The 227,028-nt window shown below is 38.1% G+C and overlaps 4 protein-coding genes, 2 non-coding genes and 1 pseudogene across 9 annotated transcripts in view; 3 read left to right on the plus strand and 4 right to left on the minus strand.

The window, feature by feature from the left end:
* AQP11 (aquaporin 11) overlaps window positions 1-4,212 on the plus strand; it is an 11,983-nt gene extending 7,771 nt beyond the window's left edge. Inside the window, exons 2-3 of one of the 2 annotated variants that reach the window (XM_068978747.1) lie at window positions 1,019-1,135; window positions 3,843-4,212. In XM_068978747.1, coding sequence (XP_068834848.1) covers window positions 1,019-1,135; window positions 3,843-3,922 — 197 coding nt within the window. In that variant the 3' untranslated portion in view covers window positions 3,923-4,212. The remainder of the gene's footprint in view (window positions 1-1,018; window positions 1,136-3,842) is intronic. The other variant, XM_068978748.1, reaches the window with a different exon arrangement.
* Window positions 4,213-13,711: 9,499 nt separating this feature from the next.
* Window positions 13,712-34,974, minus strand: CLNS1A (chloride nucleotide-sensitive channel 1A). Its single transcript, XM_068977066.1, has 7 exons — window positions 34,799-34,974; window positions 28,298-28,434; window positions 23,027-23,128; window positions 21,730-21,837; window positions 20,466-20,639; window positions 17,330-17,419; window positions 13,712-15,707 (listed from the first exon to the last, which is right to left on the minus strand). Exons 1-6 carry the CDS (start codon window positions 34,921-34,923, stop codon window positions 17,352-17,354), a joined length of 714 nt encoding a protein of 237 aa, XP_068833167.1. The 5' UTR covers window positions 34,924-34,974; the 3' UTR covers window positions 13,712-15,707; window positions 17,330-17,351.
* A 16,275-nt stretch (window positions 34,975-51,249) lies between these two features.
* Window positions 51,250-195,961, minus strand: RSF1 (remodeling and spacing factor 1). The gene is made up of 16 exons (XM_068977665.1): window positions 195,775-195,961; window positions 141,445-141,536; window positions 111,815-111,907; window positions 110,707-110,912; window positions 98,171-98,325; window positions 78,176-79,917; window positions 76,253-76,459; window positions 73,658-73,762; window positions 72,339-72,418; window positions 66,996-67,050; window positions 65,946-66,055; window positions 61,374-61,441; window positions 60,534-60,741; window positions 58,757-58,977; window positions 56,391-56,579; window positions 51,250-53,667 (listed from the first exon to the last, which is right to left on the minus strand). Exons 1-16 carry the CDS (start codon window positions 195,959-195,961, stop codon window positions 53,099-53,101), a joined length of 4,287 nt encoding a protein of 1,428 aa, XP_068833766.1. The 3' UTR covers window positions 51,250-53,098.
* TRNAG-UCC (transfer RNA glycine (anticodon UCC)) lies at window positions 73,018-73,090 on the minus strand. The gene has a single exon. It is a non-coding gene; the product is annotated as a tRNA-Gly (tRNA).
* LOC138082736 (ubiquitin-conjugating enzyme E2 N-like) lies at window positions 95,013-95,476 on the minus strand (annotated as a pseudogene).
* A 430-nt stretch (window positions 195,962-196,391) lies between the features above and the next one.
* Window positions 196,392-225,733, plus strand: AAMDC (adipogenesis associated Mth938 domain containing). 3 transcript variants are annotated; one of them, XM_068978535.1, is made up of 5 exons: window positions 196,425-196,479; window positions 202,945-203,033; window positions 203,792-203,941; window positions 223,745-223,840; window positions 225,587-225,733. In XM_068978535.1, the coding sequence occupies exons 3-5, from the start codon at window positions 203,810-203,812 to the stop codon at window positions 225,725-225,727; spliced, it is 369 nt and encodes a 122-aa protein (XP_068834636.1). In that variant the 5' UTR covers window positions 196,425-196,479; window positions 202,945-203,033; window positions 203,792-203,809; the 3' UTR covers window positions 225,728-225,733. The 3 variants fall into 3 exon arrangements, with proteins under 3 accessions (XP_068834637.1, XP_068834635.1, XP_068834636.1); XM_068978536.1 differs by lacking the exon at window positions 202,945-203,033 and having other exon boundaries at window positions 196,392-196,479; window positions 223,745-223,850; XM_068978534.1 differs by lacking the exon at window positions 202,945-203,033 and having other exon boundaries at window positions 196,392-196,479.
* TRNAY-AUA (transfer RNA tyrosine (anticodon AUA)) lies at window positions 215,849-215,920 on the plus strand. The gene has a single exon. It is a non-coding gene; the product is annotated as a tRNA-Tyr (tRNA).
* Window positions 225,734-227,028: the final 1,295 nt, after the last annotated feature.

The following is a 227,028-nucleotide window of genomic DNA, read 5'->3' on the forward strand; positions in this document are numbered from 1 at the left end:
AGCTTCAATGTTTTCAGCCTGTCAAGTGTGAAATTTTATGAAAAGGTCACTTAATTTCCAATTTTATTTCACATCATTTTATAAAAACAGTTAACATGCTCTTGTGGCATGTGTCCATGTAAAATTTGTGAAGATCTCTGATCTGTTGCTGTGGCTAAGTTAGAGGCAGATGAGTGTGCTCAAGCTTCCACATGGAACCACCACCAGAAATGTCTCTATCTCAGGGATACAGTCAGGGTATGTTCTGAAAAGCTGAGCCACAGTTTTGGTGAGTACCACTGGACAGCCAGTCCAACCTCTTTTGCTTTTCCTCACTTGCTGTGTGGCCACAGCTATAAAATTCCTGGGCCCCATCTCAGAGAGAGCCTAAGTGAAGAGCTGGACCCTAAGTCCTGAAAAGCAGGCAACAGTTAGAATTTGCGCTCATCTTTCATGATTACTCAGTCACTTCTTTTTTTATTAAATTTTTTTTCTGTAACCGCTTTATTGAGATATAATTCACATACCATTCACAGTCACTTCTTTAGGGCTTTGTTGACAAGTTAAAGGGAAATCAATGATAATGCTTTGGTCTATTTTACTTTTTGTTCCAACACCAAGGTTATTTCTGTTCAAGAGGATCCTGGGGTATTGTACTCAGTTAAACAACATTTTCATTATATTTTCATTAATTTAAGTTGAATGTTAAGGACAGCCAAATCTGTTTGATAAAACTGTAGGAATACTAATAGAGCAGGTTAACTTTCAATGTGTATTTCATAATATACTACAGGAAAAGCACTGGATGAAAATTCTTAATGTCCTTTGTCCTTCTGCCTTTTTTGCACCTGGCATATTATAATCTATAATCTATTTTTATATTCTACAATATGCCAGGTGATTCTGCAAAGGAAAATTAACAGAATAAGAAAACTTAAATACCTAAAATAAAAGTTTTATTAAGTAATCCCTGTATTTCTAGTTGCAAGAAAATGTAGGATATATGGTTTGATATCATTCTGCTTAATATGTATTACAGGAGGAAGTCTAACAGGAGCTATATTTAATCCAACTTTGGCACTTTCACTGCATTTCAAGTGTTTTGATGAAGCATTCCTTCAGTTTTTTATAGTATATTGGCTGTCTCCTTCTTTAGGTAAGTATATTTTTATTCAATATGATGAAAAGATTAGAATATACTAAAATACGATATGGAATGTCACAAAAAAGTTATGAAATATGTCTGAAATAACATTTTATTTTGTGCAGTATCCGTTAAAACTCCTTTTGTCTTCAAAGAAACAAGTTAAGAATAGTAAGTTTGAAGTTTAATCTCTCTTTAATATGCCCTTAGATATGAGGGCAAAGAAGTGAGGAGTGATTACTTCCACTAAAAAATAATCTTTTTTTGCTAAAGGAATTTGTTTTCTCAAGTTTGTGAGCTCCAGATAGAATACTATTTAGCTCATTTGACCCATTTTGTCAAAGAGCATTTTGTGAGACAGTACAGAACTATAATAAATGTAGTTTTTAAATTTTCCACAAATTGCATTCCCGTTATTTCTATCTGGGTCAGATATGTAAAACTCTTCTTCTCAAATAGGTCAAATAACACAAAAAAAGTTACAAAATAACTGTAATTATGATATGCATATTCTTATATGTTATCAGCATTTCTTGATTTTATTTAATCATCTGTTTTAAGCCTGACTGTAATTCACAGCTATAAATGAATATGAGGATAACTGGCCTTCTATTAGTTCATTCTTCTTTTTAGCCACAGTTTGCATTTTGTTTCTTGTTGCTCATTTCTGTTAAAAAAAAAAAAAGGGGGCAGGGGAAGGGGAGGTATACCTACAGAAGAGAACATTGGCATAACAGGTTTGAATAGCCATGACACTTTACTCCTCCAATTCACCCTCCATTCCTGTCATTTAGGACTTTCCCTCACATTTAGCATCTGTTATGCTCAGTAATATCTATACTAAACATGAAGAATATCAAAAAGAAACTGTATTTTAAACTGCTAATAACGGTAACTTTTTTTCATGTATTCATTACTAGTGTTTTCCAGTAACTTCTTCAAAGGTAAATTATCTGTTCTTGATTTTTAAGAAGTAATAAAAAAAGGTCACTGAAGTTCACAAAGAAGTTAAAAAGGTCACTAATTGGACAGGTCTACTAATAGTTTTTAAATATTTATTTATTTGGCTGCACCAGGTCTTCATTGCGGCACATGGGATCATTGATCTTCATTATGGCACATGGGATTTTTTTTTTTCCAGTCATGGCATATGGGATATAGTTGTGGCATGCCAGCTCGTAGGTGTGGCACGTAGGATCTAGTTCCCTGACCAGGAATTGAACCCAGGCGCCCTGCCACTTCCTCCAAATTAATAAGATGTTAGAAATGTGACAGTAAGGATGTATATAGAATTAATTTTCTAGCTTATACATTTCATATAATGAAAATTAGCAAATTATGTTTGATTCTGTAAAATTGCAACTCCATTTTTAGGAAGTTGTAAACGTAATGTCTTTTCTAGCTCCAACTTTAGAAAGAAAATGTCAAATTTTGTGAATTAGATTCTGATTTTTTTTTTAATCGAAAGCTTCTGGTTGCAAAACAGGCTCATCTTTTTAAAATTTGTTAAGTTATCCAAATATTAGTCAAACCTTAATTTCCTCTTATCAAACAGGAGTAAATTATCAAACCTGCATGTGATAAAAACACATTCTTAATCTAAGTTTAACTGATTTAGAGCGTTAAGCCTAACCTTTAATCAACCCTGAATATTCACTGAAAGGACTGATGCTGAAGCTGAAGCTCCAATACTTTTGACAACCTGGGAAAAGGCAACTCATTGGAAAAGACTCTGATCTGGGAAAGATGGAAGGCAAAAGGAGAAGTGGGTGGCAGAGGATGAAGTGGTTAGATAGCATCATTGACTCAATGGACATGAATTTGAGCAAACGCCAGGAGACAGGGAAGGACAAAGAAGCCTGGCATGCTGCAGTCCATGGGGCCACAAAGAGTCCGACACAACTTAGTGACTGAACAACAACAGAGCTTTAAACCTACATACCTTAAGATAGAACCATTAACCACCACAGATTTCTCTTAGACAGTGATTTGAGTCCCATGGCTAAGTCCCCTCTATCTGTTTCCCATTGAAAAATTTTAAATCTTTCATATAAAAATGTCTTTTAAATTACCTATTATACATATGCTAGATTTATCTGATATGACCTCAAAAATGAAAATTTACTAATGTGATTTTTAAAAGCATATTTATATTCAAGTTTTAAAATGTCAACTGAAATTTTTGTTTCAGAAACTTTGCTTAATACAGTTCTAAAAGCTACTAATGGTTGAGATTAAAATGGAGACCCAAGCCGAGTTTCTCACTTAACAAGTCAGTAATGGAGCTAGAAATAGAACTCCAGATCTTTCTATTTTATCTATCCTTTGAATTCATTATTTAGATCCTATTGGCTTTTCCAAGTATGTACTGTTTTTAATGATTCATGGTTGAAGAAAAATCACGTGAGAATATTAGACTTTAAAATATCTACATGATGGAACTTCCCTGGTGGTCCAGTGGTTAAAACTCCATGCTTCTACCACAGGAGGCATGGGTTCGATCACTGGTTGGGGAACAAAGATCCCACATGTCATGTGCTACAGCCAAAAATAAATAAAACAAAATATCTACATGTTTTATGTAGAAGTGATATAGCTAATTCTTTTAAACACACCTCTACAAATCTCTTGGTAAATAATTGTATATAATCTTAAATTATAATCACTGATCATAAACGTCTTAAAGACTGTATTATTTATTTTACTGTTTGTCTTTCAGGTATATTGCTGATGATTTTGATGTTCAATTTTTTCCTTCCATGGCTGTATGACAACCACACAACTAATAAAAAGGAGTGACTATTCTAAAAGACTCGGACTAAATTACAGGACAGTCAAGCTGGATGTGATAAAGATTTTATCACCTAATATTCAACACTGGTTGCACTGGATTCATCAATATTATCTTCCTTTGAAGAAGCTGCCTTAGAGCTTTCATCACTGGAACTTAAAAAAAAATTACTGTGAAAATGAGGTATCCTGTGTTTCCCAGTTAAGGCTTGTTCTTTTAAGTGTGTATTAAATGCTGCTAGAAAAGACTCTACATTAAGTATAAATCTCAAGTGATAATTGTTAATTTTGATGAAAAAGAAACTAAGTACAGGGTGAGAAGGGAAAGATAATGGTGGGACCAAGAAAGAGTATGTGTATCAGGTGTCATCTGAACGAGCAAGATTTTTAACCAAAGTACAACCAGTCATACTTACAGAACTGGAGAGGGATACTTTTCAGCTATTACCTCGCACAATGATACCATCAGCAGTGTCATCTTTCAATGGGAAAGTTGCTATTAGAAGTAGATTATCTACTGATATGGGGACTCCTGAATTTTAAATATATTCTAATTTAAAATATTTTCTCTAAATAGGCAATTTCAGAAGCTTTAGGCGAGCTGTCATTCTTTAACAGACTTTACTAAAGCACTCATACAAAGTTTAAGGTTTTCACATTATTTGACTGTAACAGCTACTTTATGAAGTACATAGGGAATGTATTTTTAATCTCCATTTTACAGATAAGGAAACTAAGTCTGGAAGGGAGTTTACTGCTCTGCCCAAGGTGAAACACAGTCAAATACCATCTTTAGACTTCCACTTCAATACAAAAATATCTTCTCAGTCATCATTAAGACTAAAGGAAAACTGGAGATTTTGAAGAAACATTAAATATTTTATAATGTTACAGTCTGTTTAGGAATTAACAGCTTTTTTCAGGCTTAAAGAACCTTCAAGTTTTCCTCTATTAGAAGCTTTCTTTTATTAAAGTTCAGAAAGGCTAAGTATGTTCTTCTTCAAAGGAATTCCACCATCAGGGTCAGAAATGAAAGCAAAAAGAAAAAATTGGAGGGGGGGGTGGTGAAATAAGATCTGTTGAGTAATAATCAGTTAAGCAACTGATAAACTGCCAGGTGATTTAAGTGCTGCTTGGTGATCGGCCTATGATAGTCACTCTCCATAAACCTGCAGACTGAACTCAAAAGCTGCAGGCTACCCAACAAGGCAGCTAGCTTGAGGGTCAGGGACTTTGACTCTTGAACTTGGCAAACACAGAGGGTAGTAGTTTCTATTTTAAAAAGCAGAGTTCAAAAAACTGCAACAATGGCTAAATGAAATCTCTGACGTGTTTCATTTGATCTGCATAGTATTTCAAACAAGTTAGTATTTGTAATATTTTTTTAAAAACACAAAAATCCACAGTTCTAGCTTCTCTTGAAAAAAAAAAAAAAAAAAAAGATGAGTCAACATTAGGCCTGAATTCTGCTATTACAACCAAAATAACTGGTCCCAGGACTTCCCTGGTGGCCCAGTGGCTAAGACTCTAAGCTCCCAGTGCCGGGGGCCTAGGTTCGATCTTTGGTCAGGGAACTAGATCCCACAAGCCTCAACTAAAGATCATGCATGCCACAACTAAGACCCAGTGTAGCCAAATAAATAAAATTAAATTAAAAAGCCTGGTCCCTTTAAAATAATCCCTTTGCCACTCCCTATGTCTTCCAAACATGAAGCTGAATTTCACTTGTTTCATGGCTTTTTCTGTATATAATTTTTAAAAATTCATATCTCTTTATCATGAAACTGTGGTTTAAGAAAACTGAGTGTTACTTTGTGAAAATACCCAGCTCTCTAAACTTCACTTCTCAGAATTAGAGGTTATGACTTCTGATGACATGGTTTCCCCTTGCAGCTCTCGAATGGTAGCTTAGCTCTTTTCTCTGCTGCCTCCATTAATAACGTCATCAGACCATGCCATCTTCTACCTATGCACTCCTTACTGCAATTCTATCTACTGTATCTATTGTATCTACTGTATAGCCCCCTCAATTCCTTCTTGATCTTTTAGGAATGTAGTTCCTTTCTCACTCATTCTCTATACTACTCTAGTTACATTTGCTGGTGATTTCAATACGTACAAAGATGATCCTTCCAGTATCTTGGCCTCCCACTTCATTGGCTGAACTTGAAAGGCTCTTCAGTAATTTTTCCTTTCTCTTCTGCCTCAGCTACAAATTTGGTCATAACCTTGAGCTTGTCATTACCAATAATTCAGACTCTTCTCTGACCTCAAACACCTAACCCCTCTCTCCAGCTTACTTCACCCTACTTTCTTTATCTCTAATGATACTTTGAACCCCCATGGGGAACTTGGGTCCACTGATACTACCACCATCTCTCTCCCCTATCAATTACTCTTCTGAAGCAGCTTAAATTACACTCTTGCATAGAATCTTAATTCCCTTGTTCCTCTAACTCCTCATGCTCACTTGGCTTAATCTAAATTTAATTAATTCCAACTGTCTACTTATTCCATGCCTGCCTCCATACATGAAATATAAGAAAAACTGGATACCAGTAGGACAGTTCTTTCAAAGACTTTTGCTATAAACAAAGAAAATGTGGGTGGTATCTAAAGGGGGAAATTGGATCAAGAAAGAATTTCTTTTTTTAAGGTGGGAAAGATATTGACATGTTTACATGCTGAGAGGAATGATGCAGTAGAGAAAATGATGATGTCAGAAAGGGAGGGGAGATTTCCCAGGTTCACAGTTTTTAATAGGTAAGAAAAGATAAAAGCAAATGCACAACTGAAGGGCAGGCCTTAGCTAGAAGCACAGACAGATGGTTCACAGAGACAGGACAAAAGGTAAGAATATATGGGCAGAAGAGTTAGGTAAGCAGATGTGATGATGTTGAGTCTGAAGAAGTTCACTTTTCCTCCTCCCATTTTTTTCTTGAAGCATTCTAGTCAGGCCTTCAACTCCACCATTCCACTGAAATTCTTGCCAAGGCCATCAATGACTTTAATGTTGTTAAGTCAAGGTCTCATACTTCTTACCTATCAGCAGCATTTGCTGCAGTTTATTGCTTTCTCCTTGTGAATCACTTCACTTCCCCCAAATCATTGCCTTCTCAAGTTTATTCTTCCTCCTTTCCTTCAAACTAAATGATAGCTTCCCAGGGGTCAGTCCTCTGAGCTCTTTGAGCTCTTTTCTATTTCTACTTACTCCCTTGTAATTTTACCCAATCTTGTGGTTTTATAGCAACTGTATCGTAACTGCCAAATTTCTATGTCCAGCTTATACAACCGTCCTGAACTCCAGACTCATAGCCATCTGTATATGAAACATCTATACTTTGTTGTCTAATATATAACTCAATACATGCAGCTCTAGTTAAATTCAGTGTATCCACTCTATTGGTGGTATTTGTAGTTATTCAATATTAAATCAATGCTTCAATAAACATTCTTGTGCACATATTTTTCTAAGGTAGCAGACTTTCATACTTTTCATTATGGCCTACCAGCATAGTTTGGTCAAGCCTCCATCTACTTATTCTTGCCCAAATTACTGCAATCATTTCATGTTTCTTATTGAGTGATCCTATTAAAGCAATCAAATCATGCAACACCTCTCTATTTCAGACTGAAAGGCATATATTCCTTGATTTAACTATTACAAAACTGTTGGTGTAAAACATAATGTGCTGGGAAAAACTGCACATGAATCAGTGTGATTTCTGGGTATATGGACAGTACTGCCCTATTTTAGCAATCATTTATGAGCTGCTTCACACTGTTTAAAAACATGCTATGGCAAAACTGTATTAGACTGCTAGGGCTAGAATAACTACACTTGACAGCATCCTACATAAGGAATAATTCCACAACTTCTTGCTTTTAAACGCACACAAGATTCCACAACTTCTTGCTTTTAAAAGACACCATAAACAAAATGAAGACATGTCACAGACTAGGATATTGGAGTCTAGAATATATAAAGGACAGACGATTAAGAAAAAAAATTAGGCAAAAAAAACATAAAAGAGTCACGTGTACAAAGCAGAAAGGTGTTAAATCTCACTAATAATCAGGAACATGGAAACTATAATCATGAAATTCTATTTTCATATTCATCAGGTTGGCAGAAATTCAGAAGTCTGGCAATGTCAAAAATTGATAAGGATATAGAGAAGCAATTAATCTTACTTCCTAATGGTGGAAACTATTACTATAAATAGCCACAATCGTTCTGGAGAACAGTTTAGCAAAATCTAGCAGAGTTTAAGATTTAAGTATTTTAAATAAAGTTTTTTTGGGGGGATTAGCAGAAATTAACATTTGTGGGTCCTGTTGGTCAGAAAGGTACTTCTTATTGCAGATGTAATGAAATGAAAGCTACTGCAACACACAAACACTGCATACAAGCATAAGACATGTGTAAGAATATCTGCTGCGGCACTGCTTTAATGATGAATAACTGGAACCTTAAATGCCCATCATGAGAGTGAATGAGCTGTGCTAGAGAGCTGCCTGTTATCAAACTTCAAAAAAAAGACATCTCTTTGGACACATCTCTATTGGCTGCATCTGGCCTGAGTTGTGGTATGTGGATCTGTCACATGGACCTTTCACTGAGGCACATGGGATTCTCTAGCTGTGGTGTGAGGGCTCAGCAGTTGTAGTTTGTGGGTTCTCTAGTGGGCTCAGCAGTTGAGGCATGTGGGCTTAGTTTCTCTATGGCATATGGGATCTTAGTTCTCTGACCAGATATCGAACCCATGGCCCCTGCATTGCAAGGTGGATTCTTAATCACTGGAACACAAGGAAGTCCCTGCCTATTATCGACTTGAATGAAACTATTACAGTGCTAAGTAAGAAAAACGGCAGAAAGATTCAATTAGTAATAGTTACAAAACATGCAACCCAATACTATGTAGTTTTACTGGATATATACACATGGAGCAAAAATGCAAACACATACATAGTTATGATAAATACAAAATTTGGGACAGTGGTTACCTCTGAATAAATCCCAAATTTGGGATAGTGGTTATTCCACTATTTGAGATAGTGGTTACAAAAGGAGCTTTAATTGTATGTGAGTTATGTTGGTATGTGTTACATTAGTCTTTTTTTAAATTGAAGTATAGTTGCTGCTGCTGTTGCTAAGCTGCTTCAGTCGTGTCCGACTCTGTGCGACCCCATAGACGGCAGCCCACCAGGCTCCTCCGTCCATGGGATTTTCCAGGCAAGAGTACTGGAGTGGGTTGCCATTGCCTTCTCCTGAAGTATAGTTGAGAACAATGTTATTTTCATGTGTATAGCATAGTGATTGATTATACTTTATTAAGTTATTACAAGATAATGGCTATAATTCCCTGTGCTATGCATATGTCCATGTTGCTTATCTACTTTTTACATAATATTAATAGCTCATATCTGCTAATCTCATATCTCAAATCTGTTCCTCCTCCATTTCTTCCCTTTGGTAACAAGTTTGTTTTCTGTATCTGTGAGTCTGTTTCTGTTTTGCATATACATTCATTTTTATTATTTTTCAATTCCACATATGTGATATCATACAGTATTTTTTTCCCCTGACTTATTTTACTAGACATAATATTTCCTAGGTAACATTAGTCTTATTAATATGCCAAAAATATTTCATGACAATTTATAAAATTAGGTAATAACTAACTTTTCCTTTACCTGCAGAGTTTTGCATTTAAACAGTGAATGACAGTTATAAATATTCTGATTTTTTGAAACTCTAAACTGTTTCTAAACTCTAAACTGACATACAGGGACTTCCCTGGTGGTCCCGTGGTTAAGAATCCACTGTGCAATGCAGGGGATGTGGGTTCAATCTCTGGTCAGTGAACTAAGATCCCACCCTCCACTGGGGAACTCCCATGAGAACTGGAGCCTATGAGCCACAACAAAGACCCCACATTCCGCAACTAAGACTTGACACAGCCAAGTAAATAAATAAAAATAAATGACAATATAAAGCCCAGATCCCTATTCCTCAGATTAAAAAAAAAATACATGGAGAAGGAAATGGTAACCTACTCCAGTACTCTTGCCTAGAAAAATCCATGGACAGAGGAGCCTGGCGGGCTGCAGTCCATGGAATTACATGACTGAACATGCGTGCATGAGGGTTGAGGGAGATGGGTTGGTAGCAATAAACTGGTAGAACTAAAAAAAAAAAAAATACAACTGTGCAGGGGACAGGTTAGTTTTCTGGTAAGGTCATAACAAAGTACCATAAAAACAAGGTGGTTTAGAATAAGAGAAATTTATTTTCTCACAGCTCTGGAGGTCAGAAGTCCAAGGTCAAGATGTCAGAAGTCATGACTCCTCTTAAAGGCACTAGGGAAGGATCTGTTCTGGACCTTTTTCCTAGCTCTGGTAGCCTTAGGCTTTCCTCTGCTTGTATACGCCTCACTACAGCCATCTATCTTTACATAGCTTTCTCTCTGCCCGTGTCATCTGTGTCCGAATTCTCCCTTCAGACAGGTATGTGTCCCTCCAGTAATGTTATATTAGGGCTCATCCTAATGACTTCATTTTAACTTGATTATCTCTGTAAAGACCTTATTTCCAATGAGGTTACACTCTGAGGCTGGGTGTTAGGACTTCAACATCTTTTTGAGGGGAGACATCTCAACTCACCAACAGGGAAAAAAAACTCAAGTTTCCCTCCTACCTCTGTCCCCTACCTCTCCAAGAAATAACTTTCTCATGTATCATGTATATGCACATGACACATATAATCCCCACCGTAATTAATGGACCTTGGAGCTTACTGAGTAATGGTACTCAGGCTCTACTTTTTTTTAAGGGATATAGTTTTCCATTGTACAGAGGTACTGTAACTAGTTCACTCAGTGGGAGGAGGGTTCAGAACGGAGTCGGGGTGGGGGGGACACATGTACACCCATGGCTGATTCATGCAATGTATGGCAAAAACCACTACAATATTGTAAAGTAATTAGCCTCCAACAAAAATAAATTAATTTTAAAAATATTTCATTCAGGCTTAATTACAGACATTGAGTTTATTTTTAGTCTTTTACAAATAAAGATACTATTCATATCCTTGTGCTTAGACTTTTCCTAATGTGAAAATTGATCTTTTAAATAAATTCCTTTAAGTGAAGTTTTTGGGTCTCTCATGGGCACTTTATTATTTTTATACTCAGCAGGTGGTCTGGATCTTTTTTTTTAATTGGAGGACTCAGGTGCACTTTCAATTTTGACTTATCTGGTGGCACAGTGGATAGGAATCTACCTGCCAATATGGGGGACATGGATTTGATCCCTGGTCCAGGAAGATTCCACATGCCTTGGGGCAAATAAGCCCACGCGCCATAACTACTGAGCTGCACGCTGCAACTACTCCACAGCTTCCCCACAGACTATGCTTTGCAACAGGAGAAGCTACCACAATGAGAAGCCCTTGAGCCGAAGCGAAGAGTAGCGCGCCAAAACTAGAGAAAGCCCCTGCAAAGCAACGAAGACCTAGCACAGCCAAAAATATTTTTTTAATTAAAAAAATAAATTTTGACAAACAGTATGTCCCCTCAGTTTTATAAAAATCTTCCTTAACTTTAAATACAACCCCAACTTATAAAGTTTTTTTTTTTTTTTTAAGGTTTAGGCTTGCAATTGTTGTTTGGTTGCTAAGCCGCAGTGTCTCTTTTGCAACCCCATGGACTGTAACCCACCAGTCTCCTCTGTCCATGGGATTTCCCAAGCAAGAATACTGGAGAGGATTGCCATTTCCTTCTCCCGGGGATCTTTCTGACCCAGGGATTGAACCCGTGTCTCCTGCACTGAAGGCAGATTCTTTACCACTAAGCTACCAGGGAAGCCCAGCTGTAAATTTTGCAAGCCAGTATCCAAGGATCTTTTCTATTTGAGGTAATCCACCACTGTGATAATCTGGGCACGGGCAGTGCCCTTCCACAACAGAAGCTGAACAGGCCAGATATTCCTGTTTTCTGGCAACATACAGAGTGCCAATCAGGACCTTGTGGTCAGTCACTCAAAGACACAAAACAATTAAATCAGCCTAACACCCAGAGGAATCACATCTTACGTAAACCAATTGGAGTCCCTAACCTTTTTCTGAGCCTAGTTTATTTCAGCTTTCATGCCCATTTCATGAGCTACCAAATAGCCTTCTAATACTTTTTTTGTCCTGCTTAGCCAGTTTTGGATTTATTTACAACCAGAATTTAGGCTGGTAATTTTGATCATACTTTTATGAACATGAATTGATATACTAACCTCATATATATTTGCATTATACACTATGAAGGTTGTTATTTTGGGGTAATATGTATTTGCTTTTCTAATTCTGTCCACTACTTACTACTACTGCTATTGATATGCCTGATGCAACCACCTTTTTCTCCTTTTTAACCTGTTACCTGCCAAAGAAACTAGATGCTCAAGTATAATGGACTTGTTTGTAGAGCAAGAGTACAGACTTGTAGTGAAGGCCTGAAGGTTCTTTGAGAAAAAATGCATAATTTTATCACATCTCTTTTAATTGCTCAGTGGAATTTTAAATATTAGGCATCTCAAATGTATTCTAAAAGGTGAGTTAACATTGTATTTGTAGCCACTTCTTTCTGTTATGGAAATAATTAATTACTATTGGTAATAATTACCATTTACTGCATCATCTTTCAGGCACTGTTGTCAGTGATTCATATAAACTTCAAAATAATCCAAAAATAAAATCGTAAGAATTAGCCTTATACACTTTTATTTAGCCTTCTCATCCCCAAGTTATATATTTCTATTTTTCTTAAAATTATTGTTAAAAACAATTCTAAGTTCCACTGCTCTCCCAAAAAGTTTTTCTGATTTCTCATCTGAAGTTATTAAGTCCCCCACATTAGATATTGGTTTTATCTACATAGATAAGAGTAGACAGAGCGATATGGTAATGAAAATATTTTTCAATTTTACCTTCTTTGTCATGGGATGGCAGCAATTCTATTAGAATTAACAGAAGGAAATGGCAACCCACTCCAGTACTCTTGCCTGGAGAATTCCATGGACAGAGAAGCCTGGTGGACTATAGTCCATGAGGCTGCAAAGTCAGACACGACTGAGTGACCAGTAAGTCACAGAAGGTGGTATTAGATTCACCCATTCTCGAAATACTTGAAAAACCTGATTTGTATGAGAATTAGCTACATAGTGACTCTATTTGAAATACTGCAGATAAATAAAACTTTATCTAAATATCTAAAATCTCTCTGAGCAATGAGTAATCACACTTGTCTTCCAGAAGTAAAGGGCTATATACCACAATCATCTGTGCATAATCTCTAGTCTTCAACAATACCAGCAAAGATCCCAACAATATCTCAAAATACATAATCAACAAACAGTTAAAGAAACCTGTCTGAAAAGTATCAATATCTGACAAAGTAATCTAAGGGAGGCAGAAATCCACTGGGATATTTTAATGAATTTATGTTTTAAACAACAGAATCTAAAATAGATGACCACTAACTAGCCTTAAGGATATTTCAGATGACTCATATTATGGGGGGAGAATGTCTACATCTTTTCTTTAAACTCTCTACCTCAAGAAATAGGAAACAAACCAATTCCAGCAACCCTAAAATTAAGTTCAAATAGAATCAAGAAATGTTGGTTTAAGGTCATTTAATGGAATAAAGATCACAGCACCATGAAAAAAAAAATGTTGGCTTAGTGATCATTATGAGTTTTTAAAAACAGCCTGACCTTATCTTTTCTTCTCACCTTCTCTTATTTTCCCAAAGCTATGGGTACAGCTCCTACTAATACAGAATGTTACAGTTGAATTTTTTAAAGTCATTCAGACATTGAAAGTCTAGTTCTCTTATTTTACAAAGATGAGGAAGTAGGTCCAGAGGGGTTAAATACTGTCTGCCAAGTCAGAACTAGATGCGTGGTCTCCTGCATCTTAGCCGACTGCCTTATCCACAATACCAGGCTGACCACAGCAGCGCCTACAGGAAACACAGTGCACATGATCTCAACATTTTGTCAGCATGTTATCAAAGAGCACTAAATGTTTCACTGAAAGTCATGATTACAAGTATGTAAGCATGACTTTAAAAAGCAATTCAAATAGAACTTCTAGGAAGAGCCCATGAGATACATGGACTGCTTACTGCAGAATGGACAAATGTCTAGGACAGAATCACGAGTGCTACTAAGACTGTTAGCAGAGAAATTTGGGAACTTCCTGTGCTATCCACTGAAATTTTAACACTGAAAACCCTGCAGTAAAGAGAAAATGTGCTTCCTTTCAGCTGCTGGTAGACGGTAAGGCTGTATGGTATTTGGGAGCACAGGCTTAAAAATCACAGCTCCCTATCTATATGACCTTAAATGTTACTTTACCTCTCTCTGTAACTGTCTCCTCATCTCTAAAGTGGGATCATAAAAGCACCTATACTTCATAAGGTGATTAAGAATATTATACACATAGCACATGTGAAGAACCCAGGACAGTACGGAGAAAGTCTGTAAAAAGTGGCCTTTTTACTTGCTTGTTTTAACAAATTCAGTATTTATGAGAGTCTGCTCAGAAGAAAGAATATTAGTTTTTCCAGTCTACCATGCAAGATGAGAGAAACCAAGTAAAAGCGCTGAAAAGAACACTGGGTTTAGTGGTGACAAACTAGTTTAGTCACTAATTAGGTAATTGTGAAGAGCTTTTCTAACCTATTTTTTTGGTCATAGAGTCCAGGTATAAACCTGTAATTATAAATCAGCCTGATAGGTATCTCTGAAAACTGAGAGCTGAAAAGTATGCTATGAGAAGCCACTCCTGGTTCAAATGGAAGCAGCTCTGCAATGTTTTATGACCTTGCCCTGTCCCTCAGAAGCCCTATACGTTTCTTATTCCATGTTCATGTTCTCAGCAAAAGTCAAAGACCAACAAGAATCTCGTTTTTTATCAAAACACTAATTTTTTACAAACTGTTTCTCATTAATAGTTTTAGTCAAGAATGAGAGCACAGTAATATAGAAAACCTAAATTTATTTGTTAAGCTATCACAAAGACAATTATCTGAAATACTTTGAGAACTTCATCCCAATTCTGCTTGTTCTTTAACAGAAACTGACCTGAGAGGCTGGCGATGAAAGGATACAACCTAAGCGGTTATAACAGAACAGACTGATGAAACTTGGTGAAAGGAGCAAAGGCTAGGCAGGAGCACTTGTGTTAGTGGTGGTACGTGTGGCTGGGCTGTTTCTGAAGAGGCTCCCTAGAGTTAACTGACCTGGGTCCCCAGTTAGTAAAAAGATCTTTATCCTTATGGAAAGTGCAGAGATTAGGATTTCTCTGAGACCTCTGTTTTTCTTTTTTAAGGAGTTAAGGGTATCTGTAGGCCCTAAGGAGTATAGCTTAGATTCAGCCTCTCTTTCCCACGCAGTCTACCTACACCTTCAAACGCCAGTGCATGTCCACCACTTAATCCTGCTAGGTTTTGAGGATGCATATAGAGAAGGTGGGAATCATAGGCCTACTCAGAGAGTACACCTAGACACAACAGTTTGGGGTAAATCATAAACTACAAATACCCTTCTGGTTAAGTTAATTCACCTTTGTCAATAAAGGTCATAGTTTCTTGTGCTGGTGACAGCTTCTTGTCTCAGTATACTCTGTCTCAAGAAAGAACTGGTTCAGCTAAGTTTTGGAGAAAGAAAAAGACTTTCATCAACACCCACTCCACAGTGGAAGAGGCACCAAGTTCTCTCCTACAGTTATGAGCAGAATCTGAAAAACAAAAGGTTTACAGTGTTTATACTAATAGCTATTATTTATTAAATGCCTAGTCAAGAGTGCCAGAGGACTTACATATATTATATTTCAATCTTTTCAATAATCCTGCCAGGTAGTTACTATCATCTTGATTTTTCAGAAGGGGAAACTGAGAATTGTAGAATTTATACTCCTTGTCTGAAGGCACAGAGGTGGTAATGTGGTGAAGCTATGATTCCAGCACTCATGTGCCTCCCCCACCAACTCTATCTTATGCATCAAGAGGTCCTAGTTTCATTATATTGAAATTTTTGATACCTGCCTACATACTCAAATTATTTCTTATTCTCTCCTCAAAGGCAAATGTAATTTTAAATGATTAAAAATTTACAGACATTGTTTGGAATTAAAATTAATTCATTAATTAGGATTAATGCAGGATAATTAATTCATTATCCAGATGAAGAACTTGCATAAACTTTATGAATAAAAATCTCTTTGCTCCAGCTATAGCACAAAATGAACATAAAACAAATTATCAGTTCATTAGAAAGTTGTGGCTATTTTACAGTTATTTCATCATAAAAATTGTACTACAAAGAATCCTAAGAATTCTCACCAGAAAAATGCTCCAACATTCCATTTGTGTAACCATTAGTGACATACCAAATACGTTTCTCCATCTTATTAATAGAGAAGTTGGTATTCTTTGAATAGTCCCTTTTCAAGAAGAAATATGTTAAAGCCAGATCAAAAAATCTGTTTTCCAGTTTTAGCAAAAATTACTGAAAAAAATCCATATACTCTAAATGTGATAAATAAGAATCTCAGCAATAAGGGAAGAAGACATATTGGTACTGAAAGATTTCCCATAAAGTATTATTTCAATAGTGAAATATTGATATCCAGAACTGTGAAATCTGAAAATTAACATTAACAGAGCTCCAACAATGTTAACACATACTTTAAGCTAACTGTAGAGGAGACACTGCTGATTTTAGATGATATGGCTACCAATGACAGAAGTAAATAAAGAGACATAAATTACAGAACTTTGAAGGTTATTTTCTAATAGTTCCACTAGCAGCAGCTGAGAGGAAAGCTGAGATCCATTAGCACAATTCATGGTTACTATAAGATGTTATATTCACAAAGGCAATAATCTGCTTTGTGAATTATTGCAGCAAATCTCTGTTTTGTGTTTCTGATGAGATGCTAAGGTTTCAAACATCGTAAGCTGGAAGGAAAAGTTGACTCAAGAGCAAAGCAGGACATGACCTCAAGTTCTGCTGCTCCCACATGAGTCAACCAGGGAGATCTCTGCTTTTGAACAAAGGGTAATGTCCTTCTCTTGACTCACTGAAGATTAGCGTCTTATCCTTCCATGTACTCTCAAATGGCTAGCAAAGTGCTTGGCAGCTAGTAAGTGCTCAGTAAATGTTAACCTGAACATTACCATGCTGGCAGATCTTGATTTCTTAGGGGCAAAAACTACATAGTTTCAAGTAATTTCATAAATGGATTAAAAAACATTTCCCCACAGCTGCTAATTTGTTAGAGTTCTCCTCAAACCTGAAAATAAAAATCAATTGTTTCACATGATTTTCATGTTCAGTGACAAGGGAGAAAATACTCACCCTAAAGCAGCATCCATCATTTTCAGTGATCAACATCTGCATCCTCAAACTGTCCAGCAACTGTTGGTGTAGTATCTACCTCCATCCCATCTGAAGAAAAAATTAACCACTGAGCAACAGTCTACTAAGCACTTCCGATAGTGAAGTCAGCTTAGATTTCAACCAGAAGGAAGCTAGCACCCTCTGCTGGTAAGAGTTGCTATTTCTTTCTCTTGACAATTAAAACTGCCAAGGAACAGACTTAAGAAAAATGCCACCTGGGGATTTAGGCCAAGTTAAAATTAGTCTGTGTATTTAACTTTCACTTTGCAACTCTCAATCTCAGCACTGCAAGAACTCCAGGCAGGGACTTTCAAATGCAGCAAGCATCCATTTTTCACTCTACACAGAGCTGTGCTAGGTGTTTCTCTGTGCAACTTCTTTTTCTAAAGCATGAAGTACTAAGTTTACAACATAATTCAGTAGAAAAGACTGAAATAAATAAGTAAAGTGAGATTCTTACTTATCTCTGTTTTTTTAATCTCATTGAAAAAAAAAAAAGATGGGGGAGAACCAACAACCAAAAAAAGCCCTCTGGAAAGAGCTGTCTAAAGCTGCTTTCGCCACTTCTTTACCTCCCACTCACGCTCAACTCTTTAGCCCACCACAAACTGGCTTCTGCCCACAGCCCATTGGCACCCCACCACCTGGACCTTCAGCAGGACATACAAATGAAACACTTATATAAAATTAACTCACCTTTCCACATAGAAAATACATCCCTTTCCAGAAGGATACTTCTTACTTGCCCAACCCAGAAACCCCTACCATATCTCTAACTTCTGCTGCTTCTCTCTCTTAAATACCTCTCAAATTTGTTGAGTCTTTTGACATTACTGCCACTCCCTAGGCCACTATCTCTCATCTAATTTAAATCATAAGCTACTTAACAAGGTTTCTCTTCTTTCCTCTAGTATTTCCCTCTGCAATTAATTTTTTGTATCACAGCCAGAGTCATCTTCTAAAACACTAATCAAACTAAAATTCTTCAATGGCTTCCCACTGACTTAAACACAGGTTGAAATTCTTTAACACAGCTTTCAAGTTCCTTTACTATACAGTCCAGTTCACTATTCCACCTTTATCTGTTGCCATAATAGCTACCCATCACACTCAAGAATTCCAGATACAATGAACTTTCAGTTCCACAAAGCTGAATGGTCTCTTGATCCTTCACACGACTGACTCCCTGACCTGCCTCTCTCCCCAAACTGTATGTAATCCCTCTTCACTTGGTTCATTTTTATTTATCTTCAGACTTTGGCTTAAATGTCACTTACTCCATGAGGTTTGAATCTCTCCCTGATTGTCCAGCCTCTGATTCCATAGTTCCTCAAGCTTCCCCTTTATCTCAATGTTGTATTACAATGTACTGTAACTACCTAGTTAATTTCATTTTCTCTCCACTAGAATGCCATTGATAGATATTAACTGCATCTTCCTTAGGCACTCCTGTATTCTCTCTACCTGCCACAGTAGCTCAACAAACACCTCTTACATAAACAAACACATGAAGCACTGAAATGCCACCAGCAGAAATTTCACTATGGATTTATCAGAATATGTTAAATACCGTGAATATATTATTTTAAAAATAAATTTAAAAAAAGAAATTGCACAGGTCAAATTTAATAAGTGGAAAAAAGAGTGATGTGGGTACCCAGAATTTAAGAAGACAGAGAATGGTTTAAGCTGAAGAAGTTTTATGTATAGGCAACTCAATACGTCAGTGAGGCTTAGGAATACAAGTCCAATTATCTCACTTTAGCAACAAGTGTTTGTGACCTTAAAGTCAGTTGCTATAAAGCATTAAATAAAAAGCTCCATAATTAAAAACAACAAAAAGCCTTCAGTGATGAAAGGTTTTTTAATGTCCAAAGGTACTCTTCAGCTAATCACTATAATAAAAAAAAAGGAGTATCTTGAATTCTTTCAGCTAAGATTTTGGTACAGCACTAGAGATCACCCGAGTCACCCTAACCCTAAAGCCTATGTTAGAGGCTCACCATGTAGGGCTTAAAATGGAGAGGAGACACAACCAACAGTAACGTGACCCAAGCCTAATTCCAAATTAAATATCCCAGAACTTCAGGACCCTCAGGTCAGAAAGCTATGTGCATGGAGATAATGATCACAATATTCTGAGAGAAACTTAAATATCAATAAAAGAAAAACTATGAAAACCCTCTTTAAGAACATTCTGCATCACTAAAAATTAGAAGTGTTAAGATTCTGTAACAACACAAAATACTGAACTGAAAACATAGAGGATGCAAGAAATGCTCGTAACAGTATCTGGCAGATTGTTTTTACACATTAGCTTATTTAATCCCCTTACCGCTTATTAGCTATTTGACTGCAAGCTAGGTATGTGACCTTTCTGTGCCTTAGTTTCTTCATCTATAAAATGGGGATCGTAACAGCATCTACTGTGGAGAAGGAAATGGCAACCCACTCCAGTATTCTTGCCTGGGAAATCCCATGGACTGAGGAGACCAGCGGGCTACAGTCCATGGGGTCGCAGAGTCAGACACGACTAAAACGGCTAAACAACATCATCTACCAGAGGGTTCTTGGAAGAATTGAATGTGTAAATACATATAACGTGCTTCCATCAGGATTTGACACATAGGAACACTACCTAAATGTTTTCTTGAGGGTAGTAGGAACAAGATTGGAGACAAGTGGTGCAAAGACAGAGGTGTCTCTCCAGAGTCCGAGAGAACTTATATGGTGAATATCGATGACACGGAGTGTTCTCAGAAGATAAATAAGGCACAGTGAGGTGGAGGAAAGAATGATGTGAAGCAAAAAATTTCCTACTATAAATCCAGTGTGAGGAAAAAAGGACCTATGTTTGGAGCATAGCAGTAGTTATAGCAAGGAGATCTGAAAAGTCATTTAAAGGGAAAATCCATAGCACTCAGTATTAGACTGGGGGGTTACAAATGATAAAGGTGGAGTCAAAAGAATACAAAACCTACAGATTTTTGTAAGTCAGGGAAAAAAAAGTTTTAAAAAACTTACATATAGTTCCTATTCTACGTAATTCTACATTTGCTTCCTACACTATCAAGAATTAATTCTGAGTACTCACCTTCATAATCTCTTATTGAATCTTCTGTCCGGACTCCAGCCATGTTATACTGGCTGCTCACAGACTGAGAAAGCATTCCTTCCAATCTCTCCAGTGTGGCTTGGCCTTCTGCTGTTAAATGGGATAATCCTTCTTCATAGGTATAAAATGTAGGGATGTCCCCCTGCCCTTGTTCTAAATAAATTAAAAGCTTTTAAGCCATTATAGAACAATTAGGGGGAAAAAAAAGACAGTCAATAATGCATCTACTGAAGATAAGGTACAGTGAAAAAAGGCTTCAAGGAAAACACGCAACATTTATTCAACATACACACATCAGCCATCTACTGAAGACAAAGATAAACAGAAAATGTCTTTACTCTCTAAGATGAGAAGGGATTCTAAGAGATAACAAGCAAGTATATAGCAATTCCCAAAGAAGCAAATGTCCAGGGACTAGAAGGAAAAGAGGGTGCTCCTAAGATTACAGAGTTTTATCCCAAGGTAGGAATTTTACATGAGTGTTTTTTCCTGATTAAAATGCATCCTGCTTTAAAAAAACCAGTAAATTCTGGAAAATACAAACAGGATTTAAAAATTAAATTACCCTGAAACTTCAGCAAAGATGAGAATGTATTTAGATGTATATAAAGCAGAATCCCAGAAATGAGTCTGTCTCAGGCCAGGAGGTGGTACATATGGAGGCAACAGCTTTAGGGAGCCAAACTGGTATCCATGAGAAAAGAGAAGAAATCAGCAGACACCTCAAGTAACAAGACTCCATACAAAGCTAGTGACTGTATTTTGCTCTGGGGAGGTAAAGGGAGATAATCTTAGATAAATGAAGTATGGTTCTGGGAAAAAGACATCACCTTGGCAATGAGGTGGTTGATGAATACATTAAAGATGTAGATGATACAGGTTCCAAGCAGTGGAGAGGGAAGGCTTGTTTTCTGGGAGCAACTTCATCAACTTAAAAAGATTCTCCCAACTACCCACTATCTTATCAGTCTTTCCTTCCGTTTATTTCTATTTTCTTCCCCCAGAGGGGGGAAGAAAACGTATATCTATGTTTGGCCCTCAAGCTTGGGATGCCTGTAACATTTTCTAACTTGGCTGAGACATGAATTGTGCCACTCACTTTTATTAAAAACCAAGTTACATGGATACTTAAGAGATATAAAAGAATTATAATCCCATACTCTATACATGTTTAAAATGAAACACACATATATAAACGTTTTAAATACATACACAAACACTCAAAAAAATCCACTTCACTAACCATGGGCTTCCACATCATATTCATCTCCATCGTAATCATCTGAATCTTCATCCTCAGGATCTGGATGCAAAGCCTGGCATTCACACATTGCAGTGAACATTGCCTCCACTGAACAAGTAAATTTAAAATTTCTCATTATTTTTTTTTCTGATTAATGTACAATAAAAATCAAATAAGGGCAAATAAATTTAATGAGTAGACAAGAGGTATATTGGTGGTGATTTAGTTGCTAAGTTGTGTCCAACTCTTGCGACCCCATAGACGGCAGCCCACCAGGCTCCCCCATCTGTGGGATTCTCCAGGCAAGAACACTGGAGTGGGTTGCCATTTCCTTCTCCAATGCATGAAAGTGAAAAGTGAAGGTGAAGTCACTCAGTCGTGTCCAACTCGTAGCAACACCATGGACTGCAGTTCACCAGGCTCCTCTGCCCATGGGATTTTCCAGGCAACAGTACTGGAGTTGGGGTGCCATTGCCTTCTCTGAAGAGGTTTACTAGGGTCACAGTATTTACAAAATATGCCAAATTTCAAGGAAAATCAATCTTGACAGCAATGGACAAGCCACAAAATATTAATAATAAGACCTCTTTTTGAAACATTACTGAAACCTCTTCATTTCTTGGATTTTCCAAGAAAAAACATCAGAGTCCTGGTCAGACTGCTGGCATCAGGGTGAAGGCCCTCAAGGCAGCGCTCTTTCCAGTTGTCCTGGCATCATCCACTTCAGAATTGCCATGAGCCCTCTGTCCTCTATTCAGTGAGATTCACAGTCAACAGCACCAAGTCCATAAATAACAGGTCCCTCCATTCACAAAACACACCAGTGACATGGTATCTACTATATTCACTTCATTCACAATCTTTATATTAATAGGCATCTGGTCCTCAATGATACTACAGATGCTAAAATGAAGAAAAAGCAATAGAACAGAGGTAATGAGAGTGAGGGCTTCCCTGGTGGCTCAGTGGTGAAGAATCCATCTGCCAGTGCAGGAGACATGGGTTCGATCCCCAGATTGGCAAGATACTCTGGAGAAGGAAATGGCAACCCACTCCAGTATTCTTACCTGGGAAATCCCATGGACAGATGAGCCTGGTAGGCTACAGTCCGTGGGGTCACAAAAGATTCAGATACAACTTAGTGACTAAAACAAGAAACAATAACAACAAATGAGGATGAAGGGGTGTGTGTGTGTGTGTGTGTGTGTGTGTGTGTGTGTGTGAGATGGGGGCAGGGAATAGAAAGAATGCTTGGTACTTAAAGGGGAAAAAATCAAATGTTCTACAGGATACTCACATGCTGATTTATCACTAGGCACAAATCTAAATTCAGCAATAGGTTCAATGTCATCATCACTATCTTCCTCCTCTTCATCAGCAACCGATTCTTTTGATTCTTCTAGAAACGGTATAAAAAAAGTTTTTTAATGATGTTTATGTTTAAAAATAAAATTTTAAAAGTATTTCTTAAAGGATGTTTAACAATACATCTAAATATTAATTTTTTTTTACTCCCAATTATAAAACATTATTTTAGAGCTAAAAAAAGACTCTGGATAGTCTCTCTGGTCTAGTCACACTATACTTGAAGTTCTAGGGATACCAAGTCCCAACATCATGGTAGGGGGTGAGGAAACCCAGAGAGTCAGACCTCTAACAATTAGAGTTCCACTGTCATGTCTGTTTATTCCACCATGAAACAATGGGTTCAGCAGCAGTCTGTAAACCACTGTGATTCATCATCAACAACTTACAGATAAGAAATCTAAGGCCCATAAAAATTAACTGACTCAAAAGATAAATTAATAAAGTCTATTGGCAAGAAAAAGCTACAAATGTTCAATAAAGAGAACTAGCACATCCTGTTGGTCAAAATGGAAACTGCTAAAATCACTCCGGATGTATATATCCTATTACCCAGCAACTCATCTAAGTACATGAATGTTCCCTGAAGTACTTTATGTACTATAGAAAATATAAGAAATAAATGTTAATTAAAAAAAGGAAATAGACGTATTGTAGCTTGATCGTATTATGTTCAGTAGATAATATCTGAAAATGAATGTGATTTATACGTATCAAAATGAAGTAATTGAGTAAAAGAGCTCATTGGAGAATATATATAATACCATTTGCATTAAAGTTTTAAACACAAAAGAGAACCATTATATTGCTTAAGGGTGTATATATATACTCAGTAAAAATCTAAAAGCATAGACAGGAAGGACATGCATCATCTTTAAGAAAAACTCTGGAGACAGAATTAGGAATGAAATGGGGAGGGATATAAAAACAAATTTCCATAGTATTAATATAATTTTATTTCTTTTAGACTAATTATGAAAAAATGTTAGAATTCACATTGGATATTACATAATAAAAAATTTTTTTAATTATTCTGAACTTTTCAACATATGAATTATTTCATAATGTTTTTTTAAAAAGGTGAATAAAACAGACCCCAAAACCACCAAAACATGTTCAACAAATCATCTTAAAAATACAACTTCTGTTTACCGTATTACAGCTGCCATTTTGAAAAAATGTTAATTCTCCATATAGATGGAGATAAAGTAGAAAGGCATTCAAAGTATATACTTTCTGGAAAGCAAGCTGACAATATATGTTAAAAGCTTTTTAATAAGGGGTACCCACTATATTTTTTTAACTTTTATTTTTATAAGTCACGCAAGTTTACTGAATAATGAAAAAATACAAATAAGCGAAAAACACAAAATTTTAAATGGCCACTATTAGCAACTTCAAGTAACAGATATAATAGAACTTTTCTGTCCTGTTTCTGATGTTATTAAATTGTTACATAAAAGAAATCTGTCTTCTGTAAAATAGTAAAATACAAAAATATTGGACAGTTCTAAAAACTTCTAAGTAGTTGAATACATTATGGTACTACCAAACTTTTTCAATGCATTTTTAAAAATGGTATCATACTGTAACTATTGTTCTATAACTGAATGGACATCACTTTTCAAACCATAAACTGAAGCTGGTACAAAAATAATGGAAAGAGTCAAGATGGATTCAAAGTAAAAAGTCCCTACCCCTCCAGTCCTCTCCCTAGAAATAAACCACTATTAACATCTTCTTTTATATATCTACAGGTATCTATCTAAAGGCAATAAAGAGAAATGTAATATAGCATTTTTACAGTTAGGAAAAAAACACCACTATGACAAACATTAATCATCTAGTACTAGGTCACAGTAGTGACCACCATAGTCTGTCTCCTTAAACGTTTCTAAAATTTTAGGAATGGGAATGTATTTTTTTAGTTATTTAAAAAATGATCTAATGTTCTCAACAATAAGCTGATGGTCTACTTTAGTGGTTAATGGAGGTAAGCCAAACAGGGAAAAAAAAAAAAAAAAAAAAAATATATATATATATATGGGGCTTGAAGAATCAGGACAAGAGGACCAAAGGCTAGAAAAACAGGATCCACATCTGTGCAACTTATAAAAGTGCAGTTCCAGATAAACAGAAATGGAGAAGTATTAAAATAAAGGTGATGGAAAAAAACTATTCCCTAGTAAGACAGAAAAGTTTTACTTATTTTAGTAAGAGTTTTAATTCCATCTATCTCAAGAAGATAATCATATAGAATAAATGCTTAAAAGACCTACCCCAAACCTACCGAATCCTTATTACCTAGGTTTGGGACTCCCAAAATTTGTATTTTTAACAAGTTTCCAAGGTGTTTCTAATGTGCAGCCAGGTTTAAAAACCAAAAATTACTATAATGCCCTAATTATTCTGGATAAAATGGAAGCTCAGAGAGATGAAAATGACTTGCCTACCAAGTTAATGACATAGTTTTCTTATTCAGTGTGCTTTTCCTTTTAGCTAGCTTTATTCAAACCCTACCTCTCTAACTTTATTTTCTGACATACACCTTTGTCCAATGCCAATGCTCTACACTATTTATGAGCATGTCACACCAGAATTTAAAACTGACTAACAAGATATCTCTAAAATTTCACATCTACAAATGAATGGCAAAAAAAAGGGCGGGGGTTGGAGGGGTGGCACAGGGAGGGTGGATTCCCTGGCAGTCCAGTGGTTAGGACTCAGGCTCTCACTGCCAGGACCTTGCATTCCATCCCTGGCCGAGCAACTAAGATCCTATGAGCCTTGTAGCATGGCCAAATAAATAAATAAATAATAAAAATAAATAGAAATAAATAAAATTTCATGTCTACATATGAATGAATGAATGAATGAAAGCTTTCAACTAAACATGGCATATAAACTCTTGGTTATAAAATCATAGTTGCAGATACTTAGATGGGAAGTGAACTCTGTGTCCAAGGCCACCTCATCTGGAAGTCTCACTACAACACAAGGTCAACAGCTTTTTACTTTTCCTTCAGTTCAGTTCAGTTCAGTTCAGTTGCTCAGTCGTGTCTGACTCTGCGACCCCATGAATTGCAGCACGCCAAGCCTCCCTGTCTATCACTATCTCCCAAAGTTCACTCAAACTCACGTCCATCGAGTCCGTGATGCCATCCAGCCATCTCATCCTCTGTCATCCCCTTCTCCTCCTGCCCTCAATCCCTCCCAGCATCAGAGTCTCTTCCAATGAGTCAACTCTTCGCATGAGGTGGCCGAAGTACTGGAGCTTCAGCTTTAGCATCAGTTCTTCCAAAGAACACCCAGGACCTATCTCCTTCAGAATGGACTGGTTAGATCTCCTTGCAGTCCAAGGGACTCTCAAGAGTCTTCTCCAACATCACAGTTCAAAAGCATCAGTTCTTTCGCACTCAGCTTTCTTTACAGTCCAACTCTCACATACATACATGACCACTGGATAAACCATAGCCTTGACTAGAGGACCTTAGTCGGCAAAGTGATGTCTCTGCTTTTGAATATGCTATCTAGGTTGGTCATAACTTTTCTTCCAAGGAGTAAGCGTCTTTTAATTTCATGGCTGCAGTCACAATCTGCAGTGATTTTGGAGCCCCAAAAAATAAAGTCTGACACTGTTTCCACATCTATTTCCCATGAAGTGATTGGACCAGATGCCATGATCTTAGTTTTCTGAATGTTGACTTTTCCTTACCCTCTTTCAAATTCCACTAGATTTTTATCTACCTCTGGACGCTTCCCAACGTCAAGAGTTTTGAAATCTCACACCAAAAATATTTTCAAATCGCTAAATCAGTCATTATCACTTAATGAAGCAGGGTGTGCCAAAAGTCTTAAAATTAAATAATTAGTGTCACACAGTATAAATGCTCATCTTATATCTGAAACCTTACTAAAATCCCAAATTGGAGGAGCAATAGCTCAAAAGGAAAATACATGGCATTGTTTCTTACATGCTATTTCAAAAAGCAAAGCACTATCTTCAAATCAAAAGTTTACTAAAATGTAACAATTGTCTTTCAACTCCAAAGTTATTCATTCTCACAAAGGATGAACATATTAAACTAATATACTATATAAACTTTAGTTATACTTAAAAAATCAAGCATAAGTTTTTATTTCATGCCTAACTTGTTTCTCACTCAGAATTCTTAAAACTCATTGTGAAAGTGGCTCAGGCATGTCCAACTCCTTGTGATCCCATGGACTATACAATCCATGGAATCCTCTAGGCCAGAATACTAGAGTAGGTAGCCTTTCCCTTCTCCAAGGGATCTTCCCAACCCAGGGATCAAACCCAGGTCTCCCATATTGCAGGCAGATTCTTTACCAGCTGAGCCACAAAGGAAGCTCAAGAAAACTGGAGTGGGTAGCCTATCCCTTCTTCTGGGACCTTCCTGCCCCAAGAATCAAACTGGGGTCTCCTGCATTGCAGGTAGGTTCTTATTTTTTTCAAGGCGAATTCTTTACCAACTGAGCTCTCAGGGAAATTCACTATGGAGAGCCTAAAAAATGGATTTCAAAAATCTTTCTTCTTCATCAACCACACTAGATTTTTACGACTCTGTTGTTTCTTCCATCTGCAAGATGTGGGAATCTTGTACCATAGGGTTTCTCAATCTTGAGACAATAATATTGACATTTGGACTGGTTAATTCAATTCTCTGTTGTGGGAGCCTGTCCTAGGAATTGCAGGATGTTTAGTAGTATCCTTGGCCTCTAACTAGATGCCAGTAGCACTCCTCTCCACCTCTAGTGGTGACAAAAATGCCATGACAAAATATAACTGCCAAATGTCGGGAGAGGGCAACATGTCCACCATTAAGAACTATTTCTATAACAAAACAAGACAGGTTCTATCCTAAACTCTTAGAAGGTAAGCATATGGATCCAAGCCTCTAAGGGTGCTAAAGGTAAATGCCTTTACACAGAGAAATAACAACAAACTCAAGAGGAGAAACAAGAAATGCAAATGCATAACAGCTAAATAATTTTAAATGCAACTATTAATATGTAGAAAGTAAAAGGCAGTGTGCAAATTATTTTACTGTGCTGAAATTTTGCTTAAGAAAGTATTATCCAAAATAAGTGAATGGCTTGAATACTACATGATTATCATCAGTGACTGCTTTTTGAAATATACTGCCAAAGGAAGCTCAAGATTAAATTATACCATACATACCTCCAAATCTGGCATTCACCATAACATACAGATGCTCTCGAGGATAGGCGTTTAGGTCCCTGGATACTGCATGCAAACTAATGGTGGGGTATTCCAGAGAGAATCCTAATCCAGAGCCATCTAACCAAGACAGGCGGCTGAAAAATATGTGTTCAGTGGATTATTTGAAGAAATTAAATCCTAATTTGATGTCCTAACGTTTATAAAGCTTCAGCTTGGACATATATTAATATATATGTGAATAAATTCAAGCATATTGTTTAGAAATTTCCTAAAAGAAGAAAATTTGCAGCAGGAATTTAATTTCTTTAAGACAATTCTGTTATAGTTCACTTTCCCCTATCTAAATATCCAAACAGGTTTGAAATGCTATTTTTCTTAAGTCACATGTGTTTTTCTATGCCTTTTTATGCTTGTTTACATTTGAAATGTCTTCAGACATCTTCTTTGGTTTGGCAAATCTTTTTCATCTGGGTAAGTCCCAGTCTTTCCATAAACCTTCTCTTCGATTATTCCAGTGCAATGATCTCTTCTTTTCTTAAACTGCACTTAGGCTCAGTAATATACTACTGAGCACCTAACTCTGTGGTAATGAATTTTATATGTATTGGACAGAACATGAGTTACTTGACAAAGCTTTAACATTCTTCAAAATCACTGCCACAGTGCTTAGCATGTAAATATGCAATACCTAAGAAGCACTAATTTCTCCACTAATCCTACATTAAATAACATACACATGAAATGGTTGTAATAACACAAGTTGGAAAATAATCATCATATTGAAAAGCAGACGTTATGAAGCCTTTCATTTATTTTGCAACTTAAGGAGAAAGCCACAAATAAGCAATGTCTAGTTATCCCTCAAAAGTGGTCAATGCAAATATTTTATTGCTTTAACAAAGGAAAAGAATCAGGAAAATCAGTAACTGAGTTTTGAGTAAGGACTGGTTGACTTTTTTGGTAATACTTCACCTATCTGGAACTGCACCATTTAGCAGGGAAAAAAGTTTCAAAAAAGATGGTTAAGAAACCACAAAAATGTTAATAAAATAAAAGCTAATGCACTATACTGGTTGCACAGGGCTGGAGGAAAATACAAAGTGACTGCTAACGGGTGTCAGTTTCTTTGGGGGACAATGAAAATATTCTAAAATTCCTGAATATTCTTATATTCAGGAATTGGGAATTCCCTGGCAACCCAGTGGTTATGACTTGGTGCTTTCAGTGTTGGGGCCCAGATTCAATCCTTGGTTGGGGAATTAAGATCCCACAGGCTGTGCAGCATGGCCAAAAAATAAGTAAGAAATTAAAACTAAATAACACTGTGTTGATGGCTGCACAACTCTGTTATATATACCTATTTATTAATATATAGCATATTTATGTATGTTATATGTATTATATGTATGCATGCCAAGTCGCTTCAGTCATGTCTGACTCTTTGTGATCCCACGGACTGTAGCCCATCAGGCTCCTTTGTCCATGGAATTCTCCAGGCAAGAATAGTACAGTGGGTTGCCATGACCTCCTCCAGGGGATCTTCCCCACCCAGGAACTGAACCCGTGTCTCCTGCTGCTCCTGCACTGCAGGCAGATTCTTTATTGCTGAGCCACCAGGGTAGTCCTATACACACACACACACACATATATATTTAAATACATGGCTTGCATGCTATGTAAATTAGGTCAATGAAGCTTTTACTTTAAAAAGAAGTTAATGCAATAAAAACCCCATATCTTCTGTTTCTATACAACTGTAACAAGCCTGGCAGTCTGATATCTAAGGAAGCAAAAACAAACACAATAGTAGACCCTAGGACTTCTTGTGTGGGAACAATGACAGTGCAGCAGTCTGAGAGCATTCATACTCAATGTAAGGGGAGGCTGAGCTTTACACCTCAGTCCCCCAAAGGAAATCAATGGCTAACAGCACAAAACAAGTGTGTAACACTTGACTCTCACTTATGAAAGCAAAGGCAGAAGTAGATTACGGTGAAAATTGTACAACTCTGTAAACACACTAAAACATAAGGAACTGTACAGAAAAAAAGGCAAAAAAAAAAAGCACTGTCATTGAGAAAGGGTTCAACACGCTTATTGAAAATGAAAAACTGGGAAGCTTTTTAAAGTGGTAAAAGTTCTAGAATAACTCATTCCATTGGGTCAAAGAAGTAGATTTTATTATTGTAGTTAGATTGCACGTGCTCTATGGGCCTTTCCTCTACTGCTTTCCTCTTAATGTGGAGAAGAAATAGTGCTCAAGCATCACAGAAGTACTGCCAGTTCCTTATTAAAACTATATTATTTAAAGCAAATAAACTCCTTTTTTCCTCACCTCAGAAATCCCCTGGCATTATCATAATTCAGAAAGGAGTATTCCAAATTTCAGTATCCAAAATGATTTGAAATACCCAGAGACACAAAATTTTCTTTAATGACTCAATTAGGAGATGGAAAAGCTGAAAAACAAGTACAGACTCAGTGCCTGTAAATTATGGCTTTCACTTTAAAAAGCACATAATTACTGCTCTGTAGTTCCTTACTGCTGGCAGAACAAATGCTATCTCCCCAGAGCATTTCCCATGGAGCGCTCATAATCTTATATAGGAACATGGATTATATACTCAACAGAACAGAAGACAGTTTCACTCAAAAGCAACATTTACTCTCATTATTAAGTTCTGATTTTTTACTTATTTTCTTCTCATATATTCTAGAAGAAAAGCCCTTCAAAACCAAACTATCTAACTATACCCTGTGCTGTGCTTAGTTGCTCAGTTGTGTCCAACTCTTTGCAACCCCATGGACTCCAGGCTCCTCTGTCCATGGGGCTTCTCCAGACAAGAACACAGGGGTGGGTTGACATGCCTTCCTCCAGGGGATCTTTCCAACACAGGGATCGAATCCAGGTCTCCCCTATTGCAGGTACAGTCTTTACTGTCTGAGCCACCAGGGAAGCCCTAACTATATATTCAGTCCCAAAGAAACCATGAGTCACATAAGCAAAAAACAAGAATCTGGAAGCTAGTAAAGATACAGAGGAAATGTTGTGCTATCCTCCAATGGTTCCACACAAGAATTAACAGTGTACTTTATTCCTGGCATGGGGAAAAAGACAGGACAGAAAGGTAAGAGAGATCTTGAATTTAGGTTGGCTTAATTATCTGGCTTAAAATTTATTTGGGAATAAATATAAACTAAAAAAGAGCATTACTTATAAATTTAAGTTACCTATTTTTAATTTAAATATTTTATTTCACTTGTTTCAAATGATCTAATTTGAATGATTCATGCCTCTGTTCCTTTCTTCATTTGGACAAAAAGTCAAATTCCTATAAAAACTAAGCTTTGAAAGTAAGTCCAAAAGAGTTCCAAATCTCTCAATCTACATCTGAAAAACTACCTAAAAACAAATCAGACCCTGTTCCTCTTTGCCTAAAACACTAAAGTAGTTTGCACAATGCCTTTAGGCTATAAGCTAAGCTCATGAACATGACTCCCTCCTTCTCCAGCTTTATTTATTTATTTTTGGTGGTGCTGGGTCTTTGTTGCCGAACAGGCTTTTCTCTAGCTGTGGTGCGTGGGTTTCTTATTGCGATGGCCTCTCTTGCTGCCGAGCACCGGTTCCAGGGTGCACAGGCTTCAGTAGTTGTCGCTCCCGGACTCTAGAGCACAGGCTCAACAGTTGTGGCTCAGGAGCTTAGTGGCATGTGGGATCTTCCTGGATCAGGGATTGAATCTGTGTCCTTTGCATTGGCAGGCGGATTCTTTACCACTGAGGCATCAGGGAAGCTCCTTCTCTAGCTTTACTATGTTTCCACTCTTTCTCCATTGGTCCCTCAGATAAAAGAACTGCTTGACTGTGCGTATGTGTGTGTGAACACACAATATATATCCTCACACACATAATATTGTTTCTCATCCTTGCCTCTGAGCATCCTGTTTCTTCTAATTAGAATGTTTCCTCTTAGACCCACCTCATTTACCTGGCTAACTGTCAATCTTCATTCATCACATCCTCTGTGAAGCAATCCCAGTTTGTTGAGATCTTGCCTCTGTCAAGACACAGGGACTTTCCTGGTAAGAATCCACCTGCCAGTGCAGGGGACACAGATTCGATCCCTGGTCCAGGAAGATTTCACACGCCACGGACCTGTCCTGTGCACCTCAACTACTGGTGCCCACATGCTCAACTACTGAAAGCCATGTGCCTAGAGCCCTGTGCTCCATAACAAGAAGCCTGAACACCATAATAAAGAGTAGCCCTGCTCACCACAATGAGAGAAAGCATGTGCAAAGCAAGGAAGACCCAACACAGACCAAACAAAAAGAAAGATTTGGAAATGCTAAGTGGGAAAGAACCAAAAGGGGCAAGAAACCAAAGAGGTAATGGATAAAGAGGGATGAAAAATGGTGTCCAAGGTACTGATAATATTCTACTCTTAACCTTGAGGTGCTATGCTGGTGTTAGTTTAAATATAAAACCATCTATTTATAATTCATATTTTTGTATGTATATTTTATAAAAATACTTTTTTAAAAAGATGTTAGTAAAAAGTTGAAATAAATAATTTTTAAACAGTTAAGAGCTTAAAAAGAGTTTGTACTTCCTCACTATGGTTACACAAGAGAATGTCCTTATCCTTAGATTTTGGCACAAGTATTAATAGGTGAAGTGATGACATGTCTGCAACTCAAAAAGCTCAGAAAAAAGAGAGAGATAAATGTGGCCAAATGTTAACAACTGATGAATCTCTGTGAAGGAGCTATGGCTATTAATTTACAACACTTGCAACTTTTCTTTACTTTTGAAATTTATCCAAATGAAAAAACAAGTATAGGAACTTCCCCTAACAGGATTTATATTATACAGGAGACAGTGCACAGAGAAGCCATGGAGAAAAGGGGGATTGTGTAGGGGCTAAGAATATATGTGTTCCACTTTCCACTCCTTGAAAGAAAGATCTTCCACTCCTTGCAAGATCTCTGAAGATCTTGTCAATACCCTCAAATACTGCTTTTCAGATCTGATTTTATTTGACCACTCCTCTCTTTTTCAAGTCTCTTCTTCCCTGGTGGCTCAGACAGTAACGCATCTGTCTACAATGAGGGAGACCTGGGTTCGATCCCTGGGTCGGGAACATTCCCTGGAGAAGGAAATGGCAACCCACTCCAGTACTCTTGCCTGGAAAATCCCATGGACGGAGGAGCTTGGTGCAGGCTATTGTCCATAGGGTCGCAAAGAGTCCAGCACGACTGAACAACTTCACCTTCACCTTCTATAACATAACTTGTGTAGATGTGTCCCCAAGGTTCTATCCTTGGCCCTCTCTTCTTCTCAAGTATCTAATCTATTCATCTTTAACACAACTCTCCCAAGAAATATGCTCATATGTGCAACAAATCCACATTTGCAGACCAAACTCATTATCTGTACCTTACCCCAAACTTGATCTTCCTCCCATCCAAATTTCCTATCTGTGACTGGCCAGAAAACTAAGCTTTGTTCAATGACTAGATTTCCTTCGAAAGCAAGGAGTTCTTTACATCTTTTTGTGCCTGCTGTGGCAGGGAGAAATTTGGCCTCTATGACTCTCACATCTCCTGGTGTCAAACCTGTGAATATGTTACATGGAAGAAGGGACTTTGTGTATGTAATTAAGGTTACTAATCAGGTCACAAGAAAAGAGAGAGATTACCCTGGATTATCTGTGTGGGTCCAACATAATCATGGGACTTCTTAAAAGCAGGGAATTTTCTGACTGCAGACAAAACTGATACAGAATAAAGAGAGAAGTGGAGGACAGGAAAAGATTCAATGTGTGACTGTTGGCTTGAAGATGAATGGAACCATATGTCATGGAAATGAGAACTTCTATTCTACAATCTCAACATGTAAAACAAGTCTATGAAAGTAAAAACTGCTCCAGGTACCCAAATAAAAGGGCAATTCCTTCTAGGAATGGAAATGAGAGTTAGGTTCCTCTGGATATAACCCCTACCAGCGTGGGGGTGCAGGTGTTCCTCTCCCCACTCATACCTACAGAAAAAAACCTATACCCCCTTAACCAAGCTTTAAAATCCTGCACAATTTGCTCTAAACCTACATATCCTACCCAGGGCAACACCTCCCATTCCTGATAGTCGACGAGGCAGGCACTTCGATGACTCTTCTTCACTCAGGTCCTGGAAACTCAAAACCTTGAGACCTTGAATAAAAAGCAGCACCCCATCAGACCTCCAGAAAACAGGTGGGTAGAAAGCACAATGAATGAGGCGAACACCGTCTGACGAAGACAGACATGAAGGCTCCGAGGAGAGGACACTGGAACACACGAGTCTTCTCCTCAGCAGAGGCACCTCAAAGGCAAAGCGGGGCACGCGCTCCCCCGCCCCACGGCCTCAGAGGTCTCAGTCTCCCTCACGCTACTCCGCACCGCCCGCGCCCGGCAGAGACGAGGCGAGCAGGAAGCCAGCCCTTGGAAACAGAGACTCTACCTTTCAGCGATGTAAAGGGTGCCGGTGCCGAGGCCCTTCCCGTTCAGCACAGCCTCGGTGTCTGGTTGCTGCTGTCGTAGGCCCTCAGCCGACCCGGGCGGCGGGAAACTTCTGAGGAAGCTCATTACTGCGAGGAGCGCTGAGACACCGGCCAGGAGCTGGCTGAGGCACCGCAAACCCTTCGCCGTGTCCCGCCCCGGAAGCAGTAGCAATTCCCCCCGGAAGTGTAACTTAGTCGGCCCCGGAATTCGAGCCCGTCTACCATAGAGATGAGACGTTCTAGGACAAGCTCTCACAGGCTTGAGAGAACCGAGTTTGTCAGGTTACGGCCTTTCCCTTCTCCCTCGGATTTCTAAGGCTCCAGGTTTGGAATAACGGAGTGTTCTCTCCACATCCTACTTCAGGATCGTCACAGCAACCTTGTGAGAGAGGAAGCACAGGAAATAATAAATTTCTTCTTTTCTGCCGAAGTGGAAACGGAACCGTAAGGCAGGGAGTCTCTTGCCTGAGGTTGCATAGGAATGAGAGACCACACTGATTTACAAGTCGGTCACCTAAGTGGGTTCGGCTCTTCTCACCTGCGCCCGCCTCGTCTAGGCCTTGTTCATGTCTCAACAGCCACGCCCCAGACATCAGTATAGGTCCTAACGCCGTCCTAGTACACGAGCCACATATCCCCTGGTATCAGATGTGCAGACGAGCGAAGAGGTAATTAACCCTGGGTGAAAAGCTAGTTGTGTCAGCAAGCATATGGGGCGCTGAGGGGAAAAGAATTAATCCATTCGACTTGGAATTCTTTATTTCTTCACTAGACACTGAAAAAGTATTAAGAGCTAATAAAAACTTTTAAAATAATCATAAAAGTAGCTAATGGTAACCGGGTATTAAGTGTCAAGCCCCGTTCAAGGCGTGCGTGCTAAGTCGCTCCAGTTGTGTCCGACTCTGCAACCTTACTGACTGTAGCCCGCCAGGCTCCTCTCTTTACCCTTATTATTTCTTCATTTCCTCTGTGACAACTTTATGGGGAAGATGGAGCTGAAACGAGAACTAGTGGAAAGTAGTAGGAATAGATCCTGAGAGATCCTTCCCTGTGGCCTGAGCTTCCTCACAGCTTGGCAACTGGGTTTTGACGTTGAGCATCCCAAGAAAGAGAGTGGTATAAGCTGCACGGCCTCTTCTAACTTAGCCTTGGAAGTTACAGAGTGTAACCACAAGTAGTATCTGCTGGATTTTTCATCATTTTTTTAAAAAAATGTACTTTGTGGTCCTATATGCTTTGACATGCCCGCAGCCCTGGCTGACAACTTGACTGCAGGTTTGGGAGCGATCCTGAGGCAAAGGAACCCAACTAAGCTGTGTCAGATTCATGGACGGACAGAAACTGTGAGATAATAGCTGTTGAATTTTGGTGTGTTTTTTTGTTTTTGCTTTGGTGTGCTGCAGTGCAAGCAGGTATCTTAGTTCCCCAAGCAGGGATTAAAAACTGTGCCCTCTGCAGTGGAAGCGTGGATTCTTAACTACTGAACCACCCAGGAAGTCCCAAATAGTGATTTTTTAAGTAACTAAGTTTTGGGGTAAACACAGCAATAGATCGCTAATATGCTTACTAAAGAGAAGAGAAAGAACCCTGAACAGTATTAACCACTGTGCTGCTGCCTAAAACGCTTGACTTGGCAAGCTTATCCATGCCGAAGATTTGAATTAACCTGTGTGGCTGATTCCCAAATCTATATCTCCGTCCCAGAACTCTCTAATGAACTACAAATATTTATATATTTAACTACAGCCTGCTAGACATCTCCACTTGGAAGCCTCTCATTCAACTTATCAAAAACTGAACTTATAAACTATGGACTTTGAGGGACAATGATGCATCAATGTAGGTTCATCAGTTGTAACAAATGTACCTCTGTAGTGGGGGATGTTGATTATGGGGAGGCTACAGGGACACAGTGGAAACAGTGTCAGAGGTTATTTTTTGGGGCTCCAAAATCACCGCAGATTGTGACTGCAGCCATGAAATTAAAAGACGCTTACTCCTTGGAAGAAAAGTTATGACCAACCTAGATAGCATATTCAAAAGCAGAGACATTACTTTGCCGACTAAGGTCTGTCTAGTCAAGGCTATGGTTTTTCCTGTGGTCATGTATGGATGTGAGTTGGACTGTGAAGAAGGCTGAGCGCTGAAGAATTGATGCTTTTGAACTGTGGTGTTGGAGAAGACTTGAGAGTCCCTTGGACTGCAAGGAGATCCAACCAGTCCATTCTGAAGGAGATCAACCCTGGAATTTCTTTGGAGGGAATGATGCTGAAGCTGAAACTCCAGTACTTTGGCCACCTCATGCGAAGAGTTGACTCATTGGAAAAGACTCTGATGCTGGGAGGGATTGGGGGCAGTAGGAGAAAGGGACGACCAAGGATGAGATGGCTGGATGGCATCACGGACTTGATGGACGTGAGTCTGAGTGAACTCCGGGAGATGGTGATGGACAGGGAGGCCTGGTGTGCTGCGATTCATGGGGTTGCAAAGAGTCGAACATGACTGAGCGACTGAACTGAACTGAACACGTGTGTGGAAGTGGGGGTATATGGGAATCTCTGTACCATCCTCTCTAACCTGTTGTAAACCTACAACTGCTCTAAAAAAATCAAGTCTTCATGAAAAAAGTTGAATTTACAGGAGTTCCCCACTACTCTAGTGGTTAGGATTCTGGGCTTTCACTGTCGTGGCCCAGGTTCATTTCCTGGTCTAGGAACAAAGATTCCAAAAGCTGTGCGGTGTGGTGACCAAAAAAATTGAATTTACAGTTTTCTCTCTCAATTCTGTTATTTTTCCAGTGTCCCGTCTTATGAAAAAATACCTCATTTCATTGAGTTGCTCAGATTAGAAACCTGGCATTTATCATTATTTCCTTAAACTCTTTCACTCTTCATATCCAGTAATACAGTAATAATAACTATATTTATTATTATTTTAACAAGAAAATAGCAACTAACACTTATGGAAGGCTTATGTGCTAGATGCTGTTTCAGGCACTTTGTTTCAACTAGTTTAATCTTCACAACACACCTAAGAAATAAATGCTATCATTATTCCTATTTTACAAATAAGAAAACAAGTAAGGATTAAGTAACTTACCCAAGTCCATAGCCACTAAAGTGGCAGAGTGTGATTTAGAAACTAAGCTGTTGGGCAGCACAGCCTACACATTTCAAGGACTACATTCTAATGCCTCCCATCAACCAAGTCCTGTCATTTCTTAATTCCTGTCTCAGGAGTTAAGTGCCACCTAACTCTTCCCCTACTGTTGCTCACTCAGGCCGTGGCATCTCTTAATTAAACTATTGTAAGAGCCTCTGGGATGCAAAAGTAGGAAGTCAAGAGATACCTGGAGTAACAGGCAAATTTGGCTTTGGAGTACAGAATGAAGCAGGGAAAAGGGTAACAGAGTTTTTCCAAGAAAATGCACTGGTCATAGCAAACACCGTCTTCCAACAACAAAAGAGAAAACTCTACACATGGACATCACCAGATGGTCAATACCAAACTCAGGTTGAGTATATTCTTTGCAGCCAAAGATGGAGAAGCTCTATACAATCAACAAAAACAAAACTGAGAGCTGACTGTGGCTCAGATCATTAACTCCTTATTGCCAAATTCATACTTAAATTGAAGAAAGTAGGGAAAACCACTAGACCAGATATGACCTAAATCAAATCCCTTACGATTATACAGTGGAAGTGATAAACAGATTTAAGGGATTAGATCTGACAGACAGAGTGCCTGAAGAATGATAGACAGAGGTTTGTGACATTGTACAGGAGGTAGTGATCAAGACCATCCCCAAGAAAAAAAAATGTGTAGGTGATGGAATTCCAGTTGAGCTATTTCAAATCCTAAAAGATGATGGTGGGAAAGTGCTGCACTCAATGTGCCAGCAAATTTGGAAAACTCAGCAGTAGCCACAGGACTGGAAAAGGTCAGTTGTCAGTTTTCATTCCAATCCCAAAGAAAGGCAATGACAAAGAATGTTAAAATCACTGCACAACTGCACTCATCTCACACGCTAGCAAAGTAATGCTCAAAATTCTCCAATACAGGCTTCAACAGTACGTGAACCGTGAACTTCCAGATGTTCAAACTGGATTTAGAAAAGGCAGAGGAACCAGAGATCAAATTGCCAACATCCACTGGATCATTGAAAAAGCAAGAGAGTTCCAGAAAAACATCTACTTCTGCTTCATTGACCAAGCCAAAGCCTTTGACTGTGTGGATAATAACAAACTGTGGAAACTTCTTCAAGAGATGGGAATACCAGACCAACTTATCTGCCTCCTGAGAAAACTGTATGCAGGTCAAGAGGCAACAGTTAGGACTGGACATGGAACAACAGACTGGTACCAAATTGGGAAAGGAGTACATCAAGGTTGTATATTGTTACCCTGCTTATTTAACTTATATGCAGAGTATATCACACGAAACGCCAGGCTGGAAGAACTAAAGAGCCTTTTGATGAAAGTGAAAGAGGAGAGCAAAAATGTTTTTCTTAAAATTCAACATTCAGAAAACTAAGATCATGGCATCTGTCCCATCACTTCATGGCAAATAGATGAGGAAACAATGGAAACAGTAACATACTTTATTTTGGGGGGCTCCAAAATCACTGCAGATGGTGACTGCAGTCATGAAATTAAAAGACGCTTGCTCCTTGGAAGTAAAGTTATGACCAACCTAGACAGAATATTAAAAAGCAGAGACATTAAAAAAATAAAAGCAGAGACATTACTTTGCCAACAAAGGCCCATCTAGTCAAAGCCATGGTTTTTCCAGCAGTCATGTATGAATGTAAGAGTTGGACTATAAAGAAAGCTGAGTGCTAAAGAATTGATGCTTTTGAACTGTGTTGTTGGAGAAGATCTTGAGAGTCCCTTGGACTGCAAGGAGATCAAACCAATCCATCCTAAAGGAGATCAGTCCTGAATATTCATTGGAAGGACTGATGCTGAAGCTGAAACTCCAGTACTTTGGCCACCTGATGTGAAGAACTGACTCTTTAAAAAAGACCCTGATGATAGGAAAGATTGAAGGAAGGAAGAGAAGGGAACGGCCGAGGATGAAATGGTTGGATGGCATCACAAACTCGATGGACATGAGTTTAAGCAAGCTCTGGGGGTTGGTGATAGACAGGGAAGCCTGGCATGCTGCAGTCCATGGGGTCTCAAAGAGTCAGACAGGACTAAGCGACTGAACTGAACTGAACTGAACTGAAGGGCCTCCAAATTGGTCTTGGTTCAGTGAACCCAGAGGCCTCATAGTCTTTGGGTTAAGAAAGACAGGAAGGATTTAATCATGTAGTAAGTGTAGTATTGAAGTCCATACAGCCCCAGCTGCCATGGGATTGCTCTGCATGAGGATCCAGAGAGTACCTCATGGAGAACTGGGACTTGAGGGTGAGAAGTTCAAAGATGAAGAAGATAAAGCATGAGTGAAGGTGATTCCATCCAGTTTCCTGACCAGGGATCAACTCAGGGCCCCCTACATTGGGAGTGAGGAGTCTTAGCCACTGGATCACCAGGGAAGTCCCAGACTGTCTTTTTATTGTTGAGTTGTAGGAGTTATTTATTCTAGATACAGGGAAGAATACTGGAGTGTGTTGCCATTTCCTAATCCAGGGGAATATTCCCGACCCAGGGATCAAACCCACATCTCTTGCATCTCCTGCACTGGCAGGTGGATGGATTCTTTACCACTGTACTAATTTATTTATAAGTAGAAAAATTAATTGTATTTCTATACAATGACTCAGCTGGTAAGAATCTGACTGCAATGCAGGAGACCTGGGTTCGATCCCTGGGTTGGGAAGATCCCCTGGAGAAGGGAAAGGCTACCCACTGCAGTATTCTGGCCTGAAGAATGCCATGAACTGTATAATCCATCAGGTCACAAAGAGTGGGACACAACTGAGCAACTTTCACTCACGGTGACTGCAGCCATGAAATTAAAAGATGCTTGCTCCTTGGAAAGATATCTATGACAAACAGACAGCATATTAAAAAGCTATAGTCAAAGCTGTGGTTTTTCCAGTAGTCATGTATGGATGTGAGAGTTGGACCATAAAGAAGGCTGAGCACTGAAGAATTGAAACTTTTGAATTGTGGTGCTGGAGAAAACTCTTGAGAGTCCCTTAGATAACCAGTAAATCCTAAAGGAAATCAAGCCTGAATATTCATTGGAAGGACTGAAGTTCCAATATTTTGGCCATCTGATGGGAAGAGCTGATTCATTGGAAAAGACCCTGATGCTGGGAAAGATAAAAGGCAAAAGGAAAAGGGGGTGACATGAGATGGTTAGATAACATCACCAATTCAATGGACATGAATATGAGCAAACTCCATGTGACAGTGGGGGACAGGGATGCCTAGCATGCTGTGGTCCATGGGGTCACAAAGAGTCCAACACAACTTAGCAACTGAACAACAACAACAACATTTATATACATTAGCAATGAACAACCTAAAAATAAAATTTAGAAAAAATTCCATTTATAGTAGCATCAAAATGAATAAAATACATAGGAATATATTTAACAATAGAAAACTACATAGAAAGTTAAAAATATTCTTGAAAAAAATTAAAACCTAAAACAAAAGGAAAGACACCTCTTTTAATCATGTTCACTGATTAAAAGACTTATTATTGTTAAGAAACAAATGATCTGCAAATTAAATGTAATCCCTATCAAAATTCCAATTGGCTTTTTGACAGAAATTGATATACTGAAACTTCAATTCATATGAAAATTCAAGATACCTAGAATAGTGAAAAAAAAAAATTTAAAAACGAGCCAAGTTAAGAGGACTCACTTCCTGATTTCAAAACTTTTTACATAGTTATAATAAGACTGTAATACAGGCATAAGGATAAACATATAGATAAGTGGAATAAAATTGAGAGTCCAGAAATAAACTTGTACATTTTTGGTCTATTAAGTTTTGACAAGGATTCCAATATAATTCTGTGGGGGAAAGAAAATTCTTTTCAATTAATGATGCTGGTACAACTGGATGCAAATAAATGAATTTTGATATTTACCTCATACCATACACAAAACTCAGAATGAATCAAAGATCTAAACATAAGAGATAAATTTATAAAACCCTTAAAACTATAAAACCCAAATCTTTGTAACATTGCATTAGGCAACAGTTTCTTAGGTAAGACATCTAAAGCACAAGTAAAGCAAAACAAAACAAAAAAAAAACAAAAACTAGATGTCATCAAAGTTTATGTCAAAGGACACCATCAAGAAAGTAAAAAAATAACTTGCAGAATTGGAGGAAATATTTGCAAATCATATATTTGGCAGGGGTCTGGCATCCAAGATGGACTCCCCTGGTGGCTCAGACAGTAAAGAATCTGCCTATAATGCAGGAGACCCAGCTTACATCCCTGGGTGGGGAAGATCCCCTGGAGAAGAAAATGCAAACCCGCTCCAGTATTCTTGCCTGGAGATTTCCGTGGACAGAAGAACCTGGCAGGCTACAGTCCATACAGTCCATGGGGTAGCAAAGAGTTGGACACTCAACAATTAAGACAGATAACCTAATTTAAAAATGGGCAAATGAGGGACCTCTCTATGGCTCAGTGGCTAGATCTCTGCGCTCCCAATGCAGGGGGTCCAGGTTCCATCCCTGAGTGGGGAACTGGAGCTCATATGCTGCAACTAAGCGTTCACATGCTGCTGCAACTAGACTCTGCATGATCCTGCATGATGCAACTAAGACCCAGTGAGGCCAAATAAATAAAATAGATAAATGTATTTTTTAAATGGGCAAATGATTTAAGATGTTTCTGAAAAGAAGCTATACAGTTGGCTATTAAGCACATGAAAAGATGTTCAAAATCATTAATCATCAGGGAAATGCAAATTGAAACCACAATGAGAAATCACTTCCTATCCACTAGGATAGCTATAACAAAGACTGACAAATAAGTATTACTGATGTGGTGCAACTGGAACCTTCCTGCATTGGGAGTCAGAATGCATAAAGATGTAGATGCTGTGTAAAACAGTTCAGCAGTTTCTTAAAACTTGAAACAGAGTTACCATATGATCTGGCAATTCCATTCCTAGCTGTGTGGTGACAGAGTTGAAAACATACGTCCACACAAAAACTTGTACACAAATGTTTATTATTTATAATACCCCAAGAGTGGAAACAATCCAAATATCTTTCCAGTGAGTAATGGATATATAAGATGTGGTATATCCACAGAGTAGAATATTATTCATCTATAAAAAGGGATGAAATACTGATTCATGCTAAAATATAGATGAAAACATGCAACATGCTAAATAGAAGTCAGACACAAAAGGCCACATAGTGTATGATTCCACTTGTATCATATATCTAGAATAGGCAAATCCTTATAGACAGAAAGTAGATTAGTAACTGTCAGGGACTTGGAGAAGGGATGGTGAGTGACTGCTAATAATATGGGATTATTTTGGGGGCTGATGACAACCTTGTGAATATACTAAAGACCACTGAATTGCACACTTTAAAATGGTGAGCTTTATGGCATGTGAATTATATGTCAATTAAAAAAAACAAGAGGTCTTCCCTTTTGGCTCAGTGGTAAAGAATCCACCTGCCAATGCAGAAGATACAGGTTCAATCCCTGGTCCAGGAAGATCCTACATGCCACAGAGCAACTTAAGCCCCTGTGCCCCAACTACTGAGCCTGTGCTCTGGAGCCTGGGAACCCCAACTAATGCCCTAGAGGCCACGCTCCACAACAGGAGAAGCCACCACAATGAAAGCCCGTGCACGGCAACTAGAGACTAGCCTCCACTTGCCACAGTGAGAGAAAAGCCTGCAGAGCAACAAGGACCTGGCAGAGCCAAAAATAAATAAATTTTAAAATAACAAAGGTTTTAAAATAAAATTTACAAGTACTTTTACTTTGGAAACCATTCCATAAGCAAATCTGTATTATTAAATTCACAGGACAATCATCCTACATACAGACTCTTTCCAATAAGACTTTTCTGGCTGTGGGTCCCTCCTTTTATCCTTGCTTCTTTGGCAGTTATCTGTTTCTGCTTGTGGAGTCTCTCAGGAAAATTCCAGCCCTGCCTTCTCAAGCAGTCTGAACATGAAGTTAACTTTCTGATTTTCTAGAACTGAGTCAGCTTGCTTCTCTTTGATGGAGGTAAGCCCTGCCGTGCCATGCCATGCTCAGTTGCTTCAGTCGTGTCTGACTCTTTGTGACCCCATGGGCTGTGGCTCGCCAGGCTCCCCTGTCCATGAGATTCTCCAAGCTAGAATACTGGTGTGGGTTGCCATTTCCTTCTCCATGGTAAGCCCTAGTTACCCTCAAAATTCATTCTTAAAAAAAAAGATTTAGACTTAAATTATGTAAAATCTACTTTTACTTTTAGGGTTCAAATTAGAGATAGCACAGGTTCTAAATAGGGTTCTATCATTGTTAATAAGTCCTTCCTCTAATATTTTGGCTCCAAATGATAGAGTAAAAGCTATTTGATTGCATGAGTTTATGGTATAGTTACTGGCATTCCACTAGGACGCAATAATGCCAAAGAGAAAAGAAAATGGTCGTTTCAACAGGAAAACATTAAACAAGTGCAGGGGAAAGGGAGGACTATCTCTCCTATTTTAAGTTTCAGCTCTAACAGTTGTTCCTAATGATAGAGTTCAACTATGCTCCTGAGAAGCCTACTAGTCCTAGAGTTTCTCTTAGAAATTGCTGACAATTGAGTGAGAGTTTTCAAATCTAGTTTTACATTTTGATAATCTATTTATTTTAAAGACTGGTAGTCAAGGAGGAAATAATTGAGAGGCAGATTAAATGGGAGACAGGATGACACTTGTTTTCCATAAGGGAGATCTTTGTATATATAAAGAGAATACAGAGAGGAATCAGTGAGATAGAAGACCCAGAGGAGGCAACAGGGAAGGGGTCAGATCAAGGACACAGGCAAAGGGGATATGGCAAAAACAGAGGTGACATCTGTTCCTTGGAGGCTGGAGAGAAGGATGGATGCTCGTGTGGATAAAGTAGCTCTGAAATGGTCAACAGGAATACTGAGGAGTGACTTACACCATGAACTAGTAAGCTCCTAGTTAACTTTGCTTTTGGAATATGACTTTATGTGCAAAACTATCACAAATACAAAGTCACATATCCTTAGAGTGTTTTTCCACTTTAGACCTTAAAGAGCTTATGCAAAGTGACTAAAGAATCAAAATGACACACAACCATTCATCTCATGCAACATTTAGTTTCACTAGAATATTTTCATTACTTTTTGTAATTCTACAGCTACTAAATGATCACAGTATAGAAGACCAATTCTGTTTTTAAAAGAAAAGAACTCTTTTATATTCTCTGGTCTCATAGCCTGAAAGGGATGTGGGCTGACAGTCATGTTCCGGACCCCCCTCTCAGCTCCAGAAAAGAGCTTTGAACTCTCTCAAGTCTGCCACAGCACTGTTACCCTTGGCCTCCAACACAGCACCTCACCTCCATTTAACCAATGCTGCTTAAGTGAACATTTCAAATAAATCACTGAGAAGCATTGTAGCCCATCATTTCTTGCCAGCATAAATAAGTTTTCACTTCACTGAGTGAATTCTGATCCAAGAAGTTCTTAATAGTTTATCAGTATTTTATATCAGAACTGCAAATAATTAACTCTACTAGTTCGTTGGGGAAAAAATGAGTTTGTTGTGACTCCTACTGTATTTCAAGAGTAAGGAAAATCTTTGAAATCCAACATTTATAGGTGAGAATTATACTGAGGATTGGAAGGGCCCCTTAGAAGTCCAACCCCTTTTAAAATGTGTTTATCTATTAAACTCCTGCCAAATGGCAGTTCAACCTAAACCCGAACATCCCTTATTGGTAAGAATTCGCTCCCAAGTTATTAGAGAACTCTGTAAAAAAATATTTCCGAAAAATAAATGGAAAGCTTTTGCCTTATGGCTTCTGCCCTCTGGTCTAGTTCTGTGCTTCCACAGGGCAACACAAAACAAGTCCAAGGCCTCTTTAATGTGTCAGTTCTCCAGAGGCTGAAGACAGAAATCAAGAATAGCTTCCTAATGTCTGTAATTCACATCCTTGGCAAATAGCTATAACAATTATTTTGGGAAAATTGATGACTTGCAAATTTACTTTCTAGATTGTAAGAGAACAGTTCATCTATTCTGGGGTGATAAAAACTTTCAACCATCATCAACAGTTACAGAAAATTCTTGGCTTTCTATGTGCTACAAAGTTTAAAATAAACTAAATTTGCAAACACATCATGCTAAATACATCAAATTATTTAATTTTTTATTATGACAATTGACATATATTAAGTGAAAGAAATGACAGAAGTATTATAATAAAACATTCTGAAAGAAAAAAGTTACACAATCAGGCCAGTAGCCATAAAATAGCTTTTAGGCCTATCTTATAACACCAAGAGTTCTGATCAGACTGTAGTGAGACATTGAACATTTCATTAACAAAAATATTGGCACGAGCCACAACATATTTTGGTTGTCACTTACAAGGAATATTGTATTCAAACAACTATGCACTGCAATTCTAACACACTAGGTGTTCATACACTGCAGTTAACCCCTGAAGCTTTAAGCTACCAGGAATTCCCGTATTTTCTATGCACAAAATTTACTTTGTGCGTTATTGGAATCACACTTCCAGTTTTCATGTCTTTCCCCCCCTTATACATGCAGTATGTCTTAAGTGGCAGAGAGCATGCCAGCTTCTGTTTAGCTAATACCACATTCCTTATTACCTCAAGAGTTTTATGTTAATCTTGGAGTCTGCTTTAGCGCTCATCTCCTAGAAACAAAATAAAGCATTCTGAGAACGTATCTAGGAATATTTCTTATGCATAGGAAAATAAAGCATTTCATATAAGCATGTCTGAAAACCCAAGAGGCATTTTGATCAAACACTCCCTGGATCCTAGCTATTAGTTTAAAATGGGAATCTAACATATACCATCTACAGATTCTTATCTGGGATTTATATTCTTTGCCTGGAAATTTATGATTCCCAAGCTTCATTTCTGAATAGACGAGGATAGCAAAGAAACTGACATCCCACAATAACTGGAAATAGATAAAGGTAACTTAGGCAGAAGTTATGAATTTAATTCTTTACAAGAATACACTTGTGCTACAAAAGTGAGAAATCAGAATGGTACACTATCAGATGGCAAAAAGCACTAGTGTTTAAACAGAGGTGTCAATATAACTTATCAAAAATGTGCCATGTAAAAGACTGCTATAATTAGCAGCTCTATAAGATTTCAAAGTATTTATCAAATAAGAAGGGAATTTGAATTTGAATCTGATATCCCATGTCTCCAGCAGACAACTGTTCCTGTGGAATTAAGTCTACTGAATTGAGTCTACAAGAACCAAATCGAACAATTTTTGTTTTTACTTCTTTTACAGATTGAAAAGAAACAAAGCTGTGTTCCACTCCCAGTCCCCCCATCCCAACACAGGGTATACCCTTTCAAGGTGTATAAAAAACCCTGGCGGGTTTGGGCAAGCTACAATTCAGATACCATGATCAAGACATTACTTTCATAACAGAACACAACACCAGACCAACACTGAGAAAACCCTAGTTAAGCATCACGAAAATCACACACTTTAAGAAAATATCATTAACTGCCAAATTTGAGCTATAATAGCTGTTCTAAAATTGAAAATCCATTTACACTAAAATAAACTAAATCTATGTATGGATGTCTAAGTATGTGTGTGTGTGTAATTTTCATGCAATGATCTTAAAGCTTTGGAGACAGGTTATTAGCCTAATTTCAAGGCTTGTCCATATAGCAGTATTGACATGCACCAACTCTGCTAAAGGGCAGAATGAAAAAGACCATGGCACAAAATTTTAAACAATTTTAGGTTTAATTACATAATGCACCTGTAGATGTTCTAGCATAAACACAATTGTAAAAATCTACATCCTATTTTAGGGTATTTTCCACCTCCCATCCCTTAAAAGCTGTACAGTTATAAAAATGTGACTCTCAAGCAAAATAAACTTTTTTTTCTTTTGCAACATACAAAATAAGTTAAATGATTCAGAAGATTTTGAGCCATTAAGTCTCCCAATAACTGTGTTCTTGGCCATCCAATAAATGTGACATGCAGATAGCTCCTGGTCTAAGACCAGAACTCAATAAATACACGTCAAACAAAACCCCAAACACTTAAATTATATTTCTTTAGAAACTGATGAAAGTCAAGAAAATATATAGTTAGGGCTAACAACTTCATTCTTAACTTACATCATCCAGTGGCAAAATGAACAAGGCAGGTCACTCAGTCCTTAGTGCATTTTCTAGCTTGTACCGGTTTGGCAAAAAAAACACAAATGTAGTTCCTTTAAAAATGTTTTTTTTTTTTTTTTCTCATTCACAATGTCTAAGGAGATTAATTAATTTATATTTGTCTAATAATTGTTATGCCCTTTGATATAACTTATGCATAGGATAGACATCTTAGTTATTAAAATAAAAATCTTTATTAACTGAAATCACTACAATGTGCCAGAATTGGGTTTTCAGTATTTCCCAGAGTGAAATGGTATAAATATAAAATGAAAAAAAAATTGACATGAGCAAAATGAAAAAAAATTCACTAATGGAAATCATATTCTAATCAATTTCTGAGAGGGTTTGCATGAATTTTTAAGTGTTGAGTGTACCGTCTATAGTAGTTACATACCAAGTACACTACATTTTGGCTTATAATGACTGCTTGATTGCTGGGGAATGACTATCTTCATATATGTTACATAGTTACTTAGCAATTCTTGGCACTCAAAAAATGATAATTTGAGTGAAATATTTTGAAGACAAATTATTAGTTATACATAAAACAACTCAGTTTAAATACATTGATAATAAAAGTTTTTGTCTTTCAGGATTGATATAAAACAGTGAAGTAAATCAGCAGTTAGCTTGCCACTTCCAAGGTAGGATTATAGATACACACTGGGAATAGTGGATAAAATAGGAATGGATTTTATTCTAAGGAGGTTTAATAACAGATATTAAACAGAGGACTAAGTAGATACAGAAGGTATGCAGTCTTGGCATTCTTGCTTCTTGGCAGAACCAGGATGTTAAACCAAGAAGAGGAACTTCACTATTTCCCTCTAGGCTTTCTGTAATTAAATTATGTTCATAATCTCACATCAGTTACAATTATGTCTTTTTTCTTGTGTCAAATAACTTCAAAGCGTTCATTTTTATTTCTTCTAACATCTAAGATATGTATATACATATTAATTTACATATATATATACATACATATATATGTTCATTCCATTTTTAAAATATCTGGGTTTTTAATACTTGTCCTATAGCTGTGAGGCAATGCCATGAATCAGGGACCTTGTTCACTGTTGGTGAAGGGCAGAGTTCACAACCTTTTCTGAATATTAAACCTGTAGATTCAATAAGATTCCTTTCAATTGTACGGTAGGACTAGAGAATGGCTAACACCTCTTATCCCCACAAACATAGGCTAAAAAGGAATTCTTTGTGACGGAGAAAATTCCATCAACCCCACTTAAAAATAGCTAACATTTCCCCTCTTTTTAAACTCTTAAGCAGGCCTACATTTTTCTTTATGTATGTTCTTTGTGTATCATGGGATGGGTTCCATCAATCGAAAAGTAAAAACTGGAGTTTGTAATGTCCTGTTAATTTGTTTAAAAATCTTTTTTCCAACAACTTCTTTAGCATTTGAAGTCCTTGATTCTTTGGTAGGTCATTAAAAAATCACACATGAATTTATTCTAAATGAAACTCCTTTTTAGTCTCGCAATCTGCAGCCTCGACCAACTGGAAAAAGATGTGCCAAGGAAATCCATCCTTAATAAATCAGGTATATTCTTGAAAATATCTCTGCCATCATTCTCTAGTACTGTGCCAACAATAGAAAATGTTTACATGAAACACTATTTCATCGGCACATGTCTACAAAACAAAAACATATTATTTTCAGTCTGAGTTTTCATAAATTTTAATTCAAAGTTTCTGCTTTGTGAAAATTTGGCTAGTTTTCAAACCTTTACAGAAACTGCAAACTAAATATTCTGAGTACTAAACTACATCTCTCCTTAATACATTTGCTCTAGTGGAGTTTGATATTGGGAGTCCGATTTATACTTCCAAAAAGGGGTTTTAGAGTATTAAAGGGTTCTATTATTACACAGCAGCTACTGGGAGCCTAAATGCATGGTCAGTACTCTAACTACAAGAATCCAAGATGTTCTAAACTCTAGATGAATCGCTGCTTTCCTGTACAGCAGTCCTAATGTCTGAATTAGGACCGTTCCTAATGACTGAATTATTTCTTTGGATATAGAACATTCTTTTTCCCATATTTTGTTTTTACTTCTTCAAAGCATGTTCAGAGTTGGTATTTCAGCAAACACAAGACTCTTTGAGGGACTGAATCTAAACACCAAGCAGCAGAATTGTTTGTGAACTGTTCAACATTTCATCAGCCATAATCAACCTATCTGCATGGTAATTTGTAACTATCAGGTGCTTGGATTGTACTCTTTGTAGATGAAGCAAAGTTAACTGGTTTATAATCAGAATGTAAAGGGAATTCAAAAGGAAACACTCACTATTAAGTTCACAAACACTTAATTCAAGTTTGGTAAATAACAGGCAGCAAAAGTGGCATCATAACCCATGTCAGTGAGACATTTGCTAAATGGAATACTCAGTCTTTACTAAGATAAAAATTAACCTTTTGCTCTCTATGGCAGAAGGGTAAAAAGAACTTATTTCACATTAGGCATCCTGTAAAATAAATAATCTACCCATTTAATACTTCTTGTCGTTTGCTTAACTGAAGAGAACAGGTTGAAGCAGAAGCTTGTGTGTCCGGAGGTAGAGAGAGAGATTTTCTTACACCTCAGTGGCTTCACCCCGTTGCAGGACTAAAATGGTAGCAGAGGACGGGGGCAGGATAGGCCACCTGCATGTTCTAACCACTTACCATGCATTAATAGGAACCCTTCTATTGCCTCCTGTTTATATTGTTAAAAGGCTCACATTCTTAACTGACTTTCAAATAAATGGGACAAACATAGCCAGAAAGCAGGCCTGGTAAGTCAATGTGGCTCCTTACACAGCCCTACTTACTGTCTGGGAATATAAGTCCTTTACTCCCTTCTGGTGGAATATTGTCTCAAAATAAAAATCACAACTTGCTTGGAACCACGTGCTACTGGTGCATCCTATTTTTAGGCTGCTTTCATTATTTTATTTTTTATACAGATACATATACACTGCTAGAATCAAAGCAAAAATATTAATGGGCAGGTACTACAGAACTAAGGTGAAACAAAACAAACAGGAACCAACAAGTGAAAAACAACAGCTATAAACTTTCAAGGCCAAAAGATAAGATTTAAGGGCAACACCTGTGAAGGGAGGAAAAAAAAGAGTATGAAGTTTCTAGAGGTATTTATAATGCAAGTCTAATGCCAGCTTTTTAATAATAAAAAAGAGAAGTGCTTTATTATTCACTGACTAGCACACAGAATGCTTAATTTGGAAAGAAAAATTAATGAAGTTCCTTGGGCCAGCAGCAGATATGGTGTGTCCATTGCCGGCAACAGACACAACACTGAAACAGAAAACCCAATCCCAGGGCAAAAGTATTCACAGAAGTAACGGCTGAAGGTTTCAGAATTTGACAGACAAGGTTTAATCACAAGTGCTACACTCTGTACAACATTATTTATGGCTCTGCCTGAAATTTTACAGCTGAAACAGAAACTAAGACAAAGTTCATATTTTAGTGTCAATTACATGTTAGATAGTTAGTTACAAACCCCTATTTTCTTGAAACAAAGGGCTTATCTTTCTTTAAAATGTTGAGATGTTTGAAATGGATATATCTATTAAGTATATTGGTGGTTTTCAATCAACTCTATGTTGGTCATGTGACTATTAATGAATTTTAATAGAAGTCTAATGGCCAATGGCCAAAACTACATTCAAACCCTGCTAATATATCCAGGCAGATAGGAAATTCTAACACACACACATACACATACACACACGCGCGCGCACACACACACACACGCTAAAATTCAAACTAAAAACCTCCCAAAGGAACTGCTTTGTTTGTAGACTTCAATTTGAAGTAGATACTAAGGGCAAGAATAGACCAGTTAAAATTCACCTGAAAATCCTTTCCCCTTCTTCAAATGTGCTAAAATACTGCAGTCAGCTTAGCATCCATTATCTTCATGTATGTTATGTATAGGTGTATTTCTTTGAAAATGATAATTCAGATAAATATTAAGTGGCCAGAAAACAAGAGTTACATTATCTGCAAAGTTTACAGTCCATTCAGGCCTTAAGAAAGACCACACTCATTTCACTAATAACTCTCCATGATGGCATATTAAAGGCCACGTCATCACCACTGCATAAAGCTGTTTAAAAAAATTTGCTATTAGCACAACCTGGTTGTCAAAGCTTCATTATATATTTTACTATACAAATGCTTTTCAGATGATTTTTTTTAAAAACAAGAAACTCCGCTATAACAGAAACTTAGGTTACAGTTTTTTATGATGGTATTTTTTTATCGGTCTCTTCTTTTTTAAGCGTGGTTATCTCCAATAGTAAACAAGTTGATTTCATGAATGCCATTACTAAAATGACTTATGTATGATGTTATCTACAATTCTTAAATTGCAACAATACGGACTTGAACTTTTAAACAGTCTGTTAATCATCATCTATGCCATGAATGTTTAAATATAATATATATTTAATATGAAAAAGCTAAAAGCACAAGTGCTTTCTCCCACCCCTAATTCTGTTTTGGGCCCTCACAGATTTGGAATGCATTCTTATCCACCCTTTTCACAAAGTCAGGAGAGCTCAGGAAATATAAAGTCAAAAATATACAAATCTTTGTTGTTATAATAAGATTTTTTTTTCCCCCATGACTGAAATTACCAAGGACCATGAACTTGGAAAAAGAAAATCAAAAGGAATTTACAGCAATTATTTATCTTCAAAGTTCAAAACTGGTCACTTCACAGAAAGACTTCAGGGTCTGTTGAAATTTTTCTTCTAAAAAGTCATTCTGTAGTGGAGTTTTCTAGGAAAAATAAAACAGCTTTTAATAACTGGCCCGCTGGTGTGAGAGCTACCGTGGAATAAATTAGCACAAAAATGGAAAAAAGTCTTATAACTGTTCACTGTTACAGACATAATCAACAAGGTCAGTCACTCTTAAAAGCTCATCTTCGTCCTCTTCTGGTGCCCCTGCCTCCTGCCCACCGCTTGTCCCATTGGGGGCCAGGCTTGCACTGGCTGTGCTGCTGTCCTTGGGGGTTTGAGGCTTCTCAGCTGGCTTGCCAATCAAGTTTTCAATGGCTTTGCCAGGACTCTGTCCATTGGTGGAAGGTAGGTCCACTAAGCTATAGTCCAATGGGCTCCCCACCTTGCCTACATTTTCAAAGTCCTCCTCCTCATCACTGTCTATCCGATAGGGCTTTTTGGTGCTGTCTTGCTCTGAGGGCAGGACCCTGGGCTGGCGGTCATGGGCAGGTTGATCTGCATCTCCATGAGCATTGTCACAACTCTCCTCTTCATCCGTCTCAATCCGGTGTAGCCGTTTTCGGGATGGTTTACCTTCTCCTTCCTCCTCATCTGCTTCAGAATACTCATCTGTGCTTCGACCCCGTTTTCGAACTGACCGTTTTGATTCTTTAGCTAGCTCATCATCTTCAGAGTTCTTGGACATATAGCTCTCTAGAATAAATAGCACATTTAAGCCATTGGCACAGTTAACCATTAACAGATATAAGTAATCCTCTTCTTCCTCCCATATTCATCCCATGTCCTACTTTCAGACTTGCTTGTACATAAATATTTCCCTTCAATAACTGGCCTCATTTATCTCTCTTCTCATTATCACAGTGCCCAATATGATTCACAGTATACTTTATCTATGATTTTAGGAAAGAGCAAAATCCTTAATTAAATAAAGACAGATTAGTCACAAACTAAGAAACTCCTTCCCACTAACCCTCAAATTAAGAGAATTGTGTAAACATACCGATAAGGAAAAATTAAAACTAAGCACTGCATCTGAAATACTGCACTCTCTTTCCATGTTATTACATGTCCTTGGTAGCCCTTAAACGTTTTCTTTTGTCTATACTTGATCTCACCTGGTCTCATGGCTTTGCATACCACCCATTTGATGGTGACTCTCACATTTGTTTTAGGCAACTAATCCCTAAATTCCAGGCTCATGTATCAAACTGCCTACTCAACATCTATGCTTGGATTTCTAAACAGGCAGAACCAAGCTCCTACACTTCCTCCTCAACCTTGCACAATTCTGGTCTCTACCATCTTAGTTACTGGCAACTCAATTCTTCTAATCACTCAGTCATCCTTGATTCCTTTCTTTTTCCCATCTAATCCAACAGTAAATATTCTGTGAGCTATATTCAAATATATCCATAATTTGACTGCTTTTCACCCCTTTACTGCTACTGCTCTAGTCTCACCCACCATCATCTCTCTCCTGGCCTATTTTAATGACCCCCCAACTAAACTCCTATATTCCCTCCCTATACCCTTTAATTTACTCATACCATAGATACCATTTTAAAACTTAAGTCAGATAATATCACTCCTTTGCACAAAATCCTCCAATTATTTCTCATTTCACACAGAATAAAGTCTGAAGTCTATACAATGGCTTAATGCATTATCTAACTATCCAATATGGTATTAAACGGAGCAAGACTCTATGGTCCTTGCCCCCCATGTCTTCTGCTTGCGTTTCCACAAACTAAATTCTGTGGAGAACTTTAGTCAAAGAGTAAGTTTAATCAGAGAAATGAGAAAATGCAGAAACAAAGAAAAACAGTCAAAGGAGATCAAATAATAATAAAGTAGCCACTAAGCATAGTCAAGGACCTTTAGTTACTTCTCAAGGGCTATAGACAACATTCTGAGCCTCATCCTGTGAGCTGTCTTGCAGATATTGAAACCCCAGATGAAGAAGTTAACTACACGATGGCCAGACTGTAGCTGTGACATGAGCTGCTACAATCCCAAGAACTGGCTTCAAAGACACAGGAATAAACCAATCCTGGAACTGAAGATTAACTGTACCTAAAACAGCCAAGAGGATGCTGGTCAGACGACTGATGACCAATTTGAGTTGACTGTGCTGCTTCTGCATGCAGCCCCTTCCCTCAGCCTACAAAAGCTCTCATGCCCTGCTTGTCAGGAGGGGAGTCAGCCTTTGAACAGATGTCCACCCTTCCCACCCCTCATCAACCCCTTCCACCCCTCACCAGTGCCTGGCATCTGAAATAAAGCAAACTTTCCTTTCCACCAACCTGGCCTATTTATTGGCTTTTGTGCGGTGATCACCTGGACCTCACTTTTGTGTAACAGTCCCCACTCACCACAGGTGGAAATCAACTCGTTTTTTTAGGTCTTTACTCAAATGCTGACTTCTGAGGGAGGCATTCCTTTGGTACTCTATCTGAAATTCCAACTACTCCTCCAACCCTCCCTTTCTACTTTTCTCCACAGCACTTATCTCCACCTAATATATCTACTTATTTGTCATGGTTATTGTCTCTCTTCCCCCAACAAAAGTAAGAGTAACATGAGGAAGCTGTATTTTTGGTTATTCTTCTCACTGTTCTATTCCCAGTGCCCAGGACAGTGATTAGTTCATTAAGTATTTAATAATTGAATTAATGAATTTATATTTGTCTTTAATGACACAAGAAGAGATACACATTCACCCAGATGTTTACCTCCCTTCCATACCCAAACATTTTTTCCCTTACTCTCCTGGCTTGGGCTCAAATTTAATTGACAAGGATTTATGAAAGCAAATAATCTTCAATACAGATCACAAACAATGGAGAATTAAATATATAAAAAAGAAACGGGGGAAGGTGAAGGTTAGAATCAGTTAAAATGAGAAGAACTCTAGAATAAATAACTACAAAGACTAAGCGGACATCACAAATTCATATTTTAGAGCTCGTAATTCTGATATGGTGCACAGCTAAAGCTATTAAAAAATAAAAAAAGTTTACTGACTAAAGCTCACTGTCAAGGTGAAGAGAGACAGTAGGCACTCTTGACTTGCAACTGTCCAGCTATTCAGGGCACAGGAGGTTATTTCAAAATGAGGGCCATAAATTATCAAGAAGCAAAAGAAATCTTGTTAACAGATCACAATTTTCTGACACTCTTCTAGTTTCAATGAAGAATTTACTTATTACAATGAAGAACTTAAAAATTAGTATCTTATCAAGGGTCAGTTATTTAAACTACAAGCTAACCAGGCATAAAATAATGGGTTTTATCTCAAAGATACTATGGGCTATATTAAATTTCTAAGAAATGGTACAGAATCATAATGAGTTTGCTTTTATAATTTGTACTGCTGCCTTGTCCAAATGTCTGTAAACTGGAGAGCTATTCCTTACCTTCACTATCTGAGCTAGAGAGCCTACGCTTGTGAACTCGTCTGATTTCTTTACCACGACGTAAACTCTTCTGGGAACCATCACTTTCTGAATCTTCCTTGTAGTTAATTTGTCTCTTCTGGTTCCTTCTAGATCTTCTTCGCCGAGTTTCTACAAAATCATCGCTAAAGTCATCACTAAAGTCACTTTCTGTTTAAAAAAAGGGGGTGGGTAGAAAGGAAAAAGAAGCACAAATTTTAATTTTTAATTCCACCAAACAGAAATGTTAGTTTAGCTTATAAAAATATAAAGCTATTACACAGAGTTCAGTCATAACTTTTAAATGAACAGTAACTTTTATAAATCTCTAATTTTCTTCTTAATAATATGAGTACATCTCAGGGGAGTTTTAATGCCAAAGCTCACAAATGTATCCTACTAGCAGTCAACCTCAAGGTTAAAAAATGTTTTATTGGGAATTCCCTGGCAGTTCAGTGGCTATGCCTCTGTGCTCTCACTGCCAAGGGCCTGGGTTCAATCTTTGGTGGGGGAACTAAGATCCTGTGGCACAGCAAAAAAAAAAGTTTTTCATAAACCTTATCTTACAACCTAGAGCTACCCAGTCAGCTGCATGGCTGCCACAACTGTTCTTCTTGGTGGACGGTTACTGTTCTGCCTCATGATAACCTGCTGTTCCTATGAATACAGCTGTATGGCTACATTCATAGCATCATAATGCACTGCAGAGGTTAAACTTACTAACCACAGAAAACTGATGAGCTTGTTTCAAGTACAGAGCTGGGGTTACACATTTGGCTTTTACCCATGCAGAATTAAAATCTGCTGAATACAACTCACAGGGCTACTTTAACTCACAAAGCACGGCTAAATAGCACTGTTCCTGTCAGTCATCGCTGATCAATAAAACAAAATCAGGCTATGACATTATGTCAGAGTAGTTTTCAGGAAAGCTAACACATTTCACTGAATCATCACATCTAGCTTTGTTCTCTAATGGATTTCAGATATTTAAAAACTGTTAGCCAACAGTTTAAAGGGGTCCCCAGAGGCCAAATCTAGGACGAACTGAGTCAAAATAGTGATGGTAATAAGACCGAAATAAGAATCCATTAAATCCATACTGATACCAAAGAAATTAATATACAGGGCAGAACAGAAAGCTCTTCCTTACAGAAGAGCAGGTAATAAAAAGGAAGGAAGGAGTTAGAAAATCATCAACAAATGCTAAAACTAGTGGATGCAACATCTGATAAGGAACAAGGCATTTACAGCCTCAAATATCTTGTAAGAATTACTTATTAATTACAAAGGGAAAATAACAGAGACTTGGAGGACACACATTAATTATGTGATATTCTAGCCAAAAATGTGTAACGAGAATCTAATCACAAGGAAACATAAAGCCAAATGAGTTATATTTTACAAAATAACTAGTGTGTACTCTTAAAAAATGTGGTCAACAAAGACAACATTTCAGGAATATTACAGATAAAAGGGGACCAAAGAGACATGAATAAGTGGATAACGTAATCCTGAACTAGATCCTCAACCAGGAAAAAATGTTTACATAAAGGACAATATTGGGGCACCTGGTGATATCTGAATGTGTACTATTGACAAGTTAATGGTATTTTATCAATATAAAAATTCCCCATTTTGATATTATACTATGGTTATGTAAGAAAATGTTCTTGTTTTCAGCAAATAATCATTGGTAAAGGGGCCTGATGTCTCCACTTACTCAAAAGGTTTAGAAAAAAATATAAACAAAACAAAAAACTCCACAAGCCTGGCCCGAGTTGGGATATAACACTCCTGTCTGTAGCATTTCCTCAGTAAGACGACAGCTACCTATCTGCCAATCCCACGGAACATCTTATCTGCCGATTTAGCTGCCATGCCTCTCTTTAATTAATAGGGATGAATAAATAACATCAATCACTGATAACTTATAAAAACTAATACATTACTGATTATGATCTAAATGTTAGAAATAATTAGTGATCTTTCTCTAACTGCTAGACATCTGAGGAAAAATGTTCTCAGATTATTAAAAACAATTCCCCCCCCAAAAAAAAACGATTCCTAAGAAACACTCTGGAGGTGAAGTCTAGGCATGGAAACACATGGCACCAAAAGGATTCATCACGATTGTAAACAAGTTTGGCATGAAGTTAACACATCCGTCTGTATCTGTCTTCTCAGACGTGCTTTATGTGAAAGATTTAATCAGTGGTGAGTTGTAAGAATAGAACACAAAGTTTCATCAGACAGCTTATATTACAACTGAACAGAATTTTAAGAAATTTTAATTCCAGAAGTTACAAGAATTTCCTTAGTGAGCTGTGGATATGAATTATCTTTACCAGAGTCTCTGCTGTTCTCCTCAGACTCCTCCTCCTCGTCATCGTCAGAGCACTTTCTCTTTGGGGTCTTTCTCCGCAAACGCCTGCTTTGCCTCATAGGCCGGGAGGGGTGTCGCCTTAGTCTTCGGCTACAGAAATCAGTGTCACTGTCATCATTAGATGGTGGGTCTTCTTCACTCTCATCTGGGTTCTCATCAGATACAACAAATTCATCCTGAGATCTATCCAAGAGAAACCGGATGAATTATGATGGTACACTTGTAACCATGAGCCCATTTTGGAGTTCTCAGTTCAAATTCTAACAAGTCCAGTGAAATTATTAAGCAATGTTTAATGGAAATACCTAGGTCATTGGATCAATTTCCCTGTTTCTAAAACGAAGAGCTGTTTTGCACCCATTCTCTTTTTTTTTTCCAAAGGAGTTATGAAGATCAATTGATGCTCATTTTTGTACATAAATTGCTTTTGCCTCTTGGGAAGTCCCCCATGTGCCTCAAATTCAACATGTCCAAAAATGAACTCATTATTTCCTAGCCTACTCCTCTCTTCTGTTCCCTAGCCTGGTATTTGGTACTATCACCCATCTAGTAATTCAAGGCAGAAACTTGGAATTTATCCCAATTTCCTTCTCCCTGTTCATTTCTCATATCAATGACTAATTCCTCTTGAGTCTACTTCATAAAGATATCTCAAACCTGATAACTTTTCTCAGTTCAGGGTCTCATATCCCATCTAAACTACTATAGCAATTCCCCAAAGTCTCTTTAATCTCTATGCTCATTTCCCCTCAATAAATCCTACCAATGAATTCCAGGATGAATCTTTCTGAAACATAAACCTCATATTAGTCTGGTATTTAAAACTCTTCAGTGGGTTTTCATCATTCTTATGCAGGACAAACATAAAACTCCATCATCTGGTTCCTTTTTATGCCTTGGCTACATCTCTAGCAGGGCAATCTCTGCTGCTACCTTAATTTTTTTTATCCTGACAAACCAGGAGTTTCCTAAATATTCTATGACATTTTATGCCTGGCTGCCCTGGACAGGATTTCTTTGCTTAGAATACTATTTTTCTTTATACTGCTTCTAATCCCAAATTCATCAATCTGCCCAACTCATTCTTCACATTTCAGACAGAGCTTTATTTCCACTCTGAGGCTTTCCTTGACCTCCCTGGATCGATATGGCCCTCTTCTGTACCCTGCTTATGTTTTAGTAGCAATCATGCAGAAGGACTTTTCTGTGGTTTATATGTTTGTTTCCTCCACTAACAATCTGAGAGAAGAAACTGTGGTATTCCTTCCATATATCTGCTCTGTAGAGAAGCTTTCTGACATTACAGAAGAAAGCTTCTATACTGTAATTCAGTATAGAATCACAGGCCCCAGCCCAAACCCCTATAGGTCACCAGTAAATAGTTCCTAATTACTTATACCTGCCCATTTCTCACATTTGACTGGGAACCAATGCAAGCTGCATGGCTTCAATCCTTGGTCACGGAACTAAGATCCCACATACTACATGGCTTGGTCAAAAAATAAATAAATAGTTGTTGTTCAGCTGCTCAGTTGTATCCGACTCCTTGTAACCCCAAACACCCATAAAACTTCGTTTTAATCTAGAAAGAGCCAAAATCAGCATCGTTGAATCTGTTTTAAGTACCCTGAAAACAGACCATCTACATGCAGAACAAAAGCCCCATCAGGGCCAAGTTTGGTTGGAAGCCCTGTTCAAGCCTCAACCTAGGGAATGGGATCTACCGACAGACCACGCACCCATCACTGATCTTGAATTCATCCTCGCTCTCCTCTTCATCCAGGTTGCTGTCACTGTCCAGATCATTCAGTCGCCGGCGTTTCTTCCGGCGAGCAGCAGCTGCCCTCTGGGGTCGTTTATTTTCTTTTCTTTCTTCATCCAAAATAGTAGAGATGTCTTTTCCACGGTGGCCTGTGATGGTGGAGATATCTTTCCCTCGGCCAACTCCTGAGTCCAGGGGCAGGGATGTAGGGTTGAGGGGAAGAGAGGGAGGGAGAGAGAAAGACAACTCTATGTTTATTAAAAGTTTCCCTTTGACATCTACAGATTGTCCTTAGCAGCTTTTCCATTTGATTTCTTTATTTTCATCCTAGAGCTATGCGATTTTCTCACAGCTTTAACTGACAGAGTTTTCAAGAAAGTTTTACATTTGTTTATCCTATTAAATGGGGCTTTCCAGGTGGGTCACTGTCAAAGGCTCTTCTTGCCACTGCAGGAAATGCAGGTTTGATTCCTGGGTCAGGAAGATTTGGAGAAGGATGTGGCAACCCACTCCAGTATTCTTGCCTGGGAAATCCTATGGACAGAGGAGTCTGGCGGGCTACAGTCCATGGGGTCGCAAAGAGTTGGACATGACTGAGCAACTAAGCACAGCACACTTATGAAACAATTAGTAAGCTCTGAGTCTACACACTGGCACCATGTCCATGGATTATTCTGAATCTCAGTCAACATCGTAGTGATTGTGATACACATTGAGGAGAATGAGAAAATATGCTTGCTTGCTGCTCTTTAATCAGGGCATTTTAATTAACATACTGGCGAAGTGAGATGAAGAAAAGAGAATGATAAACACGTACCTCCTCCATCAGCCTCTTTGATATCATCTTCTATAGCTTCATCAATTGCTTCATCAAACTCATCAAATCTAAAATACATACAACAACCACATTATACAGCCTGTCCTGGCATATGGACTAGGCAAATTGCCTCTAAAATAAAAAAGGCCAGAATATGAAACTGCTCTCTGCTACTTAAGGGCTGTGGAACTTGGATTAGATCACCCCATACTCCTGTTAACTTCAATTTCTTTGGTACAAGAGAGTTTTATAAATCAGTATCTAATTCTAAATTGTTGTTATTTTACTTTTAAAGAGTATCTATACCAGACATCAACAAGTATTTTTTAAAGGGACAGATAGTGAATCTCCTAGGCTTTGTAGACTATACAGTATTTGTTGTAACTACTCAACTCTGTAGTACAAAATCAGCCATAGACAAAAAGTGAATGAATGTAACTATGTTCCAATAAACTTTATTTTTTAGACACTGTGATATGAATTTCATGTGATTTTCAAATACTTTTCTCCTTCTGTTTTCTTTTTTAAACCATTTATAAATATAAAAGCCACTCCTGGCCATGTGGTATACACAAACCAGTAATGAGCTGGATTGGCCCACACATCATAGTTTGCTAACCCAATTATACAAATCATATGACAGAGTAAACTGAACAAACTTAGTATTCCAGAAATAATACTAAGTGTGAGGAATATATTATTGTTGCTCTTATATATTATATTATCATTATTACTGAAATTCTTATACAGACAGTCAAAATTTTAAAACTAGGTCAATGTACTTTTTCTCAAAAGGGCTTTTTCGGGATTCCCCTGGTGGTCCAGTGGCTAAGACTCTGAGCTCTCAATGCTGAGGTCCTTGGTTTGATACCTGGTCGGGGAACTAGATCCCAGATGCCACAAAAGACCCTGTGCAGCCAAATAATTTAAAAAAAAAAAAGGGCGGGGGGGGGACTCTTTCTTCTACCTAAAGAAAAAAAAAAACAAGATTCGATGATTCCTAAGATTTTTTCACATACAAAGCTCCTTTCACTTTAGAACTCAGGTGATGCAAACATATGGGGACTTGTTGAAGACTATGCTAAACATAGTAATTACTAGGCTCATGTGGCTATTTATATTTAATTAAAATAAAAAATGCTGTTCCTCACTAGCCATATTTCAAGTGCTCAACAGTGATATATGGCTACTGATTTCCATACCGCACAACAAAGAAATAGAACATTCCCATAACCACAGTAAACTGGATAGCACTGGATTAAAGTTATCCAGTGATTAACAACACAGATAAGACTAATAAGCAAATACTTTGCCCTTTGGAGTTGAGAAATTCATTACAGCTACAGACTTCCTTTCTAGGAAAATATATATACTTATAGAAACATAAAATTTTACATATTTCAGAGGAATCACAAGGTTCAGGCTAAGAACTCTTCTTCGACAACATATTTTTAAATGCAACACTTTACCTCCAATCTTTTCATATAATGCTATGAAAAACATCCTTGTAGATGTAACTGAGCTTTTTCTTAAGAGGAATTCTAAGAAAGAAAAAAATCTGTCCATCTATTCATGAGGCTAGAAGAAGAGATACAGATCAAGCCAGATGCAAAGTTAATGGAAAAATGGGAATTCTCCCAAGGACATGATGCAGCTGTAAAGTATCATAATAATGATACTTTATTCCTTTTTTTTTTTTAAGTAGAAAATTTTTATTACTTTGCCAGGCAAAGGCGGCCACAGTTAATGCCCTCAAAACTGTGTCCCCAACAATCTATCTCTTTGAGGCACTACTACCTTCTTACTGAGACACTGTGTTTTCTAAATTCAGACAGTATCAGAACCTTTGAACAAAGGAAATTATATCAATAAGCAAGAAACTCCCACCCTTGACTAGAGGATCTAAGTCACTTTTAACACAAATAAAAAGTTCTGATTTACATTTCAGACTCAGAGTTTGCATAAGCTGTTAGACACAACACCCTACACTTTATCTTCATCGTTTTCAAGAAAAGAGGACCCTGTGTCAACCACGCAGTCTACATATGATATGGACCCTTTCATAGTCCTGCTTTCGCTTTGAGCCTGACTCTTCATTTAAATGTCATCTAAACTCTATCCTTAATAAACTCTTCAATTAAGAAAAGGTGGCAAGAATACACAGAACTATACAAAAAAGATCTTCATGGTCCAGATAACCACAATGGTGTCATCGCTTACCTAGAGCCAGATATCCTGGAATGAGAAGTCAAATGGGCCTTAGGAAGCATCACTACAAACAAAGCTAGTGGAGGTGATGGAATTCCAGTTGAGCTGTTTCAAATCCTAAAAGATGATGCTGTGATAGTGGTGCACTCAATATGCTAGCAAATTTGGAAAACTCAGCTGTGGCCACAGGACTGGAAAAGGTCAGTTTTCATTCCAATCCCATAGAAGGGAAATGTCAAAGAATGTTCAAAGTACCACACAACTGCACTCATCTCACACACTAGCAAAGTAATGCTCAAAACTCTCCAAGCCAGGCTTGGAACAGTAAGTGAACTGTGAACTTGCAGATGTTCAAGCTGGATTTAGAAAAGGCATATCTTTTTCAGTTCTTTTGTGTATTCTTGCCACCTTTTCTTAATAGCTTTTGCTTCTGTTAGGTCCATACTGTTTCTGTCCTTTATTGCGCCTATCTTTGCATGAAATGTTCCCTTGGTATCTCTAGTTTTCTTGAAGAGATCTCGTCTTTCCCATTCTATTGCCTCTATTTCTTTGCACTGATCACTGAGGAAGGCTTTCTTATCTCTCCTTGCTATTCTTTGGAATTCTGCATTCAGATGGACAATATAGTTCTCCTACAATGCTTATTCTGATTATGTAAATTTGTTCCAATATGACTGATATATTAGGAAATACTTCAAACATAACATGTATTTCATACTTCCTTATACGTAATTTTCTTCACGAGAAACACTAGGTAAATACAGAAAACTGCACCAGCTGCATAGGAATACACAAAACACGTGCACATGCCTTATAAATATCTATCGGCTCCCTAATCTCATTATGTGTGCTATAAGCTACAACCATCTGCAACTAGTATTACAACTTTGTGGCCGATTTTAAAAACCCTTCATGCCACTATACAATAAATTACAAACTGCAAGTCTCCTCACAATTACTTCTGCAGACAGCTTCAGGGCTTTTTCAACATAAAAGGTCATTGTTTATTGTAGTATTTATGTTATCTCTTAACCATTTAACATGTGTCAAATGGTACTGCCATTTTTATAGATATTTTTCAATGTGTAACTAATGAAATTTTTGTTTGCCGCTAACACCATATTTTCCATAACCCCTATGGCTTTTATTGTGCGATTGTACAACAATGGCAATTTTTAGGAATGTATTGGTTGTGTTGTAGTAGAAGTAACTTTAATACTTGAACTTTCCATTAGGTTTTGACTTCACCAGTTATAATAATTTTATTTAAAAAAAGGTACCTTTTCTTTTTCAAAGTCTTTCTTTTTTAAAAAAAAGAATAAGACAGACACCATTCCCATAAACATTAAGGATTTTACTCTTACTGATCTAATGCATTTTATAAGTTTTAACAGTAACAACAGAAACTACACAAGGGGAACTCTTTCATGATCACTGATGAAAGTTTTTAAACAGGAAGCAAGCTCAGAATTCTCTAAAGTCAATTTTGCTTCTCATCTCCAGTTATTCAAGTTAAAAGACTTTTGTTGTTGTGTAACAACAGTCTAAAATAATTAAAATATCAGTTATTTATTATTTGCGTGAGACAGGGTGGTTTAGTGGAGAGAACACTAGATGAATAAACAATCAGAAGATAAGATTTTAGTCCAGGTTTAGCTGCTAACAGAGTTACCATGGAAAAGTCTCTCTGTGGTGTACTTCTGAAGGCAGACAGTAAACCAGATTGCATTAACTGAGTCTTTCAATAGGCACCAATGGAGCACTATGCTAGCTGTAAAGAACAGAGGGATGAATAACACGGACATGGTACTTCCCTTCATGTTAACAGTGTAGTGTAGGAGAGCAATATTAATCAAAAAATAAAAATCACAATTGTTACAACTACAGAAGTACTCTCAAGGAGAAGAACTGGTTGCTATAAGGGCATATAATAGAGAGATTTGATTAAGAGACGGTTATTATTTAACAAGGTTAAAAAAATAGAAGGGAATTTCAAGGCAGAGTAATCAGTCTGTACAAAGGGACTGAAAGAAGACAATGTGGCTAACGAGAGAAAGGGGAAAATGTGGATGAGGTGGAGCTGAAAGGCCAAGAGCAGGGCAGACTATGCAGTGCTCCGGGCCTTGTTAAAGGCGTCAGTCCTTATCTCCAGAGCTACAGAAACTGGGCAAAGTATGTTAAACAGAAGAGGACAGCATGAACAAATGTACATTTGGAAAAGAGGATGTTGGCTGCTCTAAAATTCTGATTCTAAAGACAGTGACTAAGAAATATATATATACAACTTCTAATGATTACTGTAACGGTAAAATCAAGGTTGTTTTAAAACCAGTTTCCACTCTTTCATTTCCACAGATTTCATACCTGTAACTTATACACTTCCGTGTTCTTGTCGACCTCCTTTCAAGCAAATTTGCTTTGGATTTTTTCGAATCTTTTTTCTTTTCTTCATGATCTTCCGAAAAATCTGGCTCCTGGTTTAAAAACATGATAATAAATACACAGGCTATTATGAGACAACAAAGTTCCTCAGAATTAATAGCTTTCTAAAGTCCATCTAGGCAGCACATGTGAAAGGTTAAAAAAAAAAAAAAGTGAAATGGTCGCCTCAAAACTGAATAAACAGGGCAACACTCAGTATAGAGATTAAAAATAATACTGGTGGATCAAAGGATGAAAATACTTCTGTATCAAACTTACACTTTTGTGAGTTTATAGTTACCTCTTTTAAAACAATCATGATGAGGTCTACCTACTAATAACTAAAGTTAACACACATAAAATAGTCAACAGATATGCTGAATAAATGAAATAATGGATTTAGAAGAAGAAAGGACATGGTGCTCCGGAAAAAAAACCAGACAGGTGATTTCAGTGCGTGATTTAATTAAGCCTGGAATGAAACTGCATTTGAAATGAAGAAAATGTCTTCAAATGAAAACCATGTCACATATATTTTCACTCATGACATACCTTTCTTAATTACTAATTAGATTAATAAATGCAAAACAATGATATCCCGTCAAAGAAACCAAACTGTAAGAACACAAAATATCACCAAAAGCAGGAAATAAAAAACCAAATATCCCTGAACCATTTTTTTAGTCACTTTACATAAACAGCACATAAAGAAGCTAAAAACAAATTACCCAATATAGGGTAAAAAATCAGAACATTAACCCCATAGGGGTGAGGTGTAAACTTAGTTCGGATGCAATGTTACATTTTAGGGCTATCTGGACACACATGATTTCAATCATAAGGGAAATGGGTGATTTTTTGAAAGTGCTAAATTTCATTTTCAATAAAAGTGGTATATTATATATTTAAAACCACTCATATAACAAAGTGAATTAAATTTTAGAGCACTTTTGGCAGTCTTCTGTCTAAAAATACTATAAACCAGAAACTTACTTGTGGAGGAATGATGTTTTCAATACTAATACCCACATACACCAAGCGTTCTTTCCTTTAAAAAAAAATGACAAAAGAAATAAAAATGTAGCTTTGGAACACACTAATGTAATTATTTTTAACAGCATATAGGTAATTTCTCTGAATTGTCTAACTGGCTTAAAGGACTCCCTAGAGATATGAAATGTAAAACTTGTTTCTTTAAACTTCATTTTACTTCATATTATACTGTATTCATGCATTTCATGTTAATGTGGCTTGTTAAAATTATTTAGAATACAAGTTTGTTTGACATGAACTATGAATCTGGACTATTTCAAAAGGCTGTTTTCAAAGTTTTCTATCAAACTACCCTGTACATGGTTGACAGAGGGATATTAATAAATCTTGTGTTAGTAAAAAAAAAAAAAGCATACAAAGTGAGATTTGCCAAAAATAAAACTTATGAAAACATTACTAACATAGGTAATACTAAAAATTACAACTTTATGGTAATAGCAGAAGCTAGGTCATGAACATATTAGTTAATATGTATGAAACTTATAGTATTGGTATCTGTGGCAGGCACAAAACTAAAGGTATGAAAATCTCAGCTACAGAAGTGATTGATACCAGGCAATAGACACCTTGTAAATGAAATAAACAAGGAAATTTGATGAAAAGAGCCATGCTGTGACTCACTGATGAAGTGATTAGATGAAATGCCAACTCTGATCGGACAAACTGAATCTTTGTTATGCTGGAAGTTCTCAGCAATACTGTATGTGAAAGATTCTAAACCCATTCACTTCTTGTTTGCAGAGAAGAAAAGCAGCAATATAGTTATAGATCTCTGTACTACACAGGATGCTTAACAAAAAACTTATCTTCAGAGACAGTTGAGACTTTTCCAGGAAATGTGGATTTATGAACAGTAAAGATACATCCAGAGTTTCCCTTCTAAGAAAACTGTTGATTTTAATTCAAACACCAAAAATTGCTGTATAAAACAGTAGTTTTCTCTGGTTTTCTAACAGTTAATTCCATTCACCAAGGACAACTAAGCTCTTGTATCCACATGCCACTGTATGATCCAATAAACAGAAATATAATGGTAACCACTCTTCCATTTGTGATGTCCTACATAGGACATTAATGATCTAGTTGCGTAGGTTCTTTAGAACACAGCCTTTACTGCCCTATAAACTCTGGGCCCTAACTAACAAGAATTTTATAGTCTTTTTAGAGACAGGTTATGAAACTATTAGGCTTCCCAGGGGTGCCAATGCAGGACATGCCCGAGACGAACATTCAATCCCTGAGTCTGAAAGATCCCCTGGAGGACAGCATGGCAATTCCCTCGAGAATTCTTGCCTGGAGAATCCCAATGGACAGAGGAGCTGGGCGGGCTACAGCTCAAAGGGTCACAAAAGTTGGACACAACTGAAACTTAGCACACATGTATGAAGCTATTAAATAAAAACTGGCATATAAAAATAATAAAATTATTTTAAACAAAACTTGTTTTTTAAAAAACAGTACAGTTAATGAACTAAAAACCAGGAAAGGAAGAACAGCACTAGCTGAAATTAACAGGGAGGGCTACATGGATAAGTCAAAACTTCAGCTGTTATTAAAAATGTCTGACATGTCTCTAACCAAGTTTGCTGTGATATCAATTTCCTCTTTTGTATTGCAAAAGCTTTATTTTCACTTGTCCATTATTTCTCTTCTCAACTCAATGGAAAAAACATATAGTCATATTGCAGGTTAGGTCATGATTTACATCAGACTTGGAAATCCAAAGGTAAATAAGACATGGTTCTTGCCCTCCCAATTATTTAACAACTGACTGTACTCCATATGAACAGGTATAATGGAACTGTGAAAAAAGAACAGATTTTTGTCTAAAGAGCTGAGAAATCTGGAAAGACCTTAAATAGGTGGTAATATTAATATCTGAGTAAGATCTTAAAGGTAAGTATGACTTCTCCTCAAAGAATTTTCTTGCTTAGTAACCTTATGGAAAGTTACATCTTCCATTCCATCTCACCAAATGGTTTAATGATCATATTGGGCTCAGACCTTACTATTACCACATGCCTTCTAAGATTTCAGTTTCAAGGAACCTGTTTTCTGGTTTCTACTGACTCACTTCCCAGCTGACTCCTTCTACTACACTGATTTTGACAATTCCCTGACTCCAGTGGAAACTCTATCCATTGACCCTACTCTCTCTTCACTTTTTGGCACTCCCTTTGTATCCTTACTTTCCCCCTTACCTGGCTTAGACTTCATGGTCCATCATTATAAATACTCCTTTGCATACACTTTCAAATTCCTTGTCTTTTTCTCTCCTTCCCTCTGTTAAATTACCTGGAAAATGCCAACCCTGATTAAACCCAACTCTGTGCTAGCAAAGCACTAGTAACAGTACTCTGGAAGTACAGAGCTATTTGAATTCCCAATAATTTCTGGCACCAAGTCCTGGAAGGGACTTTACAAATCAGTTGCATGGACTTCTGAAACATCGGACATCACAAAGCATCACAGTTTCAGTTCTATAGACAGTTGCTGGCTAGTTACTAATTACTCACTGACACATCCTTCTTTTTCATCATACCAGAGCCATATACTATATACCTCATTTTGATTACACTGCCTGGCATAAAGCAGGTGCTCAATAAATGTTCAATATATGTTGACTAAAAGCACAAACAAGGAGAAAGATGCTCTAGCACTATGACACAGGGAGTAAGCAAGGCTCCAAACTGTTTGGATGACTGCTAGAGAAATTGTTTCACAGATCTGAAACCGGATGAATAAAAATGCTCACTTTTAAAAGAGATGAAGTCCCCTGAAATTTACAGTTAATGTATTATTTACTTTAGAAACACACATATTTTCTATTTAGAGCTTCTAATATAAACATACATTAGGAACTATAAATAATGAAGGCTATGTTAACCAGATTCTGGGGGAAAATTAGCAAACAACAGTAACAATTTGGTTAACCTGCCTTGTCAGAATGGTCTCTCATATAGGATTTAGTGTGTGATCTAAAGGCACACACAATTACAGATGTCCTCTTAAAGGATGACATTTAAGTAAAGAGGATTATCAAGGATAGAAGAGAAACTGGATGAACTAGTAAATGGGAGACCAACAGCGTAAACAAATATTGTGGCACATTTTCACATAAATTTCTAAAATTTAAAGCATTTCTTAACTAGAGCAGCATTTCCTAAAGTATAGGAGGCAAAAGTAAATGCTCACCGATCTTTCCACATATAAACCCGACAAGCATCACAGGGCTCCAAAGGACAAACAGATACAATGTATGAGACAAATTCTTAGTGGCTTACATTCTTGGCTTTTAGAGAGAATCCATTTTCTTCCATGTCCTTAAAGAATAAGCCTATTAGCTATCAACAATTTTATATCAGCTCAGCTTCAGAACATGAGAAAACTGCTCATTTCTCAGAAGGGCAGGTAGATTTCAGGAAGACTGAGTCCAATTTTTAATTATGACTTAATTATGACTAATCTGAAGCATCTTTAATTGAATCTCTTCCAGTGTCAAAAATTAGTGTGTTTAGTCATTCAGTCATGTCTGACTCTTTGCAACCCCATGGACTATAGCCCACCAGGCTCCTTGGACAGTGACTTCTCCAGGCAAGAATACTGGAGTGGGCTGCCATTCCATTCTCCAGGGGATCTTCCCAACCCAGAGATCAAACCTGGGCCTCCTGCATTGCAGGCAGATTCTTTACCATTTGAGCTACCAGGGAAGCCCATCAAAAATTAAGACAGCAATTTGCACATCAAAACAGTCTTAATAACTATATATAGGACTATCAGTAAGAGTTCCTAAATATAAAGGTATTTAGACAACTGATTAACCCATGTCCCCTGCATTAGGAGCACTGAGTCTTAAGCACTGGACCGCCAGGGAAGTCCTTGAACCCAGTTTTAATGCTCACCTTTGTAGAGAGTAAAATGTGTGGATTATGGAATGAGCAGACTGCCTGAAAGGAAACTAAATTTTTTAGGGTAATATTATGTGATAGCAGTAAAAAAGTAGCAACAAATGAAGGAGACGCTGCTTCAATTTTTCTCATATTATGAATACATGGGCATCAAGTCCTACTGATTAAGACTATGAAAATTCTCTTCAGCCTCTCCACTTTATTATCATGATGAGTGATCTAGTTCAGACCTCACTGACTCCCACAGACTTTATTCCAATGGCCTTAATGCTAATTCCTTCTTCTTGCTGTTACCAGGGTATATTTTTCCAAAATAAAAGTCTGATTATGCATATCTCTCCTTTGATGGCTTCCCCACCACCTCTAGAGAATAATCACATTTCCCAGCCAGTTATGCAAAGCTGTTCACAATCTGGCCTCAGTTTCCTTTTTAGCTTCACCCCACACCCCTCTTACTCTCACATTTACACTCTGTCTCTGCGTTTATTGTGCTCTTTGCCTAAAACATCCTTTCTCTGCATGTCAGTCTGTATCACCTCTACTTATGTTGCAAGGGCTTCCCTGATAATCCAAGCCCTTGGAGAACTACAGTGCTCCTCCACAATGTTCCAATATTGCTCTAAACGTACTTCAATTTGCCTACTTATTTGCATCACTGGTTCATACACAGAAGATAAGCTCCAGGTAAGCAAGAGGTTTGTTTTACTCATCTTTTCTCTTCAGTTTGGAACACAGCCTAACTGCTTTAGACCATACTGCAGGGGCATACTGAAAACGGAATCGCTGCTTACAGTCAGTAAGTTCTTTATTTCACCAATGTTAATTCTACCCACCCAAAGAGAAGCCATGGGAAACTAAGTTGTAGACCAATTCTTTGTGTTTTCTTGAACTCCCTACATACTTAGACACATATCCTCCACAATACTCGGGCCAATACTTATTCAGAGTAGGTTATGATAAAAATTTTAGATCAGAGATTTGGCAAACTTCCTGTAAAAGGACAGATAATATATTAGGCTTGGGTTATATGGTCTCTGTTACAACTACTCAATTCTGTAGCTGTCATGCAAAAGCAGTCACAGATAACATATAAACAATGAGCATGGCAAAGGTTATTTATGAACAATGAAATCAGAATATGTAATTCTGATGTGCCATGAAATATGACTTTTGTTTTTATTTTTTTCTGATCATTTAAAAACAACAAAAAAAAGACCCATTCTTAGGTGGCAATACGAAAACAAGAAGTGGGCCACATTTGGCCCACAAGTAAGAGTTTACCAATCTCCGCTTTATACAGACATGTTAGTCTATACTGGAAGATAATTCTGATGTCAAATTCCCAAGTGAAACATTAACACACATATCACAGTACCTGCGTTCAGCACGCTCCTTCTTCTTTAAGGCAACATCCAAATCTTGTAATTGTTCTTCTAATTTTTCACACAGTAGTTTCTGAAAACATAAAGCAGATGAGTGTCATCTTAAACACCTTTCCACAATCACTTATCTCTTGCCTATTAGCAAAAGCTACAGTGCTAAGAGAGCTAATAAGGCCCCACAGAGAAAACAGTGAAATGTTCCTTGTATGTAATTAAATAAAGGATGCCACTTCAGTTCATCCACTCTACTGAAGATGGGCAGGCTATCTTTGAAGTAACACACACGTTAAAGAAACTTACAGCTTTGTGAAACATATTCTATATCTACCTTGGTGGCAGTAATTAATGGTTAAAATAGCATTTGGTTCAGCATATATACATGACAGTGATTAAAAAAAGTTTTTAAATCCCAAGGCATTTTTAAGGAAGAAGGTTACATGTACAAGAAAATATAATGGTGTCAATCACTGTTTTTTTTTTTTAAGAGAATGGAAAAAAAATTTACAAAATCATGCCAAACAGTTAATAGGTCAAAATAGAGCTGAACAATATAGAGCTGTCAGAGTGATGCTAAGCCAAATGATTCCACTTAACTAAAAAAATGCAATGAAGACCACCATCTTTGGGTGTTTTTTTTTTTTGAGCCATGCTGCACAGCTTGTGGCATCTTAGTTCCCTGCCCAGGGATTGAACCTGGGCCCCCTGCAGTGGAAGCACAGAGTCCAGACCACTGGACCACCAGGGAATTCCCAAATTTTAAAGCAAAATGAGACTGGAAAGGACCTTTTGAATAAAAAGAATATTCTGCTCTTCAGGTTTTAAAAGAAATCCACCGAATCAAGATATGAGAGAAATAGAATCCATGATTCTATTCATAGTACCATTATAATGGTCCATAAATTATAACATCATCTATAAAACTGACAAAAAAAGGCAGGCAGAAATGAAAAAGAGGATGAAACAAAGGGATAAACAACAGGAAGAAACTAATTTCTTCCCTTGTATATTATCCTCATGGAGGGGAGAGGTGGCTGTGCCTTTAACAAATGTGAGAAAAAATAAACCAGAGATTATAATTTTGTAAAAAGAAGAGGTCCTTTGAGAATTGCTTTGGGTAAAAATAAAGGGAAGACCTATAAGATACTAACAAAAGGTAGTTTTTAATCAATAGCCTCTACTTTTATAGAAATTTAAAGAAGAGATAAGCAATATCTATAAATTGAAGATTAAAATGTTTAGTGGCTGTCAAGAAATATTAATTTGAATATAAAAGCAGAGACTGGAAAACCAGAACTGTGCTGGGTTGTCATACATGCTGGCAAGGGGGGCAGAACCATTCTCCATCTGGAATAATCATTAGAGGAGGGCGAAGGCAGGCAGTGTGGTATCCACTGTCACAAGAGTCACACAGAAGGATCTGAAATAAACCATAGATTAATGTCAACATATCTCTATGGGTAATATTCAGTAACTCTTAAGTTAAAATAAAGACATTTCTATATATCTTAGCATGATACTAAGAAATACACTATATTATACTCTTTATCTGGATAAAGCATAATAATAAAAACCCTCAGTTAATTAGGAATTTAACAGGTCTTTTTTGTTTGTTTGTTTTTGGGCCATACCACACAGCTTACGGGATTTTAGTTCCCTAACCAGGGTCTGAACCCTCATTCCTTGCATTGCAAGGGGATTCTTAACCACTGGCCCACCAAGGAAGTTCCCAAGGACCACATCTAATTCAGCATCATTCTCCTACCACTTAACACACAATAGTGGCTTGAGATTTCTATTTTGGAGATGATTCTGAAATATCCAGCATATGAAATTAACCATATTTCAGGTCTTCAGTTTCCAACGTCATTCGCTTTGGCACAGTAACCAGCAAATGGGATTTTCAGAGCAGTTAGTAAGATAATAGAATAAAAATCCTCCGTTATGTTCTAAGAAGGGTGCAACTTTCTCCACTTCCTGGATGTCATTTCTGCTTACTTCATTTTACTTCTCAATTCTGTACACCTCTTTGTCATTGTCATCTATTACCACCTAGTGTGTGCCTAGTCACTCAGCTGTGTCAGACTCTTTGTGACCCTGTGGACTGTAGCCCGCCAGGCTCCTCTGTTTCTGGGAATTCTCCAGAATACTGGAGAGGGTTGTCATGCTCTCCTTAGTCAAAATGCATTCTTTCAATTAAAAAAAAAATAGGTAATGGTAGGAAAACAACACAAATGTTGATTTTTACTTGATTTAGAGGGCAGAAAAGACCACTATCACAAATCTTCTCTTTGCCTTTCTCCACTTAAAAAATTTACAGTTTGAAGATCATAAAAATAGTTAGAAGGGTCTTCTCAGTGTAATTTTGACATCTAGTCTTTTCAGAGCTATGTCTTTTCCTTAAACCCTCTGAAACTACTGAGATATGATAAACTTGACTGATTAATTTAGTTTCCAGATACGATTTTCACATTTAGGAAGAAAACTGAAAGTTAAACCACAAATAAATAGCTTTACCTCAGCCCACAACAAGTATCAGGAGCTGTTCTGAGCAACTTTACATAACTTGTTTCTGCTCTACACAACTCTACCTATGTGGAAGCATCTTTATGTCTCTTTCTACGTAATAGGTAGAGCTTGCTTTCGAAGTCAGATCTATTCAAAACAGAACAGCTGGGCATAACAAGAGTGCTTCTTCAACAGGTTCTTTAGAAAGCAGTCATAAACTACAAAAATATATATCTAGGTGAGGAACTGGGTTTTTTGGGGGGGCTCCAAAATCACTGCAGATGGTGACTGCAGCCATAAAATTAAAAGATGCTTACTCCTTGGAAGGAAAGTTATGACCAACCTAGATAGCATATCGAAAAGCAGAGACATTACTTTGCCAACAAAGGTCCATCTAGTCAAGGCTATGGTTTTTCCAGTGGTCATGTATGGATGTGAGAGTTGGACTGTGAAGAAAGCTGAGCACCAAAGAATTGATGCTTTTGAATTGTGGTGTTGGAGAAGACTCTTGAGAGTCCCTTCAACTGCAAAGAGATCCAACCAGTCCATTCTAAAGGAGATCAGCCCTGGGATTTATTTGGAAGGAATGATGCTAAAGCTGAAACTCCAGTACTCTGGCCACCTCATGCGAAGACCTGACTCATTGGAAAAGACTCTGATGCTGGGAAGGATTGGGGGGCAGGAGGAGAAGGGGATGACAGAGGATGACACGGCTGGATGGCATCACCGACTCAATGGACCTGAGTCTGAGTGAACTCCGGGAGTTGGTGATAGACAGGGAGGCCTGGCGTGCTGTGATTCATGGGGTCGCAAAGAGTCGGACACGACTGAGCGACTGAACTGAACTGAACTGAAGAACTTACTTTCCAGATAAGAAAGTCCCATGTAAATCTGTCACTATTTTTCTGAATATATCTGGTCTATAATTATCCTCTTAAATTTTTTTTTAGAAATACCCATTTCTAAAGTTTAAAGCCCTACTGGGTTATTACTTGACTTATTTATATGTTTTTACAGAAAGGCAACAAGCCCTTCAGGTCTTACTCATTTGAAGCTGCCACTTCAGAAATAACATTGTAAAGTAACTTAAAGGGAAAGAACAAAATTTTGAAGAAAAAAAAAAAAACAAACAAAAAACCAGAATAGGAATATTTGAATGAACTGATCTGTGAGAAGAGATTAACAGTGCATGCTTAAGTGGAGGAAACATCATTACAAAGCTAGGTAGAATGAAAGCAAGATCCTAATCCTCCCTAGAATTAGGTTATTATCTGAGAATAGAAAGAAAGGATTTTACACACAAAAAATTGAAATCATGATCAAACCCAGATAAGTTACAATGTTTCAGACAACCACAGCATGGCAATAATCTGCATACTGTCCATAGAGATCAGGTACACACTAGTTCAGGATGGTTTGGAAGGCCGCATTTTTTGCATGGCTCATCATCATCTGCTAGGATGGCTTCTTCACTTTCCTTTTCTTCCTCCTCTTCTGAAGCTGCAGATGATTTTTCACTGTCAGACCCTTCACTTTCATCATTGCTGGAATATTTCCACCTGCCACGTGTTCGAGAACCAGTCCATCGAACTTTGCCTTTGGGCTTTACCTTGTGTAAAATAAAAGATTAGGACAATTTAATGTAATAACAATGTAAAAAATACAACAACACGCTTCCGATTACATATGCATTGTGGAATACTTAGTGAATATACAAAGAAGAAAAGAAAAATTACTGTAGTTTCATCAACAGATATACTTACTATTAAATTTTGGTATATATTTCCATTATTTTTTTCTACTTTTTGGGAGGGGAGAATTATAATGAACATTCTGTCTTATTAAATATTTGCCCTAGTGATAAAATATTCTAACATCATGTGTGTGTATGTATATTTTATATAATATGCCATCACATACCTATATCTAATCCACAACTACACAGACATTTAGGTAGTTTTCCATTTTTTCACCTTCATAAACAATGTATTCTTGCAAACATAAAATTTTTACATAAACCTCTGTGGTTAGGATAAATTCCTGGAAGAGGATTCTGGGTCAAAGGGCATGCACTTTTCAAAGGCTCTATAATTGAACACTGACTATATTCTCACACATTGTTAACATTTCTCATATCAGAGAAATAGATCACAACTGCATAAAAATTTCTGACAAACTTAAAAAATGTATTATTCAGAGACTAACATTATAATGTTGGGAACTGCTTTCTATTGGTTGGCTTCACAATATTTTAAAGTCATATTTCAGTTCACTCCTACAGTTTAAGTCCTCACCAAGGACCAAAATAACTCTAACAATGGGAGGAAATTTTTAAAAATAAAAATTTAGTATTTTAAGGAACTAAGGACCACTTACAATTAAGAACAATGTTATCACTTAAATAAATCAAAAACAAAAGGAGCACTTTTTTTTTTTTAAGTAGCACTTTAACTACAACAAATTTTCCATAGGCTGGCTAAAGACTTGTACAAGATTATGCTTAAAACAAGAAGGTCATAGAAGAAAAAAAAAAATCTAGCTCTAAGACTAATAACTGAAATGGGGAAACAGAGTCTCTCTCAAACACTGGCAATGAGAGGGTACATTAATGGGGCCTTTTGGAAAGTAAAGAAGCAAAAGTTATCAAAACTTAAAATACATATGTCCCTTGACCCAGTAATTCCAATTCTAGGATTCTATTCTAAAGAAATACTCACTCATGTCCAAAAGGATCTTCAATGCAGCATTGCCTGTAATAGTGAAAAATTGGGAACAACCTAAATGTCAATCAATCAGGGAGCAGTTAAAGAAACTGAGGCACATCCACACTATGGAATACTATGTGGCCATCAATAACTGAAAGCAGACTCTATCTACTGATATGGAAAGTGCTCAGACACACATTGTTAAGTGAAAAACTCACAGAAAAATGAATTTATCTTTTAAGTGCATGGGAAATATTTACAAACACAGACAGGAATATATGGAAAAAAGACCAAAAGAGATGCAGCCCAAACCGTTAATAGTGTTTGTGAGAAATTTTCATTTTTCAAGTGTTATAAGTTAGGTATTACTTGTAGAACTTACAATTAGAATATATTTCTATACTGCCTATAATAGAGAAAAAGTTTAAAAGATGATATAGTCTGAAATTTAATGTCTGGAGATAACTAGTAAGACATCTCAGATATAGGAAGAAAGGCATTTTTTCTTGTTGCTGTTCTATCTTTGAATGAGTTGTTTTAGCCAAAAGTAAAATGCTATGAACACTTAAAAGTCAAAGATTTCTAATAAAAACTAAAGCTCAGAGTAGGAGAAATTTTACCTTGGTTACTTTAGAATTCGTATCCTTCTCTGCTTTTTTCAAATTTTCTTTTTTGTCTGTCTTTTGCAAAGCTGCTGACTCTTCTTCTACTTCATCTTCTTCCCCTCTTTTTTTATCAGCTTTCTGATCTCTGATTTCAGCCACTTTCGCTGTGGGTCTAGATATTCTTGGAGACCTCCTCAAAGTACGCCCAACGTTTGTTTTCTCTTCTTCCTTTTCTGTCTTCTCTTGCTTGGTTTCTGGCTCTACAATTTTGGGAGGAGAATCTGACTTCTTTTTCCGACTAGATATCCTAATTGTTAATTTGATGCCTTCTTTCTGCCTTTCTGAGGTTATCTCTGTGTTTTCTGAGGCAGTGTTTTCTTCGTCAGGAATCAACTTATATTTCAATTTGCTTTTTTGCATAGAACCCTTTGTCTCAGAAGGATCACCTGTGCCAGAGGTCTGGGCATTGTCCAGATTATCGACTTCTACCTTTGTTGATTCAGAATCCACTTTTAAAATTTCTGGGTCTACTTTCTCCAGGGACTGACCTTCAAGTGAACTTGTATTCTGACACTCAACTTCTGAGGCTAGTTTCTCACAGTGGACAGTCACGTTAGATGATGGATAAGTTTCAGCTGCCTCAGGAGACCCAGCCTTTAATGATTCTACAGTTGTCTTTGGAACCTCCTCCGGTATTGGACTCAATCTTTGTGTGTCCTTATCAAGAAAAGTCTTTTTGGACTTTTCAAGACACTCTAGGACTGGTGGGCGCTTATCCTTCTTACTTTTGGGAGACTTCTCTTCAACTCTCATACTATAGGATTCAGTGGTAGATAAAGCAGTTTTTAAAGAGAGATCCTTTGCTATTTCTGCAGTCTCAAGAGAGGTTTCCATTTCTGAAGGATCAGTTTCCTCTATGTGCTCTTTCTGACTCTGGGTCTCTAAGACTGATATTGAATTATCTGTATCTTTCCCTAAAGGGACCACTTCTTTCTCAAGATCACCTGTTTTTACACTTGCAATGACAGAATTTACAGACTCTGCTCCGTTTCCCTCCATGACACTTCTATCCTTAGAGGGGCTGCAACTATCTTCCTTTGTATCATAAAACTTTGTCTCCATCTGTTCTGTCTTAAAATGTGGAGTTACCTTTTCATCACTAACTTCTCCATTTACCAGCTGTTTCCCTTCATGACCCAAAGCAGTGATTGTAGAGATCCTTTTACAAGTCTCTTCCTCTTGCTTTATTTCATCTTTCAGAAACTCTTTTGTTGGAGTAACTGATTTACACAAAGGTCCTTTGATTGGACTATCAAAATCATCACTCAGTTTAATTTCTCGTTTTTTTAGTGGAATCTTGGCCTGCTGGTCATTTTTAAGTTTCTCGGTTTCTTCGGTAGACTTTTCGGTAATTTCTTGAGAAGATTTAACATTGCCAACAAAGTCTAGCCTCTCAGGCTCTAACTTCTCCACACTACCTTTGATATCTCTAGGATCTGTTTTACATTCTTTCATTTCCACTTTTACAGGTTTGACATTTTCCTTGAAGGAATCGCTTTCTTCTTTGATAATCTTTTTTTCTTCGCTTTCTGGCACAGATTTTTCCAGCTTCACTATGACTGGCAGTTTTCCAAGTTCCTTTTCACCTTCTTTTTCTATTTTCACAGTAGTCCCTTCTAGAGGACTGGGTGTAGAACATTTTTCTGAATCTACTGGCCGCTCTTCACTTTTCGTTTTTGCACTTCCTTTCTGTTCCTCTAAAAATAAGAAAAATTTTACATGAATCTAAGCATTCAAGATTATGAAATGTATAAGGCATAACATAAAAAATATTTCCATTTGAAATTTCTCTCTTAGAAGAGGTGGCTTTTGTCACGGGACATTTGACAATAAAAGATGAAAGCAGACAGTAAAGAAAATACCAAACTCGGAAGTACAACGTTTAGACATTAAAAAACTGTCATATAGAAAGATTTCTGCTTTATACTTTTAACTTCAATGCTCTCAATGAAATGCAAATATTTATACAGCTCAAATAATTTATTCAAGCTCAAGTGATGGCTCAAAACTATGAAACTAAGAATACATCATAATAAAACATTTCCAAAAGACCATATTTGTTTTAAAAACTGACAACTGTTCTCTGCAAGTTATAGAGCACTTCATTTCATTGAGAAAACATGAAAAAGGCAGTGTGAAAATGTTTTATGTTTTAATCAGGTTACAAAAGTAACAATTCTGTACAGAAAAAGGAAAATATGCCCAAAATCTGAATACCTACTATTAGTATTTTATTTGAGGTTACTTCTTCTAGTTTTATGTGTTTTTGACAAAGTTGGAATCATGCTGCCCCATTGTCCTCACTGAAACATTAGCATTTTCTTATGACGTTTATGAAATGTCTTCAGAGAATTGGACTTAACTGTGTAACACTCCTTAATGTGATTATATTACAATTTACTTTATCAAATGCCATCAATAAACATTTCAGAATGTAATATATTACAAAGAAACTATGTTTACCTGTTAACTCCTCTTTTTACCTTATTGGCTAATATTTACAATTTTTATGGAGTACCTAACAGTGCAAATTTAAGTATAACGAAAGTCATATTTAGTATATACCATAATCTTTGAATGAGATTACAGACAAGGCATATATGTTTTAAAATTGTGCTAAGGGAATCTGAGCCATGTTTTCAGAATTCATTAAGTACTAATTTTACCTATAAGAATTGCAAGGACAGATAAGAAAGCCTTCCTCAGTGATCAACGCAAAGAATTAGAGGAAAACAACGGAATGGGAAAGACTAGAGAGGTCTTCAAGAAAATTAGAGATACCAAGAGAACATTTCATGCAAAGATGGGCTTGATAAACGACAGAAATGGTCCTTCTTATGGACCTAAATGGTTCTGTTATGGACCTAACAGAAGCAGAAGATATTAAGAAGAAGTGGCAAGAATATACACAAGAACTGTACAAAAAAGAGCTTCACGACCCAGATCATCACGATGGTGATCACTCACCTAGAGCCAGACATCCTGGAATGTGAAGTCAAGTGGCCCTTAGAAAGCATCACTACGAACAAAGTTAGTGGAGGTGATGGAATTCCAGTTGAGCTATTTCAAATTCTGAAAGATGATGCTGTGAAAGTGCTGCATTCAATATGCCAGCAAATTTGGAAAACTCAGCAGTGGCCACAGGACTGGAAAAGGTCAGTTTTCATTCCAATCCCAAAGAAAGGCAATACCAAAGAATGCTCAAACTTTTGCACAATTGCACTCATCTCACACACTAGTAAAGTAATGCTCAAAATTCTCCAAGCCAGGCTTCAGCAGTACGTGAACTGTGAAATTCCAGATGTTCAAGCTGGTTTTAGAAAAGGCAGAGGAACCAGAGATCAAATTGCCAACATCGGATGGATGATCAAAAAAGCAAGAGAGTTCCAGAAAAACATATATTTCTGCTTTATTGACTATGCCAAAGCTTCTATGTGGATAACAAGCAACTATGGAAAATTCTGAAAGAGATGGGAATACCAGACCACTTGACCTGCCTCTTGAGAAACCTATATGCAGGTCAGGAAGCAACAGTTAGAACTGGACATGGAACAACAGACTGGTTCCAAATAGGAAAAGGAGTATGTCAAGGCTGTATATTGTCAACCTGCTTATTTAATTTCTATGTGGAGTACATCATGAGAAACGCTGGGCTGGAAGAAGCACAAGCTGGAATCAAGATGGCCGGGAGAAATATCAATAACCTCAGATAGGCATATGACACCACCCTTATGGCAGAAAGTAAAGAGGAACTAAAAACCTTCTTGATGAAAGTGAAAGAAGAGGGTGAAAAAGTTGGCTTAAAGCTCAACATTCAGAAAACGAAGATCATGGCATCTGGTCCCATCACTTCATGGCAATAGATGGGGAATCAGTGGAAACAGTGTCAGACTTACTGCAGACGGTGATTGCAGCCATGAAATTAAAAGACGCTTACTCCTTGGAAGGAAAGTTATGACCAATCTAGATAGTATATTCAAAAGCAGAGATAATACGTTGCCAACAGAGGTCCATCTAGTCAAGGCTATGGTCTTTCGAGTAGTCATGTATGGATGTCAGAGTTGGACTGTGAAGAAAGCTGAGTGCCAAAGAATGGATGCTTTTGAACTGTGGTGTTGGAAAAGACTCTTGAGAGTCCCTTGGACTGTAAGGAGATCCAACCAGTCCATTCTGAAGGAGATCAGCCCTGGGATTTCTTTGGAAGGAATGATGCTAAAGCTGAAACTCCAGTACTTTGGCCACCTCATGCGAAGAGCTGACTCATTGGAAAAGACTCTGATGCTGGGAGAGATTGGGGGCAGGAGGAGAAGGGGACGACAGAGGATGAGATGGCTGGATAGCATCACCGACTCAATGGACGTGAGTCTGAGTGAACTCTGGGAGTTGGTGTTGGGCAGGGAGGCCTGACGTGCTGTGATTCATGGGGTCGCAAAGAGTCGGACACGACTGAGCGACTGAACTGAACTGAACCCTTGCAATGGGAAAACTTTGGTTTTAAATGAATTTTTACCAAGATAGGAATTAAAAATTTTTTTCTGAACAGATTCCTGCCAAGTTGATATAGCAGACAGTTTCAAAGTTTTCATGGGAATAAAATGTAATGGAGAAAAGTGAGATAAAGACTTCTTTAAACTGAGAATTCAGTATTACTTTTAAGAAGTATTTTTATTACAAATCACCCATTTTGTTTACGTTCAATCATAACTGCAAGTGAAAAAATTCAAGAACTGCTGATAACCACTGAGAACCTGAAATTAGAGTACTGTTCCGCCCTCTTTACATGGTCATACATTAATTTAAAAATATGTATGTCACTAAGAAAATTAAAGACATGGCAGGAATGATCTAGTCTGAATGTCTCTGTCTCCCACTTATTAAGCAGGTTCAGTAAATTCCTATGCATTGACATTGGTTAGTGTGTCAGAAAATCTTAATTCAAGAAATATCTTGGATAACGATTAATATATAGATTACCATCATTATCAATAACTTTAGCTTAATACAAAGAGTATACAGAAATACAGGACACAATTTAATTTTTTTTTTAATAGATGTGGTTCAAAAAGCAACTCAGGATCTCACTGTGATTCTCACCAAAGGCAAAATGGCACTTTGCTTTTGGGGAGGTGAATGATTAAGTCCTTTAAAGTGATTCTGATCTGAATAACAACATGACAAAATAAAATGAAGAGTAACATTAGGTTGAGACTCCTAGGTTCGGTAATCCTAATTCAGCTAGTGGTGTATCTCTGAATATCTTACAAACTCAGTGATCCTCACTTCTTCATGTACAAACAAAGAAGCTGACTAAGTGACCTCAATAATTATTCTTCACTGGCTTTTGTTTCTCTTAGTCCCAAAATATTCAATATTTGTTGGCTTAGCTCTTACAAGAGAAAAACATGACAACAATGACAACTATAGCTCCTATAGATCACATGGGTGTATCCTTATTAAGCTGAAGACAGGAAAACTAGGACACAGAACGAAACTTTAAGCACTATCATAATTGGTAAGAAGGTCATTTAGTTATATAACCATTTTCAACAAAGTTTTGTCAAAAGCAAACTGTAAAGGAAGATGCAAATGAGTTTAAGAGACATGAAATTTGAAGTAACAATACTCAAGGAAAAATTCACCTCTAAAATCACAATGCAGAAGCAATGTTGCTTGACAAACTTGAAGGGATTCAAGACAGCTGTTACCTATTGCAGGTTTCTAAAGCACATTCATTCATTTACTCAACAAATATTTACTAATCACCTGTTATGTGCTCTCCCACCCGTCCCAACCAGAATCACTATGTAATGAAACATTGAATGTTCATGTAAATTACAGTGAAGGACATTGCTAGTTGCCTATCCAGTATCTATCTTCTTTCTTACTACTAGAATTCTGATTTTGTTCAGGAAAGTACTTGCCTCTTCAGAAACCTTAAAGCTAAGGGTCATTTGAACCAGTTCTGGCTAATGAGATGCATAAAGAAATCTACTGGGTAAGACTTACAGGGTTCAGCTGACCTATGCCTTCTGCCCTTTCCCCTTCTTTCTGTCCAGAGTCTGCACACAATACCTGAAAAGGGAACAATCAAAGCCACATGCTAAGGATGGCAGACTAGGAAGGGTACTTGACGGCTTTATGGAGCTGCTTAACCAGACCTAGAGTGCTTACCACATGACTTTTTATTATAAGAAAAAAATTTACCTCACACGTGTCAGAATGGCCATCATCAAAAGGAATACAAATAACAAACGCTGGTGAGGACATGAAGCAAAGGGAAGTGTCCTATGCTACTGGTGGCTAAGAAAATTGGTGCAGTCACTCTGGAAAACAGTTTGGAGGTTTCTCAAAAAACTGAAAGTAGAAATACTATGTGTGCTCAGTTGTTCAGTCATATGCAACTCTGCAACCCCATGAACTGTAGCCCGCCAGGCTCCTCTGTCCATGAGATTGTCCCGGCATGAATACTGAAGTAGGTTGCCATTTCCTCCTCCAGGGGATCTTTCTGACACATGGACTGAACCCATGTCTCCTGCGTTAGCAGGAGGATTCATTACCACTGAGCCACCTTGGAGGCCCAGAAATTTCGTATGACCCAGCAATTCCACTCTTGGGTATTTATCTGAAAGAAACATTAATCTGAAAAGACTCATGAACCCAATGTTCATAGCAGCACTATTTATAACTGCCAAGGTACGGAAGCATCCTAAGTGTCCATCAATAGATGAAATGTATAAAAATGTAAATATATATAATGAATACTGCTGCTGCTGCTGCTAAGTTGCTTCAGTCATGTCCGATCCTGTGTGACCCCACAGACAGCAGCCACCAGGCTCCTCTGTCCCTGGGATACTCCAGGCAAGAATACTGGCGTGGGATGCCATTTCCTTCTCCAATGTATGAGAGTGCAAAGTGAAAGTGAAGTCGCTCAGTTGTGCCTGACTCTTCGAGACCCCAGGGATTGTAGCCTACCAGGCTCCTTCATCCATGGGATTTTCCAGGCAAGAGTACTGGAGTGGGTTGCCATTTACTACTTAGCCATAAAAAAGAATAAAAGCTTGCCATTTGCAGCAACATGGATGGACTTGGAGGGCATTATGCTGAATGAAGTAAGTCAGACAGAGAAAGACAAATACTGCATGATTATCCCTTACGTAGAATCTTAAAAAATACAACAGACTACTGAATAAAACAAAGAAACAGACTCACAGAGGAAGAGAACAAATCAGTGTACCAGTGTGGGGAGGAATGCGGGGTGGTACAACAGGGAGAGAGCAGAAAAAAAGTATTATAGGATTATATGAAGTCATGTGTGTTGCTACTGCTGCTAAGTCGCTTTAGTTGTGTCCGACTCTGTGCGACCCCATAGACGGCAGCCCACCAGGCTCCTCTGTCCCTAGGATTCTCCAGGCAAGAATACTGGAGTGGGTTGCCATTTCCTTCTCCAATGCATGAAAGTGAAAAGTGAAAGTGAAGTCGCTCAGTCGTGTCCAACTCTTAGTGACCCCATGGACTGCAGCCTACCAGGCTCCTCTGTCCATGGGATTTTCGAGGCAAGAGTACTGGAGTGGGGTGCCATTGCCTTCTCCGTCATGTGTGTTAAACTTTTGAAAATTGTAAAGCACTACAGAATTTTTTAAAAATCTCTCAATTTAAAGAAAAAAAAGAAAAAAAATTCCATTTGAAAAAACATGTAGCCAAATACAACCCTGTCTGATTTCCTTTCCTCTTACTCTTGCTTCCTACTACTTGCTCTTTCCCATACTCAACAAAATTAATCTATATCATTTAATGTCATCTATTCAGTGATAAGGAATAACCAATCTCTGATGCTCTAATTTCCTTATAATTCTCTTCTTGTAAGACAAGACTTGAGAAATTTTAAAACAGCATAGTGATTTCAGATTCTGCTCTAATGTTATCTGCTTATAGTGAGTATAAATTAACATAAACACTGTAAAGAGCAAGTAGGAAAAATATCTACTCTAAAGCCTGAAGAAATATACTCTATAGTTTAGCAATTCTACTCAAAGAAAGTAAACTTACATAAAACTAAACAGAAATATGTACATGAATATTTGCTGTAGCACTGATATAAAAGAGGAAAATGAGAAATAATATCTCTCAAACAGAAAAATGAATAATCACTACAGAGAAAAAAAAAGACATGAATTTTTTAAGATCAATATGGATAAATCTCAAAATCAGAAAGATGAGTGAAATAGCAATATGCTAAAGGAGAGGTTATATGATAGCACTTGTAGAGGTTCTGAAATGTATAATAATGCTATATGCTGATGTGGCCACAAACATATATAGCAAATTTACATGATTCACAGGATTGTGGCACTGCTTAGACAATAAGCGTAGGGGGAATGGAATGGAAAATGAAGGGTAAGGGAAATGTTTAACTGTTCTATAAGTTTTTAAAAATTAAAAGCAAATTTTAGTAATATTTAAGTATTTCATACTATCATGTGTTTATTTAAATATTTCATTAAAAATTAAGATTATGAGCCAGATAAAACTTAAAAGCTCTCTTGCTACTTACATATACACATTGGCCACGTATGATACCTTGGGATAACTGTCTTAATCTAAGTTTCTTTGGATTCTTTAAAAATGAAGTCAGAATACCTAACTCAAGGAACTGCTGTGAGGGTTTTTAAAAAATGAAGCCTGAAAACCACTTTACACAGTATGGTTTGGCAGTCATGATGACAAAAATACATTATTTGGCTCCTTCTTACCACAACCTTTAGTCACATCAGAAAATTCCCTTAAGCAATCAATTTTTAACCACTCAACATTGCCTAGAAGGTCATTTCTATTTTTCTTTACCTCCTCATTCATATTTTCCCATTTTGAAAAATAATTAAAATGTCAAATAACTAACTTCTAGGGTTGTTAATGATTATAGAAGGGTGCACTCAATGTTGGTATTGCTACTGTTCTGTTCAGTCGCTTAGTCGAGTCCGACTCTTTGTGACCACATGAATCGCAGCACGCCAGGCCTCCCAGTCCATCACCAACTCCCGGAGTTCACTCAGACTCGCGTCCATCGAGTCAGTGATGCCATCCAGCCATCTCATCCTCTATCGTCCCCTTCTCCTCCTGCCCCCAATCCCTCCCAGCATCAAAGTCTTTTCCAGTGAGTCAACTCGTCGCATGAGGTGGCCAAAGTACTGGAGTTTCAGCTTTAGCATCATTCCTTCCGAAGAAATCCCAGGGCTGATCTCCTTTAGAATGGACTGGTTGGATCTCCTTACAGTCCAAGGGACTCTCAAGTCTTCTCTAACACAACAGTTCAAAAGCATCCATTCTTTGGCACTCAGCTTTCTTCACAGTCCAACTCTCACATCCATACATGACCACTGGAAAAACCATAGCCTTGACTAGATGGACCTTTGTTGGCAAAGTAATGTCTCTGCTTTTGAATATGTTTTCTTGGTTGGTCATAACTTTCCTTCCAAGGAGTAAGCGTCTTTTAATTTCATGGCTGCAATCACCATCTGCAGTGATTTTGGAGCCCCCAAAAATAAAGTTTGACACTGTTTCCACTGTTTCCCCATCTATTTGCCATGAAGTGATGGGACCAGATGCCATGATCTTCATTTTCTGAACGTTGAGCTTTAAGCCAACTTTTTCACTCTCCTCTTTCACTTTCATCAAGAGACTTTTTGTTCCTCTTCACTTTCTGCCATCAGGGTGGTGTCATTTGCATATCTGAGATTATTGATATTTCTCCCGGCAATCTTGATTCCAGCTTGTGCTTCTTCCAGCCCAGCGTTTCTCATGATGTACTCTGCACAGAAGTTAAATAAGCAGGGTGACAATATACAGCCTTGACATACTCCTTTTCTTATTTGGAACCAGTCTGTTGTTCCATGTCCAGTTCTGTTGCTTCCTGACCTGCATATAGGTTTCTCAAGAGGCAGGTCAGGTGGTCTGGTATTGCCATCTCTTGAAGAATTTTCCACAGTTTCTTGTGAGCCACACAGTCAAAGGCTTTGCCATAGTCAATAAAGCAGAAATAGATGTTTTTCTGGAACTCTCCTGCTTTTTCGATGATCCCATCCGATGTTGGCAATTTGGTCTCTGGTTCCTCTGCCTTTTCTAAAACCAGCTTGAACATCTGGAAGTTCACAGTTCACATATTGCTGAAGCCTGGCTTGGAGAATTTTGAGCATTACTTTACTAGCGTGTGAGATGAGTGCAATTGTGCTGTAGTTTGAGCATTCTTTGGCATTCCCTTACATAACAGTTAACAGATACTAAGGAATACTGCATTGAAGAAAGATTTAAGAAATATACTTACTTAAAGACTAGTTAAAATACAAGAAAAAGCTAAAAAGTCCTAGAAGAAAATAAGCCATGATATGATCAGGCAATTCATAAAAGATTAAATGTTCAAACTCTACTTGTAATCAAAGAAATTAAAATTTAAAAAGCAATATGATTTTAATCAAACCAACCAGCAATGTTCCTATTTATGATAACATTCAAAGTTTCTAAAAATATGGTGAAAGAATGTGTTCAAACACTGTTGGTGTTAGTATAAACAGTCAATAATAAATATTTGTTAAGCGCTTAATTCATACTTCAAACTTTGTTCTTTAGAGTTTTTAAAGCCATGGGAACGTTCTCAAAGTAGAATGGTAAGTACAAGAGTAGGACACTGGACTTGCCTGGTCCAGTGGTTAAGAATCCACCTTACAACGCAAGGGAGGCAGGTTTGATCCTAGGCTGGGGAACCAAAATCCCACATGCTGTGGAGAAACTAAGCCCTCAGGCCACAACAAAAGATGCCAAGTGTAGTTAGGAAGACCCAATGCAGCCAAATAAATACATAAATATATGTACTTTTAAAAGTTGGATATAAAACTGTATTTATCATATCAATTCTAATAAATAAACAAATAAGCAACTGTGCCTAAAATGAAGACTGGAAAGAAAGAGACTGCAGTGGTGCTGTCATTTGGTCATGTGACACTAATTTTTACTTTTTTGTTTATACTTCCCTGAGTTTTCCACAGTGAACATGTACTATGTTTATAATCAGATAAATGATAAGCAACCCAATTTTGGGTCACCACACTTTCTGGTTTAACTAGGATTGAGGGGTTTTCTAAGACCTGGGACTTGCTGTGTTAAAACTGAGACAGTCCTGCACAAATCAAGTATAGCTGGTTACACTATTCCCATTCATGGTGCTGTGCTCAGTCACTCAGTTGAGTCTGACTCTTCGTGACCCCATGGACTGTAGCCCACCAGGCCCCTCTGTCCATGGGATTCTCCAGGCAAGAATACTGGAGTGGGTTGCCATGCTCTCCTCCAGGGGATCTTCCTAACCTAGGAATCGGACCCAGGTCTCCTGCATTGCAGGTGGATTCTTTACCATTTGAGCCCCAGGGAAGCCTGGTGAGTTGTCATTAAAACTACCTATGTACATTTTAATTACATATGTCATTAAAATGAGATACATACATAACTTATTTTGTTTCTTTTTTAATACTTATTTATTTCGCTGTACCGGGTCTTGGTTGCAGCACATGAAATCTAGTTCCCTGACGAGGGATTGGGCCTGGGGTCCCTGCACTGAGAGCAGGAGTCTCAGTCATTGAACCACCAGAGAAGGAAGTTCCTGTATATAGCTCTTTTGAAAATGGTACTAAATATCTTTCAAACCATTTCTCCTCACTTAGTATATCAACCTGAGTAAAATACACTGACCATTTTGCAAGATGGTCAATTAGAGCTTAAGCAACAAATGATAGCAGAGCAACGCAAATCTAACCTTGTGTCATACATTCAAAATTAATTCACAATAAACAGGCACAATGCACGTACCATAAGCAGAGCTCTGTGTCAGCTACTGAGGATACAGAAAGAAAAACTCAACACCATCCAGTAACCTTACTGTTTTTTCTTCTAGCAACAGCTATTTCACTCCTTTTCACTCTCCTCAATACTCTAATCTTTCGGCCATGTCCCCATTTTCAGATGACCCTGTCTTCAATTTCAGACAGAAAACAGAAGTCGTGAGACAGAAGCTCTTTACATCATTAGACCTGTAAACCCATACCTGTTAAAACAGAGACACTATTTTAAGGTAAGACCAATCCTCCCACCGATAGTTTGATCCCATGCCCTCCAGCCTAAGGAGGAAGAGTTTTTGTTTTTCACCAAAACGGCTAAAGCCCTCACTTTATTTTTTTTTTTTATTCAACTGGAGGCTACTTACTAAACAATGTCACCATGCCACTTGTTTTAACGTGATCTCATTGGCCACAGTATGGAGACCAGAATAAAATCAAGGACAGAAATAAGAACAGTAAGGGAATCACATCAAGAGAATAATAAAAGCTCTTTAAGGTCACGTCACCTTATTCATATTAAAAGCTAAAATTCTCAACAAACCTGCATGGCTTATTCTCTCAGATTCTTCAGTTCTTATTCAAGTATCACCTTTTCAGTGACTCCTGTTTTGACATCCCCCTTCCCAATCTAAAATTTTACCATCTCTTTCCCCCAAATTATTCTACCTCCATAGCTCCCTGTTATCATTTAACATACCAAGTATTTTACTCATTAACCTTCTTCATTATCTCCCTATACTATTATGTAAGCACTGTGAAGGTTAAAATTTGATTGGTTTTGTTCACAGTTTCATTCCTAGTCCCAAGAATAGTGTATGACACAGAGCATGTTCTCAATAGGTATTTTACTGACTGAAAATGAATGAAATATTATCCGTACCTAAGAAAGGCGTCTTTTAATTTCATGGCTGCAGTCACCATCTGCAGTGATTTTGGAGCCCCAAAAAATAAAGTCTGACACTGTTTCCACTGTTTCCCCATCTATTTCCCATGAAATGATGGGACTGGATGCCATGATCTTCGTTTTCTGAATGTTGAGCTTTAAGAGATGTTACTGCTCAATAAATAAAACCTTTCCTTATTAGGGAATGCAAAGTGATGATATTCCCATTCTTTCAATCTTTTATCAATTATTATAAATTATATAAAAATAAGCTTTGCTAATGTATTATTTTGTTTTATGGTGGTATAGTTCATACTGAAAAGGCAGGATGAAAGCTCAATTCTTTCTGCTTAACAGTTTTCAAATTAATAATTTGGTCCCCACTGGTATGCTTCAAATTTTTCTATTAGTATCATGATGAAATTTGTATCAAGATTTAAGACTTATTCAATGGGGCTTCCCTGGTGGCTCAGTGGTAATGAGTCCCTTTGACTGCCACTGTAGGAGGCACAGGTTCGATTCCTGGTCCAGGAAGATCCCATATACTGCAGAGCAACTAAGCCTGTGCATCACAAGTATTGAGCCCATGCTCTGAAGAGAAGCCACCACAATGAAAAGCCTGTGCACTGCAACTAGAGAGTAGCTCCCTACTCTCTGCAAGTAAAGAATGCCCGCGCAGCAACAAAGACCCAGTACAGGCAAAAATAAATCAAGTTTTATATATATATATATATATATATATATATATAAGATATATTCTTCAATGTGTTTCAATCCACTATAGCTATTATCCTTATGATGCTTGTCCCATCTTAGCCAGTGGAAACCTCTTTAAGTTGGTTCTTGAGGTTTTTTTGGTGTGACTTTGGTAAGAGTCCTTACTACTTGGAATGACACGACGTTTCTTGGCTTACGATACCCAAGAACTGGAATAAGCCACTTTTCCAAGAAGCCTTGATTTACTTTAATGGGAAACTGTACTTCAAGAGCACAATCTGGGTGCTAAGGATGCTCACCGCTACTGGGTTGGCCATTGTTTCTAGGTCTTTTCAGTAGACAGAGCTAGGAAATAATAAAAATAATCCTTGAGTTTCATAACAATATTTCCTTAACTTTCTTACATCTTATTTCTTTTTCCCCACACTGAGAATCTTGGTTTTCAAGAATATCACAAATGATACAATTAGAATATCAATTACATTTCACACATATTATGCATCTTTTCAGAACACCAACACCACACCAAAGTAATTTAATGGAAAGTCCACAAGTTTTTGTATGTACTCTTCCCATTCTTTCTCCATCTGTTTTGTCTTATAGCTCCACTGTTAAAACACAAAGTTATTAAAGACTATATGTTCTTTGCTCTATCTGTCATTTAGATTTAGTTACATGTAGTGAAGTGAAAGTTGCTCAGTGGTGTCCCACTCTTTCCAACCCCATGGACTATACAGTCCATGGAATTCTCCAGGCGAGAATACTGGAGTGAGTAGCCGTTCCCTTCTCCAGGGGATCTTCCCAAACTCTAAATTAATGCTCACCCAACATTCTTTTTCAAATCTTTATTATGAAAGAGTTTTAGACATACAGGTATCTTACAAAAATAGTTCAAGGACACCATCACCTTGTTTCTCACAAGTTAACAACTTGTGCCCTCATAGCACACATCTCAAAACTGGGAAATTAACATTAGTAAAACACTATTAAACAGATTTGATTAAATTTCGCCAGATCCTCCCATCCCCTGCCAGGTCTGTTCTGTTTTGAGGATACATGTCTCATTTTGTTCTTGGATTTCTTTAGTCTCCTCCAATCTGTGACCATTCCTCATTCTTTCCTGACCTTGACAGTTATTTTGCAGAATACCTCTCAATCTGGTCTCGTCTGATGTTTTCTCAAGATTAGATTAAGATATACATTTTTGATGAAAATTCCACAAAAGAGATGCTATGCATTATACCAGAGGGTATATGAGGATGTAAATACCTTGATCATTTGGTTAAGGTGGTGTCAGCTGGTGATTCCACTGTAAAGTTAACCATTTCCCTCTTTGTAATAGGTAAATGTCACAGGAAAGACACTTGGAGATTATGCTAATATACTATTTCTCCACAAATTTGTACCCACTCATTTTAATGTCTGTCAGATCTCACCTGTGACACTCACTACTGTAGTATTTCCCTAATGGTAAATTTCTATTTCTCTCATTCATTCCACACTGCAGGAACGTATAGTCCCTGACATGTTGAAGGAATTGATAGTCACCTGCAGGGAAAAGTGATCCCTTCTCCATGTATTTATTCACTCAATCATGAACTTACAGAAATGTGAAGTCATAGATTTAAAATCTATCACTGCATAAATCTGTGGCTAGAACAGTTCTGCTTTCACCACTCCTTCCAGTCACCACTGGGTCCTACTGAGATGCCCAAATTATTTTCTGAGTATATCCTTAATTTCTGGCATTCTAAAATATTCTAGCTTATCTTGCATTTTTCTTGCCCATCCCCTAAAGCAATTGTCTCTATGGGGCACTAGTTCCTTTTAGTAGAAAATCGTATTTTGAAATGAAAATCTAGAGGCTAAGAGTGCTCACTCTTACTGGGTTATCATTGTTCTCAGATTCCTCTCATGAACAGAGGTAGGAAATATGTGTGTGTGTGTGTGTGTGTGTGTGTGTGTGTGTGATCTTAGATATTGATAGCAATATACATGCAGTCTCTATCTAGAAGTCATTTTGGCTAGACATAAAATCCCTGGTTCACATTTTTTCCCTTACATATGTTATGGCATTTTCTTCTGGCATAAGGCATTGCTTTCAAATATAGTGATGGCAGTCTGATATTTTCTCTATAAGCCACCTGGTCTTTCTGTCAAGATGGCCAAAGTACTTTCTTCAAAGCTGAAGGGTTTTACTAGAATATGTCTTGATGCTGATTTTTCTGGGTTGATTTTCCAAGGTCTTTAGTGTCTTTAAAATATGTAGTCTTTTTTTATTTCAAGAAGTTATGGGAAGGGACATGGGTAAACCTATGGTTGATTCATGGTAGTCTGATATTGATGTCTGGTAGAAACAATATTTGGTATTTGGTAGAAATCAATGCAATACTGTAAAGCAATTAACTTTCAATTAAAAATAAAGAAATTTAAAAAAAGAAGTTATGTTAAGCATAGTCTTTAGCATTTTTGTCTGTTTCCTTGCTTTGGTTTTCTTTTCTGTGGACCTCTGTAGGGTTTTTATTGCATATCTTCAACTCTTTATCTCTTTTTCTCAAATCTTCGTCGACTTGCTTTTGTTTTTATTTTTAAAAACACACAACATTCCACCTGCTGGTTTTTTTTCAGAATAACAAAAAATATTGTACTAAAACTTAAGATTTACAGAAATTTTCAGACAAGCCATACAAAATGGTCACAAGCTTTTTCTTGAAGGGAAGATTCTACACTTGACAGCAAGGTCACAATGTTATTAGTGAGGGCTGTGATGTCTGTTTAATGTCTGTTTGGTTCAAACAATCAAGCTTGTCCATCTACAGCATCTAAATAAAGTTAGACTTGGCTAGAGAGCATATTCTAAAGAAATGGTTAGCTGCTTTTAACCAATGCACTTAGATCACCATAAAAAAGGGGAAAGTAGCCCATTAAATTAAAATCAAATTACCTTCCGCACCCCCCACCAAAAAAATAAAATAAAATGCAAAAAACACCCACACACCTGCAGCTAACCTTGACAACTACCTTCACCCACAGTGCTTTATACTTAAACCATGATGGGGAAATGAATAAAAGCAGAGAGAGGCCACTGCTTTCAAACGTTTTGCAACATTCTAGATGATACTTCTGGCCTCTGCTCATGCTTTACAACAGTGAATCAGGACAAGACATAGATTTGTTAATGTACATTTAATCAGTAAAGGTTTGAAGATGCCTGGGTTTTCATTCTGTAGTTTCTAAGACTGTGTCCATTAAATGCAAACAAAAAAGGAAGAAGTCTTGGCAGAACAGAAGTGATACACACTTGACAATCGAATCAATTTAAATTATTATTCATGGCATATAGCCAGTCCATGCTCTAGCCGTTTCTAGGGCTTGGGCTTCATTGGTCTTCCACTGCTCCGCTACATCATTTGCTAATGGATCATCTGGAATGGGAGCACTTAACAAAGCCTAGATCGATAGCAGAACTGTGTGAATCTGCAGTGCTGGGGACCACTTATCTTTCAAAATATCTAAACATATTCTTTCCAACTTGTCTACATTAGGATGATAAATTTTGGTCATGAAATGTACTTTAAGGGCTGCCATTGGGTATTCTTCTGGAAGGAATAGTTCAAGCTTCAAAACTCCTCCCTCAAAGTGGGAATCCTGAGGGCTGGCAATGACCACATGAAAATAACGGGCGTTGCTCTCATCTGGTTTTGCTTTAATGCCGGGAACTGGTTCTGCCAGCAAATGCTGGGTTTCCTTAATAATCCTGTGGGGCAGCCCGGCCATCTTGTCAGATCCTGAGTTCGTCCTCTGGTCTCTGGCTCTATTCCCCTCACGCATGGGTCATCTGCTGTTATTTAAGGGCACTAATTCCTGTGTTTGTTGACTCAGATATTATTTACAGATTTTTTTAAAAATCGTTAACTCTGCCACCTATTCATTTAGTGTTTTCATATGTTTAGTGAGAATGTCTTTTGGTTAAGTTTTCATTTCTGCCATGATGTTAATGTGCTTCTTATTTTCTTTCATTATTATAATTCTATGGGATTTGGTCTTGATCTTTTTTAGTTACTCATTTTTATGTCAAGTAGATAGTTTTTCTAATTTTACTGCTTTCAAGCTCTGCATTTTTCATATTAAAAATTAAACTGATTTACTTTATGAGATTATACAACTCTAGACCTCTCCTATACTTTCATTTGAATTTTTTTTTTTTAATTTGTCTCTACTGTTCCTATTCTATTTAATTTAGATCCTATTCCCAGCAGACTGCATGAGCTCTGTGTGGAGTTTAGTTCTGGAAGGGATCTTCAGCTGGAGAGGTCTGAGAAGCCATAATGCCCTGAGTACCCAAGTTCTGTTAAGATCTTAGTTTCAGATACTACAGTTTTTTACTTTTGTTATCAATATGTTCCCATTATACGGGAATCTGTAGACAGTCAAAAACCATGCCACTGACACTTTCCAAAAATTATGAATGACAACTTAAATTTTCACCTGTTGATTCTAATCATAACAAATTTAATCAGAAAAGAAAATTTCAACAGTTTCTCTAACCATGAAAGGGTTTTCTTTTCTTCTTCCTTTCTTCTTTGCTTTCTAAAGAAGGTGATCATTTCACAACAAATACAAATGTCAAATCATGTTGTACGCCTGGAACAAATCTAAAATTGTATGTCAATTATACTTCAATTTTTAAAAATCTGAAAATTCAAAAGTGGGTTTAGACTACTTTAAAAATTATTAAGTTTTACTGATATAGGTCATAAACTGAATTTTAGGATATAGAAAAGAATTTGCCAAATGAGAAATACAGCTCCTGGTTAAAACCACCAAAGATATTTGAAATCATATAATCACTAGTAAAGGGAAAATAATCAGGATTTTTGCTAAAAGAAATATTGGTATGTACAAACATTATACCCTACATTAAAATGCAAAATTACTTGGTTTTATGCTAGGGGATGACTTTATGAATAGTTTCCTCAAAGCAGCAAACAAGGTAAGAACATATTATTTTCAGGTTCTAATCTAAACAGTAAAGGAAAACTAAAGTAGAGGAAGAAAGGACAATAAAGAGAGCAAATTCTGTACCCTGTCATTAAAAGGCATGTTATCAAGGAAAAGTATTAACCGAATGACATTAGACAAAACTTCAATTGGTTTCTCTGCTTCTAGAAAAGTTAGGACTTGCTTCTGATCTTCTGAAAAGGTTAGGATTTAATCTCCTCAGTTAACTGTATTAAAAAAGTCAATCAGGAAATCAAGCTTAATAACTACAGTTATCATAGACTTAGGAATTTGCTAAGGGTGACCCAAAACAAAAAAAGAAAACCAATCCACACCACACACACATAAAAATGATTTAAAAATTGGCTTACTTAAAAAAGGACTTAAAATATTTTCCCAAACAACACATACTAATAAGAACATGAAAATGTCTCCAACACCATTGGTCATTTTGAAAATGCAAATAAAAAACCATAAATACCACTTCACATCATTAGAATGGTCTATTATTTTTAAAAAAATAACAAGTGATATGTAGGATGTGAAAAAATTGGAATCCTTATGCAGAACTGATAGGAACGTAAAATGGTACAGCAGTTGTAGAAAATGATATGGCAAATCCTCAAAAAATTAAAAACAGAACTATCATCTGATCCAAAAATTCTACTCCAGGGATATACCCAAAAGAAGCGCAAGCAGATATCTGCACACCCACTTTCATAACAACATTAATTATAATAGACAAAAGGTAGAAGAAACCTAAGTGTCCAATGACAGATGAATAGATAAAATGTGGTAGACACATACAAGAGAATATCAGCATTAAAAAAGAAAAATTCTGCTACATGTTATAATATGGAGGAATACTGAAGACATTAAGCTCAGTGAAATAAGGCAATTACAAACGGACAAATATTGCATGACTTCTTTGAAGTGAGGTTCCTAGAGTTAGTCAAATTCATAGTCAGAAAGTGGAATGATGGATGCCTGTGGCTAAGGGGAGGGGGAAAAGGGTAGTTAGTGTTTAATGGGTACAGAGTTTCAGTTGGAGGATATGAGCCTGGAGATGAACGGAGGAGACAGATGCACAACAATACAAATGAACTTAATGCCGCTGAACTGTATACTTAAAAATGGTTAAAATGATAAAATTTTATGTTATATATATTTTACCACAGTAATTTTTTAAAAGTTCACTAATATCCTCTGTATTCTTAAATTAGTAAAAGATATCATGTCTTGATGGCTGGAACACTTTTATGTAAATTTTTTAAATGTGCAGTATAAAAGACCAAAATACTCAATAGTTTTTTGCCTCTTTTTCATTAAATGATAGAAAAATCTACTTCCTTTAACAGGAAGAGTTAAAACTCTTCAAATTGAGGGAAATTCAATTGATGTAGGTGGGAAGAAGAGTGGAAAAGAGAAGAAATTACAAAACAAAGAAAAACAAAACACACAAAAAAAAACCTTGTTTAGTTGTTTCTTCCTCCTTTTTAGTCTCCTCTTCTTCTAAGCTGGGACTTTCCCGGGAAGAGCTGTCCTGTTGGCTAGAGTTCTTCAATAGAACAGGATCAATTTGTGCTTTCAGGAGTGCAAGAGTCTCAGCCAACTCGTTTCGATTTCTAAAAAAAATGGAAAAACAGAAGGCAGCATAAAAATCTTTCGCCTGTTCTAAGCTTTGTGGTTGCCAATAAGGGTGGGGAAAAATGGGAGTCTGAGATTAGCAGATGCAAACTAATTTATAAAGGATGGATAAACAACAAAGTCCTACTATGTAGCACAGGAACTATATTTAATATCCTATGATAAAGCATAATAGAAAAGAATATGAATATAAGAATATTCATATGGATAACTGAGTTACCTCACTGTACAGAAGAAATTAACACAACACTGTAAATCAACTATACTTCAATAGATTTTTTAAAAAATCTTTCTTCAGTTCTAAAATGATTTCAGAATAACACCTATTAGAAATTAACATTTAAAAAAGAAAAACATATTAAGAACATCCAAAACACTAGTACAGCTAACCATAATGAACCTTACATTTTAAAATTAAGTATTAGGAATGAATGCATATTAAAATAAACTGTTCACCAACGAGGAATCTTAGACTATGTTTTTATTAGAATGGCAATTCAAATCTTTTTGGTTAAAAAGAACAGTAGGAACAAATTAAACAAAAACCAAAGTTTGATAATTTTTTTAAATACGATGCAATCTCTCAGGAGTACAAAACCAAAGTAAATTCAATTTGAATAAAAATATAAGAAAATCCCCGATAAATAAGATACCAATCTACAAATTATCTATTTTTACTACCAAATCCAGAGGTATATATAATACGGTCAATTTTAATGCCACATACAATTAACAATAAAACAATAATTTAATCATAAATAATTATTTATAACAATAATAATTTAAATTTCTTCTTGCTCAGAAAAACAGTGTGTAACAGCAGAAATAAAAAGGAAACCTTAGACTCAGACTTGGGAAATATAGTTCTAGATCTGCCACTAAGTTAATGAATCAGCACCATGATCTCCCCATCTGTGTCATCAAAGGACTGTGCACGCACCTCTTAATTCTATGTAGTTAGTATCAAGATGAAATTATCTGTTCTATCTGTCATGCCACATATGTCCTCTATCCCCAATTCCACCACCATTCTAGCTAAACACTACTGCTTGAAAGTGGCGACTCTCTTATGAAGTAGGCTCTAAAAAATATTTAATGAATAAATAGAATCCCTGTTCCTAAACCAAATGGCTATGTACCCCTGGACAGGTCATATATTTTCATCAGACCTGAGTTTCCTTATCTATATAAGACTGGATTCTCTTAAGTATTATTAAATTGGTTTCCAAAGAAAGTAAAAAATCACCAGTGACAGACATCTTTCAGAAATTAAAAGGACAATCATTTTGCCATTGTCTATGAGAAAGAACATACAGGGTTACACACATTATAAATATTGTGCATGGCAATGACTATATGTTTATACATAGTGTAACTATCACATTAGCATACACAATAAAATGAACAGTTTTAGACTTTTAATTATCTAATAGTAGTAGGTCATGCCAGATGCTGTTTCGAGATTGTGTGGTACTATACCCACTTTACAAAAAACAAAAATAGTTTCTATTTTTGAACTTCATTAGCCCAACCTGCTTCTAACCTAAGCCTCTATCCACTTAATGTTGTTATCATCATATTTCAATGAGAATTTCATATGTATAAGTGCCCCAATCCATTTGTTGTTTTCTGAGGTCATGCTGGAAACTGAAAAATATATTGAAGTATTTCACTATACCTTCTTTTAAAAGCTGTGAACATTAGAAGCATGCCAATACTTGCTAGAAAATCCATGTCAATTACTTTCAGTACTCTAAGCAACAAAATACTTGCAGAAAAGTTGATTAAAGAACTCTCCTAAAGGCTTTTAACCTGTCTACTACATTCAAATGCAAACCTGATAAAGCCATTATCTTATAAAAACAGAAAACTACCCATCTGGATTTCTCCTGTTTCAATCTTACAATTAGATTTAGTATGTTAAATAATTTTTAAAAGCCCTAAATTGGAATGGAGGAAATTTTAATATATATAGATTAAAATTATATCCAATTTCTTACCACTTTTTACAGAACTTTTTTATTTTTAATGTAATTTTAAAGTGTTACCTTCCATTTACAGTTATTACAAAATACTGGTTTTACTCTCCATGTTTTACAACACATTTTCAGCCTATCTTACACCCAATAGTTTGTACCTCCCCTTACCACTGGTAACCACTAGTTTGCTCTCCATATCTGCTAGTCTGCCTCTTTTTCCCTTTACTCACTAGTTTGTTGTAATTTTTAGATTCCACATATAAGTGATATCATTGAGTATTTGTCCTTCCTCTGACTTCACTTTGCATAATGCCCTTCAAGTCCACCCATGCTGCTGCAAATGGAAAATTTCCTTCTTTTTATGGCTGAGTAGCATTCCATTGTGTATATATACCCCAACGGATTTATGTATATTAATTTTGTGTTCTGCAACTTTTCTAAATTCACTGTTGAACTCTAGTAGTTTTCTGATAGCATTTTCAGGATTTTATGAATAGCATCACATAATTTACAAACAGTGTGGCAGTTTAATTTCTTCACTGTCAATCTGGATTCATTTATTTTTCCTCTCTGGTTGCTGTGGTAAGGATTTCCAAAACTGTCTTGAATAAAGGTGGCGAGAGTGGTCATCATTGTCTCCTTCTTGATCTTAGAGGAAACGCTTTCAGCTTTTCACCAATAAGTATGATGCTAGCCGTGGGTTTGTCACGCGTGGCCTTTCTGATGTTAAGATGTTCCTTCTATGTCCACTTTCTAGTGTTTTTTATCATAAATGGACATTGAATTTTATCAAAAGCGTTCTGTATCTATTAAGATGACCATATGGCTTTTATTCTTTAATTTGTTAATGTGGTTCATGTATCATGTTGGTTGACTGATTTACATATACTGAAGAACACTTGCATCCCTGGAATAAGTCCCAGTTGATCATGGTATAGGATCCTCAAAATGTTTATTTGCTTGTTTGTTTGACTGTGCCATGAGGCATACGAGACCTTAGTTCCTTGACCAGGGACTGAACCCATGCTCCCTGAAGTAGAAGTGTGGAGTCTTAACCACTGGTAGTTAAGACTTTTAATTTGTTGCACTCAGTTTGCTAGTATTTTGTTGAGGATTTCTCAACATTCATCAATGATCCTGGTCTGTGATATTGGCCTTTTTTTTAATGATACCTGTGTCTGGTTTTTGTATCAGGATGATACTGGCCTCACAGAATGAGTTTGGAAATGTTCCTTCCTCTGCAATTTTCTGCAACAGTTTCAGAAGCATAGGTGTTAACATTGCTGTTTGGTGGAATTCATAACTGGCTCACTTTGCTGTATACAAGAAACTAACACAGCATTATAAAACAACTATACTCCGTTAAAAATTAATTAAAACAGAACAAACAAACAAAAAATGGTTTGGTAAGATTTACATGTGAAGCCATCCAATGGTCTTCTACAGGACCTTATAAAGGAGTCTGTGGATTCTAACAATTCAGTTGTTTTGCCCTTTCCCCTCTATTGCTTTATTTTCTTTAAAACATTTCTTCACTCAGACATATTAAATCATACTCTCTTATGATCTCAGGTTATTTACACTTCTGTTCTCTTCAGTCCAAAGTGTGTTTTGGACTAACTCCAATTATTCTTTCAAAGACAGGCAGATAGATGTGCAACCGAGACTACCACAGCATTGTTAATTGGCTATACCCCAATACAAAATAAAAGATTACAGCTTCAAAGACAAGCAGAGAATGGAAAAATAATGTGGTACACTCATGGAATGGAATATTATTTAGCTATAAAAAGGAATGTAGTACTGATTCTTCATAGATGAACCTTGAAATATGTTATCTCAAAGAAACCAGACATGAAGGCCACGTATGGTATGATTCTATGTATATAAAATGTCTGGAATAGGCAATTTAGGGAAACAGAAAGTAGGCTGGCAGCTGCCACAGGCTGGCAAAAGGGAGAATGGTGAGAAACTGCCAATCTACAGGGTATGGGGATCCTTTGTGGGGTGAGGAAAATGCCCTGGAGTTAGATCATAATGATAGTCATATAACTTCGCGAATATACTAAAAATAACTGAATTGTATTTTTCTTTAAGTGATGGTGGCTTGGAGATCCATGTAAGGAAAAAGGAACATGTAAACACTGGATAATTTTGCATAGAGAGCTCATTGGATTTGCTGATAGAATATATGTGAAGTGAGAGAAAAAGAAAATGTGCCTCCCAAGTTTTGGATCCAAGCAAACATGGATGTTATGAACTGTGATAGGAGAAACATACCCAAGTGGAAAGGTTGGAAGCTCAAGTTTTGGGCAGACTGACTGATTTTGACAGATTCTGAACTATCTGTACCTACAGATAACCTAACTATCTAGGTTAACTATCTGTTAACCTAGACTTGAGTGAAATGGAATGTATCACTCTAATTACTATAATACAGAATATGACTTTTCTTAAGGGATGTTCAGAATTAGAATTGGTAGGGATACACAAAAGCAACTGTTCAGAAGCAACTGATCTGGTAGCACAATTCAATTAAAAAAAAAAAAAACAGACAAAAAAACAAAGCCAAGCACAGGCATCATCTTCTGCCAAGTATGGGTTAGATACCTTGATCCTCCATAGCACACTGGAGAGTAATCTCCATCACAGATCACATTTACGACACTACATTATCATTTCCTATTTCCCTGTATCTTTCTCCAACAATATGGAAAGCTCGGAATGGGATTAAGTCTTTTCCCTTTAAGAGCCCAGGACAGTGACACAGCAAATCTTTAGCAGATGTCTGTAATATATGATTCCACTATTCACCAATAATATTCCACTTTTCTCATATAATTTCATTATCACTGAGCAGATAAAAAGGAAGAAAACTGAGTACAACAGTATGTAAGGGGGTCAAGAAACTGAAAGAAGATATTAATGAGTGATATTGACAGGAGTATATTAATAACATAAGTTAACATTAGTGAGTGATTACTATGCTCCAGGCATTACTCCAAAATCATGACATGAATTAGTTCATGTAATTCTAATATAATCTGATTAAATAAGTACTATTGTTACCCCCATTTTTTAGACTAAGAAAGTGAGAACATGCAGAAAGATACAATGATCTATGATCAGATTAATAATTAGTATATATTAAAGGTAGAACTGAATTATAGAAAGTCTGACTTCAGAAACCATATTTTCAAACTCTGTGCTCTATTAATTATAGAAATGCCTTGACAGATTTCCTAATTATGTGTACATGAAAACTCTGTACACTATTTAGGAAACAGCTTTTTGAAAATGATTATGAAATAATTATTAGTATTTAAAATATTTTTAATGAGGTATAATTTACATCCTTTGAAATGAATAGATCTTAGGTGTTCAGCAAACCAGTTCTAACAAATGCATATACTTGTGTAATCCATAGCCCAATCGAGAAAAGGCATATTACTATCACCCCCAAACCCCTCCTGCCCTGTCCTACTCAATTCCTCTGCTCCACCAAAAGCAAAACGGAATCAGTTTCGAACACTGTAAGCATACATCAGTTAATTCCAGAACTTAAATAAAAAATGGTATGTACTTTTTTAGGGAGAAGGCAATGGCACCCCACTCCAGCACTCTTGCCTGGAAAATCCCATGGATGGAGGAGCCTGGTGGGCCACAGTCCATGGGGTCGCTACGAGTCTGACATGACTCAGCGACTTCACTTTCACTTTTCACTTTCATGCATCGGAGAAGGAAATGGCAACCCACTCCAGTGTTCTTGCCTGGAGAATCCCAGGGACAGGGGAGCCTGGTGGGCTGCCGTCTATAGGGTCGCACAGAGTCGGACATGACTAAAGCGACTTAGCAGCAGCAGCAGCAGCAGGTACTTTTTGACTTCTCACACATGATAATTCCTTAAGAACAAAGCCACAGAGTTGCATGCATTATAGGTCATTTCTTTTTATTGCTAAGTAATAATCCATTTTTGAGGACTATTATGAACAAAGATGCTACATACATTATTACACAAGGCCTTTCAAAACATCATATAGTTGAAATCATACAGTTAATTTCAGATTGCCTTCTCTTATTAACACGATTTAAATTTCCTCTGTCTTTTCATGGCTTGATAACACATTTGTTTTTTAGATGACAATATTCCACTGTCTGGATACACTGTAGCATATCCATTCACCTAATGAAGAACATCTTGGCTGTTCTCAGGTTTTGGCAAGTTTGAGTAAGCTGCTACAAATATTCCTGTGCAGGTTTTTATAAGGGCATAGCTTTCAACTTCTTTGGGCAAATGCCAAAGAGGATGACTGCTGGTTTATATGATAAAGTTTAATTTTGCAAGAAGCCACCAAACAATCTTTCTGACTGTGTCATTTTGCATTCCCATCAGCAATGAATCTAAGTTCCTATTGCTCTATACGCTCACCACCATTTGCTGTTATCACTGTTCTCGATTTTGTTGTTGTTGTTTAGTCCTTAAGTCATGCCCGACTCTTTTACGACCCTATGGACCAGAGCCCCCCGAGGCTCCTCTGTCCGTGGGATTTTCCAGGCAAGCATACTGAAATGGGCTGCCATTTCCTCCTCCAGGGGATGTTCCCGACCCAGGGATGGAACCCACATCTCCCGCATTGCAGGCGAATGGGAAACCGGTTCTCAATTTTAGGCACTGTAGTAGGTGTCTAGCAATACCTCACTGTTGTCTTAATTTCCATTTCCCTGAACACTGGGCAGGGTGCATATTTTCCTGTGCTGATTTGCCATCTGTTTGATAAGGTCGTTGGTCCACTTTAAATCAGGTTGTTTGTTTTCTTATTGTTGGACTTTATTTGTATAGCAATTTAAATAGCAGTGCTCTATCAGATATGTCTTTTGTAAATAATTTTCTCCCATTCTGTAATTTATATTTGCATTATGTTGACACTGTCTTTCACAGAGTAGAAATTTTTAATTTTAATCAAGTCCAGCATCATCAATTCTTTCTTTGATGGATTACAGCTTTGATACTGTAACAAAACCTGTAACAAACCTGAAGTCATCTAGATTTTCTTCTATGCTTTCTTCTTGGGAGTTTTATAGTTTTGTATTTTATATGTAGGTCTGTGATTTACTGTGAGTTAATTTTTGTAAAGGTTGTAAAGGTGTGGGTCTAGATTCAGCTTTTTGAATGTGGACGTCCAGTTGTTCCAAGACAATTTGTAAAGACTATCTTTTCTTCACTGTATTCCTTTTGCTCCTTGGTCAAACATAAGTTGATATAATTGTGTGCATCTAATTCAATGGTCCCTATTCTGTCTCAGTGATCTACCTGTCCATTCTCTTGCCAATACTAGATTCTTCATTATGGTACATTTATAGAAAGACACAGACTCAGGTAAGGTCAGTACTTCAATTTTGTTCTTTTATAACACTGTGTATTATAGGCCTTTTGCCTATAAATTTGAGAGTCAATTATATTGATATCCACAAAATAACTTGCTGGAATTTTGATTGGGACTGCAGTGAGAAGGCAATGGCACCCCACTCCAGTACTCTTGCCTGGAAAATCCCATGGGTGGAGGAGCCTGGTAGGCTTCAGTCCATGGGGTCACTAAGAGTCGAACACGACTGAGAGACTTCACTTTCACTTTTCACTTTTATGCGTTGGAGAAAGAAATGGCGACCCACTCCAGTGTTCTTGCCTTGAGAATCCCAGGGATGGGGGAGCCTGGTGGGCTGCCATCTATGGGGTCACACAGAGTCGGACACGACTGAAGTGACTTAGCAGCAGCAGCAGTGACTCTACAGAGTCAGATCAGACTCTACCGATATCATGACAATATTACGTGTTCTTATATATTTGAACATGGAATAATGGAATATCTCTCCATTTATTGATTCCTTTTTTATTTCTTTCATTAGCTTTTCTTTCCTCATATAGATTTGTGCATACTCTTGTTAGATTTACACCTAGGTATTTCAGCTTTAGGGGCACTGATGTAAATGGTACTATGCTTTTAATTTCAGATAACATACATTCGCTGATGGTATATATCAAAATGATTGACCTCTGTGTATTAATTTTTTTGTCCTGCAACACTGCTACAATAATAAACTAGTTCCAGTAGATTTTTTTGGTTGATTCTTTCAGATTTTCTACAAAGATGATGATGTCATTTGCAAACAACAAGTTTTATTTCTCTGTTCCCAATGTGTATGTCTTTCATTTCCTTTTTTTACTGCACTAGTTAGAACTTCCAATATGATGTTAAAAAGGAATAGAGAGAGTAGATACCCTTGCTTTGTTCCTAATCATAGTAGGAAAAACTTCAAGTTTGTTTTCATTAAATAGATGCTACATGTAGGTTTTTGGTAGCTTTTTAGAAGAATAATTTAAAACTCTCAACTAACAAATCTTTTAGATGATCCTTCACTTTTGTTGAAAGTCAAGTATTAGAAACCTTCCAATTTTGTGTAGGATTTATTTTCTGCCTCCATGCTGCTAAGTCACTTCAGTCGTGTCTGCCTCTGTGCGACCCCACAGACGTTAGCCCACCAGGCTCCCCCGTCCCTGGGATTCTCCAGGCAAGAACACTGGAGTGGGTTGCCATTTCCTTCTCCAATGCATAAAAGTGAAAAGTGAAAGTGAAAGTGAAGTCGTGTCCGACTCTTAGTGACTCCATGGACTGCAGCCTACCAGGCTCCTCCGTCCATGGGATTTTCCAGGCAAGAGTACTGGAGTGGGGTGCCATTGTTTTTCTGCCTCCATAGGAAATCAGTATTTTTTTAGCAGTCACACAGGGTATTAGTTCTTGAACAGGGATTGAATCTTGGCCCACAGCAGTGTAAGTGCAGAGTCCTAACCCCTGGATTGCCAGGAAATTTCCAATACGCTTTTTTAATCAAGGACATTTCTGTCTCTTTCACTAAAGACTTCTAATCATCAAACAGTGTTGATGTCTATCAAATGGTTTTTCTGTTATGTATTGACATGATCATGTGATATTTTCTTCTTTAGCCTGCTGATATGTGAAAATTGATTTTCAAATATTGAACCAGTCTTATATACCTGAGATAACTCTTACTTGGTCATATTTTATATATATATATATATATTTTAATGCATTGTTGGATTTGATTTGCTAATATTTTTTGAAAAGTTCTGTATTTATGTTCTTTAGAGATGCTGGTCTATAATTTTTTTCTTGTAATATCTTTTCCTGGTTTTGGTAAGGCTGGCCTCATTCAATGAATTCAGAATTACCCTCCCTTCTTCTAGTCTTCTGAAAAGACTGAAACCTACAAGTTTAGAAAATGTTTTTTGATAGCATCTATCAGTCTTCCAACAATTATTTCTCTGCAATATAAAACAAACAAATGTTCTCACCTCCATAAACTCAGTTCTACTACCCCATAATTTATATCCACTGAAGCAGGTTGAGCCCTTGAAAGAAATACTCTTACACAAATCAATTCTTTAAATGTTTACAGATAGTTATATCTCCCTATACTTACGCTAGATCAAGTATTTTCAGTTTATTAAATCATTTTCTTTGTGATTCCTTCCATAAAGAACACATTCCACTATACTGATATTCTTCTTAAGAGTCTGACATCCAATTCTAAATACTATACTCCAGGAAGAATCTTACATGTGACAAATGGAATGATGCCCTACATTATTTTGGGTATCGAATGCATTTTAGTGACCACTAAGATCTCAATTTTGAGGAAAGAAAAGAATAATAGGGCTTCCCTAGTGGCTCAGTGGTAAAGAATCCACCTGCCAATGTAAGAGATGTGGGTTCGATCTCTGGGTCAGGAAGAGTCCTTGGAAAAGGAAATAGCAACCCACTCTAATATTCTTGCCTGAGAAATTCCATGGACAGAGGAGCCCAGTGGACTACAGTCCAAGGGGTCACAAAAAAGTGTCAGACTTAGTGAATAAACAACAAAGAATAGTAACACAATGCTTTTCACATTCAACCTTCACAAAAATGAGAGACCTATATGAATGAAAAAGCTCATTACATTTGTCCAAAACAGTACTAGTATGTTAACTGAAATGCCATGTCACAGAACATATCAAGAATTTATCAAAACTATGATACTTCCCTAGAAAATACACACATTAAATACAACTAAGAGCTACTGCTTACAATATAAGGAATTCCACAGGTGCATGAAAGTCATCCAGAGATCCCAGAGCTGTACTATTCACCACTACATCCCCCACGGCTCAGCACAGTGCCTACTACACAAGCAGGCGTGCAATTCTAACCTATGACTTTAATGAAATAAAGGAACAGTAGTGTGACAATCAGTTGTTTAGAATCTGCCTTTAATTCCCTGAAATGAGACTCAATACACCCAAAGTAGTATTAATGATCCCAAATATTACTACATATTTGGAAAAAGCTGGCTGGCAAATTTGCCCTTTTCTCTTCCTGCAGATAAATATTTCTCTAATGAAGTAACTAAGTTTCAATCTTAGGGGTTAGAAGTTTTAAGAAAATGTAGTAATTTAAAAGGTTAGGAGAAGGAACAAATTTTTATCGAGCATGTATTACAGCCCTAGTATAACTTATCTTATAGTCCTCAGAACAGCTTTACTGGGGAAGTATTATCAACCTCATTTTAGGAAAGAGTATGGACAGGGAGGCCTGGCATGCTGAGATTCATGGGGTCGCAAAGAGTCGGACACGATTGAGCGACTGAACTGAACCGAATAGAACTGATGACAGTAATTAAGCAATCTTCTTACAGATGATAAGCAGAGGAAACTAGATTCACTTATTAGCTATAAAATCTATGGTCTTTCTCTTACATCAGGCACTGGGGTATTATCTACTTAAAACATCATATACAAGCAGTTGTTTAAAAGCACATATGACTGATTAATAATAATCATAATAATTTTTCTCCATCGTAAGTTTTTCTTCCACAAAGCAGTTGTCTCAAACAACTATGCAAGTTTAATAAAGAAAGCAGCAGAATGGTGGTAAAACATCACAAACAGAACCTTATTTAATGTATGTACTCACAGGGGGAGATGGTGAGTACATCTTATTTCAGGACCACTTTATTTATTTTAATTTAGTAAGTTAACTATACGGAAAACCATATTATATGGTTTATATTTTATATAATATATGATGCTATTATATCATATATGATATAATATTATGTATGATGATATATCATATATAATATATAATAATATATCTCACCATAATATGATGAAAGAATTGTTAACAAACAATCCCCCAAGAGCTCATTCAAAGTTTATTCTTAGGGAATAAAAGTTCAGCTTCCATGACCCAAACAAATAGCATGAATTTCTAGAATTTTCTCTTCAAAACATTAATAAATGACCACTAACAAAAATCTGCTAAAATCTAAGCAAAAACAAAGATGAGTTAAAGTTAAAAGAGTCTTCATAAGCCACTAGACATATATCCATTAGTTCTCCCTACTCTAGTTATAAATCCTATAATATTTTAAAATTAATGTAAATTGTGGAAATTAATACAATAAATTCTAAATAATTAATTTGAAAAAACAGAAAATTGGAGACACAAAGATTCTGAATAACAATCCGAGAGTCACTAATCAATTTTTTAAAAAGTTTTATTTCAAACCTTTTTATTAAATTAAATGTTTCCATTCAAATATATTTATCAATACAAACATAAGAAATCAAGATTTTCAAAAAGGATTAGGACAGAAAAGCATAATGTTCCTCAGATTTCTTCAGACCTCACTAAATAAATGTATGCACAGGAAAAACTGAAAATGTAGTATATTTTCACATGAAAATATGTGTCACATGAATCAGACAAATTTAAGAAGAATAAACAAATAATGCCTAATAGAAAGCTATATACCTAAATAAAAATCAATTTATGTTTATCTGGGAATTCCCTGACACTGCAGTGGTTCGGATGCTGTGTTTTCACTGCCAAGGGCTTGGGTTCAATCCCTGGTTAGGAAACTAAGATCCTACAAGCTATGCAACACAGTACAAAGATATATGTGTGTATATATATATATATATATATATATAAAATATATATATTTGTGTTTTTCTTATATTTCTTTCTAACAATGGTTTTCTCTGTGTATATTACCCATGCATCCTTATTTTTTGGATTCTAGCTCCCTAAAGTACTAGGTATATGTCCTGATGTGGACCACATTGCTAAATGTATTTATTTATTTGACAAATAATTAAGTGCTTCCAATGGGTACTGTGCTGGGCACTAGGCTAGGTCCTACAAACTCCTAACCCCATAAATAGAAAAGAATCACCAAGCCTCAGAGATTATATTCTGGTAGAGAAGAGATCAAAGTAAGAAACATGCAAATAAATGTAAAAAAATTTCCAATAAAACATACCTCACAATGCATTTCCATGAAGAGCCATCTTGATCATCTTGTTCTTCTATGTACATTCTGACATTGTGATCTTGATCCAACTGGTACCAGTACATGAGGCCATCTTTGTCACGGCCAATTGGCTGGAGACGCATGGTATCAGCATCCTCCTCATTGATAATATTCTTGAATTTGAGATTGTCATCAAATTGACACTCACAGAGGTACTGGAAAACAGTCACAACATGATTTAAAATACCCCATAAATGTTTCTCCATCACAATAAATGTGTTATGTTCAACCAAGAAACTGATTCAGGCATAAGAAGAGAAAGAGTATGTTTGTCCATCTTTTACTTTCCTCTCTCCTCTTTTGTACACTTATTTTACAATAAGCAATTTTAAAAGACAAATTTCTAATTTAACATACAATTTTAGTATTACATAAATTTATAGGTTTAACACAACCAGTGACCCAAAAATTAAGTTACATTCTAAAGCACTGAGTGTTTGTATTAAAGTCTCCCAAATTGGTTCACGGTATAAAATTTTCAGTGACTTTCTCTTAAAGCTTTTAGATGAATTTTATTCTTGAAATGGCCATTTATTTTTGAAAGCTTGAGACATACATAATTTTTACCAAAGGCAGTCTTACTGATAACTGCCTCTGGAGAATTTTCTTTAAAAAAAAAAATCATACTGCCAGCACCAAAATGGATGAACTAACTTTTTATTAAAATTTTTGTATATGATTAGTGTATATAAGATTTCTTCCCTGAATCTTTGATTTAGTAAACCAGTGAAAGATTAACCACAATTTACCATATTTGTTAGCTATGATTTTGAAGGCTGCCAACAATGCATAAAGTTAATCTAGGGTAACTGTTTGCCATTATCCTTACAGGCAGAGATCATTAAACCTAGATATAAGTGTGTATTGAAAAACAACCAAAAACAGTAATTTAAAGAAGAGTTTTATCACCAAAAAAAAAAATAAATAAATGAAAATTCTATTGTCCTTTTCCACTAACAATAAAAATTTCTACTTTCTAGTTGCTTCCCAATTCAACCAGAAGGAGTCAAAGTGATTTTTTAATTAAAATAATTTTAACAAATAATAAATTTATTACCTTTAAGAGTGCTAACTTGCATTCAACACTCATTTCAAGATAGCCTTTCTTCTCCATCTCCCATGCCCAGGTGCTATTAAACTCTTGGCATATCTGTCAAGAAAAAGTTAAAGTCTTAATACAGAAAAGCAATTTTTATTTATATTGGTAGTTTTGTTGTACATCTATGTTAACTGTTTTGTTAATACAAAAAGGAAAAAGTTTATGCCAAACACAGTCCAATCGAATCACACTCTGAAATATCTACTATTTAAATATATCAAAAACGTTGACTACTACTACTAAATGATGACTGCATTCAAGGTAAGCTGTGACCTCTACAGCTGTCTCCTTTGCTCTCAAGAATTTTATACACACTTTTGTGGCACAGTTTCCCAAATGCAAGTAATTATCTGATTCTACCTCTCCAAATAGCCTAGTTCCTCCAGGACAAGGACAATAATTTATTTCTATGCCTAGACTAGAAGCAAGCTAAAAATAACATGCCAAATTGTAGACACATTTTTATTCGAGTAACTCTCCAACTCAAAGTCCTCCTAATTATGGGTAAAGATTTCACTGCTTGGCTTCTATAATGTGGCATTAACTTAAATTTCTAGGTTTCTCTTTCCACACAAACATTTCAAGCAAACCAGAGACAATTTAACAGTATGAAGAAAGAAGATCTGGATAACCATTACACTTATCAGGAGAAATGCCATGGATTCTATGACCTCTGTGAGCCAGTTTCCTCAGCAATAAAAGGGAAGCAGTAGTAATATTGATCTTAAAGGTTGTAAAGTAGACATGAAAAATGATATAAAGTGCCTACAAACTTCACACTTTTTTTCCAATCCAAGAAGCAAAGAGTAGAATGAAGGCCCAGGGAGAAGAACCAACAAAAGGCACAAGATTATCTGGTTGGGAAACTGGCTAGAAAGGCTGAAGAAGAAAAACAAAAAGGCAACTGAGACTGCTTACATAACCATCTCAATTTAGGAATAAGACTAAGCTGGCCCTCCTGGAAGGGGTTACTCTTTTCCTCTCCTTACCAGTGTCGTCGTCTTTTTTTTTTAAACCAACTTGTGTAATAGAATCACAGGAGATCATTGTTAGGATAGAAAAAATATAAGCAAGCAGTATGGCCAGGAAGTCTATAATGGAAGATCTTCAAAGGCAAAAAGGAAGAAAGAGCTCTCCATTCTCTGGAATACCATACTTCTTTGACTGCTACAGCATTGTATTTTGCAGAGAAAAAAGACTCAGACATTCAGAGTGAAGGAAATTTTTCTGGAATACCACACAGGGCAATGGCCAAAAAGCACAGCAGAAGATGACCAGTGTCCTTAGTCATTAGGGAAATGTAACTCAAAATCACACTGCAATACTACTTCATACATGTTAGGATAGCATAATCAAAAAGAAGGAAAATAGCAAATGATAGGAATGTAAACTAGTGTAGCCACTTTGTTAAAAAAAAAAAAAAAAAAAGGTTAGCAGTTCCTCAAAAAGTTAACACTGAGTTACCACACGACTTAGCAATTCCATTCCTTGGTATGTACATATAAAAAAATGAAAACATATGCTTTACAAATGTTCATCTCAATATTATTTATAATAGCCAAAGGGTGGGATCAACCCAAACTTACATCAACTGATGAATGAAGAATATAAATACAATGCAATTTTATGCATCCATGAAAAGGAATGAAGTACTGCTATACTGTACAACATGGATGAATATTAAAAACATAATGCTAGGTAAAAAAAATCTGATATAAAAGGTCACAGATTTTGGAGTGTTTGTATATAGAATTTCCACAAGAGTCAAATCCATATAGACAAAATTGCTAATGGGTAAGTAGAGGGAGGAACAGTTGTTGCTAATAGGCTTCCTTTTAGAATAACTTTGAAAATGCTCTACAATTAAGACAGTGTTCTACTATTAAGATAGCTCACATACTTGTGAATATGCTTAAAAAACTGAATTGCATATTTTTAAAAGGTGACATTCATGGTATGTCAATAATATCTCAATCAAAAAAAAAATCAGAGGGACAGTCAACAACACAGACTAAAGCTTATGACTTGGCTGAAGCATTTCTTGAGTGTTCTACTGTATACCACACCCCGAAAATACTTTGAAGGCTAAAGCTGAGTGTGGGGAAGCTCAACTTCACCCAGAGGGGCTGAGAATGACACAGCTTCAAAGCATAGCCCAGAACCTAGTTACCAATGCACAGTCAATGGCTCACGGCGTCACTGATGGCAAATACAGCTGAACAACTACTGATTATCATTTACTGTGTGAAAGGGAAGGAGAGAGAGAGTGAGGTAGATATAGAGATAATTAAGATACAGGCCTCTGCATCTGCACTACTTAGCTTCAATTTACTGACCTTCATTTAGAATGTTCAGGGTGTAAAACCTTTGCTGTGCTGATATTCAGAGATAAACATGCTATTCATTTTCAGTTTCTTTTCTTTTTAATATAAATTTATTTATTTTAATTGGAGGCTAATTTCGTTACAATATTATATTGGTTTGGCCATACATCAGTTTCGTTAAGCAATGTGGACTTATACTATGCTATTTGAAGACCTCCCCTCAAGGCCCATTACTCTGATTTGCCCAAACAGCCATAACCTATTTTTACTACCTTCCCAGGGATGCAGTGGTAAAAAATACCCCTGCCATTGCAAGAGACACAAGAGTGTGGGTTTGATCCCCAGGTTGGGAAGATCCCTTGGAGTAGAAAATGGTAACCCACTCCAGTATTCATGCCTGGAAAATTCCATGGACAGAGAAGTCTGGCAGGATACAGTCCATGGGGTCTCAAAGAGTGGGACAGGACTGAGCAACTGAGCACAGCACATTGTTACCACAAAGGAAATACTGCAAATACAAAAAGTACTATAAACGACACTTAAATAATTCTTATGCAGGACTACATAATCTCATCAGAGGTCAGCAAACTTCTAAGAGACAAACAAATAATTTAGGTTTTGTAACCACATGGCCTCTTTTTCAACTATTAAACTCTGTTATAGTGCAAAAGCAGTCATGTTGCTAAGTCATGTTCAGAAGCTAAGTCATGTCCGACTCTGCAAATCCATGGACTGCAGCATGCCAGGCTTCCCTGTCCTTCACCATCTCCCAAAGTTAGCTCAAACTCATATCCCATTGAGTTGGTGATGCCATTCATGATCTCACCCTCTGTCATCTCCTTTCTCCTCCTGCCTTCAATCTTTCCCAGAATCAGGGTCTTTAACAATGAACTGTTTCTTCGCATTAAGTGGCCAAAGTAATGGAGCTTCAGCTTCAGTATCAGTCCTTCCAATGAATATTCAGGACTGATTTCTTTTAGGATGGACTGGTTGGATCTCCTTACAGTCCAAGGGACTCTCAAGAGTCTTCTCCAACACCACAGTTTGAAAGCATCAATTCTTTGGTGCTCAGCCTTCTTTATGGTCCAACCCTCACATCGGTACATGACTACTGGATAAACCATAGCTTTGACTATATGAACCTTTGTCAGCAAAGTAACGTCTTTGTTTTTTAATATGCTGTCTAGGTTTGTCATAGCTTTCCTTCCAAGGTTCATTTCACGGCTGCAGTCACCATCTGCAGTGATTTTGGAGCCCAAAAAATGAAGTCTGTCACTGTTTCCATTGTTTTCCCATCTATTTGCCATGAAGTGATGAGACCAGATGCCATGATCTTTGTTTTCTGAATGTTAAGTTTTAAGCCAGCTTTTTCACTCTCTTCTTTCACCCTCATCAAGAGGCTCTTTAGTTCCTCTTCACTTTCTGCCACTAGAGTGGTATCATCTGCATATCTGAGGCTGTTCATATTTCTCCTGGCAATATTAATTCCAGCTTGTGCTTCATCTAGCCTGGCATTTCTCATGATGTACTCTGCTTACATGTTAAATAAACAGGGTGACAATACACAGCTTTGACATACTCCTTTCCCAATTTTGAACCAGTCCATTGTTTCATAGCTGGTTCTAACTGTTGCTTCTTGACCTGCATACAGATTTCTCAGGAGGCAGGTAAGGTGGTCTGGTATTTCCATTTCTTTAAGAATTTTCCACAGTTTGTTGTTATCCACACAGTCAGAAGTAGATGTTTTTCTGGAATTGTTTTGCTTTTTCCATGATCCAACAGATGCTGGCAATTTGATCTCTGGTTCCTCTGCCTTCACTAAATTGAGCTTATCCATCTGGAAGTTCTCGGTTCATGTACTGTTGAAGCCTAGCTTGAAGGATTTGAGCATAACCTTGCTAGCATGTAAAATGAGTACAACTGTGCAGCAGTTTTAACATTTAGCATTGCCCTTCTTTTCCAGTCCTGTGGCCACTGCTGAGTTTTCCACATTTGCTGGCATGTTGAATGCAGCACTTCCACAGCATCATCTTTTAGGATTTGAATTAGCTCAGCTGGAATTCCATCACCTCCACTAGCTTAGTTCGTACTAATGCTACCTAAGGCCCACTTGCCGTCACATTCCAGGAAAAGCAGTATTTTCTATAATACATAAATCAGTGAGCAATACCACTTTACAATACCACTGTATTTGTAAGGAAATTTGAATTTCATATAATTTTCATATGTTAACCATTCTCCCAACCATTTCAATATATGAAAACCATTCTTAGTTCTCAAGCCATACATACATAAACAGACAGAACGGTGAGATTTGACACAGGGGCCACAGTTTGCCTAGAGGACCAGAAACTAGCTTTGTTTATTAGAGACTGTCTAGACAGTTCTTCTCAGAGAAGGCAATGGCACCCCACTCCAGTACTCTTGCCTGGAAAATCCCATGGACAGAGGAGCCTGGTAGGCTGCGGTCCATGGGGTCGCGAAGAGTCGGACACGACTGAACGACTTCCCTTTCACTTTTCACTTTCATACACTGGAGAAGGAAATGGCAACCCACTCCAGTGTTCTTGCCTGGAGAATCCCAGGGACGGGGGAGCTTGGTGGGCTGCCGTCTATGGGGTCACACAGAGTCGGACACGACTGAAGTGACTTAGCAGCAGCAGACAGTAATTCTTGGGGCCTTAAAGCAAAGGGATCCCTACTAGATTGGTAATCCACATTAATTCCCCAGGTTTCATCTGATTCTAACCAAGCAGCCTATTTAATTTGGTTTTGCATGCAATTCCTTTCTAGAGAATGTATCAATATCCAAAACATCCACATTTATCACCATAAATTATCATTCCATAATGCTGGTGTTAAGTTTGATTCTCTCTAAATATGCTAATGAGTGATCATGTCTAGTTGTTTCCCCCTGTACGGTGCATAAGGAACAGTCTTTCTGATACACACACAAAATCAGTGTTCCGTGCCTGCAAGGTTGAATGCCATTCAGCATGGGAGGTCTCTTGGCTGCCTGCCTGTTGTCATTCCCAAACTCCCTGTGTCTATTCTTGACTTCTACAGAGAAAAAACAAGGTTGAGGATGGAAAATAAGGGGTAGGGGGTGTAGGGGGCATTTAAAAGTTCACAGCAGCTAAACATGTATAAGAAAGGTGGTTTAACATGCCTATTCAGCAAAAACACAGACTTTATCTCAGTGAGATCATTAACATATTAATCTTAGACTCATATACACAATGGAAGCACCATTAATAATTCTCTTTTTGGCAGTTTAGAAGGAAAGGAGGAAGGGTGTAGAAAAACCACAAAATTCTCAGCATGAACATCCAAATGTTGGCACTGAGAGACTAGACCACCACTTGAATGGCTTCTATCAGCCTAAGGACACACCCCTGCTCTTTCATTGCTATCTAGAAAACTCAAGCTTGCCAAAAGGATTTATTTTTTGTTCCAGCCAACATCTGATCAGATCCTGGAGGACCTCTAAATCTCTTTTTTTTTTTCCTTTTTGTCACACCAGGCAGCTTGCAGTATCTTAGCTCCCTGACCAGAAATTGAACCTGCTCCATCCCAGTGAAAATGACAAGTATTAACTACTGGACTGCCAAGGAATTCCCCCTAACTACTTTTAAAACAAACAAACTTAAAATTGTAAATCTTTCCTCTAAACCTTTGAGAGGTGTCATCTATATGTCCTACAAGACAGGCGTGTCCTTCTCAAGGACCTGAAAGCCAATCCTTTTGTATGTAATCATCAGACTGCAGAAGTTGCAGGCACAAAAGGCCTAATCAAGCTGACTTTGACCAACTCTCATAACTGGCTTTTGTGATTTTTTATTTCCCTAACCCAGCTCAACTCCTTTACTCTCTCATTACCATCTCCCCAACTCCCTCATCCTACCTTTAAAACACCAGCCACCGCTGGGCAAACTGAAATTGAGTTCAAGCTCCACCTACTAGAGTTAGTTATTTAATAAATCTGTCAGTACGGCCTTTAACCAGTGTTCGGTTTTGTTTACCTTTGATGAGGGAGTCCCTTAATATCATTCAGATGAAAATCTTTATTTTACAATTTAAAAAGATGAAGTTTAAAGAGATTCATTCATCCAGTGATTCCACAAATATTTATTGAGTACTTGTTCTATGGCAGGAACTAATCAAAGAGCTGGGACACCATGGTAAAGAAAAAACCCAACTGCCACCATAGAGCTTATATTCTAGGAGGTAGTCAAATGGGTGAAAATAAGAAAATATCAAGTGGAGACAAAACAGAACACTGTGATAGAGAAAAGGTTTAGTGTTCAGGCAAGGCTTCATTTTAAAAAGCTGACATTTGACACAAAAAGTTGAGATAGGACTGATAAACAGAAATCAGCCATAAAAAGACCTGGTAGAGGAATGTTTCAGACAGAAGAAACAAGCTGGCACAAAGGTCTGACATATCTAAAAACAGAAAAAAGGATCACTGAAAATGAAGCAGAATAAGGGGGAGAACAGAAAAAGAAAAGGAAACCAAAGTCCAGATGATGTAAGCAACGGTAAGAAATTAAAATCTAATTTCAAATGCGATGGGAAGATTTTTTTACATTTTGGGGAGTGGGTAGTATAGGTGGTTCAGAATATTGTGTTAAATGCTAGAGAAGGTGTTGGGAAAAGAAAACCCTCCTACACTGCTGGTGGGATTGTGGCTTGTACAGCCACTATGAAAAACATAAAGAGGTTCCTAAAAAAACCAAATATAGAGATGCCATATGATCCGGCAATCCCACTTCTGGGCATCTATGCAGAGGAAATTCTAATTATAAAAGATGCACCCCTATGTGCATAGGAGCACTATTTACAACAGCCAAGACAAGGAAGCAACTAAATGTCCATCGGCAGATTGATAAAAAATGTGGCATATATTATATACACAATACAATGGAATATCACTCACACATCAAAAAGAATAAAATGTCATTTGCAGCAACATGGATGGGCCCAGAGATTATCATACTAAGTGAAATTAGAAACAGAAAGACAAATACCATACGATACATCACTTATATGTGGAATCTAAAATTTGACAAAAAATGAATTCACCTACAAAACAGAAAGAGACTCACAGACACAGAAAACAAACTTATGGTTACCAAAGCGGATAGCATGCATGCTCAGTCCTGTCCGACTCTCCAACCCCAGGGACTGTAACCTTTCCAGCTCTTTTGTCCATGGGATTTTCCAGGCAAGAATACTGGAGTGGCCATTTCCTTCTCTAGGGGATCTTTCTGACCCAGAGATGGAACCCATGTCTCCTGCATTGGCAGGCGGACTCTTTTTTTATAGATGAATATTCTTTTTTTTTTTAATTAATTGACTTTTTAGTTGAAGGATAATTGCTTTACAGAAATTGTGTTGGTTTCTGCCAAACATCGACATGAATTAGCCATAGGTACACATATGTCCCCTCCCTCCCATCTTCCCCCGCCCATCCCACCCTCTGGGTTACAGAGCCCCTGTTTGAGTCCCCTGAGACATAAAGCAAATTCCCACTGGCTATCTATTTTACATATGGTAATGTAAGTTTCCGTGTTACTCTCTCCATACATCTCCTTCCTCCCCTGGTCCCATGTCCCTAAGTCTGTTCTCTATGTCTGTGTAGCCACTTGGAAGCCCAAAGGGGTTAGCAGGTTAGCAGTTAATTTATTAACTCCTAATTTAGGAGTTTGGGATTAGCAGATACAAACTACTATATATAAAATAACAGCAAGGCCCTACTGTGTATCACAGGAAACTATATTCAATATCCTGCCATAGACCATAAAATGAAGACTAAGATAACCAAAAGAATATGAAGACTATGGCTGGATCACTTTGTTATCTGCCAGAAACAATACAAAACTATAAATCATCCATACTTTAATTAAAAATTAAAAAAAAAATACTGTGTTAGTTCCAGGTATATGCTGAGGAACAGGGACGCTGGCACTATGGTGGCTTGATTTTCAGTTTTGAAAGGAACCTCCTTACTGTTTCCCATAGTGGCTGCACCAATTTACACCCCGCCTGCCCCCCGCCCCACAGTGTAGGAGGGTTTTAATATGATGAGATGATTTTTAATGGGGGAAAAATTAGATCAGATATATGTTTCAAAAATGGCAGCTGTGTGTAAAATAGATTGTAGAGGGGAAAGAACAGAAAATACACAACTTTTAAGGCAAGAGACAATGATGACATGGACTATGGTGTGGTAGTGGAAACAGAAAGAAGCAAACAGCTGTATTTTGAAGAGAGAATTTTAAGGACTTTTGAAAGAACAGATGTGGAAGATGACTGAAAAGGAAAATCAACTAAATTCCTTGACTTGACATCTAAATTCCTTGACTTGAACAAATGGAAGGATAAAAGTGCTTTTAATGAAGGTATAAAGGAACACTTGAGGGAAAAGAGATGTCTTATACCTACAGAGTTTGAGGTATCTATTATATACATCTAAGACATGTCCTTCTCAAATTTAGTGACTGAACTGAATCTGAGTTAAAACTGAAGCTATGACTCCTGGTTCAGATCTTTCCACTGCATCCCATACAGTTTTCACTAAAACCTTTTCAGGTCTGAGTCAAGAATTTTTTTGGCTGAGCTCTGAGAAGTCATCTTTTAATCCCTAGCATGTGACAAAGCGTAAGATACACAGCAGGTACAAAACAAATATCTGATGAATAAACAAAAGACATAGAAAAATGATGTTTTTACCTTAATTTAAAAAATTATTATTTTAAATTATCCATCAATAACTTCTGACGAGAATAGCAACAGCTAACATGTATTGTGTGTTTACCACATGCCAAGTACTATTCCAACCATCTTAAAATATTAGTTCAGTCAATTCTCATAAGTCTTTATATGGGTGTACTATTATCCTTAGGAGGTTCTGTGCTTTAGCCAAGAAATAAGAGAAATAGGAATTAGTATCTCTAGTAATTTATAGTGAAATCAGTAATATATTTAAGACACCAATTAGGTCAGTTATCATCAACCATACTATGGACAAAGGCTAGATTGAGAATTAGAAATCATGTATTTTGTTATTAAACTCAAATTAAACCTCATCAAGTATCCCTGACCAAATATGTAAATATGTCCAACTATTTTATGCATAATATTCTTTACAGAGGACTAAATGAAACATTTACTGAGCACATTTAGTATTAGGAAAGCAAAGATGAATTAGCAGTCTCTGCACTGAGAAGTTCAGAATTCAGAGAAAGTCATGAAAACAAGTAATTTGAGGTAAGAAGCAGTCACTGAGTCATCTACAAACTGAGAAACTGGTATGTCTATGAACTACTATGAAAATAAAGGAGAGAAACCCTTCAGCCAATGGATGAAGGTGGGACACTTTTATTCAAGTGGTGACATTTATGCTAGGACCTAAAGGATGAATGAGGTTTTATCAGAAAAGGAGGTAAATAAATAGTATTTCAAGAAGAAACAGAACAGAATATGATAACCAATGGGGATGTGAATATTTTGGTATGTTCTGTCGACATGAAGGCGAATAAAAGAGCTCTTTCTGCTGAGCCCTCGAGTCCTGAATCATGAGTGCTGAGGGGTGGGTGGGAAGAGACATGGCCATGAAAATAGATCATTGCTCATAAATATGAGGACTCAACTAGCATTCAGAAGTACTGATGAAAACCAGTTCTGTCGCACTATGGCAAGACAGGACAGAATCCAAGGTCAGGGAGACCCACTAAAGCCTGTTTTGCAATAACTCACAGAAAAGGTGATGAAGCTTGGCCTAACCCTGCAGAGGATACTCAAGAGAAGGCAGATTCAGATTGTTAGTGCACATATCTTACAAAAGCAACAAGCTTTATGCTTAATACATAATACAGTAAATGTTTTACTCTTTACAATAGACCTTTCACAAATATTACTTCATTTGGGGTAGATGGCCCATAAAGCTACAAGATTTTTTAAAACAAAACAAAGTCTGATCATCTTTCTATTTTCTATAGTATCTCCCAAGTTCATGACCTTACTGACAGTGGACACTAAATATTTATATTATCAGTAGTCCCTACAGAATCAACTTACTATTTTGATGAGCTACCTGGGAATACTGCCCGTAACAATGCATATTAAGAGTTATATATAGAATGGAAGATTCTTTCATTCCTTAAAATATATCCTGGATATATTTCAATGGGAAGACTTCTCAAGCAACATGGTTTAAAAATCAAAAGAATACCAAAACACCAAGTGACTAGAGCACAGCCATGTATCAATTAACGGGTTTATTCCACAAAAAGGATAAACAGGTCTTTACCAGTACTTTGGTGTATGTTAGACACTGTGACTGACGTCAGGATAAGATGCTACAACAGGCAGCTGGAATCTGTTAACCAACAAATATGGCACATTTACACAGGTCAAAAATTTGAGAAGCTACTCTCAAAAGTAGTCTATTCTGAAGAGTAGTAAAAGGTACCTTGCAAGTATCTGGCAAAAATCCAGCAAGAAAAATCAAATCTCTATCATAGCTATTTTATACTCATAGATAAGAGTAACCATATACCTAAAATACACCCAAGTGGAAAGAGTGTAATTGGTTAAGTTCCTCTTTCCAAGAGATCTACTTTTTATCAATAATCTAAATAGGAAGGGAATTAAGATTTTAGTATAAAATAGATTGAGATTCAAATCCAGGCTCTATCAACAGTGTGACCCTGTCGAGGTCAATCACCTCTCTCAATTCAGGGTCTTCATCTGTAAAATGGAGGTTATCTTGCTAATAAAAGAGATGAGATTAGGAAGATGCCTATCAGATCCTCATGGTGCCACAGCTACATATATAAATGCAAACCTGAAGACGGATCCAGAAAAACACGACAAGAACCAACTGGAACACAAGAAGAAAATAAAGAGAATTAAGAGCTGTTAGGAAGTAGACTGGGCTTTCCTGGTGGCTCAGTGGTTAAGAATCTGCCTGCAACGCAGGAGCCATAAAAGTTGTGGGTTCAATCCCTGGGTTGGGAAGATCCCCTGGAGGAGGGCACAGCAACCCACTCCAGTATTCTCGCCTGGAGAATCCCAAGGACAGAGGAGCCTGGCAGACTACAGTCCATAGAGTTGCAAAGATTCCAACACAACTGAAGCGACTTAGCAGTAGCAGGAAGTAGATCAGTGTTCTTCAAACTGTATATAAACATTGTTTCAAGATACTTTTATTTCAAATATATTTAAAATACCCAATATTTAAATAAAATTATTGGTGACTGATTTAATTCTCTACTTTTATTTTCTGGGTAATTAACCCTATATATAGGCTTCCCTGGTAGCTCAGATGGTAAAGAATCTGCCTGCAGTGTGGGAGACCTGGGTTCAATCCCCTGAAGAAGGGAGAGCTACCCACTCCAACAATCTTGCCCAACCATGGATACAGGAGCCTGGTGGGCTACAGTCCATGGGGTCGAAAAGAATTGAACATGACTGAGCAACTTTCATTTACAGGCTTCCCTGATGGCTCAGGGGTAAAGAATCTGTCTGCCAATGTAGCAGATGCAAGAGATGTGGGTTTGATTTGTGAGTGGGGAAGATGCCCTGGAGGAGGAAATGCCAATCCACTCCAGGCATTCCTGCCTTGGAAATCCTATGGACAGAGGAGCCTGGCAGGCTACAGTTCATGGGGTCGCAAGAGTCCGACATGACTTAGCAACTAAACAACAAACCCTATATTATACTGAATGGGCTGCCTTGTTAGGATCCAATATGATAGTAAACATGTTGAAGTTAAGATTACTGCCAGAGCTAGAGAATATTCCCTGACTGTTGCATTTTTATATATTGTGGAAATATACACAAATTTAGTATGTAGAGAAATATTTTTGTATATAAACATAAAATTCACCATTTTAGTCATTAAGTGTATAATTTAGTGGCATTAATCAATCACATTCACAATGTTGTATAATCATTGATACTTCTTATTTCCAAAAGTTTTTTTATTATTCAGACAAAAACTTTTTCTTTTCGCCACACCACTTGGCTTGTGGGATATTGGTTCCCCAACCAGGGACTGAACCCAGGCCCTCTGCAGTAAAAAGGTGGAATCCCAATCACTGGATTGTCAGGGAATTCCCTTCAAACAAAAGATCTTTAAGCTTTAAGCAATTAACTCCCCATTCTCCTCCCACTCTGCAGCATAATCTCTAATCTACTTTAATATCAGTTCTTTTGTGTCTGGCTTCTTTTACTTAGCATGTTTGCAAGGACTGCCCATGTGGTAGCAAATATAAGAAGTTCTTTCCTTTTTAAGGATGAAAAATATTACATTGTATGAATGTATCACATTTTGTTTACTGATGGACATTTGGGTAGTATCAACCTTTGGGCTATTATGAATTAAGCTATAATAAATACCGGCATACAAGTGTCTGTCTGAGTTTCCTCTGAGTATACAGCTAAGTGCAGAACTGATGGGTCACACAGCAGTTATATGTTTAGCTTTTTTTTGACTGTACAGCGTGGCATGCGGAACCTTCCCAAACAGGGATGGAACCCGTGGCCCCTGTATTGGAAGCACAGAGTCTTAACCACTGGACCACCAGGAAAGCCCTGTTTAGCTTTTTAAGGATGGGCCAAATGGTTTTCCACATCAGCTGCACCATTTTGTATTCCAATCAGTTTCAGCATCTCCACAAACTCATCAATATTTATTATTTTCCTTTAAGAGTTACTGCAGATGGTGACTGCAGCCATGAAATTAAAAGACGCTTACTCCTTGGAAGAAAAGTTATGACCAACCTAGATAGCATATTCAAAAGCAGAGACGTTATTTTGCTGACTAAGGTCCATCTAGTCAAGGCTATGGTCTTTCCTGTGGTCATGTATAGATGTGAGAGTTAGACTGTGAAGAAGGCTGAGCGCTGAAGAATTGATGCTTTTGAATGGTGGTGTTGGAGAAGACTCTTGAGAGTCCCTTGGACTGCAAGGAGATCCAACCAGTCCATTCTGAAGGAGATCAGCCCTGGGATTTCTTTGGAAGGACTGATGCTAAAGCTGAAACTCCAGTACTTTGGCCACCTCATGCGAAGAGCTGACTCATTGGAAAAGGCTCTGATGCTGGGAGGGATTGGGGGCAGGAGAAGGGGATGACCGAGCATGAGACGGTTGGATGGACGTGAGTCTGAGTGAACTCTGGGAGTTGGAGATGGACAGGGAGGCCTGGCGTGCTGTGATTCATGCGGTCGCAAAGAGTCGGACACGACTGAGCGACTGAACTGAACTGAACTATTAGGTATAAAGTAATACTGAGTTTCTGATTTTCATTTTGCCCATGACTAGTGATGTTGATTCTTTTCACATGCTAATTATCAATCGCTGCATATCTCTGAAGAAATGTCTACTCAAATATTTTGCACATTTTTTAAACTGGGTTGGTCTTTTTGTTGTTTTTAGGAATTCCCTCTATAGTCTATATATTTTCTTATCAGTCATACAATTTGCAAATTATTTTCTTCCATGATGTGGGTAGTCTTTTTACTTTCTTCATAATATTATTTGATGGACAACAGTTTTTCATTTTGATAAAGTCGAATTCATGTACTGTTTTTCTTCTTGCTTACATGCTTTTGGTGTCAAAATTTAAGACTCTACTGCCAAGCTGAAGGTCATAAAGATCTATCCCTAAGTTTTATTCTAAGAGGATTATGGTTCTAGCTCTTTCAATTAGGCTGTTAACCCATTTTGAGTTAATTTTTGCATATGGTATGAGGAAGGGTATTTACTGCATTTTGCAACTTGTTAAACCTCAAGAAATATACATTTCATACTATAGGCAACAATCAAAATAAGTTTTAAAAACACTACAATAAAATTATCACTACAGCATATATACTCCATCCTTTCATTTTCAGCTCAGACAAAAATCAAGACATATACACATCATTAACATAATATTTTTAATGGATTCCTAAAGTTTTTTTATACTTAGAAAATTTTAGGAGAGTCTAATTTTACTTCCCAGGTTTATCTGGTTAATAGCTAAGTGATAACCTTAAATTGCTATTTTTATGTAACTTCTTTCAAAACACATTGATACTAGAGTTATAGCTAAAGGAGCAATACAATGGAGAAGTTCTGACTAATACAAGTGTGCACACTTGGGGGAAAAAAAGAACTTCTGGAGGGGAAAAGCAGGTTTCTGAAGTCTACTTCAAGGGCATGCTTACACAGATTTCCCAGCCATAATTAAGGCACTGATCCCTCTGACTGGAAAAGTCTTCAGATATATTATCAACAGAAAACATTAACTGGACCACCAGAAGAAAAACTAAAGCAGATGCAACCCAAAACTTCTGTATCTACAAGTATAAATAATTTGGTCTAAGTTGCTGTCAATTCCAAAAGAATGCCAAACACAGAAAAAAAAAGTAAACTTGTTACAGTTTTTTCTGATAATTTATTTTTAATGTTTAAACAACATTTGCTGGGTTCCAACTATTTGATAAGTACTATGCTGAGAGAATTCATATATACTTTCACAAGAACTGACTAAACTTACATACCTAGTAATCAGCAGGGTTCAGGGTTTTTCCCCAATAGAAATCCAGTGCTCTTACTACATCATCACATGCAATTCATTCATGATGGTAAACTGTGGCTACTGACACACTGTGCCTGAGTACACATGTGTGCTTAGTTGCTCAGTCATGTACAACTCTTTGCAACCCCATGGACTGTAGCCGGCCAGGATCCTCTATCCATGGGGATTCTCCAAGAAAGAATACTGGAGTGGGTCGCCATGCCCTCCTCCAGACGATCTTCCTGATCAAACCCAGCTGTCCCATAGTGTAGGCGGATTCATTACCACCAGGGAAGCATGAGTAAATGGTACTCTTTAAAGAACATTTGCAAAGTTAAAAGTGTGAAAATGCTTTCCAATATACAGAGCGTTAGGCTTCCCTGGTGGCCCAGTGGTAAAGAACCTGCCTGCTAATGCAAGAGTCATGGGTTCAATCCCTAGGTCAGGATGACCCCCTGGAGAAGGAAATGGCAACCCACTCCAGTATTCATGCCTGGGAAATCTCATGAACTGAGGAGCCTGGCGGACTACACTTCATGGGGTCTGAAAGAGTCTGACAAGACTCAGCGACTAAAACAACAACAACAACAATACAGGGCATTAAGTATTCATTTTGTGGCATAAGACAAACCTATATTCAATCCTTGCTTCATCATCTACTATTTATGGGACTTTGGGAATTATTTATTCTCCATGATCTAGTTTGTGCTGTGAATTAAATGATACTGTATGTAAAATAGCATAGGATCTAGTATATAAGTTCTCAAATGTTAGCTCTTATCATTATTACAAAAATATAAGTTTTGGAGAAACTGAAACCCTCATAAATTGCTGATGAGAATGTGAAATAGTATAGTGACTATGGAAAACAGTTTGGCAGTTCCTCAAAAAAAATGCCATATGACCCAGAAATTTTATACACTCCTAGGTACATAGAGAAGAGAAAAATTCATGGCCACATGAACACTTTTACATCAACATTCATAGCAGAATTCCTAATAGCCAAAAGGTGAAAAAATCCAAATGATCATGAATTGAAAATGGATAAATAAAAGGTATTAACCATACAATGGAAGAATATTTTGCAATAAAAAGAAATGGAGTACTAACATATACTATATATAAATGAATAAACTTTCAAATCATTATACTAAATGAAAGAAGACACAGGAGGCCACATGTTATGATTTCATCCATAAGAAATGTTCAAAATACGCAAATTCATAGAGACAGAAAGGAGATTGAGAACTGGCCAGGATCTGAGCAGGAAGGGGCTGTGACTGCAACAGATTGCTAATGGGTACAGAGTTTCTGCTTGGGATGATGGAAATGTTCTTGAATTACATAGTGGTATGGTTGGACAACATACTGAATATACTAAAAGTCAATGAATATGTTTTAATATGGAAAATTCTATGTTGTATGAATTATACCACAATTTTAAAAAGAAAAACACAAATAATAAACAAGGCCAAACAACCTTAGCTTATTTTTGAAAAGTAAACACAGCAGTAGATAAATATCTACCCCTTGTCAAAATATGTCCAAAATAACAAATGACAAAAGATAGTCCTTATGACTTCCTAATAGAGGACAAGCTGCCTAAGGAATAAAAGCAACGAGCCTTACTGAAACTGCCATTTAGATTAAAGGTATCTATAGACAAAATGGGCTTCCGTGTTGACTCAGACTATAAAGAATCTGCCTGCAATGCAGGACACTCAGATTCAATCTCCCAACCACTAATGACAAAGAAGCTTAAGTTAAACAGTTCTATGAAGACCTACAAGACCTTCTAGAACTAACATCAAAAAAAAAAAAAAAAAGTCCTTTCATCACAGGGGACTGCAATGCAAAAGTAGGAAGTCAAGAGATATACCTGGAGTAACAGGCAAGTTTGGCCTTGGGAGTAAAATGAAGCAGGGAAAAGGGTCTAACAGTGTTTTGCCAAGAGAATGCACTAGTCATACCAAACACCCTCTTCCAACAACACAAGAGATGACTTTATACATGGACATCATCAAATGGTCAATACCAAAATCAGATTGATTATATTCTTCCCAGCTGAAGATTGATTATATCAGATTGATTATATTCTTCCCAGCTGAAGCTCTATACAGTCAGCAAAAACAAGACCAGGAGCTGAGTGTGGCTCAGATCATGAACTCCTTATTGCAAAATTAAGACTTAAACTGAAGAAAGTAGGGAACATCACTAGGCCATTTAGGTATGACCTAAACCAAATCCCTTATTAATTATACAGTGGAAATGACAAATAGATTAAAGGGATTAGATCTGATAGAATGCTTGAAGATCTATGGACAGAATTTTGTGACACTGTACAGGAAGAGGTGAAAAAACAATTCCCAAGAAAAAGAAATGCAAAAAGGCAAATGGTTGTCTGAGGAGGCCTTACAAATAGCTGAGAAAAGAAGAGAAACAAAAGGCAAATGAGAAAAGGAGATATACCCATCTGAATGCAGAGTTCCAAAGAATAGCAAGGAGAGATAAGAAAGCCTTCCTCAGTGATGAATGCAAAGAAACAGAGGAAAACAACAGAATGGGAAAGACTAGAAATCTCTTCAAGAAAACTGGAGATATCAAGGGAATATTTCATGCAAAGATGGGCACAATAACAAAGACAAAAACAGTATGGACCTAACAGAAGCAGAAGATATTAAGAGGTGGCAAGAATACACAGAACTATATAAAAAAGATCTTAATGACCCGGATAACAACAATGGTATGATCACTCAGCTCTCACCCAGAGCCAGACATCCTAGAGTGTGAAGTCAGGTGGGTCTTAGGAAGTATCACTATGAACAAAGCCGTGGAGGTGATGGAATTCCAGTTGAGCTATTTCAAATCCTAAAAGACGATGCTGTCGCAGTGCTGCACTCAATATGCCAGCAAATTTGGAAAACTACACAGTGGCCACAGGACTGGAAAAGATCAATTCTTATTCCAATCCCAAAGAAGGGCAATGCCAACAAATGTTATAATTACTCATTTTAAATGCTAGCAAGGTTATGCTCAAAATCCTTCAAGCTAGGCTTCAACAGTACATGAACCAAGAACTTCCAGATGTATAAGCTCAATTTAGAAAAGGCAGAGGAACCAGAGATCAAATTGCCAGCATCTGTCGGATCACAGAAAAAGCAAGAAAATTCCAGAAAAACATCTGCTTCATTGACTACACTGAAGTCTTTGACTCTGTGGATGACAACAAACTGTGGAAAATTCTTAAAGAGATGGGAATACCAGACCACCTGACCTGCCTCCTGAGAAATCTGTATGCAGGTCAAGAAGCAAAAGTTAGAACCAGACATGGAACAACAGACTGATTCCAAATCAGGAAAGGACTACATCAAGGCTGTACACTGTCACTCTGTTTATTAACTGATTTGTAGAGTACATCATGAGAATTGCTGGGCTGGATGAAGCACAAGCTGGAATGAAGACTGCCTGGAGAAATACTAATAACCTCAGATATGCAGATGATACCACTCTTATGAAAGCAAAGAGGAACTGTAGAGCCTCTTGCTGAGGGTGAAAGAGGAGAGTGACAAAGCTAGATTAAAATTCAGCATTCAAAAAACTGAGATCATGGCATCTCATTCCATCATTTCATGGCATATAGATGGGGAAACAATGGAAACAGTGACAGACTTTATTTTCTTGGGCTCCAAAACCACTGCAGACGGTGACTGCAGCCATGAAATGAAAAGACGCCTGCTCCTTGGAAGGAAAGCTATGACAAACTTGGCGTATTAAAAAGCAGAGACATTACTTTGCCAACAAAGGTCCGTCTAGTCAAAGCTGTGGTTTATCCAGTAGTCATGTATAGATGTGAGAGTTGGACCATGAAGAAGGCTGGGTGCCAGAGAATTGATGCTTTCAAACTGTGGTGTTGGAGAAGACTCCTGAGAGTCCCTTGGACTGCAAGGAGATCTAACCAGTCCATCCTAAAGGAGATCAGTCTTGAAGATTCACTGGAAGGACTAATGCTGAAACTGAAACTCCAATACTTTGGCCACCTGAAGCGAAGAACTGACTCACTGGAAAAGACCCTGATGCTGGGAAAGATTGAAGGCGGGAGACGGGGACGACAGAGGATGAGATGGTTGGATGGCATCACCGACTTGATGGACACGAGTATGAGTAACTCTGGGAAATGATGAAGGACATCATGGCGTGCTGCAATCCATGGGTCGCAAAGAGTCAGACATGACTGAGCAACTGAACAACAAGAACCATTACCTAATTTAATCACTTTCCAAAGATTTCTAAGATTATCTATTATCTTCCCTTTACATTTGAGGGACAAATGAGGTCATTTTCTGTTGAGTGGTAGACAGACACCTCAGAAAAGACACATTAGGTTATTTTCTACTAAATGTCATTATCCCTCTAGCACTGAACACCAGGAAATACTCTGCTTATCCAATAAACCTATTTATTTTCATATTTTAACATTTCTTAAAATCAAGAGCCTTTTAAAATCCATTGATTACTACATTCCGTGTGACAGTATTTCTTTTTTCACTGAAAAACTGTCTCTAAATCACTGGCATGGCATGCACCGAAGAAATCACAAAACTGAATAAAAATAACATTAATAAATTACCATTTGTCTCTTAGAAATAATTTGGAGCTAAAGGAAATCAACTCCTTTAAAGGATAATGTATTAAAAATTAGCTTTTCTATTACTTTTAGGGCCTCTTTACTGCTGCGTTTGGGCAGGAGGCAGGGTGGCAGGAAAGCAGAGGCACATTCTGTTGAATGCATGTGTCTGTTTATTGACATGATGGTATTCATTATCCATGGCTAAGATGTCTTAACTTGCTCACATGATATCTAAAGTCATTAGCAATCACAGCAAACAGAAGTTTCATGGAAGCACATGAATTTACTGGAAGAGTCTTTTTATGACTCACCAAGTAAAAGCAAAGTGAAGCCCAACAAGCCCAAGGTCTATTCAACTAAGAAAGGGGTTAACAGATCTTCTCAAAACTACTATTTTAAATTTCTACTAACTAGATTTCTTTATTTTTAGGAGGGTAACTTCACTTTAGAAGTCACCAGCTAGATTGTCAGGTTCTTTTACATACTGGATGATATTGGAGAATATATATTAGCAAGTCCAGGATATAGCACAACAGTGAATGCCCTTCTTGAGGTGAGCTGCTAGACACCTCTCTTTGCCTCCATCAGGTATCAAGACTGACTGACTCTACCTTCCAAATATTGATAGCTCTCACCTAAATCCTTTTCCTTCATGTTGCTGCTATTTAGTCACTCAGTCATGTCCAACTCTGCGATCCCATGGACTATAGCCCGCCAAACTCCTCTGTCCGTGGGATTTCCCAGGCAAGAATACTGGAATGGGTTGCCATTTCCTTCTCCAGAGGATCTTCCTGACCCAGGAATTAAACCTGCAACTCCAGCATTGCAGGTGGATTCTTTACCGTCTGAGCCACCAGGGAAGCCCTTTCTTTCCATACTTACTGCCAAAACCTTATTTCAGGCCTCTTAATTGGTTGGCTGAATTATTACAGTAACTTTCTTTCACATGAACCCTAGGCTTCTACTCACTGCCATTCTCCATATTATAGTGAAGCTAAACTATTGGTAATTTCCCAACAATTTTCTGCTCACTCTACAGGTCTCAGTTCAACTGTTTAAGAGAAACACAACAAGACATGGCAGATGCCATTGCTAAGTGACTTGTAGCAGTGTAGTCTGCTAAACTAGGGTTGGCAGGAAAAGCTTAAATTGGTAACATCTGCTATGAGCCAAAGACCAAGGTCTAACAGATAATGGATATCTGCTCGAGATTTAAACAGAATTTGCTCTCCATAATACAAATGGACAACAGTACCACTTAGAGAAAGATGAAAAATCGAAAGCCATGTTAACGGGGAAGGTAAAATTTCCACTAGAAAAACACCTAATCAGCCCTTGAGTTTCTTTGGAGGGAATGATGCTGAAGCTGAAACTCCAGCACTTTGGCCACCTCATACGAAGAGTTGACTCACTGGAAAAGACTCTGATTGGGGGCAGGAGAAGAAGGGGACAACAGAGGATGAGATGGCTGGATGGCATCACCGACTCGATGGACGTGAGTTTGAGTGAACTCCGGGAGTTGGTGATGGACAGGGAGGCCTGGCGTGCTGCGATTTATGGGGTTGCAAAGAGTCGGACACGACTAAGCCACTGAACTGAACTGAACTGAAAGTGAATACGGCCTACAAGGTCTAGTTCTCATGAATTCTGATAAAGGATAGAGATTATTTAAAAGGCAACTGCAGTTATGTAAAATGGAGATATCCATCTATGAACCTACTCCTGCTCAGTTTGCGTTAAGACTTCATATATAGAAGGTACTTTCTCCTTCCTTTTTTTATAAAGGACTGTATTTAAGGCCATAAAAATGTGAAGACTAAATAAACTGGCCTAGACAGCAACCAGCAGAATACAACTTAGATTCCATATAGTCATTACAGTAAAGACACTTCCATGTTGAGCATATCTTCATTTGTCTTTGTGATTCATATAAAGCCATCTATTTTTGCCTTCAGAATTTAAGAAACAACCTACCATGTCAGTAAACATGTTAAGAGTTTTTGTGGTATGGTAGAAGGAGAAGAGGAGAAGTGGACGATAGACGATGAGATGGTTGGATGGCATCACCGACTCATTAGACATGCTGCTGCTGCTAAGTCGCTTCAGTCATGTCCGACTCTGTGCAACCCCATAGATGGCAGCCCACCAGGCTCCCCCATCCCTGGGATTCTCCAGGCAAGAACACTGGAGTGGGTTGCCATTTCCTTCTCCAATGCATGAAAATGAAAAGTGAAAGTGAAGTTGCTCAGTCGTGTCCAACTCTTAGCGACACCATGGACTGTAGCCCACCAGGCTCCTCCATCCATGGGATTTTCCAGGCAAGAGTACTGGAGTGGGGTGCCACTGCCTTCTCCATAAGTTTGAGCAAATTCTGGGAGACAGTGGAGGACAGGGAAGCCTGGCATGTTGCAATTCAGGGGATAGCAAAAAGTCAGACACAACTTAGCAACTGAACAACAACCTTCTATTAACTAAATTACATTAATATTAAGCTTTTATATATCTTAAAAATAAGGTAGGAATATAAGCTTTGATAGTATCTTCAGCATATATCATCTTTAACAACAGTCTTCTTCTTGAAGCCAATGTCAGACATTAGTTTTGAGTCCATTCATACATTATTTCATTAAATTCTCACAATTCTGAGAGATAAATGTTAACATTTAATAAGACTGCATTTTCCCCAGATTTACAGATCAATCAGCTTAGATTCAGACAAGTGATAAAAATTTCCAGACATCAATAGAGCTGAGAAACCAAGAAGGGAGCCCAGATTTTCTAACATCAGAACTCTATTTAGGGGCTTCCCTGGTGGCTCAATGGTAAAAGAATCTGCCTGCCAGTGCAGGAGACACGGGTTTGATCCCTGCTCTGGGAGAATTCCATGTGACAGAACTCTAGAGCCGAGAGGCCACAACCACTGAAGCCCAGGCACCCTGGAGCTCGTGCTCCACAAGAGAAGCCACCGCAATCAGAACCCCATGTACCAAAACTCAGTTCAGTTCAGTCGCTCAGTCGAGTCCGACTCTTTGCAACCCCAAAGACTGCAGCACGCCAGGCTTCCCTGTCCATCATCAACTCCCAGGGTTTACTAAAACTCATGTCCATTGTGTCGGTGATGCCATCCAACCAACTCCTCCTCTGTCGTCCCCTTCTCCTCCCACCTTCAATCTTTCCCAACATCAGAGTCTTTTCCAAGAAGTACCAAAACTAGAGAGAGCTCATGTCCTGAAACAAACTCCCAGCACAGTCAAAATAAAAAATATTTTAATTTTTTAAAAAGTTAATGGAATTTATAGTTATTTAAATAAAATAGTAGCAACATTACCATGTCAAGAAAGGAAAAGGGACAGGGAAGCAAAAGTCTTAAAAATCAGGGAGAAAAAAGGACAGTAAATATATATATGAAGTTAGCAAATCCCTATAAATAGATATCTAAGTAGAAAAATTAAAATTTGTAATACTAAAGAATGAAGTATGTTCTCCTACATAATGGAATGAAATTAGAAATCAAAAACAGGAAAACACTGGGGAAATTCAGAAACGTGGAAACAACATACTACTAAATAACCAATAGGTCAAAAAAGAAATCAGAAAGGAAAAGAGAAAATACTTAGAAATGAATGAAAGTGAAAAACAATGTGCCAGTTTACAGGATGAAGCTAAGCAGGGATTAGATGGAACAGCTGAAAATAAATATATTGGAAAAAAAGGAATACCTCAAACTGATAACCTAAACTTTTACTTTAAGAAAAGAACAACTAAACACAAAACAAGTGCAAGGAAGAAAATAATCAAACAGAAAAACAACAGAGAAATTCAATTGAACCGAAAGTGGGTTCTTAAAAAGATAAAATTTTACAAAGCTCTAACTAGACTGACCAGAAAAAAGAGACCACCACATCAGTAAGAAGAGGAAAGAAACGAGGAACATTATTACAGACCTTGCAAAAGTAAGAATAATTATAAGTGAATTCTATGAACAACTGTATGCCAATAAAACAAATAATCCCCTGGAGAAGGGAATGGCTACCCATTACAGTATTCTGGCCTGGAGAATTCCATGGACAGAAGAGCCTGGTAGGCTACAGTCCCTGGGGTCACGAAGAGTTGGACATGACTGAGCAACTTCACTTCAAAACAGTTAATCTAATAATATAGACAATTTCCTGGAAAGGCACAAATACTGAACTTGACACAAGAAGAAATACAAATCAGAATAAACCAGTAACAATTAAAGAGACTGGTTTAACAAACGAACAAAAAAATTTTCAACAAAGAAAAGCCCAAGCCCACATGGCTTCATTGCTAAATTCTAATACCTCACAGACAGCCATAAAAAAAATGAAAGCAGAGGAAACATTTCTCAATTCAACATTAGACCAGAATTGCCCAGATTTTAAAACCAGACAAAGATACCTCAAGAAAAAGAAAATCGATATCCCTTATGAACACAGGCACAAAAATCTTCAAAAATAAATGAACAAACCAAAGCTACAAGATATAAAATAGATTGTGGACCATGACCAAGTGGGATTGACTGCAGGATTGCAAGGTTTCAACATATGAAAAGTAATCAATGTAACACACTACAGATCAATAAAGGACAAAATTCACATGGTTATCTCAATAGATGCAGAAAAAAACACTTGACAAAATCCAACAGCTTTCATGACAGAAATACTCAACAAACCAGGGGGGAAAAGAGGATTTCCTCAATCTGATAAAGGACATCAATGAAAATCCCTCAAATAACATACATACATAATAAAAGCTGAAAGACCAAAAACTTTCTTCCTAGGATCAGGAACATGACAAAGATGTCTGCTCTCACCATTTCCAACCAACAGTGTATTAGAAGTTCCAGGAAAGCAATTACACAAGAAAAATAAATAAAGGGCATCCAGACTGGAGAGGACGTAAATGTCTGCAGATGACATAATCATGTATATAGAAAATCTTAAGAATTCACTACAGAAAAAGCTATTTGAGCTAACAAATGACTTTGGCAAAGTTGCAACATACAAGATCAATATACAATCATTAGTTGTATTTCCACAACACTAAAAATGAATGATATGAAAATGAAATTAAGAAAATTCCATTTACAATACCATCAAAAATGGCAAAATGCTAAAGAATAAAGTCTAAGACCAGAATTCGAAAACTGCAAAACAAATTTTTTTTAATTTTATTTATTTTTTGACCACGCCACATAGCACATGGGGTCCTAGTTCCCTAACAATGGACTGGACCTGTGCCCCTGCACTGGAAGTGCAGAGTGACCAAGGAAGCCCCCACAAAATATTGTTGAAAGGAATTAAAGACTTACATATTTTGAAAGACATCTCATTTTCATGGATCAGAGAACTTACTGTTATTAAGAAGCCAATATTCCCCAAATTTATCTACAGATTATATACAATCCCTATACAAATTCTAACTGGCATTTTCGCAGATGTTGATAAGCTGATCCTCAAACTCGTAAGGAAATGAAAGTGATGTAGAATAGCCAAAACAATTTTGTAAAAGATAAACAATTTAAATACTTGCCACAAAGCTACCATATCCATATGCTGTGTGCTTAGTCCCTCAGTTGTGTCCAACTCTTTGTGACCCCATGGAGTGTAGCTCGCCAGGCTCCTCTGTCCATGGGGATTCTCCAGGCAAGAATACTGGAGTGGGTTGCCATGCCCTCCTCCTGGGGATCTTCCCAACCCAGGGATCAAAGCCAGGTTTCCCACAATGCAGGCGGATTCTTTACTGTCTGAGCCACCACAGTAACTAAGACTATATGGTACTAGCATAAATAACAACATGAAAGTCAACAGAATGAAGACTTCAGAAATAAATTCTCACACTTACAGTCAACTGACTTTCTACAAGGATGTCAAGGCAATCCAGTGAGGGAAAAAATAATGTTTTTGACAAATCATAACAGAACAAACAGATATCTATGTGCAAAAGAATATAGCTGAACTCCTATCTAAGAGTATATTCAAAAATTAAATGGGTTAGATCTAAATTTAAGAGCTAAAAGTATAAAAGCTCCCAAAATATAGGATTAGATTTTTACGACCCTGTGTTGGGCAATGACTTCTTATATATGACACTGAAGCACTAGCCACAAGAGAAAAAAATTGGAGTTAATCTAAATTAAAACTTCCATGCATCAAAAGACATTACATAGAAACTGAAAAGATAACACACATAATTGGAGTAGATATTTGCAAACCATAAATCTGTTAAGTGTCTAGTATGCAGTATATACTTAAAAAACTCAAAAACAAAGACAGTCAATTAAAAGATGGACAAGGATATGAACAGACATTTTTCCAAAGAAGATACACAAGCACATGAGAAAAAGGCTCAACATCATTTAGACTTTACGGGAAATGCAAACCAAAACCTCAATGAGGTAACACTTCATCTCCACTGGGATGAATAAAATCAATCATTTAATAACAAGTATTGGTAAGGAGGGATGTGGAAAAGATGGAGCCCTTATAGGTTCCTAGGGGAAATGTAAACCATTGGAGCTGTTTTGGAAAGTCTGGTAGTTTCTCAAAAAGTTAAAGAATTACCATATGACATACCAATTTGACCCTTAGATAAATACTCAAAAAACTGACCCACATCTACCAAAACACTTGTTCACAAATGTTCATAGCAGTACTATTTATAATAGCTGAAAGACAGAAACAAGTCAAATACCATAAACCGATAAATGGATAAAATGTAGTATTATCCACATAATAGACTATTAATCAGGCTCAAAAAGGAACAAAGTTCTGATACGTGCTACAACATAGATAAGCCTTAAAAACATTATGCTAAGTGAAAGAAGCCAAACACAAAGGCTACAAGTTGTAATTCTATTTATATGAAACTTTCAGAATATGCAAATCCATAGAGTCAGAAAAGAGATCGGTGGTTGCTAAGGACTAGGGAAGGAGGAAGTAACTGCAGCTGGGTATGAGGGTTTCTTTTGGGGCAATGAAGAGGTTCTGTTTTGGATAATGGTGATGGTTGCACAACCTTATGAATATACTAAAAAAACTGAACTATATAATTTCAAAGGGCAAATTTTATGTTATGTGAATATACTTCAATTAAAAAACACTCAGAATCTGTGGTTATAATCTTAGAACTTAAGGATTTTTAAATCATCCTGTTCTAATTTTCACATTTTATGAAGAAACTAAGATACAACGGGGGCAAAAGCAGATTATCCATGGACCCAAAGTTTGTTAACAGCAGAGCTGAGATTAGTATACAAGATATTTCTACTTCAGTTCTTAGAAAGTGTAAAAAACAAACAAATCTACTTTAACAGACAGATTTAGATACAACTACACTGCTTTAAAATGTCACATTAAAAATGACTATCCTGAAAGGGAACCCACTTACACTGCTGGTGGTGTAACTAGTACAGCCACTATGGAGAACAGTGTGGAGATTCCTTAAAAAAACCAGAAGTGAAAGAGACACGTGTACCCCAATGTTCATCGCAGCACTGTTTACAATAGCCAGGACATGGAAGCAACCTGGATGTCCATCAGCAGACGAATGGATAAGAAAGCTGTGGTACATATACACAATGGAATATTACTCAGCTATTAAAAAGAACACATTTGAGTCAGTTCTAATGAGGTGGATGAAACTGGAGCCTATTATACAGAGTAAAGTAAGTCAGAAAGAAAAACACTAATACAGTGTATTAACGCATATATATGGAATTTAGAAAGATGGTAACAACGACCCTATATGCGAGACAGCAAAAGAGACAGAGATATAAAGAACAGACTTTTGGACTCTGTGGGAGAAGGCGAGGGTGGGATGATTTGAGAGAATAGCATTGAAACACATATAATACCACATGTGAAATAAGATGACCAGTCCAAGTTCAATGCATGGAACAGGGCACTCAAAACCAGTGCAGTGGAACAACCCAGAGGGATGGGATGGGGAGGGTGGTGGGAGGGGGGTTCTGGATGGGGGGGACCCATGTACACCCATGGCTGATTCATGCCAATGTATGGCAAAAACCACCACAATATTATAATTAGCCTCCAATTATAATAAATTAATTTTAAAAAATAAAAAACAAACAAAAAAATGACTATCCTGGGCTTCCTTGGTGGCTCAGTGGTAAAGAATTCACCTGCCAAAGAAGGAGACACAGGTTTAATCGCTGGTCCTAGAAGATCCCACATATCATGGAGCAACTAAGTTCATGAGCCACACCTCTGAGCCTGTGCTCCAGAGCCCAGAAACTGCAACTACTGAGACGTGCCCCAACCGCTGAAGCCGCTGGGTCCCAGAACCTGTGCTCAGCAACAAGAGAAACCACTGCAATGAGAGAGAAGGCCCCACTTGTTATACTAGAGAAAAGCCTGAGCAGCAACGAAGACCAATGAACTGAAAGTGAAAGTTGCTCAGTCGTGTCCAACTCTTTGCGACCCCGTGGACTACACAGTCCATGGAATTCTCCAGGCCAGAATACTGGAGTGGGTAGCCTTTCCCTTCTCCAGGGGATCTTCCCAACCCAGGGATAGAACTCAGGTCTCCTGCACTGCAGGCAGATTCTTTACCAGCTGAGCCACAAAGAAAGCCCAACAAAGACCTAGCATAAACAATAAATAAAATTACTTTTTAAAAGATTACTGTACTGAAATTCCAGCATCTCTTTTTAAGGTCCAGATCTAGATTCTTAATCCTTAATGAATACTTTGTTAAAGGTAAAACAGCAACTTCACTGGTACCTCCCTTCAACCACTGGCATTTTTTAAGACTTTAAATAGCTAAAAATCCACTCCTTTATTATTCACAGCTTAATATAGTTTCAGAGATATAATTAAATATTAGTTAATCAAGGCTTTTAGAAAATCCCACAGCACCAAATTTTTGAAATGCTAAGCCAACTTTTCAGGGTTTCAAACTTGTACAAAAGATATTGATTCATCTCAGAGTGGGCTTTTCAAAAGTTAAGACACTCCTACCACTCACTGAGAGTTGAGGGTCTGGTCTTCCTCTCCCTAAATCTGGGAGAACTGTGACTGCTTCAGCCAACAAAGTACAGTGAAAGTGACCTCAGACTCCCAATCCACAGTGTCACTGAGGTGACTAAAATGATTATTGTTTTATGTCACTTAATTTGAAGTGATGTCCAAATTAAGTGACATAAAACAATATGCAGCAAAGATACCAGGAACAGCAAGTGTGATTTTCATAATAAGAAAAAGCAACTCTTATCTCTTCATGGTTCTTTTTTTCACAGCACTCTACAACCATATATATACACTACCCCCTGCAAAAGCAGACATGACAACACATGTACGCAAAGCTTCGTGTTTTGTATACAAGATGTATACAAAAACAAATTTTTTTGTCTAGACAAGAAAATTGCAATTTTTCAATCACCTAAAAATATAATCTTAATATTCTAATATGTTAAGAGTTCAAATACCATACCATCTCCCCCAACACACAAAAAATTGTGTGGATCTCAAAGTTTGGATGCAATTCCAGACAATTTTTCCTGAATGGCCTTGCCATTAATAGGGTTTATCCCAAAGCAACTGTTTTCTGATTACCCAGACTGTTCTCATTTACAATAGGTTTGGTCTAATGATAACTTAGTCTTTCATATTGACCCAAGAGTTTTTGAGTCAGTATTACCTTTTAAGTAAAAGACATTTTAACTTTTAGGTAAAAGACAAATTTTGGCTCTGTCTATACATACTATGTGATCTCAAAGAAAAATGACAACTTTATTGGGCCCTGTCCATACTTTAATTAAGTTGATTAGGATGATTTTAAGGATCAACTGAGAGAAAACATGAAGAGTCCTGAGCACAGTGTTTGGCACAAAAGATATGTATCACCTCTAAAATCTTCAGGACTCTAGACCAGTGCATAGTTGCTGCAAAAGTAGTCATATGGATTTCTGGTTCATACTTTGCAACTTTAAGAACATTTTAAAAGTCAGAGCACATTATGAAATATAACATCAATTTATGCTAGATAGAATAATATTTCAGAGAAGGTGATTTAAAATTTTTACCTTGATCAAGTATTTTTCCCATCTGTCTGCTGTAACAGATTTGCCAATCTTCCTCATCAACTTCAAATGGAGCTCCACCAGTTCTTTAGGTACTTAAAAGGAAGAAAAAATACTGTTAATCAGCAAAATAAAACATTTCTTAATGAGATTATTGAAAAAAAGAACTTCCTCAAAAGATGACTATTTTTTCAAAATAGATGTTGATCTAGTTATCTTTTAGACCTCTGAATCAGAAAAGACTAAACCAGGATAAGAAACAACTAAAAACCACTTTGTTAAAGATGGGCAAGGATATACACGTTTTCTTTCAAAACATCAACAACTGAGAGTGAACTCTAGAATTCCCTGGTGGTCTAAGGCACCACGCTTCCACTGCAGCTTGATCCCTGGTTAGGGAACTAAGATCCCACATGCTGCACACAGCCAAAAAAAAATAGGGGAAAAAAAGGGGGGGTGGTGAACTCTAAATGTAGACATTTGGGTGATAATGTATCAACATAGGGTTCATTCATTTTACCAAATGTACCAAGATACTGTGGAATGTGGACAGTGAGAGGTTGTATTAATATATTCCTAGGGGAAGAGCATATATATGAACTCTCTATACTTTGTGCTCAATTTCTTTGTGTGACTCTAAAACTGCTCTAAAAAATAAAGTCTATTAAAAAAATCAAGTAAAAGCAATTAACCATACAATTAAAATTTCTACTATGTTTCTCATATTTAGTTTCTTGACTGAGACTGCAAACCAAGACATGGATTCACAGAATTAGAAAAGGATCAATGAATATAAATTCCGATTCATAGATATCTCAGAAATAGAGCCTAGTGGTTTTCAAACTATTGCAGATAACTACCCTTCTGATCTATTCCTTACCTAATGTGCTAAACTCCTCTAGAGCATCCCTATAAATCTTTGCTTGACAAGCTTTAGGGACAGAACATTTATTTAACCTTAGAAAATTCTAATTATTAGAAACTTCACCTTATACAAAGTAAAACCTCTGCCTACCTACATCTTCCTCCCTCTGGTTCTTGCTCTTATTCTCTAGTTTCAAAGAAAATATTTTCAACTCCTCTTTTAGTGGAACCTTCAAATATTTGAAGATAGCTGTATCTTCCCTAAAGTTTTCTCTTTCAACTATGTAAACAACCAGAGTTCCTCCAAATATCCTCTGGGCATGATCCTGATTATGTGGTATAGATGTATTAATTAGACCTGAGGGAAATAAAAGACACATACATTTAGCATTTCCCAAATACTGCTAGTAACCTAGGAGAAATTACATTTATTCTATCTAAAAAGTTTCCATAATCAAATATATTAGGAAAATGCTGTATCAAAAAAATATATACTTATTTTTACTACAGAACTTCCTGAAGCTTTTACTGATTATAGTCTTACATACACAGTCCTATATTCCTATCTTGGATATAGTCTGCAGCATTCTCTAATACATTTGCTCATGGAATCTTTTTCTGTGAAACACGTAACACCTTGCAGTATACAAGGGCTCTGAAGTACAGGTTGGAAGGTGACTAATTTTTTTTTTCAGTTATTCTTTCAGACTCTTTACTCTCCACTAAAGTCACTTCTAACTTGAAATGACTCACTCTGAAGTATAAAAACGGAGAAGCATGGAGGGATGACTAAAGACAAGTAAACTGACAATTAAACTAAGCCAAGGATCCCCTGGAGAAGGCAATGGCACCCCACTCCAGTACTCTTGTCTGGAAAATCCCATGGATGGAGGAGCCTGGTCGGCTACAGTCCATGGGGTCACAAAGAGTCGGACACGACTGAGCGACAACACGTTTAAGACCAGAATGTATGGGATTGAGGGTATAGTGGAGAAAAAGGGGCAAGGACATTGCTTACCGAAGTAACAAGACATAAAAGGCTGAAAAACAAAGTGAGCATGGAACTGGAAGCACCCACGTAAAGGGCATGATCATGTAGAACCTTATAAGGCCAGGCTATAAAGTTTACCTTTTATTCAAAAGATACAACAGAATGCTCTATAATTTAGAAAGCTCTCAAAAACTGAACTGCAGGAAAACAGATTGCTTTTATTTGCTTATTTCCTTTAGGAGGTGGTATGCAGGGTAGAGACTAAATATAAATTCAGGAAAATATCAATCCAGAAAGATGGAAGAAACCTGAACTAAGGCAGAAGTGGTGCCAAGAGAAGTGGGGGAGATTTGAGATATATTTAGGAAAGAAATAACAAAACTTAGGGATTGACTGCACAAAGTGCAAGAGTCCAGAAAAACTGAAGCACTGACTTAGGCAACTGAGTACATGCCAATGACAATAGATCAGGAAGAAAAAGACCTGGCTCCACTACTTAAGATGAGACCATGACCCTGGCCAAGTTCTTTAAACAATGACTCTCAAATTCCTCATCGGTAATAAAGGGTTGAACTGGCCATCTTAAAGTTTTAAAAACACAACACATCATACAAAGCTAAAACACCTTTATTTTCATTTCTGTCATGATATTTGGGGATCCAAGGTCAGTTTCAATTTCTCCGTTTTCCTTTTACCCAAACATAGTGGTACCTTTCTACATCTCAAACCTGCTCCCTATTTCCCCCAATTTCTCCAGGATATTGCACCTTCTCACTTCAGAAAAACAGGTATGGATACTCGCCTGTATCCAAACCAATCTACAGAAAAAAAGAGAAAGTACTGCTTTCATGCCACTTCTCAGTTCATAAATATCTCTGATAGCCCCTAATAAACTCATTTAGATTTCTCACCGAGGCTTCAGAGTCCCAATATTCAGTTTCAACATAATTCTCCAATCTTTCTGTCTTACTTCCGCACTGAAATCCTTGATTCAGATCATTCTGGCCTGTTCAGTACCACTAAGCTTACTCAGTACACAACCCGTCCTGACTTTATTCAAGCGCTCCACTTTACTGTTTTCTCCCACTTGTATCATATTTATCTTTTACTGTCTGGTCAATAAAAGTTCCTAAAGTCTCTGTGATACCGTTACAATGATTCTGGCAACATTTTTGTCCTTGGAAAGCCTATGGTATTCGTATTATCTTCATCACTCATTTATCAGTTGAATAAAAGCTCTGCACTCATGTTCTATGCGTATCTTGCATATCACAGACAAATGAAATCACAAAAATTTTTTAATACAATTGGTACCCATAATTTAATTTGTAAAGAAGTCAAAATAAATCTTATTTTTAAAAATCCAAAAGGACAAACATAAACATATAAATATGATTTCATTTCACATTGCAAATATATTCATTCTTGATATAGGCACATAAAATAGATTGTATATTACTTGCCTTCCTTATTAAAGCATTGGCTCTTTCACAGCATTATCCAATAGAAATACAAAATGAGTCACAAAATTTCAGAATTTCCAGTAGTTTATTCATAAAAGTTAAAATAGGTCAAAATTAATTTTATATTTTATGTTAAATTATAAAATTTAACACTATATAACTCGTTATTTCAACATACTATTGTCATTTAAAATTTCACATTTTTACTTGACATTTTACCTACTTATTTTTTAATTGAGTATAATTGACTTATGATATAATATTACTTTCAGATATACAACATAATAATTTAATATTTGTTACACTGCAAAATGATCACCACGGTAAGTCTAGTTAACACTCAACACCATACACAGTTACAATTTTTTTTGTTATGAGAACTTTAAAAAATTCTTTATTTATTTATTGGCTGAGCTGGGTCTTCATTGCTGCATGTGGACTTTCTCTAGTTGCAGTGCATGGGATTCTCATGGCAGTGGCTTCTCTTGTAACAGAGCACCGGCTCCAGAGCTTAAGGGCTTCAGGAGTTGTGGTACATGGGCTTAGCTGCCTCGTGGCATATGGATACTTCTCAGATCAGGGGTCAAACCTGTGTCTCCTGCATTGGCAGGAGGATTCTTAACTACAGGATCATCACGGAAGCCCTTATGAGAGCTTTAAGATCTACTTGCTTCAGTTCAGTTCAGTTCGGTCACTCAGTCCTGTCCGAATCTATGTGACTACAGGGACTGCAGCACACCAGGCCTCCCTGTCCATCACCAACTCCCGAAGCTTACTCAGACTCATGTCCATTGAGTCGGTGATGACATGCAAACATGTCATGCTGTGCTGTCCCTTTCTCCTCCTACCTTCAATCTTTCCCAGCATCAGGGTCTTTTCAAATGAGTCAGTTCCTCACATCAGGTGGCCAAAGTACTGGAGTTTCAGCTTCAGCATCAATCCTTCCAATGAATATTCAGGACTGATCTCCTTTAGGATGGACTGGTTGGATCTCGTTGCAGTCCAAGGGATTCTCAAGAATCTTCCCAACACCACAGTTCAAAAGCATCAATTCTTCGGCGCTTAGCTTTCTTTATAGTCCAAATCTCACATCCATACATGACTACCAGCAAAACATAGCTTTGACTAGACAGAAGACCTTTGTTGGCAAAGTATTGTCTCTGCCTTTTAATATGCTGTCTAGGTTGGTCATAACTTTTCTTCCAAGGAGCAAGCATCTTTTAATTTCATGGCTGCAGTCACCATGTGCAGTGATTCTGGAGCCCCAAAAAATAAAGTCTGTCACTGTTTCCATTGTTTCCCCATCTATTTGCCATGAAGTGATGGGACAAGATGTCATGATCTTGGCATAGTCAATATAGAAGAAATAGATTATTTTTCTGAAGCTCTCATGCTTTTTTGATGATCCAACAGATGTTGGCAATTTGATCTCTGGTTCCACTGCCTTTTCTAAATCTAGCTTGGACATCTGGAAGTTCATGGTTCACGTACTTCTGAAGCCTGGCTTGGAGAATTTTGAGCATCACTTTGCTAGCAGGTGAGATGAGTGCAATTGTGGGGTAGTTTGAGCATTCTTTGGCATTGCATTTCTTTGGGATTAGCATAAAACTGACCTTTTCCAGTCCTGTGGCCACTGCTGAGTTTTCCACATTTGCTGGCATATCGAATACAGCACTTTAACAGCACTATCTTTTAGGATTTGAAATAGCTCAACTGGAATTCCATCACCTCCACTAGCTTTGTTCGTAGTGACACTTCCTAAAGGCCCACTTGACTTCACATTCCAGGATGTCTGGCTCTAGGTGAGTGATCATACCATCATGGTTATCTTGGTCATGAAGATCTTTTTGTACAGTTCTCCTGTGTATTCTTGCCACTTCTAAATATCTTCTGCTTCTGTTAGGTCCATACCATTTCTGTCCTTTATTGTCCCCATCTTTGCATGAAAATATGCAAAGATAGGCATAATTTTGGTATCTCTAATTTTCTTGAAGAGATCTCTAATCTTTCCCATTCTATTGTTTCCTCTATTTCTTTGCACTGATCACTGAGGAAGGCTTTATTATCTCTCCTTACTATTCTTTGGAATTCTGCATTCAAATGGGTATATCATTCCTCTTTTCCTTTGCCTTTCACTTCTCTTCTTTTCATAGCTATTTGTAAGGCCTCCTCAGACAACCATTTTGCCTTCTGGCATTTCTTTTTCTTGGGGATGGTCTGTATCCCTGTCTTCTGTACAATGTCACGAACCTCCATCCATAGTTCTTCAGGCACTCTGTCTATCAGATCTAATCCCTTAATCTATTTGTCACTTCCACTGTATAATTGTAAGGAATTAGATTTAGGTCACACCTGAATGGTCTAGTGGCTTTCCTTACTTTCTTCAATTTAAGCCTTAATTTGACAATAAGAACTTCCCTGGTGACTCAGATGGTAAAGCATCTGTCTACAATGCGGGAGACCTGGGTTCAATACCTGGGTAGGGAAGATCCCCTGGAGAAGGAAATAGCAATCCACTCCAGTACTACTGCCTGGAAAATCCCATGGACAGAGGAGCCTGGTAGGCTACCGTCCATGGGGTCGCAAAGAGTTGGACATGACTGAGCGACTTCACTTTCACTTGGCAATAAGGAGCTCATGATCTGAGCCACAGTCAGCTCCTGGTTTTGTTTTTGCTGACTGCATAGAGTTTCTCCATCTTTGGCTGCAAAGAATATAATCAGTCTGATTTTGCTATTGACCATCTGATGATATCCATGTGTAGAGTCTTCTCTTGTGTTGCTGGAAGAGAATTGTTTGCTGTAACCAATGTGTTCTCTTGGCAAAACTCTGTTAACCTTTGATCTGCTTCATTCTATATTCCAAGGCCAAATTTGCCTGTTACTCCAGGTATTTCTTGACTTCGTACTTTTGCATTTCAGCTCCCTATAATGAAAAGGATATCTTTTGGGGTGTTAATTCTAGAAGGTCTTGTAGGTCTTCATAGAACCGTTCAATTTCAGCTTCTTCAGCATTATTGGTTGGGCATAACCTGGATTACGGTGATATTGAATGGTCTGCTTGGAAACGAATAGAGATCATTCTGTTCTTTTTGAGACTGCACCCAAGTACTGCATTTCAGACTCTTTTGTTGACTATGATGGCTACTTCATCTCTTCTAAAGGAATCTTGCCCACAGTAGTAGAAAACAGTCATCTGAAATAAATGCTGCCATTCTGGTCCATTTTAGTTCACTGATTCCTAAAATGTCGATGTTCACTCTTGCCATCTCCTGTTTGACCACTTCCAGTTTACCTTGATTCATGGACCTAATTCCAGGTTCCAATGCAATATTGCTCTTTACAGCATTGGACTTTACTTCCGTTACCATTCACATCCACAGCTGGGTGTTGTTTTTCCTTTGGGTCTGTCTCTTCATTCTTTCTGCAGTAATTTCTCTACTGATCTCCAGTAGCATGTTGGGCACCTACCAACCTGGGGATTTCTCCGTTCAGTGTCCTATCTTTTTGCCTTTTCATACTTTCATGGGGTTCTCCAGGCAAGAATACTGAAGTGATTTGCCATTCTCTTCTCCAGCAGACCACTTTTTGTCAGAACACTCCACCACGATCTGTCCATCTTGGGTGGCCCTACACAGCAAAGCTCACAGTTTCATTAAGTTAGACAAGTCTGTAGTCCACGTGATCAGATTGGTTGGTTTTCTGTGACTGTGGTTTCTACTTGCTTAGCAACTTTCAAATATGCAGTACAGCATTATTAACTGCAGTCACTATGCTGTATATTACCTTCCCATAACACACTTATTCTGTAACTGTTAAGTTTGTAACTTTTGACTGTCTTCGTTCACTGTACACTTTTGGGGGATACTCAGTATTCAAAACATTATCATTTTATCCTTACAGCACATCTCAGTTCACACCAGCCACATTTCAAGTGCTCAGGAGTCACATACAACTAGTGCTACTGCACTGGATCACACAGAGCAAGCATATTTAAAATTAAAATTTATAAATTGTAATTTATAATTATAAAATTTATAATTATAAAACCCCATAATTTACTAACAATCTACTTATTTTTTTGTGGTGATACAGCTGACATATAACATTATATTTAGTTTCAGGTATATAACATAAAGACTTGATATTAAAAATTACTGCAAAATGGTCATCACAGTAAGTCTATCTAACATCCAATTTACTTATACTTTTTATTGCAAACATAACTGATTATGACCAACCTAGATAGTATATTAAAAAGCAGAGACATTACTTTGCCAACTAAGGTCTGTCTAGTCAAGGCTATGGTTTCTCCTGTGGTCGTGTATGGATGTGAGAGCTGGACTGTGAAGAAGGCTGAGCGCCAAAGAATTGATGCTTTTGAACTGTGGTGTTGGAGAAAACTCTTGAGAGTCCCTTGGACTGTAAGGAGATCCAACCAGTCCATTGTGAAGGAGATCAACCCTGGGATTTCTTTGGAAGGAATGATGCTAAAGCTGAAACTCCAGTACTTTGGCCACCTCATGTGAAGAGTTGACTCATTGGAAAAGACTCTGATGCTGGGAGGGATTGGGGGCAGGAGGAGAAGGGGATGACAGAGGATGAGCTGGCTGGATGGCATCACTGACTCGATGGACATGAGTCTGAGTGAACTCAGGGAGATGGTGATCGACAGGGAGGCCTGGCGTGCCACAATTCACGGGGTCGCAAAGAGTCGGACACGACTGAGCGGCTGAACTGAACTGAATCACCGAATGGACACCTGTAGCTCTTAATATTTTGTCTATTGATAAGAAACAGACAAGAATTTCAACAGAAAAATTAACCAGTATAATAGTTAAATTGAAAATATTACAATTCCCATACTTCACATTCTCTTAAACAATGCTGTCAATATCTGCACTTTCCAAAACAGTAGTCATTAGCTGCATGTGCCTATTTAGTACTTGATATGTGGCTAATAAAAGGAACTTAATTTTAGTGATTTTTAAAATTAATTTAAATAGTCACATGAGGCAAGTGACTATAGTTTGGTACAGCTGTAAGTTATCAATCATATTTTTTTAAACATACGATCATTCTCTTAACACACACTCTGACAATCTGTAAATTCACTTATTTAAAGCCTAGAACATTTCTTAATAACTTAATTTTGGGAACATTAGGAATTATTAACTTCTAAGAATTATCTATTAACCAGATTCAAGTCATTCTGTAAACTACAAATTTTGTCCCAATTGAACTAATTCTCCGCCTTTTCACATGATAGAGCTGATATATAACCTTTAATGGACCCGTTTCTTTCACAAGGCCTCAGGAAGGTGAAAGATTCTGAAGCAAAAGAAAAGGTCAGGCAATGTGTGAATTCATGGAGGGTCTGCCAAATGATGCAGGTATGGAAGCAGCAGTAAGTGGCAGAATCCCAGAACATATTACTGATCCACTCCCCAAAGACATTCTATAGCTGACATTTTTCTAAGCACCCTTCCAGCAAGAAGCCTTATGAATGCTGCTGCTTCTGTATTTCTAGTTTTATTATTTACAATTCTGCTTTTTTAATGGTAGAAATTTACAGCTGCTCTTAATAACTAAATGACACAATTATTCTCATTTCTCAATGACATATTTTACTTAAACATCCTCTATGCTTATAAACAGAGACACACTCGGAGTCACAAAACAGTTGATTTTATGTAGGCCACTGATAAAAGGACATTGATTTCAGATACAGGGATTTAAGTATCAGCTTACAAAAAGCTTTTACTTAATGCCAGTTTCTATAAACTCTGGTGGGGGAGCACAGTTTTAGACATAATGACACTGGTCCCACAGTCCACTTGATCCTCGAAATAACTATTATGTTTTTATATATCTATCTTCAAAAGTTCATTTAATCAATTGCCCTAGAAGTTTTCTAAAGATTAAAAAAAAAAAAAAAACACTAATGGCTCAAGACTCTGAACTGTAACTCAAGTCACTATCTGAAAAGCTACAGTTTAGAGATGCAAGATGCCAGATAATATAAATCTCTAAGTGATTACCATAATGGGAAAAAAATCCAAGAATAGTTGTTACATAGGCAGACAAACCAAGGGGTATCTAATGCTCCATTTACGTTTTAGGTTTCATTGAAAATCATACCACTGATTCAATATAGGTAGATACACACCACCAAACATGGCTCAGATTATTCCAGAATCAAAACTGTGAAAACATCTCTGCTACAAAGTAGTCAGTCAGTCAGTTCAGTCGCTCAGTCATGTCCGACTCTTTGCAACCCCATGGACTGCACCACGCCAGGCTTCCCTGACCATCACCAACTCCTGGAGCTTACTCAAACTCATGTCCATCAAGTCAGTGATGAAAAAGCAGTCAGTGTACCTACTACTGCAAACATCAGCATGGCTGGAGGTCTGATAACCAGCATCCAGCATTTCTTTCTAAAGAAGGTAGATGTTCAGGGAGAGGAAAGGCCTCCAGGTAAGATGAAGCGAGCCACCCTCACATCAGGCCATCTTTAAAGGGTTACTCTTTCCTTATATACACTTAACAAACAGCATCCTTGCCGAGGGAGTCTAAGGTACTTAAGGCAATGGCTTCCAATAACATATGCCTCCAACTCTCTCATCAAATAATACTATTTCCCTTTTCTCTCTAATCAATTAAATAATCACAGGAGGAAGGAAAGGATAGGTAGGGAAGAAAGGTGAGAAAGACTCAAAACAAATTTTAAGAGAAACTGATATCAAAGTAGTCAAGAAGGAGGAGGAATTTTCCTTCAATATTTTTTCTTGCAATAATTTTAAATCTAGTAAAAATTTGAAAGACTAATACATCCTTCACCTAAATGCACTAACTGCCAGCATTTTAGGAAAACATTTTTACATAGGATAAAACCATCTGTGAAAAGCTGTGTAATTAAGAAAATACCACAAAGCAGCAGCCAATTAAGCCAAGGAAGGGAAGAATGTGCCAGGCACATGGAAATGCCTGTAGAGACGTTCTGTGGCAACTAAAACCCATGCAGTGTGGTAGGAAAGAGAAAACGGTGAACGATGTCACTAAAGAAGTAAGCAAAGGTCATTATCTCAAAAAGCCTTGGGAGCCATGTAGAGTTTTGATTTTGAGTGTAATGAGACATCAAGGGAGAGATTTAGAAAAGCTTCCTCTTCTAAGTTTTCTGGCTTTTTAAATATTTATTTGGCTCCACCGGGTCTTAGTTGCAGCAAGTGGGATCTAGCTCCCTAACCAAGGATTGATCCTGGGCCCCCTGCATTGGGAGTCTTAGGCACCGAACCACGAGGCAACACCTCTGATGTAAGCTTTTAGAAGATTTTTCTGTGTCTAGGATCTGCTTCATAATAACCTAGACAACAGAGGACAGAGTTACAGATGACACAAAATTACAAAATTTCACTGAGCCTTGGTGATGAGCATGTGAAACTGCATTATACAACCTTTTAATTTTGTGTAAGTTTTATATTTTATATTTAAGAAGATACAGGGGCTATGGAGATTACTTTGATTGTTCTGAGGAAAGAAACAGAGCTGGGGGGTGAGAAGAGGGATACTACGAATTAGGAAGCTAGTGCCATACTCCAGGCAAGAGATAGGTAAGACTCCATGCTCCCAAGGCAGAGGACCTGGTTTGATCCCTGGTCAGGGAACTAAATACCACATGCCACAAGTAAGATCAAAGATTCTGTGTGCGGCAACTGGAACAGATAAACAAACAAAAAACACAATGATGGCATGGGCTAAGGTGGTAGTAGAAAAGATGTAGACAAGTACCATCAAGGAAAACTGAAAAATCTAGAAAATTTCAAAATTTCTAACAAGCACCCTCACCAATATTAATCTGAGAAAGTGACTATTATTTATCTGTCTTTTATGTAATTCCTATTGATCTGTTTATTTTCAAAAGCAGTAACGACAACCTTTTGTTTGATTGGTCACGATTTAGAAAGGCAACATATACATACAGACATTTAACAATAAAGTCAAATAAGTTTATATGTACCACCATGTCTTATTTCTCATCATCTTCAACATTTCAAATGTTCAGAAGAAAGAGTCGTTTAGTTATGTCCGACTCTTTGTGACCCCATGGACTGCACTCCACCAGGCTCCTCTGTTCATGTGATTCTCCAGACAGGAATACTGGAGTGGGTTGCCATTCTCTTCTCCAGAGGATCTTCCCAACCCAGCGATAGAATCAGGGTCTCCCACATTGTGGGCAGATTCTTTACTGTCTGAGCCACCAGGGAAGTTCACACTGTACTTAAATAGAGTTGTACCAGGTAAACTAAAGACTTACAGCTCTAATATTCAATGTCCAAATCTAAGTATTGAGGTAGGCATTTATTTGCCTTAGAATAACACAGCAGTACTCAAGGATTTAGCATTTTTGAACTGAAAGTACACTCTCTGATAAACTAGAAAACTTAGCAACTAAGATGTGATAGTAATTGCCCAAGATCAAAGAGAGCAAAAGGAAGATCCCAGACCTCTGGCCTTCTAATCCAAGCCTCACTGTGACGTTTTATCAACCAGATGGAAGAATGGTTCAGAAGATCTAAGTTATGAATCAAGCACCTTTCTGCACAGCTCAGTATCTGGGTTCTTATCTTGGATTGCTCCTGCCTATGCACTCTGAGGCATCACACATTTCTAAAATATAATCCAGCTAAAAGGTTGCTGTGACAACAGAAAGACTATTACTACTCCTCCTTATCCACTCTTCCATTTTTCAACAGAATCGTGAACTTCCAGATGTTCAAGCTGATTTTAGAAAAGGCAGAGGAACCAGAGATCAAATTGCCAACATCCTCTGGATCATGGAAAAAGCAAGAGAATTCCAGAAAAACATCTATTTCTGCTTTACTGACTATGCCAAAGCCTTTGACTGTGTGGATCACAAGAAACTGTGAAAAATTCTTCAAGAGATGGGAAACCTATATGCAGGTCAGGAAGCAACAGTTAGAAGTGGACATGGAACAACAGACTGGTTCCAAATAGGAAAAGGAGTACGTCAAGGCTGTATATTGTCACCCTGCTTATTTAACTTCCATGCAGAGTACATCATGAGAAACACTGGGCTGGAAGAAGCATAAGCTGGAATCAAGATTGCTGGGAGAAATATCAATAACCTCAGATGTGCAGATGACACCACCGTCATGGCAGAAAGTGAAGAAGAACTAAAGAGCCTCTTGATGAAAGTGAAAGAGAGTGAAAAGGTTGACTTAGAGCTCAACATTCAGAAAACTAAAATCATGGCATCCAGTCCCATCACTTTATGGCAAACAGATGGGGAAACAGTGGAAACAGTGGCTGACTTTATTTTGGGGGGCTCCAAAAATCACTGCAAATGGTGACTGCAGCCATGAAATTAAAAGACGCTTTCTCCTTGAAAAGAAAGCTATGACCAACCTAGATAGCATATTAAAAAGCAGAGACATTACTTTGCCAACTAAGGTCCGTCTAGTGTTTTCACTTTCATGCACTGGAGAAAGAAATGGCAACCCACTCCAGTGTTCTTGCCTGGAGAATCCCAGGGACGGGGGAGCCTGGTGGGCTGCTGTCTATCGGGTCACACACAGTCGGACACGACTGAAGTGACTGAGCAGCAGCAGCAGTCAAGGCTATGGTTTTTCCAGTGGTCATGTATGGATGTGAGAGTTGGACTGTGAAGAAAGCTGAGCGCTGAAGAATTGATGCTTTTGAACTGTGATGTTGGAGAAGACTCTTGAGAGTCCCTTGGACTGCAAGGAGATCCAACCAGTCCATCCTAAAGGAGATCAGTCCCTGGTGTTCATTGGAAGGACTGATGCTGAAGCTGAAACTCCAATACTTTGGCCACCTGATGTGAAGAGCTGACTCATTTGAAAAGACCCTCATGCTGGGAAAGATTGAGGGCAGGAGGAGAAGGGGACAAGAGAGGATGAGATTGTTGGATGGCATCACTGACTCAATGGACATGACTCTGCGTGAACTCCAGGAGTTGGTGATGGACAGGGAGGCCTGGCGTGCTGCAGTTCATGGGGTCTCAAAGAGTTGGACACTGAGCGACTGAACTGAACTGAGATGTAATTTATACACCATAAAGTTCATCCTTTTAAAGTGCACAAAAATCAATGGTTCTTGGGGTGTTTATATGATCAATGTTTAATACAAACAACATAAAATTATTATCTTAACCATTTTAAGTGTACGTTTCAGTGCCATTAATTACATTCACAATGTTGTGCACCCAAGACTGCTGTTGCTACTTTCCTATCCATTTTTACAGTTAGAACTTTTGAGGACTTCCCATGGTGGTGCAGTGGATAGGAATCCACCTGCCAATGCAAGGGATATGAGTTCAATCCCTGGTCCAGGAAGATTCCACACGCCACAGAACAACTAAGCCCATGTGCTGCAACTACCGAGCCCCAGTGCCTCAACTACTAAAGCCAGCTCGCACCAGCGCCAGTGAATCATAACTGCTGAGCCTGCACACTACAACTATGAACCCCACACACTAGAGCCTGTGCTCCGCAACTAAAGAAGCCACTGTAATCAGAAGCCCATGTACTGCAATGAAGAGTAGCCCCAGCTCACTTTAAGTACAGAAAGCCTGAGAAAAGCAAGGAGGACACAGGGCTGCCAAAAACAAATGAATAAGAATTTATTTAAAACGAACAAAAACTTCTGAAACAATCACTTCACTTTCAAATTGCTTTTTGGAAAATTTACAATTATAAAAAGCAAAGTTCACTACAGTTTATATTCTCAATGGGAGCAATACTGCAACCAAGGGGGCAAAAACTGGTCCTGGAGGAGGGTAAAAAATCTCAGATAATGGTTTATGGTTCTCCACAACTTAACCCTATGAGACAAAATCCTACTCCTTAGCATTTAATTTCTCTTGCTAGGGAGAAACTAATTTTAAACTTTTCTCTTTAGAAACGTGATCATAGGAAAAAAGGTTGAGAAACACTGTGCTTTAGAATTCAAAAGCAAGCATTGTTACTTAAAATGAAAAACACAACCTTCAGACAATGCTCAACCTGCAAAATAGGTAGTATCCACTGAAACCAAAGCCAAGTTGTAAATTGCTTTGCTAACCGACAAGAACTGATTGTTATCTATAATGTTAAACAAAATAATGGGGAAAATTACATTACAGTTTTAATATTTATTATAAATAAAGCAAAAAATCAAGCACACTAGCTAAAAAATTGTTTTCATGTGTCTCAAAGTTTGATAATTCAGAGAGACTAAGAACTAAGCATAAACAGGAAAAGAAGAGAAAGAAAATAAAGGCAGACTCTTTGATGTCATATAGTCTTTATTTATTTAACTAAATAAATACCTATATATAGTGATTTTCTAACACCAGACCTCTACAGAGTACCAAATTTCTTTCCACATCATGTATGTTTCATAGAATTTAAAAACTTAAATACACACTAAAAGATGCCTTTATGATTCAATACCATGATTTTCGGTGTTAGGAAATCAGTTGGATGTTTCTTTTAAAGACAGTTCTGCAGATATGAACTTAAAAGAATTCTATTCCATTATGAAATTTATGTTATCTTCATTCCTACCTAACAAGTGATCAATTTATACTTTTCTTTCAGTCAACATTCATTCAAAAAGCAGAAGTAACTATATAAGTAACATACTATGTCATCTTACAGGTTCTATATCATCTCACAGGTTGATAAATCTTGACAGAAAGTATAACAAACTGAATTCACTGTAACTTCTACAATTATTTCAATAAATGAGAAGATGTATATGAAAACACTTTATAAGCCATAAAGCAATATACAAACCAAAGTTACTGTTATTCACCACCAGATGGTGATCATGTCTTATTTAAAGCAAATGCTGACACCTTATTTGGGAGCCAGCCAGCTGACTACTAAAAATTATTTATAACTAAACCAGGTTGTCTAAATAAAATGCTGGTGATTTAAGTACGTTCCACTGAAACACCAGCAAAACACAACCCATAAAAAACAGGTTCTGCCTAAAGATTTCCTAAGGCGCTGATCCATTCTTATTGACACTTGATAGTTACAATTAAAGGAAAAAGACAACAGGGCATGTTTTCTGACAGTCTTACATGGGTTACTTAACCATTCAGACAACCATGATTCACCCCAATGTGTTATTTTAAAGCAAATTCCAGGTACGATTTCATCCACAAATATCACTGTATATCTCTAAGGGATAAGGACTATTTAAAAATAAGCATAATAATCTTACCACTGAAAAACTGGAAATTCTGTGAATTAAAGAATTAATAGGTTTTTTTAATCTTTAAAAAAATCTTCAATTAACCAAGAAATAAAATTGTATTTTATTGTTACCTCTGTAGCAGATGCTGGCAGCACCACACCTTGAACCCCTCACCACTTACATGGTTCCAGTACAGGCCAACCTGCAAGCTTGTGCAAGTCTTTACATGAGTTTCTCTCTGACTACATGGCGGGGAGGTTAAGTGCTCTTGAGAGCATCCCTAAACAAGTAACTGGCAGAAGCTCCTTAACTCCTCTGCTGGAATCAATCTGAGATATGATCTACACTGTCTTTTACCTCAACAGAAAAATTTAGTCCCAGTTGCCGATAAAGAAACTTACTTAAAAACACATTCCATATTGGCTTTTTTCCCCCTTTCCCAGGATCACTCCACTACTCTCCCCACTGATGTTTCCTGGCATCAATTTTCAAATAAACTATATGCACTCACATTTTTGTCTGCTGCCAGAGAAATCCAACACAAGACAACCTCTTAATTTTGAATGAAAGCTATGGACATCCTAAAAAATGTAAACATAAAAATTTATGTAAGTATGTTCAAAGAGTTTAGAAACAACCCAAAAGACATACAGATATCTCAGTTTAAAGAATCCTTCCTTCCTATAGGTTCAGGATTGCTGAGATATTAAATATGTTTCTGAAAGTGTTCCACTGAGACTGTTCAACTATGCTGAAAAACTAACATCCTCACCTCTTACTCTTCACTGCTGGTATAGAATTATCATTATCTCAGTATTTAGTTCTTATGTGCACAAAATCTAATCTAACTGAATGAAAGTACAATAACTGTTGACTTAATTTCTACACTTTAAAAAGAAAAAAAGTTCCTAGAGTGAACGCTTTACTAAGACTGGGTCCCTTATAGTTACAGTTACAGTTCAGTCGCTTAGTGGTGTCTGATTCTTTGCCATCCCATGGACTGCAACACACAGACTTTTCTGTCCATCACCAACTCCCACAGCTTGATCAAACTCATGTCCATCGAGTTGGTGATGCCATCCAATCATGTCATCCTCTGTCATCCCCTTTTCCTCCTGCCTTCAATCTTGCCCAGCAACAAGGTCTTTTCCAGTGAGTCAGTTCTTCACATCAGGTGGCCAAAGATTTGGAGCTTCAGCTTCAGCATCAGTCCTTCCAATGAAAATACAGGACTGATTTCCTTTACAATTGACTGGTTTGATCTCACTGCAGTCCAAGGGACACTCAAGAGTCTTCTCCAACACCACAGTTCAAAAGCATCAATTCTTCAGCCATTAGCCTTCTCACATCCATGCATGACTACTGGAAAAACCATAGCTTTGACTAGACGGACCTTTGTCAGCAAAGTCATGTCTCTGCTTTTTAATATGCTCTCTAGGTTGGTCATAGCTTTTCTTCCAAGGACAAAACATCTTTTAATTTCATGGCTGCAGTCACCACCTGCAGTGATTTATTTGGGAGCCAAAGAAAATACAGTCTGTCACTGTTTCCACTGTTTCCCTATCTATTTCCCATGAAGTGATGGGACTGGACGGCATGATCTTAGTTTCTTGAATGTTGAGTTTTAAACCAACTTTTTCACTCTCTTCTTTCACTTTCATCAAGAGGCTCTTTAGTTCTTTGCTCTCTTTCATAAGGGTGATGTCATCTGCATATCTGAGGTTACTGATATTTCTCCCTGCAATCTTGATACCAGCTTGTGCTTCATCCAGCCCAGCATTTCTCATGATGAACTCTGCATAGAAGTTAAATAAACAGTGTGACAATATACTGCCTTGTTGTACTCCTTTCCCAATTTGGAACCAGTCCATTGTTTCATGTCTGGTTCTAACTGTGGCTTCTTGACCTGCATACAGATTTCTCATGAGGCAGGTCAGGTGGTCTAGTACTCCCATCTCTTTAAGAATTTTCTACAGTTTGTTGTGATCCACACAGTCAAGGGATTTGGCATAGTCAATAAAGCAGAAGATGTTTTTCTGGAATTCTCTTGCTTTTTCTATGATCCAGAAGATGCTGGCAATTTGATATCTGCTTCCTCTGCCTTTTCTAAATCTAGCTTGACCGGCTTGAAATTCTCAGTTCACATGCTGTTGAAGCTTCACCAGAAGAACTTTGAGCATTACTTTGGTAGTGTGTGAGATGAGTACAATTGTCCGGTAGTTTGAACATTCTTTGGTACTGCCTTTCCTTGGGACTGGAATGAGAACAGACATTTTCCAGTCTTGTGGCTACTGCTGAGTTTTCCAAATTTGTGGGCATACTGACTGCAGCACTTTCACAGTATCATCTTTTAGGATTTGAAAGAGCTCAACTGGAATTCCATCATCTCCACTAGCTTTCTAAGGCCCACTAGACTTCACATTCCAGGATGTCTGGCTCGAGGTGAGTGATCACACCATCATGGTTATCTGGATCATAAACGTCTTTTTTGTACAGTTCTTCTGTGTATTCTTGCCACCTCTTCTTGATATCTTCTGCTTCTGTTAGGTTCATACCTTTTCTGTCCTTTATTGTGCCCAAGACAGACAGGTCATGGTGGAGAGTTCTGACAAAACGTGGTCCACTGGAGAAGTGGATGGTAAACCACTTTGGTATTCTTGCCTGGAGAACCCCATGAACAGTATGAAAAGGCAAAAAGATAGGACACTGAATGGAGAACTCCCCAGGTCAATAGATGCCCGATATCCTACTGGAGAAGAGTACAGAAATAGCTCCATGAAGAATGAAGACATGAAGCCAAAGCAAAAACAATGCCCAGTTGTGGATGTGATTGGTGATGAAATAAAGTGCAATGCTATGAAGAACAACATTGCCTACGAACCTGGAATGTTAGGTCCATGAATCAAGGTAAACTAGAAGTGGTCAAACAGGAGATGGCAAGAGTGAACATCGACATTTTAGTAATCAATGAACTAAAATGGACAGGAATGGCAGCATTTAATTCAGATGACGCTTTTCTACTACTGTGGGCAAGATTCCCTTAGAAGAAATGAAACAGCCATCATAGTCAACAAAAGAATCCAAAATGCAGTACTTGGATGCAATCTCAAAAACAACAGAATGATTTCTGCTCGTTTCCAAGGCAAACCATTCAGTATCACAGAAATCCAAGTCTATGCCCTAACCACTAATTCTGAAGAAGCTGAAGTTGAATGGTTCTATGATGACGTACAAGATCTTCTAGAACTAACACCAAAAAAAGACGTCCTTTTCATCACAGGGGACTGGAATGCAAAAGCAAGAATTCAAGAGATACCTGGAGTAACAGGCCAGTTTCACCTTGGAGTACAAAATGAAGCAGGGCAAGTAAGAGAGTTTTGCCAAGAGAATGCACTAGTTGTAGCAATACCCTGTTCCAACAACACAAAAGATGACTCTACACATAGACATCACCAGATGGTCAATACCGAAATCAGACTGATTATATTCTTTGCAGCCGAAGATGGAGAAGCTCTATACAGTCAGCAAAAACAAGACTGGGAGCTGACTGTGGTTCAGATCATGAACTCCTTATTGTCAAATTTAGACTTAAATTGAAGAAAGTAGGGAAAACCACTAGACCATTCAGGTATGACCTAAACCAAATCCCTTATGATTATACAGTGAAGTGACAAATAGATTCAAGGGATTAGATCTTATAGACAGAGTGCCTCAAGAACTATGGATGGAGGTTCGTGACATTTTACAGGAGGCAGTGATCAAAATCATTCCCAAGAAGAAAGGCAAAATGGTCGTCTGAGGAGGCCTTACAAATAGCTGAGATTACAAATAGCTGAGAAAAGAAGAGAAGTGAAAGGCAAAGAAGAAAAGGAAAGATATAGCCAAAGGAAAGATATTCTTTGGAATGCAGAGTTTCAAAGAATAGAAAGCAGAGTTAAGAAAGCCTTCCTAAGTGATCAATGCAAAGAAATAGAGGAAAACAACAGAATGGGAAAGACTAGAGTTCTCTTCAAGAAAATATGAGATATCAAGGGAATATTTCACGCAAAGATGGATGCTATAGTCTTTGCTTATTTGGCAGCATATGACAGCAGTTCCCACAACTTCATTCTTGAAACCTGGCCATCCTGTGACACCACTTTTCTGATTCCTCCTCTTATTTCTTGGCCCTGTACTGGATTCATCTGCAGGCTCACTTCTGCACTTTCCTTGAAAGCTGGTTCTATTTTAGGACTTCTTTTGTCTAAGTTATCTCATCCATCTCTTTGTTTTAACTTAAATATGTTGTCTCACTCTGCTGGTTATGGATATGTTCAAGTATCACAAAACCTAACCAGAGTGGCTTCAAAAATATGGGGTTATTTTGTCTCATATAACAGGAGGTCCAGGCTAATGAGTTATTAGTCTGTTTTAATGGTTCAACAGACCCACCATACTAAACTTTATGAAATACCCAAATACTCCATGCTGTTTCTAGCCTCTAGACCTCTGTAGGTGCTGTTCCCTCTATTACCAACTCATCTCTCTTCACCCTCAAAGTTGTTTCGTTGTCATATCTTAAGAAATCATTCTTTTATCCATTCCATGATTATCCCTTTATCAGGATTAAGTGCTCCTGCTGAATATCCCAAAATTATTCTACTTATACTTCACACTGTATTATAAACGCCTTTCTAATTACCTCTATCCCACATTAAGTAGGCCTCTATCTTCAGCACCTAGGACAGTGCCTACCACATACCATACATTCAGTAAACACTTGTTCAATGAACAGATGATTTGGAATAAAAATTTTTATTTTAAAAAAATTTTTTATTTTAATAAGAGAAATGTGAATCAAAAATTACAGTGAGGTACCACCTCACACAGGTCAGAATGGCCATCATTAAAAAGTCTACAAATAATAAATGCTGAAGAGGGTGTGGAGAAAAGAGAACCCTCCTCTATTGTTGGTGGGAATGTAAATTGGTACAGCAACTACAGAAAACAGTATGGAGGTTGCTCAAAAAATTAAGAGTTTCCGTATGATTCAGCAATCCCACTTCAGGGCATATATCCATAAAAAACTGTAATTCAAAAAGATATATGCACTCCAATCTTCACACCAGCACTATTTACAATAACCAAGACATAAAAACAAAGTAACATAAATGGCCATCAAGAAATAAGAAATACTACATACATACAATGGAAACTGCTGCTGCTAAGTCACTTCAGTCATGTCTGACTCTGTGTGACCCCATGAATGGCAGCCCACCAGGCTCTGCATCCCTGGGATTCTCCAGGCAAGAGTACTGGAGTGGGGTGCCATTGCCTTCTACATAAATACATACATACAATGGAAACTCCAGTTCAGTTCAGTTCAGTTCAGTCGCTCAGTTGTGTCTGACTCTTTGTGACCCCATGAATCGCAGCACACCAGGCCTCCCTGTCCATCACCAACTCCCAGAGTTCACTCAGACTCACGTCCATTGAGTCAGTGATGCCATCCAGCCATCTCATCCTCTGTCGTCCCCTTCTGCTCCTACCCAAAATCCCTCTCAGCATCAAAGTCTTTTCCAATGAGTCAACTCATCGCATGAGGTGGCCAAAGTACTGGAGTTTCAGCTTTAGCATCAGTCCTTCCAAAGAAATCCCAGGGTTGATCTCCTTCAGAATGGACTGGTTGGATATCCCTGCAGTCCAAGGGACTCTCAAGAGTCTTCTCCAACACCACAGTTCAAAAGCATCAATTCTTCAGCACTCAGCCTTCTTCACAGTCCAACTCTCACATCCATACATGACCACAGGAAAATCTGTAGCCTTGACTAGACGGACCTTAGTCAGCAAAGTAATGTCTCGGCTTTTGAATATGCTATCTAGGTTGCTCATAACTTTTCTTCCAAGGAGTAAGTGTCTTTTAATTTCATGGCTGCAATCACCATCTGCAGTGATTTTGGAGCCCAAAAAAATAAAGTCTGACACTGTTTCCACTGTTTCCTCATCTATTTCCCATGAAGTGATGGGACCAGATGCCATGATCTTCATTTTCTGAATGTTGAGCTTTAAGCCAACTTTTTCACTCTCTTCTTTCACTTTCATCAAGAGGCTTTTTAGTTCCTCTTCACTTTCTGCCATTAGGGTGGTGTCATCTGCATATCTGAGGTTATTGATATTTCTCCCGGCAGTCTTGATTCCAGCTTGTGCTTCTTCCAATCCAGCATTTCTCATGATGTACTCTGTATATAAGTTAAATAAGCACAGTGGCAACATACAGCCTTGATGTACTCCTTTTCCTATTTGGAACCAGTCTGTTGTTCCATGTCCACTTCTAACTGTTGCTTCCTGACCTGCATACAGATTTCTCAAGAGGCAGGTCAGGTGGTCTGGTATTCCCATCCCTCTCAGAATTTTTCACAGTTTATTGTGATCCACACTGTCAAAGGCTTTGGCATAGTCAATAAAGCAGAAATAAATGTTTTTCTGGAACACTCTTGCTTTTTCCATGATCCAGAGGATGTTGGCAATTTGATCTCTTGTTCCTCTGCCTTTTCTAAAACCAGCTTGAACATCTGGAAGTTCACAGTTCACATACTATTGAAGCCTGGCTTGGAGATTTTTGAGCATTACTTTACTAGCGTGTGAAATGAGTGCAATTGTGCGGTAGTTTGAGCATTCTTTGGCATTGCCTTTCTTTGGGATTGGAATGAAAACTGACCTTTTCCAGTCCTGTGACCACTGCTGAGTTTTCCAATTTTGCTGGCATATTGAGTGCAGCACTTTCACAGCATCATCTTTCAGGATTTGAAACAGCTCAACTGGAATTCCATCACCTCCACTAGCTTTGTTCGCAGTGATGCTTTCTAAGGCCCACTTGACTTCACATTCCAGGATATCTGGCTCTAGATGAGTGATCACACCTTCGTCATTATCCGGGTTGTGAAGATCTTTTTTGTACAGTTCTTCTGTGTATTCTTGCCACCTCTTCTTAATATCTTCTGCTTCTGTTAGGTCCATACCAATTCTGTCCTTTATCGAGCCCATCTTTGCATGAAATGTTCTCTTGGTATCTCTCATTTTCTTGAAGAGATCTCTAGTCTTTCCCATTCTGTTCTTTTCCTCTATTTCTTTGCATTGACCGCTGAAGAAGGCTTTCTTATCTCTTTTTGCTATTCTTTGGAACTCTACATTCAGATGCTTATATCTTTCCTTTTCTCCTTTGCTTTTCGCTTCTCTTCTTTTCACAGCTATTTGTAAGGCCTCCCCAGACAGCCATTTTGCTTTTTTGCATTTCTTTTCCATGGGGATGGTCTTGATCCCTGTCTCCTGTACAATGTCACGAACCTGACACACTGAAACCATACTCACAGAAAACTAGTCAATCTAGTCACAGCAGGACCACAGCCTTGTCTAACTCAGTGAAACCAAGCCATGCCCATGGGGCAACCCAAGACGGGCAGGTCATGGTGGAGAGGTCTGACAGAATGTGGTCCACTGGAGAAGGGAATGGCAAACCACTTCAGTATTCTTGCCTTGAGAACTCCATGAACAATGGAAACTACTTAGCCATAAAAAAGGAATGAAATAATGTCACTGGCAGCAACATGGGTAGACCTAGAGATTATCATATTAAGTGAAGTTGTCAGAAAAGGACAAATAACATATGATATGACTTATATGTGGACTCTAAAATCAACACAAATGAACTTACATATGAAAGAGAAACAGACTCACAGACACAGAGAACAGACTGGTGGTTGTCAAGGAGAGGGTGGGGTGGGGGATGAATTGGGAGTCTGGGATTAGTTGATGTAAACTATTATACATACAATGGACAAACAAGGTCCCACTGTATAGCACTGCTGCTGCTGCTGCTGCTAAGTCACTTCAGTCACGTCCGACTCTGTGCGACCACACAGACGGCAGCCCACCAGGCTCCCCCGTCCCTGGGATTCTCCAGGCAAGAACACTGGAGTGGGTTGCCATTTCCTTCTCCAATGCATGAAAGTGAAAAGTGAAAGGGAAGTCACTCAGTCGTGTCCGACCCTTAGCATGGACTGCAGCCTACCAGGCTCCTCCATCCATGGGATTTTCCAGGCAAGAGTATTGGAGTGGGGTGCCATGAAGTACATTAAATATCCCGTGACAGAGCATAAAGGAAAAGAATATGAAAAAGACTGTGTGTGTGTGTATGTGTAGATATATGACTGAATCACTGTTATATAGCAGAAATTAACACAATATTGTAAATCAACTATACTTTGACAAAACAAGATTTAAAAATAATTTATTCAAAAACATACTCTTCTCATATCCCAAGGAACTGACTGACTAGCAAATTAATAAACAATAATACACACTTCTTGCTCATACTTAAAGAAGCAGATAGAAAAACAGATATATTTCTAAAACCTCTAAAGGAAACATAGAAAACAGAATGTTGCCAATGTGCGTTTATACCAACCAATCAATTCCACCCACACTATCAATTTCAAGTTGCCATTCATAAACTGTCTTTTATGAATGATTAAGCTTTCTAACGTAATGAGAACTAAGATAGCAAAAAAAAAAAAAACAAAACAGAAGAGACTATGACTAAATAAATGATTTCCCTGTGACCTTCTTCCTAGTCAATGACCCTACTTTTAGCCTCAGGCAACCACTGATCTGCTTTTTGTCAGTACAGATTTGTCTTTATTCTAGAGTTTCACAGAAATGGAATCATATAGTATATCCTCATTTTGTTTGACTTTTTAAACTCAGCATAATGTTTTTTTACAGTCACTCACATTTTGCATATGTTAGCAGTTCACACCTTATTAATATGAGCAGTATCCCATTCTATAAACATATTTGTTCACTCAATCATCTGATGAATGCTCAGGTTATTTCCAGTCTGAGACTATTGTAAGTAAAGCTGCTATGCACATTTGTATACAAGTCTGTGTGTGGACAAACATTTTTATTTCTCTTGTGTAGATAGTAGTTAGAACTGACAGCGTGTACAGTATGGTGGTACAGTGGTAAAGAATCTGCCTGCCAATGCAGGAGATGCAAGAGATATGGATTCAATCCCTGGGTCGGGAAGATCCCCTGGAAGAGAAAATAGCAATCCACTCCAGTATTCTTGCCTGGAGAATCCCAGGGACAGAAAAGCCTTGCCAGTTACAGTCTTCAAGGTCACAAAGAGTGGGACACAACTGAGCACACATGCACTCATACACAGTATAAGTAGGTGGGAGAACTATCAGTAACCTCAGATATGCAGATGACATCACCCTTATGGCAGAAAGTGAAGAGGAGCTACAAAGCCTCTTGATGAAAGTCAAAGAGGAGAGAGTGAAAAAGTTGGCTTAAAGCTCAACATTCGGAAAACGAAGATCATGGTATCCGGTCCCATCACTTCATGGGAAATAGATGGGGAAACAGGGGAAACAGGGTCAGACTTTATTTTTGGGGGCTCCAAAATCACTGCAGATGGTGATTGCAGACATGAAATTAAAAGATGCTTGCTCCCTGGAAGAAAAGTTATGACCAATCTAGATAGAATATTCAAAAGCAGAGACATTACTTTGCCAACAAAGGTCCGTCTAGTCAAGGCTATGGTTTTTCCAGTGGTCGTGTACGGATGTGAGAGTTGGACTGTGAAGAAGGCTGAGTGCTGAAGAATTGATGCTTTAGAACTGTGGTGTTGGAGAAGACTCTTGAGAGTCCCTTGGACTGCAAGGAGTTCCAACCGGTCCATTCTGAAGGAGATCAGTCCTGGGTGTTCTTTGGAAGGAATAATGCTAAAGCTGAAAGTCCAGTACTTTGGCCACCTCATGCAAAGACCTGACTCATTGGAAAAGACTCTGATGCGGGGAGGGATTGGGGGCAGGAGCAGAAGGGGACAACAGAGGATGAGATGGCTGGATGGCATCACTGACTCGATGGATGTGAGTCTGAGTGAACTCTGGGAGTTGGTGATGGACAGGGAGGCCTGGTGTGCTGCGATTCATGGGGTCGCAAAGAGTCAGACACAACTGAGCGACTGAACTGAACTGAACTTCATAAGAAATTCACAAGCGTTCTGGTAAAATGGTTTTATCATTTAACCTTCCCACCACCATTATGCCAGTTGCTATACATCCTCGCCAACATCTGAGGTTGTCAGTCATTTCCAAAGAATGCACCTTTTGGCATGTGGAGAAATGTCAGTAACATCCAGCTTATTCATGTCCTGTATTAGGACTGATTCCCTATCTAGTGCACTAACAATTATTGAGAGGAGTGTTGAAACTTCCATATGTATCTTTCAACTCTGTCAATTTGTTTCCAATATTTTAGAGCTCTTTTATTGGGGGGATGGGGAGACACTGTCAGAATCATTACATCTCCCTGAACAAAGTAACTCTTGCAACATTATAGTCCATGTTCTGGAGTTTCCTTCGGATATTAGTATAGCTATTCCAGCTTTCTTATGATTAGTTTTGCAGAGTATAGCACTTTATATCCTTCTAATTTTTCACCTGTAACTCTGGATTTTTTTGGATTTTTGTAGCATACAGTTGGGTCTTATTTTTTCATCAATCTGACAATCCCTTTTATTTAATTTTAATTAATTTTTATTTAAATATCACAGGTAGCTAATGGTGACCAGACTGAAGAGAGCAGGTTAGGCCAAGGGTTAGCAAACTATAACAGGGAAGAAGGCAAATGCAGCCCATTATCTGCTTCTGTGCAGCCTGTGAACTAAGAACGCTTTCACTTTTTCTAAAAGTTGGGAGTGAAAAAAAAAATCAAAGAAAAAAATAGGATTTTGCAATGCATAACAATTACATGAAATTCAAATTGCAGTGGATATATAAGGAAAGTTTTAGTGAAACACAGTCATACTTATTAATTTATGTACTATCTATGGTTACTTTTATTTTTGCTATGGGGCTTCCCTGGTGGGTTCAGACCATAAAGAATCTGCCTGCAGTGCAGGAGACCAGGGTTCAATCTCTAGGTCGGGAAGATCCCCTGGAGAAGGAAATGGCAACCCATTCTAGTATTCTTGCCTGGAGAATTCGATGAACAGAGAAGCCTGGTGAGTTATCGTCCATTGGGCTGCAAAGAGTCGGACATGACTGAACAACTAACTAGAAGTAGATTTTTTGCTACACTGGCAGAACTAAAGTGTTTCAAGGACATTATACTGACCACAAAGCCCAAAACATTCTTAATATCTGTTTTTTTAAAGAAGTTTACCAAATCCTGATTAAAACTATTTGCATTTAATGCAATTATTGATATAATTGGATTTAAATCTACAATCTTACCATTTATCTTCCATATATCCATATATTCTTTGTTCCTTTCTTCCACCTTTTCTTGTCTTCTTTGGGATTAATTTGGCATACTCTAGCATTTCATTTCATATCTAGTTAACGGCATAATTCTTTATTTTAATACTTAGTGGTTGCTCTGGGTTTTACAATATACATCTTTAACTCAGTAGAGTGCACCATCAATGATACCTCTTACTTCACAAAAAATGTGAACACCTGCTACCCTTACAACACTGTGGTGTACTTCCATTTCCCTGCTCTCATCCTTAATACCTTGTATATCAGACATTTTACTTCTACATATATGTCATAAAACTTATGACTTTTCTTTATAAACAGCCAATTATCTTTAAAATTAGGGGAAATGTACTTTATACTCAAATATATTCATCATTTCTTGCACTCATCATTTCTTTGTCCAGATCTAAGTTTTCATCTGATCCATTTTCCCTCCATCTGAAAGATGTTTCTTGTAATAACTTTCAACTACGTAGTAACAAATTCTATAGTTTTGGATGAAAATGTTTCTATTTCACTCTTGCTTTCAAAGGAAATTTTCCCGAATATAAAATGTTTCATCATCTCCTAGTTTACACAGTTTCTGACAAGAAGTCCTTACGTTTCTCTATACATAACATGTCTTTTCCTTTCGCTGCACTCAAAATACTCTTTCTCATCACTGGTTTTTAGAAATTGCTCTCATGGTATTTTTGTGTGGATCTACCCTGCTTTGGGTTTGTTCAGACTATTGGATCTTATGAGTTCATCATTTTCAGCAAATTTGGAAAATTTTGAGCCACTACTTCTTACAATACTTTTGGTTCCATCCGTTGAGAATGTCAAATACACTTTGTTGAGCTTACCTGGTACTATCTCACAGACCAATGAGCCACTGACTATTTTCAGCTCTCTTTCTCAACTTCACTTTAAGATTATAATGTTTTGCTATATCTTCAAATTTACTGGTCTGTTCTTCTGCTCTGTCCAATCTGCTATTAATCTGTTCAGTTAACTTTTGATTTCAGATAACCCTTTCTTTACTCTTAGAAGTTCTATGTGGTCCTTTTTCATGTCTTTCCTTTCTCTATCCATTACATTCATATTTTTCTTTACATTTAAATTTTTAGTTTTTTTATTTAACTTATTTTTAATATCCCTGCCTGCTAGCTCCATCACCTCTTTCATTTCTGGATCTATTTCTTTGGACTGATTTTCTCCTGGTTATAGACTACCTTGGACATGTTTCTTGCAATGTCTAGGAATTTCTGCTCAGATGTAGGAAAATATCAATCACGTTGTTTTTGAGTGTTTGCAATCATCAGCGAGTTGGGCTTTGTTTTAGCAAGTAAGTAATTATTTAGAGATCTATTTGACACCCCCCTACCCGAGGACTTTTCTGTCTTTACAACATGACAAATCCAACGGGTTCTCCACTGAATGTCTTAGATGCACCAAAAGATCCTTCACTCTGGTCAAGAGTTAAATGTCTCCTGCATAAATCTGGTAAATATTCTGGTAGTAATTCCCTGGGTGTTCACTGTCTGGCTTTACAGAGTTTAACTTTATGCATTCACAACCTAGTATTCATTAAACACTCAAGGTAACCCATATAAAGATTTCTGGAGCTTTTTTAAAAAAAATTATTTTTGGCTGTGCTTGGTCTTCATGCTCCACAGGCTTCTCACTGCAGCAGTGTCTCTCGTTGCAGAGCACAGGCTCCAGGGCACATGGGCTTAGCAGCTGCAGCACATGGGCTTAGCAGCAGCAGCTCCCAGGCTCTGCCACAGGCTCACTAGCTGTAACACACGGGCTTAGCTGCTCTATGGCAGGTGGGATCTTTCCAGATCAGGAATTAAACCTGTGTCTCTTGCATTAGCAGATGGATTCTTTACCACTGAGCCACCAAAGAAGCCCCTTGGAGTTCCTTTGATTGCATAGTTCCTATCTTTTTAGAACTTGACCATGCAACTTGTAGCTGCCCAAGCCCTGCCAAAACCCAGTCTGTGCCTCCTCAACTGAGCATGGCTTACAGGATCATTAGGCTCCCCCTCCCTGCTTCTTCAATTCCAAAGTTGCTTCCAGGCAGAAAGCCACAGCAGTTGTAGAAACTCATATTCTTTATTACCCCTCTCTCAGGGACCACAATCCTACTCTGCCTTTGGTGTAATATCTAATAAAAGATGCTTCATATATTTCGGTCCAGTTTACCAACTATTTGTGACAAAGCCTCCTTATTCCTCCATTATCATCAGAAAAGAAATTCCAAATTTTTTGAAACAAAATTAATGACAAATGTACTTGAGCAGACCATACAAATTCAAAGAAGAATGAATTATAAATGCATCTATTTTTCACATGTCAACTACTTAAAAGGAAACAATAGGGATATTATATGTTGGTTTCTAAAATTTCCAAAAAAAGCAAGAGGGAACACTGGATCCTTAAAACAACTTTAAATAAATATTGTTGTCACCATTATGAAGAGACTCACAAACAAATAACTTGCCCAGGACACATAAATGTCAAGTGGCAAATCTAATATTATAACCCAGGTAACACTAAATACCATGTTTTCACTCTGTGTCACATTGCATCCCATTTTTTTTCAACATAAATAAGTTTTAAGAGATTTGGCTTGCCAAACTGAATTTATTAAAATCGCCTGTGTTTTACTTTGCAAAAGTTACTATTAACTATCAATAATAATATTTGATCAATATGGGAAAAACATAGTACCATAGTGAGTTGAAAATATTTCATACAAAAACAATGATACAAACAACTGAATTTTAATTAATTTTTTTATTTAATTTTAAAATCTTTAATTCTTACATGTGTTCCCAAACATGAAACCCCCTCCCACCTCCCTCCCCATACCATCTCTGTGGGTCATCCCCATGCACCAGCCCCAAGCATGCTGTATCCTGCGTCAGACATAGACTGGCGATTCAATTCTTACATGATAGTATACATGATAGAATGCCATTCTCCCAAATCATCCCACCCTCTCCCTCTCCCTCTGAGTCCAAAAGTCCGTTATACACCGCTGTGTCTTTTTTCCTGTCTTGCATACAGGGTCGTCATTGCTATCTTTCTAAATTCCATATATATGTGTTAGTATACTGTATTGGTGTTTTTCTTTCTGGCTTACTTCACTCTGTATAATTGCCTCCAGTTTCATCCATCTCATCAGAACTGATTCAAATGAATTCTTTTTAACGGCTGAGTAATACTCCATTGTGTACATGTACCAAAGCTTTCTTATCCATTCATCTGCTGATGGACATCTAGGTTGTTTCCATGTCCTGGCTATTATAAACAGTGCTGCGATGAACATTGGGGTACATGTGTCTCTTTCAATTCTGGTTTCCTCGGTGTGTATGCCCAGCAGTGGGATTGCTGGGTCATAAGGTAGTTCTATTTGCAATTTTTTAAGGAATCTCCACACTGTTCTCCATAGTGGCTGTACTAATTTGCATTCCCACCAACAGTGTAGGAGGGTTCCCTTTTCTCCACACCCTCTCCAGCATTTATTGCTTGCAGATTTTTGGATCGCAGCCATTCTGACTGGTGTGAAGTGGTACCTCATTGTGGTTTTGATTTGCATTTCTCTGATAATGAGTGATGTTGAGCATCTTTTCATGTGTTTGTTAGCCATCCGTATGTCTTCTTTGGAGAAATGTCTATTTAGTTCTTTGGCCCATTTTTTGATTGGGTCGTTTAGTTTTCTGGAATTGAGTTGCATAAGTTGCTTGTATATTTTTGAGATTAGTTGTTTGTCAGTTGCTTCATTTGCTATTATTTTCTCCCATTCAGAAGGCTGTCTTTTCACCTTGCTTATAGTTTCCTTTGTTGTGCAGAAGCTTTTAATTTTAATTAGATCCCATTTGTTTATTTTTGCTTTTATTTCCAGAATTCTGGGAGGTGGATCATAGAGGATCCTGCTGTGATTTATGTCTGAGAGTGTTTTGCCTATGTTCTCCTCTAGGAGTTTTATAGTTTCTGGTCTTACATTTAGATCTTTAATCCATTTTGAGTTTATTTTTGTGTGTGGTGTTAGAAAGTGATCTAGTTTCATTCTTTTACAAGTGGTTGACCAGTTTTCCCAGCACCACTTGTTAAAGAGATTGTCTTTACTCCATTGTATATTCTTGCCTCCTTTGTCAAAGATAAGGTGTCCATATGTGTGTGGATTTATCTCTGGGCTTTCTATTTTTGTTCCATTGATCTATATGTCTGTCTTTGTGCCAGTACCATACTGTTTTGATGACTGTGGCTTTGTAGTAGAGCCTGAAGTCAGGCAAGTTGATTCCTCCAGTTCCATTCTTCTTTCTCAAGATTGCTTTGACAATTCGAGGTTTTTTGTATTTCCATACAAATCTTGAAATTATTTGTTCTAGTTCTGTGAAAAATATGGCTGGTAGCTTGATAGGGATTGCATTGAATTTGTAAATTGCTTTGGGTAGTATACTCATTTTCACTATATTGATTCTTCCGACCCATCAAACAACTGAATTTTAAAAAACACCAAAAAATAATGAAACAATGAATAGCGTAGGTAACTCTACTCAATACCCTGTAATAGCCTATATGGGGAAAGAATCTTTTTAAAAAAAAAACAAAAAAAAAAACCCTGAGAACTGATTCACTGTGCTACATACCTGAAACCAACACAACAATGTAAATCAACTATATGCCAATAATCTTTTTAAAAAAGAAACAAATGAGAATAAAACCATAAAAAGAAAGAAAAAGCAGTGATACAGTATCATTTTTAGCCTATCTGGCATTTGGACAAGTAGCTATGTATTTACTTAAATCTAAAATTGGCATTTAAAAATAAATGATTTGTGGACCTTTGGTTATGATTCACTCAAGCTAGTAAATCCAAAAGGAATCCATAATGGAGATACAGTACACCAAGAGAGTGGGCTGTCCCTTTCCCACAAATCCCTTATTTCATGGATAGACACTATGTTCATTATTTAATTTTGGAGACCGCCTATAATGGAAGTTCCTTTAAAATTTTATTCATAAGACCCAGAAAAGGGGTTAACATGCAGTAGGCACTAAATGCACACTTGGGAAATGAAAGGTCCCGATATTTTAGTTCTCAAAATAATGGAGGTACACTGCATCAAGAGAGTGGGCTGTCCCTTCTCCACAAATCCCTTAAAATGACAGTAAAAAACAAATTTAAAAAACCAGAGAGGGAGAAAAAGTAATAGGCTTGTGTTTCCAATTAATATGGAGCAACACAAACAGTATTTACCTGAAACAACCAAATAACAGAACATAATATATAAAACAGCAGCACTCAAGACATCACACAAGAGGTGAGAGAAGACAGTGAAGAGTGATACATAAAAGATTAGAAGCAAAGACAATAAACACTACAGTTATCCCAGTGTATACTGGGTAAGAGGCAAAGAGAGAGGACCCAGGCAAAATCTGGCAATTCCCCTCTGTCAAAGATGGGAGGCTGGGAGTCAAAAGGCAAATTGGAGATAGGAATTAGCATTCATGGAGCAGTGCCCAAAGAGGTGAGAGGTGCAGAGACCACTCTGGAAATCTGCAAACAGCCCTTTCTGAGTCTTCAGCAAAGTACTGATTAGTGTACATATGTGAGGAAACAACCCAAGGTGAGGGAAAGAATCACTAAAAGGACTAGAGGAAATAATGTGCCCAGCACCCATACAAGTCTTGTAAGTTCTGTCCCCAGCAGCCAAAATAGAAAAAGGTCATATTTCACATAGGATTGGTTAGAGAAGAGGTCAGTAAATTACATCCCACGGATCAATCTGGTCCACCTTCTGCTTCCGTACAGCCCAGAAACTCAGGATAGCTTTCACATTATTTTTTTAAAAAGTCATGTGGTAATATTTCATGACAACTGAAAACTAGATGAAATTCAAATTACAGCATTAAGAATAAATCTCACAATATCCTCACTCCTTTAAATACTCCCTATGGAGTATAGTGCTTGCACACTATAACAGAAGGGATAGGTAGCTGCCAGAAAGATGAAATAGCTCACAAGGCCTAAGATATTTACTATTTGACTACAGAAAAATGAGTCTTGCTGTCAGTCAGAAGAAAATAAATTCTGCAATAAACACATATCCTGTCCCACCTAAAAAAGCTTAGAGGCAAGATATAAAATAAACAGTTCCAAAGCAACTGAATCATGTCCAGAATTTTAAAAGACTATTATATTAACAGGTATACAACAATATCTAGCATCTAGCTTGGTTAAAATTAACAATGTCTAGTATCAAATCAAAAATTACCAGACACAAAAACGAAAGCAGAAAATTAAACCTACCATGAAAAGAAAAAAACAATTAAATCTGACTCAGAAGTGACTCAAAGAATAGAATGAATAGACACCGACATGAAAAGATATTATATGATTATAAGTTACTATAATACATTGGTTCAAGAAGCTAGAGCAAAGACTAAATGAAGACATGGATAATATTTCTTTAGAAAGACATAAATAAAAATTTCAGAGAGGAAAACTACAGTGCCTGACGTTAAAAATACAATAGGGACTTCCCTAATAGTCCAGCAGCTAGGACTCTGCACTCCCAATGCAGGTGCCCGGTCAGGGAACCAGATCCCACATGCCGCAGCTGAGAGCTTGCGAGCTGCAACCAGATCCTGCATGCCACAACTAAGACCCAGTGCAGCCAAATAAAATCTAAAGGCACAAAGTTCTAGTTATAAAACAAATGTCATGTAACATTCAGAATACAGAACACAGGCAATATTATAATAACTTTAAATGATGACAGATGGTAACTAGGCTTATCACAGTGATCGTCTCAAAATGGAATTAATATAAATGTCTAATCACTATGCTGCACACCCGAAACTAATATTGTATGTCAACTATACCTCAACTAAAATTTTTTAAAAAGAGCAAATGAAGGAGGTCAGGTTCCATTTGACGATGCAGAAAGATCCTGAACTCACCTCCCATGAAACAACAAATCCACAAGTAAATACAATAATTTCCTCTGAAAGAGACCTGAAAACTAGATGAGAAGAATTTCCATAACAAAGGATAAAAGGACAGCAGTGACATGGGTAGACGAAACAGAGATACTCCAAAGGAAAAACCACACCTCACCCACAATCCACAATTGGGAAGGATCACAAAGGTATGGCTATTTTCCCTGAAGAGCGAGGGATTTGAGTTTCCCATTGGGCATCCCAACCCTCAGATTCTGAGCAGAGGAGCCCCCCAAAAAAACCTGGCTTTAAAAACCAACAACGAAGACTCCCCGAGGGGTCCAGTCTGCCAATGAAGGAGACATTTGATTCCTGGTCTGGGAAGATCCCACATGCTGAGGAGCAACTAAGTCTGTGAGCCGTAACTACTGAGCCAGCGCTTCAGGGCCCACGAACCCCAACTACTGAGCCCAGTGAAGCCCGCATGCCTAGAGCACAGGCTTTGCAAGGAGAAGCCACCACAATGAGAAGCCCACGAACCAGAAATGAAGAGTAGTCCCAGCTCACTGCAAGTAGCAAAAGCCCACACACAGCAATGAAGACTCAGCACAGTTAATAAGTATACAAAATATAAAAAAGAAAGAAAGAAAGAAGGAATATGTCCAGGAAAACTACAGAATGATAACAAACAAAAAAAAACCTGCTCCTAAGGGGATTGCATACGACTGCATCAAATGAAACACCAGTGCATAAACACAAGTTTGAAAAGACCCGGGGCTAGAGGGGAAGGGGATCTACTTACTAATTTTGAAACATCTATCTGAGAGGAACCACTCGGGATGCTTCCTAGGGACGAAGACACTGGCGGAAGCCATTCTGGAAATCTCCACCTAAACCAGGGGCCCTCAATCCCCAGGCCAAGGACCAGTACTGGCTATGGCTGTTAGGAACCTGGCTGCACACCAAGTGGTGAGTGGCAGGCCAGTGTGTGAAGCTCCCCAATGCGCACGTTATATTTCGTAAACCACCACCACCTCCACCACCCCCTATCCTCCATCCCTTTTCCCCCACTCTCTACTCTATTCCATGGAAAAACTGTCTTCCATTGAAACCAGTCCCTGGTACCAAAATTTTTTTTTTTTTTTAACCAAAAAGTTTGAGACCACTGATATTACCTGTTAACATCAGTGGGCATGGCCCACCAACAGCCCCATACCTCTGTGCCTCCTCCAGGCCTGAAAGCCAGTCAGATGAAAACCCCTCCTACCAGCACCTAGCAGCCACACCCCAGTCATCCTCAGGACCAGTGCCACCCACCAGTGCATCACAGCAGCAGCTCAACCCTGACACGGCCAGAGGGGGCATGTAGCCCCCATGCAGGTACCCACTGAGTGCTAGCATCTGAAGGCCAGGCAGGGCTGCACTTCTGAGCAGCATAAGGTATCTCCTACATAAGGCCACTCCTTCAAGACTGAGAGAGGTAGCTGATTTACCTACTATACACACAAACAAAGAGAATCAGGCAAAATGAGGAGACAGAGGAGTCTGTTCCAATCACAAGACAAGATAAAACTCAGAAAAAGAACTAAACAAAATAAAGGTTAGCAATCTATCCAATAGAGAGTCCAAAGTAATATTTATAAAGGTACTACTCAATGAATGTGGGAGAAGAATGTATGAACAAGTTGAGAATCTCAACAAAGAGAGAAAATATAAGAAACTACCAAACAAAATTTTTATAAAAAGTTATAATTGAACCAATAATAATAATAATAATGAAATGCTATTTTCGCCACCTCATGCGAAGAGTTGACTCATTGGAAAAGACTGATGCTGGGAGGGATTGGGGGCAGGAGGAATAGGGGATGAGAGAGGATGAGAGGGCTGGATGGCATCACTGACTCGATGAACGTTGAGTTTGAGTGAACTCCGGGAGTTGGTGATGGACAGGGAGGCCTGGCATGCTGCGATTCATGGGGTCGCAGAGTTGGACACGACTGAGCAACTGAACTGAACTGAACTGCACTGAGAGAGGTTCAACAGCAGACTGGATGAGGTAGAAAAATGAATCAGTAAGTAAGTAAAAAGAAAAATGATGGAATTCACCCAGACAGAGCAGAAAATGAAAACAAAAAAATTTAATGTAAATTGGTAGAAAATACTATACTATATACTATAGAAAATACTATACTATATACTATAGAAAATAGTATGGATTTCCTCAAAAATTAAGAATAGAACACTACATGACCCAGCTACCCTACTCCTGGGTATTTTTTCCAAAGAACATGGAAACACTGATTCAAAAAGATATATCCCTATGTTCACTGCCATAAAAAAGGAAATCTTGCCATCTGTGACAAGAATGGACCCTGAGGGCATTATGCTAAGTGAAGTAAGTCAAAGACAAACACTGTATGATTTTACTCATATGTGAAATCTGAAACAAAATAAAATCCAACGAACAAAATAAAATGAAACAAACTCACAGACAGAGAGAACAGAATAGTGGTTACCAGTGGGAAAGGTGATTCGGGGGGTGGGCAAAATGGGTGAAGGTGGTCAACTGTTTGTGTGTGTGTGTGTGTGTGTGTGTGCGCGCGCGCGCGTGCACACTCAGTCATGTCCGACTCTTTGAGATCCCAAGGGCTGTAGGGTGAAGGTGGTCAACTGTTTGGGTGGGTGGGTGTGGGTGTGTGTGTGGGTGTGTGTGTGTGTGCGCGTGTGCACACTCAGTCATGTCCGACTCTTTGAGATCCCAAGGGCTGTAGCCTGCCAGGCTCCTCTGTCCATTGAATTCTTCAGGCAAGCATACTGGAGCAAGTTGCTATTTCCCATTCCAGGGGATCTTCCCAATCCAGGGATGGAACCCACATCTCATGCATCTCCAGCACTGGCAAGCGGATTCTTTACCACTGCGTCACCTGGGTAGTCCTGAGTGTAAGGAAATAGATGGTGAACAGATTTATACTCTGTAGTGCACACAGATGTTAAACTATAATGCTTTCAGTTATAATGCTGTATAACTGAAAGTTACATAACATAAAATGAGAGGGGAAAAAAAAGCCCTACCTTAAAAAGGTGAGAGGTGAGAGAACACAAATGTAACACAGAACAAGCAGAGGAAAGAAAACAAGTAGCAGAAATCAATGAAACCAAAAGCTGGTTCTTTGAGAAAAATTAAAATGATTGATAAGCCTCTATCCAGAGTGAGGCAAGAGGGAGAAGGACACAAATAAACAATATCAGGAATGAGATGTAGTACAGACATGAAAAAGATAAGAATACAATACTATGAGCAAATGCACACTGATAAACTTTTTAACTTTAGTGAAGTGGAAAAATTCCTTGAAAGAAACCAAGTACCAAAGCTCATCCAAACAGAAACAGATAACATGAATAATCCCATATCTATTAAAGAAATGAAATCTGTAGTTTAAAGCCTTCCCATAATGAAAACTACAAACCTAGATAGTTTTACTGGTAAATTGAGCCACAGTTTTAAAGAATATCAATTCTATAGATAAAATTTCAGAAAATTGAAAAGGAGGAAATACTTTCCAATTCCTTCTATGAGGCAAGTATTATCTCGATATCAAAATCAGAAAAACACATAATAAAAGAAAACTACAGACTAATATCCCTCATGAACATAGATGCAAAGTTTCTTAACACCATTTTAGCAAATATATAAAAGGGTAATTGATAAAGAGGAGAGAGAAAAAGTTGGCTTAAAAACTCAACATTCAGAAAACTAAGATCGTGGCATCCGGTCCCATCACTTTATGGCAAATAGATGGGGAAAAGATGGGATTTCCCTGATGGTACAGTGGGGTTCAATTCCTGGCCAGGAAACGAAGATCGCACGTGCTGCAACTGCTGAGCCCATGCACTCCAGAGCCTGCGCATCACAACTAAAGATCCTGCGTACCGCAATGAAGATCCCACATGGTACCACTAAGACCCGACGCACCAGAAACTAAATATAAATATTAAAAAAAAAAAAGATCCAACACCCACTTCTGATAATCTAGAAATAGAAGGGAACTTCCTCAACCTGAGAAAGGGTATAGTGAAAAATCTGTTATCAACATACTCAATGGTGAAAAACTAAATGCTTTCCCCCTAAGATCAGGATGATCTTAGGCCAAGAACGTCCTTGCTGCTGCTGCTAAGTCGCTTCAGTCATGTCCGACTCTATGCGACCCCGTAGACAGCAGCCCACCAGGCTCCCCCGGCCCTGGGATTCTCCAGGCAAGAACACTGGAGTAGGTTGCCATTTCCTTCTCCAAAGCAGGAAAGTGAAAAGTGAAAGTGAAGTTGCTCAGTCATGGCCGACTCTTAGCGACCCCATGGACTGCAGCCCACCAGGCTCCTCCATCCATGGGGTTTTCCAGGCAAGAGTACTGGAGTGGGGTGCATTAACTACCACTTATATTCATGACTCTACATGTAGTTCTGGGAAGAAAAAGAAATCAAAGATATGCAGATAGAAAACAAAGAAGTAAGACTGTCTTCATTTACAAAAACCAGGATCATGTACAAACAATCTTTAATCTTTAAAACCTGAGACTTCCCTGATGGTCCAGCGGCTAACATTCTGTGTTCCCAAAGCAGGGGGTCTCTGTTCAATCCCTAGTCAGGGAACTAGATCCCACATGTTGCAACTAAGAGGTCGCAAGCCATAATTGAAAAAAATCCCACATGCCATAACTGAAGATTCTGCATGCCACAACTAAAGATTTCATTTGCCACAAAAAAGATCGAAGATTCAATGTGCCCCAATTAAGACCCAGCGCAGCCATATAAATACTGCTTCGTGCAAAAGTAACTGCAGTAATTTGTGCATTGTTGAACTTAGCCATTTGACATTGAAATACATTTTTAAAAAAATATATATTTTTAAATAAATGTGGTTATGGTATACATTATTTTTACGTGCGTTTCTCATTTTATATATTTTTGCTAATGACTTATTACTTGTTTATTTTATATTTATTTTAGACTACAGAAATGATGTTAGACCAAAAGTAGTAAATTCTAAAGATTATTTTTTATTCAAGTTCGAAATGGGTCATAAAGCAGCAGAGACAACTCGCAACATAAACAACGCCATTTGGCCTGGGAACTGCTAACGAACACACAGTGCAGTGGTGGTTTGAGAAATTTTGCAAGACAGACAAGAGTCTTGAAGATGAGGAGTGCAGTGGCCAGCCACTGGAAGTTGACAGTGACCAACTGAGAATAATCATTGAAGCTGATCCTCTTGCAACTACGTGAGAAGTTGCCACAGAACTCAATGTCGACTATTATGATCATTTGGCATTTGAAGCAAATTGGAAAGGCGAAAAAGCTCGATAAGGGGGTGCCTCGTGAGTTGACCACAAATCAAAAATATTGTCATTGTGAGGTGTCATCGTCTCTTCTTCTATGCAACAATGATGAACCATGTCTCGATCAGACTGTGGCATGTGATAAAAAGTGGATTGTATATGACAACAGGTTACGACCAACTCAGTGGCTGGATCAAGAAGCTCCAAAGCACTTCCCAAAGCCAAACTTGCACCAAAAAAGGGTCACGATCACTGTCTGGTAGTCTACTGCCAGTCTGATCCACTACAGCTTTCTGAATCCCAAAGAAACCATTAAACCTGAGAAATACGCTCAGCAAATCAATGAGATGCACCAAAAACTGTACTGTCTGCAGCCGGCACTGGTCAGCAGTATGGGCCCAATTCTTTTCCATGACAGTGTCCAACTGCACATGGCACAACCCAACCCTTCAAAAGTTGAACGGATTGGGCTATGAAGTTTCGCCTTATCTGCCATATTCACCTGACCTCTCGTCAACTGACTACCACTTCTTCAAGCATCTTAACAACTTTTTGCAGGAAATACGTTTCTACAACCAGAAGGAGGCAGAAAATTCTATCCAAGAGTTCATCAAATCCCAAAACGCGGATTTTTACACTACAGGAATAAACAAACATTTCTCATCGGCAAAAATGTGTTGACTGTAATGGCTCCTACTCTGATTAATAAAAATGTGTTTGAGCCTAGTTTTAATGATTTAAAATTAATGGTGCAAAACTGTAATGTTTTACACCAACCTAAATAATTTTTTAAAAGCAAGGAAACAAAGAAAAAAGCACATCCTAAAAAATTTTAGAGCTCTGAGGATTAAGAAAAAAAATCATAAAAATCTTTCAGGAAGAAAAAGAAACTCACCAAGGAACAAGAATCAAACTGGCAGATGTCTCATCAGTAACAAAAGATTAAAAAGTTCTGGGAGGAAATTATTTGAATACTGTATTCAATTTAAATGGCCAGTTTAAGAACAGAGGACAAAATAAAAATATTTTCAGACATTCAAGAACGCAAGTTCAGCTCCTAGAAATCCTGTTTGAAAAAGAACGTACTACAATGGCACCCCACTCCAGTACTCTTGCCAGGAAGGTCCCATGGACGGAGGAGCCTGGTGGACTGTAGTCCTTGGGGTCGCTAAGAGTCAGACACAACTGAGCGACTTCACTATCACTTCTCACTTTCATGCGTTGGAGAAGGAAATGGCAACCCACTCCAGTGTTCTTGCCTTGAGAATCCCAGGGACGGGGGAGCCTGGTGGGCTGCCATCTATGGGGTCGCAGGGAGTCAGACGCGACTGAAGCAACTTAGCAAGCAACAACAAAAGAATGAATGTAAGAGGGAAAATGTGGGAATCAAAACCAGTGGTGAGTAAATAAACTACTAAAACATACAGTCTAATTTAAATAATTGTTGAGAAACTTATATAAATGAATGACAATATGGAACTAAAATCCCAGGTAATTAAAACACGGCAGCTTGGTTGTGGGACTGAAAGGCATGGTCAGGGAGGAAGCCTGTTAAGCTTTTTACATTGCTTGAGTTATTAAAGCAAGTTACAGTGTTCAAGTATCAACTATAGAGAGAATGGAAAAACCCTCCCAACATTAATTTCCTTTAGATACAATTATTTACATTATTGATAATTCTAGCTTAAGAAGTATTTATAATGTCTTCAAGGGGTAGCATTTTGTCTTTCAAGATGATAGCGCCATCCTTCACTAACTAAGTGGTGTGAGACCAGACTCAAGTAATAATACAGGTTTGAATTACCACATGGTGTCTAACAGTATGTGTAAAAGTTGAAGAAAGATCACTCCTAAAATGGAATGCAACTTAAAATTTCTGTTAAAGAATCTTTCAAGATTAATCAAGAATTACTCATCAACTATAAACACAAAAGACACATTTACTTAAGTACTTCTCATCTATATAACGGACTCAACCCACACTACATATTTAATGTATCTATTTATTTAGAACAGCATGTCAATTTATTTGAAGTTCCAGCTGTTATTTGTGGGGAGGGGGGAACAAAATGTCTAACAACTAACAGATCTTTACTCAGCAGAACCCAGTAATTGCTAATATTACAGCAAAACGTTTCTGCAAATGAAAATGACAAACTCGGTTAGAGAAAGCTTTACTTACAAGAGAATACAACTGGGCATCAATGCCAAGACAGTTTAATAAAGCTAATTTTAATTATTTTAAGTACATAAATAAGGCATTCTATAAAAATGTCCTTAACAAAATGTTAAATATATATTTAACATATATACAGCAACTTCAATATATCACAAAAAAGAGCTATAAAGTAAGTTATACTGCCATAATCTGTTTATTCCAGAACAAGCTTTTAGTAGCTATATAATTAACATGGCTAGTTCTTCAAATAGTGCTCACATACAAAGTCTGAATTTTTTAAAATAGGGAATCACACCATCCCCACATATCCTGTTGGCTTTTTTCGCCATTTCTTTCCTCAATAATGAAACTATCAATTACCCACTCAGAAACCTAGGAATCATACTAAACACTTTTTAGTCATACGAAAGATCTTTTTGAGTTTCCCTTTCTTTTGGTGGCTCAGAGGGTAAAGCGTCTGCTTGCCATGGAGACCTGGGTTCAATCCCCAGGTCAGGAAGAGCCCCTGGAGAAGGAAATGGCAACCATTCCAATACTCTTGCCTGGACAATTACATGGACAGAAGAGCCTAGTAGGCTACAGGCTGTGGGATCTCAAGGAGTTACACACGATCAAAAGATCTTTTTAGCTGAAGATCTTTTACAATAATCTGATTAAATCCTTATCAATTCTATGTGCAAAATCTTACTCCTATCTGGCCTTTCTTCTCACTCCCCACAGCCACTGCCCCAACCCATATCAATAATATTCTCTAGCTGATTTTCCTACTCTCAAGCCTTCACACTGCCTTTTGACAACTTAACAAATTTTAGTTTTACAAGTAAGAATTTCGAGTTACCCCTGGTGAAGATGATATAAAATGATTCTGAGAAAAAAGACTAAAAATTTTTTTAAGTAAATAGCAAAAGAGAGATGACTTTTCCCTGGGATGTCTTCAGAAAAGAAGAAAAAGTGGATTTTTGAACTATACTCTGAAGATTCCTATAAACATTAATAAGCTTAGAAGACAGAGGTTAATACAAGCTTCACCATGCACTTACAACCTTGTACAATCATATATCCTAAGAAAAGAACTGAGAGATTACACAAAGATTTTCCATCTCAGGCTTCTAAAGTACTATTATAAAACCCAAGATAGGGACTTTCCTGGAGGTCCAGGGACTCTGTGCTCTCACTGCCAGGGGCCCAGGCTCAATCCTTGGTTGGAAAACTAAACCCCTACAAGCAAAAGATGAAAAACAAATAATAATAAAACCCAAGATGGAGAGAACCTGGGGGGAAACCTGGAAAGAAGGAAGCAGGGAGGGAGGAAGGAATGAAGAGAGGAAGAAAGAAAAAGGTAAAAAAAGGAAGAATGAAAACAAGTGGATAGAGGGACATTCAGCAGTACAGTGGACCCTGGAACAACAGGGGTTTGAACTGCATGAGTCCACTTACACAACATATTTTTTTCACCACATTACTATACCATCTACAGATGGTTTTAACGATATGTGATCGGTTGAATTCGCCAACATGGAATTCCACACAGAGACGGCTGGTCAGCTGTGAAGTTACTTGTGGACTTTCCACCACATTGAGGGTTCAGTTCAGTTCATTCGCTCAGTTGTGTCCAATTCTTTGTGACCCCATGAATCAGAGCATGCCAGGCCTCCCTGTCCATCACCAACTCCTGGAGTTCACTCAAACTCACGTCCATTGAGTCGGTGATGCCATCCAGCCGTCTCATCCTCTGTCGTCCCTTTGTGGGCATCCCTAAATCCCTTGTATGTCGTTCAAGAGTCAATTATACCTATCCACATAAGCAATCGGAGAAGGCAATGGCACCCCACTCCAGTACTCTTGCCTGGAGAATCCCATGGACGGAGGAGCCTGGTAGGCTGCAGTCCATGCAATCGCAGAGTTGGACACGACTGAGCGACTTCTTTCACTTTTCACTTTCATGCACTGGAGAAGGAAATGGCAACCCACTCCAGTGTTCTTGCCTTGAGAAGCCCAGGGAAAGGGGAGCCTGGTGGGCTGCCGTCTATGGGGTCGCAGAGAGTCAGACACGACTGAAGCGACTTAGCAGCAGCAGCAGCATATAAGCAATACCCAAAATGAAAAGGAGAGTTACACTATGACAAATCTCTAGCAAGCAAAGAAAAACAAAAACTAAAAGTACATCAAAAGAGTCATCATTACTTACTTGACATACATGACATTTACTCATTCAACCAACATTTGAGCACCTACTATATGCTAAGTGTTATGTTACAAACAAGTGAATAATGTTAGAACAAAGTGAATAGAGCAAAATTAATTCTTTATGGATACTAAGTCACTGACATCTTGCCTTTATTTCATGCATTTTTTTTCACTTAAAAAAAAAAAAAATACTTGTAAGGAGCTTATAACTCATGTCCCAGTGTGATTTTCTCACGTGGTTGGAAGTTCCTCAACCACAAATCTTTTGGAAAGCTAATGACTAAAGTTTCTTAGATACACCATATTACTTCACACTTTCAAGCCTCTTCCCATGCTGTTTACTATCTGGAATGCTTTTCCATCTCCTATTCAATCATCCAAATTTTCATAACTATGGTGATGCTACGATATTTCCGGCAAAGTAGGGTATTTGCACTTTTATATTATCAAAGTACCTCCTCCCTTACGGCAGCTATATATGTAACTGTTTGCATTTCTAGATTCACGAAAACATGACCATGAAAACAAATACACGCTGTCTACAAGAGACAACCTGTAGAGTCAAAGACACAAGGAGGTTAAAAAAAATGAACAAGTATGTATTCTCTGAGAAGCAGTAACCAAAAGACAGCGAGAGAGGCAATATTAATACCAGACAAAATAGACTTTACGACAAAATTTGAAGCAAAGTACCAGGACAAATAGGTGAGGACAGACATTCCTTTATTACACATTAGTATCATTGAGGCTATGGGATTTCCCTGGCAGTTCAGTGGTTAAGACTCCGGGAGTTCACTGCCAACGGACTGATTCAATCCCTAGCTGGGGAACTAAGATACATGTACCACCAATACAAGAAAGAAAAGAAACAAGAATCATTGATGCTAGAACCCCAGACCTCAGAGACTAATTTTACTGGCATGTGGTAATGTCCAGGCATCGGTATTTTTCAAAAGAATCCCCCCCCCAAAAAAATTCCCCAGATGATTCTAATAAGCAGCCAGAAATAGTTAATTAACTCGCCTAATTATAATATACCACTGAGCTAGAAGGAAAAAAATAAGATCACTTCTTTATTTAGGGTAAACGGAAGTTGTAGCAGTAGGGGAATCCACCCTGAAGGCTTTTGATGATATGCTTACAGCTACAGGAGATGGAATCTTAATTTTAAAAGATTCAAGAAGAGAAGTAGAGTTGACCCCTGAACAATATGGGGTTTGGGGACACTGACCTTCCACACAGTTAAAAACCTGAGTGTAAATTATAATGATCCCTCCATATCCACAGTTTCCCAAGTGGCACAGTGGTATACAATCCACCTGCCAGTGCAAGAGACACAAGAGATGCAGGTTCGAGCCCTGGGTCAGGAAGACCCCTGGGAAAAGCAAATGGCAATCCACTCCAGTGTTCTTGCCTGGAGAACCTCATGGACTGAGGAGCCTGCGGGCTATGGTCCACAGGGTCACACAGAGTCAGACACAACTGTGAACGTACATGCATGCTCCACATGCACGATGCCTCCGTATCTGCAGTTCTACATCCACAGATTCAACCGGTCCTGTATCACGCGGTATGGTAGTATTTACTACTGAAAAAAATCCCCATGGAAGTGGACCCACACAATTCAAGCTCATGTTGCTCAAAGGTCAGATGTATCTCTAAAGCTATTAAGCAATTGTCTTATTTATCATTGTCTTAAGCAATGATTAACAGATGTTCAGGACATAAATTCATGTTCAGGGCAATCAATTGTTATTTATGAATTTGTATTTCTTTACTTTTCATTTATTTCAGTAACCCATTAAAATACAACTTTTATAATAATGTTCACACTAATAAATTGGAACTTTTCAAAATAAAAAAGTATAAATGAGTAGGAAACCACTGGTATAATCTGACTCAGAAGCCTAAGTGTGAACACTCAGACCACAACCATGATACTAAAGATGACATTATAATCCTAAGATTCTACCTGAGTGGACAGTACAGTATTCAATAACTAGAGCTTTGAAGCCGGATTTACCCATTTTTAAATTCCCACGGCACCATAAACTATCTTTGTACCAAATTTTTCTCCAATTCCTAATGCTGTGTGACTTCAGACACGTTACCGCTTCAGGCAAGTGTTACAGTAATTGCTCTTAAGACTCAGTTGCTTTATCTATAATGCAAAAGTAGCAATACAACAGCAATATACAGTTGTTATAAGGATTAAACAATCTTGGCAGAAAGCCTGATTCAACAATAAGTTTGAATAACTATAACATTATTACTAAAGACATTTTACGTATAAAATTATGGTAAAGATGGCATACTCCAAAGCCCCTTTTGTTTTTTTTTTTTTATAATTTAACTTTGTTTCAATGAAGAATATAATTAAGGTTGAAAGGGAGGTCCAAAATATGGGAAAATAGGCAAGAAAAAGGATGACACATAGATATCATGGTGAATCAAATCAGATAAATGTAAGAAAAGAAGATAAGCCACAAAATGAAAAGGCCATCAAGGCAGAAAGCAAGACAAGGACAAACCAGTTGATCACAGTCAAAATTTATAGAACAAAAATTCTCTAAAATGAGGAATATTATAGAATGTCTGGATTCACATGCCAGCCAGAGACAGTACTACTGGAGATGGTTCCTTTATGATTCTAATAAAGTAAAGCTTGATAAGACTTTCATGGGAGTATAAATTAAGCTCCATTATATTTCTGATTAGACGAAGTTCTTCAATGTATTACAATCTTGCTATATCCCCAAACTCCAAACACAAAAAAGCAGGTTACAATTTGGAATAATTCATTCTAATTTTTTTCCCTAAAAGACTTCTAACATTTAAACAGTGAGGAAATGGTACATATTTATTTGCAGAACCAACTGTGAGGATGCTTGGGACAAAAGGATCAGGAAAAATATCAAAGTAAATTTCCTGATATATCCAGAATTTCAAATGCCAAAGTTTTACAACCGATACTGTTAATTTCCCTGTAAAATACTGATTCTCAAGACACATAAAATCACCCACTAGTAAGTAGGCTATTTTCCAGTATGTTCTCCCCAACCCTCTGTGCTCTAAGTAACCTAAGTAAATCTTTTAAGTTCTACCTTCAGTCAATACATACTTTCCCATCTAAGAACATGGCATCATTGTTCACCCAAGTTTATCCTCACCAAGATCTGGGACTCTACCTCCAAATCAGATCTTAAATCAGTACATTTGAACTTTGAAGTCAGTGTTAACAGCAATATTGTAACAATTCAAAGCCTTACTGCCAATCAGTATGTCACTCGGCCTCTGTCCCAGCCTTGCCTTAGGATAATTAGACCAAGGAAGCCATGGCTATCCTTGAATGAAAGAATTTAATTCAATGTAATGTCTTCATCAACCTGTTAACTGAAAAGCTTTTAATATTTATTTGGCTGTGCCCGGTCTTAATTCAGCACACAGGATTTTTAGTTGCAGCATGCAAACTCTTAGTTGTGACCTGTGGAAATCTAGTTTCCTGACCAGGACCCACTCCCAACCTCACCAGGCTCCGCCGTCCCTGGGATTCTCAAGGCAAGAACACTGGAGTGGGTTGCCATTTCCTTCTCCAATGCATGAAAGTGAAAAGTGAAAGTGAAGTCGCTCAGTCGTGTCCAACTCTTAGCGACCCCATGGACTGCAGCCCACCAGGCTCCTCCACCCATGGGATTTTCCAGGCAAGAGTACTGGAGTGGGGTGCCATTGCCTTCTCCGACATATATCACTACATTGTTATAAATTTTTTTTTTTCCTGCAGTGAGAACTTTTGAGATGTACTCTCTTAGCAAGCTGCAAACATATAAAACAGTATTATTAACTACAGTTACCATCCTATACATTATATCTCCATAATTTATTTTATAACTGGAATTTTATACCTTTTGACTACTTTCATCCATTTCACTTCTGGCATAAGACTATTTTTAAATAATTTTTTTGTGATTACTGAAGACATACATAATTAGTATTGAAAATGAAATATGGAAAAATGTAAGACACAAAGAAAAATAAAAGCCTATTAATCACACCATCCAGAAAATTATTAAGATAAAATTGTACATATAGAAGGAAAAAAAGGCATAGAGATAGGATAAATACAAAACTAAGCAAATTAAGCAAGCTTAACAAACTTCACTAAAAATATGAATTATTCAGCATATACAGTATACTTGCCTATATAATAACTTAAAAAAAAAATCACTGCTTCATTGTCTATCTTTGCTGCTAAACTGTGAGCTCCATAAGGACAAGGATCTTATCTATTTTGCTCCTTTAATGTATCACGCATGTGCAGTGCATCTGGCACACAGTACATAATCAATTGACAATTGTTGAAAGAATCTATAATCCTTTTTTTTAATGAGGCTCCAGATTATTCTCTCAAGCAATAGATATTTCAAAAATTCTAAAATTAAAAGTAGAAAACACATTGATACCCTTTGTAACAGGATCTGCCACAAAAGTAAAAACAGAAAACAAAATAAAATGAAAAATACTCAGACATAGCATGTTAAGACTATTAAAAAAAATTATGACTATAACCGCCAAGGATAGAGCCAAAGAAATTTTAAATCCAGGAACACACATAAATACCTTTCTTGAATATATGATTCATGTTAACATGTACTTTGGGTCTGAATTGTTCCAACTTTTCCACACCATATGAGGCTGTACCTCTCACCATAAAGTTACCGTATGAGGCTGTACCTCTCACCATAAAGTTATCAGAGATAATTTTAGTCTATTAACTTATAGACTAGAATTCATAGACTACTAACTTCAGTTGATAAAATCCCACAGAAAAAAAGTAAGTACTTGAATGGTGAGGGTAACTCAATCTCAGTTTTGCTACTTACTTCTTACTAGATTAGAAAATCCTTAAAAGAAGGGTACAGGACTTCCCTGATGGTCCAGTGGCTGGGAGTCCATCCGCCAACACAGAGGACATGGGTTCAATCCCTGGTCCAGGAGGACTTCTCATGCTGTGGAGCAGCTGGGCTCATGCACCCTAACTGCTGAGCTGGCACTCTAGAGCCCATGAGCTACAACAGCTGAGCCCACACACCGGATGACTGAAGCCTGATACGCCCAGAGCCTGTGCTCCACAAGAAGAGAAGCCACCACAATGGGAAGCCTGCGCACCAGCAGACCCTGCACACTACAACTAGAGAAAGCCTGCACACAGCAACAAAAACAGTCAGCCAAAAATAAAATAAATAAATGTTTTTAAAAGGAAAGGTTTACTGTATTGGTGTTTTTCTTTCTGGCTTACTTCACTCTGTATAATCGGCTCCAGTTTCATCCATCTCATCAGAACTGATTCAAATGTATTCTTTTTAATGGCTGAGTAATACTCCATTGTGTATATGTACCACAGCTTTCTTATCCATTCATCTGCTGATGGACATCTAGGTTGTTTCCATATATGGAATTTAGAAAGAGGGCAATGATGACGCTGTATGCTGATAGCAAAAAAGACTAAGATGTGTATAGCGGACTTTTGGACTCAGAGGGAGAGGGAGAGGGTGGGATGATTTGGGAGAATGGCATTGAAACATGTATACTATCATGTAAGAATCGAATCGCCAGTCTATGTCCGATGAAGGATACAGCATGCTTGGGGCTGGTGCACGGGGATGACTCAGAGGGATGTTATGGGGAGGGAAGAGGGAGGGGGGTTCATGTTTGGGAACGCATGTACACCCATGGTGCATTCATGTCAAAGTATGACAAAATCAATACAGTATTGTAAAGTAAAATAAAGTAAAAAAAAAAAAAAGATAGCTTGGAGGTGAGTTGAATTTAAGGGAGGATAGTACACAGGTCGGACACGACTGAGCGACTTTACTTTTACTTTTCACTTTCATGCACTGGAGAAGGAAATGGCAACCCACTCTAGTATCCCAGGGGAAAAAAATAATAATAATTTTAAAAAAATAAAGTAAAAAGGAAAGGTTAAATTTTTTTCTTTAAATCACCATAGGGAATTCCCTAGTCCAATGGTTAGGACTCTGCTCTCATCGGCAAGTACTTGGGTTCAAACCCTGGTCTGAAAACTAAAATCCCACAAGCTGAGTGGCAAAAAAGAAAAGAGGGTATTTTTAAAAATAAATAATCACCATAATGATTACTGTAATTAAAATATAGGAAATATTCACTATACATATAAGGAAAAGAAGTAGCTAATAAATGCTTGTCTTCCTTACTGAGAATTTAACAACAGATAAATTTCAAGGCAAACTTCTTAGTAATTAAAACAACAAGAAAGTCAGTTTTCATTAACAGGCCCAAGTTAGCCAGAAAATTCCTTCTGTCCCTAGTACCTCCAGTTGTGGGACAAGGCCAACAACCTCCCTCCAATCCTTTGTAACTTTTGACTACCACAACTCTATGATATAACAAAAATGATGAAGAAGAAATACTTTTCTCTCTTTCCTTCTAATAAATGTGTAAAGAACATCTCTTCTTTCAAAGGCAGAAGAACTGAAACTGGACATTTCAACCAGATAAGGCTCTGGTTCCAGCAATGCTACCACCAACAATCTACCACAGATCCATGCAACTTCTGGCACATGCACCTGGTAAGATCTTTTGCTCAAAGTAACAACTGGTAACTCCAATTACAGTAAAGTCATCTTTCTAATTTATGAGTGAACCTAAAAACTACTGTCACACAATTCAGTTATCACTAACAGAAGAGAACATATTAAGTTACAGTCACAACGCTAGTTAAAACAAAAAAGTATATCCTTTTATAAATACCTGACATTTTGAACACAAGAGTTCAAAGTTCAAATCATTAAAAAACTCAAAATACAAATCAAACCTAAAACTGCTCTAAAAATTAAAATTTAAAAACTCCAACAAGCCAAAAACCTAATGATTCAATTTATTTAGTACTATACAATAACTCAGTCAACCATATCCATACACAGATTAGGGGACTGTTATTAGATATATATAACTTCTCAATCAGTACCCATACTAAGACTATCTTTAAAAGATGGAAAAGTGTATTTTCCTCTTGAAGAAAGTCCTCTGGAGAAGAGGGAATATACTGGGGAGCTTTGGATGTTGGTAATTCCACAAAGTCAATGTCAACTTTTATTTATATCCATACATCCTGATCAACCACCACTCATCAAGAGGATGCTGGTGAAGTCCATACAGAGCACAGAACTGGGAGGGCTACATTAGACGGAGAACTGGGAGGGCTACAGCGTCAGCTGGCACACCCTTTTCCTATTCTAATTAATATCACTATGAAATCTAAATAAGATTCTAGCAAAAACTATATAAGCTTGGGCACTGAACAGCTGAATCAAGCTCTTGAACCTTAGTTTCTATACTTGCCAAATGGGAATAGCAGTACCAACCTCAGAGTGTAGCTGTAAGGAATAAGGAGATGTTTGTACACAGTAAATGCTCGGTAAGTGGTAGCTATTATTATATCCTTAAGACTAAAAAAGTAGTTTATAAAACCAAATTTGGGACTCCGCCCCGGTGGTCCAGTGGCTGAAACTCTGCACTCCCAATGTAAGGGGCCTGGGTTTGATCCCTGGTCAGGGAATTAGATCCCAAATGCCACTAAAAATCCCTCATGCCACAATGAAGAGTGAAGATTCTGCATGCCACAACTAAGACCCAGTGTGCCAAATAAATAAATATTTTTTTAAATAAAATAAAAAGTAATAATTGACACTGTAGGGGACAAAGGAAGCATTCTAAGCTGAAGCCATAATGTCACAATAAGACTTAAAAACTTAAGGGAAAGATCATAAAGTGCCTAAACAAGGACAATATAGAGAAATGGTCTTCTCCAAAGATGATGTGGTGTCAACATACCTACCACAATAAATGACTAGGCGAAAAGTATTTAACGGGCAACTCAGAAGAGTACACTTTATAAACTTTTTAAGGTATAATCACACCAGGAAAAACCAAGTTTTCTACAATAGGATTCTTTCAACAGCACTAAGACCTGCCTTTTAAGAATAGTAAAATGTATACAGAGCAAAACTCCTTTGTTAATAACAAAGACTATCCCCCAAGAGCACAAAAGCTCAAAATTACACTGTGCTTAAAGTCCTTTCTCACGACATGCTAAAAATTAATATTTTCAGTCCAAATGCACTTTTGTATGTTACCTCATAAATACCTTTAATAAAATTTGTAACACAACAGTATTTTGGGGATTCCCTGGGGTTCAAGTGGTTAGAACTTGGCACTTTGACTACAGTGCCCAGGTTCAATTCCTGGTAGGGGAAATAGAATACATAGAGTGTAGTAGGGCAAAAAAAAAATAATAATAATAATAATAATATATACACATATATATATAAGTACTTGGTTTATGTTAGGACTTTTGAAACATTTCATTTGATCCTCAGATATTACCTCTATTTCCTCAAGAAACCAGGTCCACAGAAATTAAGTAATTTGTCCCACAAACTACATATTAATATTACACTATTCAAGAGGCTGATTCAGCTGTCCTGAGATAATCAGCAAAACATTTAGTTCAACTAAATCCAATGTCTTTTAACTCTTTCTAGTACACCACAACTCCAAGACTCAGTCCAAACATTCTTAGTTGGAACAGTATTATCAATTATTACAAGTAGGTTAACCATCACCAAAGGCCTGAAAGTCTCCTCCCTGCACAGCATTTCACCTGCAGACTTCATTTGCCAAATATCTTGAACTGATTATTATTCTTAGATCAACTGATGACAAAATCTATTATCATAGTTGAAACTTTACCAACAATAATGCATGGCTGAACCCATTGGTATATTCTTTTGGCACGCATTATTTCTCATTTTTTACTTAGCTAGTCACCCACTGTTCAATACTAGCTAGAAAGTAACATGAAGTATTAGACTGACCCTGATATTTTTTTTCTTGTTTCTAACAATAGCCAAATGCAGAGGCCAAAACACTTATAAGGAATGGAGAGTCAAGCAATCTTATATACCACCCAAAATAGAATGCCATGACATAAAGTTTATGCCTGCATTTCAACTTGGTTAAAATATCATATATTCCAAAAACAAGTTACCAGCAATCCCTTTCCTCAAATTCCCACATTTTTCTTATAGATACATTACCATCATTTCCCAAGATATCCTAAAAGTAACTTACAAGGCATATGTCCTTCAAAATGACTATTTCCATAAAAAATATAAATATCAAATTGTAACTACTATATTGGGGAGTTTAACTTTTCAAGAAATTCTGCAGGAAGTCTTTATATCATGTAACCTTTTATTTGCCGGAGCTTTTTAATGGTAGAGATTTGGGCAGGTAAGGAGAGATATATGCCTGTACCATAATTGCTGTATTATTTTGGACAACTTCACATTTGGGCTCTTCCTAGCAATGTAAATATATTCTATTAACAGAAACTTCATTCCCATGGAGAATTGAAAACACCCTGATTTACTGAAAAGGAAATAGCTATCTGTTTCGCACAATACCCAGTCCACACTGTGGTCACCTAATACGGACAAAAAGGGGGAAAAGGACCTATTTGGACAACGTTTCTTCTTCAGCCAAAGGCTGTTCCCAGATAAAGACAATGCTCAGAGTACAACAACAACAAAAAACCTTTCCCTGAAAAAGAGAGGACAGATCGGGAATAAACAGGGAGTGAGTGTAAGCGCTCAGTGAGGGCTGGAGGCAGCAGGCGCGGCGCAGAGATGCTCCAGCGAAAAGAACCACCAGCAGCAAGCAGCAGCAGGAAGTTTCAATGGGGCCGGGCAGAGCATGCGCCCTGCACCCGCGCGGTGGCCTTATGTGGAAGGAGCACCACTTGCGAACACCAATAATAGACCGGCGGCACCAGAGAGAGAAACATGAGCAACAAGCACCTTCTTCAACTGTTTCCCCCTCCGTCTGAGCCCCTCCTCCATCCTACATACTAAACACCCCACCCTACCCTTCAAATGGGAGGGCGACTTCTTCTTCCCCTAAGCCTTACTGCCAGGATGAAGGGGGAAGGGACTGGAAAAGTGGAGAGATGCTTTTCTATTATTTGCGGGGGGAGGCAGGGAGGAGGAGAAAAACTATGGGGGAGGAGAAATTAACCCTCTGCCCACCAAAGCGGGGAAGCAAAACCGACTTCACCACCACCACCCCTCAAAGTGAGAATGGAAGAGGACCCCCTTCCTATGAAGGAGCAGCAAACCTCCAGACTCCCGAAGAAGGAGTTTGGGGGGTTAAACCGACCCTGGAGGGGAAGGGAAAGGAGACCGGAGCCGACTCTCTCGGGGGAGTTCCCACTAGAGGGAGGGAGAGATGAAGTGTCCTCTGGCCCCCGCCCACCCAGGTGGAGGGAGAGAAAGGGGAGCCCGGAGAAGACGAGCCCAGCCTCCCCCGAGATAGTAGGGAGGATGGTGGGAGGAGGGGAGGGAGCGAGGGAGGGGTAGAGAAAAGCGCAAAGCTGGCCGGAACCTGCGCTCCCCTTCCTCCGCCACCGAGAGGGCGAAGGGGAGAGGGACCCGGCCCCCACCGCGGGGTAGCAGCCCCCGGTGCGGCCGATAAGCACAATGACCCCCCTCATCCCCCGCGCCCAGACCTAGACGACGACGCCCCCACCTCTGCTGGGCGCCGGGCGGAGTTGGCCCTACGGGGCCTCCGCCCCGCCTCCCCACTGCCCGAGACCCCCGGGGGCTGGGCGGAGGAGACCGGCCGCGCGGAACTGCGCCTCAGCGGGAGGACAGAGCCGCGGAGGCCTGGGGTGTCTGTGGGGAGCAGAGAGAAGGAGCAAACCAGGGCCGCTTCCCGCCGGGCGTTCGGGCCCCCTCGCTTACCTTCTCCGTTGCCGACGTCCGGCGGCGGAGCTTGCAGCACCCGCTCGAGCTCCGGGAACGGCAACTCAGGCAGGTCGAGCAGCGGCCCGTAGCGCTCCAAGAAAGAGCAGACTACGGCGAAGTTGGGACACGAACCCGGGCAGCCCGGAGGAGCCATCGCCGCCGCCGCTGCCGCCGCCGCCGCCATTTTGAACTGGAGGATGGAGGAGGAGGCGATGGGGGGGTAAGGGGAGTTGGGGTGCCGAGGAACAGCAGGGCAACCTTTCAGACGACAGGAGGCGCTAGCAAGTGGGCGCCCCTGCGGATCCGGGCGTCTCAGGCACGGCGCCGCGATCCCACAATACAACGGCGGCTCAGAGCAGTCGAGAACCCAGTCAGACGGAGGAAAGAGAGGCGCTCCGTGGCTTTCACTTTCCGCCCTCTTCCCGCTCCTCCCACTTCGGGCTTGCCACTGCCTCGTGTGACAGGGGGAATGAAAACAAGGGCTGCGGGGCAGGGAGGCGGGGCTGGAAGCTCGGGAGGCGGGACTTTGGGGGCAATGACCAATAGACATGAAGGGGCGGGGCTTCGCTTGTAGACTGGCCGAAACTCTTTTCCGGGCGGGGCGAGTCGGGGTGGGGAGAGCGTCTAGCGGAGACCGCCTGAGCAAAGGTGAGAGGTAAAGCACGGAGCGGTTTGAGATCGCCGCTCCTCGGAGGGTGTCGGGTAAGTTTCGGGGGGCCACTCCTGGAACTGAAACTGGCCACCAGATGGTCGGGGAAGTTAAGGAGAGTGAATAAGAAGGAGAAAAAGAGCAGAATAAAAGAAAAAAATAAAAGCTATTCTGAGGAAAAATTGGAGAGGGGAGAAGTAGAGAGGTGTCCTGAGTTGGGGATTGGGATGGAACCTTTGTAATGAAGGCGTCTCTGTGAAGTTTGCTGAGGTACAAGTACTGCACCTGCTTGAAAGCACTGTCGGAGAACTGGGGGACGAGGGCCTGACGGAACGAGAATCTGCCGGGATCTCCAGTCTGAGGAGTTGGGGCCGTGTTAGGAAATCCGGGGTTTGAAGGGACCAGGCTCTTCTCAGGGAGCAAAGTTTGAGAGGATTGGGCCCTCCTGAGTTTGCCAGGGTGGGAGGGCGAGGGGCCCTGTTAAGGACTGAGATCTTAGGGACCAATCTCTGTAGCGGAACCAAGATCGAGGGTGGACTAGGACTGCCCTGAGTGCACACCTGGTAGGAAATTTGTTGCAAGGGCAAAATGTTTGTTAGAAGACAGAGTTCTGCTTCGTTGGGAGAAGTAGTGAGCACTCTCCCACAAAGAATCTCAGAAAATCCATCAGTAATGCAAACCAGAATGTGCAGCTTGGGATATAATGTGCATTATGTTTAAGAGTCTGGACTTGGAGTTCAGGAAGACTTGAGTCCTAACAGAACCGCTTCACGACATTGGGGAAGATTTTTTCATTTCTTTGAAAAATCTGACATGGGGGGGCCGGTGATGATAGTACCTACATCATAAGATTTTACTGTATAATTCACAATAAATTGATTAGCACAATGCCCTGGCACATTGTGAGTAGAAGTCGCTCAGTCGTGTCCGACTCTTTGCGACCCCATGGACTATACAGTCCAGGGAATTCTCAAGGCCAGAATATTGGAGTGGGTAGCCATGTCCTTCTCCAGGGGATCTTCCAACCCAGGGATCCAACTGGGGTCTCCTGCATTGCAGACAGGTTCTTTACCAACTGAGCTACCAGGGAAGCCCCTGGCACATTGTAAATACTTTAAAAATATTAGTTGCTACTATTGAAGAAAATCCAAAATTTAGATTGAATTCAATTGTTTGTAATTGATGGTTTACTACTTTGAGCCAAAAATTTCAGTGTGCATTTAAAATTTATATAGTATCTACTTAATAAAATAATTTCAAAATATAAATCACAAGACAATTTATAATTAAAAGAAAATAAAGAAATATATGGCATAACTCAATGGACATGAGTTTGAGCCACATTCCGGGAGATAGTGAAGGACAGGGAGGCCTGGCCTCCTGTAGTCCATGGGGTCACAAACAGTAAGACATGACTGAGCAACTGAACAACAACAAAAATATATAGGCAAATAATTATATTGGGAACAGAGAAAATGATTACTACATTAAAATTTAAATTTTGTTCTGCATTTCCAGGTAAAAAAGGGAAAAACCATAATGTTCTGTGTCAGACTATTAACTAAGGAAAGAATTCTCATTTATCAAGAGAAAAAAATTCTATATTGTAAGAGGAATTTATTAACTAGAATACTGATTCTTAATCCTGAATAATATATAAACCCTTTTTAAAGGAAAAAAATGTTCTTTTAAAATTTAAATACTCTTGAGAATTCCAGTTTAAGAAGTACTGATTAAATAAAGTCTACACAACAATGTGATTGTACTTCATGCCATTGAACTATGTGCTTAAAAATGGCTAAAATGGTAAGTTTTATGTTATATATATTTTGCCACAATAAAAAAGTTTTTTTTTAAAGTCTCACTTTAAGAATATTTCTATGATGATGAATTATACTAGCAAAAGAGAAGTTTTAATTTAATGTGTGGTAAAATGTTATAAGCAACACCAAAATGAAACAACTAAACTAAAACATATATTGTACAACACAGGGAATACAGCCAGTATTATATAGTGAATTTAAATGTAGTATAACTGTTAAAAACTGTGAATCACTGTGTTGTGCACCCAAAACATATAAAACTCTACATCAACTATACCTCAATTTTAAAAAAAAACTAAAATATATTGGTAGAACTCTCAAACTCCCAAGAGATACTATAGACCTGGGCTCCTGAACTCATCAGTTTTGCAAAGATACAAAAATCTTCATAAGATCATAACTTAATTGACTTTAAATGAAAGGCAGGTATACAATATTAAATAAAACTGTATTTTTATGAATGAATTTTGATGGGGTAAAAACCTTCAAACCAAAAGAAACACTTAATTATATCATTTAATAATACTACCCCTGCCTCTTTCTATTTCTTCACTTTCAGCTTTTCCAGCACCTCACCTGCTCTCTCTAGGGATTGTAAAAATAACTTAGAAAAAAACACAGCTTTATCTAATTTTTTCTTTTCTCAGTGCTGATACTGTTACTCAAGTGAGGGGCAGCTGATAAATAAGGTTAGAGTTTCTGCCTTTTCTAATCAAGATTGGCATTAGAACAAAGTCCTTGGGCATCAAAAGTTATGTCCACCCAAAAGATAAGAGATGTTTTATTACAAAGCAAGGTTTAGGTCAGATGTTCACTAAGTCTATTCTTAGAAAAATAAATAAATAATAAGCACCCATAATGACACATCGCTTCTTTTCTTGGGCCAAAAGAATTTGTGGCTTACGGGGAAAAGAAAAAACAAACCTTAGTTTTTCATTCAGAATTAATGACTAGTTTATTCAAAATACCAAAAAGAAACAACAAATGCTCATTAGAAGAATGGGTAAGTAAATTGTGATATAGTCTTTCAACAGACTACTGCTCAGACTGATACACACTGATACCTATTACAACATTCATGAATCCCAGAAGCATTTTGAATGAAAGAAGAAAGACGCAAGAGTAGGTACTTACAATTTCATCAACATGAAGGTCTAACTAATATGTGGGAATAGCAATTAAAAGCTACTTTTGATCTTAGAAGGGAATTGATTAGAAGGGTGCAGAAGGGAAATTTCGAGGTACATTTGGTACATGTTTGGCAAGTTTATACATTTGTGAGAATCTTTGAACTCAATAATATCTGCACTTAATTGAATATGCTTTCATTTTAAAATTTGATGACTTAGCCTTCAATTTTCTCAAATTGCATTGATATGAATCTGCCTTGTAACAGAATAATTTACACATATGTCCGTCTCCTCAACATAATATCTTTGCATTTGTTGCACATTTTTTTTTAACAGATATTATAAGCCTGGCAAATGTATATTGAGGTGAATTGGATTCGATCATGGAGCCAGTTTGGGAATTCCTAGTTAGTGATGAACAAATTTACTTAGTGAAAGTCACTTAGTCATGTCCGACTCTTTGCAACCTCATGGACTTTACAGTCCATGGAATTCTCCAGGCTAAAATACTGGAGTGGGTAGCCTTTCCCTTCTCCAGGGGATCTTAGGTTTAAAACTCACTTTTAAAACAATACTTTTAGAAGTATGTGTTATATGTAATGAAAAAGCCAGTGTTAACAGACGTAAGAATCTTATGTTCTTCAAAATAGTTTCTTAGGAAATTATATGAAAATAACAAGTAATATTAACAAGTTTTAATCCAGCCATTTTCTGGTTCTTTGTCTTAATGATAACTGACTTCTCTGTTGCATAGAATTCTATTCATTGAAGAATCACTTTTGGAAGTGTCTTACCATCTTTTTTCTTAACAGTTAGCATCTATCTATTCTTATTTCTTAAAAGCATGGCTGATATTGATAAATTATTTCTCAGATAAAATAATTATTTTTACTGAAAGAGAAATTATTTTGGCTTTTTTGTAGAAATGTGTAAGTTGGTCCTAATATTAGTATGGAAATGCAAGGAACCCAGAACATCCTAAAGAGTTTTTTAAATGATCAACAGAGTTGAAAGTTTCACCCTTCCTGGTTTCAAAGAAAAAGAGAAAATTTTATAGTTAATTGTACATCTTCTCTCTTTAGTGTAATATTAATTGTTCATAAATTGTTTATAAACTTATGTCTTCCTCCCATAAAACCCAAAACTGTGTTTATGTCCTTTGTTATGTAATACATTAAAAATAGATTAGTAGTTATTAATATTAGGTAGAAATGTCACTTGTTATTATCTTTATTTGGAGATTAAATACAGTTTAAGGACAGGTATATAGGTACCAAATTAACAAGGGGTAGACATGGTTAGCACTTCCCTGGTGGCTCAGACAGTAAAGCATCTGCCCACAATCTGGGAGACCTGGGTTCAATCCCTGGGTCGGGAAGATCTCTTGGAGAAGAAAATGGCAACCCACTCCAGTATTCTTGCCTGGAAAATCCCATGGACGGAGGAGCCTGGTAGGCTACAGTCCATAGGTTGCAAAGAGTCAGATATGACAGCAACTTCACACTCACACTCAGACGTGGTTAATTTTTTGTGTCAGTCTGGCTGGGCTATAGTACTCAGTTAATCCGATCAAACACTAATCTAGGTGCTGCTATGAGCGAAAAGCAAAGGAGAAAAGGAAAGATATAAGCACCTGAATGCAGAGTTCCAAAGAATAGCAAGGAGAGATTAGAAAGCCTTCCTCAGCAATCAATGCAAAGAAATAGAGAAAAACAACAAAATGGGAAAGACTAGAGCTCTCTTCAAGAAAATTAGAGATACCAAGGGAACATTTCATGCAAAAGATGGGCTTGATAAAGGACAGAAATGGTATGGACCTAACAGAAGCAGAAGATATTAAGAAGAAGTGACAAGAATACACAAAAGAACTGTACAAAAAAGATCTTCACGATCCAGATAATCACGATGGTGTGATCACTCACCTAGAGCCAGACATCCTGGAATGTGAAGTCAAGTGGGCCTTAGAAAGCATCACTACGAACAAAGCTAGTGGAGGTGATGGAATTCCAGTTGAGCTATTTCAAATCCTGAAAGAGAAGATCAGCCCTGGGATTTCTTTGGAAGGAATGATGCTAAAGCTGAAACTCCAGTACTTTGGCCACCTCATGCAAAGAGTTGACTCATTGGAAAAGACTCTGATGCTGGGAGGGATTGGGGGCAGGAGGAGAAGGGGACGACAGAGGATGAGATGGCTGGATGACATCACCGACTCGATGGACAAGAGTTTGGGTGAACTCCAGGAGTTGGTGATGGACAGGGAGGCCTGGTGTGCTGCAATTCATGGGGTCACAAAGAGTCGGACATGATTGAGTGATTGAACTGAACTGATGAAGGTGTTTTTGTGATCTAGTCAACATTCACATTTAATTGACTTTTAAATAAAGGAGATGATCCTCAGTACTTTTGGAAGCCCTCATTCAATTAGTTGAAAGACCTTAAAAGGAAAAGTGAGGTTTCCTTGAGGAAGAAGTAACACGTCAATATTGCAGTGACAATTTCTACCTAAGAGTCAGCAACCTGCCAACCTGCCCCCACAACTGGATAAGCCACTTCTGTGAAATAAATGTGTTAATATATATGGTCTACTGGTTCTGTTTCTGTATAGAACCCTGAGTGATACAAGCCCCTTTTAGTTACTGTACTTATCAATGCTAAATGATTCTTTTTTGAAATGTCTCTTTATTGAGAAATTCTATATTCATTGAGTCATTGTCATCATAATTTTTAAAACATTATATTAGTTTTTAAGTATAGTGATCCAGTGTTTTCACAAATTATACTCCACTAACAGTTATTATAAGACAATGGCTATAATTCCCTGTGCTATGGAAAGTCTGAATTTGGATTCTTCCCTACACTGTTGTTCTTAGTTTATTTGTTTCTGTGTAGTCACTAGCCTAAACTAAATCTGGAATTCTGTCTCCCATGGAATGTGTAGCCACTGAAATCTATATTAAGGGATTTTCTTTCTGTTTTTCTTGTTTTCTTTCTTTTTTTTTTCTTTCTTTCCTTTTTCTTTTTTTTTCTTTTGGTCATGCCATGTGGCTTGTGGGAACTCCATGACTAGGGACTGAACCTTGGGCCCCAACAGTGAAAGGGCCAAGCCCTAACTACTGGACCACCAGGGAATTCCCCTTGTTTTCATTTTTAAGCTTGGCTTCCTAGGGGTCTCCTCTGCCTGTATAGCATAGTGTCCAGCCAAAGATTAATCAAAGATTATGTTCAAACATCTCAAGCCAATAAGAGTTACCCTCTCTACTGATCTGATCAGTATGTGCTGGGGAGTACATTCAGTGTTCAGGCCGTTTTCATTTCCTTCCTGGTTCTCATATTCTTCTGAGTCCTCCAGAGCCCCATTACCTCTTCACTTTGTATGTTCTGTAGGCTCCATTAGCCCAGACATTTCCGTGATTTAGGTCTATTCGTGTCTTTGATGCATATGCTCACAGCCTTTGTTCCACTCTGGATACTAGAAAGCTTATCTAGCACCCTTGGCTGTATCACCTCTGGGAATTCCTTTTCAATCCTGGCCTACTCTGACAATCCAATTGTTTGCTCCAAATAGGCTCACAATAATGAAGAAGCAGAGCCACCTGCCATCCATGTTTATTTGCCATTGAGATCACCAGGTTAACAGATTATGCTCTAAATCAAGTAAGCCTCCTCTGCCTTAGCAGCAAGACTTGGTTTTCATGCCCTGCCCCAGTCAAGTTGAACCTCTGTGCCAGCAGAACTGATGTAGGGGTATGAGTGTAATCCCAGGCAAGAACAATAAAATATCTCACTGTTCTTATCTGAAATTCACTAGTTTTCATGAATATGCATTTCTTAAGTTTGAAGTATATTTCTGGAGTGCCAAATCATTATTTTGACAGTTTTGTCCAGCTCTATACTTGCTTTGGGGGAAAGGACTTGTCAACCTCCTCATTACATCATGCTGAAGTAAACCGCCACCTTTAATTTTATTTAATTTTTAATTTTTTGACTGCACAGTATGGTATGTGGGATCTTAGTTCCCTGACCAAGGATCAAACCCATGCCCCATGAATTGGGAGTGTGGAGTCTTAACCACAGGACCACCAAGGAAGTCCATTCACCTTTAATTTTATCTTTCAAGAAATATCCTGAGAATTCCCTCCGGAGTCTGAGAAGTAATTGTAGTATCTAGTTTCCATGGTTGGATGAGTCAGGATCCCAAGAATAACATTTCACTTTTTAGGCCTTTACAGAAGAAGTGACAACTACATAAATGAGAGAGATCCTTCTTAACTCATGGAGGACCAGGGCTTAGTATATTTTATATATAGCATTATATTTTAAAATATATTGTATTTATAGTATAGCTCCAGTATTTTGGAGCTGTTTCAAACTTACTTTAAAACTGATTAATTATATTTTTCCTTTAATTTCAGAGTTCAGTTAAGTTCCTTATGTCATCCCCTGAAATTGCTTCGCTCTCATGGGGGCAAATGAAAGTACAAGGCTCTACAAAAATCTATAAGGACTGCAAAGTGTGGCCAGGGGGAAGTCGGGATTGGGATTGGAGAGAAACAGGAACTGAGGTAAGCTATTAGTGTCTGGTTGAAACTGTGTAAGGCTGGCCAAGTAATTTCCAAACTCCTAAGCCTTAATGACCAAGTTCCAAGTGAAAAGTAACTATTTCTTTCATTCTCTCCCTCTTTCTTTCTCTCTCGATATAATACACATACCATTAAACTCACCATTAAACTTTTAAAATACGGAATACAATTGACTTTTTTTGGTAACTGTGCACCGTAACTACCATTACTAACTCTAGGACATATCTATCATCCCAAAGGAAAGCTCATAACCATTAGCAGTCATTCCCCTTTCTTCCCTCTCTCCAGCTCCTGACAACTACTACTTTCTGTTTCTATAGATGTGCCTATCCTAGACATTTCAAATAAACAAATTCATTCATTTCTCTTAAGTACAACCTAGGACTGGAAATTCTAGGTCATATGATAACTCTGATTCACCTTTTGAGGAACTGCTTCCCAAATTAACTGTACCATTTTACACTATAGATTTTAGGAATGTATGATGGTTTCAATTTTTCTAAGTCCCTCCTCACCAACACTTACTCTTATTTGCTTGGCTTTGCTTTTATTGTATACCATCCTAGTTAATGTGAAATGTTATCTCATTGTGATTTGAAGTTGCATTTCCATTATACTTCCTCCAGTATTCTCAGTGTACCATGATCAAAATAGTCTCCATCCTGTGAGTGGAGGTTGATTAAATGAAGGGAACCCTCAACTCACCCTCCACACTCACATGGGACTTGGCTTCAGCAATAGATAGTTGCAGGCAGTATCAGAAGCACTGATATCCTGATTCTTCCAGGAAGAAGGTCTTATAGCTGGTAGCAGAGACAAGGAATAGCCCTTGGCTGCAGCAGACTAAAGTGAGTTTCTACCTCAATGGACTAGGAGGAGGGAGGCAGGTAGGCAGTCTTTCTTAAAGTATCAGATTCTCACCTTTCCTACCAAATATTTCTATTTTTTTCTTAAATACTTATTTCTTAATTTGTTCTTTCCTCTTTGGGCCTTCCCAAAGTCTTTTTTAAAAAAATATTTATATATTTATTTGGCTCTGCAGGATCTTGGTTGTAGGAACTCTTAGTTGTAGCATGTGGGATCTAGTTCCCTGACCAGGTATTGAACCCAGGGCTTCCTGCATTGGGGCAGAGTCTTAGCCACCAGACCACCAGGGAAGCCCCTTTCCATAGTATTTGAATGATTGGGGTTAAAACAAATTCTTTTTAGGTTATGTTTTTTGGTTTGTTTGTTTTAATAATTTTAAGTACGGGTAGTGGACAGGAGCCTGGTGGGCTGCCGTCTATGGGGTCGCACAGAGTCGGACATGACTGAAGTGACTTAGCAGTAGCAGTGGAGCTCCTCGTGCTCTAATGATGGAAGTTGATCCTTCCATTTTGAAGGATGGTTTTGCTGGATATACAATTTGTCATTGACAGTGTTTTTCTTGCAACACTTTGAAAACATCATTCTACTTTTTTTGATGTTACTGGTTACTAATGAGAAATCAAATTTTATTCTTATTAATGTTTCCTTGGACTCAACAAGTCACTTCTCTCTTGCTGCTTTCAAAATTCTCTTTAGCTGTTGACAGCTTGACTATGATACATCTATCAATACATGTGGATCTCTTTGAGTTTATTCTGCTTGGAATGTATGGAACTTCATAAATGTGTAGATTGTTATTCATCATTACATTTGGGAAATTTTCACCAGTTACTTCTTCAAAAATATTCCCTCTATCTCTCATCCTCTGTGAAAACTGTTAGGGGTATGTTGTGGGGGCTTTTTATGTGTTTTTGGTAGAGGTTTTTGGTGTCCTACAGGTCTCTGAGGCTCTGTTCATTGTTTTCATTCATTTTTCTGTCCCTTTTTGCAGACTGAATCATCTCAATTTACGTATCTTTCAGTTTTGCTGATTTTTGCCTACAGTTATGCCCCTTTAGTGTAATTTTCATTTCAATATTGTACTTTCAGCTCCAGAATTTCCTTTAAAAAATAATTTCTATCTCTTTATTGTTATTCTCCAGTTAGATACATTCTTACACTATCCTTTAATGCTCTAGATATGGTTTCCTGAAACAATGACAGAAGTTTCCTTATATGCTTGAAACCAATAAGTGTTTTACTTTGGGTTAAGGGGCTCTGTATGCAATTTGGGATATGCAGTCAACATTTAGCCAAGACACTTTAAAACTCTGTTTGATCCTTGCTTATGAAGACTCTAAGAGTTATGACCTTAGGGCCTTCTCAGGTCATTTCTGGGCATATGCACAACCCTGGACATGTGTACGGCCTTTTCAATACCAAGGTTCATATCTGAGCTTTTCAAAGCCTCTTATAAACATCTCATTTTTTATTCTTTTCATGTTAGTTTTTTAGAACCTCTCACTTGCCCTGTTGTCTGCTTCCTCAGGCAGCTGCTACTCTGCTGCTGCTGCTAAATCGCTTCAGTCGTATCCGACTGTGTGTGACCCCATAGACGGCAGCCCACCAGGCTCCCCCGTCCCTGGGATTCTGCAGGCAAGAACGCTGGAGTGGGTTGCCATTTCCTTCTCCAATGCATGAAAGTGAGAAGTGAAAGTGAAGTTGCACTCTTAAACAATTGTCTCTGTTTTTGACAACCTTCTCCAGGAGAAAAGATGGTTTGCACTGGTGAGCTCCAACTTAGATCAAATAAAGTCTATGAGTGAGGTCTTCCATGGAACCACCAGACAGGTTAAATAATGACAGTTCTCTGGGGATGGGCATTTGAAGGAGTTTTAATCCATTATTCTATCTTGGGTGATTGCAAAGCTGGTGGTTTTCACTGTGATTCCAGGTTGTTGGTTTTCAAGGTGACCACAGAAGTGAGAATGGGATAGTGGGATGTGTTAAAGACCCCATTATCCTGTTATTGTTAATTTCTCCTTTTATGTCTGTTAACATTTGCCTTAGATATTGAGGTGTTCCTATTTTGAGTAATACCTATGTTTCTAAATTTGTTGTTTCTTTTTCTTGAATTGATCCTTTATGTCCTTCTAACGGTATTTATTTACTTTTATAATTTTTATTATTTTTTGGCTGCACCACGTGTCATGTAGGATTTGTGTTCCCCAACCAGAGATCAAATCTTTGCCCTCTTAGTGGAAACTCAGAGTCTTAACCACTGGAGCACCAGGGAAATCCCAGCAGGCTTTAAAGTCTACTTTCTCTGATATAAGTATTGCTTCTCTGGCTTTCTTTTGATTTCCATTTGCATGGAATACCTTTTATCATTGCCTCATTTTCAATCTCTATGTGTCTCTAGATCTGAAATGAGTCTCTTGTAGGCAGCATATATATGGGTCCTGTTTTGTATCTATTCAGCCAGTCTATGTCTTTTGATTGGAGCATGTAGTTCATTTACATTTAAGGTCATTATTGATGTATGTTCCTAATACCATTTTGTTAATTGTTTCAGATTTGTTTGTGAGGTCTTTTTTCCCCTTTCTTCTTTTGCTCTTTTCTCTTGTGATTTGCGGAGAAGGCAATGGCACCCCACTCCAGCACTCTTGCCTGGAAAATCCTATGGACGGAGGAGCCTGGTAGGTTGCAGTCCATGGGGTCGCTAAGAGTTGGATACAACTGAGCGACTTCACTTTCACTTTTCACTTTCATGCATTGAAGAAGGAAATGGTGACCCACTCCAGTGTTCTTGCCTGGAGAATCCCAGGGATGGGGGAGCCTGGTGGGCTGCCATCTATGGGGTCTCACAGAGTCAGACACAACTGAAGTGACTTAGCAGCAGCAGTTTGTGATTTGATGACTGTCTTTAGTGTTATGTTTGGATTCCTCTTTCTTTTTTGTGTGTATATCAGAGATTTTTGTTTACTGTGAGGCTTTTATGTGTGTGTGTGTGTGTGTGTGTGTATACTGCTAAGTCACTTTAGTCATGTCTGTTAGCGACCCTATGGACTGTAGCCCACCAGGTTCCTCTGTCCATGGGATTCTCCAGGCAAGAATACTGGAGTAGGTTGCCATGCCCTTCTCCAGGGGATCTTCCCAATGCAGGGATCGAACCCATATCTCTTATGTCTCCTGCACTGGCAGGCAGGTTCTTTACCACTAGCGCCTCCTGAGAAGTCCATATCTATCTATCTATCTATTTATCTATGCTTGTTTTAAATTGCTTACCTCTTAATTTCAAATGCATTTTAGATAGCCTGCATTTGTACTCTCTTCCCCTCACAATTGCTTTTTGGTTTTTCCTTTTTTTGGCCATGTCACACCACATGCAGGATCTTAGTTCCCCAACCAAGGATCAAACTCATGCTGCCAGCAGTGGAAGTGCAGTCTTAACCACTGGACAGCCAAGGAGGTCCCACAATTACTTTTTTGATATTATATATTTTACATCTCATTGTTTTCTGTGTCTGTTAGGCACTTATTGTGGATACAAATATTTTACTATTTTTGTCCATTTAACTTCCCTAGTAGCTTTGTGTGTGGATGATTTCCTACCTTTATTGTATGCTTGCCTTTACCAATGAGGTTTTTCATTTCCTAATTTTCTTGTTATTAGTTGTGGCCTTTTCTTTCTGCCTAGAGTAGATCCTTTAGCATTTGTTATAGAGCTGGTTTGTTGGTGCTGAATTCTTCTAGCTTTTGCTTATCTGTAAAGTTTTTGATTTCTACATTGAATATGAACAGGAGCTTTGTTGGTATTATTTGATTGTAGGTTTTTCTTCTTTCTTCACTTTAAGTGTATCATGCTACTCCTTTCTGGCCTATGGAGTTTCTGTTGAAAAATAATCTGATAACCTTATAGGAGTCCCCTTGTATGTTATTTGTTGCTTTTCCCTTGTTTTTAATATTCTCTCTTTAATTTTTGTCAGTTTGATTACACTGTGTCTTAGTGTGTTCCTCTATGGGTTAATCCTGTATGGGACTCTGCTTCCTAGACTTGGGTAACTTTCCTTTCACAGGTTAGGAAAGGTTTCAGCTATTATCTCTTCATATATTTTTTTCAGGCTCTTTCTCTCTTCTCTTTCTGGGACCCTTATAATGCCAATATTAGTGGGTATGATGTTGTCTCAGAGGTCTTTTAAACAGTCCTAATTTCTTTTCATTTTCTATTTTCTGTTTGGCAGTGGTGATTTCCACTATTCTGCATTCCAGCTCACTGATCCATTTATCTGCTTCATTTAGTCTATTATTGATTCCTTCTAGTGTGGTTTTCATTTTAGTTATTGTTTATTAATTCTGTTTGGTTTTTCGTTTTTAAATTCTTTGTTAAAAACTTCTAATTTCTCTCTCTGTGCATCCATTCTTCTCCCAAGTTCTTTGATCATCTTTAAGATCATTACTCTGAAATCTTTCTAAGGTAGATTGCTTATCTCAATTCTTCCTCTGGGGTTTTATCTTATTCCTTCATCCAAAACATATTCCTCTGTCTCTTCATTTTTTCTACATTGCTATTTGTATTTTTAAGTATGTGGTAGGTTAGTTATGTTTCTCCACCTTGGAAAAAAAAAGTGGCCCTCTATAGGATAAATCCTGTGTATCCCAGAAGTATACTCCACTCTCAAGGGCCAGGGGCCAGCTGGTCCCAAAGTAGTGTCTGGGCTGCATTTAAAGATCAGTTTGCAGGCTGCAGGACTGACTGTAGTTTTTCTTAGTTCTGATGTCTGCCCTCTAGAGAGTTGAGCTGGGTCTTGACCCTCCGGTGTGCAGGGCTTTGTCTAGAAGCATGTCCTGTGGGGTCAGGAAGTCTACAGGCAGCACCTGTCTGCTGATAGGTGGGCCATGTGCCCAGCCAATGTTGCTTGACCTCAGACATCCTAGCACTGAAGCCTACAGGCTGTTCTGTGGGACCAGGTTTTGATGTGTGAAGGTATCAACCTCCAGGAGAGCTCATGCAAATGAATGTGCCCTGATGTTTCTGCCACCAGGGTCTTTGTACCCAGGGCCTCCCTACCCACTCCCTAAGAGACCCTCCAAAACCAGCAGGTAGGTCTGGGCCAGTCTTCTATCAAATTACTGCTTTTGCCCTTGGTCCCGGTATGTGTGAAATTTTTTGTACACCCTTTAAGGGTGAAGTCTCTATTTCTCTCAATCTTGACGCACTTTTGTGTTCAAGTCCTGTTGGCCTTCAAAACCAAGTCCTCTTCATGGTGCTGGAACCCTGGGCTGGAAGGCCTTACATGGGACTCAGAACTCTCACTTTTGTATATAAAGATGTGTAACATATTTATTCTCCATTTTGTGGGTTGTGTACCTGGGGAGGTATGGAATTCAATTATACTGTGAGTCCACCCCTCCTAGTGGTCTCATTATGGTGCCTTCCTTTTGAACTGCATATACTCATTGTTTTGATCCAGACACCTAGTTGTTTATTACCTACCTGGATCTTAGGAATATACCTGGACTGGTAAAAGGAATGGGAGGGTTTTGAGATATAGAAGGAACAGAATAAGAGAAGGCTGAGAAATAAGAAGCTATAATGCTTGTGAACCAAATGACTCCACTGAATTGTTTCATAGAGTAAAGCTAGGGAGGTGTAAGAGTAGACGGTGGTATGGTTGATGATGTCGCAGACCTCAGTTTACATTTATTTAGTGGACAAGGAATAGCCACTTCAGATACTGAAGCAGGAAATTGATGTGACTGACAACGATTTTCCAGACTATGCATTTAAGATATATTGGAGTACCAATTTATAAGTGTGCCACATTGGAGAGATTTTTTTCTTCAAAAATGGATTTAACACCATATGCTATATTTTTCCCATATAAGACTACATGAGTTAATATTACTTTTAACCTCATTGTGCATTTAAGGAAGCTTAGTACGCACAGAGGTTATATACTTGCAGAGGTACACAGCTAGAAAAATGTGAAATCAAATGGTAAATTCAGGTTGGATTCTAACTTTGTTTTACTCCATCATGATTCTTATATCATAACTTTAACTTTAAAGACTATAAAACTGTAACGGTACCATTGTTGATAATAGGAAAATGGGAAAAGTTTGCTCTTAGTTTTCATCTTGTTAAGTTTCACCTGTCAGCTGAATACATAAGAGGAGGTGTTCTAGAACTAGTTAAAGAGAGAAGAACTAGGAAAGATGAGAGGAAAAGCTGAGGTGTTGACTAGAACTCATCTGCATAGGAGCAAAAGGATATCTAATCAAAGCTGCTACACCTCAGAGTTCTCATCTATAAAATGGAGATAGTAATATTACCTACCTCATAGAGCTGATCTAAGAATTAATGTACTGTGCTAGATACGGTACAGGCATTCAATAAATGAAGCTGTTATTGTTAAGTTAGTAGTAGTGTGGGTAGATATGAAACAGCAAATTTGAAAACTATTAAGGTGAGAGAGTCAGATTGGGAGTTTGGAATTAGCAGGTGCAAATTGATATATATAGAATGGATAAATAACAAGGTCCTACTGTATAGAACAGGGAACTATGTTCAGTATTCTGTGATAACCCATAATGGAAAAGAATATGAAAAAGTATGTATATACATATGTATAACTGAATCACATTGCTGTACAGCAGTAATTAAAACAACACTGTAATTCAACTATACTTCAATAAAAATGTTAAAAGGTGAAATTTGCAGGATAAGGCAGTTTATTAGATTTAGCGGGCAGAGAAGTCTGGCATGGATAAATGGGTACATGGTTGTGCCATTTATTGAGATTGGGTATATGAAGAGGAGGAACAGGTATGTTTGTGTTTGAGACAGAGGCTGGGTGGATAAAATGAGTAATTCTTTTGGAATATGTTGAGTTTGAACTTACATTAGGGCTCTAGATAGAGATTTCTAGCCAATATTTAGATTTATAGGTCCAGGCACTGTCACATTTTAGCTAGATATCTTAACCAAGTTACATAGCCTGACTGTGTCTCAGTTTAACCATTTCAAAATGGAGAATAATAATGTCTGTTTGTTATGGGTTTATGAAAGAGTAATACATGGGTTGGGAAGAATAAATTTTAAAACCGCATGCCAGTTGCCATCATGCAAATTCATTCTTTCTCCCACTCAGTATTTCTCAGTGTAATTCATGGATCTCTTACATCAGAATCATCTAGAGGTTTGTTTAAAAGGCATATTCTGATCTCCCTTACTCCTCCCAACTACTAAATCAGAATGTCTTGAGGATGGGACCTGGAAAATAATATATTTCACTTGGCTGCTTTGAATACTAAATATGTTCATCTTTGTAAAGCATCTGCCACAGTACCTGTCACATAGGAGATACTTGATTTTTTATAATTTAAAAAATTTTCTTTTCTTCCTTAGTTACCAGAAAATTATGTGCTTAGCACATAACAGTGCTCTACACTATTAGTTTCTCCCAGTATAACTACAGAAATGATCAAATTACTTCTAAAAGTCTTAGAAACACTCTGATTTGTACATCAGATGCTGCTTAATAAGGAATCCTTGAGGGGATTAAGAGCCTGAGGGTGTTTAGAGGATTTCTTATTACTTTGGACTACTTCAGTTGTTTATACCATGAACTGATGGAAGTATTATCTCTAGTTATTTTTTATACTCTAAATATATGGTAGTAGTGCTGAGCTATTCTTTTTTTGTTTTTGGCTGCACCACACGGTTTATAGGATTTTAGGTCCCCAACCAGGATTGAACCTGGGCCCACAGCACCAAAAGCACAGAATCCTAACCTTTGGACCACCAGGGAATTCCTTTGTTCAGCTGTTCTTTTTAATGAACTTAGTAGTGAACAATAGTAAGTATTTATTATCATGCCTATAGACCAAGTTGGAGCAGCTCTACCCCAAGCTACAGTTGGCACGTTGGCTGAGTGCTCCATCTACCTTGGACCAGGGAGCTAGCCAGGACCTGATCTTTCTTCATGGGGCTGTCTGAAGCTCACAAACATAATTGCCACTGAGCAAGTATTTTTTAAGATTTTGCTTGCCTCAGGTTCACCAATATAAACTTCCATGTCAGTAGAGCATAGAAGTATATTCTACCTACAGTAAGAAGGCAAGAGGAATGAATATTTGCTGAACAGTCATCCAAACTATCAGAATGTTTAGTCACATGTTATACATCTGCATATGAGTTGCTCCTTGGGCAACTTAAGCCAAACATATCCAAAGCTGATTTCATTTCCTTTTCCCTACTGCACTGCCCCTCCCCCATCCCGAAAATATCTAGGAACTTTCTTGTGTGTTTTTCCATAATTCCATTAATGGAATTACTGTCTACACAGTCACCTAGAAGAGAAATATCAGATACAATTTTTATTTCTCCAACTTTCTCTTCCACCACATCCAACAGAGTCCATTTGTTGATTCGGCCTTGGCAAAGTCTTCCAAATCTGTTCCCTCCTAGTGCCCAGTGCTCTCACCTGGGCTGTGGAATCAGTCTCCTACCTGGTTCTCCTGCCTTTTATTCTATGTTTTTGAGGTCTGTCTTCTATTATAATTTCTAAAACATGAATTAGTCATGTCACTGCTCTGCTTAGAAAACTTCCAAGGCTTTCCCTAAACCTCAAAACTAAGCAAAAACTCCTCAGGATGTGGTTTGGGGCCATTAAAAAAAAATAATAATACAGTTCCAATTTTTTTTTCAATTTCATCCCCTATATTTCATAAAACACATGTGAAGGCCTACCTATTCCATACCTAATACCTATTCCCTTACAAACCCACCATGATCTTTCATTTTCTGTACTTTTGCTAAAACCATTTCCTTTACTTGAAATTAACGACTCCCCTCTGTACCTGTTGAAATCTTATATATCCTTCAATTCCTAGCTTTTGTTTTATCTCCTCTCTGAAGCACTTCCTGATAATCCTTGTAAAAATGAGCTGCTTACCCCATTCTCAGTATTTCGGTGGTATTTTGTGCCTCTATTTTAGCACTTAGTGCATGCAGTTCAGCTGTATGGTACTGAGTGGGCATTTATCTGTCTCCCTCATTAAGTGGTGAACTCCTTAAGGGCACGAGCTATGCACTTAGCACAGTGCCTGCAAAGGAGGGGCTCAGTAAACACTGGCTGCATTGAATTTTTCATAATAAATGTTGTTAAAAATCTTTTTACACTTTGTGACATTCCCTCTGAGGTAGGTTAATGTTGTGATTCCTTTTTTTGATCAGTTTAAAGAGGGTAGGAGCAGATTATATAGTAATTACAGAATGGAAATATAAAAAAAAATTATTGTCTTCAACCAGTGTCCTTGAAATAACTACTACTACCTACTCCCAAATCTCTACCAATCATTAAATAACTACTGTTATTTAATGCAGTGCCTGGTCAAATATAGCTCTTCTAGGGTCACACCACTAGTAATTTTTGGAACCAAGATTTGAACCCTGAGTCTTACTATAAAGCCTATACTTTTCTCCTATTACATACTGTCCTCACTCATTTCTATCCTAAAGCAATAACTGTCTTATTGGAGAATAGTTTTCTATGTGGAAACATACATATGTCTTTCATTTATGTTAGGCTGAAAAGGGGCAAGGAGGAAGATATGACAAAAATGTAAATTTAAAAGAAAACCAGGACTTCCCTGGTGGTCTAATGGTTAAGAATCTGCCTGCCGATACAGGGAACACGGATTTGATCCCTGGCCTGGTAAGATCCCACATGCCTCGGGGTGACTAACCCCTTGCCACTCCTCCTGAGCCAGCACACCCGAGAGCCCATGCTCCGCAACAAGAGGAGCCTCCACCGTCAAGAAGCCCCAGCGCTGCAGCAGCTAGAGAGTAGCCCCCGCTCTCATCACCTCAAGAAAGCCGCGAGTACAACAATAGAGACCCAGCACAGCCAAAGTAAATAAAGAAAGCCAAGCCAATTAGCAGGCACCCGAAGAGCGCCAAAAGAAATGCGAAAACTTTAAGCTTTTTTTCCGATTTTTTAAAATTGAAATATAGTTGATTTTACTACACCTTTCAATTTCAAATAATATGAAACCTACAGAACAGTTGTATGACTTAACGATAAATACCTAGACACCCTTTCTCAAAATCCTCAAGTTGTTAATACTTTGCCATATGTTTTTTCTCTCTCATCAGATACACAAACACACACATTTCCCCCCAATTATTTGAGTGTATATGACAGATATTTTAGGATTTCTTTCCTAAAAACATAAACTTTCTCCTGCATAGCCACAATATCATTCTTACAACTAAGGATATTATCCTTGATATACTAGTAATACAGTCTATTTTCATTTCCCCCAAAATGTCCTTAATAGTTATAACTACTGCTGATTTTGTGGTTTTAATATATAATATAGCAATAGGTATAAAGTGTAACATAATTCTCAAAGTCTTGTCCATTTGACCAAACTAAAGGTTCTTGTGCTCAGGACATGGCTACCTAAGGAAATATAGTTGAGCTGAGCTGTCCCTAACCCTTTCTGCTTTTGTGTCTGTTTTGCTTGTGTTTTCCCATTCGCCTTCTAAACCTGAGTGACATGGAAAGTCTATGTTGAATCTCTCCTTCCCCTTTTTCTATTTTGAAATATTTTGAACCTATATAACAAATTCCAAAAAAAAAAACAAAAAAAAACACTTGTATACCATCATCCTAGGTTTACCAGTTTTTAATATTCTGGCACATTTGTGTGGTTTTTTTGTCTCTCAGGATCTTTCTCTCTTTCTGAATAACTATATTTGCTAATTCATTTGGAACTAAGTACTGACATCATGCTACATAACTCTGAATGGTTCAGCTTATATCTAATAAAACAAAGGCATTCTGCCTCACATAATGTTACACTCAAGAAACTCAACATTTATAGAATATAAAAGAATATCAACTCTATAATCAAGCTATAACAACTGTTCCAATAAAATATCTTTTTTAGCTGGCTTTCGTTTCAAACCCAAATCCAGTGAGGGCTCATGTACTGCATTTTGTTGTCATCTTTCTTTAGTCCTCCCTGTCTTCCCTGGTGGCTCAGATGGTAAAGCATCAGCCTATAATGCAGGAGACCCAGGTTCGATCCCTGGGTTGGGAAGAAGGAAATGGCACCCCACTCCAGTACTCTTGCCTGGAAAATCCCATGGATGGAGGACATGGTAGGCTACAGTCCATGGGGTCGCAAAGAGTCAGACACGACTGAGCGACTTCACTTCTTCTTTCTTCTATCAGTACACAGATTTATTGATTGAAGTAATTGACCTATAATACTATGCAAGTTCCAAGTACCCAACATAATGATTTCATATTTCTATACATTAAAAAATGATCACCACAATAAGTCTGGTTACTGTCACCTTACAAAGTTTTTATATTATTGATTATATTCCCCATGCTGCACATTTTATCCCCATGATTCATTTATTTTGTAACTCACCTGTTTCACTCATCTCCCCTACCACCTCCCCTCTGGCAACTACATGTTTATTTTCTGTGTCTAATCTCTGTTTTGTTTTTTTGCTTGCTCATTTGTTTTTTTAGATTCCACATATAAATGAAATCATTTAGTCTTTGTTTTTCTCTGACTTATGTCACTTAGCTTAATACCCTCTAGGTACATCCATGTTGTCACAAATGGTTAAGATTTCATTCTTCTAGTGTTTTCATTTTCTTTGCAAAAATACCCAGAAGTGGAACTGCTGGATCTGTTTTTAATATTCTGAGGAACCTCCATATTGTTTTCCATAGTGACTGTACCAATTTACATTCCCAGCAGTGTGCAGGGTTCTTTTCTCCACATCCTTGCCAACACTTGTTATTTGTTGTCTTTTTGATAAGAGCCATTCTGACAGATCTGAAATGATATTGCATTGTGGAATTCTCCAGGCCAGAATACTGGAGTGGGTAGCCTTTCCCTTCTCCAGGGATCTCCTCAACCCAGGGATTGAACCTAGGTCTCCCACATTGCAAGTGGATTCTTTACCAGCTGAGCCACAAGGAAAGCCCAAGAATACCTGAGTGGGTAGCCTACCCCTTCTCCAGCAGATCTTCCTGCCCGGAATAAAACCGGGGTGGTGGGGGGCGGGGGGCATCGAATCTAGGTCTCCCGCATTGCAGGTGGATGCTTTACCAGCTGAGCCACAAAGAGCCCAACAGACACATGAAAAGATACTAATAGCTTTCCTCCACGAGAAAACAATTAAAATTTCTATAACATCATGATATGGAAAGCCTCCCAAAGAAGAGAACAAAGTCAAACACTCTGAAGGAGGAGAGCCTTAGTGGTTTGCCCAAGGAGACTGGAAGAAGCAGAGGGGGAGCTGGTGGCAGAGAGAGGATGGCTCAGTGACAGGCTGACGCTGCACTCACAGGCCTCTGCACAAGGCTGTGAGTAATCACACGCCAAGGCCTGGAGCCACAGGCTGCTGCAGTTATCTTTCATGTCACCCTGTACGTTTCACCCTGAGCCTGCAGTAAAGCATGCAGCAGCCAAATTGGGTTCCACTGATCCTGCAATTCTGATGGGCTCCTGCTGTCCCTAGTCTCTGAATCTCCAGAGGATGATTCAGACTCGGTTTTGCACTCTTTTATGACCTTTCACTTCACTGAGCAGTGGGCTTGTTTCATTATACTAGCACGGTCAGCTCTGACAGCCTAGGAATCAGCGGATTCCTAGGAATCAGCCTAGGAATCACTATTCTTTGTTAAATGAAGGAATCATTCAGTATTTTAGATAAATGCATCTACTTAAGGCAAGTGAAGCTCTCCAACTCTGAATTACAATTGTTTTTACCTTGGTCATTGTCCCAGAACAAACATTTTAAGTTCTTTGTATTGTAACTGTTCAGCTTGGGGTGGTTCTAGGATTGATCACAGAGCTGTGGAACTAGAAAGAGCACCTAATCCAATTGTTTTACAATTATTTTACAAGTATCAGGGGCTTCCCCAGTAGCTCAGTTGGTAAAGAATCTGCCTGCAATGCAAGAGACCAGGTTCAATCCCTGGGTCGGGAAGATCCCCTGAAGGAAATGGCAACCTGCTCCAGTACTCTTGCCTGGGAAATTCCATGGACAGGGAAGCCTGGCTGGCTACACAGTCCATGGGATCACAGAGTCGGACACAACTGTGCGACTAACTTTCACTTTTATTGTAATCAAGTGAAAAAAATCCCCATTTTTGTTTTGCTTTCTAAAAATGTATAAACCTAAATTAATAAAGAGTCTAATCCCTGGTCTATTCTGATCTTTGTGGAAAACAGGGAAAGCTGGAGGCAGAGACACTGCTCAGAGCCCCCTGGGCACTAGCTCTGCATCTTAGCCCACTGTGAGGAAGTAGCCTTGCTGCTCATCAGTTTGGATCACTCTTTGACATGCAGCTGTTCTAATTTACAACACTGATACTCCCTTAAGTCTTAGTGTTAATTCCTTAGGAAGATGTTGATGAAGTCAGTCAAAATATAAAAAGGTATTAGTGTGAGAGCCTGGCTATGTTCTCTGCTCTGGAACACTCACTGACTGAGTGAAGCGTGTCAGCAGTAGTTGCTCACCCCGCAGGGTCTCAAGAGACACAGAGAGCCCCAGCAAAGATGCGCTGCATCTGCTCCTGCTTTGTGTAGCCGCCTGGCTTCTGCTAAACGTTGCTTCCTTGGCTAAAAAAATCAGGAAGCAGTGAGAGCGTCTGTGTGCCTACAGATGTCCTTTTCCTGCTCATCTATAACCTACCTATATTAAAAAAAAACAAACCTGTTTATTTGGAAATAATTTCTGACTTACAGAAAGCTACAGGAATATTAGAAAGAATTCTTGGACTCTTCCAGTGGTCCAGTGGTTAAGATTCCATGCTTCCACTCCAGGGGGAGCAAGTTCAATCCCAGGTCCCCCAGTCAGGGAAGTTCCACATGCCGTGTGGTACGGGCAGAAAAAAAAAAAATTATCATTTTACCCAGATCCAAATGTTAACAGTTTATCATATTTTTTATATATATAAACCTTTATTTTTAATCTGATATCCAGTTATGGAATCAGATGGATGGTGGTGGTTGAGTTGCTAAGTGTGTCCAGTTCTTACAACCCCATGGACTGTAGCCAGCCAGGCTCCTCTGTCCATAGGATTTCTCAGGCAAGAATACTGGAGTGGGTTGCCATTCCTTCTCCAAGAGTTTATCATATTTTATCATCCTTTACTCCAATAGACACTTTTTTTCTGAACTGTTGTAGATATTCTATTTAGGAGTAAATACACACAGGTATTAAACTAAATTAGAAGGGAACTGTCCTTAGGTAAAGGACATCTAAGAAAAACAAGGACTTTCTCACAACACAGTGATAAAAATCAGGAAATTAACTGATACAGTACTATTGTCAAATATACAGGCCTTATTAATATTTTGCCAGTTTACCTAATACACGTGTTACATTTGTCATACTAATAGAATCATACAGTATATAGTCTTTCGGGACTTGCATTTTTCACTCAGCATAGCTCATTTTGTGTGCTGTGTCGCTCAGTCATGTCTGACTCTGCAGCTCCATGGACTACAGCCCAACAGGCTCCTCTGTCTATGGGGATTTTCCAGACAAGAATACTGGAGTGGGTTGCCATGCCCTTCAGGGGATTTCCCAACCCAGGGATTGAACCCAGGTCTCCTGCATTGAAGGTGGATTCTTTACCATCTGAGCCACCAGGGACACCTATAGGTATTGATCCTTTGTTCCTTTTCTATTGTTCAGTAGTATTCCATTCTTGGATTATAACACAATCTGTTCATGAACATTTGGGTTGTTTCCAGTTTGGGACTACTACAAATAAAGCTTCTATAGATGACTGTAGTTAACAGTACTATATATGTGAAAGTTAAGACTAAATTCTAAGAGTTCTCATCACAGAAGAAAAAATTATTTTTTCTTTTTTTGTCTCTGTATGAGATGATGGATGTTAACTAAACTTATTATGGTAATCATGTCATGTTATATAAGTCAAATCATATGCTGTACACCTTGACTTATACAGTACTATTTATCAGCTATATCTCAATAAACCTAGAAAATATCTAGAGTAGGATATCTTGCTTCTAATTAGGAAGTAAGAGTTAACAATGCCCCCCACCCATAAAAAGCTGCTGTGAAAGTTCATGTACAAGTTTTTGTGTAAATATTAGTTTTCATTTCTCTAGGATAAATACCCAGGTATATGATTGCTGAATCATGTAAGCACATATTTAAGAAGATGCCAGACTGTTTTCCTGCTAGAACATGAAGAAAGTCAGATGCAGTCAGACTGGTGAGACAGCTGAGAACTTACAGATGGACCATGTTAAGGAGTTTGCCAATTCTAAGAGCAAGGAGAAGCCACTGAATGCTATTGAGCAGAGGAGACATTTGAATGGTTTTGTTTTGCAAAAATTCAAATTGTAGTTTGCCCTACAATTCCTCTAGGGGCAATTTGAAGAATGGATCATTGGAAAGGGCCAAAGAGGTTTTATGGACACCAGTTAGAAAGTTACTGCAATAGGCTAAATAAGAAGTAATGGCAGCTTACACCAGGGTAGCAGCAGTAGAGATGGAGAGTAATGGACAGGTCCAAGAGATATTAAGGGGACTTCCTGGTCCACTGGCTAAGAATCCACCTTCCAATTGCAGAGGGCACGGGTTCAGTCTCTGATCAGGGAATTAAGATCTTATAGGCTGTGCAGTATTGCCAAAAAGAAAACTAAAAGAATGAGATAATAAGGAAGTAAATTCTTCTGTCCACTCTTTTAGGGAAAATGTTTAATATTTCAACATTATACTTAATGTTTGTGAAGTGAAGTTGCTCAGTCGTGTCTGACTCTTTGCAACCCCATGGCTGTAGCCTACCAGGCTCCTCTGTCCATGGGATTTTCCAGGCAATAGTCTTGGAATGGATTGCCATTTCCTTCTCCAGGGGATCTTCCCAACCCAGGGATCGAACCCGCGTCTCCCGCATTGTAGACAAACGCTTTACCGTCTGAGCCACCAGGGAAGTCCATACTTAATGTTTAGCTGTAGATTTTTCTTAAATGTCCTTTACCAAAGGCCAGTTCCCTTCTAGTTATTTTTAAAAAACTATTTTATTCATTTGACTGCCAGGTATTAGTTGTGGCACATGGGATCTAGTTCCCTGACCACAGATAGAACCCAGGCCCCATGTTGGGAGTGCAGAGTCTTAGCCACTGGACCACGAAGTAGTCCCTGTAAGTTTGTACCTCATAACGCCCTCACCTATTTCACTCATCTCCCTGACCACCTCCCCTCTGGCAACTCTGTGTTTATCCTCGGAGTCTATTTCTGTTTTGTTTGTTCATGTTTTTAGATTACACATTTAAGGAAAATAATATAGTACTGGTCTCTGACTTATTTCACTTAGGATACCATCTAGGTCCATCCATATTGTCATACATGACATTATTTCATTCTTTTATGGCTAATATTCCATTGTATATGTGTATCACATCTTCCTTTTTAAATTAATTTTTATGGGAGTATAGTTGCTCTGGGCTTCCCTGGTGGCTCAGTGGTAAAGAATCCACCTGCCAATCCAAGAGACATGGGTTCAGTCCCTGGGTTGGGAAGATCCCCTGGAGAAGGAAATAGTAACCCACTCCAATATCTTGCCTGGGAAATTCCATAGATAGAGGAGTCTGGTAGGCTACAGTCCATGGGGTCACAAAACAGTCAGACACAACTTGGTGACTAAACAACAAAAACATAGCTGCTTTACAATGTTAATTTCTTACTGTACAGCAAAGTGAATCAGTCATACATGAATACAAATCCACTCTTTTTTAGATTTCCTTCCCCATTAGGTCACCACAGAGTGCTGAGTAGAGTTCCTTGTGCTACACAGTAGGTTCTCATTAGTTATCTGATTTATACATAGTAGTGTATATATGCGGAGAAAGCAATGGCACCCCACTCCAGTACTGTTGCCTGGAAAATCCCATGGGTGGAGGAGTCTGGTAGGCTGCAGTCCATGGGGTCACGAAGACTTGGACACGACTGAGCGACCTGACTTTCACTTTGCACTTTCATGCATTGGAAAAGGCAATGGCAACCCACTCCAGTGTTCTTGCCTGGAGAATCCCAGGGACGGGGGAGCCTGGTGGGCTGCCGTCTATGGGGTCGCACAGAGTCGGACACGACTGAAGCGACTTAGCAGCAGCAGCAGCAGCAGTGTATATATGTCAGGCCCAATCTCCCATGCCATCCTACTGATCCTTCCCCCACAACATGTGGTCATTAAGATTAGTTCTTTCAAAAGAAAAAAAACTAAAAAAAAAAAAAAAAGATTAGTTCTTTCGTTTCAACAAAGTTGCTCCTTATAGTATTCTAATAAAGTCCCTTAAACTAGGTTAACTTGTTTCTATTCAAGTCCCAGCTCTAGTACTTAGTGATTTGCCTTGTATATATTTTGTGATCTTTATCTATAAAACAAGAATAGATGCTTTTGTGCTATTATGCACCACGTAGAATTTCTATAGGTGTTTCATGAAAACTGCAACTATAAACATGTAAGATATTATTTCAAGATTTAATTAAAAAATACTTATTTGTTCTTCTTATACCTTTATTAAATTTCAATCCTATCACCTCTAAAGCTTTCTAGAATGAAAAACTCTTCTTTGGCAAATTTGTTGTCCTCTTGGTGTTTTGGCAGCTCTTTTCTAAACCACCTCTAACTTATGATTAAAATGTATCTGTTCCACAGCCACTGCATCAAGGCATATTCCAACTCATAAGATGCAGTTAGAACAGCAAGTCTTCCATGACAGTTTTCCACTCATATTTATTCACTCCCCAGTAGTGGGCTGGTATTTACCAAACTCTTAACTCCTGTATCCCCACTGGCTGATGTGGAAGCAGTTCAGAAGCCACCATCCTCTGATGTTAATGTTCATTAAAAACCTTACCTTAAATACCCCTGGGAGAATCTGGGAAGACTTTACAGAGCGACAGGTAGGGCAGGTTTTAAAGCATCAACGTTTTCCTGCAGTTAAGCAGGAAAGAAGCTCAGCACAAGGAAACAGAATGGAGCTTTGCGACTTTGGGCATGGTGTGTGCACGTGCTTTCTTCTCCCACTTCCTCTCTTCCCACTCACCTGTCACTTACACTCCAGGCGTAAGGAACTACTTGCAGTCCACTAGGTTGCTCTTTCCCCTGAGCCTTTTAGTTCACGCTGTTCCCTGTGTTTGGTATGCCTTGTTCCCCTGATTTCCTTTAACCTGGCTAATTCCTGTTTATCCTTTAAGTGAAAGTTGCCCAGTCATGTCTGACTCTTTGCCACACCATGGAGTATACAGTCCATGGAGTTTTCCCGGCCAGAATACTGGAGTGGGTAGCCTTTCCCTTCTCCAGGGGATCTTCCCAACCCAGGGATCAAACCCAGGTCTCCTGCATTGCAGGTGGATTCTTTACCAGCTGAGTCCCAAGAGAAGCCCAAGAATATTGGAGTCGGTAGCCTATCCCTTCCCCAGCAGATCTTCCTGGGCCAGGAATCGAACCAGGGTCTCCTGCATTGCAGGTGGATTTTTTTTACCAACTGAGCTATCAGGAAAGCCCATCTCAACTTAAATGTCACCTCCTCTGGGGTGTCTCCCCTGACCCCCTGGCCTGACTCTCCCAAGTCTGAATTAGGTGCCCTTTATGTTCTCATAGTACCCTGAACTTACTTCTTTGTAGCACTTGTGAAACTACTGAAATGTCTTTGTAGTTTTCCACATTTTTTCACTAGACTTAGAGCTCCATAAGGGCAGCTTCTGTTATTCCCAGGGCCCAAGTGACACTGTGCATAGAGTAAACCTCAGTAAACATTTCTTAAGTGAATGAATGAATTTCACAAGAATGCTGACTGCAAAGAAAGATTGGAAAAGCTGGCAGCTGATGAACATTCTCTTTCCACGTCCAGCATTCTCCTGGTGTGCAGCCTGCAGATGTGGAAGAAGTTGTGGAGAAGGGTGTGCAGATCCTTGTGATTGGCCGGGGGATGAGTGAGGCCTTAAAGGTTGGTACTGGTGAGCACAGCATTCCTCAGGACTTCCCGTAGTCTTTCAGATCTTTACCATAGAGATATGTCCATGTATCACGCACCCCTATTTTGCTGAGCCAGTGGATGGCCCAGGATAAAGTAGTGGCTGAGCCTAGTCTTCCTCATCAGGGTTGGTCTCTCCAGTCTCTACTTAACCAACAGCTGGTGTTGTTTCAACCGTTTTCCAGAAATTCTTCAATCTTGGAAATTTCTTAAGCTCTATAGCTATCAATATTTGGCTCTTCAGAGTTTTATGGTATCTTCCATTTTTATAGTACTTTAAATTTTTCTTTTCTTGGTCACATTCAAGTTAAGTTTTTTTTCCCTTTTCAGAAAAAAATGTTTGTTTTTATTGTACTTATAGAAATAATACATGCTTGTTGTGGGAAAAAAGTCAACACAGAAATGTAATATTAAAAAAGTGAAAGACTCTCCCTTCCCAGTCATGTGATATATATGTAACTGCTTCAATTCTCTCTCTACACATCTACTAATATATACTGACATCCATGCTTTACATAAACAGGATCATACTATACATATTGTCCTGCAACTTTTTATCCATTTGTTATTGCATTATGGACAGCCTTTCACATAAGTTTAGAGAGATCTACTTCATTCTGTCCCTTATAGACATGTCCTAAAATCCAGTTCCTTACTGATGAAGGTGCCTTTATATTTTTTAGTTTAATCTAGTTTTTTTCCCCTCCATTAAAATGACTCCTATCCATAAGGCTACTGTTAATATAAAACTGTTCAAATATATGAAAAAGTAATATAGGACATTTTAAAAACATTTTGCTGAGAGTTCCAACAGAGTTGAATTAAAATTTACTTAAAAATAATATTCAGGACAAGTCAGAGTTGAGAAAATATCCAATAATAGCTGCCACTATTGAGAATATTTTATATAAATTCATTTACAAATATTTATTCAGCACCTTCTATGGGTCACTGTTCAAGGTACTGGGGACAAGAAGGTAAAAAAGGTTTGTGGCCCTTGTGAATAATAAATATGTAGACAATTTCAGGTCATAATAAATGCTGTGAAGAAAATGGTGACTTCTGAGGGCTGTTCTAAATGAGGTGATCAAGAAAGGCCTGAGAACACATTTCAGCTGCAGTATATGTACATTCATAAACTTCATCCTCATGCCAACCTTGTGGTTTTAAGTATTATTATCCCCATTTTATGGGGGAGGAAATTGCAATTGACAGGCTTTCAAAAGGTCTCTTGGTTATTGCATGGCAAAGTTAGAATTGAGACTCAGGTTGGATTGACTCAAACATTTAACATTTACATGCTAGACATTTTACATACTTTAACTGAATCTGTTCTCATACCAACCCTGTGAGTTAGGTGGTATTACCTCTATTTACACACATGGAAAAAAAGGTTCAGAGTATTTAATTCACTTACCCAAAGTCATACTGCTAGTAAGGACTTAAATTCAAGACTGGCTGGCTCCAAAATCCATGCTCTTTCCAGTTTCCATTTCACCTGAGCTGTGTGCACATATTTCATGATACTTCTGTCAACCTCTTAGAAGACTCTTTGACTCCTTGGGGCTCACTGCCAAATTTTGGACTGGTGACATGCTGGGTGATTGGGGAGTGACAGTTGTCAGTGTCCATTTCTGTAGAATATATTTGCCTCATAACAGGAAAGGAAACCCTGGGGGCCTTCCACCCTGATTTACTCATCTTTTTCCTTCTTTCCAGGTACCCCCATCAACGGTAGAGTACCTCAAGAAAAAAGGCATTGATGTGCGGGTCCTCCAGACAGAGAAGGCAGTGAAAGAATATAATGCCTTGGCTACCCAAGGCATCAGGGTGGGAGGGGTCTTCCATTCCACCTGCTGATGGAGCCTTAAGAGAATAAATCACTGAACAATGATGCCTGTGACTGTCACTCTTACCACTCTCCACTCCAACCTCTCCAGCACTTTCGAACAGCTGCCTGCACCAGGTCCTGGGCTAGGCTCTGCGATGCGCAGATGACTCAGGCAAGGCCCCTGTCCTAGGGGGTGGGGAGGCGGTTTAATACTGTGGTAAATGTTAGGCCAAAAGTAAATGAAAATAAAGCCAAAAGTGAAGAAAGCCTTCTGATTTGAAGTTTGAAAGCCAAAGTTTCAGTACATTAAAATCATATTGTAATTGACACTTTGGAATGTTTAGTCATCAACCAATTTATTAAGTACTTTGTATACCAGACAATGCTACAGGTTCCAAAAAAACAGCAATAAGTCTTGTGCTCATCAAGTTTCTAGTGTGCCAAATAAATAAGTGAGCAAATACATATTGTAAATAGAATCTGGTTTAAGAAAAATAAAGCAAGATAAGAAAAAGAGTGATAGGGGCTACTTCAGATATGTGGAAAGGGAAAATTTCATTGTGCAATAACGAGCAGAGCCCTGAAGCAACACTTCAGTAACAGTAAAAGGAGCTATGCCTTGATACTCTGGTTCTAGACAGGCTGTTCCTCTAACTAAACCTGAGTCTTGCCAGTTCTCTCGGCCTCAGATTCCCTCACTATAAAATGATGGAGCTGGACTACATGCCTTCTAATGACCCCTACTGGCATGGATAGCCTTGGTTCTATTAAATACCAAGTGACCTTTTTGAAACCTTAAGACAGACTAATAGAATTATTAACAATTATCAGCATTGCCTTATTTTTCATTTTTCCCCGTTAATAAAAGTTACGAGTACTGGCTTTGGTGTCCAATAGCCTTTACTTTGACCTGTGGCTTCCAATGCCATTCACTGGTTGGGCATTTATTTAATCTCTCAGAGTTTCACTGTTCTCATGTCAGACAGGGATAATATTAGTACCTGAAGTCGTCACAGGTGTTAAGTGGGATAGTTCACATAAAGTCTTAGCACTCTGCCTGGCATGTACTAAGGACTCAATAAACTGAAACCATTATCGTTATCTTTCTCCTAAGGGGGCTGCTGTGTAAAGCTAACTGGTTTCATCTTATGGTTCTTAATATAGCTGCTTATTACTTCATAGATTCATAGGATGCTGGTGCCCAAAGGAATTATCTACTCTTTTTTGCTCACTCATTTATTCAGTAATTCTCTTTCATACTCATTTACTGAAAGTCTTTAACTAATATTCTTATGACCAATTATTGCTGGATCCTAGGGGTACAGGAATG

This window comes from Capricornis sumatraensis, chromosome 8 (assembly GCF_032405125.1).
Source record: "Capricornis sumatraensis isolate serow.1 chromosome 8, serow.2, whole genome shotgun sequence".
Lineage (NCBI taxonomy): Eukaryota > Metazoa > Chordata > Mammalia > Artiodactyla > Bovidae > Capricornis > Capricornis sumatraensis.

Bases quoted from the DNA above. Each gene is read 5' to 3' on its own strand.
- RSF1 (XM_068977665.1), bottom strand. From the start codon at position 195,961: ATGGCGGCGGCGGCGGCAGCGGCGGCGGCGATGGCTCCTCCGGGCTGC. The intron at 79,918-98,170 runs GTTTTTTTTTGT...TCTTATTTTTAG, and splicing joins GGAAGAAACAACTAAACAAG to AGGAACAGAAAGGAAGTGCA. The intron at 53,668-56,390 runs GTAAGGAATAGC...TATTTATTCTAG, and splicing joins CTCTAGCTCAGATAGTGAAG to AGAGCTATATGTCCAAGAAC.
- AAMDC (XM_068978534.1), top strand. From the start codon at position 203,810: ATGTCATCCCCTGAAATTGCTTCGCTCTCATGGGGGCAAATGAAAGTA. The intron at 203,942-223,744 runs GTAAGCTATTAG...TTCCACGTCCAG, and splicing joins GGAGAGAAACAGGAACTGAG to CATTCTCCTGGTGTGCAGCC. The intron at 223,841-225,586 runs GTTGGTACTGGT...CCTTCTTTCCAG, and splicing joins GGATGAGTGAGGCCTTAAAG to GTACCCCCATCAACGGTAGA.
- CLNS1A (XM_068977066.1), bottom strand. From the start codon at position 34,923: ATGAGCTTCCTCAGAAGTTTCCCGCCGCCCGGGTCGGCTGAGGGCCTA. The intron at 28,435-34,798 runs GTAGAGTCTCTG...CATATTTTTCAG, and splicing joins ACCCTTTACATCGCTGAAAG to CCGCCTGTCTTGGTTAGATG. The intron at 23,129-28,297 runs GTATGTATGGTA...TACCGTTTCTAG, and splicing joins GGTGAATGCCAGATTTGGAG to AAGAATCAAAAGAATCGGTT.